We start from the raw sequence: 261,860 nt of genomic DNA on the forward strand, positions 1-261,860 counted from the left end.
TCGTTGGTGTGACTGTTTACCGAACCCGACTCCAAACCGACCAATTATATGCCTTTCGAAATATCGTGTTAGCTTTGATCGGTCGATCTGGAGTCGATTGCCGATTGGTGTGACTATTTACGCAAAAGTCTTCTGCTTTCAAATATTTTGTTTTGAATTGTTTTGAATAATCCATATTTGAAAAGATTTGTTTAGCTGGCGATATTCCTTTGGAAAACTGAAGAGGGTCGTGCACCGACAAGCTGTCACAGCGGTTTGTCAGATTGTGTAAAAAGATATAAAATATTCTCGCAACAGTTATACTTTAAAAAAATCTCTTCCCTTTTTTCTATCTTTTCTTTATTTTTTTCATTTCCTTTTCTTCCTTTCCCCTCATTTTTATGTTGTAGGCTTTTCTTAGATGCTGGTATTCTATTAAACGTGTTTAAAAAAACTTGCTGATTGAATTTTTGAAATAATGGGTCTGGAGTCAAGGCGGGATGGCGGAGGAGGGGGGGGGGGGGGGTGGCGGCTAGGATTTATCAGAAGGAGGGTGAACAACTTTGCTTTTAATAAATATGTATCACCACTGGCTTAATTACAAATAGCAATTTTGGACAGGCAAGTAAGGAAAAAAGATGAAATAATAATAATAACAAAAAATAAAGGTAAATGCCTACAGGAAGATGTAGGTGGAGAAGTAGTGTTCTCTTTCCGGGAGGGGTAGACTTTATAACCGAGTTTGAATAAAGCCGCTAGCTTTAACATGCAGAAGAAAGCTACCCTTTAAAAAGGTTATCACTCACATATAAGGGCAAATTGTTTTCAGAAAGAAATGACATGCAAATTAAGGATCGTCAGCCACAAATAAAGGGAAATTTGCCCCGTAAACCTGGATGCCCCCCCGCCCACACCCCCTCTCTCCTTCTCTAGATCCTTTGCCCACTTTATTTTCTTCCTTTCTCTTGCAATTGATTCTTTTCACTATTTTTCTCTTTCTCTTTCTTTCTAAGTTCCTTGTAATGTCCGTATAGCTACAAGCCTTGTAGCTATTTTTCTGTGTTTGTTGTTCATTTTGTTAATTTGATGCACTCACTAATTTTTTTTGTAATATTTATTTATTTATTTATTTATTTTATTTCCAGGCAAAAGACATCAAGAATAAGTACAAGAGGGAGAAATTACCACCGACTAGTGCCTGAGGATGACTAAAAGAAAAACTAGTTTCTGTTATGAAGCTCTCCTCACTAATCGGGGTTTACAAAATTAAATATACAAAAATAAAATCGGTATAAAATGAAAATATACATGTATGTTTAGAAACATTACTTATTAAAACAAAAACCTAACAATAAGGAGTGTTTGTTTTCATGTGTAATTATAATATGCAATATGACGTTGTTAATGTCAGATACAAATGTGAAAGAAGAAATTATATGACAATTAAACCGTATGGATCAATTATAAATATAAGTGACACTTTGTTAAAAGGCGCTCAATATCATTATAGAATTTTTTGAACGGGATAAAATCTCAATCAACAAAAAGCCCTAACGCAAGGGTGATCGCGAACATTCATAACCCCTCACCGCCTCGATCCGCCTTACCCCTCTCAAAGTCCTTTCTCTTTTTTTTCTACAAAAGCCCCTCCCCCACCCCCCCCCACCCCAACACTGATCTATAGATCAGTTGAATAGGCGAACTGGTCAGTTTTTACTATTGTTGCCTTGTAAAATTGCTTTCCTGTTTTTTTTCAAAACAGAATAATTTCTTTGTTCAATCTATATCAGAAAAATAACGGAAAGATAGGAAAGAAATAAGTTCTTAGGAAATCGTGCAAGAGGTGATTGCACTTTTCTTTTTATCAACGAGAAGGGAGATTGGTGTCCTATCTCGGGAGCATTACGAACGTACGTGTACGTATGCAACCCGGAACGGATAAATAATAGGACATGTCGACAACGCACCATTTCCTATTCAAACCAGGGAAATTCAAAATGGCAACTTTGACAGGGTTTCAAATGCTAACAGAACCAGCTGGTAATAATATGCATGTTCGTGGGGGAGAACAGCCCGTTTCAAGTGAGTCAAACAATTATATTGTTTCTGTTCATAATTATAACGTGAAAGAAAAAAATTGTTTCTATTTTGTCTAGTTTTAAGTGGGTTTGCGTTGGAAGACAGTACCGCCGCATCGCACCGCTCCGCCGGCGCTACCTCTGGCTGGCGCCGGACTGCCACCAGGCGGGAACTCGGCCGCCCGGTCCGCGTCCGGGTGACGCCTTCATGGCTTCATACGGTGCCGTGGCGTGGCGATGCCACGAAGGCAGATCGAAGCAGAAATACAGTCGTTCGCGATATTCGAAAAAGCAGTGGGCAATTGTATTGGGCATATTGACCAAGTGGCAAGTGGCCAAATCGTGGTTTTGGAAACTACTCATAGATTTGTGTACGCGCATTTATGTGGAGGTGGAAATAGGGAACCGTGCGTGCGACTGAATAAAGTGCTGCTGTATGAAGTGAATGGTGGTTAAGTTGAAGTTGAAAGCTGAAGTCTTGAAGAGAGACTTGCAAGTGTAACGTGACATTTGCATACTGCCCAGTACTACTGGTTCTGGGAAATTCAGAGTGCTGTTTTGCGAAACTGCATTTGCTCCCAAATAATGCCCAACTGCTTCAATCTTCCTCCGCTAATCAGTAGAGGCGCACGGCCAATATGGGAGACTCTCTCCAATAAGGGAGACAATCTCCCATATTGGAGACTTGCTTTGCAAAAGAACAAAAGAAACAACACCAACAAAAGCATGATTTTTTCCACCCAAACTTTTGTCCCACTGAGGTCAGAAGCCCATTTGTTTTGTGTGTGGATGACAACAAAAATCCTTATAAAAACAAAAGTAGACAGTGAATTTTTAAAGTAGACGGTGAAAAGGGGTAATTTCTCATGAGGAATCTGCTTATCACATTTTTATTTGCCGCCAAGTTAAATCTTTTTGAAGCAAATGTAAACAAAGAAAATTGGTCTCCCAAACTGGAGACTGTCTCTGAAATTGGATACCCAAATTCTTCACAGAAGTCTCTGATATTGGAGATAATCTCTCTCTTGGGAGACAGTCTCCAATATTGGCCGTGCGCCTCTACTGCTAATCCCAAACTTCAAGGGCAAAAGTCCAACATGTAGACCTCTACATGCTCTACTTGGAACCTCTCTCTCTTAGGTGATCCCTCCACTGTTCTGGAGATTCTAAGATACAAATAGAACAATTCCCAGTCAGGTAAATAACAGATTCAGCAACAGGTTGGAACGGTAGCCATGCATTTTATGTAGAAAAAAGAGAGATTTAAGGAGCAGACAATTATTGACTTCGGATGGGAGACCAGGTTGATCGGTTAATAAGGTAGCACAGGTGCACTCACACATTGTACGAGGTTAGTATGTACTAACCTCGTACAATAGACCGTGTTTGACCCTGGATTTCGAAGTAGTCGGCAAACATCGCTTCATTGCTGAAGTAATATTTGCCGAAGCTCCTTCTCGCTACGCACCGGGGCTCTTGCCGGTAAGTAGCAAGAGTTTGTTGAATATAAAAATAATAATAAAATAATAATCCGATAAAAAAAGCACATTTTGCTTACCTCGGCCTCGAAAGTGACTTCGCTTGTCTCTTCCATGGAAATACAAGGAAGCCCGTTGGTGGCGCTAATAATTTCACAACCTTGATTCAGCTCCTCGGTAATTTTATAACTGTATCTAAATTCTTTGAATGCGCAATCCTCATGATTAATTTACTAATTATGGGCACCAATTAATGAAATGCCTTCAAAAAACATAATTAATGATTAAAATTTGGTGATGATAACACTCATTTGCATTAATTTAAAAAGATGACTGATAAAAAAAATGAAAATAATATACGTGCCTGGAAAGAAACCAGCAGTACAAGCTTTGACGAACGTCAATAATACGTATACGGTATACCAAAGTCTATACAATGAAAAGATTGGACACTTCACGGACTTTGCGTAATGCCTTGCGTCGATATGCATGTAAAATAGTGTAGGTGCCTATTCTTTCCCTTGTCGTGTCTTTGATATGAATATAAATCGCGCGCCCTCTTCAGGAGAAAATTGATATCAACGCTGACTGATTTCTATCTCCGTAAAATCTTCACTAAAGATCAAGAAAATATACATATTTTTAGAAAGAAACTTCAAGGACAAGTCACGGAAGGATCTAAATGATTCGGTAAGTGTCATAGCAGGATGTGGAATATTTATTTATACATAATATTTTATGTGGGCAAAAGCCCACTGTATTTTCGAAGTGTAGTGGTGTGTCGCGTGCGTATGACTGATAATCCTTCGCTCGCGAGACGATATGAACCCATGGGTGGCACAGGTGAATTGGTGTGGGTCATCAGCAGTATACACGTCTAGATAAAGTGGGAAGTCAGTGAGACACTCCTTTACTCTGAGTATGAAGTCTTGGCGGAGGTGGTCAAGAGCGGAGCAAGATCCAACAAAATGTTCAACTGTCTCATCATATGAGTCGCAAAGGGGGCAGGTACGAGTGGAGGACTTTCCCAATGTGTGGAGGCAACAGTGAGTGAGATATGTGGATGAGAGTAGCTGGGCTCTCACAATGAGTGCGAAACGGATTACAGGGGAATGTGAGGACTTCGGATAAAGGAGATTAACTGAGGGTGGTATGTGATCAATCCAGAACGAGAGTTGACTTCACACGGATGCCCTGGGCAACGAGATCATTGACGGCAGTGTAGATCTTGTACTTAATCAATTTCTTAAAGGTGGAGTAAGGAAGTGGTTTCAAGATAGTACTGTGAAGATCAGGGAGGTCATACTTTCTCAACGTATCCTGGATGACTTGGATAGTTGGAGTCCATGCTCCGAGAGCTGCCAGAAATGTCCGGTATTCGAAGCGGTTGTGGTCCAGATTGGAGAGTTGGCCGAAAAGGAGCAATCTATCGAGATCTATCTGGATGGAGAGAGGCAAGAGGTTGGTGAGAAGATATACAATCTCGTCCGCCGCTGTTATTGGGACTCCAAGAACCCTCTTAAATAGATGCAATTGGGCTTTGTCGAGTTTCTGTAGCATGGATTTAGTGAGTTTAATAATAGGAGCGCCATGCAACATCCTAGGAATACAGAAAGTTCGCCAAAGGTGTGCAATCAGCATGGGGGAGAGACCGCCAGTATATGCACCAGAGCCAGACAGGGAATAGAATGCACGAAGGCCAGTTCCGATGATGCCGTCAGTAGGATCAGACCGAGAACCGGATTTTGAAATTCCAAGGTGAGGATGACTGGTTTTTGCATCAACAATACTTCCGTTGACTGTCCAGGAAGATTTTGTGGGATGCTTAGCATTGTTGAAGACAATCACTGCACTTTTGGAAGGATTGATTTTGTAATGCCAGAACTCCGCATAGCTGAATGTGGCATCAAGCATCAGCTGAAGCTCATCTGGAGAGTTGGCTATCAGTGCGACATCATCAGCAAGAACAACAACGCCAGAAGAACAACAACGCCAGAGAACCGGCCGTCTATTGAGCTGCCGAGGTTCTTGTCTCGCAGCTCCTTGATCAGTCCATCAACAAACGCTGTGTAGAGTAGGGGAGACAGAACCCCCCCTTGACGTACGCCTTGGGTGATGGGGATTGGGTTACTGGCTGCACCCTTCCAGAAGACCTTGCTTTCAATCCCATGGTACATAGATTCCAACATGTCCTGAATACTGGTGTCTAGATGAGAGGACTTTAGCTTCTCAAAGAGCCCCCTATGCCACACGGTATCGAAGGCCTTCTCAGCATCTAAGAGAGCAAGATATGTTGGGAGTTTTTGCACAGTGTTTAGTTCGATGATCAACTCAAGTGACATAGATGTGAGAGCACATGAAAATCCCTCTCTGAAGCCAAGCTGGAGTTCATCAGGGGTGTCACTGATGTAGAGCTGACGGATCATGTGTGGTTTAAGGCAGTGTTCTAGAAGTTTGCAAAGGACGGATGTGAGAGTAATGCCTCTGTAATTCCTTGGGTCATGTGGTCTGAACCAGAGTCCAGACTGACAGCAGACAACATTGTCATTGACAACAGTCATGACAGTTACTATAGTCTATACGGTAGTAATTATAGATATATTTTCCTTCTGCAAACTATCTTTTCTTTAATACTAAATAGGTTCATTATTGCGGATTGAAATAATCGCTAGGCCCTAGATTATCTTTTCTTTGTCAGACTTAGGCCTAGTTTCACAGCAAATATTTACATGATTTAAGTATTATTTCCACCAATGGTTGTTAGAATTGTCTATTTTTATTTTTTGTCTTTAAATTAAGACAAATTCATTCCAGGAGACTAGAGAGAGTCTAGACTAGAGATTCAGATAACTCATAATTTTAAATTGTAAGCATTTTACTTTCTTGCATTTATTTGACGAGAATGTGGTGTGTCAGCTTTTATCAAATTCAGAAAATGGATCCTTCCCAGGGTTGGCATATTTCCCGGACGCCGGGAAGTAAGCGGTATTTACCACCGGTAATTACCGCTACCGGTATTTACGGCCCAACCCTGATCCTTCCAGTATATCCTGTAAAAATTTCGACCCGATATTTTGCTCCATTATTTGCATACAAAATATCTGATGGAGCCTTACTGGGCCTACAAATTTTTTTTTTTTATTTGACTATCAAATTTGAAATTTTCACTTCCAAGTTTGGAATTTTACATGATGTAAGTTAGCAAAAGGTTTCAATTTAGAGGAATTCCAAACCAGGATTACTGTAGCTGTTGGTTTTTAAAAATGAGCAAGAAAATTAGTGATTTTTTAATTCCCATTGAAGATGACTGTATGAATGGCAAGTCATAATCTTTCATAAGTCTAAAAGTTAATCATTTGACTAGAATAGTAAATCAGGGGTAAAGTTTAGAAATCTGTGTGTTTTATTCATTTTTGTCTGCTTTTTGCACATTTTACTATTGTTTTGGCTGCTGTCAAATACAGTGATGATGTAGACTTGGTTACTCTTCAATTTTGATGTAATGAAACAAATGTATTTCCAAAGGAACACGTCCATGTAAATAATCATCAAATCACAAATGCCTATGTCAGTGAATTTGAAAGCCATTCCCATGGTTTATCTCAAATGCAGAGCTGCCAAGTAGTACGGATTTTCAGTATTTATTACTGAAGAATGAGAAGAATACTGATGGTTTCATGAATGCAAAATACTGATTTCTCAAGTTTCAGTTTTATGTGTTGTCCTATGGCATTTCTTTGAAAATACTGATTTTCTTACCAAAATACTGATTTTCAGCTTAAAAAAATACTGAAATGTTCTTGTTCAGGTTGGCAGCTCTGCAAATGACGTTTTACTGCTTGTGCGCAATTTACGACTGTGAACGAGCTTATAATTAGCTACATGTAATGTGACCCAGCTGCCATTTTGAAAATTATTTTTTTATTTTCCTCCATAAACATAGCTCCAGGTCCATTCCGAGCCACTAAGATGTGGAATGCTATAGTTGATCATCTGAAGACTGCTGTAGATATCCGAACCAGGAAGCACATGATGAGGTCATACGAGGATTGCTTCCTGGGGTCAGATGCAGTGGATGTTATCTGTGGCTACATGGAGAGGGAAAATTCCGAGGTCAAAGAGGTCACAAGAGAGAAAATAGCAAAGTTATGTCAGGTATGTTTTTTTTTCCTTTTTTTAAAGGCCAATAAGTAATCAACATTACAACAGCAAAAAAAGGGCAGCAGAAGCTCTTATAAGATCTGGGTCCCGTAACACAAACGATAGCGATGTAATCGTATGGTTGGTTTTCATGACTGATTGTACATTATAGTCAAAGGAATCAATCATAGAAAAATGTCGTACAATCATTGCTAAGCTTTGTGTTACATGCCCCAGGTGGGTGTTTCATAAAGCTGTTCGTAAGTTAAGAGCGACTTTAAGAACGACTGGTGATCCTTTCTTCAAAGTTTCTTGTAGTATATGCTATATTCATTGGTGATTATTTAGGGCATAAGAAAGGATCACCAGTCATTCTTAAAGTCGCTCTTAACTTACGAACAGCTTTATGAAACGGCCCCCAGGACTGAGTTTCAGCTAGAGAGATCACAAAAATCAGTTCAAGGGTTTAGTCCCTTGAACTGATTTTTGTGATCTCTCACAGAGATTACCCCAGGGAATGACATGAACTAAAGTGTAGGTTGTTTGACTAAAAATGTGCAGTACAAATGAAATTTAGCTCCTGAAAAATATTAATTTAAAGTAAAAAAATATCTCTGCCTGTATTGTTTTCTTGCAGTATTTCCTGGATCAGAACATTATTGAGGATGCACAGACCTGCGGCAATGTTGGACACAGGAGGGCGGTCTTCATGGATAACAACTCACATTATTACAGGTAAAGGATTTGTGAATGTATTTGAACTCTAAAAGCAGGGCGCCACTTTAGTTTTCATAATTCTTTACAATTGGGAGTACTACTCGCCAAAGCATGAACATTTTATTTTTTTTAATTATGTGTTTCATTGGTATTCAAAATCACATATAATCATAATATTTACAGGTAATTGGAAATGATTTGAAATTAACATTTTTTTTTACTCTTTGGTGTCATATTAAGCTGGATCCATCAGCCATAAACCTTCCCCCCAAACCATACGTTTTATTTGTTATTTGGCAGCCGTTTTAAGAAAAAAGATATTTGCTAGTTACCTGTATATATTGCAACTGTAATCCCTCAGCCCATATTTTCATTTATTTTATTGCTGGAATCGGGCGAACAGTAATGTTTTATTTTGGGGCTACAAGTTTTTTTCAATCTACTGTCTAAATCTGCAACATTGGAGAAGCTTTAACCCTATCTAGGCCGGGGGGGGGCCTCGGAGGCCCCCCCCTCAACGAATCGCGCGATATTTTCGCCGCGCGAAATTTTTTGACCGCGCCGCTCGCTGATTTTTTACTTTCAAGTCTTGCGCAACTTTTGAGACCAATTTTGCGTCACCCGGGTACGTGGTTCCGAAATTACGCAACATTATGTAAGTGCATGTCAGACCAAAAATTGCTCAAAAACATGATTTTGTGTACAAAGTCAATGCAAATTGTGTTTTCAACCAAAATTCATAAATGTATGATTATTTTTAGTTTTGCTGGTCTAAATGTATTTATTTTATGCTTTTTATGACCACAGAAGAGTCCCCAACAAATTTCATTGAAAAAAACAATGAAAAACAAAAGGTAAAAAAACAAAGAAATACATAAGAAATTGCAAAAAACAATATAATACATTAGAAAATGATTTGATATCGCAATTTCTTGTCATGTACACTTGCTAAGAACACCACAAAGAGTTTCTATACCAAAAATTGGTACATTTGGAGCTTTATTTAGGGAGTTAGAGGAAAAAGTATGATTTCGCATACTAATTACGCATAAATTAGCATAATCACTTAATAGCGATTCGCATGAAATAAATTACTATACAGTCTTGAAGATTATGTCCCAGGCAACCCACGTGCCAATTTTCGGCGCGATCGCGTGGTCGACGGCCGAGATCTTAGGGGGAGGGGGCTGGGAGGCCCCCCGGCCATAGGAACTCCCAAAATACCCTGGCCTAGATAGGGTTAAGGGTCTGAATGTGCAGCCTACTCATACTTTGTGTACCGAAGGCTCTCTTGCTCAGTATTGGAACAGCAAGTTTTGTATGTGCTAGTCTTCACGTGGAGGCGCACTTGTTGATCAAAGTTCCAATCAGGGTCTGTGCCTGCAGACTAGATTTTCACCTAGAGGCCTGTGTAATTATTTTGCCTGGTTGTAATTTTGCAAAACCAAACTTCTCTTTACCTCAGGTTTACAAGTAGAGAGAGCAGTGACGAGTCAACGAGTGAAGAGCAGACACCATCATCACATAGAGAATCCAGCGACCTTTCACCTAGTAATAAATCAAAGGCATGCAAGAGGTAAGAGAAGAAATGAGGTATGGAGAGCCACAGAATAGTTTCTGTGTTATCACATCACAATTTGCTCCACATATTTTTGATAACTGCTGCACTGAATTTCTTATGTGTAGCTATTATTTTACATAGTCCTGACTGTACAGAACATTTGCTAGAGCTCTTGTGAGCACAGGGGCCCGTTGCAGAAAGAGTTGCGTTTAAACGCAAGTAAAAAAATCAATCACAAATCCAAAATGCGCGCTGTTGATTGGTTGAAGATGAAGTTGCGCATGATTTTTAGAGATGCGTTTGATTGCAACTCTTTCTGCAACCGGCCCCTGAGCTGACATGGGGCCCGTAGCACAAAGCTTAGCAATTAATCGTAGAACATATTTGAAAGATTGATTTCATTGACTACAATGTACAATCAATTGTAAAAATCAAGTGTACGATCAATTGCTAACCTTTGTGTTACTGGACCCAGGGGCTCACTTCATAAAGAGCTATAACTGTTGTAACTTTGCCATTATGACAACTACCATTTCAACCTTGATTCTGATTGGCTGCTGAGCCCTGTTACCATGGTAGTTGTCATAATAATGGCAAAGTTACAACACTTGCAAGTCCTTTATGAAACAGGCCCCAGGTTTGCTAGTTAAATTTTCAGTGAAAGGAGGGCACCAGCCCCCACCAGGCAAGGGTGGAAATCTCTTTCCAAAGGTAGGGGACCAGGGCTGGAAAATTTGACAAGGAAAAAAAAAAGAAAAAAAAGGGTTATCACCCAAAATGTCAGGTTATTTCGTCCAAAATATATGTACCTATTTTATTTCGATTTTGAATGATGTATTTCTTCCCATCGTAAAAGACCAAATAGTAGGGGGGACATTTGATATCTTGTCCCCCCTTCTGTTTTAGGTAGGGGGGACATCCCCCAGGGATCTCCGCCCATGCTACCAGGATGTAGCTAGGAGGAATTCCAGTGGGTGATGCAAGATTTTACTCTTTTTTTTTAACTATGTACCTACTTTCATATATAGTGACTTAAGATCTCTTTGATGACTTTGTTTACATTTATATTTATAGTTACATATATCTCCAAAGGAACTGTTGCTGGGCTAGCACCATTAGTGTCTTTAGACGGTGTGTGCGCTCAGTAAGACATCACTTTATAATATTTTTTTATTATTAAAACAGTTGAAGGCTCTTCTCTAAAAACTAGAAATATTATTATCATTTTTATTAATGTCTCAGGAGATCGAGTATAGATGTTTTACAGCAGCCGTTTGACAGGAAGAGGAGGATACGTCATAGCTTAGGCAAGGGGAAACAAGTCAAGTTTGATCGCAGGTAAGCTGTGGGGGGGGGGGGGTCGTGGGCTAGTGGGTATGACTCTCATCTTTCAATCTGAGGGACGTGGGTTTGATTCCCAGCCGTGGCGTGTATTCCTTCACCAAGAAATTTACCCACATTGTGCTGCACTCAACCCAGGTGAGGTGAATGGGTGCATGGCAGGAAGAAATTTCTCAAATGTAGAGCACCTGTAGGAAGCACGGCTATAGCCGGGGAAATAATAATAATAGTAACATTGTTGTAATGTGCATGTGAGCATATACATATATAGAAATTGCACAATATAAATGTACAATGATTATTATTATTATTATTAAATAAAACAGCAATTTCTTCCTCTTCTTTTATTCCATTTCAATTATTTTGATTTATGTTTTAGGAAAAGTAATATACAGGTTAACTTTCATAAGTTGAAGGACCTCCAATATATACATGTGCCCATGTGAGGACAATTTTAAAGCCCAGCGCACACTATGCGATCAGATACGACATGATTTTTGTAATAATTTGCATTTTGCAAAAAATATGAAAGTTTAAAGCAAGCCCTGTGGTCAGAGTAATGAATTCAGTATGCTTTTAATCCTACAAGGAGGCTCAAACTTGAATGAATTTTGATTTGAGATAGTCCTACCACTATCCTGACCTCTGGTCGCTAAAATTTTATTGGTTGGAATGTTCATATCAAATGTTATTACAATATCTTTGAAATTTGGATCGCACCGGATCGCATTGGGTGCGCTGGGCGTAAGACCAGGCGCCTATAATGCAAAGCTTAGCAATCATCGTAGATTTTAGAACAATTTAAATCATTTACTGCATTGACTTCAATGTGTGATCAATCATATAATTAATCGCTAACCTTTGTGTCACTCTACCCATATTACTGACCTCTCAACCTTACTGAATTTGGAGGAAAGAATATGATTTTTTTAAATTCTGATCTCTTTAATCCATATGTGATTTTCCTACTTTTCTTGATAACTTTTCTGCACAATCCTAGAGCAAATACTGTTTCTTTGTATATTTTGAGAAAAATCATGGGCTATACATGTATGTCTATTTCCAATTAATTGGGCTAGAAGATCTGATATTTGTATTCTGTTTATATAGCTCCAATGTCTTACTATTCTCCTTCCACCCATATTTCCATTTATGTTTGACATTCAGGGCATCCTTAGCAGAGGGGCGCTCCTCTAACATGAAGGGGATCCAGAACCCTGCCTTCGAAGGCCCCCATTCCGACGCCCTCACAACCATCGTCACGCCAACCCGTCAGCCACTAGCGACCCTCAACCACCGGGACCAGGCCGCGACCCCAGGATTGAAGAGATTCGGAAGAGAGAGTAGGAGGGAGAGGAGACTTTCCAAACAAGGTAAGAGGAATGAGAGCTAAAAAGGCATCAATCCACACATTGCCACTCTCATCCAGGTGCTAATTGGGTACCAGTAGGAAACAACCATCATAGTGGTTGGTTTAGCAAGTAAGCGCCTAACAGGCTGCATGAAATGCTATGAATCCAGTGACCAGGTATTATTATTAAATAATAATTGTGAAGTGTTTTGAACAGTCGTAGATTGTTAAAGCGCTATATAAATGCCAATTATTATTATTTCATTTATCTTTACTTTCCTCTATCTTTCTTCCACTTGCTCCTGTTTTTCTTTCTTCTCCTTTCCTTGCCCTCCTCCTTCTCCTCCACCTCCTCTTCTTCCTCTCCCTTCTCTTATTCTTCCTTCCCCTTCTCTTTCTCCTCTTGTTCATTCCCCTCCCTCTCTTTCTCCTCTTCCTCCCCCTATCTCTTCTCTTCCTCTTCTTCCCCTATCCCACCTCTTCTCTCCCCCTCCTATACCTATTAAACCATCACATTTTCATCATTTTGATTCTTTTCCTGTAGTGATCAGTGACATATGGAAGGAGGTCATCATCCAGAGGATCTTACATCTAGTGGAGCTCCCCCATCTGGATAATCTACTTGCCTGTGCAGCCAGCTACCATTACGAGTCTGCAGAGCATGTAGAGAAGTCTATGCCAAACCTCGATACACCAGCCAGGAGGATGTCCAGTAGAAGGACTTGCCAAAGGCCGGATATCAATAAGTAATTTATATTTTTTCTTGTGACAATTTTTATACGACCATATTTGTATGTTGCCTTCTTTGCCTCCTAATACTATGCATATTTTGGGCCTGTGATTGACAAACGATTTTGATAATATTTAACTACACACAATTTTGTCTGACTTGGGTCTATTTGGACCACATACCTGGGCTGTGTTTCATAAACTAAGTTGCAATTAAATGCCGACATGTACATGATATGCAATGCGCGATTTTATTTATAGATATGCAGTAGTACACATCATGACACGATCTGACTAATGCGGTCAAGCCTTTTATACCGTACGCAACTCAGTATTTAAGTGTGACTCTAAGTCCTATCTAAATCTTTGAGAAACATCCCCCAGTTTTGCAGAAGCTGGTCTAAAAATTGTAGCAAGTTTGGCTAATATTCGACTTTTGGAGACTTAATGAGACTTCAAATCCTTGTAAAACACTCCCCGAGCCCCATAACTTAAAGCGACCTTCCATTGACAAATCATGGGGAAATCAAGGCTAATCTCAGAACAGAGAAGGGATTCAAGCCTTTCACTCTGCTGCTTGCCTGGGAGTATTATGTAATAGACACCAGCATGTCTGGGAGGTCTATAGGAGAGCAATAGTTATAGTAGACTAACCAACCAGAAGTAAACTTTTAAACATGTAACTTCACATAGGTAATTTATATTTGTTTAGCAATCAAGAGACCTGCTAAGTGTCTAGGAATTGGGATTGTTGGAAACTAGATATGCGACGACCTCAAGTAAATGATGATCAAGAGTTCGGCCAGATTTGTGCTGTCTAGACTTTTATCGCATTACTCTGACAGGCTCTCATGATGGACGTACTATATTATGCAAGTCAATTGGCTTTTTGAAAAGTTTGTATTGATTCAATCTCCCCATGATTTGTCAATGCCAGGCCTCTTTAAAGCTTAGTAATTGATTCTGAGCCTATATTTTTTTACAATTAATCATACACAGTAATCAATGCAATCAAACGTTCATGTAGAAATCAAGTCCACAGACAGTCGCTAAGGTTAACATTATGGACCTGGTGGTTGTTTCTTAAGCTCTTTGTAAGTTACGAGTGACTTAACAAATGACTGGTGATCCTATCTTAGAAACTAAATCAACACCTATGCAAATCTGGTATGTATATCATTCACCACAAGAAAGGATCACCTGTCGTTAAAAAATTCCCCCGTAACTAACAGCTTTATGAAACACCCAATTTGTCTCCAATTATTTTGAATGATTTAATTCTTTGTATTTTCACAGAATTGACCCGTGGCTCAGAACTGCCATGCACTGTCTAGACGTCCACCCAGAGGGTGCTAACGTGAAACGCGACTTCACCTCCAGCCGCCCGCACGCACCGGGGATGCTGCACGCCCGCAAGCTCCTCCTCTACCAAGCCATCGTCAAACTGTACACCGAAAGCTGTAAAGAACCGCTCATAACCCCTCTACTGATGGATATAGTTACAATGATTCTTGGTGCGCTCGGAGGCGGGAAGGGATCCCGGGCCATTGAGCTTACCCAGCTATGCCTCCTTTTGTTGCCAGGGGCAACCCGCCTCCGATTGAGGGCGCTACTAAGGTTCATGGGGGAAGCTGGGAAGAAGACGTCAGTTAAGCTGACCTACCAGGTAAAGATTGCTTTGTAATACTGTATTTCAATTTCTAAATTGACACCATTAGCAAGCTGTGCTTAATGGGTGATTTTATTTTGGTGTTGGTGCTGAGAGTGTGATAAAGCTGCTAAATTGACACCAACAGCAAGCTGGGCTCAGAAGTACAATATCGATCGCATTATTGATAGCTCATGATGTCACACCTCTTAGCTGCACTGCTGATCATATCAACTTTTACGCGAGAAACCTCGACAATGAAACAGGAGAAATTATAGTACAATCTCATGATAAATAATGCAAAGACTAAACTCATTGCAAAAATCTTAAAGTTCATTCAAATGTAAAAAAGCTCTGATATGCGCTCATCTCAACTGTAACAGCTCATTTTATAAGAATGTTTCATCTTGTTCGCCACCTAATAGTAATTCCTCGGTCACATTTGGTCTACGGCGGCCGTATGGTGAGTCAAAAACAGCTGTTTTAATTAATTTTTATTCAAACCACCTTTATTCAGCTGGTACAAAAAAAATGTTAAGACAACCGTTTTCAACTCACCGTATGGCCGCCATAGAACAAATGTGACCGAGGTTTAAGCTTCTGATCACCTACACTAATACTGAACTTAAAATCAAGATTTTCCAAATCAGTAGGGGTTGGTTTTGGTGAATTGGAAAATTTACACATAGATTGTCAACACCAGCTTTGATGGTGTTCACCAGACAACATTCAACACCAGCACTCAACATGAACTGTTGGAAATAAGTCATATTTTTCAAGATCAATCCCAATACCAGCTTCATTTCAAGTACAGGGATTTATTTTTTCAAAGTTTGAAATGACCATAAAATTGATTGTTGTCAATTGAGGAGCTAAAGTAGAATAAGATTGCCCTTATAGGAGCTCTATACTTCATTCTCTCAAATGGCAGGGTGACAATCATACCGATTCCGCAGGAACTCAGCATGACTGAATTTTGCTGGTAAATGCCAAGCTGGTATATAACCAATTACTGAGGAAAATTTTTTGTCTAGGTTAATCAGTCATAGTGGCTGACCTTATAGACTACAGATCTTACTCTCGGGCCTTTTTATCAAAATGGAGACAATGGCAGAGTGAGGATTCAAACTCATAACCTTGCAATTATGAATCCACTGATCTAACCACTGGACCACATGACCCGAAAATGTCTGTAACACTCCTCCGAGTCCCATCTTATCAAGCCCTTTACTTTCAGCGTTAACTTGTAATTCATTCTATCTCAGGTTGACAATCATACCAACGTCTGCAACACACTTCAGAGGGCTATCATATCAAGCCCTCTATTGTCAGCTTTAACTAATAACTTTATTACAATGTTTCATTATCTCTCTCAGGTTGACAATCATACCAACGTCTGTAACACACTTCAGAGGGCCATCATATCAAGCCCTCTACTGTCGGCCATCCAAGCCAAGAACCTCGTCTCTTTCTTCCTGGATGCTCAGAATAAAATCTTCAAGATTCCCGAGGCAGTTCTTCAAGTAGTAACGACGAGGATAGCGCAAGCTAAACAGGGTGAACAGGACCACTGTAGAGGTATGTACGCTTTCCCATTGCACTGGTTGCTATGGCAATTTACTTCCAACCAATCAGAAACAAGCTCTCCCTCTACGGGTGTGTTCAATGTCGGTTCCCAAATTTAAATGGAAACATGAATGATTAGAAACATGATTACAAAACTGGTGTATAATGAGAAACAAAGGGTGTGTTCAATGTCCACCATTTCTGGTCGTAAAAGTAAACGTATTTCAGAGGAAAATGTTTCAGAGGAAGATGTAAATTTAAAAGAAGATGCATTTGTAAACGCAATCAGCTCAGATTTCAGTACGTGTACTTTCAGCAATGCGATTACGACATTGAACATGACTGAGTTTTGGAACGTCTTTAATTTTGCTTCCGCAGTGCAAGCCTACACCAGCAGGTGCCAGCCTACACCAGCAGGTGCCAGAGTTGACTTTCTTTGTGATGGGCCAAATTGCACTGAAGCTGCGCAAACAAAAGTTAAAGACTATCAACATGAATATTGTAGCTTTATATTTTTGACACTTAACAGTGCAATGCTGATCATGTTGGTGTTGATTTGTTCCATGTTTTGTAATCTCGTTTTCAATTCTTATTCATGCTGCTGTTTAAATTTGAAAATCAACATTGAACACACCCTAAGTTACCTACCATCAAAGACAGATTTTATGTCACTGGTAAAATTAGGCTCAAAATTCTATTGTGACAGAACCTGAAATATGAAGAGCTCCATCTTGTGGCAAAATACATACAGTGGATGTATGTAAAACAAAATCTGTTAATTATTACGTTTTTCTACACCCTGCTTTCAAGAATCAATGATGAGGTTTTGGATAGGTTTCTCTCAATTTTCTGCTTTCTCAAACTCTGTCAGGATATTTTCTACATTGACAATCAAATTTATTGTTGTTTTATTCAGTATTGTACATTTAAAAACAAAATGTATTATGATAATTATCTTGTGTTATAATTTCTAGGGAACATTTCAAGAAACAAAGAGCCATTGATTTTCACTGACTTTTGTTATAAGCTACTGAAATCCTTGCATCTGATTGGCTCAGTGCACATTGGTCAGTAAAAATTACTGACAAAATGCTTCATGCAATGCTTCTGAGAGGTACATTTGGGGATGCCATGGTCTAGTGGTTTTACGACTCTTGTCTTTCAGTCGGAAGGATGTGGGTTCGAATCCCAGCCACAGCATGTTCACTTTCAGCAAGAAATTCATCCTCATTGTGCTTTACAGGTACCTGGCAGGATTAATTCCTTGGTGTACTGAGCACTGGAAACGGCTAGCTCGATCTAGAATTGGGATATTAGTAATATTGCTTCTCAGAATAGATTATTACTAGACAGATGGCATTAGAAATCATACCTATTAATTATTATTCTTATTCTTTTTTCTGTTTTTTCTCTCTCTCTTTGTAAACTGTGTATCAAAGCCTTTCCTCTGTTAATCAGGGGGACAGACCTCGATAGGCCAATGGCTTTCTGTCTTTCCCCCACATCTGCAGTGCAGCGGAAATCATTTTTTTTTATTGTGTTTTACTATCTGTTTATGGCCTCTTACTTTACACTTGTCAATATCTGTTCTGCTGTATAAGAATTTTATTTGTATTTATCTATTTTTGTGTATTTTAAAGAGGTGTGAAATAAATGAATCTGAATCTTATTATTATTATTCATCCATTTGCAGTGGTCTTCTGCCAGACGGTCACAACTGAACAGTTTGAGGTTCAAAGCTATACCAACGAAGCCCTCAAGAATCTCATGAATAGCATCATTGATGACACCAAGCTGTCCCTGAAGGAGAAGAAACAGAAGCTGAAGCTCCTCCAGAAAGCCCATGCTGAGGTCTACAACAGACATTTTGCCGATATGCTTTAGTATTTTATTCTATATTATTTCTGTTAACCTGTTGGATACCTAGTTTTGTGATTTCCATAGGCTTTGTACAGGGATTAACCGCTTTCAGTAGGCAATGGTTTCAAGGAGAATGAAACTTTTGGAACAAGATAGCTTGTGTGAAAACAGAAAAATCGAAGAAAAGGATCAACGAAAGTTTCAGAAAAATCATACAAACAATGAGAAAGTAATGAGCATTTGAATATTGTGATCACTCATGCTATGGAGATCCTCACATTGGCAATGCAACAAAGATGTGTGATGTCACTTGTGAACAACTCTCCCCTTTACTTTAGCATATATTTAATTTAAACTGCCTCTTTTATCACATTTATCAGTAGATCATGTGTTCTTTCTATAGGAGGGCATGTAATACAGATTTTTAAAGAATACATCATGGATAAAGAGTTTGTATCACCATAAGAAAAAGCAAAAACAGACATTTTGGGGGTATTTTACAGTCAATCAAAGAGAAAGTTGTTCACATGTGACATCACACATCCTTGTCGCATTGCCAATGGGAGGATCTCCATAGCATTAATGATTGCAATATTCAAACGCTCATTATTTGTCCGATCTTCATTCCCCTTTAACCCGTTGACTACTGGATTCTGTAATTCTCATAGGCTTTATACAGGAATTGCCCGGTTCAAGTAGGCAATGGGTTAACCATTTCCATGACATTTGCTCCAGCAACAAATGCTCCAGCAACAAATGCTCCACTATGAATTCCACACTCTAATCGAATGTCTAAGTACAACCCTTAAAGGGGAAGTTCACCCTGATAAAAGTTTACTGTAAAAATAGCAGAAAAAAATTATTAAAAATATTGCCGAAGGTTTGAGAAAAAATCATCAAATAATTAAAAAGTTATTAGAATTTCAATTATTTGATTTGTGATGTCATATGCGAGCAACATTCATACATAGCGAATGGTAAAAAATCAATGAAATGTCATTTTCTCAGAAAATTGAAAATGATTTTCACTGTAGCTTTTGTATATCAAGAGACTAATCATTTCACACCCGATTATGAAAAGAAATCAAAATTAAGTCGTCAGGAACCATACAAAATTTGAAATTCATTCATTTTATATTACATAACAAATGGGGCAGCTGCTCGTTTATGACGTCACAAATCCAAAATTTTGAACTCTAATAACTTTCTTACTCTTTAACGGATTTTCCTCAAACCTTCACCTATATTTTTTACTATTTTTTCTGCTATTTTTACAACAAAGTTTTCTTTAGGGTGAACTTCCCCTTTAAACCTAAAATAAAACCCTATTTCAACTGTAACCCTAAGTACATCTTAGACAAATTAAAACATGGGGGCTGTTTCATAAAGCTGTTCGTGAGATAAGAGCGACTTTAAGAACGACTGGTGAACCTTTCTTATGCGCTAAACCATCGCCAATGTATATACCATGTACCACAAGAAAGGATCACCAGTTCTAAAAGTCGCTCTTAACGTACGAACAGCTTTATGAAACACCCACCTTAATCAATTCTTGCAGGAGCTCAATGTTGTTTCACCGGGTTACTCCGTTGACTACTGATTTCTGTGACTCCAATATGATTTGTGCACAGATCACCAGGTTTCATTAGGCAATGGGTTATCCTGTTGAATACTGGTACTGAATACTATGGACTGAATTCACAAAGGTGGTTTTTAAACCCACTGGTTGAACCCATGGTTTATGCAGATTTTCTGTATAAATTACGCTTATTTACACTGCGTTTATAAAAAAAATGTCCAATGCTGATGCACGCTTTTGTCACAGTGTGCCAAATTGACGCCTGTTGCCGTGGTTATCCGCGCTATTTCATTCATGAGTCCAATGTTTGAAGAGTGGACCCATTAATTCAAAACAGTGGACTCATGAATGAAATAGTGTGGACAACCACGCCAACAGGTGTCACTTTGGTGCACTGTGACAAAGTGCACATCAGCGTTAGACATTTTTGATATACACAGAAAATGAGTGTAATTTATACAGGAAATCTGCATAAGCCATGGGTTCAATCATTTGTAAAAAACACCTTTGTGAATTCGAGCCAATGGCCCGAATTCACAAATGTGGTTTTGAAAACCCACGGTTGAGCCCATGGTTTATGCAGATTTCCTGTATAAATTACGCTTAAATTAGCGCGTATTGGGCGCGTGTATGAAAAATGTCCAATCCCGATGTGCGCTTTTGTCACAGTGCACCAAATTGATGCCTGTTACCATGGTAAGATGCGCTATTTTATTCATGAGTCCATTGTTCTTATTCATGAGTCCACTCTTCAAACAGTGGACTCATGAATAAAAAAGCGTATCTTACCATGGTAACAGGCGTCAATTTGGCGCAATGTGACAAAAGCGCTCATCGGAATTGGAATTTTTTAAACGCGCGCCAGATACGCGCTAAATTAAGCGTAATTTATACAGGAAATCTGCATAAACCATGAGTCTCATGGGCTCCGGAGAAAATCAAGTTTCAGGAGGGTATGTGCCAACCTGTTGAATACCGCATTGTGCAATTAGGCTTTGTACACGGACCAACTGGTTCCAGTAGGTAACAGGGTAAGATGAACTTATGCCCTTCAGAAAAAGAAAATCTATTCATGAGCACACATGCATAAAGAGCACAGAAGCATTTCTCAATGACTGGAATATGTTTAATCTTTATAATAAGATTAATTCCAAAAAGAACATTCCTCAGCTAATATTTCATCATTTTCTTGTTTTTGCTTTTCTTTTTTTTAAATAAATTTATGTAAAAACTGCCATTCAGCTTATTTTAACTTTTGCATTGGAGGTTTTTTTTTTCATCATTTTAGTTTCTATTCAAACATTTCACTGCCAAAGGATTAATTTGGTTACTTCTTACAGGAAAGGAGCGCAGTTGGCAATTTCTGCGAAAGAATAGCGATTCTGGGCACGAATACATGCTCTAACTGCGCATTTTTATGTCAAGCAATAATAAAGTGTTACTGTATTATAATAGAATGAAAATAATCTGTTGGTATTTTCTAGATATATATTGTGTATCAGAGCCTTATAAATTGGCAGATTATTTATAAATACCAATGTACATGTACGTAATCATTCCTGAACTTAAACTACAATCTCTGCCAAATTATTTAACATTCCGAGAGATATCTTTGCCCCTGTAACATAAACCTCAGCGATCAATCATGGGGCTACAATTGATTGCATTAGTGATTGTGTTCGATTAATAGTAAAAGTCAGATCTATGATCAATCGCTAAGTCTTATGTGACAGGGCTCTTGTTTGAATCCCTTTGTATTAGGTATCCATATCGGCAGACTCCCCTCTCTCATAAATCCACTGTATATATTTTCTGTTTCTATGTATGGTAACTCCTGTGGGAACACAGCAGGACAGCTTTTTGCTGGTAAACGCCAAGCTGGTATGTAACCAATTAACTAGGAAAATTGTACGTCTAGGTTAATCAGTCATAGTGGCTGACCTTACAGACGACAGATATTACTCTTGGGTCTTTTTATCAAACCTCAGACAATGGTAGAGTAGAGATTTGAACTCACAACCTTGCGATTATGAGTCCAATGCTCTAACCACTAGACCACACAACCCATTTACCTTCACATTTGACAGAATTTTAGTGGTAAAAAGTAGAACAGTAGACATACAATAGTTTTCATCTGTAAAATATTAGGAACAAAGATTAGAATGATTTCTTTAAATTCGGCCTGAAATAGATCCAAATGTCACTTTGCAGATGCACTCAAGGCCATTTTTATATTGTTTTATTTAACATTGCAGTCAAGCCTGTCGATTAAGGCCACCCAGATAAAGTGACCACTGGAGACAGGTGGTCTTTAGAGGTCAAGTTCACCCCAGAAAAATGTTGATCAGACTCAATAGACCAAAATCAAACAAGCATAACGCTAACAATTTCATCAAAATCAGATGTACAATGTAAAATAAGAAAGCTATGACATTTCAAAGTTTCACTTTAGTATTTTTAACAAAACATTTATATGCACAACTCAGTGACATGCAAATGAGAGAGTCAATTTCATGTCCTTCACTCACTATTTCTTTTGTTTTTTGTTTGAATTTTAGAATGTTTCAATTTTTGCAGATTGGACAATAGTGATCAACTTGACTAAACCAGGAAATGTTAAAACAATGGTAATTCCACTTGTCCAAGGAGGAAGAAAACTTTGTTTCACAAGACAATGAAGAGAAAATGAGAATATTTGATATTTAAAAAAAATAATGATGTCATTAATCCTCTCAATTTGCATACCGACTAGGATGTATATATTGTTTAGTGAAATTAAGTGAAAAATTGAAATTTTTCATAACTTATTTTACATCCAATTTTCATGAATTTTCAGTGTTATGCTTGTTAGATTTTTCTCTTTTGATTTAAATCATTTTTTTTTTTGGGGGGGGGGTGGACTTGCCCTTTAAAGACAGGTCTATACAGCACATCTTCTGTTCAAGTGGGAGACAGTTTTGGTGGTCCCTTAAGAGAAGTTTTCACTACAGACTGTATTTTATTCTGGGTGACAGCAGTAATTCGGCCAAACTTGGTATGCATGCTTGATTTGTTTGGTATATGTTTGGAGCGTCGTAGCCCCAGTGGATTAGCCTCCAGACTTTGAAACAGAGGGTCGTGGGTCCAAATCCCAGCCATGGCGTAATTTCCTTCAGCAAGGAATTCATCCACAGTGTGTTGCACTCGACCCAGGTGGGGTGAATGGGTACCGGCACGAAGTATTTCCTCAAATGTGTGCACCTGAATAGGTAGCCTAGCTTAGTCGGGTAATAATGATAGCAAGGTCCGCTGCTGAGAGAACAGCTTTCGGAACTGAAGCGGCTACCCTGGGTAAATATGCCACTATTATTATTATATGTATGATGTACCAGCTTTCATGGTGTGTAACCAACCATTGATGTCCCTTTTCATTCCATTCCATAAACTATTTGTGTATTCGGGTACTAATTCGGGTACTACCCCCCCCCTCTCGTCTGTGTACATGCAAAGTAAAAATATCTGCATTATACACACAGACAAGTGTTAAAGTACCTAGTACCAAACTGCACATAGTGCTGTTCACATATGTGACCAGCCATTTCAATACCAACAGTAAGTCGCCCAAAATGAATTTTGATATTTTTATTGAGTTTGAACAAGCACATGCTAAACTTTAAAATGATATATGATTTTTTCAAACTTGATTAACAATAACTCACTCAAATACTCGATTGAATGCAGAGAAAATCTAAGCAAGAGCTTTGGGCTTTAGATAATAAGGAGAAAATAAAATTTGTATCTTGTTTTATATTCAACTTTGTAACTTCAAAATTTTTACAGGATGAAGATGAAGAAGTACTCCTTCAGACTAGCTAAGATTTGAATTTTGGCTTTTTGAAGACGAATTTACTATTTTGGCTATTAACAGAGAACTTTCCCTATTGACTTGGTGGTTTTGGAGTGGTTGGTCACATATACATGTATATTCATAACATTTCCTCTTTAGATGAAGGGGGAATTCTGGGGGATATGAAGTTTTGCTGCAATTGATCAAAGTAAAGTTCGGCGTTCTCCCTCATGCGTAATTGAAATTGTTTATGAATATGGGATTCTTAATTTTCCTGATAAAAAAATTAGTTCTCACAAAACCATTTAAAAAAGGTGGGTCAGGTGAGTTTATATATCATCTCTTACGTTAATGGCTAATAATTATAGTATACAGAACAAGAGCAGGATAAAACTTCTTATCACCATGGTTACAAGTTTAATGGCTTTCTTGTGTGATATGGATGAGGATTTACTTTATAATGAAGGTAATAGTCTCTGTAATTAACTTCGAAATAGTCCATAAAATCCTGTATCTCTCTTTTTTATGTCCAACTCTCATTTTTTTATTGGTCAGCTGTCATTTTTGTCTCCCATACTTGGCAGAATGGGGATATAGCTTCTCTTCTGATCGTGGCAATGAAATGCAAAGCTTGTAATGCAAGCGAGATGGCAAGTGGCTTATAACTCTTAAATGCTAGAATATTTTACCAAATCTGCCATGATTTGACAATCAATTGGCCCTTTTTTGTTCAAATCATTGACCAGGACCCATTCCGGTGGGAAAGCTGTTTGTAAGTTAAGAGCGACTTTAAGAACGACTGGTGATCCCTTCTTGCGGTAAGTGGTATATCGAATTGGCGATGGTTTAGCGCGTGAGAAAGGATCACCAGTCGTTCTTGATCAGCTTTATGAAACGGCCCCCAGGACTGGTCTTTCATAATTGAACTCCATCAGAATTTTTCCCGTTGAAAGCCCAAGTTATCAACTGATAGTGCCACTCATTTAAATACATGTACTACTCCTTATAAATAATAACAGCAAATTTAAACAGGGTAACCACTTTAGTTCCGAAAACTGTTATCTCAGCGGGCCCTGCTATTATTGTTACCTGACTTGAACAGGCGCTAAAGCATTCAAAGAATATCTTCCTAATGGGTACCCATTCACCTCACCTGGGTCAAGTGCAGCACATTGCGTGCAGATTTCTTGCTGAAGGAAAACGTATGACATGGCTTTGAATCGAACCCACGTCCCTCAGATTGAAAGATAGAAAGCCATTAGACCACGCGCCCCTTGATCACAGTTCAATGCCCTAAGCTATTTTAGTTCCTTAGGATACTCGCCCGTGCCCCTTAGTTGACTCTTTAATTCAGGATCTGAACCTATCAACCCGTTTTCTTCTCTTTATATCGATGTACAGATATTACCTTTTCTTTTGCATATTCCATAATCTCTTGAAAACAGAACTGTTATTTTTTCTATGTAAAAATGAAACGATCTGAGTTCTTGCGACGGATACACAAGAAATACTTTTTTTTGCATGATCCACAACCTCCTGAAAACCAATTGATTTTGTTTTTCTCTACTTAAAAATTAACTTCGTACATATAAGGTTACTTTTTATTGGTATTACCCATCTCCTAAAACGAATAAAACTTGTTTTTCCCCCATGACATAAGGACATGACATTTTTATTGCCATAATCAGAGTTATTACCACAGAACCCAAGATAATCCTTGAAGACAATATACAGCTAAGAGATCATTATGATTCCAAGACTAATTAATCTTTCTTTTTCTCTCCAGTTTCTAAAAATATGACATATTCCCTTGTCCTAATTATTACCCCTAACCATGGACATCAGCACCGAGTTTGTCCTTTTTTTTCATGGGGGGGGATGAATCTTCTACTTTGACGCCCGAGTTCCAAACCTCAATTATGTACAAGGGCATCTGATCTTGTCTTTCAATCAGAGGGTCTTGGGTTTGAATCCTAGCCATAAGTTTACTTCAGCAAGAAATTTACCCACATTGTGCTGCACTCAACCCAGGTGAGGTGAATGTGTATACTTGACAGGATTATTTCCTTGAACGCGCTGGAAAAGGCAGCACGAGCTAAAGCAGGGATACTGAAATATGCATAGTGCACCTCAAAATAGATCTTATCTAGATACAGTAGGCTCTGAATAAGTGGACCTTTCATGTCAAAACATACACATATTTAAAGCTCTTAGCAAAATTCACTTTTAGTCATATAGATTTCTGTAGCTCCAAGAGATTCAACAAATTAATCTTTATAAATGAAGACAATCCTATTACATTCCATTCTGCATGGCTGTATCCAGGATTTTTTCCGGGGGGGGGGGGGGGGGGGGCAAGACCCAAAGATTTGAAGCAACTCAAAAGCGAGGGAGTATTAGTGAAAGAACTTGTCATTGGGGTGCTTTTGTATTTTCTAAAGTGAAATCATATTATTTTGTGCACACTTTAGGTGAATTTGTGAAAGTGTTCAGTAAAAAAATGTATTAATTTTTTTTTATGGGGGGGGGGGGGGTTGGAGCAACTTCCAGGGTACCATTGCCCTCCTTCCACTGCGTACAGCCATGACATTTTAGTAAATATGTGTAATGTAATTTTTTTCCTATTTCAGTACCAACAACCTTTATTTTCTGGTAACTTTCGATTTGATCAATTTTGTGTTGTATAGATATTATGTAATTGATTAAGTCAAATATTCAAGTTAGGTCTACATTGAATGTTAAAGTAGCTTTCACTGGGCAAGTTAAATGTAAATGTTCTCATTGATTTTTGCTGACAAATTTGCTCTTGTCCAATCAGGTGAAAGAATTTCAGTAGCTTATAACTGCTGTTTTCAGAGAAAATCATTTCATTAATCATGAAACCAGGGCCCCCTTGCATAAAAAGTTACTATTTTGGTAACTTTGCCATTCGATGGTAATTACCATGGTAACGCTGATCAACAGGCAATCAAAATCAAGGATTCCATGCAAAATACCATTGGTTGACAAAGTTTCCATAATGGGATAACTTTAATGCAATTGGGCCCAAGTACAGGAACATTTTTTTGAGCAGTTTCTATTTCAACTCCTGGTAATGATGTAGTGTAGTGACACTGGTATCATTTTTTTAAAGCTTATGAATTAGTGAGAAGTGCCGATAATCCTATCTTTTTGTCCAGATTATTTTGTTGTAGTTGGTTGAATAGACCATTGCTCATGTTGAGCAACTTTAGTATGATAATTTGCATGTACATAACATATCCATTGCATTAGAAAAAACCTGTGAAAATTTTATTGAGAACGTGTAAATACATGGAACATAAATAGCTGTAAACAATGCATAATGTTGACTGTAAATTTACATACATATACATGTACTAGTATATCTGTTATTAATAAGCTTGCCAATCGCTTTATGTCGTAATCGTTTCATTGTCGATTGTAAAATAGTGTGTGTTTTAACTTTCTTGAAATGTAACCGCAATAAATAATAACAAAAGGCACAAAATGCATCAGTATTTGTCAGTTTTTGTATTTATTACAAAATTATATTTACATATAATACAGCTAAATAGAGTACTGAAGTGTGATGTCATCAAATTCCCATTTTTGCATGTCAGCGTTTTGTTACCATATTTTGATAGAGCATGATGAACACCCCCCCCCACAACTCAAATATTGTGGGAATCGGTCCATGGGGCTCCAAGATATGACCTCATGAATACATTAGTCCCATTGAACTCAATGTATTATTGGCCTGATTCTAAATGTTAGGAACCATGCCAATAAAACATCGACTTCAATGGGGCTAATTATGTCTGTCTTCATGAGGTCATATCGAAGGCCCCCATAAACAGATTCCCTCCAAATTCTGGTTGTGGGGGGGGGGGGAGGTTTCAGCATGCTGTACCAAAATATGGTATCAAAAACTTGGAAATACAATTAAAAAGTTTTTTGTGATGTCATCACTTTGGTACTCTATGCACATCTCCAAACAGAGCAATGTTTTCCCGGCTTTTTGCCGGGAGCCCCACTTTTGCAGGGGAAAAAAGGACAGAAATGAGAAAATTGTGGATAAATTTCAAAACAATACGGGAAGGCATGTGGGAAGAGGGCAAATCACTTTTAATATACAAAAAGATCTGCCTATTTGTATTGTTATCTCATGCAAGATACTGGTATTTGTGAGTGAACTCCTTTAAAAAATGACGCACACGTACGCTTGTTCAAAGAATGAGAAACTTGAATGTATATAGATAAATACAGAGATGCCTAAATGATTAACTCTGCAATCAAACACAATATGATTTTTCATGGCATCATACAACAGCTGTGAGGTATTTTTTCAAAGAACCCCCCCCAAAAAAAACAACAACATTGAGTTGTGTTTGATTGCAAAGTTTATACAATTTGATCTGGTGAAAGCTTTCGAGAATTCCTCAATCCACAATACAATATAATACATGATCCTAGTACCAATACATAGTGAAATCAGAGCCCGTAACACAAAGCTAAGCAATGATCATAGAACATTTTTTCTACGATTGATTCCATTGACTACACTGAACAATCAATCGTGAAAACCAAACGTATGATTAATTGCTAACCTATGTGTTGGGGGATCCTGGTGGGTGTTTCAAAAAGCTGTTTGTACAGTAAGTTACAAGCAAATTTACGAATGACTGGTGGTCCTGTCTTACAAGTTATGATTGATACAATCAACTCGACTATGGAAATCCATCCATATAACTTTGTCAATAGGAAATTATCTCAATCTCCTTAAGTAAACAAACAACATCACACTGAATCTTCAAGAGAATGATAAATGTATGAATGTACATCATATCTAGAAAATATTTTGGCCATCCATAGTTGTGGTAGATTGGATCAATCGCAGCTCTTTGTACGATCTCCATCAGGGTTGATTTTGTAGTTCCAAAGAGTTGGTCATCAGTCGTTTATAGCATTGTTAGCAAAGTCACTCATAAGTTACGAACGGCCTTATGAAACACAAAGCTTATGCCTCTGCACACCATACCCAGTCTTCACTATATCAGTGAAAGAACACAGTGGAAATAAATTGTCATGTCTGGGCAGAAACGCCCTAAACATCACACTTTTGCGCATCACATGTGCGTAAAAACGCCCTTAGCAGTACGCATAACGGCTTGGTGTGAGGGCATTTCTGAACCGGCGGGGTGAGCGAACTTGTTTTCCCTTTTTAATTAAAAGGGTGTTTTGCACCGACACAACGAAAAAGTATTACAAATGTTGGCATTTGAGTCCTTTTGCTACTACGGAAGCAAACTGGCATCATACATCAAATTTGTCAAAGCATATGTTTTGTCCTTCTTCATCGTACTGTTTCCTGGTGACGGTCAGTTTGGAGAAATCTTTGGACTCTGTCATTGTCTTGCCACCTTCCCAAGCATACGTCACAGGGCTGGAAAATAATGAAGGAAAAATATTGGTTGAGGGTATCTTAAAATGAAGTGGGGGGGGGGTGTAAATGACTCAAGATAGAGTTTGATTTATTTCGATTTTGAAACCCACTTTCGGGTGATGAAACATAAGCACTAGCAAAGTGATCTTGCAAACTGGTTTCCTGAAACCGGTTTCCAGTAAACCAGGTTTAGAAAGTATAATGAGCCTTTATACGCCCAAAGCACTCCTGCTCAGCTCAATAGAAAAAATGTATTGATTGTGTAACTCTTTTCTTCCCCTTCATAGCATTGGCATTTGAAACAAAAATTTAATTTGCATGCATGTACACATCATGTTTCACAAAAACAAAGATAAATTTTCAAAATAAAAGGCAACAAATTTCTTGTGTTTGGTATAAGGGCATCTTTAATTTCTAATGTGAATTTTAATTCCCTGGGTTTAATTCCTTCAAAATGGTAAACAATATTTTTTTCCTCTTACTTCCAAAAGTTTCTTAAAATTGAATTTTTAATAAAGAACCAGGAGAGCAATAGTAATGATATCATCAATCTTCATTTCTTTTTGTAACTATTCAACAAAATATCACGATCAAAGAAAATGAATAAATTGTGAAAAAAGCAGCCTATACCAACTACATGTACAGTTCAATAAAGCATGACTGTGTTAATCGGTGACATGACAATTGTTCCTGCGACAATTGCTCCAGCCTTTATTTCATCTAAGATGTAGGGTTAGGGTCACAATAGGATTTTCTGTTAGGTGTAGGGTTAGGGTCGCAATAGGATTTTCTGTTAGGTGTAGGGTTAGGGGGCAAAGTTACTCCAATCTAGGGTTGAAGTTGGTCATTCGATTTAGTGTGTGGAATTTATAGCGGAGCAATTGTCGCTAGAGCAATTGTCATAGAACCAATAAATCTTGATTGAGCAACATACTTATTTGGGAGCATGACCTGGACATCATACTCAACAGGTGCAAGAGATCTAACATCCTTCTCAACCCTCTCCTTGAATCCAGGGAAGGAACAGTTTCCTCCAGTCAAGACAATGTTCCGGTAAAGATGAGGATGCATTTCTGGGTCAAAAAGGATAATGATAAAGTAATGATAAAGATAAAGTAATGATAAAGTAAAGATAATGATGAATTAATGATAAAGTTATGATAATGATAAAGTAATAATACAGTAAAGATAATGATAAAGTAATAATAAAGTAAAGATAATGATAAAGTAATAATAAAGTAAAGATAATGATAAAGTAAAAATAAAGTAAAGTAAAGATAAAGTAATAATAAAGTAAAGATAAAGTAATAATAAAGTAAAGATAATGATAAAGTAAAAATCAAGTACAGATAATGATAAAGTAATAATAAAGTAAAGATAATGATAAAGTAATAATAAGGTAAAAATAATGATAAAGTAATCATAAAGTAAAGATAATGATAAAGTAATAATTAAGTACTTTAAAAAGTGCGGAGACTATTCATCAATACTGTATATATTCTGCTGCACCATATAAGAGCTCCTGGGGCCTGTTGCAAAAAGAGTTGCAATCAATCTCAAATCTAAAAATCATGCGCACCTTGATTTTCAACCAATCAACAGTGCGCATTTGGAACTTGCTATTGATTTTTTGACTTGCGTTTGAACGCAACTCTTTCTGCAACGGACCCCAAGGCCCTTGAACATAAAGCTTGGTGATCGATGGTGGGGCTGATATTAATGATTGAACGTACATACTAATCAATGAAATCAATCGTAGAAATCAACTCAATGATCAATCGCTAAGCCTTATGATACCGGGGGGGCGGGGTGTTTTATAAAGCTATTTAAAAGTAAAGAGCGACTTTAAAGGTCAAGTCCACCTCAGAAAAATGTTGATTTGAATCAATAGAGAAAAATCAGACAAGCACAATGCTGAAAATTTCATCAAAATCGGATGTAAAACAAGAAAGTTATGACATTTCAAAGTTTCGCTTATTTTCAACAAAATAGTTATATGAAAGAGCCAGTTACATCCAAATGAGAGAGTCGATGATGTCACTCACTCACTATTTCTTTTGTTTTTTATTGTTTTAATTATACAATATTTCAATTTTTACGAATTTGACAATTAGGACCTCCTTGCCTGAAGCACAAAAATGTTAAAATAATGGAATTCCACGTGTTCAGGGAGGAATGAAACTTCATTTCACATGACAATGACGAGAAAATAACAATATTTCATATTTCATATAATAAAATACAAAAGAAATAGTGAGTGAGTGATGTTATCAACTCTCTCATTTGGATGTAACTGGCTCGTTCATATAACTATTTTGTTGAAAATAAACGAAACTTTAAAATGCCATAACGTTCTTATTTTACATCCGATTTTGATGAAATTTTCAGTGTTATGCTTGTTGAATTTTTCTCTTTTTATTCAAATCAAGTTTTTGTTGGGGTGGACTTGTCCTTTAAGAATGACTGGTGAACCTTTCTTACATGCTAAATAATCACCAGTGAACATTTAAAGGTGAATATCATTTACCACAAGATAAGATCACCAGTTGTTCATAAAGTCACTTTTAACTTATAAATAGCTTTATGAAATGGCCCCAGGAGAAGAATCATATAACTTTTGAAAGGCATTTGCAAATCAAATCAAAATTATTGAATCAATATTCTTATAATTCAGGCTTTTCATAAAAGAAAGAAAAAAAAATCTCAACCTGGTGAAGCATCATTTATCTAAAAAAAAATACTCTAGGGTACATTGTGAATAATCAGTTTGCAATAATGAAAATGTAGGAAAGTAAAACTAGGTCACCCTTTTACCTTTTGGTGTAGCATTGATGGAATGGACAATTGATTCGCTGATCCCCTTTTCTTGTATACTGATGTCTGATGGATGGAAGAGTATTTCAGGTACAGCGAAACGCTCATTGTTCATGCGTACAATCTGCAGGAAAAAATTCATGTACAAGTAGGTTGGAGTGAATAACTGTATTTCACATTTTTATTATTTTTTATCTTATGTATTTGTTAAGTTTTCATTTGCTAAAATATATAAATCACAAGTGATTGCAAATTTTTCTTCTTTGTTGTTGAAATAATCAAACAATATAATATGCACTATCGAGAAGCATGATTGTTTCTTTTAGAGTGAACACAAATAGAATCAAATTTGGCATTCATCACTACAGGCATTGGAAAAATAGCTTCCAAAACACAGAGTGCATTGACAGTTAACACAAACACACAACAACAACAAATCATCAAACTTTTGATATTATCACCTGAATGATTATAAATACAAAAACAATAATCAATACATTTATAGTGTAATATCTATGAAAAGATGAAAATCCATATTTTATTGTTCGAAATAGACATGAAATGAAATACTCCGAGAATTTGCTTTGCCCGATTGATCGTGGGCCCGGCAGCCGCTGTGCAGCGCCAGATCGACGAGGCTCTATCCCTTTAATCGTTGACCGCCAAAGAGGGTAGCAGCAAATTCAATCTTTTCACGTCTTCACGTCTTTTGGCCTGACGCGGCCGCGGATTGAACCCCGACCACCCTGTTGTGAGACGGAGGCTCTACCAACCCTACCAACACACTGGTTAGCAAGTAGCAAAATAAGTACTTAACTCTCCAAAGATTTCATTTTCCCTAAAATTGTAGGCTAATTTATTTACTGTATTTTTATCATTTATCAGATGTAATGGATATTTCATTTCACGACTAGCTCTTTATAGTCAGTGAGAGACCACACAGAGTATAGGTGAGTTTGCTCTTGCATTTAATGGGGAGTGAACTGTGTGGTCTCTCATTGACTGTGTGATATAAATACATAGTCTTAAAATATACGTTTTCAGATATGTACTAATACTACAGAGAATAAATTGACTTATCATTGTATTTGTATAGAGAAACTAAAATGTTTTAAAGGGGAAAAGTACTTGTTTTGCTACTTGGTAACATAATTTATTGCAGTATATATGTATTGAGTAGTTAATTAGCATGTTATCATTCAAGTGGGTCTGTATTACTAGACTACACTAGCATTATGGGTCAGGAAACTGGCCAGGAATGACAAGTTGAGGACTCAAGATGGCACTACTGGTTCGTATCTGCTTTAAAGCAGAAAAAAAATTGGAGAAAAAATGGAGACAATACCTGCTCATTGGGATTCTGCTTTCCAAACGCTTCCTCTTTGACAAAGCCCCTTTTGACGGAGTGAAAATCAGGAAGGACATAATCCCGACAAACCGTATTCTCTGCTCCTTTCAATCTGAGAACAAAAAAATATTGTAACAATCAAAGGGGAAATTCACCCTGAAGAAAAGTTTGTAGTATTTATAAATAGCAGAAAAATTAATAAAAAAACATTGAAGATTTGATGAAAATCCGTTGAGGATCAAGAAAGTTATAAGAATATTAAGTTTAGGATTTGTGACGTCACAATGTCACAAATCGTCACAAATGAGCAGCTTCCCCACATGTTATGTAATATAAAATGCATGAATTTAATTCTTTTATGGTTCCTGGTCCCTCCACGACTTTTTAGGTGGTCTGTCTATGACAGATCACCTATTGATTTCGTCAGAATTTTCTTTATTTCTTTCTTCCTATCTTTATTCATTGTACCTATTTTTTGTCGCCAACTTTTCTCGAAATTGGCTGAATCAATTTTGCTGATTTTTTCGTCATATATAGAATCTATCATAGAGACGGCAAAATAAGCTTTTGAAGGTCATATGGTCATGATGACGTCATCTACGCGCCATTTTGTAAAATTCTTCATTTGATCATATCTTCATTATCAATTATCAAAAATTAACAATATTTACATGACATTAACTTCATGTCAAGGATCAAATGTCAATGTCATCAAAGGTCATGTAGAGGTCATGACGCGCGCGTACGCGCGCGTCAAAGGTAAAAAAATCGTCCAAATGACCTATAAAATTTTTTGGGTACGTTTCAGGTCATTTTAAGCATTTCGAAAATTTGCGCGCGCGCACATATGCGCGCGCGTTTCCGCGCGTTACACCTTAACGCAACGCAGAAAAACCGTTTCTTTTAATATCATTGCATTGCTAATAAAATTCTGAGCAATTTGATACCTTGATCAACCTTCTACAACCATTAATAACGAAATTAACACCCGTTAAACTTTGCAGCACGTGTGCGCGCGAGCTCTCACTATAGGCCATATATGGGCAAAAACATGCCTATTGCAAATTCACTGTAGCTCTTTAAATAGTCCGTTGACCCCCAATTTTTTTTTCATATATCGATAGATTATGAGTTGTAGATTTGATATCATGTCACCATTGTCCCTAAATTATCTCGTGACGTCATCAAATAGGCGCCCAAACTAAAAATTTCATTTATTCAAAAATGACGTCATCAAATTTATGCAAATTTGGCTGTAACTTCTCGAATATAGATCATTTTTCGCCCAGATTTCAATATGTCTTAGTTTAGAAGGTACTCTTTCTCCTCAGTTAACATGGATATTCGTTTTGAGAAACGCATCATTGCGTAAAACAGCGATGAAAAGAGGCATGTCATTTGTCCTCATTTTGCGTGTAATCTCTATGGGACATGACTTTTTCCCAAAACTAGATTCGACATTCCTCTATTTCGTGAGCCATATCTCCATTTTTTCTTGTCAGCTTTCCTTGAGCTTTAGACATGTTGTAGCTGAGATTCTGGGCTATCGGAAGTGTGCCCTTCATTTTTTGATCAGATGCCGGGATCATGCCCGTATTTCACTTGCAAAATTGGAATTGTAATTTTCAAAATTGCTTACGTGTAATCTCTATGGGGAATATCGTGGCTCAATGGATAACGCATTTGACTTGCTTTCTCGAGGGCGCGGCGGAGGTTCGATTCCTGGGGTAGAAAAGATGATTTTTTTTTCATTTTTTTTTTCTTTTTGCCACCTCTTACATGATCCTTTATGATAATTAAAAGGTATGAAAGTTAAAATTTAGCAAGATAAAACAGATTATAATTGTTTTTTTCATATCACATGTATTTTGTGTGTAATCTCTATGGGACATGACTTTTTCTCAAAACTAGATTCGACATTCCTCTATTTCGTGAGCCATATCTCCATTTCTTCTAGTCAGTTTTGCCGGAGCTTTTAATATGTTATAGCTGAGATTCTGTGCTTTCGGTAATGTGCACTCCACTTTTTGATCAGATGCCGGGATCATGCCCGTTTTTCACTTGCAATATTGGAATTGTAATTCTCAAAATTGCTTACGTGTAAAGTCTATGGGAAACATTAATAATCACATTGAGCAATGGTCAAAATTTATTCTTAGGATGTCTAGAATCAAGATTATCAATCATATCTAAATTATTCATTTTATACATTAGCCGACTCTGAATGAAAAATCATGACAGACCACCTAATTCGTCCGCATGACGAATTAAATTCTAGTTTTTGTTTTCTTTTCATGAACAAATGGGAAATGATTTGTCTATTGATATAAAAAAGGTACAGCAAAAACCATTTTCCATTTTCTGAATTTCATTTTTTATGGTTCCTGATGATTTATATTTGTTTTCTTTTCATGATTGGGTGGGAAATGATTTGTCTATTGATATATAAAAGGTACAGTAAAAACTTTTTTCAATTTTCTGACAAAATGACATTTCATTGTTTTTTTTTTACTATTTGCTATGTAGGAATGCTGCTCGCATGTCGTTACAAATCAAATAATTACCGGTAAATTCTAATAACTTTTAATTCTTTGATGGATTTTTCTCAAAACTTTGGCAATATTTTTCATAATTTTTTGCGCTTTTTTACATTAAACCTATTGTCAGGAAAGTCCCCTTTAAGTAGGATATAGGCCCCGTACATGCATTCTACATGTCACTAATTATTTAACTTTAAAAATAGAAAAAATGATAATACTTTGACTAATTATGTCTTTATTCAGTGCAATGCTTAGAACTCACTTTGCGATTTCCATGTCCTGGTAAAATTGCGACGACACGTAGCACACGTCTTCCTTCACTTGGTTCATCACGTACGTCTCGTCCATGACATGAAGCTGACGGTACGAGATGATCTCTTTCAAGTGATTCGTTAATAGCTTACCTCCAACATTGATTCTGAAAGAAAAAGTTTAGAAGGACGGAATAGTAGTGAAAATGGCGAATAAATCCCATTATAAGTACTGTACTCTGCAATGGTCCATGAGGAATGCAACACCACGGTCAACTCAGTGAAAGGCTCAAATGCCTACATGTACACCACTACAATTGTGTGTTCGAATGAAAAAGCGCTTCCATTACATTTGGGAGAATTAGAATTCCTATCGTTTTATGTGTTTGCTGGTTCATTGTACTTGAAATCAAAGTTGATGACAGCAACATTCTTGGCTATACTCAGCAGGGGTGGGGGGGGGGGGCAGGACCGCAGGAGGGCAGTCCATGGCAACATTGCATCATGGGTAAAGATCAAGGAACAGGAGCGGCCTTTGATGGGCAATTTAGCCCCTCCCTCATGCTTTTTCAGGTCATGTAAAACAAAGAGTAGAAAAAAATGAAGAAAAAGAGGAAGGGAAAAGAAATACAAAAGAGCACATAAAAGATAGGCATACTGTTTACTTTTGTGACTCTATCCGCCCTTTCCTACGGTAATTTTTTTTTGTAATTTGAATGATTTCGGTGAAAAATAAGGCTCATGACAAATTTTCAGCACGTATGAGACCAAACTAGAATCACAAACGCTAAAAATCAAAATCGCAAATTCAAATTCTACTCCAGAGGTGAATTCCAATTAAGTTAACTCAAATTACGGTCAAATTTTCTGTGTGAAAGGTCCGATGATTCTTAAGACAAATTGCAATCATCATTACAATGATTATTCAAGATTTATGTGTGAAAAGGCCCTATATTATTCCCATGTACAATTCAATTCAGAAAAAAAGGAACAAGTGTGAATATGACATCATCAGCCTACCTAATGAATATTCATTAAGACATGCCTAGAACTATTTTACCAGAATAATGAAAATCTAAAATTCAATAACTTTGTTATGCAATTCTGATGAAATTGGCAGCATTTTGCTTTGTGAATTTTACTCTATTTATTGAGATATAAATATTTCCAGCCTGGACCATCCCTTTAAGACCAGAGCAACAACTTCAAATTACCAAGGTGCCAATCCTGTGCAGGAAAGTTAGTTACATTTCAAGTTGTGTGTATGTATAAATAGGCCCATTTTTGAAGTCAGGTTTGAATTAGACCATGGTCTAACTCTGTGCTAAAATTATGGTAAGCCAAAAGTGTCAAAATTTTTATTAAGTTTTATGTTTCTTATATTTCCTGTGCTCTTTCCTGATTCATCCATCGTGAAGACAATCATCTATTTATACTTCCTAGACAATTATGAATGATTTGAGAGCCAAATCAACTGAAATATGACACATCTACCGTTAGTGATTTATGTAACAATTGGCTATCCATACTTAAACCAAAACTTTAAACCTGAGTTTATTAAACCTGACTTCAGAATAATAATAATAATAATAATAATAGGCATTTACATGTATATAGCGCCATCTATCTAGAAATATTCTATTCCGAGGCGCGTTGTTATTATTATTATTACCCCGGCTTTAGCTTGAGCTGCCTCTCAGCGCTCATGCATTCAAGGAATTAATCCTGCCGGGTACCCATTCACCTCACCTGGGTCGAGTGCAGACAATGTGGATAAATTTCTTGCTGAAGGAAATTACGCCATGGATGGGATTCGAACCCACGACCCTCTGTTTCGAAGTCAGAAGACTTATCCACTGGGCCACAACGCCCCACACAGGAATACAGGCCATACAGTTTCAATGCATGCCAATAAATTATCTATTTTCATTCCACCAAGACTTGTTAAAAAAACAAATGCACACTTTCCGAAAAAAAAATCACAGCCAGACAAACGGATTGATAGATTTCAGTAGCTTATGACTGATATTGTAATTTTATGACAAGGTTTGTGAAACGAGCCCTTGTAGTACTTGGAGAACAGTGCTCCTTTTTTTACCATTAATAACAGGCTTGGCAAGAAATATATTGGGATTATTTCGTATACATTTTCATCCCTCAAATCTCTGAGGATAAGAAATATAATAGGATTAAATCCACAGACCAGACAAAGGTTAAATTAAAGTTAAATTATTGAGTAAAGTGGGCACGTACTACATGGTAATCTCTGATTATCTTCCAAATCAGAGAATCTAAAATGTAGCTATAGCTCTACAAATCTGCTTTTTCTTGTGAGGCAAATTGAAATTAAAATTAAAAAACCCAATTATAATCCTTTAATAGCAAATACGAATGACCTACAAGTAGGATAGAAAGATGTAACTCAAGGTTTCGTTCGGGCCCCCTCCACAACCACACTAAAACTAATATTCCTGTAGCAATTTCATTTTTAATGTGGTGTTTGAGGGGCTTATTCCCAAATGGATAAAAGGGCGATGGGACAACAAATAATAAAAACATTCTGAAGATCACCAGGTTCAAAATTTTATGTAGATCAACAACATTGCCTTTTTGAAGTCACACATGTACATGTAGATGTTGGAATACATGAATGCCAATGTGTCAATGGGAAATTTCTCTTTTTTAATTTGTTCAATATTGAGAGAATAATATTTTGAAAATTAAAAAAGGTTGAAATAGGCTGAACAAGGTAGATGAACATTGGCAAGGGCGAACTCTGCAAATAAAATCATTTATAATGTAATCCTAAGCCATGTACATGTATGCTATTCATATGTTAATCTTGCTAATCCAGACTTGTATTCCCTGATTGGCTTACAGTACTTGTAATACTGAGAAATTGGGGCATGAGTATCAATCGTCTCTGTTCAGTCTACAAATATCCATGGATAAGCTCACCCAGACAGCAATACATGTACGTCACAAGTCTGTCTGCAGCTCAAAAATAGTGAATGTTCTTTTTTTTTCAATCTTAATTAAAAGCAAAGATTTCATCTTGAATTTTCAGGAGGTTCCGTGTTTGAGAAATGCTATACTACATGTACATGTAGGAAGAGCAAATACATGTATACAGTTGTATTTATCATAGATGTCTTTTGAATCTTAGATCTTTTGAATGGGATACCCCAAAATGAATTCCCTCCAAAAGTGATATACATTGTATGTCAATGAAAGAACAAAATCAGCTTTTTATTACGCACCATCCAAACCATATCAGTACTATGACACATGGAAAATGTAGCACCTTTTTATGCCCGGGGGGGGGGGGGGGGGGGGGGGAAATTAATAGTAATTTACAAAAAAAGATCAAAATAAAAAACAACATAATCACAATAAGCAAGAGAATAGGAAAAAAATACATGTAGATGAAAAATAAAGTTCTTAGAAAGAATTGTAAATGGTGTACTGGAGGATGAACTTCAATAAACTCAAGGTGAATGACTAGAAGGACTGAGCATTGTGGTGTGGGCCTGTAATCCAAGCTGTGGGGAAGTTACAAATTGATGCAGAGGTTCGAGCCCTGGTCACGTCTTTCGGATGGTGACGTCAAAAGTCGGTCCCAGACGTAAATAATCATTTCTGATTGATACACGTCTGACAAAACTCAAGAACAGACACACACTAGAAGGACTATGCAAATGGAACATTTCCAATTACCTTCACCATCTTCAAAGTCAATTTCACTCATCTTCACTAGATTAACCCTAAAACTAGATTTAGGTTACTTACAGCTTTGGTTTTTCTGGGGTGGACTTGACCTATAAATAAGTATCCAAATCACTACCTAAGAAAACAAATAATATTCATGATTTTGCTTGGCCATTAGAAAAAAACACGCACCTGTTACATACAACAGTCGAACAGTCTCAGCTTTGATGAGTGTTAAAACTGTTCTAAAGGTACACTGTGCTTATAATGCTTACTAATGCCTTCAATGATGTGTATTATTTGACAATATCTCCTGTTTATCTGGTATATTGCCAATAATAATAATATTCCGCATTTATATAGCGCTTAATACATCGGAACGACGTCTCTAAGTGCTTTACAGACATATTATTACCCCGGTCATCAGATCCTTCCATGCCCACATACAATGTATGCACCTTCTCCACTCCCTGGGGAGCATTCCAACAAGAGTTCCAAGACTCAATTGCTAGGCATACTACATATAGGCTTTCACATCCTACCAGGTACCCATTTAACACCTGGGTGGAGAGTGGCAAAGTGTGGATTAATGCCTTGCCAAAGGACGCTAGGCCATGGTGGGATTCGAACACACGACCCTCTGATTACAAGGCGAGAGTCAGAACCGCTACACCACGACGCTTCCACAATTTGTCTACTGCAAACTTGTCTACTCACCACATGGTCTATCTGCATCTAGTCTAATGCCATTCAGTCCATCAACATTTTTTCTATCAAGCATTTAGTACAATAACTATTTGGTCCAATCATCACTTCGTCAAATCGCCAATTTGTCTATGACCATTTTATATCATAACCAGTTGGTCTAATATCTATTTAATTTCCATTCATATGCCAAATAATAGTCCAGTTACACCAATGGTAGGTGGACTAAATGGCTATTGGACCAACCGGGGTCCGTTGCTGAAGAGTTGCGTTTAAACGCCAGTCAAAAAATCAATCGCAAGTCCCAAATGCGCGCTGTTAATTGGTTGAAAATCAAGTTGCGCATAATTTTTAAAGTTGCAACTGACTGCAACTCTTTCTGCAACGGGCCCTGGTAAGACAAAATGGTGAGAGGACGTAATGGTAATTAGACCATGTGGATGGTGGATGAACTTTTGGTAGACCAAATGATACTAGACAAATTAACTGGACGAATGGCATTAGACCAATTGAAAATAAAGCATTTATACAATACCTGTAGATTGCTTCAGCGACTTTCTGGCTGTTATAGTACGGTGCTATGTGGGTGAAAGAGTAACCGCTGTCTACAATGAGGCAACAGCGATGTTCAGTGTTCTCAGACTTTCTCTTGTGTGCACTTAGAGTCCCAGCTGTAAAGAAAAGGGTATGATCACAATATTGATCAGTCAGGATTACATCCTTTCCCCACTTTTATTCTTTGCTGCTCATCTACACACCACTGCAAGGACTTCTCAACTCATTTCCATCTATCTCTAATAATAAAGTCATTTTAAGGACTATGCCACAGACTAAATGTAGACCAAATTAAATCAATAAATTGCTCACCATTTATTCTAAGCAAGGCCTTGAATTGGTACTCCTCAAAGAATATTTCATTCATAGCCTCCTGAATGGATGAGAAGTTGAAGTACGGTTCTGTGACGACGGCCGTCGTGTCGGGGCAATCCAGACCGAGGAGTTCTTTGCCAAACATGTAGTCCCATACCTGTCTCTGCACGTCCCAATTTACAAGGTAACCCTTCAAAACAAGAAAGGAAATAAACACAAGCTTTGAACCAAGAAAAGCCTCATATAAGTTTCATCATTGTGAGTTATGTTACTCATGTGTGGATCCAAGAATGACAAAAAGTTAGGCCCCCTACCCTCCCCTAATAAAAATAAATGAATAGCACCATAACAAGAATCCCTTTTGTGTCATTTTTTTCCTTAAAAAGCAAAAAAAAAAAGGAGAGAGAGAGAGAAGGGCTCCAGGAGTAGGGGGACGGGGTGACTGGAACCCTCCCCTAATATTCCCTGGCACCTGATGTGACAGCATACAAACGATTAAACTAATCGCCATAAGTACAGGTACATCAACGTATGCTGGCTAAATCAATCAGGTAAGACGGAAACTTAACAAAATATCTACCTATTATGCAGTGTTGTAGGACTTACAATGTAAGCCCAGACTCGAGCCCAAATATGTTGGATTTGGGCTTGGACTCGGACTTAAATTTGCGGGACTCAGACTGGGACTCATGGGCTGAGTCCTAAATGAATCTTTAGATTTTCAAACCCAACTTAACACCAAGTGTGTGGGACTGAATGTTGTCAACCCCAACTTTATGCCAAGTATGTGGGACTGAAGATCTTCAAATTAGAGAGTAGACCTAACAGATTGCAAGTACTTACTTACCTTTTGAAATGGTAGCATGTAATAAAGGGCCGAGAGATCTCTGCATTCTTCAATCTGGTTGCCTATAAACTGCTTTCTCCTCTCACTCTTTGACTTGGTAATGCAGTTTGGAATGTGCCTGGACATTGACAGAAATAAAAACGAATATAAAAGATTCTGCGGGATTAAATTCAGTTTTGTAGGCTTCAACCTAACACACATTACATGATCCGATAAAACACAACTTAAAAAAATGTATTTTGCATGACAGATAGATCTATAACCGTGATTCTCAAATAGCGGCGCACGCGCCACTTGTGGCGCACCGAGCCTTGCGGAGTGGCACGTGGGAGCCGGTATGAAAAAAATATCGGAAAATATGTATGAAGAATGGATATTTGATGATAATTTTATACAAATGGAAAAACAAGTCAGTTGTATTTTGAACTTAAATCTCTAATGATTTTATTTTATTCTAACGTTATGGCTTTTACATGCTTGGTGTATGAATTCATGTAGGACTGTCAATAGTAATTACGACAGAGGTATACAAATTATTTCTATGATCACGTGATCAAATAGCCCCGTTCGTCGGATATCTATCACAGTTTCAACTAGTTTCAACTAGGATGACAATAAGTCCATGATTTAACACTCTTATACTTAACAAGCAATGCTTTTAATCAACTCCAGGCAAAGCATATCATATTGGAAAATGTGGTGACATATATACAGATAAGAAATAAAGTTCTTAATTTGCATATTAGTGTGGCATCATGAAAAGTAAGTCGGGTAAGTTTTAACCATCAAATAATTTTTACAGAGGTAGGGGTTTTAGACATGTTGAAAAGCAGAAACTTTGTTTCCGAATCCGATTATTTAAATCCAAGGTTGTGAAAGAGAAATGCTGCAAGGTATTGCCTGCTGTGATGTGCGCATGCCCTAGTGAACTAGCGGTATCACTGGTTTGTTGTGAAGTCACTTATCATTTGAAAAATAATAAATTGTGTAGTTTGTTGCATTTGTGTTTCTTGTATTGATATTAATTAGATCCCCTCTTTGCCATTTAAAAATCCTCATATTCCAAAGCTTCAAGGGGCTCCGGCCCATCGAGCCCACTGGTCAGGGGCCCCTCAGCAATATTTTGCTCGTTAGCGCTAGTGGAGCAGTAGATTCTCAACAAGAAATGAGGAGCTTCAATTAAAGTAATTGAGAATCACTGATCTATAACCTTGTTCATTGAATGAGTGCAATAACACTCATTCAATGAACAAGGTTATGATATAACCTCGTTCTCAGTTACATCTCCATGTGTGGCAAAATAAGGGTGGCAATGTTTGGCTTAATTTCTCTTTTTATATGAGACAAATGCTTGATTTTCTTACACTGTCAGTTTTCATTACAGCTATTCATCATATAACTCGGCTCTTATGTAAATGTAATTCTTTAAATTATTATTTCTTAATTCAAAATAGAGATTGAAAAATGAATATTTTCTTGCCATATCATACTTTCCACCAATAGTAGACGTACACAAAAATATGCCCAAAATTCAAGTTTTTAAGCGCTCTGGTGAATACAAAAATTATTCCCAAGTTACTTATGAAATATAAATTGCAACTGTATGGAAATTAGTAACTTTGGTCACAAAAGTGATATTTTAATGATTTTTTAAAGTGTGTGCTATTCTTTGTACAGCATTGGCATACCATAGCCCTACTTGTAAATTCCCCACACGCAGGATGGTTGCAATGAACCAGTCACTCACACTAGTACGAGGTTATATACTATACTAACCTCGTACACCTGACCGCGTTTGACCCTGGATTTCGAAGTAGTCGGCAAACATCGCTTCATTGCTGAAGTAATATTTGCCGAAACTCCTTCTCACTACTCACCGGGGCTCTTTCCGGTAAGTAGCAATACATTAAATAATTATAAATTTTATTTGGAATTAATAATCATTCAAAAAGAGCAAATTTCGCTTACCTCGGCCTGGAAAGTGACTTCGCTTGTCTCTCCTATGGAAATACAAGGAAGCCTGTTGGTGGCGCTAATAAATTATACAACCTTGATTCAGCTTCTCGGAAATTTTATAACTGTGTCTAAATTCTTTGAATGCGCAATTCTTATAATTAATTTACTAACTATGGGCACCAATAAATGAAATACCTTCAAAAACATAATTCAAGATTATAAAATATTGGCGATGATAACACTTTTGACTGTGCAATTAATTAAAAACGATGACTAATAAAAAAAAATTGCAAAAATATACGTGCCTAGAACAAAACCAGCAGTACAAGCTTTAACGAACGTCAATAATACGGTATATCAAAATCTATACAATGAATAGATTGGACACTTCACAGACTTCGCATAATGCCTTGTGTCGATTTGCGTGTGAATGTAGGTGCCTAACGTCTCGTGTCTTTGATATGAATATAAATCGCGCACCCTCTTTTGGCCAATAATTGATTTCGTCGCTGATCAATTTTTATCTCCGTGAAATCTTCACTGAAGATCAATAAAAAATACATATTTTTAAAAGGAAACTTAAAGTCACCGAAGGATCTAAATAAAAAAATGATTCAGTAAGTATGTGAAATCCCAAGCTATGCGTGATGTTTTATGTGGGCAAAAGCCCAGTATATTTTTGGATGTGTCGGGTGCATATGTCACTCCTAGTACCAATGAGGTCCAAACATTACATGTATGGACCTCATAGGCGACATCAGTGCTAAAATTGGGTTAGAGATTTATGTGGATCTAAATTTATTGTAATTTCAACAAAAGTACTAGCTAAATTTGAGGCTTTTGTTGAAATTTTGCTTTAATGATACATGTATGCTTCAATAAGTAACAAAAAATTGAAAGAAATGAAGGGGAACTTACATTTTGACGACTTTTTCCTGATTTTCTTGGCAGTTGTCCTTCACTTCTGACTCTCGATCGGACCTGATATGCAGATCACGTATACGCGTTCTCGTCAGGTGATCGGTCGGTTATTCTTTTCGCCAGATGTTGATAATTATATATTTCATAACGCAGCGTTCATCGCAAATTTAGCTGAAAGAGATTGAAGTTGAACAGCGCAAGCTTTAATTTATTCAGAAATAACGTTTGATTGCACAAGTTTCGCCTCGGACATTTAGGATCATTTGGTCCCATATTGGCGTAACTACGGGGGGGGGGGGGGGGGTGTCCCTACCACCGTCCACACCGGGCGTCCACAAGCCAGCAATTATCTTTTTTCTCTCTTTTTAACCAAAATGCTTCCCCCCAGAAAAAAAGAACCAGGGTTAAAGAGAAAGACAATTATGATAGAGGAACACAAAATACTTTATTTTTTCAGCTTTTAATGCATCGACTTATAATCAAATATTAAATGGGGCTTAGAACATTTTTTTAAAAAGTCAATTAATAAAAATATTCCGCTCTTCGGGATTTGAGCTTTCATGAAATATCAATCTTTTTCATGATTACCGAAAATACTTCAAATGTCCAAAAAAAAATTATCGGTGTATTAGCTGATACCTTGCGCCCGCCTTAATTATTTTAATGTTGAGATACTTTGCTTTAATTTAATGAATTCCTAAAAGCATTAATTCTCAGATCATTTGTCGCAATCGAATGATTTGATTGGTAAGCTAGTTGTATAATTATTATGATTCATGAATTGTTTAAAATGTGTCTCTCTATCAGTTTTGAATATTTAAAAAAATGTCAGCTCGTGCTTTTTGCTCGCAATATTTTGATTAGTAAGAAATTCTTGTGTATGCGAGTTTGATACATAAATAACTAGAGAGAGAGAGGGGGGGGGGGGGTGTCCCTCAGCTACTTGTCCTTGCTTATTCCATATTTTTTTATTATGCTCGTGTTGTGAGTATTTCAAAGTCTTTTCTTTTTCTCACCCTTTTTATTGTCTCGGAGCTTCCCTCTATTTCTTTGCTACGATGTATAGCCCATCTTACTTGTTTCATTTTTTTATGTTCTCATTTCATTGAAAACATAATTATTAAACTGACGTAGAAGACTTTACAACAAAATTTTGATATTGTTTTTTCTTGTTTGTTTGGCTGTCTTTTTTCTTCTTCTCAGTCCTTTTTCTAATTAGTTTCCCTTTCCTTATTTTATATTATTTCATTTCATGAGGCATCCGCCAACTTATATACAACAACAAACGTTAGAGGCGGATATCCAGTAAGGGGGTGTGGTGGTGTGCCCTCTAAAAAGAGGAAAATAGGAAGGAAAAAAAACAGGAAGGAGAAAAAATAAGAAAAAAAGACGATGATGGCAATGATGATAATGATGATGAAAATTATCTTGGTGAAGATGATAGTGGTGGTGATGGTGGCGGTGATGATGATGATGATGATGATAATAATGATGGTGGTAGTGGTGATAAAGATGAGAATGAAGTTGGTGACGATGATATGATGATGATGTAATTTTGTCTTTAAAAAAATAATAGTGCAAAGGCGAAATCATTTAAAGTTTATTATGAAAATAGCAGAAAAAAATAATTTGAAAAATTGTACGTATGCGTATGGAAAATCTATCCCCCACCAAAAAAGAAAAAAAGTGAGATTTTGTTTTGTTATTTGTGACGGCGTAGGCCTATGCGAACAGCTGTGTGATATAATTATGGTAAAAAAAGTAAATGAAATGCCAAGAAATACATGATAATGACTTTTATTGTACATTCAGTATATCAGTAGATAAATTCATACTCGTTCCAAAAAAGAAGAAAGTGGGTATATTATGGACCATTAAAAATGGGCAGTTGCTCTATATATTATATTACATAGAATATATAGAGCAACTGCTCGTGTGTAGCGGTAAGTTATTCACCTGATCTACATAATTCATGCGGCGCACGGCGCGTGCGCAATGTTTAATAATTATTGTTGTGAATACAATGAATGTCATCAAAAACATAATAACACAGATCAAATAGTGCCAGCTCGACGCGCAAAATGAGAAAAAAAATATATATTTTCTGCCCTGATAATTTGATAACCCTAACCTAACCCAATTTCTAAGTATTTTTATCATAAACAGGATAACTATATACAATGATTGAAATTAACTTTATATTCTTTTGCGAACAAAATGAATATGAAAGACAGCTTTTTGATAAAGAACACAGTTTTAGAGCGTTAGAGCGCGATTTATACCTACAACCGCTAACATAGGCGGATCCAGGGCCCCCCTATTGGCGGAGCAAAAAAAGAAAAAAAAAGAAAGGAAAAAAGAAAAGGAAGGGAAAAGAGAGGAAAAAAGAAGAAAGGCAAACATAAGAGGAGGAACATGATTAAATGAAATAACATTAGGGGAAGACTCTGAAAATAATTTTTTTTTAAATCTATTTGTTAGGATAAAAAATTTTCGCTCGCGCTTCGCGCCTTATTGTCTTTTAGGGTATTTGCATATCTTGCTCAATATGGAGCTTGAAAAATCAAACTTTGAAGTCATTATACAAAACATATTTCAGCTGGGAAATTGAACTTTCATTATTTTGTTTCATTTACAAATTGATTTTTAAAAAGTGCTCTGTAAAAATGTCTGTGTTATCATCTGAACATTATCATTTTCTGCTTGCGCTGCGCGCTCGCAAAATTTGAATTTTCAGGTACGTATTATTTTCCTGTATTCCATAAAGTTCTCAAAAAGTTCCCTATTCAGGTCAGATTGTTAAAACGTATCAGCTAGCGCCGCACGCTATAGCATTTGGATTAGTCGGTTATGTATATCCCAATATTAATTCTAAATCAAACTAATTTGATGACAGTTTATCAAAAAATTCGACTCGCGATTTCTGCTCGCATTGATAGATATATAATGCCTCTTATGCATAATTACAAAGTGCTTTAAATGTCCAGTTTTCAGGCCATAAAATTAACACATTTCGCGCTCCCATGCGAGAGAAATAGGAAGATGGTCATCAATTTCATATGATGACATAATGCCCTCATAGCATGTTCCGGTCCTATGTAAAAACTCAAAGTAATAAAAATAAAATACATCAGCTCTTTTTTAACTGTGATCCATCACAATTCACAATTTTCCCACAAAGTGTTTGCATTACAGAGCTTAAATTCACCCTTTGTTATATCATATATTTTTAGCTCGCGCTTTGCGCTCTCTTTATTGATTTTCATGATAAGAAAGTTACTTAGAATACCCAAATTCTAGGTCGAATTCTAAAACACACGTTAATTCAGATACGCAGATTGTTCTCTATTTAAATCATTATCCAGTTTCAGATCACAATATCAAAAAGTGTCTGCTCGCGGATAAATAACTTATCCTTTTCATGATAAAACATGAATAGTGCGTCCAGAATCTTTCCCCATAATTTTGTTAACCCATCACATTTCTCCTATTTTCTCCTCCCTTTTATTTTCCATTAATTTTTCTTTCGTTCACTTTTTTTCTGTCCTCTTTTCCCATAATTTATTTTACCCATCACATTTCTCCCTATTTACTCTTCCCTTTTATTTTCCATTAATTTTTCTTTCGTTCACTTTTTTTCTGTCGCCTTTTCCCTTCTAAGTTCTATTTTTTTTCTCGTCTCACCGCTTTTCCTCATCCCCAGCCCTCGATCGACGCCCGTGCAGATTCGCAAACAATATCAAGAGTATGTCTACTTGCAAGGGCGGAAATCTCTCCCCAAAGGTAGGGGGACCAGGGGCTGGAAAATTTGACAAGCAAAAAACAAACAAAAAAAGAAGGTTTATCACCCTCTAAAGAAGGTCATCTTGACCAAAAGAAATTTGACAAGCAAACAAGCAAAAAAAAGGGGGCATGCCAAAAGTAAGATCGTCTCTTCCAAAATACATTTCGAATTTGAACGACATGACCAAAAATAGTAGGGGGACATTTCATAATGTGCCCCCTACTATTTTGGGTGAGGGGACATGTCCCCCGGCCCTGGGGTTTGCGCCCATGTGGGTGGGGGTGTTGCGCCTCCCTATCGGGATCATATCACAGCGAGTATACACTCTTCCATATTGGAAGAGTGTTTACTCGCTGAGATTTCGATCTCACACATAATTTTATAAAAAAAATAGAACAGCTACGCCTTGAACACAGGCCAAAATGCCTAACGATTTCTCCGCGGCATTCACTTGTTCACTGCTACCACCCTGCCTGTGGGGAATCTACAGGTAGGACTATGGTATGCCAATGTTGTCCAGAGCACACACTTTAAAAAGTCATTAAAATATCACTTTTGTGACCAAAATGACTAATTTCTGTACAGTTGCAATTTATTTTTCATTAGTAACTTGGGAATAATTTTTGCATTCACCAGAGCGCTCAAAAACTTGAATTTTGGGCATATTTTTGTGTACGCCCTCTATTGGTTGAAAGTAATATGGCAAGAAAATTTTCATTATTTGATCTCTATTTTTAATTAAGAAAAAATTGATTTAAACTATCAAATTTAAATAAGAGCCAAGTTGTATGAATAATAGGTGTAATGGAAACTGTCAGTGTAAAAACATCAAGCATTTGCCCCAAACAAAAAGAGAAAATTAGCCAAACATTGCCACCCTTATTTTGCCACACATGGAGATATAACTGAGAACAAGGTTATATTATAACCTTGTTCATTGAATGAGTGCCGGCATTAACAACTCTCGTAAAGGGCGGTCCATTTATAAATAACGTTGCATGAACAGCTCTCTATGGCGACAAAATTTACCGCGGAATTGCAGCCAGCAGCGTGGGAAATTGGCAGAAAATTCAAGAAGAGAACCGGTGAGTACCGATTTAACAGTATTCATGTATTAATTAATATTTATTTAATCATAAGAATAATTTTTTTTACGGAAAGAAAGCTTAGTTCTAAGCTAGGGCGGCCCAAATGCGCATGAGTGGAGTCCCAGTTTCTTAACACGGGTAAGTATTGCGGTGTCGCCTAGAGTGGCATATGTATGATAATCCTTCGCACGCGAGATGAATTGAACCCATGGCATGGGTGTGAACCAGTGCCATTGGTCCAACAACGGTAAGACTTTACTTACATAATTACATATGCGTGGGACTAGACCTAATTTCTTCTATTTTAAAGGGTGAATTGTGCTTTAGCTTATTTAGTTACTTCATTCTTTTACAAGCAGTTATCTTTAAAAACTTGTCGAAATTGTAGAAATGATTGGTTTTTGCTTACCTTGGTTCTTTATCGGATGCTAATCCAATCTTAACGTGGTGAGCGCCATTGTCCAGAATAACTATACGTCCCGTTAAAGACAGCACGTTAGCCATTCTCTGATTGGTCAATTAAGGAAGTCTGATAGTAGTGTGTGCGTGTTACGTGCAGTCTATGTAGTGGGCTAGCTACGTAGCCGTAGCTCTTCTTCTTCCTCTATCGTTCGTTACGACTTATGAGTAATGTAGATTCTTGCGAATTAATTTCAGATGATTTATGGGTTAAAAGAACATGTAGATCTATTTAATGTTCACGATATCTTGAACAACAGAGAATCTATGAACCAGAAACAGAATACAGAGCTTGCAATACTCGTTAGAGGTATAGGTATGTGTGCGCGCGTACAAATTTAGATGCGAGACCAGTCGTTTTTCGAAAATGGAACAGTGCAATTACCACCATTAGAGTACCAAATTCAATCATAAATTCAAGGGAAGCGAGCGCGAGTTCTGCAGCCAGGGGCGGATCCAGCCTTCGCCAATCGGCCGCTCGAAGTTGATTTTAGGTTTCTTTCAATGGTATAGTCCTAATAGTCACTTCTATTCTTATTCAATTCAATTCAGTATATATTTCCAAATTCATTAAAAAGAACAAAATGAGAACTAAAGTATATACACAAAGAAAAAATAAATAACATGAAACAAAGCAAAGGTATCAACAAAACATAACTGAAAAATATAGTGGTAATGATAAAATTATGGTTGGCACATGATTGTAAAAATATAGATGAACAAAATAATGAATGGAAATCGGGCATGCACAAAAAAGCCATGAAAAGGCTTGTTAAAACGCACATACCCACGAATAAATGAATAATTTATGAATAAATGTAAATATATAATATCATAATCCTCATTTATATAATGCGAGCGCGAAGCGCGTGCTAAATTATTTTGGAAATCTTATGTATTTTTTCCTAAAATATTGAACATTCTGGGCAATGTTTAATATCCCGAAAAAGATGTGTATGCAAATGAGTAATTACTACGAACGTGAAGCGCGATCAGAAATGAACTGATGGAAAAGGTACTGCTTGCGGTTAGCAAGGCATGATACGTTATATATATTTGAAAAATCAAATAATGCGATTGCGAAGCGCGAGCTGAAATTTTTGACATTTTTACCAAAGGAATGGAAATTCTCAGCACTTTTTGTAACTTAAACAGAATAGGTATATAACTAAACATTGATGCGAACGCAGCGCGAGCAGAAAATTTCGAGATTTAGACCTACTGAACGAGACACTTTATTCAAGTTTGTAAATCATGAAAAGGATGAGTAAGTGGGGGTCTTCCTTACATTAATAATGCGAGCGCGAGCAGAAAAGATACCTGTTAAGGACTGCTTGGACTTAGCCATGAAGACGTTACATATTTCAACAGTCAAATACTGCAAGCGCGAGGCGCGAGCTGAAAGATTTTGACATTTCTACATAAAAAATGTAAAAATTTAATCAATTTGTTTTAATCGTGAACAGGATAGGTATATAACGAAACAATTGATGCAAGTGCGAAGCGCTAGCGGAAAAAAAATGATTCACTCTATTCCTGTTTTGTAAATCATGAAAAAGTGAGTAATAGGGAATCTTTCTGCATTAACAATGCGAACACAAAGCGCGAGCAGAAAATTTTTGACATTGTGATCTGAAACTGGATAATGATTTTAATAAAGAACAAGTTGAGTATCTGAATAAACATGCGCGTGCGTGTTTCATATTTAGACATAGAATCTAGGCATTCTTAATACACTCTTATCATGATATTCCGATCAGAAAAAAAAGTCAATATCAGCTCTATATTTCAAGCACTTTGTAGGAAAAATTTGAGGTGGATATATGGATCGCACTTAATAAAGAACTGATATTTTTCATTATTATTTTTAATTTTAACATAGGACATGGACATCATTAGGACATGCATATGAAAATGACTCCTATCCTCCTATCTCCCTATTCCTCTTGCTAAGCGGGAGATGAAACAAAAGGGACAAATTAATTATCAAATTAATATCTTATTCATAAATCTGATGACATTATGGCCTGAAAACTGGACATTCCAAGCACTTTTGTAATTATATATAGGATGCATCAGTTAATATGTTTTGACCATTAGCGCGAGTGCAAATTGAAAGCCAAAATTTTTGGTAAAATGTCATAGAAACGGGATTTTAAGAGGTTTGTTGTATAATCAATATTAAGAGATACATAACTCGCCAATCAAAATGCGAGCGTGCAGCGCTAGCTGGTACGTTTTGACAATCAGACATGAAAAGGGACATTTTGAAAACTTGATGGAATACACGAAAATAATAAATACTTGGTACTTGACAAATCAAATTTTGCAAGCGCGCAGCGCGAGCAGAAATTGTTTATTTTCAGACCATATAATATAAATTTTTAGAGAGCACTTTTTAAAAATCAATTTGTAAATCAAACAAAATAACGAAAGTTCGTTTTCCGAGCTGAAATATATTTGTATATTGAGTTCAAAATTTGATATTTTAAGCTCCATATTGAGCAAGATAATGTAAATCACCTAAAACGCAATGCGAGCGCGAAGCGCGAGCGAAAATTGTATTATAGGGAAACGAAAGATTTTTATTTTCCAAGTCCCCTCCCCCTCATCTTATTTCATTCAATTGTCTTTGTCCTTTTATGTTTCCCCTTATTTTTTCCTCTCTTTTCCGTTCTTTTTCTTTTTTTTTGCTCTCTTTCTCCTTTTTTTTCTTTTTTTTGCTCTGCCAATAGGGGGGGGGGGCGGGCCCCTCTGGATCCGCCTATGTGCAGCATACCAGTGGAGTTGAAATTTGAAAACATCAACTCGTAGATTATATTGCCCCATTATAAAAGCATCTATTAGTCTAATTTAATATGATTTCATGAATTTACAATTTACAAAAAAAAAATTACCTGGCGGAAGATTCAATGCACTAAGAGTTAGAATTTTTTTTTTAATTTTAGGGTAAGGTAGATAGGACTATTTAATTTTGTAAATATATTTTCATCATGATCATTTTCAATATACAAGGCAAAAATGTTATAGCAGGCCCTAAATATTGTAATAGAATTTCAAATACAAAAATAAAAATACATGTAATAATTTCATGAAGCCATTGCATGCAAAACAAGATTTTCTTTTCAGTAAGCACATTTAGACATCTACAGAAGTTTGCATAACCTGTTAATTTATGTATATGTCACGAAAATGGCAACACGGCTGTCTCTAATTGTTATATAGACTATATGTCAAGAAAATGGCAACACGGCTGTCTCTAAATGTCATATAAACTATATGTCAAGAAAATGGCAACACGGCTGTCTCTAAATGTCATATAGACTATATGTCAAGAAAATGGCAACACGGCTGTCTCTAATTGTCATATGACTATGTGTCATGAAAATGGCAACACGGCTGTCTCTAATTGTCATATGACTATGTCAAGAAAATGGCAACACGGCTGTCTCTAATTGTCATATGACTATGTCATGAAAATGGCAACACGGCTGTCTCTAATTGTCATATAGACTATATATATGTCAAGAAAATGGCAACACGGCTGTCTCTAATTGTTATATAGACTATAATGTCAAGAAAATGGCAACACGGCTGTCTCTAATTGTTATATAGACTATATGTCATGAAAATGGCAACACGGCTGTCTCTATTATCATATAGACTATATGTCAAGAAAATGGCAACACGGCTGTCTCTAATTGTCAAATCGACTATATATCATGAAAATGATGCCAAGATATTTGTAAGACTTAACCACTTGTAGAATAGAACATTTTAAATGTTATTAATAAAACGTTTTTTTTTTTGCTTTTTGGGAAAAGTTATAACGATGTTTCAAAAACACTATTTTCTTTTAGCATACATTTTTGTCAAAACATTAAAATATTAATCGTATGATTTTGTTTTATTAATGTTCTAAAAACGTTATTACAAAACATTATTTGGAATAGATAAATGAAACCTTTTCGAAATGTTATTAAAACATTATGTGCTATGGGAAAAATGGACCGTTTTATATTAGACTTAAATATGCTACTTATAAGGTAAATATATAGTGCATAAATTGAAGACTATATTATAATATATGACTCCTCACTATGAAAATGGCAACAGGTCTGCATGTAAGGCAGCAGCGGTCAGCGTTAATTGACAGCCGATTTTGATGTTTTTTTGAAGGCCGTGAAATATAAAGTTATAGAGGCCGGTCGTCGGACATCATGATGGAGAAAAACTTCAACTTTATTTCAGAGAGTATTTATGTGTATATTCCTCATACTTAATTTCCTTGATGATGTTGATGCCTACTGATAGAATGCCTTCACACAGCTCTTAATTAAGTGTGTCAGGGTGTGCATTTAGAGTTACGTCACAGTATAATAGGAGGGGGCGGGGTTTCGGCACACTAAAAGCCGCGGGGGCGTGATTAGGGCGGCGGCTATTATGAGGCGAGTAATCCGGGAACACTAGGTCAATTGTCAGACTTGGACACTCTGTACCTCCTATACAGAAATACAATAGCGAAGATATCATAGTCCCTGAATAGCGATTACTATAATTTCTTCATGAACTTGGCAACACGGCTGTTTCTAAAAGTACATAAGTCATGAAACTGACAAAACGACTGCATGTGTTACCATTTTCTTAACATATTATAGTCTATATGACAATTAAAGACAGCCCTGTTGCCATTTTCATGACATATAGAGACAGCCGTGTTGCCATTTTCTTGATTTATAGTCTATATAACAATTAGAGACAGCCGTGTTGCCATTTTCTTGACATATAGTCTATATGGCAATTAGAGACAGCCGTGTTGCCATTTTCTTGACATAGTCTATATAACAATTAGAGACAGCCGTGTTGCCATTTTCTTGACATATATATAGTCTATATGACAATTAGAGACAGCCGTGTTGCCATTTTCTTGACATAGTCATATGACAATTAGAGACAGCCGTGTTGCCATTTTCTTGACATAGTCATATAACAATTAGAGACAGCCGTGTTGCCATTTTCTTGACATATAGTTCATATATTTTATTAAAGACAGCCGTGTTGCCATTTTCTTGACATATAGTCTATATGGCAATTAGAGACAGCCGTGTTGCCATTTTCTTGACATATAGTTCATATAACAATTAGAGACAGCCGTGTTGCCATTTTCTTGACATAGTCTATATAACAATTAGAGACAGCCGTGTTGCCATTTTCTTGACATATATAAATTATAGTCTATATGACAATTAGAGACAGCCGTGTTGCCATTTTCTTGACATATATAAATTATAGTCTATATGACAATTAGAGACAGCCGTGTTGCAATTTTCACGACATAGTCATATGACAATTAGAGACAGCCGTGTTGCCATTTTCTTGACATAGTCATATGACAATTAGAGACAGCCGTGTTGCCATTTTCTTGACATATAGTTCATATAACAATTAAAGACAGCCGTGTTGCCATTTTCTTGACATATAGTCTATATGGCAATTAGAGACAGCCGTGTTGCCATTTTCTTGACATATAGTTCATATAACAATTAGAGACAGCCGTGTTGCCATTTTCTTGACATAGTCTATATAACAATTAGAGACAGCCGTGTTGCCATTTTCTTGACATATAGTCTATATAACAATTAGAGACAGCCGTGTTGCCATTTTCTTGACATATATATAGTCTATATGACAATTAGAGACAGCCGTGTTGCCATTTTCATGACATAGTCATATGACAATTAGAGACAGCCGTGTTGCCACTTTCTTGACATATAGTTCATATAACAATTAAAGACAGCCGTGTTGCCATTTTCTTGACATATAGTCTATATGGCAATTAGAGACAGCCGTGTTGCCATTTTCTTGACATATAGTCTATATAACAATTAGAGACAGCCGTGTTGCCATTTTCTTGACATATAGTCTATATGACAATTAGAGACAGCCGTGTTGCCATTTTCTTGATATAGTCATATGACAATTAGAGACAGCCGTGTTGCCATTTTCTTGACATAGTCATATGACAATTAGAGACAGCCGTGTTGCCATTTTCTTGACATAGTCATATGAAAATTAGAGACAGCCGTGTTGCCATTTTCATGACATATAGTCATATGACAATTAGAGACAGCCGTGTTGCCATTTTCTTGACATATAGTTTATATGACATTTAGAGACAGCCGTGTTGCCATTTTCGTGACATATAGTCTATATAACAATTAGAGACAGCCGTGTTGCCATTTTCTTGACATATAGTCTATATGACAATTAGAGACAGCCGTGTTGCCATTTTCTTGACATATAGTCTATATGACATTTAGAGACAGCCGTGTTGCCATTTTCTTGACATATAGTTTATATGACATTTAGAGACAGCCGTGTTGCCATTTTCGTGACATATAGTCTATATAACAATTAGAGACAGCCGTGTTGCCATTTTCGTGACATATACATAAATTAACAGGTTATGCAAACTTCTGTAGATGTCTAAATGTGCTTACTGAAAAGAAAATCTTGTTTTGCATGCAATGGCTTCATGAAATTATTACATGTATTTTTATTTTTGTATTTGAAATTCTATTACAATATTTAGGGCCTGCTATAACATTTTTGCCTTGTATATTGAAAATGATCATGATGAAACTATATTTACAAAATTAAATAGTCCTCTCTACCTTACCCTAAAATTAAAATATTTATTTTTTCTAATTCTTAGTGCATTGAATCTTCCGCCAAGTAATTTTTTTTAGTAAATTGTAAATTCATGAAATCATATTAAATTAGACTAATAGATGCTTTTATAGTGGGGCAATACAATCTACGAGTTGATGTTTTCAAATATCAACTCCACTGGTATGCTGCAGAACTCGCGCTCGCTTCCCTTGAATTTATGATTGAATTTGGTACTCTAATGGTGGTAATTGCACTGTTCCATTTTCGAAAAACGACTGGTCTCGCATCTAACTTCGTACGCGCGCACACATACCTTACCTCTAACTATTGCTAGCTCTATTCTGTTTCGGGTTCGTAGATTCTCTGTTGTTCACGATATCGTGAACATTAAATAGATCTACATGTTTTTTTTAACCCATAAATCATCTGAAATTAATTCGCAAGAATCTACATTACTCATAAGTCGTAACGAACGATAGAGGAAGAAGAAGAACAGCTACGGCTACATAGTTATAGACTGCACGTAACACGCACACACTATCGGACTTCCTTAATTGACCAATCAGAACATGGCTAACGTGCTGTCTTTAACGGGACGTATAACTATGGGGGCCGCCATGTTGAATGCGATGGAGGTGCCACGCGCGTAAAACATTCCCCATAGACTTGTGTGTTAAAATGGCACTTTTGAAAAATTCATAAAAAATAAATGTGAAATTAGAGGGTGGAATGTTTACTACCATTGGATAGGATATATATCTGGCATTCCATATCTGACCAGGAAAGGGTAGCGTAGCCAGCTCATTTTAAAAATAAATTGCCATTTATGAAGATAACTATGAATGGATCAAATTTATCGACTCAAACGGTAAAATAGCCCTAATTAGTCCGCCAGTCAAAAAAATAGTTCCAAGTCACTTTTTTATCTTCTCAATTTGGTCGAAGGAAGTTCAGTAGTTACCATTTCTAGAATCAGTGTTAGATTTTGAATCATATTCATACAGTTTTGTCAATCAGCAACATCAAATTGAAAAAAATTTGAATGGGTTGGGTCGAACGATTATCTTGAGCCCTCCTGATGTAATTAGGTTCATGGCACCTGGATGAGAACGCTGATGGTGGTGGTGCGTGGTGTCGAGAGAGTCGGTGCAAGGTTGTCAGGCCTAGTATAATGCCTTGTGAAGAGCCCCCCCCCCCCAAAAAAAAAAAAATAATAATAATAATTAATAGATAGATAGATAGATAGATAGATGGATGGATGGATGGATGGATGGCCTAGATAGATATATAGATGGGATTCCTTCCCTTCTTTTTTTACTTGCAGGAATTACGAGCAACTTATTTAGGATTCTTAGAGATAATGTTCTACATGGAAGGGATAACAATATTCGAATTGATCGACATTCATTTTTGTTTTGAACAATGGCGCAATAAATTAGAGTTTATCATCGGGTTATGTACTGCAGTTACACTAGGTGTCTAATCCTCACTCTCCCTATAAATAACGTAGTGAAAATCTTAAAGTTTTGAAAAAAAAAATGGTGGAATGATCTTTTTAGATTTTCTTTTTGAATAGATGTTTGAATTGTAATTTTGTTTCCTTAAATGTTAGAGGAATAAGAGAATGTGCGAAAAGGGGACGAATATTTTCATGGTGCAAAGAAAAAGGAGATGTAATTTTTTTACAGGAGACGTATAGAAGAAGTAGAGGATAGATGGAGTTCTGGGTGGGATGGGTCATGTTACTTTAGTCATGGATCAAATCACAGCAGAGGAGTACTCATTCTTATCAAAATTTCGCTAGACTTTAAACTTATAAATATAAAAGAAGATGACGAAGGGCGATACATACTCATTGATTGTAAAATCCAAGGACATAGTATGGTCCTTTGTAATTACCAACGAGGGATAAAGAAAATCATCAAATAAAATTTTTAAAGGATATGGTTATAAACTTAAACAAAATTAATAGTTGTAACAAACCTGATTTAATGGGAGGAGGTTGCAATATCATTATGAATTCTTAATTAAATTATAATGGAACAGTGAAACAGAAATTACATGACAAGGTAGTAAAGAAGTAGAAAATTTCATGGAGGAACTACAATTGATAGACATATGGAGGGAGAGAAATCCATTGAAAAGACAATTTACCTTCACTAAAAATAATCCATTTATGCAAAGCAGATTAGATCATTGGCTAATATCAGATGATTTGGTAAATGTTGTTATTAGGTGCAAAATTTTACCATCTATAGCTTCTGACCATTCAGCTATATTTTTGTTCTTGTATGATAAAGCTGATAAGGAAATGAGTAAAAAGAATGGTTCTTATTGGAAATTCAATAATAGCCTTTGTGGTAATGTAGAATATGTGAAAAAGATGAAAATAGAAATACTTACATTAAAGGAGAAAATAAAAACAGAAGTTAAAGATAGAAAAGTTTCATGGGATTATTTGAAAATGAAAATAATGTCTTTCACAAGAACTTTTTCGAAATAACTGGCTAAGGAAAAAAAAAAAAAAAAAGAATCTCTCGAAAAGGAATTGGAATGTTTAAAAGGTAGTTGCGTAAATTCAGTAGATGAAGAATTAATTAAAAAGATAGAAAAGAAAAGGAAAGAACTTGCAGACAGTTACGATTACATTAATGAAGGTATTAAAATTCGGTCTCGTGCGACATGGTACGAAAGTGGAGAAAGGGATACAAGGTACTTTATAGTCAACTATTACAATCTAACAAGAAGAAAAGTACTATAACAAATTTAATTAAGGTTAACGGAGAAATTACTGAAAATGAAAAAGAAGTTTTAAATGAAAGTAAATCATTTTATATATACCCACCCTTATGTTAGGGAATACACGGAAGATTTTAGGGATTTCTTTAAAAATGTACCAACGTTATCATCGGAAGATTCTGAAAGCTGTGAAGGGGATACACTATAGAAGAGGAGTGTATTTCGGTACTGAAAGAAATGAAGCAAAATAAATCCTTTGGAAACGATGGGTTAACAATTGAATTTTATTGTACATTTTGGGCTGAAATAAAGGATGTATTGATTGGGGCATTCAATGAAGCTTTTATTCTTGGATAACTTTCTGCATCACAAAAACAAGCAATTATTATTTCATTAGCTAAAGAAGGGAAAGACCCACATTACGTAAAGAATTATAGACCCATTTCGTTATTGAATACAGATTATTATAGATCATATCCAAAGTTTTGCAAAACGAATTAAAGAGGTTTTGGAGAGCAATGTATTAGCAGATCTAATGGGATTTATTAAAAACAGGAATATAGGAGAAGCTATCAGATTAATTGATGATATGCTTTTTCATACGTTATATATTAATATCCCTGGGTACATGAGAGCAATTGATTTAGAAAAAGCCTTTGATTCGATATCCCACAAATTTTTACATCAAATAATAGGTTCATTCGGTCTTGGCCAGCAATTTCGCAAATGGCTCAAAATATTATATAGAAATAGCCAAAGTTGTAGTTTTAATGAAGGAGATTCTACAAGCTATTTTCATGTGGAAAGAGGGGAAAGGCAGGGAGATCCACTTTCACCATTATATCTTTTCATTTTATGCATAGAAGTATTAGCGCATAATATAAGATATAATAATGATGTTAAAGGAATTCCTTTGGAAAGGAAGAAGTAAAACAGGTTTTATGCAGATTATATGTCTATTTTTGTCCGAGATCTAGATTCAGTCAAAAAAAGTAATAGAAATTTTAGAAAAAATCAGAAAAGTGTCAGAACTTAAAGTTAATAGCGATAAGACGAAGGTTTTATTATTAGGTTCCTCCCAAGGAAAATCATAATGATTTATTTTTTGGCCAAAAGGTGGATTTCATAAAGATTCTCGGTGTATTTTTTTCTTTAGACGTAGAAGTAAAAGAAAGATTGAATTATAAAGAAATATTAAGTAAAATAAAGAAGTTGTTAAACTGGTGGAAGCAAAGAGATTTAACTTTGATGGGAAAAATACAATTATTAAAGCAGTTTATCTTTTTAAAATTCATATATGTGGCATTTCTTACACCAATCCCAGAATGGGTTTATGTTGAGCTTGATCAGTTGGCTTTTACTTTTTTGTGGGGTGGCAGAAATAAGATTAACAAAAGAACGATGTATTTAGATTACCATCAAGGCGGCTTGAAAATGATGAATTTTCAATGGTCAATAAAGGCACAGAGAGTTATGTGGATTAAAAGACTAAAAGAAAATAATGCAATGAAATGGAAACAATATTTCAATTATGCCACAAAACATCTGGGAGGAAATTTTATATTTTCATGTGATTACTGTCTTGCTTGGATTGTTGGAGATAGCATTGCCGCAATTTTATATAGATTTGTTAGAAGTATGGATAGAGACGAAGGATTTTCGATTAAAATCTGAAACATTTAAAGGAAATGAGATATTTTTTAACAATGAAAATTGAATTGAAGGGAAATGCATATTTAACCCAAAAATATATGAAAAACTATTTACAGATTGAAACATATTATGGATTATGATGGAAACTTAAGGTTATTTTCGTACTTCCAAAAACAGGGTTTAAACATAAATGATTTTCATTTGATAGAGTCAATTTATAAAACTTTTCCAGTCAGCTGGAAACGAAATATGAAAATAGATAGCAAAGAGGCTTCTCTTAGGGAAGAAATATCATTTATATCTAGAAAAAGAATTTTGTCAGTAGAGGAGTTAGTATCTAAAAACGTTTATGCAGATTTTATAGAATGTAACTTCTCAATACCTGATGTTTTCGAAAGGTTAATAAAGAAACATAGTTTTTCTAATGAAAAGATTGAACACATTTTTATGAGACAAAAACAATGTACTCTGAACAGTAGATTAAGAGAGTTTCAGTTTAAAATATTGCACGGCATTGCTTATACAAATCATCACTTGTTCCGTTTTAGAATCTCACAAAATAACCTTTGTTATTATTGTATAAAAAGAGGAAGAAACATATCACCATCTTTTTTTTTGGAATGTGAATATGCTTGTCTGGTATGGGATAATTGTAAGGAGAGGTTTGGTTTTATTTCTACGGGTAATTTAAGCTGGGAGGAAATTATTGTAGGTGTAGAATTAAAGGACGAAGGAAAGGAACGCTTAGTCAATCACTTTTTAATGTTTGTTAAATTTTTAATCTTCAAAGGGAGGGACAAGGGTGCACTTATAACCATGGATGAAATTAAAAGGAAATTTAAAGAAGAAGAATAGGAAGAAAGAAAGCTGGCGCTAGCCATGTCTCTGCATTTAAGGAAATGGGAAAATCTTAATTAAACGAATAAATAGGGAGAGTGAGGCAAAGGTATACGAGAGACAACCCCAAAAAAAAAAAACAAAAAAAAAACAATACGGAGAATTTGAGTCCCTTCCATGTAGAGTATAGGCATAAAGGGGAGAATGCTCCTAACCTGGGGACGGAGGGGGGGGGGGAGGTAGAACAACACTTTTTTTCTCTCTTATCATGTCACATATCTTGTTAATATTTCATTTTGTAATTGCTGAAACGCATTAGTATTATTTTCTAGTATCTTTGAAGTTTGATGTATAATTTGTATAATTATATTTGTAATGGATTTATTGTACAATTTATAATTATGTTTCAAATAGTTTGTACAAATTGCTTATAGAATGTGATTGTGTATTTTGATTTGGGAGAATACAATAAAACATCCTTTAAAAAATAGATAGATAGATAGATATAGATAGGTAGACAGACAGACAGATCGATCGATAGATAGATAGATAGACAGATAGATAGATAGACAGACAGATAGATAGATAGATAATACAGAAGCAAAATTTCATATGCTGGAGCAAGAAGTAAAGTCAGTATTGCTGCAGAAAAGGACCTTGGGGCTTGAACAGTCGATAACCAATTGAAATTTCATCAGCATGTGTCTAGCTGTCAAAGCATACCAACTGCTTGGAATCGTCGGAGAACTTTCACTCAGAGTAAACAAATCTACCTTGCCAGTTCTCTTCAAGACATTAATTAGGCCACATCTGGAATATGGAACCGTCATCTGGAACGGTAGATTTACAGAACATGCCAAGAAGGTTGAGAGAGTACAGAGGTGAGCAAGAAAACTAGTGAAGGATTTGAGAAACTTCCCATATGACAGGAGACTCAGGGAACTTAACATGTACTCACTCTATTACAGAAGGAGGAAAGGAGAATTTTTATGATAATGGTCCACCAGATTTTGCATGGATTGGTCAACATTTCTCCAGACCATTGTTTCTCCAAGTCTGGTAGTAACTCTACAAGAGGTCACTCCATGAAATTATTGAAATCCCATAGCAAACTGGATGTGAGAAGCCTTTCAGTAGAAGAGTAATCAATGACTGAAATAGTCTTCCTGAAAAACCTAATACAAATGCCAGCAACAGACAAATTTAAAAGAAATATTGATATATTTTGGCAAAATAAGCACTTTGAGCTTCCATGACTCCTCACGCAATCTCATGAGTACTTTCAGTGACCAATCCTGCAAGAAGCGACCAGGAGTTACAGGCTCGCGCCTTCATCCCGTACCAGATGATGATCATGATGATGATGATAGATAGATAGATCGATAGATAGATAGATAGAGAGAGAGAGATAGACAGAAATATAGATAGGTAGATGTATATGGTAGATAGATAGATAAATAAATAAATACATAAATAAATGAATGAATGAATAAAATAAATAGATACATAAACAAATAAATGAAATAAAATAATAGGGTTATAATAATAGGGACCCCCCAAGAAAAAAATAATATTAAAAAGATGAATAAAAAGATCATAAAGAATAAAATATTTTATGAGAAAAAACAAATTTTCTAAGTGAATAGCAACGTAAAAGTCCACCTTCAAATGCATTTAAATCCGTTCCACGACACCCGCCTACACCCCACACAATTTTATCCTTTCCGTGCACTATGCTCTTCGAGTAATATTCCCCCGTACCCATTCACCCCCCTAATCTCTCTTTCTCTACCAATCAGTCTTCCTCTTCCTTAAAAGACAAGTCCACCTCAACAAAAAGTTGATTTGAATAAAAAAAAAATACACCAAGCATAACACTAAAAATTTCATCAAAATCGGATGTAAAATAAGAAAGTTATGACATTTTAAAATTTTACTTAATTTCACAAAACAGTTATATATATGCACATCCTGGTAGGTGTGCAAATGAGGCGCCTGATGACGTCATCCACTCACTATTTCTTTTGTATTCTATTATATGAAATATTAAGATTTTCTCCTCATTATCAAGTGAAACAACGAACAAGTGGAATTGGCATTGTTTAATACTATAATGGTTCAGTCAAGTTGGTCCTTATTGTTAAATCTGTAAAAAATGAAATATGGCATAATTCAAACAACAAACAAAATATTATGTGATGCACATGGACTGTCTATTCGCATGTCACTGAGTTGGGTATATCACAATATTGTGAAAAATAAGCGAAAGTTTAGGATGCAATAACTTCCTTATTTTACATCCGATTTTGATGAAACTTTCAGCATTATACTTGTCTGATTTTTCTCTCTTTATTCAAATCAATATTTTTCTGGGGTGGACTTGACCTTTAAACTACCCCACTTGCTCTTTCTCGTCCATCCTTACCTAATTCTAATTGTCAATATCTTTCCTTAGAATCGCACTATAACGAATTCAATGACAAGATCACAAAACAGCATTTCATTTCCAAAATATATTTATCCCTTTTTAACAATAATTCGAGAACATAGTTAAATGTAAGACAATCATAAGACGTAATACTATAATAGTCAGCAGTGTCATACCATTTATACCATGGGAACGATTTTATTTTTTACAGACGTGAATTTGACAAGCAAAAAAAAGTTTGCAGAATGAAGGTTATTTTCGTCCAAAGAAATTTGACAAGAAAAAAAAGGGGGTGGGCGATTCACTACAAAATGTAGGTCATTTTGGTTATATTATTTTCTTTATTTTGCCACACCTACTAGTAATGCAGAGGGTGTTGCCAATGGAGAATAACACACGCAATAACACCCCTTGGAAAATAGCATGGTTATTTGTTTGCAGAAGCAAGTTTACATATATTATAAAATACACAATGAGTGCGTTCTAGTATTACTTTTTTATACATGTATAATCATGCAAAATATGACAAAATCCATTCCAAGAATCCTCGGCGGAAATGCTTTCTCCATATATACTCCAAACTAAAAGAGGGTTGCGTTGGGGTTCAAGTTGCCATATGAAATGTATGATCAACGAACCTCGTGATATAGACATGTATTTTTCAATTTGAATTTGCTTATTTTGATAAGATTTATTCATTGTTCTCTTTTGCATTTATTCATATCTTTATAACAAGCATAATAGCCAATTACAGTGTTTGCAAGAAAAACAAATAGATTGTACTAAAAACGTCATTCCAATCAAAATGATTATTGTGACATTTAGCCTACAATTAGAAGGACTGTCATCGTAAGCATATTGCTTGAAATAATGACAACCCGATATTTCAGGTCATTAAATTTATCAATTAGTTTATACAGCAGAATGGGTACATTCTTAAATTGTAAAACATCAGTACATCTATCTTTTTTTTCATTAAGTCGCGTATAGTTACAAAATTATAAAAAATAATGTCATTGTTAGCAAAATAAAGCAAGTTTTATACAAAGCAGTCAGTTTAATATCAGAGCACTTTCATGAATAAATTTTGAGAATTTCATTTTTTTCTTCTGCATTCATGATACATGTTTCGTAACATAACACACATAATTCAGATGATCACCTCTTGTTCTTTGCATGAGTCATAGATTAAGAATACTAAGAAATATCATTCCAAAAATATATATATATTTACTACCAAATTACCATAGCATAGAAAAAATGCAGTAGGATTGCTGAAGCAGATTGCCTGAAAGTGACTACCCCGGCCACACTGTAAAAACTGTGGTGTTAAAACTGACACCAATTGGTGTTAATAGAGGACCACACCCTGAGGTGTTAAAATAACACCATAGAGATTGAACATAACACCAAAGAGTGTAAATGTAACAACCATAGGTGTTGTAATAACACCTATAGGTGTAAAACTAACACCACCAATTTAACATCGGTGTAAAATAACTGTTGTAATAACACCTATAGGTGTAAAACTAACACCACCAATTTAACACCGGTGTAAAATAACTGGTGTGGTCCTCTATGTACACCGGTTAACACCACAGTTTTTGCTGTGCAGGGGAAAATACACGGGGGCCAGGGCTATTTCGCCCCCAAATGAGCCCTGGAAATAATAATTAAGAAACCCAGATAATTCACATTCATCGCAATGTTCAAACTTTATCAATCTAGGCCCTATTAGATTTCAGCAGTATAGGTCGCGAAAATTATCCCTCGATTTTTTTTTTGCCTGCCCCCGTTATATTATGCCAGATGAAAAGTTTTTATCGATCGAGATGCCTTTATTCTTTATACATTGGTGTTCTTTACCTCGGTCACACTTGCTTCACGGAGGCCGTATATATGGTGAGTCGAAAACAGCCGTTTCAACATTATTTTTTATACCAGCTACACATAGATGGTTTGAATAAATATGAATAAACGGCTGTTTTCGACTCGCCGTACAGCCGCCGTAGAGCAAATGTAACCGAGGTATTACAGTGTATGGTGCAAACAGCCAAAGTTTAAACAAATCTCATTTTCTTCTACTCATTTCAAGTAAAAGCATAGATAAAACCGGGTCTTACGCGAGAGCAACTTGGTCTTTAATTGGAACAACCCTATTCCAAATAGGCATGGTTCGTCAAGGGTTACTCCAAAGAAATCCATAAAATGACTGTTTAGAACCCAGGGGCTGATCTAGGATTTTTCGAAGGGGGGGGGGCACATTTTCCAAAGGAAAAAATTGACAAGCGAAAAAAAAGGTTTTAACCAAATATTAAGAGGATTTCCTCCACGAAAAAAATTGACAAGCAAAAAAAAAAGGCCTTGACTTAAAAAGGGGGAGGATGCACACTTCTGTTTTAACGTCATTTCTATCTTACAAATTTAATTTTGCCTCTCAAGGGGGGGGGGGGGGGCACAGGCCGGCTGTGCCCCCCTGATCCGCCAGTGTTTAATATAACCCTTTTTGGGACCCTTTTCTATTTCTTTGAAGAACCTTGAAAGGTTCCAATCAGTAAATTCTAATTTCAAAGAGTGGGGCATGATTATCTTCTCCTTCTTCACCTTTTTCTTCATCATCTTCTTCTTCATCATCTTCTTCATCATCATCATCTTCTTCTTCTACATGTCACATCTGCCTCCTTCAGGGTTGAAGATTCTTGCAGATTATCACTAAGCTTCCTGATATATCCGCATTAAAGGTCAAGTCTATCCCCAAAATCTTTTTTTTAATCCATAAAGAAAAATCGAACAAGCATAATGCTGAAAATAGTTATGACATTTATAGGTTTCGCTTATTTTCACAGAACAGTTTTAAGTATACACAGCGATATGCAAATGAGAAAGTCGATGATGTTCCTCACTATTTTTTTTATTTTTTATTGTTAGAATTAAACAATATTTCAATTTTTTGAGATTTTACAATAAGGACCAAGTGAGAGAGTAAATGATGTCAACTTTTTATTTTTAGAATTAGGCAATATTTCAATTTTTACAGAATTAACAATAAGACCAACTTGACTTAACCATAAACTGTTAAGAAATTGTAATTCTACATGTTCAGGGAGAAATAAAATTATGGTTCACATGAAAATGACGAGAAAATTATAATTCTTCATATGTCATATAACAAAATACAAAAGGAATACTGAGTGAGTGACGTCATCAGTCTAATCATTTGCATATCGACTGGCGAGGATGTGCATATAGGCCTAACTGTTTCGTGAAATTAAGCGAAGCTTTTAAAGTTATAATGTAACTTTCTTACTTTACATCTGATTTTGATGAAATTTTCAGTGGTATGCTTGTTGGGATTTTCTCCTTTTATTCGAATCAACTCTTTGTTGGGGTGGACTTGTCCTTTAAGTTGCATTTTACAAGTTACTATTTCCTATTTCAAGATTAAATTTCTCGGATGAGATGCTTCAACACCCACACATTGGAATACCAGAAAGATCCACGTTAATTTAGATGTAAATTATAATTGAAAAATAAGATCATGTCTGATTACTGGTATTCTAACGTAATACTCTCTTTGACGTATCTGCAGCATGATATTGAACTCTTATAGTTATTAATAATTTACGAACAAATTATTCGATGGTTTTAATGGTTTTCCAGAAAACGCCACAGGCATGTAATTTCCATATTCCTCCTTTCATATTTATATTTTGAAAATTCGATCTACTAACATGCTGTCTATTTTATATTTGTATTACGTCAACAAATGAAGAGACTTAAAAAAAAAAATAATCATTTCTTTTTGCGCTTGGGCCACTTACAGAAACGGAGTTTCCTTTGAGTAGTGAAATATATGAAGGCAATAATAAAAAAAATGCTATTATATTGCTGTAAATCAAATACACATTACAGACAAAAACACATTCATTTCAAACAAATTGGTATTGGTCTACATCAATGTTGATGATTAAAACATAGGCCAAATACTGTGAGATTGCGAGACGTGGCTCAAGAATTAAACACAAATCAATAAGGAACGCTTTGGAGTTGAAAATGCTAAAATCCACAGTTTTTGAAATCCACTCGTCGTTGATTGATTGTGTACCCGTCAACCACTCCTATCCGATTATTGCTCTTCACTTGCTGCGGTTGAGCTTTGTGGTAGAACTTCGAGTGACCTGTAAAATTCTGAAATATCGGAGAGAGGAGGAAAAGCGAAAAATAAAATATATATGATATAAAAATTGGCTGATATTCACTTGGTTACAAGTAGTTAATCTACTCCTTGGACAGTCTTGTTAGATAGTCTAATATGACGGTTACACTTCGTAATTCCGAAGGTTCGTTATTCCAAAACACGTAAATTGCCTGTACCTCGATGTTCGTTAATCCGAAAAACGTAAAAGGGTTCGTTAATTCGAACATTTGTGGCGTTATTTCGAAGGTTCGTTATTCTGAAGGTTCGATAATCCGAAAACGAAATAAGGTTCGTTATTTCGAAGGTTCGTTAATCCGAAAACGAAATAAGGTTCGTTATTTCGAAGGTTCGTTAATCCGAAAACGAAATAAGATTCGTTGTTCCGAAGGTTCATTAGTCCAAAAACGAAATAAGGTTCGATAATCATTACGTTTTCGGACTAACGAACCTTCGGAATTACGAACCTTCGGAAAAATGAACCTTCGGAATATCCGAACCTTGGAATAACGAAGCTTCGGAATTACGAATGTATGCGAACATGACATGGGCCTCATCGATTTTGGATCTACTATCATTTGGTCTAAAAACATTTGGTCTGCACTACTTATGTAACACTCGCTTAGTCTAAAATCATCATTAATTAGTCTAGTGCCCAAATTCGTCCAACTCCACTTCCTCTATGTAGCTCTTATGATATATTTGTCACTATCTTTAACAAAACTGATCCATGAAATATTCATCGAACAGTAATACAGACTAAGAAGTATAAAACAAGTGAGTGGTTAGTCATGATAGTAGACGGGATATATAGCCTAATCGTAAATAAGGCTAAAACCATGGTCACATTTGTTCTACGGCGGCCGTACGGCGAGTCGAAAACAGCCCTTTTATTCATTTTTTATTCAAACCACCTATATTTAGCTGGTACAAAAATGTCAAAACGACTGCTTTCGACTCGCCGTACGGCCGCCGTAGAACAAATGTGACCATGGTTGAAACAGAGAACAGTTTCACGTCCGATCCGGGACGCTTCTTCAGTTCTTATGAATTGGAGGTGAAGAAGCGTCCCGGATCGGACGTGAAACTGCTCTCTGTTTCAATCAAAGTAAGTCCAGATGAAAAGATTTATTTTTTCCATTGTAATTTGACTTTTCCTGGATGAATCAATCCTTACATCAGTTTTCTAGATATTGGTTAAATACCAACCTATATGCATGACGGATTGGGAATGTTTAATCAGCATCGGTAGATTAATATTTTAATGAACTTTTGGTTGGTTAAAAATATTAATGGGCATGGAATATTACTTTGTGACCCCGGAATTTTAGGAAAGAAATGTAATAGACTCTTATTTTAGCTTTAGGGGAATTGATCTAAATAAGCAAAATTTGAAGATGACAAATCTTTCTTGTTTTCACATCCTATTTTGATGGAATTTTCAGCAGAAAAATAATTTATGCTCGAGTGAGTTATTATTTGCTTTTTCAAATTATCTTTTAGTGGATATAGCCTTAAAGTTTAAGTTCTACGTCAGAGAAGAGTCAGCATCAAGTCTTGGGCAACTGTAGAAGGATTTATGTAAAAGATACCAAAATTCATTCAAACTCTTTCGTTCCTCTAAATCTATCTCCCACACACTATGGGTGTTTTCTCTCTGAAACCTTAATCCAGATAAATAATGCAATCGATTTTTAAACTAGCGAATGTTGGATTATAATTGTATTTCGCAAATATGTTGATTAGAACTCTGACAACACCAATTAAAATGTGCAAATCCCGACTTCTGATAATACTTGTCGATAATTGCAGCTTTGAATTTAAATCTATCTTCAAAGAATATTCACTGATTTTAGGATATCTCTAAATAATGATAATGAAAGAGTTGTTCAAATCCATGAATTTTGATTTAAGTCGTGAATTTTTAACGTGTAAATTAAGTCCGCTCAAGTTGCAACAATTAACAGGGAACGTGGTGGAAAACAAATCACCCCTGTTTCAAGTCCAAGGACGGAATGTTCTTTCTTAAGCCTTTCCAAGAACATCGAAACTTTCTCTTCTTTCTTTCCTTTTTATTCCAGAAAACAAAATGAACCTTTATCTTATAATATGAAAAAAAATAACGAATCAAATTCTTTTACATACATCTGCAAAACAAGAACATCAAAACTTACCTCTATTGAATTAAAAAACAAATCAACTAAAACCTTTTTATTTAGTTCATACTCTCTATGCGCCTCTAACACACAGAATGGATTTCAAAGTTATATCATTATTCTCTATTATTAAAGCTGGGGAGCGATTCATGAAAGCACGTTTTATCCGACATGTCCTGTTTTATCCGACAGTTACCATAGTAACAGTGCTTGTCAGCCAATCAAAATCAAGGAAAGTATTCAGACCTGACAACATGTCGGACAGAAATGTTGATGAAACGCTCCCCTGAACTAGTGCTTCACGCTCCAGGGTATTTTTTATAGGGAAGGGGGGGGGGGCAAAAAAGACCACCTGTTCCTCTTCGAAAAACAGGGATGATCAAATGTAAACGACTAGTAACTCTTCTTCTTAATTCTCTCTTCTCTTTTCTTTTTCCTTTCCTGTCTGTTCTCCCTTTTTCCTCTTTTCTTGCACTACTTGCAGGGGCGGATCCAGCCTTCGCCAATAGGGGGGGCCCGGATATTTTTTTCAGCCATATTTCCCCGATCGGCCGCTCGAATATGATTTTTGCCGGGATTTTTTGTTTCTTTGAAGGGGTAGTCCTAATGGTCAATTTTTAGCTTTATTCTTATGAAACATAAATGTATAATACCATATCCCTTATTCACATAATGCGAGCGCGAAGCGCGAGCTAAATTTTTTAGAAATCTTATGTACTTTTTCCTAAAATTTTGAACATTCTGGGAAATGTTTGTCTTCCTGAAAAAAAAGATGTGTATGCAAGTTAATAATTACTACGAACGTAAAGAGTGAGCAGAAATGAAGTGATGGAAAAGGTACTGTTAAATACTTGCTTGCAATTAGCCATGAAGACGTTACACATTTTTAAAAATCAAAGAATGCGAGCGCGAAGCGCGAGCCGAAATTTTTTGACATTTTTACCTAAGGAATGAAAATTCTTAGCACTTTTTGTTTAACAGAATAGGTATATAATTAAACATGCAAGCACGAAGCGTGAGTAAAAAAATTCAAGATTTAGACCTACTGAACAAGACACTATTCAATTAGTTTTGTAAATCATGAAAAGGATGAGTAAGTGGGGATCTTCCTTACATTAATAATGCGAGCGCAGAGCGCGAGCAGAAATTTTTTGTATATGTTTTGAACTGCTCGAAATTGTACCTGTTATGGACTGCTTGCATTTAGCCATGAAGACGTTACATATTTCAACATTCAAATATTGCGAGCGCGAAGCGCGAGCTGAAAAATTTTGACCTTTTTTACCTGAATAATGGAAATGCTAAGCACTTTTTGTAATCTTGGAAGGACTCTAAGTATATAAACTAAACTTTATTGATGCGAGCACGAAGCGCGAGTGGAAAAATTCTGGACACTCTATTCATGTTTTGTAAATCATGAAAAGGATAAGTTATTTATCCGCGAGCAGACACTTTTTGATATTGTGATCTGAAACTGGATAATGATTTAAATAGAGAACAATCTGCGTATCTGAATTAACGTGTGCTTTAGATTTCGACCTAGAATTTGGGTATTCTAAGTACCTTTCTTATCATGAAAATCAATAAAGCGAGCGCAAAGCGCGAGCTAAAAACATGATATTCCGATCTAACAAAGGGTCAATTTAAGCTCTGTATTGCAAACAATTTGTGGGAAAATTGTGAATCGTGATGGATGACAGTTAAAAAAGAGCTGATGTATTTTATTATTATTACTTTGAGTTTTTACATAGGACCGGGACATTCTATATGTCATCATAAGAAAATGATGACTATCTTCCTATTTCTCTTCCTAAGCATGAGAGCGCAAAATCTGTTAATATTATGGCCTGAAAACTGGACATTTAAAGCACTTTTGTAATTATGCATAAAATGCACGATATCTATCAATGCGAGCGGAAATCGCGAGCCGAATTTTTTAATAAACTGTCATTCAAAGTAGTTTGATTTAGAATTAATATTGGGATATACATAACTCACTAATCAAAATGCTAGCGTGCAGCGCTAGCTGATACGTTTTGACAATCTGACCTGAATAGGGAACTTTTTGAGAACTTTATGGAATACAGGAAAATAATAGGTACCTGACAAATCAAATTTTGCGAGCGCGCAGCGCAAGCAGAAAATGATAATATTCAGACCATAACACAGACATTTTTACAGAGCACTTTTTTAAAATCAATTTGTAAATCAAACAAAATAATGAAAGTTCAATTTCCCAGCTGAAATATGTTTTGTATATTGACTTCAAAGTTTGATATTTCAAGCTCCATATTGAGCAAGATATGCAAATCCCCTAAAAGACAATAAGAGCGCGAAGCGCGAGCGAAAATTTTTATATCCTAACAAATAGATTTTTCAAAAAATTATTTTCAAAGTCTTCCCCTCATGTTATTTTATTCAATCATGTTCCTCCTCTTATGTTTGCCTTTCTTCTTTTCTCCTCTCTTTTCCCTTCCTTTTCTTTTTTCCTTTCTTTTTCCCTTTTTTTCTTTTTTTTTGCTCCGCCAATAGGGGGGGCCCGGGCCCCTCGGCCCCCCCCCTGGATCCGCCTATGACTTGAAAAAATGGAATCGGAAGGAAGGGGGGGGGGGGTGGATTATCCCCTGCCCATCCCACCTTGTAGCATCGCCTTTGAAACTGGCTATAAAATAAAAATTAGGCAAAAACTGACCTGATCAACCACCCCCAAACCAACAAGAAATCGCCAGGGAATGTTATCTGTAAAAGGCTAAAAAGGAAATTTGGTCTTCAAAAAGCAAAAATTAAAATATCAATCTCTCTGAAAGGGAAATCTTCTTCTTCATGCTGTAAAAAACGGAAGTTCTGAAGTTTAACAAAAGAAAATATACAAGTTTTTTTACACCATTTTTCGGATTGTTTGAAAGTTTCTTCAAATTGCACAGTCATAAAAGTGTGCGCATCTCATGCTTGAATCCGTGAACTGTAAACTTTTGTTTTCTCCTTGTTATTTTAAAGGACAAGTCCACCCCAACAAAAAAACTTGACTTGAATATAAAGAGGAAATTCAACAAGCATAACACTGAAAAATTCATCAAAATCGGATGTAAAGTAAGAACGTTATGGCATTTTAAATTTTCGCTTCATTTTACAAAACAGTTATATGCACATCTCGGTCGGTACGCAAATGAGGAACTGATGACTCACTATTTCTTTTGTATTTTATTAATTGAAATATGAAATATTTTTATTTTCTCATCATTGTCATGTGAAATGAAGTGTCATTCCTCCTTGAACACGTGGAAATTTATTATTTTAACATTTTGTGCTTCAGGCAAGGAGGTCCCAATCGTCAAATTCGTAAAAATTGAAATATTGTATAATTCAAACAATAAAAAACAAAAGAAATAGTGAGTGAGTGACATCATCAACTCTCTCATTTGGATGTAGTTGGCTCGTTCATATAACTATTTTGTTAAAAATAAGCAAAACTTTGAAATGTCATAACTTTCTTATTTTACATCCGATTTTGATGAAATTTTCAGCATTGTGGTTGTCTGATTTTTCTCTATTGATTCAAATCAACATTTTTCTGAGGTGGACTTGACCTTTAAGCACTTGCAGGATTTCCTCTGCATTCAACCGAGTACTTGAGAGGGTTGTTATTGATCAATTGTGAGAGGAAATGTTAAAGCTTAGGAAGTGATTTTTAAAGCTAGCTCAAGATTTTTTGGTGACCTATAATTGGTTTTGGGGTGGCTTGGCATTATTGATTTCTCTCACCATCAAAAGACAAAATGCCATCTTGATCAACATCAATCAGACCAAACTGATGAATTGCTTCGATTGGAGTCAAGGTGGTCGAGCCAATACTCCGCACCGTGTCCATCACCTCCTTAAAACTGATGTAATGAACGTTCGTATTGTAAGTAAGGAAGGTAAAAAAATGTGAATTATTAAATATCAGATACAGCTTCATCCGCTGACACAAAATCATTGCAATAGCAAAAGGTAATTCAAATATCCACTACTACGACCAACACCACCACTACCATCATTACCACCACCACTACCATCACCACCACCACTACCACAACCACCACCAAAACTACAACCATCACCATCACCACGACCACCACTACCACCACCACCACCATCAGCATCACCACCATCTCAACCACCATTACCATCACCACCACCACCATCACCACCATCATCATCACCGCCACCATCACCACCACCACCACAACCAAAACCACCAACACCACTACCACCACATTAGCAAGATATGGAAGTAGTAATTACTTGATGTTGCTGTTGAGCTAACAGAATGATGGTAAGCATTAATTTCAGCAAACGTCATTTTCAAACTTCTAAAACAAAAACAAACAAACAAAATTCCGAACATCATTTGCCTCAATTTTTCATGGAACATAATTATTTCTATTTTAAAAAAGTCAACAGGAAAAAAAGTCGGCAAAATCATATTTCGTTGAAAGTGCTGTTTCCTGGTTATTTTTTTATACATACCTTAATCGCGCGTCTCTGTTCTTATCGAACGTCTCGAAAAGAACGAAGGCATCTTCGTGATTAGGACTCTGTTTGGAAGGACTCTCGGATGGAGCAGCTGATATAAATTCGATCTCGTCTAAATGACCATCCTCTGAAGATGAAACAAGAATGGAAGAAGATGAGAACATCATAGTCAGGGATAGTGATGATGACGATGATGATGATGAAGAAGAAGATGGAGATGATAATGATGTTAATTGTGATGAAGACGACAATGAAGATGATACTGATGATGATGATGATGATAATGATGATGATGATGAAGATGGTGATGATAATGATGACGATTATAATGATGATGATAAGGATGATGCTGATAAGGACGATGGTGATGAAGATGATGATGATAATGGCGATGATGGTGATGGTGGTGATAATGATGATGATGATGATTATAATGATGATGATAAGGATGATGATGAAGATAATGATGATGACGATGATGATGATAGTGATGATGATGGTAATGATGATGACGAGGATAACGATAATAATGATGATGATGATGATGAAGATGATGATAATGATGATGATGATGTTTTGAAAAGGCTTACCTACCATTTACATCATGGAGTCTATAGATCCCTCTGAGCTGAATGACAAGTAGATCGATATCCCTTTTAAGGGCTGGATATCGATGTAGAAAGAGTGACATCTCAATCGGAGTGATCTTTCCATCCAAATCAACATCATAAAGAGAAAATAAACCTTCAAATAAAAGATTTAAACAATGATGAAAATTCGGTTTACGCTATTCTCACAATCTACATAAACAAACACTTTCACTTGAACTCAAAAGTCAAACAATCATACCCTAATAAAAAAAAACAATGAGCTATGTTGTATAAAAAATAAACAGTGATGACATTTTAGATTTTCGCCTAACAGCTATGACATCAATAATGATGATGATATTAATAATTAAAATACTAATAATAATGATGATGATAATGACGATAATAATAATAATGATGATGATGATGATAATAATGATGATGATGATGATAATAGCAACTTATTGAGCGCACACACCGTCCTGAGACGTCATATGGCGCTATATAGCCCAGCAACGATTCCTTTGGATTTACAAACAACAACAAATTTGAATATGAACAAAATTAGCAAAGAGATCTTAAATTAATACAAATACAACCAGATACTTAATTCTTTGCCTCACCCACTGGAATTCTTTGCTACATCCTTGTGGGGGCTGGTGCAGTTATAATCGCAATACAGTGATATGCAAATGAGAGATTTGATGATGTCACTCACTCACTCACTATTGTATTTTATATTTCATTGTGTGAATTATACAACATTTTTTTATTCAAATTTGACATCAAAGAAATTTTTCACGTATATAACACAATAAGTCACATCAATGGCAGTGCGACATAGTAAGGAACTAAACTTTGTTTTACATAAATAGGAGAATATAAGTATTTCATATTTCTCCTATGATAAAATTCGAAAGAAAGAATGAGTGGACGACATCACATCATCGGTTTTCCTAATGTGAAATTATGTAAAACCCCATTTGTTAAAATCGATGTCGACACAACCAGGATCACGTTTGTATGATTTTTTCTTCTTTATTCAAATCATCTCTTTTGCTCGGGGCCTTTTAAAACATTTTAACCATAATTCAAATTACACTAAACATTTAGAAAAAAATGTTTAAGTATTCGCCTTAATCCAAATTAAGCTGAAAGAAAACCTCAAATATATATATCGAGATATACATACATGTAAAAAAGTTGAAACCATGAATTTACACTGAAATTGATTTGAGGAGAAATCGAAGACTCGCTCAATGCAATATCATAAAGTGTCTTTAAATCTTCAAAAATACTGAGATGCGGATAAATATTTGAATTATGGGGATGAATAATTCATCCGAAGATTTTAAAGAAAAAAAATCATGAATTCAGAATATCAATTCAAGTATTTCTTCAGAAGTTGCATATAGTTGTGCTGTATATGACTTATGCATCATCACTCATGCCACATATCGAGGGGATTTCGATGATAATTGCCATATAGATATACAACTTATTTACTTATTTACTTATATTCAAATTCCTTTAAATCCAAGCTCAAAAGTTTTCTTTTCAACCATGCAACATCTTAATTTTATCCACTCATTCTATGTTTCTTTTATCAGGACAAGTCTTGAATTTTATATTTTACTGTCCATAGGGACTGCCTCGACAGAACATTTGCTTCCCATTTCATGTTCATTTTTATACATGTACTGTAAATATCCTTGCACAATCTTAGCCTTTTAAAAAAATCTTTCTTGCATCTTAATATGTATCTTTTTTTCTTTGATTCTTTATATATTTTTGATATCTTTATACGCTCAATGTAAGTTAATGGACTTGAATAAATAAATAAATATTAGACTTAACAGACGAATACTTTTACATCTTCAATGATTATTTCGTCAGAAGCATCTACACCAGATCAAGGAACGAATTAGTAAGGTAAAGGCAAATTTTGTTGAAGATAATTACGTCTGTCAAAAATATAATAATCCTTCAATACTCTCCGTGATTTATATACGGAGGGTAAAATTAATGATTTTAATTTTTAAGCAAGGGGCGAGGGGTAAACGTTCATTGTGATGAATAATTCCATTAAAAAATGCAAAAACGAATTGCAAAAAAGATAATGTATTATTAAATTGCAACACACACCAAGAGACTAAAGAATTAATAATTAATGAAGAGGCTGAAAAGTTCTGCGATTGACGTCATAGGGATTACCGTGGGCATAGAGTAAAAGCACAAATGGACAATGTTTGCTATAATGCACTAATTAGAATAATTAGAAAAAAATAATGTATCATGAAGTGGCTAAAATATAAAATTATGAGATATATTGTTATCTTAAGTATTTAGACGGCATCGCTTTGATATTGTTATATTCAACAGGGGCGGATCCAGCTTTCGCCAATAGGGGGGGGGGGATGGATGTTAACATTTTTCTCGATTAGCGGCTATAATCTCGTTGTTTTTTTCAGGGGGTAGTCCGAACTAAAGCCTGAAGTTTTAAGTATATATGTTAGTTTCTATTTTTATGAACAAGATATCTCAAGTGCTCTTAATATATAGTGCGAGCGCGAAGCGCGAGCTCAAATTCTTTGATATCTTATGTCCTTAGACCTGAAGATTCTGAGCAGTTTTTGTAATCATGAACAAGGATATGTATCCAACAAAACAATGCAAGCGCGAAGCGCGAGCCGAAATTTTATTATAGTAACGTGGAAAGTGATTAATGAAGAGGATACAAGTATTACCAATTAAATGATGAGAGTGCGAAGCGCGAGATCATTTTTTTTATATTCCGACCTGAAAACTGGATTGTATAAGCACGTTTTTATTTAAATAAATAACAAGCTGTGTGTTTAAAACAATTAATTGCGAGCGCGAAGCACGAGATTAATTTTTTATATACTGACATGATAAAGGAGCATTTTAACAAATTTTGGTAAGAATTTCGAAAGAGGATAGGTATCTCACAAATCAAACAATGTGAAAGCGCAGCTCGAGCTGAAAATTTTGGTATATATCATCAATTTGTGTAAATCAAATGAAATAATGAAAGCTCTCTGTGCGAGCTAGAATATTATGTGCAAATTCATTTCAGAACTGGATGTATTAAGTACCATTTAATCCTCTTGAATGGGATTCATTACACTGGCAATGCGAGCGCGAAGCGCGAGCGAAAAATTTTATGCAAAGTCTATTTTCCAATTCTTCCCTCACCTTTTTCTTGTTTCCTCTCGGGTCGGGCCGGCCGTTACGAGGCTGCAAATTACACATCATGGTTATATTACTCCTTTCTTACTTTTCTTTCTGCTTTTCATAGTTTCTATCAAGTTCAAAGAGTACACTTTTTTCTGCAGGTGGTCAAAAAATAAGGCGGGGCCTCTCGGCCCCTTCCTGGATCCGCGCCTGTCGTATACAAAGTACGCCAGCAAATTGGAGGCTGAATGTCAAACATTCGAGCCGTTGCACACGTACGGTCGGGAACAAGGTGACGTCACTATAAAAATAACGATCTCGTGCATTGCGATGAGTAAATACAGGGGGCTTGTTACAACCGATAATGTCGCACCAACGCAAAATGTCGCAGCAACGCATAATGTCGCAGTTTGCGACATTATGCCAAGAGCGTCCGACGCATAATGTCGCAGTCAACGCATAATGTCGTAGTTCTTCTAACGCATAATGTCACATGTCGCAACGCATAGCAATGTCACATGTCGCAACGCATAATGTCGCAGCGGTAGTTTCTTCAGGACTCGAGCTACAGATAAGATATAAAATATGCTTTCACTAAATATTTTGAGACAAGAGAAAGAGTGATTTGGAAATCAGGATAACTCTTTGTATGGATATTTATCGGTTTATTGCCATTTCGTCTACTGCCCTTTTCCCCATTATCGCATGGTCTGATATCATTTCGTCTTCCATTAGTCAACCATCAACATAGTCCATTAGCTATTTCGTCTAATTACCATCTCGTCTAATAGCCAGTTGGTCTATTAGCCGTTTTGTTTATTATCATTTAGTCTAATTGTATTTTTTTTCAATTGGTCCAATATCCACTTTGTCCAACATCATTACGTCTACAGTATTACCTTTTGATCTAATAGCCAATTGGTCTAATAAGCACTTGGTCCGCTCTCATTTTGTCAATGTTCCATTTGGTCTAACTTCAGTTCGTTCGCTATCACTTTGTGTAAACCCATTTCGGCTAATAATCATTTGGTATCGTTGCCATTGGTCTATCAATCACCAATAGGTCCAACCACCGGTTCTAGGACAATCACCTTTCGGACAACAACCCCCCAAGGACAATTACCCCCTGAAGACATTTGTCCCCCGAGGACAATTACCCCCTTAGGACAATTACCCCCCCCCCCCGAGGACAATTACCCCTCGAGGACAATGACCCCCGGACAATTACCCCCTGGAAAATTACCCCCCCCCCCACCCCTGACAATTACCCCCTGAAGACAGGCAATGCGAGCGCGAAGCGTGACCGAAAAATGTCATATACTGTAGTGCGTACAAACAAAGTCTTCCCCTCAACTTATTTTATTTACTCCTCTTATTTTCCTCTTTTTTTCCTTTTATCTTTCCTCTTCTTTTTACTTTATTTCTCCCCTTTCTTTGCTCCTCCATTTTTTTTCAGGGCACGGGGGGGGGCAGGCACTTGGCCCCTGGTCTTGTGCTATCAAATTCAAATTCAAATTCAAAATTTATTGATTATAATCACAAACATGTTGGATTGTTCTCAAAATTATACAATGAAACACAAACAGAAACAAAATAATTTAAATGATATACATAATATTATAATAATACATACATAAAAATACATAATAGGCATATACCTAATATGATACATAATAGGATATAGCACACTTTTTTACATAATAATATACATAATAAACATAAACATAATACAGTATGTGGAGTCTTAGGTCACATGACCTACTGAAATAATACATATTTACATCATAATGAATTAATACAAATTACATTGTGATATTTAAAGGAAGAAGGGGAGCTTGAGGAGAATGGTAACAATAAAAACAACAATAATAATGACAACAACAATATCAAAACATAAGCAGATCAATATTAACAACATTTTTCTACTTTTATCTATTAGCCATATTCAGGTCAAAAAAAAATAAAAGGGTATAGGTAAGGGTAAATAATTACAACGTAAAGCACTTAAAAACCTTGAGTATTAGGCGCTATAAAAAGTTATATTATCATTATTATTTATTATTATTGTTATTGTTATTATTATTGTTATTATTATTATCACTATTATTATTATTATCACTATTATTATTGTCATTATTTTTATTATGAATACCTTACTTATTATGTTGCAAGAGCTCCAGACGTTTATCAAACATTGCACTTATTCATGACATAAAAACTATCATAGAATTTTGGGTATCATAAAGATTTGCAGATGGAGCTCACTTTTTACGGCTTTCTTACTGCGTTCGTTTGATTCCAAGATACTCTAGAATGCTTTGAGTACTTCTTACGTCAAACGTATGGCCGTCGTATGACTCTATGCACTTTCTTTATCCAGGGGGTTATTGTCCCCGGGGGATGGTAAATGTTCCCGATGGTAATTGTCCTCGGGAGTAATTATCCTCAGGGGTAATTATCCGGGGGTAGTTGTCCGGGGGTAATTGTCCGGGGGTTCAATTGTCCAGGGGTCATTGTCCTCGGGGGGGGGGGGGTTGTCCTCAGGGGGTAATTGTCCTTGGGGGTAGTTGTCCGGAAGGTGATTGTCTGGGAGGTAATTGTCCTAGAACCGGTGATTGGACCTATTGGTGATTGGACCCATGGCAACGATACCAAATGATTATTAGCCGAAATGGGTTTAGACAAAGTGATAGCGAACGAACTGAAGTTAGACCAAATGGAACATTGACAAAATGAGAGCGGACCAAGTGCTTATTAGACCAATTGGCTATTCAAAAGGTAATAGACGTAATGATATTGGACAAAGTGGATATTGGACCAATTGAAAAAAAATACAATTAGACTAAATGATAATAAACAAAACGGCTATTAGACCAACTGGCTATTAGACGAGATGGTAATTAGACGAAATAGTTATTGGACTATGTTGATGGTTGACTAACTAATGGTAGACGAAATGATATCAGACCATGCGATAATGGGGAAAAGGGCAGTAGACGAAATGGCAATAAACCGATAAATATCCATACAAAGAGTTATACAAATCACTCTTTCTCTTGTCTCAAAATATTTAGTGAAAGCATATTTTATATCTTATCTGTAGCTCGAGTCCTGAAGAAACTACCGCTGCGACATTATGCGTTGCGACATGTGACATTATGCGTTGAGACATGTGACATTATGCGTTAGAAAAACTACGACATTATGCGTTGACTGCGACATTATGCGTCGGACGCTCTTGGCATAATGTCGCAAACTGCGACATTATGCGTTGCTGCGACATTATGTGTTGGTACGACATTATCGGTTGTAACAGGGCTTACTTGCTAAATGCGAGATGCGGCTGCATACAAATGGGGCCCATTTCATAGTGTTTCAACTGTCATGACTGTTGTAACTTTGCCGTTATGGCAACTACTGTTATGTAGTATGTAATTAACCTCCTGTTATCCTTTCAGTTATTCACCATCACTTGTTTACAAACTCCCCCAATGTCATCTAAGAATTCCCAAACCCCCATTACCATTTAACTCCTAAACCTTGACAACAAAAAGACCAACCCTCAGTGACGTCAGCTAACTTCAAGGAACATAAGTTCTAAGAAGTATGGCTCACACTTCCAGCCCCAGTCACTTGCACAGAGCATCATCACACCCCTTATACCAGAGAAAGTTTGATAGACAGTTACCTGAAGACCAATCAGAACAAGTTTATATCACCCCCACCTTAAATTGTTACACCCCCAAAACCAGTGGCGTACCGTGAGTGACGGCATGGGGGGGTGGGGCATCATAATTTTTTTTAGTGATCGCGCGAAGCGCGCTGAGTTGCCAGGTATGCTGATCGCATTTTAAGGACAGAGCCATTAAACAATTATGTATCTCACTGATTAAATAATGCAAACGCGAAGCGCGAGCTGAAAATCTTTAATATTCAGACATAAAAAAGGGACATTATAAGCAAACTTTTGTAATCATGATAAGTAGTCTCGGTAAACAAACAATACGAGCGCGAAGCGCGAGCTGAAATTTTTGCATAAATTGACCCCAAAACTGAAATTTTAAGGACTATATGATAGGAATCCATTGAAAGTTACATATCTCACCATAGTCATCTAATGCCAGTGCCAAGCGCTTGCTGATTTTGTTAGAATTACACCTAAACACATGAAGCACTTGTAGTCATTTTAATTATGATTAACGCACGCATCTTACTTAGCAAATATTGCGAGCGCGAAGCATGAGCTGAAAATTTAGGAAATTCAGGCCTGAAGAGAGGCACTTTAAGCTAATTTGTAGGAATTCACGAAGACCATAAGTATTTCACTAGCCAAATGATGCGAGCGCGAAGCGCGAGCTGAAATTGTTGTATATATTGACCCCAAATAAGATATTGCAAGGACTAATTTTTAAGGAATAAATTGAATGTATACACATCTCACCATAGTCATCTAATGCCAAGCCTTGCTGACTTTGTTAGAATTATATATAAACACACGAAGCACTTGTAGTCATTGTAATTATGATTATCATACACATCTCACTAATCAATTATTGCGAGCGCAAAACGCGAGTTAAAAATTTAGGGAATTTAGACCGGAAGAGGGGCATTTTAAGGCTTGTTTGTAGGAATTCACTAAGACAATACGTCTGTATTTTCCTAACGTAATTATGCGAGCGCGTAGCGCGAGCTGAAAATTTTTGATATTCAGATCAGAAAAAATGACATTTTAAGGACTGCTTTTAGGAATTCATGAAAAGCCGACACATCCCACCAATCCGCTAATGCGATCCACTAAAGCATGGAAGGAAATGTTTTATATTAAGACTTAAAATGGGACAATCACTTTAAGTAGTCGTAAAAAATAAGCATATGTCACTACATCAGTTCAGTTCAGTTTATTTATTTTCTCATCAATATAAAAAACAATATACAATATGTGTATGAATAAAAATTACACGAAAAGAGAAAAAAGGAAAACTACTTAAAAGTTCATGAGAACTTGTGAGTTGTAGCTCCCAAACAATAACAAAAAATACATATGAAGATCAAGTGAAAAATATACACACAGCATCAGCAATCACCAGCATACATACAAGGGGGGACGGGGGACAGTCAGGGGAAGTGTAAAATTAGGCAGAAAAAATTAAAAAAAATAAAACAATTATTACTCGAAGTGCGAGGAAATATATTTGGTTTATATTGACTTGAAAACGGGAGGGTTTTGTACAAGAGGATAGGCTCTGAGCAAATTATGTTTCATAAAGTTATGAATAAAATATGTCTTATGTAATATAACATAACATAATTATAATATAACATTATTTTGAACAATAACTTTTTTCTTTCCCACTACGTTTCTCTTCCTTTCTCCCTCTTTTTCTCCTTTCCCCCGTTTTTTTTGGCCAGCGAATGGGAGGGGGGCACGTGCCCCCATGCCCCCCCGTAGTTACGCCACTGCCCAAAACTAATAATATGAATAAGAATTCTTGATTTTTAGAGATAGAACAATAGAATACTAGACCCAAACTCAGCCAGATAGACTGACCGACTTCAAGACTTAGACGTCCATCGAATATTATCACAATCTCCATCTTATACTTCAAAATTATTACATTCATCTTCCTGTTTCGCGACACTACCATGGTAACGGTCATTGGCTGCTGAGCCCTGTTGCCATGGTAGTTGACATACTGGCAAACTTTCAACACTTATATCTCTTTATGAAACGGGTAGTAGATGCGAGTTTGGGGGATTTTGCTTTTCGCTTTCAAAAATTCTGTATTTTCATATTTTCATAGCTTAAGGTAGACAAAAAGTCGATTGTTGTTCGTATTTTCGCTAACTTTCGAGGCGTTGTACAACACAAATATCGAGTATTCTTATGAGTGCTAATATGCGAGATTTCGCATTCGGTGCCGAAAGAAAGAGACATTCTATTCAACAAGGCGTAGCCGAGTTGATAAGTGTCTCTTTCTTTCACCTAATATGAGAAATCTGGCACCATCGCACTCATGCTCCTTCGTTATTTTAATGTCATGTTATTCATAATATATATATATATATATATATATATATATATATATATATATATATATATATATATATATATATATATTCCTTGAAGTTTGCGGTATATAACAGTCCCCCCGGCGGTATTGAATATACCCTTATTCATACATCTAATACATATAATAATAACCCGGGGCCACCTCCATCGACGAGTGGATACCATGCGCGACCACAGGGTCTCGAAAAGCACCCTAAACACGTATTTTCCATATTATGAAAATGCACCCCTTAACAATTATTGGCGTGTGAAACCCTTCCCTTAAAAAGTATTGGAAACAAATTACTATTGGCAAGTATTCCCAGAACTGAGCCCCTAAACAGGTACAGCGATATATTTTCCATATTCTAAAAATGCACTCCTTAACAAGTATTGGAAACAAAACGATACTCTTAGCAAGTATTCCCTGAAATGAACCCCTAAACAAGCATGTCACGCGTCGGTCGGTCGTCGGTTTTACCTTTAGACACCATTATTTTGATTTAGTACGGCCCAAACTTCCACACCTCGCGCAAATCGGACTCTAAACACGTAGTGTTGGGGCAAAAAGGACATCCTTTATAAAACATTTGAATTTTGTTTCATCATCCCCGCATATTCGACCCTAAACACGTATATTTTTCCGAGCGAAATAGATACCCTTTTTTCAATATTTTTGTGTTTTTTACACCCTTATGACGTTACGTACGTAACGTGCCCTATCATGAAAAAGACATCCTTTTTACGCGTTTTTTTGTGGTCGTATCCACGGTATTGACGGTATCCACTCGTCAATGTAAGTGGCCCCTCCGGGAATAATAACCATCTGTCAACAAAAACATTTAAAAGTCGAGGAATAATATATATAGTTGAGAAATAAGTCTCCAGTTCAGTATGTGTTACATTATTTTATATATATATATATATATATATATTTGATACGGCTGTAGAAACATTCTATGGAAAGCTCCTTTCAGCATGTTTGTACATGAAATACACGAAAATAAATACAGATTATTCACTAAAAAATGATCAGAAATTTCACGATATCGAAATATGTGTCTTACCTTTTAGTTTCAAATAATGTTGACTTTCTGTACTATTTTCAACTGACTCGGCATTGAACTGAGGTCCTTCTTCTATAATTGAAGCTGCTTTAACCAATGACAATGCTACGATGATTGTCGACATTAGAATTACTCGGACACTGAAGGTATACGAGATGGAATATAGATTATATAGGGACGATACTCGGGTAACACTTAAAGGACAAGTCCACCCCTATAAAAATGTTTTGAATAACAAGTACAAAATCCTCAAGCATAACACTGAAAATGTCATCAAAATCGGATGTAAAATAAGAAAGTTACGACATTTTAAAGTTTCACTTAATAAGAGTTACAAATCCTGGTTGGTGTGCAAATAAGGAGAGTGATCCACTCATCATTTCTCTTTGTATTTTATTATGTGAAATATGAATTATCCTACTTTTCTCCTCATTGTCAAGTGAAACAGTGATTGATTTCTCCCTGAACATGTGAAATTAGCATTGTTTATTTGATTCAGTCAAATCGGTCCCTATATGGTCAAATCTGTAAAAAAATGAAATATTGTATAATTCAAACAATAAAAAACAAAAGAAAAAGTGAGTGATGGACATCATCGACTGACTCATTTGCATGTCACAGAGTTGTGCATATCTCTTTGTGAAAAATAAGCGAAACTTTGAAATGCCGTAACTTTCTTATTTTACAACCGATTTTGATGAAATTTTCAGTGTTATGCTAGTTTGATTTTCTCTATTTAGTATGTGGAGCGTTGTGGCCCAGTCTCCGGACTTTGAAACAGAGGGTCGTGTGTTCGAATCCCAGCCATGGCGTACACTCTTAAAACAGATCAGTCAAATTGACTAGACAAGTAGTCAACTGGGAGCAATTGATATGGCAATCACTGATAGTCACATTTCTGACATAATTATATTCTAGTCAGAAATAACTCTGTTCTAGTAAAATATGACTAGAAAATAGTCAAATATGACTAGAAAAACAGTTACACCCGGCTGACCCTATTGACTTGTCATTTTTGACTGATTTGTTTTTAGAGCGTAATTTCCTTCAGCAAGAAACTGATCCACAATGTGCTGCACTCAACCCAGGTGAGGTAAATGGGTACCGGTAGGAAGTAATTCCTTAAATACCCTATATCATTATCATTATTTATTCAAATCAATATTTTACTGGGGTGGACTTGACCTTTAATCATTATCATCAATTTGTTGGATATACTTTGTGTCAGGCCGAAACATAATGTTAGAAATTTACCAGTATATATTTTGCTGGTTTTGAAAGGTTCTTACGTCTGACTACCAAATGAGTAAAAATAACAATTATCGGTTGAAAATTACTAATAATCGTTGATTTTTTGAATATCTTTTGGAAAGTCACAAACACTGTTTATCAAGCACCATAGGGTTAAATTAAACCATGGATATTGTAATTTACCCTGTAATCTCGGTCAGTAATCATTATTTTTTTCGAAAATCAATTGTATTTTCGAAAATTTTCCACCGATTGCATTATTACAATAGAAAGAGTCATAACTGAAATACACCAACAATTTGGTTATTATTAATGTCACTTTAAGAGTGTGTAGGGCATATTGCGAAATCAAAGCCAAAAACAATCAAGGAGAACATCCAGAATATTACGATAAAGACTTCAGACATGATCAGAACTGATTCCCTATATAGTATGCCCTCTGGTTTATTTCTCCATTAACGTCAATATATTTTTCACATTCCCCCCTGATTCCTAAAGATTACACTGTGATTTACTGAAAAGTCTTGTGGATTCAATAAGCGAATACTCGGCTTATATATAAAGCAACCAGTTTACAGCATATATCATAGTAATGACGTTTTATCCAGTTAACATAAATTTCTTTAAATCAGTTCCTTTTTTTGAATAAATGTCATAAATCACGATAATATGATATTAATAGTAAGTAATGAAGGGGGCGGTAATAGTATTATTATTTTGCTATAAGCAGGGCACATGGATAACTATTTTTGGAACTGAAGTAGCAACACCGGGTAAAGTGTGACGTAATTCATATAATCATTATGATCATTAATATAATAATAATTATTATTATTATCATCATTGTAATAAAGTTTTACGCATGAAATATTTACCTGATATTTTTCTCAAAGGATGCATTATGTGTTATGAAACGATTAGGCCTACTCGCAAAAAGACGTTAAATTTACTTTTTTATCCTACTATAACAGAAAAAAATACAAATGAACTTACCTCATGATTTCAGCCAACGTTGTGTTTCGTCTTTTTATGTTGTACCCTTGAGAACACATATATTTTATCTTAATTTCGAAATTGAGATATATCTCTATTTCCTCGGTTGATAAAGAAATTATATTTGTATCAGTGATAAAGATAGTGCCCTCAAAGATTGAAGTTTTTTGACGAATTAAAGCATAGTGCTATATTTGTGGTATGTAGTGTAAGTAGAAAAGATGAAAAACAAGGAGATGGAGAACAGAAAAAGATGGAGAATTAGAAGTAGTATAGCAGCAGCAGCAGCAGCAGAAGAAGTAGTAGTAAAAGTAGTAGTAGTAGTTGTAAAAGTAGTAGTAGTAGTAGTTGTAAAAGTAGTAGTAGTAGTAGTAGTAGCAGCAGCAGCAAAAGCAGCAAAAGCAGCAGCAGCAGTAGTAGTAGTAGTAGTAGTAGTAGTAGTAGTATAGGGGGAGGAGTAGCAGCAACAGTAGTTAATAACAGTTGTTGAAGTAGTAGTATTAGTATCAGTAGTAGTAGTAGTAGTAGTAGTAGTAGTAGTAGTAGTAGTAGTAGTAGTAGTTGTTGTTGTAGGGGGAGGAGTAGCAGCAGCAGCAGTAGAAGGAATATTACTGTGGTAGCAGTAACAGAAGCAGATGCACACGATATAAAAGAAAACTCGACGCTCGACTGCTACTTCAAAAGAGGAAAGATCTTTTATCTGTCCTGTCAGTTCGCTGTCAAAATTGCAAACTGGAAATCCGTACATTCTATTATTTACTCAATCAAAATCACAAAACAGTCACTGAAATTCTTGAATCTGATTGGGTGAAATGTATTTTAAAAATAAACAAACTTGAAAATCAATGACAAGATGCTAATGGAACGCCCAAGCAGGAATTATTGGATCAATCTCCTAATTATGTACATATAGATGAATTAAATCCAAAGGTACATCGAATTGCCAAAAACGTGAAACTTTAGTCGTAATATAGGATTGAATGGCAGTTGGCATAAAATATTCAATATCCAAAGCTTAGCGCGTGTTTCTTTATCTGTATTCTAATGGGATATTTTGACAGAATACATGTATAAGGATAATTCGTTCCGAATATAGAAGTAAATAAAAAAAACACAAACCCGTATCTTGTATTATTCGAAACATCAAAGTGTTGATATACTGCCAGCCCGCAATCTGTATCATGCCCGCACCAGCATGACCAGAGAAGTATTGAAACAGAACCAGTTTGAATCAAACCGATGCTGTTTTAATACTGATTGATGTATAAAGACCTATCTGGTGTTAGACCAAAACAAAACTTGTGTTGTCTAACACTTCTCTGGTGTGGACATATACAGATTCTAAGCTGGTGTTAAATCAACACCAGAGTATTTGTATTATACGAAATGGGTAAAGGCTATAGAAGTTAGACTTGCCAAATGAATATTTGATTCATCTTGCCAAAGGACTATAGATTGAGCGGTGTTATAGCCAGTGGATAATAACGAGATGAGTATAGGCTAACTGGAAATTCGTCAACATATTTAGACCAATACACTGCAAAATCTCTGGTGTTTATTTAACACCAGCACGGACTCTGAATATGTCCACACCAGAGAAGTGATAAACAACACCAGTTTCGTTTTCGTCTAACATATAGGTGTTTATACAACAACAGTTAGTGTTAAAACAACGTCAGTTTGATTCCAAACTGGTGTCGTTTCAATACTTCTCTGGTGTGGACATACATATTCTGGGGTGGTGTTAAATCAACACCGGACTTTTTGCAGTGTATTCGGCTGATGAACTGGTTGTGGAAATTGGCCTGCGACACAATTTCGTAATAAAACGTAGTCGACATTGATGCTAATATTGAGAAGTTGAATATCTGGTTACACTTCGTAATTCCGAAGGTTCGTAATTCCTAAACACGTGAATTGCTTATACCTCGATGTTCGTTAATCCGAAAACGTAAAAGGGTTCGTTGATCCGAACATTATTTTGTGGCGTTATTCCGAAGGTTCGATAATCCGAAACGAAATAACGATCGATGTTCCGAAGTTTCGTTAATCCGAAAACGAAATAAGGTTCGTTGTTCCGAAGGTTCGTTAATCCGAAAACGAAATAAGGTTCGTTAATCATGTCGTTTTCGGACAAACGAACCTTCGGAATTACGAACCTCATTTCGTTTTCGGACTAACGAATCTTCGGAATTACTAACCTCATTTCGTTTTCGGACTAACGAACCTTCGGAATTACGAATGTATGCGGAATATCTTTTGTGTAATGTTCTGAATCATCGTACGAATACTTATGTCTAAATTAATTAATTTGCAATATTTCGAAACTATTAAAATATTTTATTTATCAAATTTCCTTTAACATGGACACTTTGCTGCACACTGAAAGTTACTGTTTCTTTTGATATTATTTTAACTCGAAGTAACTTTAATTCTGTCTTTATCTACACAACACGTTTACTTCATTTAAATTTCAATCACTTGACCTTTGCTTCAACTATACCACTCATTTTCTGCTTTTGTTTACTGTTGTTCATTTAGCCCTATATGTTTGTTTCTGAATTTTGATTTCAAACACAATAGTAGAAAATCAATTTATTGTCATTTCTGTCAATTGCATTCAGCATTTCATCAATGTACATTTAATTTATGTTTTATCTCTCACCATTCATCTTCATCTTTATACTATAATATTTCATGAATTCATGTATCGTATTTGAAAATATATGCCCATTCTGCTTTATAAATGTATTAATTAATTCAGTTAGTATAAGTTTGGGATTGTCATTTTTTTCAAGCAATCTGCTTATGATGACAATCCTTCTCCTGCAAATTGTGAATATCATATAGTTAATCATTTTTGTCCGGAATTATCTCTTTAGTACTCTTTATTTATGAATCATGCCAAAATGCTAACATATTATGTTATGGAATATGTATTACACGAATGTTATGGATGCAGAAGAAAACAATAAATAAAATCAAAATCAAATCAAATTGTATAATTATACTATCTCTGTTCATTGTTTTGCTTGTGAATTGAACATTTTCAGCCTGCGAGCTGCCTGTTCGATATTTTTTTTCAATAAACCATACCAATTCAATCCAATTCAATTCAGTCTGTGACTATGTTATAATGTTGTTAAAACAATATCGAATTTAATATCTGGTCAGAACTTATGTTATGTAAATCAAAAGTCCAGTAGGCAGTTCTTTAAACATATCTACAACAGACATTTATTAGGTGAGATGCAACAACAACGATCACCGCTCCGTCATCTTAGTAGCAGCCATAACTTTCTCCATGCAAGTGGTCACATGTAATAACAAAGTATAGTCTACGCTTGCAGACACAATATCTGGTCGTATATAATGTGATACATTGAAGCAATCGATTGGCTACGATTTGAAAGTAATCAGGCCCTTTCTCTAAAATAAAGGCTTACAATCTCCCACACTTTTTCTATTAGTATACTTACAGATAATTCAAACCTAGAATAAAAAGAAGCTTTTCATTCACATTTTCATAACAATTCGTTCCAAAATCGGATCTTGGATCAGTCTGCGGTAGACCATGTGGGACAAGAGCAAACCAGAAGGTTGCACGTGCCCTACAGGCCTAATCACAGCTGGCAGGCCATAGATATTCATTCGAGTCAAGCCATTGCTCAATATTTTAATTTGATATTGCTGATTGACAAAAATGAATGAATATGACTGACGACCTACCACTGATTCTAGGGAGTGTACCTACTAAACTTTCTTTTTCCAAATTGAAAAGATATATCACCACTATGGAACTCTATTTTTATTGGCAGAAGAATTAGGGTTATTTTACTCTCTCAAGTGATGAAGTTTATTTTTAAAATTGAGCCGGTCGAGGTACACTTTTCTGGTCAGATATGGAATGTCAGAAATTTATCCTATCCACTGGTAGTAAACATTCATCCCTCGAATTTCCTCCTTATTTTTTATGAATTATTTTTAAGTGCCACTTTAACACACGAGTCTATGGGAAATGATTTAGGCCTGTTAGCCCGAAAGTGGGTGTACAACAATCGCCAATTTCCCTTCGAGAATACCCTAGGTCTTTGTAAATACCAAGTGTTGATTGATTCGGATCAATAAAGAAAAATCAAACAAGCGTATTGCTGAAAATTTCATTGAAATTGGATGTGAAATGAGATATTTAGGACGTTTGAAGGTTTCGCTTATTTTTTCATTTATTTTATTTTTTTCTAACAGAACTGTAAGTAATAATCACAAGTCAGTGACATGCAAATGAAAAAGTCGTCGAGAGTCACTCACTATTCCTTTTGTATTTTGTTTTAATTATACAACGATTCATTTTTTTATTGATTTGACAATATGGACCAACTTGACCGTATGATCTTAAGATAATGGTAATTCTACGTGTTCGTGGATGAAACTTTGTTTCACAGAAAAAAATAAAATACATTTCATTTTCTTAATTCGAAAGAAATGGTGAGTGAATGATGTCATCGGTCCCTCATTTGCATGCCGACCAGGATGTGCATATAAATATTTTATGAAATTAAGCGAAACTTAAAACTGTTATAACTATCTTATTTTAGGGATGACAGTTGGAATTGATCAAAGGGCCTGAAAATCACAGAGAATACAATATTTTGTACACAAAAATGCTGAAACTGTGACCTGAAAAATAAATTGCCAGAGCCTGAATTCAGGCTTTTGCCTGAAAACTGGCATCCCTGTTATTTTACATCCGATTTGATGAAATTTCTAGTGATGTGCTTCAGGTTGGATTTTATATCCAATTTCCCTTCGAGAATACCCTAGGTCTTTGTAAATACCAAGTGCTCAGCCCTGAGACACTACCTCGTTATTCTGGGATAAGTTTTAATGAGGTCTTGCATTTAAATTAGGTTTAATGATTATTTATGTTGTTGTTGGCAAAGCGATTCAAGTCTATCAGCTCCATTGAGCTAACCGTATCTTGTTTTTGACCATCTGATGACGTGTTGTGGTCCTGGGAAGGTTTCAGAAAGCATCTTTCTGGCCATCGTCATTGACAAAACTGCCCTGAGCCAATCAGATGCCAGGATTACAGTAGCTTATAACAACTGTCCGTGGAAGTCGCCAACTACGTTTTCATGCAACGCCCCCCAGCAAGGGGAGACGGCAAGGATGAAATGCACTTATTATTAATTCAGCATGGTATTTGAATAACTTGTTTGTTCTAATTAAGAGATTTTGAGAGTCTACAAAATAATCTCTTTTCATGTTATTTTCTCATAAATACATGTAAAACGAAGCCTGCCATTTCCCCCGCTTCAATCCCCGAATATCATACTGTATACATGGCAAACTGAAGTTTTAAAAATAAAATGAGATTTAAGAAACATGATTAAAAAAGCAAGCCAAACCGAACAAAAAGTCGGATTGTCTACCAATATAGAATGAGCAAACAAGAATAAACATAGGCAATTTCATCCGACTTAGATGTAAAATAAGAAAATTATTGAAATGTTAACGTTCTGCTCATTTTCACAAAACAGGTAATATGAAAATGAGAGTGTCGATGGTTTCGATAACTCACTGTTTTTGTTTTGTATCTTAACAAGAAAGAATCTCCATTGATTCTGAATAGGATGCAGTAATGACCACTCGACATAGGAGAAAACATACATTGTTTCACATTTATTTACACTGATATATAAGAAAAAAACAATAGTGAGTGGTTGATGCAAACGGTTCCCACAGATGCACGTCCACCAGGATGTGCGAATAACCAGTTTGAGAAAATTAAAGGTCAAATCCACCCCAGAAAAACAATGTTGATTTGGATCAATAAAGAAAAATCAAACAAGCGTATTGCTGAAAATTGGATGTGAAGTAAGACAGTGACGACCAGTGGCATAACTACGGGGGAGGGGGCACGTGCCTCGCCCCATCGACTGGCCAAAAAAAAAAGGGAAAAGGAGAAAAAAGGAAAAAAGGGAAAGTAACGTAGTGGGGAAAGATAAATTATTGTTCATTATAATGTTATTATATTAGAATTATATGATGTTATATTACATACAAAAAAAATCATAACTTTATGAAACATAATTTGTTCAGGGCACATGTCTTCATTGTTCAGGGTACTCGCATTGTCTGTTTAGATAGATATATAATCCTGCTGTACTAAAACCTCCAATATGGAATATACACTAAATATATTTCATCGCACTGCGAATTATTATTGCTTTAAGTCGTGACATGCTTCTTTTTACATGACTCAAAAAGTGATTGCCCCATTTCAAGGTCTTAATATAAGACATTTCCCGTCCGTGCTTACGTTCGCATTAGTGAATTTGCGAGATATGTCTGCTCTTCATGAATTCCTAAAATCAGTCTTTACAATGTCCAATTTTCTAAGCTGAATATAAAAAAAATCAGCTTGCGCTTCGCGCTCGCATAATTTGGTAAGTAAAATACACATGGTCTTCGTGAATTCCTACAAACAAGCCTTACAATGCCCCTCTTCAGGTCTAAATTTCCTAAATTTTCAGCTCACGCTCGCAATATTTGATTAGTGAGATGCGTATGATAATAATGATTACAATGATTACATAAGTGCTTCATGAGTTTAGATATACATGTATATATTTCTTACAAAATCAGCATGCGCTTGGCACTCGCATTAGAAATGGGTGAGATGTGTGTACTCCTAATGGATTTCTTAAAAAAATAATCCTTAAATATCCCAGTTTGGGGTCAATGTATACACAAATTTCACCTCGCGCTTCGCGCTCGCATCATTTAGTGAAATACATATGGTCTTCGTTAATTCCTACAAACAAGCCTTAATTGTCCCTCTTCAGGTCTAAAGTTTCAGCTCACGCTTTGCGCTCGTAATATTTGGTTACGACATTTTAAAGTTTCGCTTATTCATTTTTTATTTTCACAAAACTGTAAGTAATAAACACGACTCAGTGACATGCAAATGAGACAGTCGATGATTGCCCTCACTCAATATTTCTTTGGTATTTTATTGTTTGAATTGTACAACAATTAATTTTTTTCACTGATTTGACAATATGGAAAAACTTGACCGAACCGTATAATCTTCAGATATAATGGTTATTCTACGTATTCCTGGAGGAAAATGGTGAATGGTTGATTTCATCGGTCCCCTCATTTTCATACCGACCAGGGTGTGCATATTAGTTTTTTTTATAAAATGAAGCGAAACTTAGAAATGTTATAACTTTCTTATTTTACATCCGATTTGATGAAATTTCCAGTGGTATGCTTCGGATTGGATTTTATTGTTTTTATTCATATCAACCTTCTGTTTCAGGTGAAGCTATGAAATATTATCATGTTCTTATTTCACATCCAACTTTAATGACATTTCAATTTTTCTTTTGTTTAATGTCATCATCCATAGATATTCAAACACAAATCAATATAATCCAACATATAACACAACATAAAACTGACGTCATTGAGCGGGCAAGGACTGTTTGCGTGGTGGATCTATTACTATATCCATGTTAAGAGCTTTTCTTTGCTCTTACTACGATAATACTTCTATATTTTATTTCTTCATTTCGTGATTAGATTACAGCAATAATCGTTCTCCATTCATAACAATAATAATAAAAAATAATGATGATAATGACAATAGTAGCAGGGCCCGCTGGGAGAGTAATTTTCAGAACCGCAGTGGCTACCCTGTGTAAATATATGGTTATTATCAATATCATCACTATCATAGTATGATGTTCTATACATAGCACATAGAAATTTTATTTGGATGTTAGATAGTCTTGATGGAAAGAACACACGGTCGAAAAGTGCATGTATAGTTTGTACATAGTATATGTTCACAGTGTGACCCCACTGTGTTCAGAGTGTATTCATAGGGTGTTCACAGTGTGTTAATAGTGTGTTCATGGTGTGTGTTCAAAGTGTGTCCGTAGTGTGTTCACAGTGTGTTAATAGTGTGTTCATGGTGTGTGTTCAAATTGTATCCGTAGTGTGTTCACACTGTGTCCATGTTCATGGTTCATGGTGTGTTCAAAGTGTGTCCGTAGTGTGTTCACAGTGTGTTAATAGTGTGTTCATGGTGTGTGTTCAAATTGTATCCGTAGTGTGTACGCACTGTGTTCATGTTCATGGTGAACATTTGATTCATACTACAATGCGCACATTTAACAGTGTGAGGATAATTTCACACTGTGAACACATCTACAGTGTGAAAGTTCACAGTGTCTTCACTTATTCATAATAGATTATGTGAATATGTGATTCACACAATTCACAAATGCTCAAATATCCAACAGTGTGAAAATGATTTATCATCATGTTCCACACTGTGAACACGAATGACGTCATATATACGTCACCCTTTCCTCCTCTGAATAAATCCTGCATGAAGTATATAAAAACTGAAACCAAAATCATTAAAACCGTAGATACAATGCATTTCGAGATGTTTAAAATAGACAAGATAAGTCATAGCTAATCTACAAATGTAGACCCACATCTGCAGTGGGTATATCACAGCTGATTCAAGGAGTCTGCAGAGCGGACTAGGTCTACAGTGAAATGGCTCGCTTCGCTCGCCCTTTCAGACTGGTTTGCTTTGCAAACCACCAGCAGCATCGGGCTTAGCGCACTGAGATCCCACCTCACGAGCCATTCAGAGTTTGCATAGCTGACTAGGTCATAGCGTAGAAAACATTTTTTACGTTCTTAAAAAATGGGCCAAAACCCTGGGAAACAAACTGTCCACCCAACTATTAGTTGAAATCTGCCCAAGTTGGGTAATAAATTTTCTCAATTGGATAATAATTGCCCAGAATATACATATATATTTTACCCAACATTACCAAACATTACTCAACAGAGTGGACAGCATGTTGCCCAGCATTTTAAGTGTGTATCATTAATATAGTAAATACAACGTCAAATCGGCAACTCTCAGAGACGGTGCCGGGGGAGGGGGGGGGGGCTGCCCAAATATTTTTTCTTTTTTTTCAAATATTGATTTAAAGGGAGAAAAAAGGAAAACAAAGGGGAAGAAACACTAACACGATAACGAGAGTAATGTCACATGACGTTCTGGTAAAATTATCATTATTTTTTATTCATTTTTTACAGTATAGGCTACATATGCCAAAGAAATATTGAGGCTTCACTGCAAAAACTCCGGTGTTGATTTACCACCAGTCTGGAATCTATAAATGTCCACACCAAAGAAGTGTTAAACTACACCAGTTTGGTTTCGGTCTAACACCAGATAGGTGTTTATACAACACCAATTAGTATCAAAACAGCATGTGTTTGATTCCTAACTGGTGTTGTTTCAATACTTCTCTGGTGTGGACATATATAAATTCCGGGTTGGTGTTAAATCAACACCGAAGCTTTTGCAGCGTTCTTATGCTGCAGATCGGATTATTGGAATTTACTTACTCAAACAGATTGTTTCGTTGTTTTTACAAAACACTAAAGATAACGACAATATAGGACGGTGAAAAGAAAAACAAAACAATTGCACATACCTAACGATACAGAAAACATAGAAATAAATAACTATTATTCATAAGGTATGACTAAAATTGATCTAAACCTTTGGCAATTCTTAAATTATGTACATCCAACCCCCTGTAGGCTTATATATATGAGTCCTTCCTAAAACATAATGTAAACGTTATTTCACAAACCAATAGACCAGTTAACCTTTATAAATACAAAATAGGAATTGAAATTTAATCGTCGTTTATATGCAGAGCGTAAAATTACACAGCAACAGTAACGAGAAGCTCACCATTGAAATAATACAAAGGAGAAATAGGCAAACGACTAATAATTTTGCAACGTAAGTAAAGTTCATGCTGTGAATTAAAATGGATCATGGAATTGGCATATTGTTCATGACACGTCAATGAATCTTATATTTCCTTCTTGATGAATTTTCATGGAAAATATTATCTCTTTCACATAGTACTATAGTGTTTCCATATATTACGTCAAAGTTAGAGACCAACGATTGCATGAACGATTACTATTTCGATTATATTCCAAGAAGCCGACAGTACTGTACTATGCAGAAATATGTACAACATAATGACCCATCCGTATTAATGAAAATAATCATCAAAGTAATTATTAACACCCTTTTAAATGCAAACATTGGCAATGATTCTGCATACAAAGAATCTCGCTACATGATTGGTCAAAAGTCAGTTACGTGAAAAAAAGTAGTTTGGCCATTAAAAATCACTCGCGATGATTAGCCCACATTGTCAAAACGTAGTCTGCAGGCACAGACCCTGATTGAAACTTTGATCAGCAAGTGTGTCTCCACGCAAAGACTAGCACATGTATACAAATCTTGCTTTTTCAATTCTGAGCGTGAGGGCCTTCAGTACACAAGGCATGAGTAGGCTGCACATTCAGACTCTTGATTCGAGTGAAGGGTTTGCCCAGCAGACTAGTCACAACGCTACTTGAAACGCCAGTGTTAAGTAATGATATTCCGCATACGAAGTCTTTGTCGAGTAAAGCCATTAAATGACAAGTCCACCCCAGCAAAAAGTTGATTTGAATAATAAAAGAAATATCCAACAAGCATAACACCGAAAATTTCATCAACATAGGATGGAAAATAAGAAAGTTATGACATTTTAAAGTTTCGCTTAATTTTATATACGCATCCAGGTCGCTATGCAATGACGGACTAATGACCTCACTCACTCACTATGAATTATTCTATTGTACTCCTCATTTTCCTGTGACACAAAGTTTTATTCCTCCCTGAAAATGTGGTATTACCTTTGTCATGTTTGTTATAACATCTTATAGTTCAGTCAAGTTGGTCCTTAATTATGTTAAATTTGTAAAAATTGAAATATTGTATAATTCAAACAATTAAAAACAAAATAAATAGTGAGTGACATCACCGTCTCTCTCATTTGCATAAAACTGAGTTGTACATTAACTGTTTGTGAAAAATAAGCGAAACCTTATATGTCATAACTTTCTTATTTTACATCCGATTTTGATGGAATTTTCAGCATTATGCTTGTTAGATTTTTCTCTATTGATCCAAATCAACATTTGTCTGGGGTGGACTTTAAGCATCACTGCGCGGTGATAATTCAACTATCACTGAGCCAATCATTAGAGATTAAAAAAGTTATTAAATAAATTCAAGATATTCAATGACCATGCAAAATGAGCTCCACTGCCTTGGCACCCTACAGCTGAAGCGTTTTCAAAGTCACCTACAGGTTATGGGCCTTGGTGGTCGACATGTTGGACAATGTTACGGTTTGGTTGGGCGATCGGAAAGCCGCAAGATTCTTTTCCCCACCCGAGGATGAGGACTTTCGTCCGGTCCTGCTAGTCGAAGAGTCTCCCTTAAAAGACTGACTAACGGCCCATTTGTCCAGTTGTCTCCCAAATGCTTTGCGAACCTGAAACAAGCAAAAGAATTAAAAAAACACCAAGAGATATTAGTAAATAAGTAGAGAAAATAAAGTAATTACTCCAGACAGACAGAAAGAATAAGAAAGCTGAAAGGGAGAAATTCTTCGACCCCGCATCCGGGGTCAGCTGTGATACACACACTGCAGATGTGGGTCTACATTTGTAGACTAATCTCAAATTTGCACAGGATGTTCAGTGATACTTGACTACTCTTAATTTTGTCAATGTTTTGTGAACTAGCTTTATAATCTGTCGAAGTTACGAAAGAAATTCAACAAATACCCCCAACATGGCCAAAGTTCATTGACCCTAAAGGACTTTTGACCTTTGTCATGTAATCTGAAACTGAAGCAGGCTGTTTAGTATTACTTGATTAACCTTATGTCTATGTTTCATGAAGTAGGGTCCATATACTTTTATAAGTTATGATGCCATTCCAAAGACTTAATATTCCGTTAAGATTTGATGTTGACACCGCCGCGCGCCGTTGCCGTGGGAAAAGCGGCGCCTATAATCTCACTCTGCTATGTAGGCGAGACAAAAACTGGATAGAGCTCGTTGTATGCCGCCGCACACACGATGCTACAGGAAAAGAACTCCATGAATAATGGGGCATGACAAAACGTAAGAAACAACACGTGACACGTGCACGCATGCGCAGGAGATGGAGAATTTTGTGCGCGCTTGACCTTTGCCGCAAAAGAACGCATTGTTGTTCTGTCCAGGGGGCCATTTCATAAAGCTGTTCGTAAATTCAGAGCGACTTTAAGAACGACTGGTGATCCTGTATTGTGGTAAATGGTATTTTCATTGGCGATGGTTACGCGCATACTATACGCGCGTAAGAAAGGATCACCAATCGTTCTTAAAGTCGCTCTTAACTTACGAACAGCTTTATGAAACACCCACCAGTTTTTTTTTATATCGATGCAATTACCTCCGTGTTTCTGAAGAAATGAATGAAGAATATGAAGACACCCTGGAGACAATTGAGAACGATGAAGGCGTACAGAAAGATGACCTTTGCCCTATTGACCGCTAAGAAGCCTACCACCCAGGTCAATCCCATTATTGGGAGAAGAACAATCATCGCCTTCACGCCGTATCTGTTGGTGAAAAAAATAGATTGTGCTATCGTTTGAAAAGGCAAACCAATGAATTTCTTTTCGAAGGTCTTTATTATGAACTCAAATCAGGTAGGTATTCAGTCTTACATACAAATATACAAATCTAAACCTCCATCACTTTGAATGTTGTTCAGTATAAATATTCCCTCAATAGTATATGACGCAGAAAGAGGGGAATTTTCAAACACTAAATGACATTAATAATGTGTAAAATTTCTAACTTGTGTAAATTTCAGAACTTTTATGATTTGAAGGTCATTACAATGGGATCGCTCACGATTTTCTAGAATTTTCCCCTTAATCCTTTTATTATCATTTTATTCTCATTCTGAAGGTTCTGAATCCATGTTTTGTTTCGCGAAAAAAAGCAACAGTCGTCACTGATTTTCACAGAATTCCAAATAAAGTATATGCCTCTTCTTTATTTTATTTGAGACACGATCAAAATAAGGGAACAATCCAGCATGTGTCCTATCTTCACCATGCAATTACCGTGGTCTACTCACTTAGCTCTTTTCTTAATGTCGCCTTGCATTGTAGGACCGTCCGACATCTTAACGATTTGACAAACAACACGTATTGTTACGAAGATATTGAAGACGATCACAGCAGCGACTGGAACGACGAACATGAGGAGACTCCTGTCTTCCATGCTCAGGAAACAACTGTCAGAAATCAAGAAATAAAAGGACTTAGAAGGGAGGGTAGGGGCATCATCATCATTATCATCATGATCATGATCATAACTATCACTATGATTATCATCATCATCATTATCGTCATCATCAACATCATCATCATCAACATCATCATCTTCATCATCATCATCATCATCATCATCATCATCATCATCATCATCATCATAAACATCATCATCATCATCATCAACAACAACATCATCATCATCTTCATCATCATCATCATCATCAACATCATCATCATCATCACAATCATTACATCATCACCCTCATCAGCAGCAGCATCATTGCCATCAACATCATCACCATCATCCCCATCATCATCATCACCATCAGCAGCAGCAGCATTGCCATCATCATCACCAACATTAATACATCATCATAATTTTCATCATTATAACAACATATCAATGGAAATTGATAAATGTAATTTTCGGGCACGTTGGAAACCAGTTTATACCTAAAATAATAACAATGCATAGTTGAATTATGTAGCTGTAGTAAGTATTTTGAAAGAATTATTGAGAGAGAAGAGGAAAAAGAAGAAGAAACACACAAAGGAGAAGAAGGAGAAACGGAAGAAAAATCGAAATAATAAGAAGAAGAAATACACACCTTGCCGGATCTCGTCAAGACTTCTTATTGCTATTTTGTCGTAATCATTCTCAAATCATCCTCAACCTTAATAGTTTGGATATAAGTATTTCATTTTTCGCCTACCCTTGTATTTTCCCCCTCGTCTTTGAAAAAAAAGATAATCTAATATATAAGCCTGTTTGACTTATCTTTTTCTTGGTCAACGTTTTCAAGTATCTTGATAGAGCTCTTGATTTTATTACAAACCAGGCTCAGGGATCTCTTGTTATTATAAACAGGTTCAGGGATTTCATGTTTAAAACTTTGCTCATTTCTCCTTAGGAAGTCAAGAACACACTTGTCGAAACGTCGAGATTGTGTGGTCCGAGTTCTTTTCAGGACCAACACTTGCCCAATTTAAAGATACATGGTGTACCGTAAAAACCCACTACACTATGTTTAATGTCATTGGATCTGAACGAAGTCGCCCAAGAGATAAGTGATAATGGAAATTTAAAGGAGAATGAAACCTTTGGAACAAGTGGGGTTGGTCGAAACAGAAAAAATCAAAGAATAAGAACGAAGAAAGTTTGAGAAAAATCCGAAAATAATGAGAAAGTTATGAGCATTTGAATATTGCAATCACTCATGGAGGACCTCCCCATTGGCAATGCAACAAGGATGTGTGATGTCACATGAATTGTGAACAACTTTCCCTTTGATGGACTATGAAATACCCCCCAAATGTCTCTTTTTGCTTTTTCCTATGGCAATACAAACTCTTTATTCATGGCGTATTCTTAAAAATCTGTATTTCATGCCCTCCTATAAAAACAACACATGTTCTACTGATAGATGTGATAAAAGAGGCAGTGTAAGTGAATTATATACTAAAGTAATGGGGAGAGTTGTTCACAAGTGACATCACACATCATTGTAGCATTGCCAACATGAGGATCTCCGTAGCATTAGTGATCGCAATATTCAAATACTCATAACTTTCTCATCATTTGTCCGATTTTTCTCAAACTTTCGTTGATCTGTTTCTTTGATTTTTCTGTTTTCACACAAGCTATCTTGTTCCAAATGATTCAATTAAATCTTTTAATCTTAGGAAGACATTAGATCTCAATGCATCATCAGAAAATGTGCAGGAAAATAGCAATGTTTCTCCTTATAGAACTGCGATAGCGATTTCAAGGGGGTTGATTGCAATACTCACTAGTTTTGGAAATAAATCCCTTGTTCATATCGTGCATGTCGTACGAAGTTGAAAGCAAGCATCATAGCGACGAATAGAAAAGGTATGCCTAGATAGAAACAAAAAACATGTTATAAAAACATTTAATTTATGACATTATTTTGTAAATAATCAAGAGGGCCCTATCTCTCTTGGAAATCAAATGGGGGATGCCAAAATCGATAAAGACCTTACATCATATGGAATTAAGCATTATACATGTATTCTAAGTTATACTATCGAATGTAATTATATGTCATGATTCTGTATTTTTTTTGCTGGAAATTAGATTTAATTTGGAGCAAATAGACTATACATGTTTGATTTACAATTGATTTATTCATTTTCGCTACACAGTGGTAGTTAGTATGAAAAACAAAACATAAAAGTCGAATATATTAACATTTAAAATAATTACATGAGTTAAGGAACACAATTCAGAAATGCATTTACCTTCCATAAATTTTGCATTTTGAAATTAAACGGAGGGGCTTGTCCCCCAAAATAAAACTTTTTGGAAAAAGATCTTACCCCATCCGCATGCCATATACCACTTGATTTTTCGCTTCTCGGCGTTCCATACTACAAAGGTCAACAAATACAGATGTACGCCCTCTATGGCCATCCAGGCAAACATCGCAATGAAGTGGTAGTAAATAAAGGAGGCCAAGACAAGGCAAGATATCTAGAGAAGAAAAATAGGATTAGGGGTACGGGTATATAAAAATGATTTTTTACCTTCTGGGTAGTATTCTGATAATCAAACCTAGGTTTAACCCTGGTCTAAACAAGATTTTAAGGAATGCTGAGTTTCACAATACCTCTTCCATATTTGATGGGTAGTTCGTTTATCTTTTTACCCACTTAACATGCATGTGTCCATTATTATTGGGTAAACCTTATTTTTTAGTGTTAAGGCCTAAAAAACAATTGTGGGCAGAGAAGGGGGATGGGAAGAAGTGAGAGAAATAAAGAAAGCGAGAGGGGGAGAGAGAGGATATATAGCATTCAAAGGAATCGAAATAGGAAGAGAGTACGTGTAAGGACGTTGACTGTATGGTGTGTGTGTTTTGGTGTTTTAACCCATCAACCGAAGATGTCCGACAGGTATATAGGGATGTCCCTTTCTTGAGAACCATGCTAATTAATTCTTCATCATTTAAACCAGTTTCACATAGGAAATGTACAATCTGTAAACGAAAATAAGTACGGATAGAGGATTTAACCCCAAATATTAAGTGTATAACATCGCAGACAAAGGTCCCCTCTCTGGTGGTAAAAGACACTTTACAAGATTCCATGGGTGTGTGTGCGTGTGGGAGAAAGTTGGTGTATCTGTGGGTGTGCGTTAATTGCTTGTAACGAGGTGCATGGCCGTGATTTCATGAGAGGGTGGGTGTGGGCGTGTGGTGTTTGTGGGTGAGGATAAGGGTGTGTGTGTGAGGGTGGATGTCAGTGAATGTGCGAGAGGGTGTGTGTGAGAGAGAGAGAGAGAGAAAGAGAAAGAGAGATAAGGGTGTTTGTGGATGAGGTGTATGAACTCCCACATAGAGAGAAAGAAAGAGAAGTGGTGTTTGTGGGTGAGGGTTTGTGTGGGTAAGGGTTTGTGAGGGTGTGGGTGCGTGTGTGTGAGGTTGGGTGTCAGTGAATGTGCGAGAGTGTGTGCGTTTGCGTGAGAGAGAAAGAGAGAGAGAGAGGGAGAGAGAGAAGGGGGTGTTTGTGGGTGAGGGTGTGTCTGGGTAAGGGTTTGTGAGGGTGTGGGTGCGTGTGTGTGTGTGTGTGAGGTTGGGTGTCAGTGAATGTGCGAGAGTGTGTGCGTTTGCGTGAGAGAGAAAGAGAGAGAGAGAGAAGGGGTGTTTGTGGGTGAGGGTGTGTGTGGGTAAGGGTATGTGAGGGTGTGGGTGGGTGTGTGTGAGGATGGGTGTCAGTGAATGTGCGAGAAGGTGTGTGTGAGAGAGAGAGAGAAGAAGAATCTTCATTTGATCCTTACCGGTCGAGCATCAGGATTCGGGATAGCACCAAGGAAAAGGAAAGCTATTTCAGCCAAACCAACGGACAGTGCAAGGTTTCCATGGACTAAAATAAGATCGCTCCGGAGTCTGCGGAACAAATAATACAGATAAGTAGCGATATTAGTGGGTCCCTCCATTTCCATCTTAATTTAATTTTATTTAAAAATAGTATACTTATTTAAAACCTCCAATGTGTTGCCCAAATTGTGTAAGTGTTTTTTTTTTCACAACATATGTATTATTATTTTTGTTTCTTTGCAACGGATACAAATACTTATGTTTATATATGGTATACAATTTGTTTTGTTTGATTGAAGTGAAATAAATAAAATTGAATCGAATTGAATATTGCTAGTCAGGTAATGCCCCAATGGCCTCCAATAGGATGGTTTTGATAATGAAAATGATGAACAAAAAAAAAAACAGCTGTAACAATAATCTTATTGATATACATCATCATCATCATCATCTTATAAATGTATATCACTATCTTTCTAAAACTTACATGTACTAATTTAACGCCACTACTGACAATGATAACGGCAATGCCAATAAGTTTACACACACAGTAACACAACTAAAACAACTACAAAAACAACAATAATGATGCTAGTAGTAGTAATAATAATAATAACAATAATAATGATATTAAATAGTAGTAGTGGCACAGTAGCAGTAATAGATCCAATTTTCTTAATCATCTGCTCTATTGTTTACGTAATATGCCATTGTTCTGTCAGAAATGTAAGCCATACAACATTCATGACAATAATTGTCAATATGAAATATGTAATTACTATACATATCATCTGTTTTGATGAGACACGGGGGGGGGGGGATATAACCCTTAATCACCTGAGGACGGCGTAACCAAAACAAGTCAGAAAGCAAGCCACGATTGAGAATCCACATCCGATCCATGTCAAAAGCTTCATTATCTGTTCATGTCTTGGATCAATCTGAAAAAAAATGAATCGTAGAAATAATTGTATGTAGAAATCAATAAGCATTTGCTAACATTTATTTGACTTAAAAAATCTTGGCTGCAAGTCGTGTTGGTCACTTGTGTCTGTAGAATCCTGGATATGTTGTAAAATGAATCCACGAAAATGCTACCAGAGAACTTAAAAACACCCCCATAAAAGAAAGTGGAAAATAAAGTAAGCGGACATTCCATCCCATTTTGTGTTGATACACTTCAGATATTATAATTAGACTCTACAGAAGATAAATCAAACAATTATTATATCACAGATATCTTGTGTTTGCAAAAATTTTGCTTCCTATACCTTAATAGACTGGGCTATTTCGACGCCTAGGATGACGGGGGGGGGGGGTGATTCAGTCCCCCTTATAATGATACATTTATGATTTTTGGCTAACAAAATGATTAGCATTGGATTTGTACAAAAATTCACGTTTTTGAGCAATTTTTGCTCTGCATGCACTTACAAAGTGTTGCGTACATGCAATTTCGAAACCGCGTACCCGGAGGTCGCAATGTTGGTCAAAAAATGTCGAGGGGGGGGGGGTGAATCAGCCCCCAGCCCTTTTAGGGTTAAGATAAGATAAGATAGAATACCTTCAAACCTTTCGCTGATTATTCATGTTTTTTAATTTTATCAAACATATCGCTGTGTATGTCATAAAATGTGTTTTGAAAGGATGTGTGGATAAAAAAGTGCTTGGGATGATGCAATTTGTCATTTTAAGTGGAAATTCCTTTTGGTTGGTCACAAGAAAAAGATATAGCTTCCTGTACCGTGTGATTTTTTGTTTTGTTTGAGGGGGGATATATAATGTTGAATGAAACGTTCAGTAATATTTGTTTTAGATTTACCTCTGCTGAGTCTGGGGTCACGTCTATGAGTACAGCGAAACTTGTCAGGTGGTTACAAAGACACGTGACCTTGGTCTCGTCATTGATGACGTCAATCGAACCCAGGGTGCAACCTGATGTCGACCAATCTCTGTTTGGAAGTAAAAAAAAAATCATCTTTCAACATTGTTAAGGGCTCATTCATGCTTTCCATATGCCTTATGCGGCTGAATCAAACTAGATCTAATGACTGGCTCTCAGAGAGGGCACTGGCGTATGCATGTATATATGGGGTCACATGGGGCCATGGACCACTAAATTCCACCCACCCCCAAAATGAGAAAAAAAGCCAAGAAAAGGAAAAGGGGTGAACTAGAAAGTTTATTTCCAGATTATGTCAAAACCCATTACAGCATCAAAGTTCGATATCTAAAATGTCAAAAAAATTGCTAGTTCGCTGGCAACTAATTATAAAATTTACCCCGCATGCCATCATGTCTGTCCCCCTCCCCGTTGGAAGGAGGGTGAGGGGGCAACGGACAGGGGCCGGTTTACTTTAGGGAACAATACAGTAGATGATAAAAACGGGATAAGGGCTTAATGATGGTCAACCGACGAAGTTATTGCGCTAGCATTGGACGAGGCGCCATCCTAATCCAGATGCGAAACTCTTTGAAATGAAGGACTCTACATTTCATAACCCCATCGGGCCCAATGCTTGTTTGTTTGATATTAAATAAGAGCGAAAATCAACGATCAACGGTCAAAGATGCACCCCCAAAAAGCATTGTGACATTGCAGAGAGAGAAAGACGTATTATTGACCATAGGCGGCGGAAGCCAGGGGGGGGGTTCCCCCTAAATTTGTGGGGGGGTTCCCCCTAAATTTGTGGGGGGGAGACGGGCCCCCTTAAAGTTTCTGTTAATTACCTCTTTTTTTTTCTTTTTTGCTTCTCCAATTTTTTACCTGATTAGCGTGTCCATCCCTAAATTTCAGGTGGACCCCCTAATTTTTTATTGCTTCGCCGCCCAATGCATGGGATATTTGCCCCTTTGATTAGGATACCGGTGTCAGTGCACTACTAATTTCATGGATAACTGTTGGTTCTGTTTTGAAATCATCAAGCAACAAAAAATATTTATTCTAAAGTCGAGGCTAGGTCAAATAAATATCAATCCTCATGATGACATATTGACGGGCAAAAACTATTGATTTATGGCATTAGCAAAACCGTTTTGAAATGAGTCATTCAAAATTCTTTCCCATAATTTGTGTAGCCAGTCGAATATCGCAATCATAGTTTCCCTTGAAGAGCAGGATAGGTGCTAACATCCACCGCGAGTTGAAAAGAAAACAATCGCGATAAATAAGTTAAAAAGTTACGTCAGCTTGCGCTTCTTGATTACCATTATAATGTAATAGATATATGTAAATAGTAATTTCTCCTAAAAATTGGTAAGGCTTCGGCTTACGTCCAAGCAAAGCCTCACTCTTTGGGTGAAATTCTGCCCCCCCCCCTCAATGAAACGAGCGTTCCTCAAGCCTCCGTTTTTATTAACACAGTGATAGCCTTGGGGATAATCCTGAGAAGAGGGGGTGCTGCGTGCATTATTCTCCTTAGGCAGCACCCCAGGTATTTTGGAAGATGTGCAAAAATTGAAAAAAGTAACCAACATACTTTCATTTTGTAGTGAAACCCTTTTTTATTTATTTTTTCAAATTTCTCTGGCCCAATTTAACGTCAATTTTTGCGTTTTTTTAATTTACACCAGCACCCCCAGTAAAAAAAAAAGTTTCCAAGGCTCTAGGATAATCGTTCTTTTTATTGGGAGAATTATTACATTCGTGTAACTACTAGTTTTCTCGTAAAATCCTAATGGATCCGACCCTTTTCTCCAATCAGATTCCTGTTACCATGGTTACAGCTTAAGACGGGTTGTTTTGTCCTTTATGAAACTATATGTTTGATAACTTCGTATTTATTTTGTGAGTTTTTCCCTCTCATTTATTTATTTTTTTTTCTTATACTTTTTACTTTGTTATTTGCTGTGTTATCTATTTTTTGAGTGGCCCACATTGTACAAGCATTGCTTTTTAATGGGTCCCTCCATTTCCATCTTAATTTAATCTCTATTGAAAAATAGTATACATTTTTAAAACCTACAATGTGTTGCCCAAATTGTCTAAGTTTTTTTTTCACAACATTATGTATTATTATTTTTTTTGCAACGGATACAAATATTTATGCTCATATATGGTATACAATGTGTTTTTGTTTGATGGAAGTAAAATCAATAAAATTTGAAATAAATTTGAAATAAATTTGAAATTTGAACAGACACCTTAATTGGCATTACCTATGGTAAATTGCTGTCATGCAGGTATGACATCTTATTATTATGGGCGACGTCCCGGGGCCTGGGACGGCGGGGGCATCCCCTCGAAATTTGAATTTTGTATCGCAGCCAATGGGTGAGAGTTGTCTCGTCAAGGCAAGGCAGACCAAAATTCTCGCGAAATCGTAGCCCATGATAATTCCTTTTTTTTCGCGTTAAAGCCTAACCTTTGACAAAAAAAATCATCATTTACATTACGTTTCATCATATTATAAACCAAATGACATGAAAGTGATCTTGCATCTTAAGACCAGAATCAGATATTTCATTTAACAAAAAAGTACTCTCAAGTTGATTTTCTCTCACTTTGTCGACGATGGTATCATTTCTTACCCTTTCTCATTGTCCCAGTAGGAGCATAGCGTGGTATCATTGTTGGGTCCATCCTGTATGGATGAATAATTGATGAAAGAATAGTAGATGATTATAAAATCACTATCAATATTTGTAATAATTAATAGCAGATAAACGCACACCAACGTTCATATCGATTCATTCCACTGATATGCATGACTTAATAAAGACACAATTATGGCGAGGTGAATATGACAATGGAAGTGCCTGCAGTCTGAAATATTGAAAATTATAAATATTCTAAAATTTTAGTCACAACCAAACTTGAGGGCTAATATCTCTGATTTCCTCAGTCCAGGAAAAAATGTAGGCATATAGTATATATATTTCTACAATTGATATTTACAAATTTGGAGGACTATTGTTTTATGGTAAAACTAGATACGAAAAACAGCGTATTTTACTATGTCGATTGTATAATAAAAAAAAAAAATGGAATCCCCAACTCTTAAGCCAAGCCTTTTAATAACATTGCAATGTAGGTTCTACCTACCTATAGGCCGAAAGTATTAATATTTGTGTACTTACAGCATCTACATATTGGACAGTTAAAAAAAGTCTGCTAAAAATACATAGAAAATGCATTAAAAAAAGAAGAAGAATGAAAACTTTTTCTTACCTCAAAAGGCCTTATGTTGAAGGTTAAGGAAATATTTTTGCTGAATTCCCGTTTTGGCTGATTAGATACGAGTCCCACGCTAAGGAGCGAAGTTGCAATATTTTTCCTGTCAAAGTTCAAAGTAATTATCATTAGGAGGTTTGCTTTAATGTAGACTGTTGTATGAGCTTCATGATTTATCATTCTTATGATCAGAGCTTAGATACTACATACTGATACAATAAATCCGGTAGTAACTTTCATTTACACAATTAATCTTAGACCATCGGTACCTACTAACCCAAGGTAAATAATGAATAAATAATATAGGATTTATATAGCGCACGTATCCACCTTGCTAGACGCTCTCAAGGCGCTCCTGTATTACCCCGGCTAAGTCAGTCTACCGATTCCAGTGCACACAGCCTTTGAAGGAATAACTACCTGTCGGTACCCATTTACCTCACCTGGGTTGATTGCGGCACAGCGTGGGTAATTTTCTAGCTGAAGGAAAACACGCCATGGCTTGGAATCGAACCCGCGTCCTTCAGATTGAAAGATGAGATTCGTAACCACTAGACCACGACGCCCCCACAAGATGCCTATCATGCCAACCCTATCGAGTCAAATTAATTCTAAAATGACTCACTTTTAGTAACAAGTGGAATGCCTCTGGTCGTCTCACCTGCATCACGCGATTCAATATAGCAGCAGTGCTGACTTTGAAAACTATAACTATGTTCAGTGATACTTAGTTACTCTTATGTCCATATTTCATGAGCTAGACCAATAAACTTACAGAGATATGATGGTTATTCAACGAAAAACCCAACATGGCCAAAGTTGATTGACCTTACATGACCTTTGACTTTAGTCATGTGACCTGAAATGCGCACAGGATGTTCAGTGGTACTTGATTACTCTTAAGTCCAAGTTTAATGAACTAGACCAATAAACTTTCAAAGTAATGATGGTAATTTAACAGATACCCCCAATTCGGCCAAAGTTCATTGACCTTAAATGACCTTTGACCTTGTTCATGTGACATGAAACTCATGCAGGATGTTTAGTACTATTTGATAAACCTTATGGCCAAGTTTCATGAACTAGGTCCATATACTTTCTAGGTTATGCTGTCATTTCAAAAACTTAACCTTCGGTTAAGATTTGGTGTTGACGCCGCCGCCGTCGGAAAAGCGGCGCCTATAGTCTCATACTGCGTTGCAGGTGAGACAAAAACAAATTTGACTCCAAGTTGACGTGACACCGAGTCATGTTGACTCCTCAGCAATAAAAGTGAACCGATTATGCTAAGGCATGCACTTTTTCTCTAGAGCAATTCTTCCTTGGCTCAGGGGTAAAAGACCTGGGTCCCGTTTAACACGTTTAACAAAGACTTGAATTACAACCGGACAATTTATATAACAAATTTACTATCTGCCATTCATATTGAAGGATGTCAGTTAACTTTTAATTGTTGTTACAATCATTTTATCATATCACGATTTATGAAAGGCTACACTGTACATATAGCTGCAAACTTCGGGTTTAAGATAAGCAAGTCCAACAGAATTCCCAAAGACCACGAAGACGGACGGCTCGATTTGCCGATTCGACACTTATTTTGATTTATAAAGAAACGTGTGTTTTGGGGTTTTATTGAGGATCCCAGATTTTCTCACCTCTTCTCAGAACACTTTGAACTTTCAAGTGTGTCTGCTCCGAAAGGGAGTCTCATCTGATACACAGCGCGTGATCCCATCTGCTTCAAGACTTCGCACGGTATCTCCGCGCCGTATCCAGTGATGCCTAGGGCGCCCCCACATTCTGCAGCGGTTGTAGAATTGCCGCGACTGGTCATGCTTGTAGGGGCGATCGCGATGGCTAAAGTTTGAAGAAAAAAAATGAAAACAGTATCAAGAGGAATTAGAGTACTGAGAGGGGGCGAATAAAGGAGTCAAATGTGGTATTTAAATCGACCAAGTCGATATTTTGAAACGGGGTTAAGAAAAAAAGGTAGACAATGTTTGAAGATAATCCAAACATAAAACATCCATGTTCCAAGTGAATAAGAAATTTGAGTTTATATCAAAGCAGTGGATGATATAAATTTTTGCATAATCACATTAACTAATTAAGTCCAAAAGGGAATCATTTATCTTACATGACATGTATATCATAATAATCACCGATTCATATAATCCACCACATGGCGAGCTAAAAAGAATGAAGAAGTAAATACCCGGGTATGAAGCTATGGCGCGCCCTTTGCCCAATAATAATAAGCAACGTTTATCGAGCGATTACCGGAGTTTATCGACATTTTTGGGAAAACGGCGCGCCATATGAAGTTATGATTGAGGAATCGTTTACCTGCATTTTCTCGTGAGACGTCAAATGATGACAGCCCACCACCAGCGATCAATTCTGAAGCATCGTGCAAGAGCCCTTCGAGTTCATACGTGATTTCCTCAGGTGAAGCGCTCAAATTTCTCTAAAGCAAAAAATATATATAGGCCTAAATAGCATTGAGATTGCATGTTGGGTGCAGAGGCGGGGGAAAAAGATGTTTTGATAGGGGAGCAGTGCGACGTAAATGTGATGTCATAAATCATTTGAAAAACATGGTAATATAGGACTAGGATCTTGATTTGGTAACCTTCCTTCTTAATTCCTCTTGTCCATATTCCACCCTCTGTTTTTACCACCGAATCTCGCCGCTACGCCACCTATTGGTGCCAACCCTGGCTTGAAGTCTGTTATACAGTGCGTCCCAGAAAAAACGAAACCGAGATTTGGATATGATTTATCATAACTTAATCATGAATACAATAGACAAATGACCTATCATTTTCAAGCTTAGAATCTCCTCTTTCATTTGAAATTACTAAGATGATATCTCATTCACGCATGAGTGAACAAAAACAATTCGAAGATAGATTGCCAAAAACTCATTTGGCAATCTGAATTTCAAAAAGAAAATCTTATGACTAAAAAGTTCAATATCTACTCTTTAATTTGATACCTTAATTACAGCAAATGGTCAAGAAGTAAAAAAATTATGATCCCTCGAAACAATGCTTGTATTTCAATAATTTCATTAAATAAACGTGTTCTCACTGGTTTCCCACAGAAGCTAACGCATGGTAACAAAAGGCTTAATGCATGGCTGATCGTCAACAAAACGGAGTGTCGAGTTTTTGAACGCTAGCCTGTAAAACCGCTTCATTTTATGAAATTATTGAAAATCAAGCCTTTTCAAATAACCAGAACTTTGTTATTTCTTGACCATTTTCTGTAATTGAGGTATCAAATTAAAGAGCAGATATAGAACTTCTTAAAAATATGTTTTTCTTTTTAAAACCGAGATACGGCCCGCCAAGTGACTTTTTGGTATCCCCTTTTAAAATTGTTTTTGCTCACTCATGCGTGAATGAAAAATAATCTAAGTAATTTCAGATGAAAGAAGAGATTCTAAGCTTTACAATGGTAGGTCATTTGTCTATTGTATTTGTGATTAAGTTATGATAAATCATCTCTAAATCTCGGTTTCGTTTTTTTTGTGGGACGCACTGTAAAATGATAGTTGGGATAGTTAATAATTGCCATTTCCCCGTGAAGCAGAGGTGGTAGGGTTGCTTCACCCTAAATATTGTATGGGGTGTAATACGTGTGTTATGCCGATAGGTATGCTAAAAAGTAGAACTTTGATAAAACTCATCTTAATTTTCTAAAGAACCCCCTTTTTTCGGAGGGGGGGGAGTTATTAATTTTTTTCTGCCCCAAATCCCCATGGTTTTGGAGTGAGACTTTTTTTGTTGTTTATCATTTTTTTCTTTCAAACCAGCATACCCTATTGAGAAATCTTTCCAAGGACCCTGATAATATTGCATCCTATTCCTATAAACATGTTAAAACTAGTAATTTTCACAGATTTTCAGGAGGGTCAACCACGTATTACAGGGAGTACTATTTCACTGGTCGAAGTACATGAAGTGCATATTAAATTGTACTGGCGTTAATCATTAACATAAGTTGCAATACCAAAATCATTTAATCGCTAGATAATATTATGTGGGACATGCGGAAATAATCAAAATTCTTAAGTTCAATATTTTTTGTGTGAAATATCCCATTAAAACCAACATCCATACTCATAAAACGATGTTGTAAATTGACACCTCAACCGATCCATAGTTTCGATTCCCGTTTCAATTTCCCTTTTGTGTTTTAATTAAGACAAGACCAAACACTTCATTGGCAACTGTTACTTAAAAATTGTTATTTGACACTATTTATTCAAGGGCATTTCCTGGGACTCGTTACATAAAGAGCTACAACTGTTGTAACTTTGTCATTTTTTGACAAATACCATGGCAACAGGGTTCAGCAGCCAATCAAAATCAAGGTTACCAAGGTAGTTACCATATGGCAAAGTCAGAACAAGTTGATACTCTTTATGAAACGGGCCCCAGGTCTTCCAGCGGAAATAGTTCAAGTATATGTTATGCTATAACTCAGTCACACCCCTCTGGAAAGTGTTATTGTTATATCAAACTAAGGCCAGTATTCTGAAGTCAAGTTTAAATCAGACCACTGTTAAACTCGGTGTTAGAAATTATGGGGGGGGGGGGGCAAAAACTCAAAACTTCTGTTCACATTGCCTATTTCTTGTGTTTTCTATTTTGTTACCATTTGCTTAGATAATAAGGAAAAAGCTTAATCTGTGACATGTATAATTTCCAGCAATTATGAATGATTTGAGTGTCTTGTGAGTAAATGCATTGAACGTGTAATATCAGAGATTTGTGCATCAATAGGCTCTGGACATGAAGTTAAACCATAATTTAAACCTGAGTTCAGAATACGGGCCTACATGTCTATTGTTAATGAACATTTAAAGAGTTATAGCACAATTCATATTGACATCTAGAATAAAATATTCAATATAATTATATGCCAATGACATGGATGATAAAGTTTGTAATCCCATTTCGTCTCTTGGTTATTTTTTTTAACTTAATGATCTATGTTGCTATTTCATGCAGTTAACATTTTATCATTTTTGTTTCAAAGACACTTTTGTAATGAAGCGATTGGGTACAAACATAAACAGAAGCAAACAGAAACAATGATATTTATTCGATACACTCATGTGACATTTCCTTATTATCTTTATAACATATGACCTCATCATCATCATCATCATCAACAACAACAACAACAACAACAACAACAACAACAACAACAATAAACTAGTATTATCATTTTTACTATGATTCTTTTCTTGCTGTATGTACATTCGAATTTGCAACAAGTTTGTTGTGTATGTTTTACCTAATATTGTTTGTTGTGCCCTAGACCGTGAAGGTTATGAACTTTATGTTCAGATATGAAAGGTGTATACAAACAAATAAAAATCATATTGAATAATAAATATTATATTTTTCTCAAAATAAAAAATCAAAATCCTGGGAGAAACATGATACAATTCTTATGGTTAATTTGTTACTATATTATTACTATCATTATGGTTAATATAATCATTGATAATGTTTTTAATAATGTCACAATCATAATCATCATCATCGTCATCATATTCAGTTCATTTAGTATTACGTACAGACGGAGGAAAGAAGATATATTTAAGATAATATTGGAATATTTTTCCTTGTCGAATACTTTTAAATCAGATAACATTGCAACGGTATAAAAAAGGATACGGATATAATTATACAAATTACATCGTGTATGGAAGTGCGGTAGTAATAGTTATAACACTCACCTTTTCCATGCATGCACGGACAAGATGTTCATTGGTCTTGTTGGAAAACAGAACATTAAGCGCCTCACTAGTTTTCTGATGGGATTAGGAAAATGAGATTACATTTATACGAATGATACTAAAATTTGACATAGTTAATTGCCTGCTAAATCTAGTGTAAGGAATTGGATATGCACCGAATGTGAACAATATTAGCTTGTTCAGTATAAATTATACTTTTCAAAATGGTTCACAATTTGTTTCATAATATAAGAACAATGTAAATGAAAATAATACAAATGATATATACAAAATGAATGGAAATACTAAAATGACACACAAAGAAAAACAGAAGAAACAATAGCTGAGTAAATTGCAACCTGTTGAAGATTATCTAAAAACAAATCGAGAGTGATGCAAGATAAATTACAGGGTTTTCATGTAATTGATGCTTAAAGTTATTGTTGAATACATTGTCACTTTAACAATCCTACTTTAAACCTTAATAGTAACAATATGCATTTCGACGACAAGATTAGCGGGCTTTTGGTAGGTAAAAATGGTGGCTTGGGCCAAAATATGACATCAATGTTTAAATACTATCTATATTTATCTATTCATTTTATTCATATTTCACAAATTATCAAAGTACATTTCATAATAAATCATTCAAATAAAAGAATACATCCACTCAGTACCAATTGAAAATAATAATTATGGTAACAATAACAACAACAATAATATTAATAATATTAATGACAATAATGATACAATAATCAACAATAATGATAATAATAATGATAATTAATTAATGTGAAATACAAATTGAAAATGTAAAATGCAGGCAACGATGATATAATTGTCCATGTCAGGTTAAGAAAAATAAGAGCTAAGATTCGCATTAAGGTGGCTTACATTTAGAAATGACTTTGTGTCATTCACGGTAGCGTTCAGTAAGGGTTTCCGGGTTAGGACACCCTTGAAGAACTCGAGTGCGACTTCGGTTTCGATCACGGAACCAAGCTTGCCTTTGTCAACGAGATACGACGTAACAGTGTCGAGTGCTTCCGCTGCCTCGTCATACCCAGGGAATTTGTCTGGAAATCGGGTTTCAAATTCCTTTTGCTTTAATAACGACAAAACGAAAGAGTATTTAAACATATTTGTTGTCTGAGGCTATAGTTGATCGGTCTTGGAGGTGCTTCAGAACCATGAACACCCTTGCTTCCAAGGCTATGCTCTGGTATAAGATACATCTCATGATATGTCTTGTTTGATAGAATCTCTTCATAATACCACATGAAAATGTTTTTCAGGTCCATTGCATATCCTTTATTGAGAAAAAAATAAACGAAAGGCATATTTCTAAAAAATCCATTAGGAAGTATAATGCGTATATGTTCCACATGTACAAGTTCCTGGATATTGCTATATACAAGAGCGGAAACATGAAGATATGAGTGCTTTTTTGCTTAACGATTCTCTGATTAAAGCTCTTGATATGACACAAAACGTGGTGCTAAAAAGGCATATAACAATTATCATAGGCGGATCCAGCTTTTGGCGAAAGGGGGGGGGGGGGGCACTGCCGAGCGGCGCACATATTTTTGCACTTCACCGGCGCCATAAAAGAAAATGTTGAAAAAGAAAAAGGGGTAATGCCTGACCCTGTCAAAACACGCACACGCACACACACACACATGCATATATATATATATATATATATATGACTCATATCATATAGATATACATGACTCATGAGATAGAGACACATATTTCACCGACAAATTAATGCGAGCGCGAAGCGCGAGCTGAAATTTTTTAAGTATGCTGACCTGAAAACAGGAAAAAGGTGCGTGTTTAGGACTGTTTGTAGTAACTCATGAGGAGGATACATATCTCACTACACAGATAATGCGAGTGCCGAGGGCGAGCTGAAATTTACTTATATTCTGACCAGAAAGCTTGATATTCTAAGCATTCTTGGTACCAATGATTAAGATGGGTTTCTAAAAAAAAATGCGAGCGCGAAGCGCGAGCTTAAAATTTTGATATTTCGATCTGAAAACATTACAGTTTAATGTACGTTTTAATTAAGAACAAGATTATATCCAACAAAAGATTATTGCAAATCGAAGCGGGAGTTCTTTTGAGGTTCAGAACTAAAAACGGGACATTCTATTCACCTATTTAATCATGAAAAGTATGGGGTTTTGCTACAGAAATGATGCGAGCGCGAAGCGCGAGCTGAAAATTTTTATGTTCCAATCTGATAATTTGAGCACGATTTTTAATAAAGAACGAGTTGTGTAGCTCAATCTCGTTTGCTGATTTCTGTGTAACATTACCATCTTATTGTTTTTGCACATGCGGAATTATTGGGGGAGGGCAAAACGATCATTCTTGACCGCGGCGCCGATCTAGATTTGGTTAGCAATAGGCCCTTCTTCATTATTCTACCGGCGCTTATTTATTGAAATCAGGGGACGCTGATCATTCTTGACCGGCGCCGATTTAAACAAGTAGTACTGATTATTTTTACCGACGTTACGTAAGATTCAGGCAGCGGCAATCCATAATCGACTGGCGCCGATCTAGAACCAGGAGGCGCCGATTATTCTTTACCGGCGCCGATTTATAACCAGATGACGCCGATTGTTCTTGTCCAGCGTCGATTTAGATTTAGGTGGCGCTAATTATCCTTGATCGGCGCCGGTTAAGACTCTGGCAGTGCCGATTTTTCTTGACTGGCGCCGATTTATAACTAAATAGCGCTGATTATTCTTGTCCGGCGCCGATTTAGATTAAGGTGGCGCTGATTATTCTTGATTGGCGCCAGTTATATGCAGGCAGCGCACTGCTACCGGCGAAGTTGTTGGGAAAAGGGTAGTTAAAAGAAAAAAATAAGGAAGATGATATGATTACGCTTTGCTGGGGATAGTCTTTCCTTTACTGTTGCTAATGTTATATCAGTGTATAATTTTTTTTAAGCAGCGCCTTTTCCCTTTCTTTCCTTTATTTTTAATTTTTCAAGCGGCGCCTTTTCTTTCTTTTAGTTTTTTTTATTTTCTTTATTAGGGGGGGGGGGGGCGCACCCCCCTGGATCCGCCGATGATTATGGAAGTCACAAACTACTTACCTTTTTCTTTAGTTCATTTTTGTCCTTGATGTCAGTGGTTTGGTCGTTATTTCTCACTGAGGGAGAAATATAAAAAAAATGCATTAAAGAGACTTGAATTTTGAATAAGAGAGGGAGGGAGTGGGGTTTGGACAGACGGTAGATAATGAGGTAGGGTAGCGTGTGTGTTTATGGAGGCCCAGCGAGTGTAAGAGTGGGGGGAGGGATGCATTGGCAGTGATCTCTAATAACTCCGAAATCACATAAAAGATATATCTTCAATGAATCTAAGATCCATGAAGTGATATACAGTCTGCGAAATAGAACAATTTCAAAATTTATACATTAAATGTATTTAAATTGTCCGTCATCATGGTCATACAATCATGGCAATGAACAACTTGGAGATTATGGTCGAACATTTGTGAAGCGGGAGAGCCGTTTCGTCCTTAGTTTAGGGGCTGACGAAAAATTGCCAATATTTTGACACTGTCCAGAGTCAAGGACGAAACTGCAGTTTTGATTGACAAATCTTCGAAAAGACTTCTTGGTTGCTCTTTGTCATTAAGGGCATTTTGACAATACTTTTTATTTGGTCTTAAAAGTATCCTGCTTCGCAGTGCGTAAACTCCCCTGTGAAAGCTTTAAATCTTTAGGATTAACTTTCAAATCCCAAAAGATTTAAATTCAAATCTTTTAGATTCATATTCAAATCTACAAGGTTTGAAACTAAATCCAATATTCGGCTGTTCACTATTCACAGCCGATCTGGAATTGTTTCAAATCCTAGATTTTTAGAGAACCACGGAAGACCGGTTTGATGACCGACAAAGAAAATTTCGATTCCTTACCCGCGCCATAACATAGAGTCATACTGACTACGTTGGATGAAACAATACAAAGTGGAAATACAAGATGGTATAAATATAAGTTTAGTTTTATAGCAACATATTGAACATCGCTATCCAATCTTACCTGGATTCACTTGGATGTTGAGACGTAAAGTAATATGCTTATGTGCCCCTCGTTGATTTTTTTTATCTTTGGTAAGGTCTGTACTTCAGAGGTTGGTTGTGCCAAAAATTTTCAAGTCCTGATTTTAACTGATTTAAACTAGTTGCATTTACAACTGACTTAGACAGGGAATTCCAATCTTTTCAAACCCCTATACCATATTAACTTTGTTCTGTCTTGACACGGAAAAAATAAGTTGATACTGTTCTTACCTGAGACTCTTACATCTCCTAACATTGCTGCACCAAGAGCATGGTGAAGTGTGTAAAGTCTGACCCACATTCTATCTGATTGATTCCGACGAGTAACCTGATATCTTCCAATTTGTAATTCGAAGGTGTACAAGAAGAATTGTGTCCCATTAATAATGACGGGTTGCGTATGATTTCTGCGTAAGTCAGTCATAGAGCCGTTGATCATCGGCGGTTCTTCGCTTGTTGTGACAACATCCATGGTATAATTTAATTCTTTTTTCTTAACCTTGCTTACTGACGTGTCGCCATGATAACGTGATACTGCAGGGATTACTGTCATACTAGGATCTCCCAACTCGTCTTGTGTGGTGCGCGAACTTGCCACGTATTGCATCACTTGGATGGGCTGGTCGGCTTCGATGAGACACATTCGTTGATTAGTTCCATTAACGGTAATATCAGTAAACTCTCTACTATTCAATCGTTTATCTAATTTTCCCGTGATCTTACAATCTGTCAAGGATACATTCGTGCTTGGGTTTATCGCCGAGATGCGTAAGATCCAACCGTTCGGGGTGTGTCTGAAAGGTGGCACGATATGCGTTCGACCCCAAGCGGAAATTGGTAACAATTGCTCCATAACGACGCCATGGCCTTTACTCGTATTACTCGGAATGTATACATTATAGGCCCCAACAATGACTGAGATTGGTTTAGTAGATTCAATGTAGGTTCCAGTCATTTCCTTGCTATTTTCGGTACTCTTTAAAACTCCTGATTCCCCAGCTCCCAATATGAAAGACCCAGAGACGCTTGACCCATTGAAAGTGCAGTTACTTGTGCAATTAACAGTTATGGTCGTGTCATTTGAAATGGCAGATATGGCCACTTGTGTCGTGCGATCGATAGGTGTATAGCAATCGACCAAATACTTTGTACCCAGATCGTCGTCTGGTAGGGCTAAAAACCCAGCAGTGAAACCATTGCTGCTGAACACTTTGCCATGGACAATGACATCAGCAGAAGCAAAGATTTCGACAGTACCACAGCCTGATACATTGAAAGATTCTGCTGTGAAATTCAATAGTTCGTGGGTGTTTCTACAAGGTATTTTGATGTTTGTCCCGTTAGTCTTGGGCGTGATAGTGAGTGACTCCTCGTAGTAATTGTTCGAATCCACAAATCGGAATGTATATTTCTTCGTCCAGTCGATACCGCTAGACACTTTTCCTGAATGCGGGGAGCATGAAAAAGACAACATAATACATTAGTTTTAACAAACCCTAACATAAGATACTGGATTTTCGAAATTCGATCCTTCCAAATATATTACAATTTGGACTTTCATGAATAAAATAGCTATCTAGAGAAGATACTATGTTGAAAATCCAGTTACCTTAAATTAAGTTTTACTTTATGTGAAATTTGTAAGGTCGACTTAAGACAGGAATTTAATCTCCCCGTTAAAATTCAAACCAATTTTTAAAAGTATATTCTTCAGGAGATTTAGCCCTATGATATTTGGTTCACTGGGTACATTACCTGGAAAGTAAAATTCAATCACGTTTAGATTCTCCCAAATAAAGAACCTTGCAACATGTGCAAGGCTTTGGGTACATAACTCGCTCAATTCTGCACGACTTGGTTGCACATTTTGTAGAAAACTCTAAATCCCGGTTGACACTTTGACGCATTGTGGTGCCTGTATTAATGCGCGCATTTGTCCCGACACATTCACGAGATAGTTGCGACACTAAAAGCATTCCTTGCTCATAATTCATGCAATACTTAAAAACTGACCCGACATGCTCTCAGCAGGTACTTTCGAGCCCCCTATTCTGTGAAATATCTAGCGCAAATTGAAATATTCAAATTATAGGGTTTTGACACCCTCTGCGTTCACTTATCACGTGGGTTGCAATCCTGTTGTATACAGCTAGGCTGACACCATTCCTTGGCACGCATTGTGCAAACTAAAACTAAACTGGCAGGAACTATGCGAAAACTGTAGGTGAACTCGTCGGGACGATGAGCGAGGATGCGTGCCAGTGTGCGCCATGCTACGACTGTCACGTACTGCCACAAATGGTTCACGAACAGCTCACGTGGAGATCACGGGTAGGTCGCGACATGATCACGAATTGCTGCGCGTCGCTGCACGACCGTGCCTTTTCACGGGCACGTGTACTTCACGCATTGAGTCTCGAGCAATTCACGACTAGTTTACGCACTTCACGACTAGTTTCCGCATGGCACGACCAGTTTACTACGAGTAAACGAGCAGTTCAGGACTGCTGCGCGACAGTGGCGTCGTGTCGGTCAAGGGGCATATATAGGGCTTCATGGACGCTACTCACAATTCAATAAGCGAAAAATCAAAGGACGACGAAAACAAATCCCCTCACCCCTCCCTCTCAAAAAAAAAAGGAAACAGACACTAAACCGAAAAAACCCCATAAAGTGGCAAATGAAGACATTGAAGAAAGTCCCCTCATCCGCCCCTAAAATCAAAATCCATCTGTTGTTTCTTTTCTTTTCCTTTCTTTATTCGTTTACTTCCATTTTTTCATTTTTCTTCAATATTTTTGGGGTTGATAGGGATTTATTTTCTATTGTTATTCGTTTCCATTTCTCATCACCTCACAGAGAAAAACACTCTGCCCCTCATATAGGACGTTAAGTGGAGGCCCTGTGTAGAGGAGAATCACCACCTGTGCACGTTAAGAACCCACTGCACTATTCGAATAAGAATAGGGGGAAACCCCGGTGAAGTGGTCCACCTGCATTCCCCCAACCAGTCATATCGGGAGGGGAGACCTGCGGGTCACAGTTCTGTGTGCGCGCCCTTGTAGGCGACCCAGATTGGCTGAATCTTCCAATGCACCTTTGAATGTCTTTGACAGATATATGGCGCTAAACAAATGCTGTGCATCATCACCTTTTTCTTTTCCGTATTCTATTTTCTTTTCTAAGTTTCTTTTTCTCTTTATTATTTCTTTGCAAGGTTTAGCTTCTCAACCATTTCTTGAAACTGGTCATTAGACTCTCATACTGTCCAAACTTGTGCCTTCTGGTCATTCATTCCCTGACCCACACTTTTCTTTGTGGATTTCTTCGAGGTGGAATTGACCTTTTTTTTGCTCCTCTGCCTCTTGCAGTATCCGCTTTGTATCCTCTGACATTCAGCATGACTGTTTTCTCTTCCACAGCAAATAAAAAATGACCAGGAGTTAGAGAGGAGCCGTTTTTATATGGCGTGGCCAAGTCGGCTCGACACCGTGAGAATCTCGCAAACTCTTCGTGTCAATGCGGGTAGAAAACCATGCGATAAACTATGCGTGAACTCGTCGTGACAGTTCGTTTCATTTTGAACACTGATTTGCACGCATCCGTGAACTATGCGTGAACTATTCGTGAACAGTGCGGGAGCCTCCCAGTTCATGCCCTAACATGGCACGACTTGCAACGACAAAATCGTGGCCGAAGGTGCAAGTGTCAGCCTGGAATAAATTATGACGAGCAATCCTATCGTAAACTGCACGTTACTACCCCGGGTGTGCCTTCTATTTATTCCGCCACAAAATTTTTATTACGACGTCACGAAATGGCACGCACAGTGTACGAATGATTCACGAATTTGTATTGCGTGATATTTTCAAAACTTTGACATTTTTGCACCCGCTTCACGCACTGCCACGCCCTTCCCGCACCTATCCGTACTCTTAACGAATCTTATTCTTTATCATAAGTTTCAGAAACATCCCGCTTATAGCGTATCATAAAAGATGGGCGACACCAAAGACGGTCCCTGGAAAGACCCTTTCGTGCAATCGGCCCCAGCACTAGTCTCCACGGATCGGTTTCGCATTTGGAAAACCATGTGCGAAATGTAGAGCGTCCCACTTGCACAACTGACTTGCAAGCGACTTTGGCATAGGACTATGCCACAACTCCGTGCAAACCCTAGAAGCACTAGGTGACCTCAAATCTTTTGTGCATTGGACGTCGAGTCACGTGCATGATGTGATGTACGATGACCGCTCGTGTGACTTGCGTTCATGCAAACTCATAGCCGCTTCGCTTATTGGACATGTAACACAAATAACACCTTGTGTGTTCTGCTTACTAGCGAGCTTGATGAAAAATAAGGACACGTGTGAGCGACGTAACGATTTTCGTCGAAATTCGCGTAATTAGGTTACTTACCGTTTGTCGAGACAGAAGTACTGATAGTCGCAAGAGAGCAAAGTACCTGGAAAGAGACATGAAGGAAATTATTTACGTAATAAATCACAGTGAATTTTTTATTCAATTGAATTCTTGAAGAAGTGAAGACGTCATTTACTCAGTATGGTTGGAGAAATGTCGAACAACTGGTAAGCAAGTTATAACAATGATCCTTTTTAACGTTTCGCAGAGGTCTTTGACAGGAGTTCATCCATGTGGTGGTCAACCACTTTCTTTGCTTTCTGTAGGAATGCATCTAGATATCACTTCAGGCAAAGTCCACATAGGCTCGGGGCCATTTCCATTGACGAGTGGATACCATGCGCGACCATGGGATCTCAAAAAGCACCCTACACGCGTATCTTCCATATTCTGAAAATGAACCCCTTAACCCTAAAAAGACGGGGGGGTACATAAATCGCGATAAAACTTTTTTGCGCATGAAGCGTTCGCGCCACCATTTCATGACTTTTTTTTCTTGAGTTTTGCGCAACTTTTGATACCAAATTTGTATACCCCCATGCCGCGGTAGCGGAGTTACGTAACATTTTCGTATCACATGTCACGTAAGAAATTGAAATTTGTATTCGTTTGTGTGTAAAGTGTATGGTATTTGAATGAATGTTATACACATTGTTTTCTAACTACATTTTTATTTGTTTCTTTCTATATTATGTCACTTGTGAATTCAAGTAGCAGTTCTAGGATATGAAAATAATGAAAAACATAAGAAATTAAAATCAAAGAAAAACATAAGAAAAGTAGTGCAAAATACCAGAATCGCTTGCACAACTATATTCTTGGGTGCAGGAAACACTGAATAGACAAGAAATGTCACACTTTAGTTGATTATGCTATAATTGATATTGAATAAGTTATATATTACACAAACCCAAAATATATCTACACTGTTTGAAAAAATAAAAGAAGTTCCTGCAGCAGAGTCTCGAGAACACCTGTAATCTTACCGAATTGCGTAATCTTACAGGAAATTGGTAAAAAACCCGTGATTTTACAGAAAATAAACAGAAGATTTTGTAGAAAGCAATAACAGAATCATTCTGAAAATTCATAAAACAAGAATTTTTCTGCAATTTAACAGAACAGGTCTGTTTAAAAAGGGGAAAAGGGTGTTTTATTCAAGGAAATTTGAAAGATTCCATACATCAAATACCAATTTCCTGTAAGATTACGCAATGAGCCAAAGATTGCTTTGGCTCATTGCAAGAGAGTGTAATGCAATAAAACATGCCAAATGTTGTATTTCTCTACATAACGCGTGCAGAGTACTTATTTGCATATCTAGTAATTACTAATTTGCATAAGCATATCTAATCATTCAAGCACGAAATGACACAATTCCATGATAAACAACCTCTTCTTACAGCTGAAAACCTTGAAACGGGAATTTATGGACCGCAATAGGTACCAAAGTATGAAAAATTCGCATAATTAATTATCAATATTAAAAAATACAATGAATATCAGTATTTGGACTATGTTTTTTTAGAGGACATGACAAAGGATGTGTGTGCCAAATTTGGTTGCGATCATTTATCTTACTATTCTTATTTTTATTCTTTTTTCTACTTCATCATATACTGGTATGCTTTTCGATATATTTTGTGTAAAACAATCTATGTAATATATATGCATTGGGTTTCCACATTTGTTCGCTCAAGGTAACAATTTTTTTCCCCATCGGCAGCCTAATTTTTTACATTTTGTAGCGTACCTTATGCTTAAATACGTATGTTTGATACTTAATTTGATCATTGATACACTATGTATATGAATACATTTGTTATGTATATTATGATTTTGTTTTAAAAGTGGAATCAATAAATGAAATGAACTATGATGTTAACATTTTATAACTTTCTTATTTTACATCCGATTTTTATGAAATTTTCAGTGTTATGCCCGTTGGATTCATCTCTTTTTATTGAAACCAACTTTTTGTTGGGATGGACTTGTCCTTTAAGCTTGTGTAATGTTGGACAATATCGATATGTTTATCATCTTTAAGATAATTGATATTTTCTTGCTTTTTCTAACCTGCACGTACATGTATATTCTAATTTAAGCCTTCTTATGGGTTTACGTACTTAAATAAATACGAAATACTTAGGATCAATGGATATATTATTATTTCGAATCAGTCCCTGTGGCGCAATGGATTAGCGCGTTGGACTTCTAATTCAAAGGTTCCGGGTTCGAGTCCCGGCAGGGATATTTCATTTTTTAATTTATATCCTTCAGGCTTCTGAAGTGATTCCTCGATGTCTTTTTTTGGCTATGATTTTCTTAGCATGAATCTGCTGCCGAAAGGCATAGTTATTACTTTTTATCAAAAACATTTTCTACCATTTTTATTATTATTATTATTGATATTATTGTTGTATTTTGTTTATTATCATAGACATGTAAATCTTGAAATTTTATAATGTCTTCATTTGCTTTAATGATTTTTTAAGATTAATTTGGGAATAGGTCGGTAGCGGCGGTGAGATATTTTAACGCTTGTAGGCGTGCCGCTAATTTGCCTCGTTTGTGGGAGATCTTGGTTTTCGTTATTCTTTGTGATACAAGCCCGACGACATGAGTAGAGTTACTTGTTATCTTAAATTTGGTTAGTTGCGCCGTTTTAATTAACTAAAATGTTGAGTTAAAGTTATGACATGAATGATTTTTTTTCGGGTGAAAATATTGTATATATGTAGGTGTGAACGTTACGTAAAGGAAACTTAAATCCAATGCAGATTGCATAAGAACGGAGTGAACGAGGGACGCTGAATTCTAAGATGCATTCAGATTATTTTGTCAGTTTGACAAATAATAATATATAATAACAATATTTTTACCCAGGGAAGCCACTTCGGTTCCGAAAATTGTTCTCCTATTGCGTGCCCTTCTAAACATGATTATGTTATTACCCACGCTTTAGCACGCCTACCTAATTGATCGGCGCTCGAGCATTCGAGGAATTCCTTCCTACCGGGTACCCATTCATCTCACCTGGGTTGAGTGCAGCACAATGTGGGTAAATTTCTTGCTGAAGGAAAACATGCCATGGCTGGGAATCGAACCTACGTCCCTCAGATTAAAAAGCTAGTCTTAACCACGACGTCCTCAATGTAAGCCGACATTTTTTTTACTGTGATACTCTCAAGTCAGTTTATACAACCAATGTTAATCATTGTTTATTCTGTACAAAATTACATATTGATGCATAAATCGTCTGCATGTTTGCGAAACAAAGAGTGGTCTGATTCTTGGGTTATACATGTGTGCAATTTGCCGTATCACACGCCACAATTACTATTTTTGTAATTATTATTATTACTATTATTACTATTAATATTGTTATAACTATTTTTATATTATCACTAACATTAATATAATTATAATATAATTGATTTTATTTTACATTACATTAATTTGTCAGGACTGCAGAGGATAAAAAAAACACAAAGTTACAATGTTATGATAAAACATATACACATAGGTATTTAAAAACCAAAACGATGTCCAAATATGAACATGAAAAACCTAATTTATGCAATGGCTATCTTCAATATTATTTAGTATTATTACGATTATTATTATTATTACTGAAATATCTATATAATCATTTATCAGAGAAGTTAACATTATTTTATCATAGCTATGACAGCAGCCAACCACTAGTTTGTCCTCCCTTTTTTGTGATGGGGTGGGGGTGGGGGTGTATTACAATCTCCAAAGTAAATGAAGTCCAATTAGTGGCGTAATGGGCCAGACACTTTGAGGGGGCAGACAAAGCGTATAGGATTTTTTTTTAAATAGAACAATTGACTTTTGTGATAGATTTTTAATTATTTAATATTCAGAAAAAAATATAAGATTTATATTCTTTATTTGTTTATTTTTTCTTTTTTTTTTTCAATTTTCCCCTTTTTTGTGTTCTTGGTCGTGAAAACGGTATAAAATATTTTTTGGACGGTCAACGGCTTTCCATTTTAACCCTATCTTGTTTCACGTTTCAAATCTTTCAACATGTAATTGATCAAACCCTATTGGGAATAGGAAGTCAAAATACCATTTTCCGAAATTACACTTTCTCATATCTTTCAGGATCCTCTTCAGCGACCTCTTTACAAAACCCTTAAACCAAGTCTACTCCTGACCAGCAACAAGTTAATTTGAATTAACAAAAGAAGAAGAAAAAAAAGATCAAACATAATTGAAATCGAAAATGCGATCAAACCTGCATGATACGAAATTAGAAAATTATGGCATGTTTCAGTGTCTGTTCATCAGCCCCCCCCCCAAAAAAAAAAAAACAACGACGACAATAAAAAAGCGCAAAAAATCCAGTTATCATGCATCTTTTTAGTATGCAAATTGAGGGTAAAATATCAAATATTTCAATAGTCAAATATTTTGAGAATCTCGACCAAAACATCGCAATCGATCGTCATATTAGTTTGTCATTTTCTACAAGAAATCGAAACTAAATTCTATATGTATATATATATATATATTGTAAAGAAATGGATGAAGAGAACAATGGTAGGCGTAGCTTACAATTCTTTACAATATTTGAATAAATAAAAAAGAGTTGCCAAAAGCTGTTGTACATGTAAAGCTTTACACACACACACACACCCACACACACACACACACATATATATATATATATATATATATAATTACATCATTATAGGCAAAAAGTATTTGAGGGGCCGTGGAACGGTTTTGAAGGGGAGTGGGGGGGGGGGGGGGGGGTGGGGGGCTGTGGCTGACCATGCAAAAATCACAATGAGATTGTATTGTTTACGCATTCGAACATGGTCTTGGAAGGGGGGGGGGGGCTGAAGCCTACCCAGCCCCCACCCCCTTCCCCGTTTTCAGGGGCCCCGACCTTATTATGACACAATATGAGAGTAAGTCAGGAGCCGCGGTAAGGGGAAACAGAGGGTTTTCAATAGCAATATAGGTCTATTATCATAAGACGCTTGTATTAAAGCTAGTATACTTTGAGGCATCACCCTGCTCTCTCATTTGCATATCCGCCTACACTGTTAGAAAATGTCTACTTGAAAAAACCCAAATATTCCTGCAGCAGAGTCTCGAGAACACCTGTAATCTTACTGCACCTTGTAATATTACATGCATTTGTGTAAAAGTACAGAAAATATATATTTGGTGTACGTAACCTTACAAATTCATTGTAATAGAAATGTTTTCCCCCCTTCTTAAAATAAGCATGTTCTGTAAAATTTTATAAAAATTGTATAAAATCTTTGTTCTTTTAACAATTTACCAAATGATTTGGTTACTACGAAAGACCATTTCGTAGGTTACTTCTTTCAGTAAAATCTGTTTTTATTTTTTTCTTCTGTAAAATCTTTTTTTCTAACAGTGTGTGATGTACATATCACTGTGCGAATTTTAAAAATGTCATTACTTCCTTATTTCGCTTCCTATTCCCACGATCTATTCAGTGTATTAATAGTTTTTTCCCTGCCGAATCAACTTCATGTTGGGGTGGACTGATCATGGAGCTATGGAATGACCTTTAAGACGATCCTTTTGCAGGGGATTTCCAAAGCGCACCACTATCACTTATCATATCCGCATTATCTTTTCACCTCTCTTCCTGATTCTCCAGCAGTCTCTACGTCACATCGAGTTGAATCATATACCAGGCCGATCAAACTTATTACGTTGTATCGAATGGCATATCATCAATCGGTTTGCAAAACGTTTGTTTGGTATGACTGTCCCATTGCCAGTCACAACGATGTGATCTTGTTGCATTCTCGAAAAGTTTCATTTTCCTTCTGAAGTAGAATGCAGGATTTGACGCTTGACAATGAACGAACCACCTGTTTTCTAATGTTATTTCAGTGAAGTCGTGACACTTGATAGTATCGATATTGATTATTTCCTCCTCACAAAGTATGACATTATATATATAAGGTACAACCCTTAAGAAGAAAATGAACTTTGTTGCTGCTTGACCCCCCCCAAAAAAAATCATCTGACAACATTAGCGTACCTACGGGGGGGGGGGGGGCAGACTGCCCCCCTGACGAGCCACAACTCATGCAAGAGACGTATCCCTGTCCCCCGCTCTGTCGAGTCACAGCTGGTCCTTGGCCCGCTCCTTTTAGCTCAAATACCCTTTTTTTCTTCTTCTTTCGCTAGTCAAATGTTTTTGGGGTACGAAATGTTGTTAAAGACGTTTTCTTTCTTTTTTTTCTTCTAGTCATTTTTTTTTCTAGTACGAAATGTGGTTAAAGACCTTTTTTCTTCTTTTTTTTTTGCTTGTCAAATCCCCCCCCCCCCGTGGGAAATCGTAGGTACTCCTTCTGTTTCCCTTACGAAGTGGTTCGCATAAATCTGCTTCTCTATACATTTAAAGTGATAGTGCTTATTTCTCATTCTCTTAGATAAGGATTGTGAATCTATTCTTAGATTAGCCATTATAATCTAGCAAATGACTTTACCATAGTGTGACCTGCCATACCCAAATCAATAATACATTGCGACGAAATTACCTTACTCGAAAGATATAGTCAGTTTCACTTTGCAATTTCGCTGCATTTTTTTTTTGAAATTGAAAATAATACATTTAAGAAGGGTTATTGTATAAGAAATCAGAATAAAATATTTTCTATTTGCACCGATACCTATATGGCCGCCATCTTTGATTTTTTACAAAATGGCCGGCAAAAACAGGATTTTCGACAATATCTCGGCTTCTTATTAATTAATTTTTCTTTGGTAGGGGGTTGGTTGGATGTAGGATGGGGCTGGGTGGGGCTGGGGCCATGGACCCAAGACTCCCCTCCCATCGTTACGCCATTAAACAGAATCATGTTTTACTTCAATCTTTTCTTTTCTAGATCTAGGGGATAGAGTACATTTTTTTAAAGAAACGTTTCAGCTTTTCCTCGTATTTGGCTGAGGAACTGCATCAATATACATGATCTTCAAGAGCAATCTTACAATCTTGATTTTAAATAGTGCTTGATTGAAAAGAAAAAAAAACCTAACCCTTTTTCTAATAAGATAGTGCGAATGACGTCACAATGATGCTTAAGACTGCAAACCATCTGCTGTCAAAACTGGACAATCTGTCGCAAAGGAATATACATCTAAGTACCTATAACACTTCGTCCTAACGAAGCTAAGTGCTGTATATTGAATTATCATATCTATCATGTCTATATTATGGACATGACAGATTTTCTTATCGATACATTGAAACGCGTATGGGACTGCAGGAATTGCCCGTACAGTATCAGAGCGTATCCCTAAACAGGACCGAAATTCCAACCCATTACATAGGCTCCTGTACAAAAGTTGTCATTACGAGACCGTTTTCATTTTATGACACCCTACCGCCTTTTCACACGGTACCAAAATCGTAATTTGAATGATGATTCCAGTGAAAATAATTCTGAGGACGAATTCCAGCACGTGTGAAACCAAACTAGAATCACAAACGCTAATCAAAATCACGAATTCAAATTCTCACTCAAGAAATTAATTCCAATGGCCTTTTCACACGTGAATCTTGAATCATCATTGTAATGATGATTGCAATTCGTCTTTAGAATCATTGTACCATTCACACGTTCACTCGAATACTGTGATTCGAATTCCTTAGCGAAGACGGTATTGTGTCCTTGGTGACTCGTCAATCGAACCCTATCAAAGAAACTACGATGAGTGCATGGCAATTGTATTATCTACGGAAGTGCTTGAAAGGTCACGTAAGCTCCGCCCCTCAAAAGATGTTGTGGAGGTCAACCCTTTCAGATGTAACATTCGTACCGTAATTTGAATGAAACTTAACTGGAATTCACCTCCGGAGAAGAATTTGTATTCGTGATTGAGATCAGCGTTCGTGATTCTAGTTTGGTTTCACACGTGTTAAAATTTCGTCATTACAACTATTTTTCACTGGAATCATCATTCAAATTAAGATTTTGGTATCGTGTGAAAGGCAGGCCAGTTAAGTTTCACTCAAATACGTCTGGAGGGGGTGACCTCCAAAACATCTTTTAAGGGGCGGAGATAGAAGTATTTTGAATGGCTTTATTTCATGGAAAATTATAATTATTGCACTCGTTATAGAGCCATACACTCATCTGCGAATCTTGGAATATTTGCCTGAACTCTATAGAATATTTCTGGTATTCCATTCTGAGCCATCCAATATGATAAAAATATCACATATCACATCCATGTGTAACATAATTTATATTAAAGTGAAAAAGGCAAATAATTGTGTTTTTCTCATACAAATCAATATTAATCAATATGTCTGACAAATAGTCTGAAGATAATATTCACCCACAAATAAACTCGATTTAACTTATTTTATTAGGTATAAGCATCACTGTACAATGCGTATACAAAAAGGGACAGTTTTGAAGTCTATAAAAAATTTGTTTTGAAATATTATATCTATATTTTGATGTTAATAGATGCTATTAGCACTTATCTTTCAAATGCCATTTATTAAAATAAATTTTCTTCATGCTTGAGCGAACACGGGATGTTTTTGTCGAGGGTCCAAAAGGAGGCTTGCGCCAAAATGGCAGAAATGAGAAATTTGATGATTAGACTTTTGGCTAATCAGCAGACTTTCTCTTAATCTTTTCATTATCTTTACCATAATTTTCGAATTATGCTGTCAAATTTCATTTACAAATTTATTCATTTACCTGAATTATTTGTTTTTCATTTAAACTTCTTTTACCTTTGAATTTTCCTTCATAAGTAGGATAAGAAGGCTTTTTTGTCAGCCCATTAAGATTTACATTATTAATTGGGAGAATTTGTAATTATTCAAACCCTTTTATTATGTGAAACAAATTATGTTATGGTACCTTTAAAAGACATGAATCCATTTTGAAGGGGTTATTGAATTCTTCACCAACTTTAGTTACGTTCTTGACAGGACAAACAGGGAAGAACTCACATCTTTCAATGGCAATGGTGTATTGAGTCAATTTTGAAGGGCCAAGATATGGCAGATCGGGTAAAATGTATTAAGAAGATGTAAAGCGAGCAAGCACAAATTTTATTAAAATATCTAATTTTGTGATTTTGACATAATATTCAGAAAATTATATCATATTTCGTTTTCTATGGTTTCTGTTATTTTTCTTAAGTTTCCACTTGTTTTTCTTGGTTATGATTTTTTTAATGGGGGGAGGGAGCCCCCATCCATCAGTATGCCACTGTTCAAAGGCACCATAACCTTTGTAGCACACAATGAAAGGATTTGAAAAAAAAAACACGCTCTCCCATACTTCGGTTTTATTTTTAAAAATGTTCTTGCCTAAAGAAGGAATATTCAAAGCTAAAAGAGAACATATTACAAATGAACAACAGGAATATTCAAGCAAATAAGTAAATTTGGAAATGAATTTTGACCGGATAATTCGAAAATTATGGCAAAGATAATGAAAAGTTTAAGAGGAAGTCTGCTGATAAGCAAAAAGTTCAACCATCATATTTATCGTTTTGTGCCATTTTGGCGCAAGCCTCCTTTTTACCCCCAGACAAAAACATTCCGTGTTCGCTCAAGCATGAACGAAACTAAATTATTTTAATGGCCTTTGAAGGATAAGACTTCAGAGCACCTATTGCAACCAAAATATAAAGATCATAATTTGAAACAAAAATTGTTTAGACTTTTCAAATCTGTCCCGTTTTTTTATACGGCCTGTATAGGCACTGCTCGTCTGTGGGGTCCCAAAATCACAAGTTTTAGGAAAAAAAACTTTCACAATTCCGGTTTACTGTTTACGGGTTTAAATCAAACCTTAAAAGATATGTTTTCTTTATTTTTCCCTGCCTTTATTATAACTTACTTACCATCGGGCTCGACTTCCTCTTTAAGAAGTAAAACCTTTTTGGCAGTTCTAATGAAGGCGATTTTATTTTCCCCACTTCCGGTATTTTGATGGAAACAGGAAAAAGAGCTTTCCGCTGGTCTTTAGCTGTCTCTCCTCTATGACTCGTCGGCCTTATGCCAAAGGGCCTTAACCCGATTTTAGGGGTTCTGAATATTTTATAATAAATTTAACACATTTCATGTAAAACTTAATAACTTAACACGTTTATCGAAATTGGCTTCTAAAGCAAAAAAGCGACCACAAACTTTTGATTATTAGAGAGGCCAAAACCTTTATAAACGCCATTATCTCGGAATGGCCAAAAGCAGTTAAGGCCCTTTTGGCATAAGGCCGACGAATGTCCTCTCCATATCTGTCTACATCTTTCTTGCGCGCGCGTGCGTGCGCGCACACACCCTACACCAGGCCCCCGAAGCTACCGCCATTTTGTTTAATCCATTAGAAGCTAAAATAAGCCCCCATTAATATTAATTTCGTACGATGCTCCCTCGTCAACTGTGGTTTTGTACGTGTATTAGACAATACGCACACCAGCGCAATGACAAAGGTCAACTTGGCAAATTTATTAATGTATTCATTTTGTTACGCGCTCGTGACGCGAAGGATTCAGCGAATCAAGCAAGCGCAAATCTGAGACGATACGTTGCGCTTTATAAAGTATCGATATCACAAGCGATATCACTTAAAAACAAAACAATGTTTGTATTGCGTCTTATAGGCCTATGCTAATTCTAAAAGGGAAGATGAAGAGAGTACTAGTAGATCAAATCGCGATTAGGTAAAAAGGTGGAGGTGGGGGGGGGGGGCAATTCATGGCTATTACAATGATGGTATTCATTTTCACTGGTTGAGTATGAATACTGAAAAAAATAACTTTCACCACTAAAAGAGTCATTTCTTGTTACAAATTTAATTTGGAGAAGTAAAAAAAAAAAAAATCTTCATGGATCCCCGTGCCTGCTTTCTTCTGGCGTCCGTTTCATAATGAATTACACTGAGCTATTTAAACATCGCTATTTAATATTGTGATAACCGTGGGAACCTTGATTATGATTGGTATTCGTAGTTACCATACTTGTAACTCATGATGAAACGGGCCCCAGTTTATCATGCTCAATATGTTTCCTGTCCCCTTTATTCTCCAGCATTTCTTACTCTGTTTTTTTCCATTTAATCATTTTCTCACTCATGTTCTTTTGTGCCGCCCTTCTCCTACATATGAAGAGCTCACTTTTAAAAGGGGTTAGGTCCATTTTTAATCAAATTTGATTTTTATGTCTTAATTGATTTTAGTAGCTCTATAAGATGATACCATAGAAAAGTTGAAATTCCCATAAAAAAGTGAACTAAAAAAGAAAATTCACTTTTTTCAAAAGGGGTTAGGTCCATTCATAATTTTTCTGGAAAATAATATCTTTAAAAAATATGAAGATAAGTAGATTTCTTTTATACCCAATTTTGAATTTCTAATGGTAGGGTATCATGAAAATTCATTTTCGCATAAGAATATTGCAATATGGGAGAATAAAAAAAATGATTTTCTTGGAGTGGCCCTAGCCCCTTTTGCAACTTAACTTTTCATATATTTCCTTCTTATTTTCCCACTTGTTATCTGTCTCCTGGTTTCCAAAAATCTCGTCTTATTTCTCTTCCACCCCTTTTGTTCCTACTTCCAACACCAGCTCTCTCACCACCCCCTCTAAATTATCTCTTCATAATTATATGCCCCTCCATTTCTTTCTCATCTCTTTTCAACCCACTTCTCATCACTCTTTCCCTCTCTCGATCTCCGTCTCACTTTGAATTTTGCCAATTCCAAATCCCTTTCATTTTAGCTCGGTACAAATACTATATGAACACAAATGAAAGACATGAAGGAATTTTCTGGTTAGTGGTGAATTTTATTAATTATCCAGAAAAAAATCACATTATCAGAGGATTAAGCTTTACTTTTTTCTTAAGCGTATGTTAATAGTTTGAACCAAAATAAATATGTTTTTGTATGCTGGGGGGGGGGGGGGCACAATTCCCCCTACTTTTTGAAGCACTGAAAAGTGCCTTTTTATGCAAGAAAATGCCCCCTCACGAACGTGTACTGTGTCCCTTTCACCTGATGAGAACCTGTTTTAGGTAATACCAATTAGTGCTCTTCCTTTTATGCAATTTTCACCCCAAAATGCCCCCCACGTGTTCTGTGCCCTTCCATCTGAGAGCCCGTTTCATGTAATACAAAGTGCCCCCTCGCCTTCTTGAAAGTACCCTTTCTTGAATCACTGCCCCCTTTTACCCAAGAGCGCTTCTAAAGAATTTGTTCTGTGCCCCTTTCACTTGAGAAGGATCTGTTTTATGGTCACCATGACGAGTGCCCTTTGAAACAAGAAAACAATATTTTCATTTCTATAATATACTTCTGAAGGAAATCCTGTGAGCATTAAGTTTAATAATTCATGTGAGTGGGGTATATAAGCAGGTTCGTACAGATGGAGGGGGGGGGGGCTTGAAGGACTCTTGCCCATAGGCGGTGGAAGCGGTGGGATAGGGGGACCTGTCCCCCCTCCTAAATTTTTTGTTGAGAATCTTTTTTTTTTGCTCGTCAATTTTTTTTCCTGCGCCCCCCCCCCTAAATTCAGGTAGAACCCCCCTTAAAATTGTTGTGCCCCCCTAAAATTGTGGTTGACAACCTTTTTTTTTTGCTGGAAATTTTTGTGGTCCCTTCTAAGATTTAGGTGGATAAATTCAGGTGGACCCCCCTAAATTTTTTGCCTTCCACCGCCAATGCTCTTGCCCCCCCCAAAAAAAAAAAATCACGACCAAGGGGAAAAAAAGAAAAAGGAAAGCAAAGGGTGAAATATATCATTTTGAATATTTTGTCGAAATCTATCACAAAATTGGATATTTGTTTTTAAAATGTCAAAATTTTGCTTGCTCGCAACTTTTTAAAAATTTCACATAAAACAGCATTTTCCCTGTGCCCTCCCCCCCACTTTCAAGCAACTTCAATCCGCTGCTCCTATTTGTATGTTTATAGCTTCTATTTTTGCAACCAATTTTAATGAAAATCAATAAGAAATTTCATACGTCATGAATTTGGGTTGTGATAATAATTTTTTTTTTAATTGGACTTGGAAAAAAAAAACCTTTTCCATCTTCATCACTTGGTTCCTAAGTCTTCAATGTTGAATAGTTGGATTTCTTGAATGAAAACATCTGTTACACCAGTCCTGCAGATCGAAAAAATAGAGAAAGAAAATCAATTAAATTGTCATGATTTATAAAACAAATGTTTTAAGAAAAGTGAGACTATGCATAGGTATATATGTTTCTTCAACACATACCATAGGAAATCTTACTTCTAATTATAAAGTTGTACTTCTATAAAGCATATCACTTAAACATGTTCTCTGCAGTTTACATACCACTCTCCATTCTAACTACATGTACTCTTCGAAAAAATGACAGAGATTTCTTGTAAATATGAATATATAAATTAACATATGTAAATTATATGAATAGTCAGAATTAAAGTTGATATGTTTTGTTGCACAGAATATTTTGATCTGTAATTAAAAACGACACTAACTATAATCTAGAAACAAAATTGAAATGGGTTTTTTCAAAGGCAGGTCTATTTGTTGCCAAAAAAATGTGAACCTCCATTATCAAAAATAATCACTAACTCACTCACTCACTCATATAACTGCTGTAGTTTGTATTTCTCTCTGTGGTCCAGGCACTGTTCTATTAGGCCTACTTCACCAATTATTTATCATCATCAATCACCTCCATGGAAATTGTCAAATTGCATCATCCTATTAGACAAAATGTAAAACCAAAAAAAATCGTAAATCTACAAATATGAATATCACACTAAAGAATGAATAAAATGAATTTTATAAAATATAACTCATGAAAAATAAATATTGCTTTGTTTATAAACAAATAGGAATTAAAAGGCAATTTAATTACTAGTAGATCAAGGACATGTCCTAAGTTTATAAATTTGCCCAAAGTACATAAATTTTGACATTGGTTCTACTTTAGACTCGAGAGCCTGTATATTTAAGAAGCGTATGTTCCGTACAGATCCTACCTCTTTGTGGCTCAGGTTATTTTTGTTTAATGTAAACATGGTTAACATTCAATGCATGTAATATATCTGTAATTTTGAATGGGTTAGTTTAACTTTTATACCTGGATGAGAATCTGCAAAATGATGCATGCACTTATGATCATCATCTTGAACCATATAGGTAGACCTCTATACTGTTTTTCTTGTCCTTCAAACTCAACCTGTTCTTTTTCTTCAAACTCAACCTGTTTTTCTTTTTCTTCAAACTCAGCTTGTTTTTCTTTTTCTTCAAACTCAACCTGTTTGTGAAAGAAAAGAGAGTACAATAATAAGAAGTGATATTTTTCATAGCCGTATGTATAGGGGAGGGATTTGGGTAAGAGATGAAATGTGAAAACCTTCATCAAAAAAAGAATTGCATGACATCCTTCAATTTTATTTTAGAAAATGCACAAAACGGCCATAGGTAATATTGGTTACTTCTGGCCCTCGCTTTCTGAATTTTAGGTTTCTCTAAATTTTTTCAAATGTCTGCCCTCCCCCCCCCCCGCAAAAGAAACATCTGCATCTTTTTTATTTCCGAATCTTATTTCATTTGACTTTAACATAATTTCATCTCATGCACTAGGTCTAGATCTATTTGTAAGAAAGTATATATCTAGTCCAAGACTCAGAGCTGTGCAACAGCATTCGCGTATCTAAATTACTCGTAGGTCTAGATCTAGATAGTAACGATGGACTCTCGATCTATCTAGACCTAGAAAGTAAAGCTTTGGTTCTAAACTGAGATCTAGGCCTATATGGATTTAATGTCTTTTATTCCTGGCTAAAAGTTTAAACTTCATTGCCATTATTGACCAAGATTAGATCTAGTCCTTGGTCCACTGACACTGACAGGCATACTCGTACATGTAAATGGAGTCGTTTAGGCCCAGACCTAGATCTAGGCCTAAATTACAGACCTAGATCATAAGCCCTGGGCCTGGGGTAAGTGTCGCGGGTTGGGAAAGTATAATTTAGATGACTCGATTTGAATTAGGCTGGCCTAGAATTAGAAAGCATCGATGAATAAAAGTGAAGTACGGTACCGTAGGCCTAGATCTAAGTCTAAAATAATATTAATAAGAAGCAACAGTAACACTAGGCCTAGATCCTCTGTTAACCAAGTTAGAAATTAGATCTAATGTTAGGCCTATCTAGATCTAGCCTATTGTCTTATTGATAATAAGACAAACATGCAGAGCAGCATATTATTTCGTATACAGGAATAACCGTCGTTTCTGGGGATTATTTCAACAATTTCTGACATTTTTTTTACTATTCGTGAGTGCATGAGCCAACACAGTTCAGCGAAACAACCAAAATAGAGAGACTGAAGCTTTTGGTCTAGGAGTCTAACTATAGACCCTATTATGGGTGGGGGCTAAATGAAGATTGAAGTTATGCAAAATAAATTTGATATCTGAAACTGAAAGTGAGGATTGACACAATGACAGGCAAATATATCTTCATCCACACTCCACTTCACAGTTTATTCCTGACTGGGTTTCGATCTACTGAAGATAGATGCAGATCTCCCTCTAGATCTAACGTTACAGTGTACAAAAAGAAGCTTCATTCTTCTTGCTTTAATCAATCGTGGGTTAATCCTTGTTAATTGGAGGTGAACCAAACCGGCCCGAAATTCTCTCGATGCCCAATCGGCTAGGAGCCCGTACAAAATACATGCGGTTAACACAGCGGCATAACCGCAACACTGCGAGCAACATACAGGCTGCACTGGGCGACGATGACAATCTAACTTCAATTTCAAAGACAAAATTCTGCTTTCCTTTAACAGAAGAATGATAGTAAACTCTCTAATTTGGTAGAGAAATAACCTAAGATCACAAAATACAGTGTGAAATTTGTAAATAGTCCACTGAATTCATGTGGTTATATCAATTTATACGTACTCACCGGAGTGTTCGTAGGTCCATTTTTGTGTGGAAAGAAAAGTTTCAGAATGAATAAATTAGATGACGTAATGAGGTCAAATGAATAATTACTTCTGTAACACGATACCACTAGTATCGATGACAAAGAATCGGGGAAATCGCGTAGTAATGACGCTCTTAGCCAATGACAAGGCCGGAATATGAATATATTTACGCTCATGAATGTCAATGGGGGCTTATTTTTGTCTTCAAATGATCGCGGTAGGCGGAGTCTAATCTCATTTGTTTTGTGCTGAACGCGCGCGCAGCTTTCGGTCTAGTAATATATTATAAGGTCTTTGCCCTACACACTGTCTTTCCCTCTATCCATGGAGCGACTGGTAGCTCCATATGCTAGGCCTATCCATGCAGCTATGCTCTATCCATATCTCGTATTATTGGCTCAATGCAGGCTCATAAAACCCTCTTAAGCCTTTTAATACATTTTGTATGTCACCAGACATAATAAAATCTTTAAGAAAATAAAGATTATTGATTCCTACCAATATTTTGACTAACATATGGTAATACATCCATTATACATAACATAGAAACAAATAGAAAGCAAAATGACTAGAATGCCGCTTTTCCCAAAAACATTTACTTGGAATTATATACATAATATTTTTCATATGAGGATATCCAACAAAATGAACAATGTGTAATATTTGATTACAACCTTAAGGGGAAAACCCGCTTTTTCCTAATCATTATGTATGTCACGAATCTGCAAACATTCTCAATCGTCACCAGGACCCGATTTATTAGAGACTTGTTTTAATAACAAACACCCAATTCCTAGAATAAATCTTAAATTATTTTTTAGAATCAGGTCCCAAACTTCCAATTAAAGATTCAAAGGGTTGATGACCTCGTCCTTTTCCATTTGCTCAAAAATAAACAAAAATGACTAAAATGCTAACATTTTGTTTTTTCAATTTCTGGGAATAGTAATGATTTTTTGAGGGCATGAAATTGTATGGCTCTTGACATGATTTTGATTGCCATCCAAGAGAAAAGGGAAACCACAGAGTCTTTATTGTAAATATTCAGGTGCCGGCGCGGCGCCATGGTATTTTAATATGAGATCGAGGCAAGAAGATTTAAAGATGACCTAAAGGCGATTTAAAGATGATGTCATTTTTTTCTCAATGAAATAAGGGGGTAATATGCGTGTATGCGTTCCTGAACTCCGTTATTTTTTTTTACTGGTGTCAACCCTTTCTTTTTTCCTCTCTTCCCAAAAGTACTCGAAAAATTACGAGGGGGGGGCGACTGCCTCCTGCGACCCCTTTACCTGGCACTACAGGCGCTACTCTAGGATTTTTTTTTCTGAAGGGGGTGCATTTCTACGGGGGAGCCCCCAACCAGCCCTTTCCTTGATCCGCACCTGTAAAATGATGATGATTATTATTATTATTGTGACATTGTGACAATCAATACCTACCATTAACAAGGTCAGATGGAACGCACCCATATTGAATGTTCCCCTTTTACTCCACATCCTGTATCATTGTCTGTAATTTCAGTAGGCCTATACATTTATCATGTTTATGCTTGGAGACGTGATTGCATGGTAGTTGTCATGGTATCCAACACTTTGAAGATATTTCCTGGTTCACTTTTTCCGAATTATGCCATATTGCATTGTCTTGGTTAACAACTTTACCAAATAAGGTAAAATCTATTGTTATTGATATGACTAAGAATGAAATACGATTGTTCTCTACCCGTGTTTGTAACATTTTGACAGGAAAGTTATCGCTTAGAAAAACAACGTAATGACAATGGACGTACAGGGAATAATGACGTCAAGAGGTGGAAGTAGAGTCAGCAAGTGTATAGCGATGAAGTATGTGTGTGTGTGTGGGGGGGGGTGGAGGGTTGTCGCCACAAGGGGGCAGGGGCAAACAACTTATAACCATTTTTCAAATGTTGAACAGAAAAAAATGATGATGAAAATAGCAGGATTTATATAGCGTATTTTGCCTGAGGATACAAAACACTTGCTATTTATATTACCCCGGCTTTAGCTCGAGCTACCACCACGGCGCTCAGTGCATTCCAATTCACCTCACCTGGGTCGAGAGCAGCACAATGTAGATACATTTATTGCTAAAGGAAAACATGCAGTGGTTAGGAATCGAACCCTCGACCCTCTGTTTAAAAAGGGCGAGAGTAAGAACAACTAGACCACTACGGACCCAGTAGAAGGACAGGGGAAGAAAGAAGGAAGAGTTTAAAAAACGACAGGTCTGTGTCCTGTTAAAATGGTTACTCTCTATAAACATTGTTTTTCCACTGAGATACCCATTATACGTATCATTTAGGTCAGCTTGCCCCGGCATATCAAAACATCCTCGCGCAGCCCGGATGTATGGGGAAGGGATGTGTTGATTTGGAAAACCATGGACCTACTAGGTCTATGGGAAAAGTAAGTACTATGATTATTCGGAAAAAGATCTGATGAAAATTCAACGGCCAAAAAATAGAACGCCGTCAAAAGCAAAAAAAAAAATGTCAATAAAACTATGTAAAAACTGTTTTGAATTATAATATTGTTTCAAATCAAATTATTTATCTATTGCCAATTATCAAAATACCACAAAAAGAGTGACAAAAAACAATATTCTTTCGAAGACATAATACAGAATGAAGAGCCTACATGATTGTCATGATTATGTCCAGGAAAGCACAACTCAAACTCATAATATAGAGTAGATCCCTTAGAATATGTAAAAACATATTTAATATGATCATCTGTATTACCCTTGTAGTAAATGATCTTAGGTAGGGTTTGTGTGGAGGTGATATTTTCAGTGTAACCCTGTTTAAACACCCGTATTGTTAACTTAAACTTAAAGGGGTGGTCCAAGCTGAAAGTATTTATAGCTTAATAAATAGAGTAGAATTCATTGAGCAAAATGCCAAAAATTTCGTCAAAGTCGGATAACAAATGGCAAAGTTATTGAATTTTAAAGTTTAGTAATATTTTGTAAAAACAGTCGTCATGAATATTCATTAGGTGGGCTGATGATGTCACATCTCCACTTGTTCTTTTGTATTTTATTATATGAAATTAGGTTTATTCAAATTTTTTCCTCCAAGAACTAGAAAACTTGGATGGACAACTGATTTAGTGCATTAGATATTTATTGATGCAACTTATTTCATTATAAGGGAGACTTTTTATTCACACAAGTATGAAATAATGAAAAAAATATGATTTTATGTAATAACATAAGAAAACGGAAAGTGGAGATGTGACATCATCAGCTCGCCTAATGAATATTCATGACGGCTGTTTTCACAAAATATTGCTAAACTTTAAACTTCAATAACTTTTTTATTTGTTATCCGATTTTGATGAAATTTTCAGCGTTTGCTCAGTGAGTTCTACTCTGTGTATTAAGTTATAAACATTTTAAAGTTGTGGTTTAAGTATGGATAGTCAATATGTTACATAAATCACTAACAGTAGAGATATCATATTTCATTTCATTTGGCTCTCAAATCATTCACAATTATTGTTTAGGAAGTATGAATAGATGATTGTCTTCACCATCGATGAATCAGGAAAGAGAACAGTAAACATAAGAAACCTACAACTTCATAAAAAAATTCTGACACTTTTGGCTTCCCATAATTTTAGCACAGAGATAGACCATCGTCTAATTTAAACCTGACTTCAGAATACGAGCCTTACAGTATACAAACGAGGATATCAACATCCAAACAGCCTTTCCCCGGAAGGGAAGGGGGTGGGGTGGATGAAAATACACCTCTAAGGCCCCCCCCCCTTAGACAACGCCTTAGACCAAAATATTTAGCTCATACGGCTTGCTATTCTCACATGAAAGCACATGACTAACCTTGTATGTACCAAAGTAAATGGTAATAATGATATCATTGAAGTGAATCACAGTAGAGATGTTGTGGCTCAGTGGATGAGTCTCCAGACATTATCTACATTTGCCACTCTCCACCCAGAGGTAGTGAACGGGTACATGGTAGGAAGAAATTCCTTGAACGCGTCCGATCAGGGTAGCCGTGCTAAAGCCACGACATTAGTACGCATCGCTTAGCTATATAAATGTTGCATATTATTAATTATTATTATTATTAGGAGGGGGGGGGGGGCTAAGGAACTTCCAGCCCATTATTGACCATCTTATTGCGAGTATTTGTATGGTCAGCCCCCTACCCTTTCAAAACAGTCATGTGGCCCTTGAAAATTTAGTGATGGTTCATGTGGAATGAAACCTTTGGAACAAGTGGGTTTTGTGGAAAGTGAAAAATCAAAGAATTAAGATAGGACAAATCATTTGAAAGTTATTAGCATTTTCATATTGCGATCACTAATGCTATATGGAGATCCTTCAATAGGCAATTTGACATCGATGTGGGATGTAACATGTGAACGACTTTCCCTGTGAGGGACTATAAAATACCCCTAAAATGTCTTTTTTTCTCTTTCTTTACGGTGATACAAACACTTTATCCGTAATGCATTCTTTAAAAATCTGTATTACAAACATGCATGCCCTTCTACAGAAAGAATAAGTGATCTACTGATAGATGTGATAAAAGGGTCAGTTTAAGTGAAATAATATAGATGAGTTTTGGGAAAGCCGTTCACCTGTACGGTGACATCACACATCTTTGTCGCATTGCCAAGTGTTAGATCTACATTATGATAATGATCTTAACTTCAAATGCTCATAACCTTCTTATTATTTATTCATATTTTCTCAAACTTTTAGTGATCTGTTTCTTTAATTCTTCTTTTTTAACACAGGCTATCTTGTTTCAAATGTTTAACTCAAACATGAAGAGCAGACAAGTGGGCAGAAAATCATCCGATACGAGAGAAATATAAGTAATGGTAGTAGACACAGGCCTTCTCGATTGCCCAACCGCGTATTTGGATGGGGCGGTAAGTGCACGAAAATTACCCTTTTTCTAAGTAAATGGTCAAGGCAGCTCAGAGGTTTGAGCGCCTGCCTCATCAAAATGGGCTCGATCCCCAATCGGATTATGATACAGCTCATACTAAAGACTTTAAAAAATCGTACAATCTGTCATGTCTTTTGGGCGGGCGGGATGCTTATATCTTAGCTCTATTACTGACGGTTAAATTTGCTTGCTATCCTGGATAATACAACACATTTTATAGGCTTAAATTGGGGTGTGAACTTGGGTTTGCACATGTTTACTTTGGATCCATTACTCTGATCCCTAGGGAGTCTTTGTCGAAAATTGGAAAATCAAAACGGCAGTTTCGCCCTGGACTCTGAAAAAAACGACATATTTACATTCTTCGATGGCTCCTAAACTTAGAACGAAACTCCCGTTCCGGTTCGCAAATTTTCGGCAAAGACCTCCCAGCTGTTCATTGTCATTTGACGGATATTTCCAGTACATTTACAGTATTACCGGCTGGTATTTATTCATCCCCTTCACCAAGACGCCTTATACCTGCATACTTATGTCCCAAACATTCCCGTGTAGGTACCTTTGATTATAAAATCAGATTTTGTTTTCATCTTCAAGATAAAAAAATATAATTACAGTTCAGTTGATCTGAACTTCATTATGGCTACTTAAAATGCCATTTGACAAACAAAAACTTGGTATAGTTTGCACGGCTGCAACCAAAGAAAAAAAGTAAAAGTCCTGTTACACTATCAACACAAAAATAAGTGAGCACACAAAGTGAAATAGACGCTCAAAAGATTTGAATATATACACTTAATCAAATATCAGTTTGAAATTGGAAACGAAAAAGTAAATCACTTACACTGACTAGCGTGGGGATATTGAGGTGAGTCATGTTGGTTGAAAGGCTCTCCTCTATTTTCGGTACCTATGATAATATTCCTCACGTCACTCTCAGAGAAGACACGATCACGGGATAACAGATTTCCAAACGAGTTTCAAACTACGTTAAACATCCGCACTGATCTTCCTAGCAATATTTGCGCTAAAATGTCAGCGACCGAGAAGGATAAAGCGAGTGCAGTGTGCACTGCCGAGCTCATCCACTCCCCTGAGGTTATTGGACTGTATCCTGCGCATGCGCAATTATTGATCGATAGCAAAGTGTCTGCGATCAGGATGATGAAGCGATATTGAGTTATTTTTTTCTGAGTGAAGGAAGTAGGTCACTTGATAATGACCGGGAAAGCTTTCCTAAAATATAACCCAATTGCCAGACAGGGCAAGACCAACTAACCGTATGGCATCTTCATTCGCCCAAATATATTTCCCTTTAGGTTCTATTCAGGGGCGGATCCAGGATTTTCCAACAGGGAAGGGGGGGGGGCACATTTTTCTGAAGAAAATTTTGACGAGACAAGAAAAAGGGTTTTTAACCCAAAATTAAGGATATATCGTATCCGGAAAAAAATTGACAAGCCCCCACCCCACAAAAAATCGTTTTAAAAAGAGGGGGCTCACCTCCATTTTAATGGCATTTTTACATTACAATTGTTAATTTTGCTTAACGAAAGGGGGGGGGGGGGCTCGGGTCGGCTGTGCCCTCCTGTATCCGCCAGTGGTTCTATTATATATTGTTTCGCTCTAGCGCTCTAGTTAATCATGCGATTTTACTCCGATGAGTGAATGTCGAAAAGCTTCATGAGTATGTCACTTTTGAGGCTATTTTCCGATTTCTCTTCAAGCTATTTACCCAGTTAATGTTAAGATTAAATGGGAACACTGTCTTAAAACTTCTGTCTTTAGTAGTGCAACTTTGTATAAAATGCTAAAAGCAGTGGTGTTAACCGATGCATTAACCTAGAACTTTATCATGAAAACATCCACGCTAATACGTTTTGATGTCAAGTAAAATAAACGGATGTTATCATTGATTTCAGGGAATTCATGAACTTGAATATTCCCTTTTGGTTACACCTGCTGAAATGTAGGCCTGCACAACATTACGCAGCCTCTTCAGAGTGACGTCATACTCGGTGACTCCTACGGTCACAGAGTTGCTTACGTATATAGTAGACTTTGGAAAGAGAAATACTCAAATTTAGTGGCGTAACGATCTTTTCACACTGTGAACATCTCTACAGCGTGACCATTCACAGTGCATTTATATAGTGGACTTTACGAGGAAGCGATTCGCATTATTAATATGCAAAAATTTTACAGTGTAATGATAATTTCTAACTCTATAGTGTGTAATCGCGGTGTGTTCATAGTCATACAGTGGGCCGTGCGGAGATATGATTGAAGTGTTGCAATCCTAAAAGTTAGAAGTGTAACGATCTTTTCACACTGTGGACATCTCAACAGCGTGACTATCCATAGACTGTTCACATAGTCAGATGGTGGACTATGTATAAGACGTGATTCACATTATGCTCCAATGTTACAGCATAATGATAATTTCTCATGATTGTGGATAACTCTATAGTGTGTGATCACAGTATGTTCATAGTGTGGTCACTTTAAAGTGGACCATACGAAGATGTGATGAAAGTGTTACAATGCTGACATTTAGGAGTGTAAATCATCATTTTACACTGCAAACACCTCTACAGTGCAGGTATTCACAGTATTTTCACATTGTAGTCTGTTTAAGACATGACTCACATAATACTATGTGCAAATTTTTAGCAGCATAATGATAATGTCTCAATGTGGATACCTCTATATTGTGTGATCTTAGTGTGTTTACAGTGTGTTCGCTCAGTGGACTATGGAAACATGTGATTCACACTGTGGAAATATTCAAATATAACAGAGTTAGAATCATTTTACACTGTGGAACCTCTAGACTGTGACTGTGACGTGTGTTCACATATTGCACTACGTGAACACGTGATTCACACTGATTAAATACTCATATTTATCAATGTAAAAATCTGTTCACACTGTGGACACCTCTCAAGTTCAAAGATTCACAGTGCATTTACACAGTGGACTATGGAAGTTTGAGATTTATACCTCCAAAATACTCAAATCTATACAGTGTGTAAATTGTTTCACACTGTGGATACATCTACAGTGTGAGTATCACAATGTTTTCACATAGTAGACTGTGTAAAAACGTTATTTACTATGGCCCGTATTCTGAAGTCGGGTTTAACTTAAACTCAGGTTTAAAGTTGTGGTTTATAAAAGTATGGGAAGCCATAAGTATCAAAATTTGTATTAAATTGTATGTTTCTTATGTTCGTTGTGCTCTTTCCTGATTCATCGATGGTGAAGACAATCATCTATTTATACTCCCTACACAATTATGAATGATTTGAGAGCCAAATGAGCTGAAGTATAATATCTCTACTGTTAGTGATTATGTAACAATTGGCTGTCCATACTTAGACCGCAATTTTAAACCTGAGTTTTTTAAACCCGACTTCAGAATACGGGCCATTATGTTCAAATTTTACAGTACTACTGATAATATCTTACTGTAGATACCTATACAGTGTGGATGTCCGTGTTCATACTGTGTTTCCGTAGTGAATCATGCGAAGATGTGTTTCACACTGTTAAAATGCTCAAATTTAGTAGTGTAAAAAAAAGTCACATTATGGAAACTTCTACAGTGTATAAGTGTTAGCGGTGTCTTCATATAGTTGACTTTGTGATTAGCACTGTTAAAATTTGGAGATGATTTCCCACTCTGGACGCCACGGCACTTAAGTGTTCACAGTGTTTTCACATAGTGGGCTATGCGGTGATTCGATTCACACTGTTGAATTTTCAAATCAGAAAGGTGGATGAAATAAGCTCTACCTCAATGGTTTAAGATATCACAGTGTAAAGCCGATTTTAGATTGTTTCACACTGTGTATATACTGTGAACACACTGTGATATATCATCAGGTGAAGTTCTATCAACATTCCTTGACAATTCAATAACACAGATATATCAAATTTGTGTTTTATCATCACTATAACCATGACCTTTACATCCCAGTCGTAATCGAAAAATGTTATTCTATTTTTTTGACCATCTCTTCCTCGTCTTTATGATTTTATCGTGTTTATGAAGGCAAGGCCTTATTTATTCACCACCCTTCTTCTTCTTGCAAGATGAGACTTATGGGGGCGTTGCAAGAAACTTGTGATCAATTGCAAGTCTATTTTTGGTCCATAATTTGATCAAATATTTTGTAGTTAATTACAAATTAGTGATTGGGGCCCGTTTCATAAAGAAATTGCAACTGTTGCAAATTTGCCATTTTGGTTGCTATCATGGCAACCTTAATTATGATTGGCTGCTGAGCGCTATAACCATAGTAGTTACCATAATGGCAAAGTTAAAACAGTTGCAAGTCATTTATGAAACGGGCCCCTGCTCTTTGAAACAAGAAGTTTAATCTGATTTGCTACAGCTAACTTTGATCTATCAGTAACTGTTGTAAAATTGCAACAGAATATTTGCAATTGATTGAAACTTTTTCTTGCAACACCCCCATCGGGTGTAATTTTTACGATTTTCCTCTCATCATGCTCTGTTTTATTTGCCGATATATTCTGGCTTTACTTGAAATTTCGTAATAATTATTGCAGCATTGGATTGTAGGCCTATACAATTTACTTATTTAATATTTTGAAATAGCAAGAAAAAAATAATAATCTTAAAAAATACCCGATAAGTACCTCCTTGCGGGAAGCTGACTGGATGTTATTTGAAAAAACATTTCCATCAGGAACTTAGTTCTTAAAAACTGCTTCCTTTAATGTTTTCATACGATATCCTCCCGTTTATAATACCATAATATAAGTGGATGTTAGATACAAGTGAACGCCTGTTTACGCGCATGTTTGCTGTGTAAATGGCGACATGAGCATAAAAAGGGGGCACAAAATGCGGCAAACTTCTTTGACCTTCCACAATGAAATTATTATACATGTATAACAACAATAACATTCCACGACATTTCATTTTCCTACATATCTCTCTTTTTATCGTAGTTGTTGAACCTTTTTGAGGTCCAGTGCCCCTCATACCCACCTACACGCCAGTGGTATCCTGGGTCCAGTCTTACAAAGAGTTGTAACTGATCCAATCAAACACAACTATAGAAAGCCAGCAACGTCAACATCTACATGTGCGTCCAAAAAAAAACTATACACTTTTGAAATGGCTGCCAAATAAAAAATGTAGCACTTTGGGGAAAAAGACTTATAGATATGGAAAGCCAATAAAGTCAACTTTCAAATGACACCAAAAAGTTGGAAAATTATTCATGCTTGAGCGAGCACTGCCCACTGAAACAGAGGGTATGCAAATTAGGGTGGGCTGGAATTAGCCTTCCAATTTCTTTCAGATTTTTGTTTGGTACTTGCAAAGTTGAAGGTTATTTGGTGAGTTAAAGATCAGATGTTATCAGTTTGTTGTTTGTGAAAATTTCATACGTTATTAAATTGGAATTTAATGCATGAGTGATCATGAATTGCAATTTTTAGTGCAGCTTTATCATGTGGATCATGTGGATCTTATCAATGTGTTCATGACAATCAGGAGAAGAGGGGGTAATATGACTTAGGTAGGTGAAGTAAGTTGATGGGCTTAAGATCAACAGAACATTTAGCAACCCCCTCCCTCCATCTCTACCCCCTCCCCACTTCTCTCCTCCTGAAAGACTAAGCTTGGCTAGGCTGGGCAGGAATTAGCCATACAGTTTTTTGAGAGGTTAGTCCTTTGGAACTTACAAAGCTAAGGGTGTTCTGCTATTCATGAGTGAGATAAGTTTTGGTTTTAATAGGCAAATTTCATGAATTACTCAATTGAAATGTACTGCATGAGTGAACAGGAATTGCAATTTTAGTGTAGCATATTCATCTTGTGGACATCAGAAGTGTGTTCATGAGAGTCAGAGTAATGTGATGGTACATGTACCTGTTACAAGCAAGAGGGCGAGGTATGCTAAGACTTGGTTAAAAGGGCATTCCTCTTCTTTTTGTCCTTTTACAAATTAAAAGTCATAGGTACCCTCCCCTCTTCACCTCCATTTCCAGCCCCCCCTCTCTCTCTCTCTCTCTGTCTCATCTCCTGGATTGTAGCCTTTTCAAAACTTAACTGCCAAGTGACCGGTGGCTGATGGTCAGTTTGAATGATTACCAAAAAAATTTAATGATTATGATGATTAATGAAATAATTTATTGGAAAAAAATGAATGTTTTATTGATCACATTGCACACTGAATGAGTTAATTTACTGATAAATTGTTGATGGAATGATTGATAGGAAAAAGTTGATGCCCTAATTCAGAATTAATCATTAAACCAACATTCTGCTCTGGACTTCACGCATACATAAGAATAGCCATCAGTCTCTCAACAGGAGGGGAGGGTGGGAAAGAGGGAGGGGGCGGGGCTGAATGTTCTGTTGACCCTTATTCCATCAACCTACTTCTCCCACTTAAGCCCTATCTCACCCCCTATTCTCCCGACTGGCCGACTCCCATGAACACATTGCTGAGATCGCCATGATAAAGTTGAAATGCTGCCCAAAAGAGATCCAAATGATAAAGCTGAAATGCTGCTCCAAAAGTGTAATTTGTGTTCACTCATGCATAAAAGTTCAATTTAATAACTTAACAAATTTTCTTAGGCTATCAAAACTGATCAAGGTTGATCATTAATTCATCACAACGCCCTTAACTTTGCAAGTTCGAAATGGTTTGCCTCTCAACAACTGAAATAAATTGGAAGGCTAATTCCAGCCCACCCTAATTTTCATACCCTTTGTTTCAGTGGGCAGTGCTCGCTCAAGCATTAATATTTTTCCAACTTTTTGGTGTCATTTGAAAGTTGACTTCATTGGCTTTCCATATATGAGAGTCTTTTTCCCAAAAGTGCTAGATTTTTTATTTGGCGGCCATTTCAAAAGTGTATAGTTTTTTGGGGGGACGCGCTGTATATATGCATGTTTTTCTCTTCCATAAAAAAATATAGCTATGATGTATATTCATATATTCTTTGTTTTCTTGAAAATTCACTGTGCTTCTGATTATTTTAATACAAAGGATATTGTGCAATTTTCCGGTAGAAAAGTTATTACATTGGTGGATTTCCATATCCTTGAGATTGATCGGATCAATCGTAAATCTCTGTAAGACGGGGCCCAGGGCCCCGTCTTACAAAGATTTACGATCGATCTATTCAATAGAAACTCTATGGAAATCCATCAGTGTCATAATTGTTTATACAGGAAAATTGCACAATGTCCTTTGTAAACAAAGAGATGCACAGTAAATTTTCAAGAAAACAATGAATGCATGATTATAATTCATATCTAGAAAGTATTTTGAACAAACATGCATAATAGATGTTGACATTGCTGGCTTCCAATAGCTTTGATTGATCAGATCAATCGTAACTCTTTGTTAGACGGGGCTCTTGTATATACTTAAATGGTATGTCACCAGAGTGATTCGATGATGATACATTAAAGGGGGGGGGGGGTATCCTGACGAATAATTTTTGCAAAAATGCCAGAAAAATATAGTAAGAAATATTGGTGAAGATTTGAGAAAAATCAATCAAAGATTTGGAAAGATACTATATTAAAATTTAAGTTTTTGATTTTTGACGTCATGTACAAACAGCTTCCCCCACATGTTACGTAATATTAAATGCAATAATTCATTATTATCTTTTTAAGATGCAATGATTACTAATTTTTTTTTTCTTTCAGGAGCGGGTGTGATATGATTTGTCTGTTGAAATACTGAATGTTCAATAAAATCAATTTACATTTTTTTTGTAGAAATTTACATTTTATTCATATTTTTAATTCACACTACGAACGCTGCTAGCATTTGACGTCACAAATAAAAATGCATCCTTTAATAAATCTTCAAAAACATTATGGATTTTTCCCCCAAACCTTTACCAATATTCATTATATCTTTTCCGTTATTTTTACAATAAAATTTTCGAAATGGAAAACTTTCTTTTTTAGAACATCACGCTAGGGAAGAAAATCATCTTCCGAGTATGGATTGCAAAATGCAGTTGATTAAAGTTTAGAAAGATTTTGTTACGGGTCTACATTAAAGCATGCATATCACATGGGCATGCTGAAAGGTATTGGTGGTGGCCAGGGTAGGGGTAATCATTCAGATATATGAGTTACAAATATTTATCTGATTTATAAATATAGAAGACACATCATGGAACGTATACATTTACAATCATATTTCAAATAATTTACACATTTATTCATTATCTTACATTTTCATAACAATTCCTCATCAAGTATAAACATATTTTCAATGATTGCAAAATATAAAACATCGATTAATAGTGGATTTTCGAGTGAAATTCGGAAATAAAAATGGACACGAGTGACGGGACTACATGAGGGGATGGAGTGGGGCGAAGAACATGAAGACAGAATCAATGAGGGTATACAAAGAGAACTGACTGAAACGTGTAACTGTTACCATCCTTATTTTTCAATTGTGAAACAAATGCTGTCAGTTTCGGGTCATCCTGTCCCCAGGGGAACGCTTTATCAACATTGTTGTCCATTTGAGAAGCACTTTTACTATGGTAAATAACGGATAAAATTGGACTTGCTGGATTAGGCAAGTCCTTTCATTAATCGATCCCAAGGTTTCCATTAGTGAGGGGCAGCAGCATCATCATCAGGGGCCTTGGAACCTGGAGGTGGTGGGGCTTCAGCTCCCATTTTTTCATAAGTGTTTTAAAAAATGTAAAAATGAAATATTCTATATGTACATCCCCCATCACGTTCAAAACAGTTCCGCGGCCACTGATAGAGGGGTCATATGATTTTTATGCCAGTGTAATTTCTTTCTATTTTGAGCATGACAATACATTTTGAAAATCTGAACGTATCCAGACTATATACAATCAACGAGATATTGTTTTATTTGCAGGGATTTTTAATTCATTCACTTCTAAATCTTCTTTCCTTATTGCACATCATCACCATAAATCAAAGCCATGAATAAAAATCTCAATAAAACTGTCGATATGTTCCCAATCATGCCGATATACACAACATTAAATTGAAATAAGATACATGAAACAACAAACTTAACTCTCATTCATGTTAAACTTACACTGATCTGGCTGTTGCTCATAATAACCGCATTTTTTAAATATTAATATATTTATTCATTCTTTATCTAACATACAAGTATTAAAAAAGTAGGCCAATCACCCAAAACACTGTTTTTCGTTGGGTACCTTCAAATACAAGGTATTATATGAAAAAAAGGTGACATCGTTCCGTTCCGATTGAGGTGTACGCCATCTACGTTCAGACGGACGAAAACGGACGAATATTATCGTTACCGATAACCGATGAGGTGCCATGGCCGAGTGGTCTAAAGCGCCTGACTGTACATGGCAAGTCAGGGGTTCGATTGCCCGGCCGTGGCACCTATGGTCGTGAGCAAAGCATTTATTCGACAATGCTTTTTTATTCTACATTCAATGGAAATGGTATATACACATTCTTGGTAACTAGGTGTGCACTTTAAACAAAATACACTGATTGGCTGAAAGTTTAATTGCGTCATTCACAGGCGAAACTTTGGTATATATTCACGTTTCGTCTCTGTAGGCTTGTTTAAAGGACAAGTCCACCCCAACAAAAACTTGATTTGAATAAAAAGAGAAAAAATCAACAAGCACAACACTGAAAATTTCATCAAAATCGGATGTAAAATAAGAAAGTTATGGCATTTTAAAGTTTCGCTTATTTTCAACAAAATAGTTAAATGAACGAGCCAGTTACATCCAAATGAGAGAGTTGATGACATCACTCACTCACTATTTCTTTTGTATTTCATTATATGAAATATGAAATATTTTGATCTTCTCGTCATTGTCTTGTAAAATGGAGTTTCATTCCTCCCTAAACACGTGGAATTCCATTATTTTAACATTTTGTGCTTCAGGCAAAGAGGTCCTTAATGTCAAATTCGTAAAAATTGAAATATCGTATAATTCAAACAATAGAAAACAAAAGAAATAGTGAGTGAGTGAGTGACATCATCGACTCTCTCATTTAGAAGTAACTGGCTCGATCATATAACAATTTTGTTGAAAATAAGCGAAACTTTGAAATGTCATAACTTTCTTATTTTACATCCGATTTTGATGAAATTTTCAGCATTGTGCATGTCTGATTTTTCTCTATAGATTCAAATCAACATTTTTTCTGAGGTGGACTTGACCTTTAAATATAGAGCCATTTCCATGAAAAAAACGCATGTCCGTCATGAGAGAAATGCAGTGTTTCTAAGATTTTCCGTTTTTTTTTCATGAAATGGAAATATTGTAATATGTACAACTATTCAACGTTCAAATTCCGAACAACATCATGGAAGACTTGACGAGTAGGGCCTATTTGGATCATTTTCTTGTGCTATTTTATATATCCATACGGCGATTTCAAACAATTTGGTACTAAATTTCTGATATTTTACCATTACTAAAGAAGTATCTTTCATTTATTGTTCCCATCTTCAGCTGCTAATTTGGTCACAGTGATATCTCTATTCATCATTGCATTCATGTGAACTAGGTCCAATTCTTGTAGAAGGCTTGTTACTTTGGTATAAACAATGCTAAATGACTGTGTGTCTGAAAAGACGCGTTACCAAAATGTGTCCATAACGCTCGTCATAGTATGTTAGCAAGGGTGGGAAGTTACCCAGTTACAAATAGTTCTAATTTTTTGACCCACCTGCCAACAAACTTTTTACGTAATGATCAATATATTTTACTTGTCGCCTCACTTTCTCTGTCTGTTTATGCCCGAAGCAAGCGGGACAGCGTTAATGCCTATGGTGCCCTTTCCTGATTTCGCCGTTCCACAAGGATGTCTCTCTATTCGGTCAATTCCCAGTGTTTTACCAAACTTTTGGTGTAAGCAAATTATATGATTAACGCTCTATAAGGTACGAGCTTTTAAACGTCTCTTGCTTTAATATATACCATTTCAGCTGCCGGCCTGCCAGTTCGATCCAATCCCCAATGTGCCAACGGCCGATACCATCACTACTGTTTTAGTACGATCTTCAAGTCAAGGTGTATAAGAGTCAATTGCGCAGGATCTTCAAGAAGGCCGTTACACTTGGGACTTTTAAAGCCAGCTTTTACCAACGTATGTATAATGAAGTACGACAAGTTCTTATTTAATCGCATTTCTTGATATGAAGCATTTCATTCTCGATATCAACAATTTTATCTTGTTAACATGGTTAACAACACAAAATATCAACATGATCAAGAAATCATTTTTTATTAAAAAACGTTTGAGGTTGCTAACAAAACACACTTCTTGATGTGAAGATTTAGTGGTAACTAGTAAAACGGCTTGGCATTTATATACGTCAGCATACGCTGGCTAAAACGCAAAGGTGTGACGGCTCCCCTAACTGCCCCTCAGTCCCATCAGTTGCCATTTTTGTCTGGAAAATCACCACCGTAGACCAATTCAGTGTTCATATTCATGAGTGTCAGCGTCTGTTCGGGTGTTTTGTTGGTTAGGGATGAACTTGTCTTATCGACTCCTGAGCTAGATGTTTTCTTGGTGTTCTTGACCTTGTAATCTCCCTGTCTGCTCTGGCTCACCAACCACCGTTCTCTCCTGCGCTTGACAGCATGCCGCACCTGAAGGATAACCAAATGAAGATCTTTGCTCATCGATTGAATTTTATGGATTTTATGATCAATTTAGTTTCAAATTTTTGGAGTGCATGCACTCCCGACAAGCCTGACTTAGTTTTGATAAATTCTAACCATTTGCACTGAGAAGATATGGTCATTTCAAATTTTACAGAAGTTAATGGGAATAGGAATTATAAAGTGATTAATTCCCCAAGCAGCAGCCAAGGAAAAAATAAAAGGTTAGATGTCCTACGTATAGTAATGCGTTACTTTGAAGAATTATATGAATCTTTCTCCTTATTTTTTGTCTATTCATCTGAATACAATTACATCCAACAACCACAAACTCTAGAATGAACATGTCAGGCTCCATAACTAAATAGCTCGCCTCAATACTGGTATAACTGCAAGTGGTTACATAGTGATATCTGATAAACTACCATTTCCGTTGCATATAACTACCCAATCTTCCTGCTCATACCCCACCTGTATGGAGAGCGTCAAGTTCTAACTTGTGCCTGCCTAAACCCGAGACCTGCTTACCTCAGAATTCCTTACGAAGTGGACGAAGAATATGAAGACTCCTTGGAAGGAATTCGAGATGACGAAAATATATTGGAAGACGACAGACGCCCTCTCGATGGCCAAGAATGCAAAGACCCACGTCAAGCCCATGATCGGGAGGAGGACGAATATAGCCTTCACGCCGTGTCTGGTTGATAGGTTGAAATTTCGATTAAAAAAAGTTATTTGTGGGCAAAGAAGAATTGAACCATGTGAACAAGTAGGCTTGTGCTAACAAATAATATTGGGTAAAAATGCTCCATGAGGGTACTTATATGTCCAACCAACAATGAGCATTTCTTTTGGGCATTTTTATTTATCCAGTGTGATGAAAAGTTTGCCTATTCTAAAGTAATTGCTGCTTATTTCTTAAAGGAGAATGAAACCATTGGAACAAGATAGCTTGTGTGAAAACAGAAAAATCAAAGAAACAGATCAACGAAAGTTTGAGAAAAATCGGACAAATAATGAGAAAGTTATGAGCATCTGAATATTGCAATCACTAATGCTATGGAGATAGCAAATTGGCAATGAGACAAAGGTGTGTGATGTCACTTGTGAACAACTCTCCCATTACTTTAGTATATATTTCACTTGAATTGCCTCTTTTATCACATCTATCCATACATGTATATCATGTGTTCTTTCTACATGAGGGCATGTAATACATATTTTTTAAGAATACATCATGGATAGAGAGTTTGTATCATCATAAGAAAAATAAAAAAGAGACATTTTGAGGGTATTTTATAGTCCACCAAAGGGAAAGATGTTCATCAGTGACATCACACATCCTTGTCGGATTGCCAATAGGAGGATCTCCATAGCATTAGTGATTGCAATATTCAAATGCTCATAACTTTCTCATTATTTGTCTGATTTTTCTCAAATTTTCTTTATTCTTATTTTTTGATTTTGCTATTTCTACACAAGCCTATTTGTTCCAAAGGTGTCATTCCCCTTTAACCTTACTAGACAATATGCTTCCCGCATTGGGTACAATACTTCCCCAAATTGGTTGGACACATAATTACCCTCGTGCTGGTCGAAATTTTACCCAATATTTTTGACAGTGTGTAAAAACAGAAATATCAAAGAAACAACGTAATAAACGTTTGGGAAAAGAAAAGTAGGTTTAAACATGTTATTTTAATAAATCATCCGGTCATTGTTCCATTGGCAATGCAACCAACATGTGCCATGACATGATCGACTCCCCGATTACTTTTATACAGTATAATGGTCATTTCTATAACGACTATTCATAGATAGTTTTTTTAATACCCGGGAAGACATGTTATACAGTTTGTACATAACATATCAGAGTTTGTATGTAAAAAATAGATGTTTGGAGGTATATTTGAAATGTACAGAGATACAAATGTGGAAACTGAGAAAGAATGAACGTGTGTGTGTATGTGGGTGTGTTTGACACAGAGGGGGGGGGGGGGATGGAGGAAAAATATTACTTCTTATTGATATCATTGAAATTTGTTATGTATCATTCCCTTATTGTTCAGTACGTAATAATATGAAATACCCTACCCCCCCAAAAAAAAATAATAATGATAAATAAATACAATTATGAATGATAAGATCCCGAAAGACTGAGACAGTATGGCTGATAAAAAAATATGTCATCAGTGTACCTACCTTACTCGAGACTTGACGTCACTTTGTAATGTAGGACCGTCGGCCATTTTGGCTATCTGCCGTACGACCCGTACCATTACAAATAGATTGAAAAGGATGATAATTGCGATAGGCACCATTAGAAATAACAGACTGAGGTCATCGAGGCTCAGGAAGCATCTAATCAAAAACAAATCATCACACAAATCAATTGGTTTACAAATTTAGTAGGAAAGATAATAAAGCCATTATCTGTCAGGCCAGTCAATCTTATATAAATATCTTATGCATATCATGTAAAACTATTTAACTATACAAAGCTCTGTTATTAACTGAGAAAAAGTGATGTCACCTTCAGATCATCTGCCCCCCCCCCCCCAGTCATAAAATACGCTGGTGCCTCCCCTGTACAAAGTCTGTGGAAATTTCAGAAACCAGGAGGCAACGAGTCAAGAAAGAGCCTAACATGCCTAAGGATCAAACATTGCTATTAAAGGTCGAGTCCACGTCAGAAAAATGTTGATTTGAAATAGTGAAAAATCAGACAAGCACAATGCTGAAAATTTTATCAAAATCGGATGTAAAATAAGAAAGGTATGACATTTCAAAATTTCGCTCATCCTTAACAAAATATATGAACGAGCCAGTTACATCCAAATGAGAGAGTCGATGATATCACTCACTCACTTTTTGTTTTTATTGTTTGAATTTCAATTTTTTACGAATTTGATGATTAGGACATCCTTCCCTGAAGCAAAAATGTTACAAAATAATGGAATTCCATGTGTTCAGGGAGGAATGAAACTTCATTTCACTGACATGACAATGACGAGAAAATCAAAATATTTCATATTTCATATGATAAAATACAAAAGAAATAGTGAGTGATGCCATCAGTTCCCTCATTCGCATACCGACCAAGATGTGCATATAACTGTTTTGTGAAATGAAGCAAAACTTTAAAATGTCAGTTTTTTATCTTACATCCGATTTTCATGAAATTTTCAGTGTTATGCTTGTTGAATTTTTTTCTTTTTTTCCAATAAAGTTTTTGTTGGGGTGGACTTGTCCTTTAAGCTTGACTTACGCATTTTGATTCCCCAGCTCTCCAGTCTGGACTGATAGTAGCACAATCAAAAAGACAACTGGAACTCCTGAATGTAAAATATTGATAATGATGATGATGATAATAATATTGATAATAATGATGATAACAATTCGATTCAAATGAACATTTATTTTCTTCCATTTTCACAAAATATAAATTTACAATATTATCCATATACAAAATCAGTTATCATAAAAGACTGTAAATTTATACAAGATTTGTTTACAGAAAAATGCATAGTTCCCTATTAAAAAGCAAAAAGCTTGTGGCGGGATAAGCCTGTAATACAAATTCAAAACAAATAAAAATCGAAAAAGGATAATATTGTTAATAATATTTGATAATAACAGTAATAATAACGATATCTTTACCCGGGGTAGCCGCTTTGTTTTCCAAGCGGGCCTTGCTGTTATTATTATTATTGTTATTACCCCGGATTTAACAAATCGGGAGTATACAAATATGTTGCAAACTCATCTGTTAAACTGTTAAATGAAGGACATTTTTTTAATTTGTCCATGTCGATGTTGTACTTGTGAAAATGACTTCTTTATTGAGATTATTGCTTTGATGAGACATAAAGCTGTATTAAATGATGAAAAAAAAGGGTTAAGCAAATGATCGTAATTTTAAGCTCATATACCGACAAAAATAAGGACATCAATAATTACGATACTTTTACTTCATTTTTCTTATGTAAAAAATAGACTTTGCTCACCCCATCCGCATGCCATATAGTGCTTGATTTTGCGTCGTTCGGCGTTCCATACAACAAACGTTAGCAGGTAAAGATGAATGCCTTCAATTGCCATCCAAGCGAACATGGTTAAAAGTAGATAATAGATCAAAGATCCAACAACAGTACATGGTATCTGAAGAGTAAAAATAATTTGAAAGAAAACCCCCATTATATCCTCAATGACTTACGATAAAAGGAGAGTATACACTGTAAAAACTGTGGTGTTAAAACTGACACCAATTGGTGTTAATAGAGGACCACACCCTGAGGTGTAAAATTACACCCTATAGATTAAACATATCACCAAAGAGTGTGAATGTAACAAAAAAAGTGGTGTAATAACACTTATAGGTGTATAACTAACACCACCAATTTAACACTGGTGTAAAATAACTGGCGTGGTCTTCTATGTACACGGGTTAACACCACAGTTTTTGCTATGTACCATGACGAAAGGTTTCATGTAAAAATAGCAGACAAAATAATGAATGATATAATGTATGTAAGGTTTGAGGAACATTCGTCGAGGATTGAAAAAAAAATGAATTTGTTGATTAGTGACGTCTTATGAGAGCAGCTTTCTTATATGTCGTGTCGCCCCAAAATAAATGAAATTACATTTTATAGAAAAAAATAAAATGTATTTTCTTATTGTACCATGAGTAGGTCAAAGGACAAATTGTTTCACAAGAGCTCCAGATAGAAATAAAATTTTAGTCATCATGAATCATATCTGCAGTCACAAGTCAAAAAAAAAATTATGTTAATTTTCTTAATCTTTTTAGGGATTTTCGTCAAACCTTCACAAATATGTGTTTTTCTGGTATTTCCACAACACAATTTTCGTCAGGATGAGCTTACCATAAAATAGAGAGGAAGAGAGAGAGAGAGAGGGGGGGGGAGGCAACAAGATTTTCACAGTCTTCGTTACAAGAGTACACAATTTTCACAAAATGATAGCGTTTATTTGAACGTTAGAATTCAAATTTAAACTAAGGTTTAAAATTTATTCATTTCCACAGAAAACAACGCAAAATATTACATGGTATGCCTATAAATTAATTGCAATAACACAGCTGAGAATAAACAAAAGCAATGTACACTGTAAAAACTGTGGTGTTAAAACTGACACCAATTGGTGTTAATAGAGGACCACACCCAGAGGTGTTAAAATTACACCCTAGAGATTGAACATAACACCAAAGAGTGTAAATGTAACAACCAAAGGCGTTGTAATATCACCTAAATGTGTAAAACTAACACCACCAATTTAACACCGGTGTAAAATAAATGGCGTTGTCCTCGATGTACACCGGTTAACACCACAGTTTTTGCTGTGTACAGAAACACGTTATTGTTATAAATTTATCAAACATTTGTAGCACTCAATACAGTAACTTTAGATTAGTTTTGTTTCAGCCCTACTTGAAACACTCAGTGGTCAGACGGCTAAAGATAATAAATGATAGTCCGTGACTTCCAGGAAAGTACGGCAATTGTTACAGACTTACCGATGGAAACTGGACGAGATTAAGACACAAGAATACAATCTCAGTTCCCCCGACAGCTAGGGCTAGGTTCCCATGAATCAGGATCAGATCACTGTGGAGTCTGCAGATAGAAAATTAGGGGAATAAAAATGAAGATCGAAAACCGATATACTTGAACCTGACAAAAATTTGCTTGTAGGACTGTTACGAACTCCACACACGCACTTACTCACCTACCCATAATGCACCCGCCCCTCTCGCCCTAATACACGCGCGCGAACACACGCCCATGTCACCACATCCAATCACACAACACACACACACACATGCACACCCGCACCCCCTACGAAATATCGCTCAAACACCCCCCACACACTCACGCACCCTCGTCGGCGAAAGTGCGTACTAGCACAAGATGATTCCAGAGTTATGGACGTTTGTAATTTTGGTTTTCGGAGTAACAAAATTAAACTATTAAAACACTTTGATGAATTTTCGTCAATCCCTCACCAATATGTTTCTCTGCTTGTCTACTTTTATTAACTTATCTTTATTGTCAGTTTTCTTTCTAGCTGTTCATTAAGCATCTCCTCACACACATAATTCAATGTTATCAAATTTAAATTGCTGCAATTTTCATTATAAATTTCATCCCCTCAACAACGTTTCTTTTTGTGTATAGGCCTACGTTTTGTTGTGGTTTGAATCCTATATCTTACTTTAAGATGGCGTAGCCGAAACAAGTGAAAAAGCAGGCAACGATTGATAAGCTGCACCCGACCCAGGAGATGATTCCCATGGCAAATTCATGACGAGGAGGCACCTGTGATGAGAACAATAAATACACAATACGGTTATAATTTTTGACATGAAATAGAAATAACATTCAATATCTATAGAGCATACAGTCATATACTAATCTCCGAGAAAGGTTAGCGGGGAAATAATTCATCCGAGGTTGGATTGGCAAGTACTTTTTTCTGAGAGGCTATTAGCGTTAGCTCCGAATGGTGTTCGACATTTTTGCTAGGAGATATCCATATCTGCATTTCAAAGTGGAGGTCTGAGATAAATTCACATTGCATCCCCGTGAATCATTTTCTATAATTTATTTTTGAGATAATTGGTTATTAAACTTGTTATTTATCATCTTACTTGAGTACTAGACACATTCAGCAGTACAGCGAAGCTAGTCAGGTGATCACAGAGGCACGTGACTATTTTGCCAGCATCCGTGTCATTGATCCTATCGAATGTGCACCCAGAAGAGGACCAGTTGCTAAACAGATGAGGAAACAATTTTGAATATTGTTATTTAAATGAATTTCGCCACTTACATTATAGATTTCACTTTAGGTCGATAGATAGATATGGCAAAAAAAATAAATAAAAACATTTACAGTTCAAGAGTCTGATTTGCATTTGGACCGTGCCATAAGAAATAGGCCTATACAAAAGAGAGTCACATAATCTATATTACCACGGATAAATTTGATAAAAACAACTCGGAATATTGGTCGAATTACAGTAATGTTTCACATTATCATACTTGAACTTAGGTAAGTCACTTATTGAAGTGATTTTTCTTTAAATAAAATACAGGCTACTGGAAACAGTCGCCATACATGTATCAAAAGAAATACTTATTAAAAAAATAATTGATAATCATTCGGAACATATAAATATCAAAACCTACCTAGTATTGTAGTCCCAGTATGAACAAAGAGTATTATTATCCATCAATTCCTCCTGTTGAACACATAAAATAAAAATTTAGAAAATGAGAAATATCGGTAATATCTAATAGCAAATAGTTCATTTAGACTTTATATACTGCTCGGTCTTTTTTTGTACTTCCCAATGAAAACTTTTAGTGGAAAATATGGTTCATATGTAAGTGAAGACCCATTTTCTTTTTTTTCTGTGCTTCTCGAATTTTTCGTGATATGACTTATCAAAAATATGGGCAAAAATGCCATTCCCTATTGGGAAATCCTGGATTTGCCCCTGCCCAGAAAAATTAATGCTAAACATACATGATTGTGTGTAGTTTTACTGTGTTTCGTGAAGGTAATATATTTCTATTAGTGTGAGTTTTGACTAAAACAACCTTTAGCTTCCATTTTCGAACGATTTTGATTTTATCAAACATTTCGAATTTTGTTCTCTTATTCATTTTCAATTGATATCATTTACTTTGTTTTATTTTTACCATATTTATATTCATTCATCGTTGATTTATTCAAGTGTTGCATTATCAACATTGTTATCATTATTTCGTAAATATTCTTTCTTTCTTTCGTTTTTTATTTATTCATTTATTTATTCATTCATTTATTCTTCTTAGTTATTTATTCATTTATTTCATTCAATTATTAATTCATTTGTTTTTATGTTATTTTATTTTATTTATTATGTTATTTTATCTTATTTTATCTATTCATTTAATTTAATTCAATTTCATTTCATTTATTTATTTATTATTATTATTTTTTTTTTTTGGGGGGGGGGGCTGTGGAGAAAGCGGGTGGGTCCAGAGTTCATGCCTCATATGTGAGTGTCATTATTATATCATATAAACATCATTATCTGGGGGAATGGGGTTCTTCCATAGGCCTACCTCTCCTTTGGTTATTGGAAACATAAGTGTTATGTTCTTGCGGAAAGACGGTACTTTTCTCTCTGATATCAAACCAACTCCCAGGAGAGGAGATGCAACAGCGATCCTGGGTTATAGGGATTGAGTAAGAAATGAGGGAGAAAGAGACAGAGAGGGGGAGTGAAAGAGAGAGAGAGAAGAGTGAGAGAGAAAGATATGGAAGAAGGGAGGGATGGGAGTAGAACAAAATAAGAGTGAATTTAAATAATATGATATTGTATTTTATACTCAATGCAAATTTACGAGAAAACAAATGATGTACAGAAGTGCGGAAAGCGAGTTGTGGGACAAGGAGTGGAGTAAATAGGAACGAAAGACTGGATAATCAAAATAGAACTACATTTTATTCATAAAATCTGATGAAAATGTGAAGAAAATGCATTAAGAGAGGAGAAGGGTGGTGTTAGGATACGTATTTAGGAAAAGTGAAAACAAAAAAATCTCATTGAGATTCTCTTGCAACGAAATCGCTGAATCACATCTCGCTCTGTTCGAGGGATATAATTTATATATCCCACGATAACGAGTGATATTCAGATGACTATTTGCGTTTAAATTCACCTTTATTTCACGATTTATTTTCTACACCAAATTCATTATTTTACAAAGATATTTCCTTTCTTAAAACAGAAATAACATCATATTATGTAGTGTTGATACTTTGTTATGTAGAATTATGATAACACATATACGGCTTCATATCAAATTAAATTTGCAAAGTGCTTAAAGTTGTTAAAACGTTCGATGACATTGCCATCGCAGAGAAATGGAGAGAACGGCGATGTGGTATATAATAATAACAATGGTAGAAATAAAATCCTTCTAGCGGATAAGAATTAAGCCATAATCATGATAATTACTTTGTTTCGTCATAATTTTCGCAGGATGATCTAGCCACAGCCTCCGCTCCATGGGGAAGGTTGATACGGTAGGAAGCAGAAGAACCCAGTTCCTTGAGGACCTCACACGGGATATGCACGCCATCCAGCACCAGGTCTAGGGCGCCCTCACAAACAGAAGATTCTGTCGCAGTCGCCGAAGATCTTGCCTGACCCGTTGATGTAACTTCCAACGCTATGTGACGATTCAATCAAAGTACAATAAGGCGTGAAGAAGGCAAGTACTGTAATTATATTTTACCGCACTTTTATATCCAAAAATATTATTTCTGCTTCATCACTTCTAAAAAAAGGCGCTTACAATGCTTGGTCGTCCTCATAGCTTTTGTACACTACCGGGTTGAGCTAGGTGGAAGGGCGTAGCGTCAGAGTATGAAAATGGCCTTTTGCCAAAGGGTGCCAGTGTCCTAGTTAACAAGACACACGACCCTCCAATCAAACGGCGACAGTCATGAACACCTTTTTATCGAACCATCACTTACAAAAGTTTAGTCTGTGTGACTATGATTATTGGAATATAGAATGGGTTGCAATTTCAGGTATTAAGGGAAGGGGAGGGGGTCCAAGATACCATACAAATTTCAAATTCAAATTCAAATTAAAAATTTATTGATTATAATCACAAACATGTTGGATTGTTCTCAAAATTATGCAATGAAACACAAACAGAGACAAAATAATTTAAATGATATAAATAATAATATACATAATAAACATACAAATTAAAATAAAATAAGAAATTGAATATGAACTTGTTGGCAATTCAGATTTAGTTGCATTACTCATGATTCTTTCGCTTTTCTAATAAACATACATGTACATAATACATAATAGGCATATACCTAATATGATACATAATAAAATATAGCCACTTGTTTACATAATAATATACATAATAAACATAAACATAATACAGTATGTGGACTCTTAGGTCACATGACCTACTGAAATAATACATATTTACATCATAATGAATTAATACAAATTATAATAAGTACATTGTGATATTTAAAGGAAGAAGGGGAGCTTGAGGAGAATGATAACAATAATAACAACAATAATAATGACAACAACAATATCAAAACATAAGCAGATCAATAATAACATTTTTTTTCTAGTTTTATCTATTAGCCATTATCAGGTGAAAAAAAATAAAAATAAAAAAAATAAAAGGGTAGGTGAGGGTAAATAATTTTAATGCAAAGCACTTAAAAACCTTAAGTATATAGGCGCTATAAAAAGTTATATTATCATTATTATTTATCATTATCATTATTATTATTATCATTATTATTATCACTATTATTATTATTATCACTATTATTGTCATTATTTTTATTATGAATACATTACTTATTATGTTGCAAGAGCTCCAGACGTTTATCAAACATTGCACTTATTCCCTTAACTAATATTGCGTTTAAGTCTATTTCGGAATTCGACATCATTAGTTTAAATTTATCATTATTGTTTAAGCTTTGGAAATCCGGTAATATTTCATTCAATTTAGAGTATAGTTCTAAACTGGGCTCTTTTAAACATGAGCAGATGACAAGGAAGTGAGGTTCATCCTCTATACCGGCCTTGCATAGAGGACATATTCTTTCTTCTGGTTTTAGTTTCTTATATCTTTCTTCTTCAATCATAAGATTGCTATTACTTATTCTGAGTTTAGTGAATTTAGTTACATGTGACTTTTCTATGTCTAGTGATATGTAATTTTCCATTTTGTATTCTAGTTTAAAGGCTTTATATGTTTGCAGTTTGGTGGAGTATTCGGTACTTTGTTCATTGCAGAGAGCGTCTTTCCATGATTTAATGTATCTGTCTTGTAGTTTGCTGTGTATAGCTTTTTTTAATCTGTTAATCGAAAACGTATTTTGGTTTTCCCATACATGGGAGAAGCTCAATGAGCTTAGAAAATATTCAATATATTTGCAGTAATTTATGTTTGTATTTTTGTCCTCAACGTATGTTTTATTTACTAGGCTTTTACAGGCGGAGTTAGTCATGTGGTGCCAGAATCCGATAGTATCTTTCAATGAAGTGAGGGCAAGAGGAAATCGTCCGGTTTCTGCAGCATGGCGCTATTCATTGCCGCCTTGTTCGTACCCAAAATCAATTTGAGAAATTTTTATTGTAGGGCTTCAGGGGGGAATGTTTTATAGCAAGTCTCAATTAACTTTTTTTTTCTTTTATTAAATATTCAACAGCCCAAACTTCTGAATTATAGAGGGCAATTGGTTTTATACAAGAGTCAAAAGGCTTAAGGTGAGCTTTAAGGAAGATTCTGTCTTTTGGTAAAATGTTTCGTAAACTGAAGAAGGCTTTTTTTTGCTTTGTTGAACAAGTGTTTTATAGCATGAGTAAATGTGCACGATGGTTTAAAGATTATTCCTAAATATTTATATTCGTTAGCAATTTCTATCTCGGTATTATCAAAGAAAAATTTATTCTTATTAAGTGTTCTACCTGCTTTATTAAAAATTATTATTTTGGTTTTCTTTGTATTTATTTCTAGGTTCCACTTTACACAATATGTCTTTAAATGGTTTAATGCTGTTTGAAGCCCAAGTTCATTTTCGGAAGTGATAACAAGATCATCGGCATAGAGAAGACACGATATCTTTTGACCTGAATTCAGTGTTACTGGATGACAATCTTCCCCAAATGAATCAATAATATCATTTAAGTAAATGGAAAAAAGGGTGGGGCTTAATACGCAACCTTGTATTACTCCAACCGAAGTGGGGAATGATTGTGTTATTTTATTTTGTAATTTAATGGAAAAACGTACATCATGGTACATATTTTCAATTATATCATAGAACGGACCAGAGATGTTGTAGTTTTTTAGTTTAAAAAGAAGAGCGTTTCTGTTAACAAGGTCAAAGGCTTTCCGAAAGTCAACGAAACATACATATAGATATTTATTTTTTTAACATTTTATTTATCATCGTTTTTAAAGTGAAAATATGGTCACTAGTTCTACAGCCCTTTCTAAAGCCTATTTGGTTAGGCTCAATTATGCTATTTTCTTCAAGGTACTTATGGAGTCTATTGTATAGTACTCTTGAAAAGAGTTTAGCTAGGGTGCTTGTGAGGGCAATTCCACTATAGTTACCATACATGTAGTTACCCTATTCAAATGTTCGTCCAGAAATAATAATACGAATGCAATTAATGTCGCCGTCTTGAAGAAAGTGTTGCGTTGAAAGTAACAGGAGAAAACAAAACACACACACGTAAGACCCGGATACGCCCTTCCGACTGGTTTTAAATGTAGTTACGTATGATCTCAAATCTATCTGCAATCCGATATAAACCCACCTGCATGGTTAGTTGAAACTCCAAACGACTCAGATCCATCATTCACGATTAGACTCGCTGCGTCATTCATTAGACCTTCCAGCTCCCTCTCAGCATCCTCAGGGGTTGACGTAAGATTAATCTGGCGGGAAATGGATCAATTATAATTTTTGCTAGAAAAAAATAAATTTGTCTTATAGTAAAAATATCAGTTTATTTGATAATTTGGGGAGAAATAGCATAATTCTGAAAGCATGAGCATTTTGTCTAGAAGTGCAATCAAACATATCATTGGCGTGATGAGCCAACAATTTTGATGGGGCTAGATATGGCGTGATGGGAAAAGATATACACTTTTTTATCTTAAAAAATCAGTTTATCTTGCTAGATTTAACTAGGAAGGGTGTCTCTAGCTTCAAAGTGGGTTGAACCAATTTGTCACCACGTTTAAATTCATTATTGCATTCAAGTTCAGTTACTTATGATGTTCATAAAATCCAATACCCTTGCTCCAAGCTAAGCAGGAAATTATTGTAAGATTGGGTTTCTTTATTTTTAAATGGTTAAATTGTGTGTAACTATATATCGATATATCGGTACATGTCAAACTATTTACACAAGAATATGATCAATTGTAAAATATCAAGCATATTATCTAGTATTACAACAATCCCTTGTTACTATAGCCTGTAGATGCACTTGTCCCCGACTTGTCCTTGAGCGGTCCGCACAAGTATCAAATTCGCGTTCATGGGTCTGCTCAAGGCAACACGAACATCGTGTGAGATTTCCTTAAGTTGTTCTGCCTTTCAAGTATGACCCTTGAAGTGACTAAGTGTTTGTTGTTGCTTAAAGTGAATCCTCAATTTATTTGTATTTTAAAAGTATAGGCATAGAAAGAATACGCCTCGAAGGAAGCGCTTGACGTCATAATTCACTACTCGAGGCCTGAGACGTCTGCGCTGTTCCGTAAGCTATCAGGAGCACATTGATAGGCCAAAACAGTTGTGTATAGTTTAAAGGTCAAGACCACCACAGGAACATGTTCATTTGAATAAATAGAAAAAATCAAATTAGTATGACACTGAAAATTTCATCAAAATCGGATGTAAAATAAGAAAGTCATGACATGTCAAAGTTTCGCTTATTTTTCAAAAAGAGTGATATACACAACTCAGTGACATACAAATGAGACAGTTGATGATGTCCCTCACTTACTTTTTTTGTTTTTTATTGTTTGAATTTATACATTTTTTCATTTTTTAAAAAGATTTGACAATAGGGACCAACTTGAGTGAACCATATGCTAATTCCATATGTGCAGGGAGGAATTATCCTTGTTTCACTTGACAATAAGGAGAATATTAGAATATTTCATATAATAAAATACAAAAGAAATGGTGAGTGGGTGACCTCATCATTTACCTCATTTGCATACCAATAAGGCTGTGCATATAACTGCTTTGTGAAATGAAGCGAAACTTTAAAATGTCATAACTTTCTTATCTCACATCCGATTTAGATGAAATTTTCAGTGTTGCGCTTTTTGGATTTTTTTCTTCTTTTTATTCAAATCAATTTTTTTGTTGGGGTGCTGGACTTGTCATTTAACTTTTAAAAAAATAACAAGGGAGATTACATGCATTTTAGTCGATGACGTCGCTTGCTTTTCATAGCCGAGATGACTTGAGTCACATCTTTAACTGTTTAATCATTTGCGAGCTGATGTTGCGATCTTGCACAATCGTCATGATCGTACAATTAAATTCAACAATCGTAATAATTAGTTTTCTCCCCTACCTTCAAATTAGATGAGCTAATTAAAGGCAATAGTTCTCAGGTAAAATCTATATAATAATAATAATAATAATAAATATCAATGGTGCAATATGGAAATCTTGAATTAAAGAAAAATTACATGGAAACAATTGTCATTATTATCCCCCAAATATAATTCAGCGTGAAAATATCAAAACGAATTGGTCCTAGATACATGTATACGCCTAGTTAATTGTTCTCGAAATTATCGATACTCATTAACTTGTTTGTGAACTAACCACTTCATTTCGAAACTGATCTGTTCTCCATGCTTTTTACAAATGAAATGTGCATATCGCTTACGCCATCAAGATGGATATATAACATCGACCAATTTTTCCCTCAACGTTATAATTGATCTAGTCATCTGCAATTTCATGAGTTTTATTCCAGGGTTGTCATTTTTCAAGCAATCTGCTTATAATGACAACTCTTCTCCTGCAAACTGTAAATGTTAAATTTTCTTTGTTAATAGTAGATCATATTTGTTTAGAATGACTTTTTTTATTTTGTACTTTTTATCGTTCCATACCGAAATCAATTACCGATATATTATGTTTGTTACGTAATGAAAATTGTATTTTATACGAATGTTTTGAATGCAAAAGAAATAATAAGTCAAATCAAACCCTTGGTAAGACAAATAATATTGCCTACCTGATTTGCACACGAATCCAACAAGAGTTGATTGGTCTGGTCCGCGAAAAGCACATTGATGGCGTCAGAAGAAATCTATACAATTGTGGAATAGGGATGATAACAAAAGAGAAGATGAAGAAACAATGTCACGTTTTTTAGTCTACGACACACATCGGATTCAAGATCACAGAAAACTTATTCTCAAATTTCCTCCATGGCAACGAACAACCGAGAGGTCTTTGTCGTATATAGGTCAATCTGAACAGCAGTTTTGTCCCGGATAAACAGCATATTTGTAATTTTTCGTTAGGTCCGAAACTTAGGACGAAACTGTTGTTCTTCCGGTTCACCAATTTTCGGCAAAGAAATCCAAGCTGTTTTTTTATGACGGACATTGTCAATACATTACTGTGTTCTTAAATCCGTCGCACGTCGTAGAGCGGATTGTCCCTATCATTACCGATAGTGCAATATATAAATATCGACCAGCTATTTAGCTTTGAATTTAATTGGAAATATTTTATTGCTGATTCCTCATGGTGGACATGGTGGTCGATTGTCCAAAAAATTATTATTTTTCCAATAGTTTGAATAGTATAATTTTAGATGTTTAAAGTTATAATATATCCAAAACATGATCTTCAAAATAAAGTTTTGGGTGACAACTTCGTGATGTAATTGCAGTGACGTAATGAGCCCACAATTTAGAGGGACCAAGCATGGCTTATGGAACAACATTTCTAAAAAATAAACGAAAATCTTACCCAAATAACATGCTGAATACGAAAAGCTAATTTTATGATAGATTTGGCATTGAAATCCATATTTCATCTTTTCCCCCTCTTATTCCTTCTTTTTATTTGTTATTCTTTATTTGATTCATTATTTTTGTCTTCTTCTTCTACTGCTTCTTCTTCTTTTTCTTCTTCTTCAGCTTCTCCTTCTTTTAATGATTATTGTTATCATCATCATCATCATTATTAATATTATTATTACAATTGATAATTTTGTTGTTTTTATTATTATCATTGTCATTATTATATACTCACATTCAGGAACGACTTCGCATTTTCTCCGGTGGCGTTTTTCAGCGGATTGCGTTTGAGAACACTAGTGAAATAATCAAAGGCAAAGACGAGCTCGTCGATGGATCCAAGCTCCTCACGATCGCCGAGGTAGTCGGTGAAATCAGACATGGCTTGCTCGGCCTCCCCGAAGGTCTTGAAATCTCCTGATGAAATTCGTGCCGACTGATGAATGAGATCGTCACCGACATGGGAGAGATGAGAATTGGAGGGAAAATACAAAGTAAGTTTGAGAGACAAACAAAAATTCACTTAGGGCGACAAAACAAAAGAGGTGAATGGCAGTGAAAAAGCATGCCAATCAAAATTACATTTGTTTTGTCTTTTGTATTAATATTTAATTTGCAATTGTTGCATTCTACGATCAGATCACTAGCTTTGAATTTGTAGACAGATTTAACGGCTACAGATTAAGTAATTTGCCTGACCTAAACATTCATATTTTCTCTTTATGATGCAATAGGCCTACCAAACATTTACATACATGACATAAGACAATACACTGTTGTTGCTTTTTACATTGAAAATATAAGTACACAATAAAATAGGTAATTTTACAATTGCGTCATTTCCATGTTGGTCGAAAACAAAGTCGATGCAATAAAAAAGGGAACATAAAACGAAAGAATGACTAATTATATCAAACATGCTCATTAACAAGTTAAAAAATACAAGGCGTCAGTCTATAATTGCACGAGAAAACGAAGAACGTTCTTTTTACATTCAAATTCAACTTTCTGAAAGAATTTCAAATGGTTTGAATACTTTGAAACAAACTTACAAGAGAAGCGCGTTTCTGTTCCTCAGACATCATGGTTGCATTTATTGTGGTTGTCATGGTGGTGTCAACAGTAGGTTGGTCTGAGAGATAGAAGACACGGAGAGAGAGAAAGAAATAAAAGGAAAAGAGAGGGGAGAGGAACAGACAAATAGGAAAATCCTAGTATTATTTTATTGCAATCATCAGGATGGCAAAATTGTTAGAAAGAATATCGTTTCTGAGAACACAGTTTTATAAGGCACGATTCCAAAATTCAATGATACGTCTTCCCCGCAGGTAACCGCGTCTTCGCGGCATAAGCGTCCTTCCATCGCCGACCTAACCACTTCACACGCTGCTGCAGGAGAAACCCGATTAAGACCATGCGAATGTATTTTAAGTTCACGTTTGATATGAGACAAATGAATATAAGCACAGCTCACTTCCATGATCGTTCATTTTGGGTATTGGGAGAAAAGCAGTATGATTTGTGTGTATATTAGGATTTAGTAATATTGTTATTCATCATTTAATTTTGCACATTTTCGAAAAGAAATGATATTTATTTCACACAATTAAGATGAGCAAATGTCTACGCGGCAATATTAAATGTTTAGCTCAATACGGCCAAGTGGTTTTTCATAATATTTACAAACTCAATTACAGGTGCTAAACATCCAAATAGTAGTATTATCGAATGTATCAACCTGAAGTACGAATAATTTCTTATGACGGGAAAATGAACATCTTAAGCAAAGGTGACATAATTATCAGGCGCACATAAATTTTGATTTGAAACTGTTGACCCAAGTGACCTAGATAGTCGAAAGGATGTCTCTCAACTCCACGGTTAAGCTCTCCAACAAATTCTTTCCAAAGATCCACTTGATTCTTAATATACTCTATTAACATGATTAACCCGTAATGTATGAACTTACCCGTGCTTATGATCATCGTTTCAGGCATTTGAAATGACACATCGGCCAGCATCGCTCCTCCAACATTTTTACTTTGTGCGTAGAGTCGAACTAGAAACCTCTCTGATTGGTCACTCTGTGTCACGTGGTATGTACCCTTCTCTAACTGTTCATAAAAATGGCAGTATTCTTTAACCCTGGGAAAGTTGTATCCCAATGTCGCCTTTAGATCTTCAGATACATTGAAACAATGGCCAGGGAGATCAGTGACCGCACTGCCATTTATTTGAAGACTGTCTTTCCCGCGTTCTGATGTGATTATATCTACATATTGCAAAATGTCGCCTGTATTGTTAAAGCGAAATGTGGTATTCCCATGGTAATCTTGCACTGGTGGAACCAACGTCATACTCGGATCGCCATACTTTGACGTGGTAGAACTTGCCATATATTGCATGACTTGAACTGGCTTATCGGAGATTATTGAGCATACAACACTGGTCATGTCCTCTGAGACACATACGTCAGTAAATTGTTGTCTGTTTAGCGTGTGATGTTGTACAGTGTCGTTCCCACACTGAGAAAGGTTTAAATTGGTATTTTCGTAGAACGCCGAAACGCGTATAACCCATCCGTTTGTGGCATTTTGAAAAGGAGGAACAAAGTGAACCCTTCCCCACTTTGATACAGGCATCAATTGTTCTATAATAACTCCATGATCTACATGACCTACACCAGTCTCCGAGGACGGTATGACTACATCCATTGAACCTACAACGACTGAGACTGACTTATCAGCTCTGATCATGGTTCCAGTCAAGTTTTCTTTATTAGATCCTGCTTTCAATAACATTAACTCATTTGAACTCAGTACAATAGTCTTATTTCCGGAAAAAATATCATTACCTTCGATAACACAAATTTCCACACATTCGATCACTACGTTGGTGTCGTTGTGAACGGCCGTTATCGCGACTTGGGCACGATGTTTGGCAGACTCCGGCTTGTATACATCTATCATGTATTCCTCCCCGAGGTAGTCATTCGGGAGAGCTAGAAATCCACCGGTTATCAATTCTGTACTTCGGACTATACCATGGACAGTGATGTCCGCAGTGGAACATACTGTAATGACTTTGCATGTAGTTGGAATATCAATGTCTTTAATACCTGTTACGTCCATCCATTCTTGTTTGACACATGGTACATAGATATATGTGTCTTCCTTTGAATTAGGCACTATCCTAAGGTGTTTTTTAAAAACATTGGTGAAATTGATGAAGCCGAAGTTATAACTTTTTACGCACGTCTCGTTCTGCGGTGAAACTGCAAGAAAAGGAACCAAAATATTAAAATATTAAGAATTGCAAATGAATAAAGAACTTTTTTGCATATCATACAGTATTAAAGGTTAAGCTTTAAACAATGACGTAATTTTACCAAGGTATTTCGCCCCCAAATAAAAATGGATCTGCATACGTTCAAGTATACTTCAGTTTGGATCTGGATTCGACAAAGGGCATATGATACGTTCGTGTTCTGACCTAAATGAAACTGGGATAAAAGAAACATATTTCTTCATCAAAATGCATTATTAAAACGAAAGAAGTGATCGTGGTAGAAAAACTAAAAACATGCAAAGATTATAAGGAACGAGAACCCGGTTAGTAGATTTCGTAGGATTTGCCATTTCTTAAATTTATAGCCAGTGCGATGAAAGGAAGCTTGCATCGATTTTTGACCATTTGTTATAATTGTCTCTCCCTACAAGCATATTAAAAGTGGCCAGTGGCATTTCTTTCTCTGCTTCTTTCTTTCTTTCTTTTTTTTGGCTTGCTTGTCCGATAAAAACTGACTCTGTCAATTCGAAACTCTCTCTGCATTCTCCCTCTCTTAACATGCTTAAAAATATCAACAAATGATCCCCTCTCTGCACACCTTTGTATCCCGAGCCCGCCCGTACGCACATTGCAAAGTACGCAATTGGTGCAGTTATCATGTTATATTGATTAATGAAGCCTTGTGCTCAAAAGACAGTAGTATAGTAGTATAGTATCTATTTTTCCGATCCAGAATACATTTAAAAAAGACAAATACATACATATATAAGAGTGAGAGAAACAACAAAATGGAATCGGCTGGATAACCCATATTCAGCTGTGACAGCTTCCATGGGGTCCAGAAAAAAAGCTAATTAGAACTGATATATTTACAAGCAAACAATGAAAAATGAATGAAAGATATGAGTGTACACGAGTAATCTATACAATATAAACGATAAAAGACATGATCAAAAATAAGCTAGCAATATAATAAAAAAGTGTTGTTAAAAATGTTAATAACATGCGATTATAGATAATTAATATAAATAAAAAAATCAGATGAGAAAGAACAAAAATCGCAGACCTAAACCAAAAATAATGATGTGAGGATAATATGGATGACAAAGGCATAGGCATCATGAAACAGTGGCGGCACCACAAGTGGGAGGGGGGGGGGTCACACGGGCATTTGCACACCCTTTACTTTTTACTGGATTTGGTGAGATATCATCTTCTCTAATCACTGCAAACACTCCTGAAAGTGTTCCTTTTCTGGTCTGCATGGCCTGTATTAAAAATAAATTTCATCTCGCACTTCGAGTTAAAAAAAAATTAATAGGCAAAATTTTGCGCTCGATTTTGTGAAATAGCCAAAATATTTAGTGTCTGCCTTTGCCCCACCCCATGTTCTATTGCCCCCCCCCCCCCTAGTTTAAAACTCATGATGCTGCCGCTGTCGTGAAAGTATAGTGATAAATCGACAGATGTATATGGCAAGGCAAGACTTCAACCTAACAGCATGAACAGTCAAGTCATTTCCCCTTTTGGGTGAAACACATATTCATCACAATGCAGGCCTAAGTGATCGGCATTTAGTCATTACTTGAGATGCAGTCGCCGAGGGGTCTACGAATCCTAATGATACACGTGGAATTCTTGGTTTAAAAATCCGACGAGGCGCTTACGACTTTGATTCATTTTATAACGTTTTTAAGACAATGAAATAAATGTTAAGTTGGGGTATTTCAGGCTTTTTAAAGGCATCGCATTTCCCACAAAAATTCCAAAGGTTTTCAAACCCCACGACAAACTCTAAAACGGATGAAGAATACGATGATATTGTGTTTCTAGATATGTTACTAAAACTTGCCATCAAACATGGAAATATTGGTTGAAAATAAGCCTGAGGTAAAATTTGACATTTGGTTTTCCGCCGTTTAACACTCCTAGAAATGTTTAGAGTAAAAGGGAGCTATATGCAAGAATTACCGCTTTGGGAAAAAGAAAGGAATGGAAGAGGATAGACTTAAGTGACGTCACTTTGCCATGATTGTCGAGGAAATGGTCAAAAATCGAACCATTAATTACTGTTATCTCCACTGTGACACTGACTGTTCTAAAAGTATAAAGCTTTGTATCAAACTTAAAAAGCTTGTGTTAACCTAAATGATCAGAAACGTGTCAGTGGCAAGCACGTAAAAAGCATTATGACAGAGTGAGCTTGAGAAAATGTCAAGATCAAGGATGCTAGTGTACATGCAGAAAGCTGGATACACAACGATGATATTTGTCTAACCTGGGAGAATCAATTGGTCTGTACGATTGCCCTTACAGGAATACGTGATGTTCAAATACTTGAATATGTTAGGACACGGGTCTTCTCCATATTGACTATTTGAAGGCTCAACCTCACAAGACGTTCCATTGTCGCAACGTCCACGTACAAGTGTCGTTACGTCCTTGCCACTGCATTCCACGGCGGAAACAGCCGGAGAGTGTGGACAGATTCCAGCTTCAGTGCGGCCGTAGACAGCAGTTCCTATGCTAATGATATCTTCACCGCAGTCAAGTTTATCCTTGACATTCTCGCAAATTATTCTAGTAACTGTGTTACAGAATAAAAGAGAATCATAGAATTGCAATCTTCAATCTGTTAGTCGTGGATTACACATATTTTTGACCCGTTAAAGGCCGGGTAAATAAAGAAAATATTAACATTTTTGCCGATTTCAATATAAGATGACAAAAACGTTATGACATCAAAGCGAAGAAAAGGTCGATCATTTATTAAAGGAGTATCATCTAAAGATAAACTGCTTCGAAGTTTCGATCCCATCTCGATACAAAGTTTTCATCCTCCTCCATACCCGGAAAAAAGATCCACCATGACTGCTTATTTTTCACCCTACACTGCAAAGCTTTTTGAAATAGTATCTTTTGTCGACCGTTCAGTATCGATATTATTCGGTTGAAATTTGGAACCTGTCGTTCCTCTTCTTTCATTTTTGTCTCGCCTTACCAGACCGAGACTATAGTCAGTGTTTTCCGACAGCGGCGACGGCGGCGGTTGCGTCAACATTGAAATCTGAACTTATTTCAAGTTTTGAAATGTCATTAGAACTTAAAAAAGTGCATGAACCTAGTACATGAGACTTGTTTACACAATTAGTGATAAGGTATCACTGAGCATCATGCCTGAGTTCCTGGTCACGTGATTAAGGTCAAATGTCATTAAGGGTCAGTAAACTTAGACCATGTTGAGGGAATCCACAACGAAATCTTAATCAAGGTAAATTTTGTTTTTAAATGCCTTCATAATTTAAAAAGAACATGGACTTAGTTCGTAAAAACTTATACATTAGGGTAATGGTGCATCACTGAAGATCCTGAGTTTAAAGTCACACGACCAAGGTCATAGATCACTTAGGATCAACGAACTTCGGCCATGTTAGGAGTATTTGCGGAATCGACTTTGAAATTTGATGGATCTAGTTCCTAATGCTAGGACATTTAAAGACCAAACAAGTATCCCTGAACACCATGTGCAAGTTTCAGGTCACGTGATCCATGGAGGTCAAAGGTATTTTAAGGCCAATGAACTTTGGCCGTGTGTTTTGGAATTCGTTGATTTGGTATCATAATTTAGAAGGTTTATTGATCCAGTTTGTGAAACATAGACATACGGGAAATCGCGCATGAATGATTGTTTTGCACACGTCTTAGGTCGCATGATCGTAGCCAAAGGTCATTTCGGGTTAAAGGAAATGATATTTTATCATCATATAAATGTTTTCTTTTGTAAACATTGTTATGCAATAGCTCTTTTCAAGGTCAGTGCTGCTGCAGCTATATCGAATCACGTAATACAGGCGAGACTGCCAGAGTGTAGGATCTTATTCAAAATTAGATAACCCTTTTGTTAAAGTCCATGTTTTGTTAAACTCTTTTGTTAAACTCCATGTACAGATGTGGACTGCATACCTTAGTAACTAAACTGTAGGCATGATAGGTTGTCTGGTATTTTAACAGTCTGGGTTGTCATAATAAGTAGACTATAGTTTAACAGGTGTATAGGATTACAGACTCTTTGTGTTTCATATTTCTGTTTGGTGTGCTGGCAAGAAAAGCCAAGCCAGCTCACTCTCACTTTTGATTTCGGAGAAGAAGGTCCAATTTGGGGGTTTCCTAACCAAGGAAAAGGGCGTGTGCCACCCTACCCAGTGCGGGGAGGTTCCTTTCTACTCGATGCCGAATTGTAAGTAATGTTTTGTTCATACGTTTTAATATTAATACAATTCTTATGCTTAAAGAGGAATGAAACCTTTGGATCAAATAGGCTTGTGTAGAAACAGAAAAATCAAAGAATAAGAATAAAGAAAGTTTGAGAAAAATCGGACAAATAATGAGAAAGTTATGAGCATTTGAATATTGCAATCACTAATGCTACGGAGATCCTCCCATTGGCAATGCGACAAGGATGTGTGATGTCACTGATGAACAACTTTCCCTTTGGTGGACTATAAAATACCCCCAAAATGTCTCTTTTTGCTTTTTCTTACGATGATACAAACTCTTTATCCATTATGTATTCTTAAAAAATATGTATTACATGCCCTTATGTAGAAAGAACACATGATCTATGGATAGATGTGATAAAAGAGGCAATTCAAGTGAAATATATACTAAAGTAATGGGGAGAGTTGTTCATCAGTGACATCACACATCTTTGTCACATTGCCAATTTGCTATCTCCATAGCAATAGTGATCGCAATATTCAAATGCTCATAACTTTCTCATTATTTGTCCGATTTTTCTCAAACTTTTGTTGATCTGTTTCTTTGATTTTTCTGTTTTCACACAAGCTATCTTGTTCCAATGGTTTCATTCTCCTTTAATATGGCATGTCTGTTTTCAGAAAGAAAGACAGATTTACATAAATATATATTCTGCTCATTTTGTCACCAAATGACATCTTACTCCAGTCTTCAATGTGAATATAATTATCCTTACTAAAATGAACAAAGTTATATTTTTCAAGTCAGTTAAAGTCAATTATATAATTGATCTACGATTCAGAGAGAGAAATAATTATATTAGATTTCTCAACTGTTATGTATTTTCTTGACTATCAGAAAGCTTATGCTAATAGAAGCTTGTTATTCATTTACTTTGATAATAAATATGAAAGCTGATTTTGATAAGCTGATATCTTTGTGAATAGAATATTGTTAGGGCCTTTGCTGTTAAGTATTTGGTCTATTCCTATTTTAGACGGCTGTCAACCTAGGGTCAGCCCAGAGTCAATGTGGAGTCAATGTAGGTCAGGGTAGCACCTACCCTCTATGTCCAGGTCATGAGTCAAAATGTCATTCGAGGGGAATGACTCACTTCAGTCAGCCGAAGCTATTGTTCGTCGGACTCGACCGTAATTCTTCCAAGTTAGAGCTTCAACTCAACTCTTGTTCTTCGTTCTTCAAGGACACGTGTCTTCTTCGCTGATGACGTCAGTCGTGTTCTTCGTCGTCGTCGTCGATCATCGGCATACTTGTTCCTCGTCATAATCGTCCAATCTTCGTAGTCGTCGTGGTTTGTCGATCTCTTCTGTTTTCGAACTCCGCATTTACCCGATTGAAGGTTTGATCAAGCAATCGATAAACTTTCCAAGATTTTCGGTAACATAATTTAAAGGCCTATTTCCAGATCAATCTCTTCCCATAAACTTGGGACAGTCAATGATGATTATACTCCTTCTCTATATGAAATGATTTATTGAAATATGTTTGCAATTATACTTATGTTCTCAACGATTCAATGTAAACGACTAATTATATTTTGTGACATTAAATTGATCACTTCATTTATATCTTGAATATCCTTTGGTCTTTTATTCAGGGTGGTTAAGTAGCCTGTAGATTAATAAGTTAATTAGAGCAGTTTCGCTCGTGACATTTGGGGGCTTGTCCGGGAGGTACTTAGCTGTAAAATTCCTAGTTAAAGTCAAGGATTACTCATGTTGAAGGGAAATAGTTAACTGTAATATTCCTATAAATTTTCAAGGCTTATTGATGTTGTAATTAGCGAGTGTAACATGTATGTTCATGAGATGTGTTTATTTGTTTTGCCCTTCTGATTAGGTATTTCAGATCAGTGACATTTGTGACGGTTCGAGGAGACGGGAACTCTCGCACTGTGGTTGCAAGCTTCTGGCACAAGCAAGTGACATTTGGATATTGGTAAGAGAAGGCAAATTCTAAACAAAGAGTCTGTTAACCTAACATATCTATTTCTAACAGTTTAGGATCAACCATGGATTCAAATTTGTTTGAGTTAGGGAGAGAGTTAGGGTTTACAGGTCAAGACCTTTTGTCATTTGTAGAACAGACAGAAAAATTAGCTCGAGATGAGCGACATGCAGCTAGGGAAGATAGGCAACAACAGCTAGAGTTACAAAAACAAGAGGGAATGTTATTAGATAAGAAACTTGAATTAGCTCGTATCCAGAGTAGTTCCGAAGTAGGAAGTAGTGACGGTGACCGTCGTTCTTTGGCCCCTTCCCCTAAACTCCCTCCTTTCACGGAAGGAAAGGATAGTATGGATGCGTATCTTAATAGATTTGAACGCTATGCTGAAAATCAGGGTTGGCCGCAGACTAGCTGGGCCATAAGTCTTAGTGCTTTACTTCGTGGTAAGTCATTAGATGTGTACTCAAGGTTGTCAGCTGATCAGGCAAAAAATTATGCAACACTGAAGGATGCTTTGTTGAAGAGATTTGAACTCACGGCAGATGATTTCCGTAAGAAGTTCAGATTTTCTAATCCCGAGGTAGGAGAGACTCCTAGTCAGTTTGTTGTAAGGTTGTCCCATTATTTAGATAAGTGGATAGAATTGTCTGAAGCTCAGCGCTCATATGATGGTATTGTACAATTACTTCTAATGCAGCAAGTCTTAGAGAAAGGAGGTCAAGCACTAGCGTTATTTCTAAAAGAAAGAAAACCAAAATCTGCAGATGAGATGGCAGGTCTGGCAGATACATTTGTTGAGGCACATGGGGGTCATTTTGGAGTACCTAAAAAGAATTCCCCCTTGAACCATAAGAGTAAACCTAAGGGTAATACTACGGTATCCAATGCGCCAATTGCTGAGAACAAGACTAAGGGTGAACAATCAGGCCATCGTAGGAAGGGTCCATGCTTTGTTTGCAACAAAATGGGTCATTTTGCGCAAGATTGTAATGTTAGACTCCAAGGCGCGAGTTTAGTTAGTTCTCCGAAGCCACCAATAGGTAAGCGTAGGAACCAAAAGAATCAGTTAAGAGAAACTCAAGATTTAGTAGGGAAACAGACATCAGGTAGTTGTCCCACTTGTAGTTCTTCTGGGTCTCAGGAAACTCAGATCACTGATAGTGTAGAGTTAGGAGAGTTCTTAGTGTCTTCTGCTGAGTATATTGAATCTCCTTCTAAAGAAATTCTAGAGATAGAAAGGCATAGGGAAGTCACTAGTATGTGTGCTACTTGTAAGCGTCGTTGGCATGATAAGCTTCCAGTTAGGAATGGGAAACTTGAATCACATGATGTGAGCGTCCTTAGGGATACAGGTTGTTCAGGTGTAATCGTGAAGAAGTCACTGGTATTGCCAGAACAGTTTACTGGTCAGTCTAAGTGGTGTGTCTTAATTGACCAAACAATTAGGAAGTTCCCAATAGCTAGGGTCAACATTGATTCTCCTTGGTTTGTTGGCAAGGTAGAAGCTTTGTGCGTAGAGACGCCTGTATTTGACGTAGTTCTTGGTGAAATTGACAATGTGAGACCAGCGAAGGATCCAATTCCAGATTGGAAACCTGGTCAACCATGCAAGTCGCATGAAAATGTGAACATGGCAGTTCAGACTCGAGCTCAGGTTCGTGAAGCTCAGCGGCCACGTCCGACTTTGAAGGTTCCGTCAGCCATACCTGATGTTTCTTCAGAAGACATCAAAGAGGCTCAGATGGCTGACCCAACGCTAAAGAAAGCGATGGAGTATGCTAGTTTGAATAGTAGAGATCGTAAAGATAGTGACATTTCAGGACATAGTTCATATTTTGTCTTTGATGGTGGATTGTTACACAGGGTTTTTCAACCAAAGTCTGTGCTTAGTGGTAATGAAGTTAGGCAGTTAGTTGTTCCTAAACCTTATAGGCAAGCTGTGTTGAAGTTAGCTCATGAGAGTATAATGGGGGGTCACCAAGGTGTAAAGAAAGTAACTGATAAGGTTTTAGCTAATTTCTATTGGCCTGGAGTCCAAGCAGATATTACTCGGTATTGTAGGTCTTGCGATATCTGTCAGCGAACAGTCCCCAAGGGCAGAATTTCTAAGGTCCCTCTAGGCAAGATGCCTGTGATAGATGTTCCTTTTCTTAGAGTAGCTGTCGATTTGGTAGGCCCAATTAAACCAGTAACTGCTAGAAAGAACATGTATATTCTCACGATAGTAGATTATGCAACCCGCTATCCTGAGGCGGTTGCGTTGGCAAACATTGATACTAGTACAGTAGCTGAAGCTATGGTAGAGGTCTTTTGTAGAGTTGGGGTTCCCCAAGAGATTCTATCGGATCGTGGTACCCAATTTACCTCGGAGATGATGCGAGAAGTAGGGAGGTTATTGTCGATTCGACAATTAACAACCACACCCTACCACCCCGCTTGTAACGGGTTAGTTGAGAGGTTTAATCAAACACTTAAGCAGATCTTGAAGAGAGTATGTGCAGACCGTCCAAGTGATTGGGACCGGTACTTGGCTCCTGTTCTGTTTGCGTACAGATCAGCCCCTCAGGCTTCACTTGGCTTCTCGCCTTTCGAACTCTTATATGGTAGACAGGTTCGAGGTCCTCTTGAGATACTTAAGGAACTTTGGAGTGGTCAGGCAAATGATTCTGAATTGAAGACTACATATCAGTACATTGTTGATCTTAAGGATAGGCTTGAGAGTACCATGGAAGTAGCACAGGAAGAGTTAAGTAAGTCAACCTCGCGAAATATGAGATACTATAATGCCAAGAGTAGGGTTAGGAAATTTGTTGCCGGAGATAAGGTTCTGCTTCTCCTTCCATCAGATCACAACAAATTGCTATTACAATGGAAGGGTCCTTTAAAGGTAGTCCATAAATTGAGTGATCTTGATTATCGTCTCGACATGAACGGAAAGGTGAAAACCTTTCATGCTAATCTCTTAAAGAGATACATTGACCGGGCAGAAAGGCCCTATGTTCCTTCGTCTGTTGACAAGTCTGAGGAAGATATCACTTCTGCTGGAGCTTTAGAGGTAGTTGTTGGAGCTTCAGTTATAGATGGGTATGAGGATAGCATTCAAGAGACTCCCTCTATCCCTAGTAGTATAAGGATAGGTGTCCCAGTGTTAGAAGCACAGGAAACCATTGATGATGTTGAACTTGGTTCTGATTTGTCGACTCAACAGAGAAACGAAGTTAGTTCTCTACTTGAGGATTTTCCGGAAGTGATGACTGATGTGCCAGGTAAAACCCTTTTAGGCAATCATTCTATCCGTTTGACTTCTGCTGATCCCATTCGACAAAGACCATATCTCGTCCCACATGCACTGCGTTCTGTGATACAGGATGAGACAGAGAAGATGGTCAAAATGGGAGTGATAGAGAAGTCAAATTCTCCTTACTCGTCCCCAATAGTCATAGTAAAGAAATCAGATGGCAGCAATCGTTTCTGTATAGATTTCCGTAGACTGAATCGCATCACAATATTTGATGCAGAACCTTTGCCAAGTGCAGATGAAATCTTCGCTAGTCTTTCTGGATCTTGTTACTTTTCTAAGGTGGACTTAAGCAAAGGTTACTGGCAAATCCCTTTGTCAGAAGATGCCAAAGCCAAGACAGCTTTTCAGAGTCCAAGTGGATTGTTCCAGTTTCGTGTCATGCCGTTTGGTTTGGTCAATGCACCTGCCACTTTTAGCAGGGTCATGAGGTCTTTGTTGGCAGACATGAAGCACGTCACCAATTATCTGGATGACATTCTCATTCATACTTCGACTTGGTCAGAACACATATCTACCTTGTATGAGCTTTTGGGAAGATTGCGAGCAGCAGGGCTCACTGCTCGACCCAGCAAGTGCCAACTCGGTTGCACAAAGGTAGAATTCTTAGGCCATATTGTCCAAGCAGGTAAGATCCAACCCATGTTGGATAAGGTAGAGAAGATCCGTGATGCTAAGAAGCCTGACACTAAGAAGCAGCTTCGTGCATTCATCGGATTAGCCAGCTATTACCGGCGCTTTATCCCAAATTTTGCGTCGAAAGCATCGCGTCTGACAGACAAGACAAGGAATCGGGAGCCTAACCAGTTGAAATGGACTGCTGAAGAGGAGGCAGCCTTCAAAGTTTTGAAGGAAAGTCTCACCCAGAGCCCCATCCTTTGTCTGCCTGATGTTCAGAAGAAGTTCATTTTAAGAACGGATGCATCTTCTACTGGGCTTGGTGCTGTACTCCTTCAGGAGCATGATGGAGAGAAACAGCCTGTTGCTTATGCAAGTCGCAAGCTTCTTCCGCGTGAACAAGCCTACTCGACTATTGAGCGTGAATGTCTCGGATTGGTATGGGGAATAAGTAAATTCCGTGTTTACCTTGAAGGTACAGACTTTGTCCTTGAAACAGACCACAAACCACTTCTATACCTCAATCGAGCAAAATGTATCAACAGTAGGGTAATGAGGTGGGCCCTTTCCCTCCAGCCATTTCGCTACCGCATTGAGGCAATTCGCGGCTCCAAGAACGTAGGAGCAGACTTTCTAAGTAGGTTGTAAAAAAAAAATGCACCAAAACATTGAAATGCATGCAATTTATAAGATTGAAAATTGTATTGCAGAAATAAAATGATTTAATTTGATTTAAATTTGGAAAACATTTAAGTCGAATCTTTATACACCTATACAAATGGAGTAAATTACTGTAGGTGCTATATAGTGAGCATAGTAATATTTCACATTTATCATGCAAATCATATATTTTTACTTTGAATAAGATTTAACTCGTTTTTGGAAGAAAATCAGAGCATTTTCATGAAATTGGGGAGCAATTGTAGGATCTTATTCAAAATTAGATAACCCTTTTGTTAAAGTCCATGTTTTGTTAAACTCCATGTACAGATGTGGACTGCATACCTTAGTAACTAAACTGTAGGCATGATAGGTTGTCTGGTATTTTAACAGTCTGGGTTGTCATAATAAGTAGACTATAGTTTAACAGGTGTATAGGATTACAGACTCTTTGTGTTTCATATTTCTGTTTGGTGTGCTGGCAAGAAAAGCCAAGCCAGCTCACTCTCACTTTTGATTTCGGAGAAGAAGGTCCAATTTGGGGGTTTCCTAACCAAGGAAAAGGGCGTGTGCCACCCTACCCAGTGCGGGGAGGTTCCTTTCTACTCGATGCCGAATTGTAAGTAATGTTTTGTTCATACGTTTTAATATTAATACAATTCTTATGCTTAATATGGCATGTCTGTTTTCAGAAAGAAAGACAGATTTACATAAATATATATTCTGCTCATTTTGTCACCAAATGACATCTTACTCCAGTCTTCAATGTGAATATAATTATCCTTACTAAAATGAACAAAGTTATATTTTTCAAGTCAGTTAAAGTCAATTATATAATTGATCTACGATTCAGAGAGAGAAATAATTATATTAGATTTCTCAACTGTTATGTATTTTCTTGACTATCAGAAAGCTTATGCTAATAGAAGCTTGTTATTCATTTACTTTGATAATAAATATGAAAGCTGATTTTGATAAGCTGATATCTTTGTGAATAGAATATTGTTAGGGCCTTTGCTGTTAAGTATTTGGTCTATTCCTATTTTAGACGGCTGTCAACCTAGGGTCAGCCCAGAGTCAATGTGGAGTCAATGTAGGTCAGGGTAGCACCTACCCTCTATGTCCAGGTCATGAGTCAAAATGTCATTCGAGGGGAATGACTCACTTCAGTCAGCCGAAGCTATTGTTCGTCGGACTCGACCGTAATTCTTCCAAGTTAGAGCTTCAACTCAACTCTTGTTCTTCGTTCTTCAAGGACACGTGTCTTCTTCGCTGATGACGTCAGTCGTGTTCTTCGTCGTCGTCGTCGATCATCGGCATACTTGTTCCTCGTCATAATCGTCCAATCTTCGTAGTCGTCGTGGTTTGTCGATCTCTTCTGTTTTCGAACTCCGCATTTACCCGATTGAAGGTTTGATCAAGCAATCGATAAACTTTCCAAGATTTTCGGTAACATAATTTAAAGGCCTATTTCCAGATCAATCTCTTCCCATAAACTTGGGACAGTCAATGATGATTATACTCCTTCTCTATATGAAATGATTTATTGAATATCTGTTTGCAATTATACTTATGTTCTCAACGATTCAATGTAAACGACTAATTATATTTTGTGACATTAAATTGATCACTTCATTTATATCTTGAATATCCTTTGGTCTTTTATTCAGGGTGGTTAAGTAGCCTGTAGATTAATAAGTTAATTAGAGCAGTTTCGCTCGTGACACAGAGTTGTTCCACTTGTTACACTATCACATTCATAATTGCAGATCTATCACCACCATAATAATTATCATTACCATCATCATCACTACCACCACCAGTCATCATCACCATCAGCAGCATCATTACTATCCTCTTAATCATCATCATCATCATCACCAACATCATTACTGTCACCATCATCATCATCATCACCTTCTTTACCAATAATTGACGAATGAAAGATTGGCACTGCCAGCGTAATCCTTGTGACTGTTTCTTTACGTTCTTTTGCAAGATAATAAGAGGGCCAGGTAGTGCCTGGTGTCATGTCCAACCAATTTGGGCAGTATTTTACCCAATGCGGAAACATAATATCCAATAAGGTTTAACAAATAATCAGCAATTTAGAATTTGCAAAATATTCATCACACTGGGTAATAAAAATTCGCAAAAGAAAAGCCCAATATTGGTTTGACAACTAATTACTCTCATGGAACACTTTTACCCAATCCTATTTTAGAGTGAATTCATTGCGCCTGATAATTTTGCATCATACTATTTTTTTTTCTTCTACCATACATATTTATTTCATTCGGATCTGATAAAAGAACTAAAAAGAAAATATTATGGAAGAGAGCACTAGTAAAGATAATCAAAGGGTAAACTACCACTAAAGTCCACATTGTGCATGCAATTTTTTTTTAAATAAAATCTCTTTATATTGCAAATTTAGAAAACAGAAAAAAGGAAGAAACGGAAGAAGTAAAATCTTTGCACATTCATTTCCCAAATTCATGACGTTTTCCTGGATGCTCACTCATATGTGTTGCATGCAAAACATTTAGGCCAGTTGCATTAGTTTTAAAGTGCCGTAAAAATAATTATTGCTATAAACAAATACAATGCTTGATCAAGAGTCTAAGATGCTCTTTGAAATTATTGGAAAGTGCCGCCCTCTACGTCTGAAATGTGCAGTGTCTTTGAAATAAGAGAGAAATGTGGCAGAGACATTCACATTGTTAGAGGCATGCCTGACGGTGCAGGAAAATATGGAGCATTTTACATGACATGCCTGTTTCCGGTGGGCATATGCAATCCACAGGGGCGGGGGTCCCCAATCTGGACCTTGGGCTGGACCCCGTGGAAGCCGGCGAATCGTCTTCATCTCTAGCTGCAGTCAACACGGTAAAACAACAAACGCATATAGTCCCACTAAAACTGTACATGTATATTGGACGATCTGATAAAGAGGTATTGCATTATACACATAATTATCTATAATAAAGAATTATCAAATTTTCTTTGTAACGTTAATACACGACAAACGTCTGTCTTTCGATTCCTGTCATGCTTGTGGTGGCACTTAGTCCTCGATCAGTATAGATAGTCATTTTTTATTGCTCGTTTACTATATATTGACTAATATATATATACACACATATATATATATATATATATATATATATATATATATACATACATACACACACACACACACCCCATATATATATATATATATATATATATATATATATATATATATATATATATATATATATATACATATATATATATATATACATATATATATATATATACATATATATATATATACATATATATATATATATATATACATTGTTAATACCAAGTTACATACATACCACTAAATGTTTTCCTTAAATACATTGATAATATTTTTTTTCTTTTTTTAGGGGGGGGGATATGTCGCGGTTAAATTGTCAGATAGCAATTATCCAACTTATATTTTTAGAAATATATGTGTACCTTTGATTTAGTCCAAATTCTGTAGAATTGTTGTACGAAATGCGCATAATTGTGGTGTAATTCTGAAATATTCAGTATTTCATTAGCTCTAAAACTACGTGCAAATATGTTCAAGACTAATATCAAATACCTGTCACTTCAGCACTGCCACTTTCGTTGCTACTAGTATCGACACTACTGCACTTCCCGTGTCCAAGCACCATCTGAAAATATACAAAATATGTAATTGATTTGTCAAACAGTAGGGGAAGGCGGGGTAAGTTGAGCATAGGGGCAAGTTGAGCCACCAGCTCCAGGCCAATAATGAATGAGTCAGACATTGTGGTGGTGTCATGTATTGATGACCCATAGCATAACCCCTAACCCCACCACATTGTTTCCAACTTTGAAACAAAAAGTAGTTTTTTAGAGGGAAAATATGAATTTCAGCCAAAAAAGTAAAAAAGAGTGTGAAATAGATAAGTGCTTTATAAACACACACGTCTTTAAATATAATAAAGACATGGTAACAACATTATTAGTCCAGGTATGGATCTTCATTCTTGTCATAGTCTTTTATATGATAGATGCATAATAAATGTGTGGATACAAAATTATCGCACTAAGTTCGGACTGGGGTAAGTTGAGCCAAACAGCATGGGGCAAGTTGAGCCATGGTAATTCCTATGGTAATGTATCTTAAAAAACAAACAAACCATAAAAATCGATTGAAATGCAGGCTGAAAGGAGCAAATTTACATGACTGCTCTTTTCCTTTTACAGGATGTTAGTATTTATAGAGAATTAGCAAGTGAAAAGACTTTAAACAAAAAATTGACATGCTGGTTCTCCCCCATACATTTTGTACATAGTTTTTGTGGCTCAACTTACCCCAGAAGGTGGCTCAAACTTACCCCATATATGGGGCAAGTTGAGCCATTTGACATCGTTTTTTTCAAAGGTCACGATGACTTTCAGCGTGGGGATAGAAAGTTATATATAGGTGGAAAATATTTCAGAAGAATTAAATTTCAAGGCAAGGTACTTATTTCGACAAGATTATTAATCATATCAATTCTAACATGCAAAAAGCGAAAACTGTCACAACTTACCCCGCCTTCCCCTACTTTGTTTTTGTGTGTATGTACACTGTAAAAACTGGTGTTAAAACTGACACCAACTGGTGTTAATAGAGGACCACACTCTGAGGTGTTAAAATAACACCCTAGAGATTGAACATAACACCAAAGAGTGTAAATAAAACAACCATAGGTGTTGTAACAACACCTATAGGTGTAAAACTAACACCACCTATTTAAAACCGATGTAAACTAACTGGTGTGGTCCTCTATGTACACCGGTTAACACCACAGTTTTTGCTGTGTGTTTACTATTATTTTGAGCAGAAATGTAAAAGTAAATGATTTTTGTTGGTTTCGTAAAGTTATGTTAATTTATGATATTTTGGTAAATGATATATTTACAAGTGTGTGTGTGTGTGTGTGTGTGCGCGCGATTAAGTTTTCACAGACGTGTATCAATCAGATATGATTTTTCACATTTGTGACCGACCTTTAACGTCACCATCCGAAAGACGTGACCAGGACTCGAGCCACAAACCTCTGCATCAGTTTGTAACTTCCCCACTAAGCTTGCGTTACAGGAGAACGCCATAACGTCCAGAAACAGATTAAGGAATATATATTATATTATTATTACGCGTTTCAATTATCGGAACGCCCAATACTCACCACCGCATCTTTACAAAATTATTATTGAAGTTATTGTGAAAATGCAATATTTCGTATATTTAGATGATGAATAAAGTCAATTGGTCAATCGCTCGGGTTTTTTTTATTAAGAATACTGAACATCTCTGAACATCTCTGAAATTGGCAGGTGCACGTACTATAAACCTTCCCAGGCCAGGCCTGCCATACATTGTTTGCTGATGATATTTTTTGGATAAATGCGCATTTCTTTTTATCAAGTAAAGATTACTATCAACCTGCCATCGTTTGATACACTGACTACTTTCTCTAGTCAAGAATGAGGTAACTTTTGCTTTTTACCCCACCGGGTCTTGCAAGTCACATGTTTCTGCTTCAGTCCCATAGTCAGTTATTTGTGTTGGATGTGCACTACAATGACTATTCCTAAATTGCAATGAGCATATACATGTAGTGAGTAACCGTGTGCTGATTCTATACAACAGCAACACGTGTTGCACTGCGTTCATTATGTTCTGTGTATTAGTGTTTGGAGCAGCTAGGAGCCGGCAAACGTTTGTTTTGATCTGCAAGTGTACTAAAACAAGTATGTAAATTCTGTCCCACATTAATTCATCCTGCAACTGACTCTCCTTCAATTAGCCAGCCCCGGGATTCTCCCTTTCATTTTCCGGACTTTTCAATATTTGATATTTAATTCCTCGATCCATCACTCTGCAAGATGCCTAATCATGGTAGCAAAAAGCAATTAGTACCTCCTTCGGAGGTTGCACACCAGATTATCATTCAGCTTGAGAAAAGCGAAACTTTTAAGAACTTGTTCAAATCAGCAGTCCAAGAAGCGGTTTCAGACATGGTTGTTAGGATGGAGGAACAAGAAGGGAGGTTGCTTGAGCTGGAAAATCTAGTAAAAGCACAGGCGTCGGAGATTGAGCGTATCAAGAGATCAAAGGAGAGATCCGATGATTTGGCTGATACGCTTGACAAAAAGCTGGATGATCTAGAGCAGTACTCCAGACGTAATAACATTGTTATCAGTGGTGTCCAGGAGAATGACGGGGAGTCAGCGGAGGAGGTGGTCTAAAAGGTCGCGAGGAAGATGGGATGTACTATCTCTCCATCTGACATCGACCGTGCTCATCGCCTAGGTAAACCACCATCACAAGGTCAAGGAGCAGATGCTGGTGCCAATGGAGACAGAAGGCGGCCTCGATCACTGATTGTAAAGTTCGCGACATATCGCACTAGAGCCTCTTTATTCGGAGCTAGGGTTAAGTTGAAGGGCTCTGGTATTTACATCAATGAAGATTTGACGGCTAGAAAGCGGGAAGCTTCTATACGCCGTCAGAATGTCTGATGAAACTGCTAGGGCTTGGAGTTTGGATGGCAGTATATTCGCCGGTCTCCCCAGTTCAAGAGCAAATGGTCATGTGATCAAAAAGCTAACCACAAGTGAAGCAGATCTTGCTAAACTGTAAATGATTTGTATTATTAGGCTTACTTGCAAGTTTCCCAGTCTCATCATCATCTAGTTATTTGTTTGTTTTTTGTTTTTTTTTTTCTTTTTTTCCTCTCTTTCTTACGTCCTCTATTATTTATAACCTCTTTTTTTTTTATTATACTTTGCTTCTTTTTCCTGTTTAACTTATTGTTTTTCAAGATGTATTTTTTACATCAATGTGTGACTATTTACGGTTACGCTGTATTTTATCATGTATTCTGTATATTTACACTGTTCATGTGTGTTGTGAGTGATGTTGTTTGTGTGGTGCTGCGACTGCTTGTTTGCGGTTGTGTGAAGGCTACTCCTCAACAATTCTATTTGTTCACTTATGTGCTATTTTACTCAAAATCCTCTCCAGAAATTGAATCTCTTTCCTCTGTTACACTTAATGGTTTCTTTTTCCTATATTAACTTTTATAATGGATGACAACTACCAGGATCACATCGATCGTTTAAATAATGACTGCAAGTACACAAACTGTGGTGATTTTAAATGTAATAACATTAAGAATGTTTCTATCTTGCATGTAAACTCGAGAAGTCTTTTCAAGAATTATGAACATCTTGTGGTCTTCTTATAATGTATAGACCACAATTTTTCGGTTATAGGGATTTCCGAAACCTGGTTCAAACAAACAACAGATACATGTATGTTTGACATTCCTGGATATTCTCTTTTACAAATTTGTAGATCGAATAAACGTGGAGGTGGGGTATTATTATACATCAGAGGTGGCATTGATTTTGAGGTACGTAATGATTTATCGGGGGAATATGCTGGTTTTGAAAGTATTTTTTGTAGAAATAGTGATTGATAATGTCAAATCCATTGTTGGCTGTGTATATAGAGCACCTGATAATGATGTGTCTTCCTTCATTCAATTATTTGATCATCAAATGCAAATTATTGGACAAGAAAAGAAAGATGTTTATCTTATGGGTGATTTTGATATAAATTTGATAAATTTTGATTCAGATAGTAAAGTGAAAGACTTTGTTGATTTTTTAACATCATTTGGATTATTTGCTTTGATAACGAAACCAACTGGCATTACTTCTTCAACTTCAACATTATTAGAAAATATTTTCACAAATTGTATTCAAGATAATTTTGATTGTGGAAGCTTCTGCTCAGACTTTTCTGTCCATATGCCAATTTTTAGCATAAATAAAGGCAAGTCTCTTACAAAGGAAAAAGTGAACGATGAGATATATCGACGTGCGATTACAAATGGAAGAGTTGAAAATTTTAAACAAGAAATTCTGGTCACTGATTGGTCCTTACTTTATAATCTTGATAATGCGGATGAAAGTTACAATCAATTCTTAAGCATATTTGGTAAATTGTATGAATCTCATTTTCCTCTTGTTCGGTTGAGTAGAAAAAAGAAATGCAAGAAACCTTGGATCATTCGAATCTCCTAAAATCTATTAATCACAAAAATAAGCTCTACTGCACATATATTAGACATAAAAATGAGGTCAATAAAAGGAAATATGTAGACTATAAAAACAGATTGACGAATTTAGTTCGTAAGAGTAAAAAAAGTTATTATGATGATGTCTTTAGAAATACACAGAGGGACATTCGGAAGACCTGGTATCATAATAACGGTTTACTTGGGAGGGGGAAACGTGATCCCATGAAATGTACCATGGGGAACAACACCCAAAATCAAACTTGGATAAAGCAGAATATTTTAATAAGTATTTTATTAATTTGCCTAGAAACATAAGCAAAGAAATTCCGCCTGTCCAGACATCATTTGAAAATCATTTGTCACTCCAGGACAATCCATCCTCCTTATTTTTTAGACCAACATCTGCACATGAAATTGTTAACATAGTCTCAGCTTTCAAACCATCTAAGTCCTCAGGCTCAGATGATATTTCTCCTAGAATTATAAAAGATTGTATTCATGTTATTGCAGATCCACTTTGTGACATATTTAACAAATCAATGTTTCAAGGGGTGGTTCCTAACAAGTTAAAAATAGCAAAAGTGGTCCCAGTTTTTTCCAAAAGAATGATCGCAAATGCATTGAGAATTATAGGCCAATTGCATTGTTGCCAATATTCTCAAGGATTCTAGAGAAAATAGTTTACAAAAGGTTTAATGAATTTTTGCTTATTAATAAAACTATTATCCCTCAGCAATTTGGATTCCGTAAAAATTGCTCCACCAGTATGGGTGTTTTAAATTTAATCAATACAATAGTCAGTGCAATTGATGGTGGGAAGTATTGCCTTGGTATATTCTTAAACTTGTCAAAAGCTTTTGACACAATTGACCACGAAATTCTCTTGAAAAAACTTGTACATTATGGCGTGCGAGGTACAGCCTTAAATTGGTTTAAAAGTTACCTGGAAAATAGATTACAATTTGTTACTGTTAATGGTAATAAGTCACAATCAGGTAATGTAAAACATGGTGTACCACAGGGATCTGTTCTTGGCCCATTGTTATTTTTGATCTACATTAATGACATCATAAATTCGTCTCAATTATTTACATATTCTCTTTTTGCTGACGATACTTGTTTATTATATTCTCATAAGAATATTCACACTCTAATGGAAACAATTAATACTGAAATAAGTAAACCTTTTGCATGGTTTTGCTGTAAGAAATTATTATCGAATACTGGTCAAACACAATGTGTATTATTCAGGACTAGAGAAAGGGTTATCCCTGATGGTGTTAATCATTTAGTTGTTGGTGGTCAACAGATAAGCTGCAGTCAACATGTGCAGTTCCTCGGTGTTACGGTTGATGAATTTTTATCATGGAAAAATCACCTTGATAATGTATGTACTAAAGTGTCTCGGAGTGTTGGAGTAATATCCAAACTTCGGTTTTTCCTCCCCCAGCACACCCTAGTTACTCTATACAATGCTATTGTCATGCCTCATCTGATGTACTGCAATATACCTTGGGGCACACTTTTAGGACCCATATACATAAACTGCAAGTTCTTAAAAAAAGTTGTTAGATATATAACATACATTTAAAATAGTCTGTGTTAAAGAATGGAATAGTTTACCCAATGATATCATTAAAAGGTCGACTATATCTCGATTTAAAATGTTATGTAAAAAACGCCTTTTTGACAGATTGCAATCAGGTACTACATGTACGTGAGTCGAGAGGAGTTAGCCATGAATGATATGTCCATGCGTGCGTGTGAGTGTGTGTGTGGGGGGTGTGATGTGTGGAGAAACGTGTACGTGTGTATAGCTGAGGGGGGGGGTTGTTTGTAGTTAGTTATAAATTATAACATTGTTCATCATTGTACGTTAGTTATACTTATTGTAGATATGTTATCGCTACAGGGGCCCTGTTAACAAGCTGTGCTTCACTGGGGTCCCAAACCTAATCAAATATTTGATGTCTACTTTATACCATTACTATGAATGTGTTTGATTTTGGTTTGAATAAACTATACTATACTATTACTACTATTGACCAATCATATATATATATATATATATATATATATATATATATATATATATATATATATATATATATATATATATATATTTGAGATCAGTAGTATGGGTACACGTACACGTACATCGCCGAGATTGATCACATTTATATATATATATATATATATATATATATATATATATATATATATATATATATATATATATATATTATATATATTCTTGTTTTTAAAAGAGAAAAGAATATATTATTGTACAACAGTGGTTTGCCTTTATACAAAATAGGAAAAAGGTTCTATGAACTTTTAAGCGTTCCCTAAAGTTTCTAAACAGCCACTTTGAAACTATTTAGGTTCTTTCCAAACGTGGATCAAAGAGAGTGTGATGATGCAATTCTTAAAAATATACAAACTAATTAATTAAGTTAAGACAGTAACGTAACTATTTTTAGTTTTCTCTTGAAGGAGTGGATTGAGGGGGGCTGTTGAAGGGAAACCAAAATTTTGGGCAGTTGAAAAAAAAATATTTTTAGCAAAACGAGTTCTTATGATAGGTAGATGACAGTTATTAGGGTGTCTGGTAGGATACCTATGAAAAAAAAAATTGAGAAAAAAAATGTTGAAAGGCAAAAGGAACCATCCTTTTCTTATCACTGCACAGAGTATATATATTTACCAACATACATTTATACCCAACACAGTTAATAGTGTGTTGCTCAACATTTTATGTGTGTATTACGTAGTTGTCTGAACATAATTTAACATCTTTAACACAATATAATATTTAGATTATAAAGTTCAAAGCTTTTGCTTGTTCGCTCGCTTCTCTATCTCGCACTTACAAGAAATTTGATCACAGATGCCATGATGTGACCATCACAGGTTTTTGACCCATTACCTTACTGGCAACAACCGTAATACTTGTGCTTGTTTTACACAGTGGAAGCGCTGTTAAAAATCATTTTACAAACCTATCTACCAAGCTTACCAGTAGTTGTTTAAATAGTTTAAAATCTGAAACAACAAAGTCGAATTTCTTATATTTAATTCTTATGGATTAAGCATGGTTGTTTAAACTACTCTAGGTATCATCGTTTGGACAACTTTTAGCAAACCCTGGGGAACAAACTGTCCACACAACTACTGGTTAAAATCTGCCCAAATTGGGTAATAAAATAATAACAATTGAGTAATTAATTTGCAGTAGAAGCGCTGTTAAAAATCATTTTACAAAGCTATCTTACCAAGCTTACCAGTAGTTGTTTAAATAGTTTAAATTCTGAAACAACAAAGTCGAATTTCTTATATTTAATTCTTATGGATTAAGCATGGTTGTTTAAACTACTCTAGGTATTATAGTTTGGACAACTTTTAGCCAACCCTGGGAAACATACTGTCCACACAACTACTGGTTAAAATCTGCCCAAATTGGGTAATGAAATGATAACAATTGGGTAATTAATTTGCTTGATTTGATAATTGCTAAGAATATATCATTTTTTACCAACATACTTTACCCAACACAGTGGACAGTATGTTACCCAACATTTCAAGTGTGTAGAAATAATTTGATAGCTCACAATTAAACAAGTACATCTTTCCTACAACTTCAATTCATCCCTAAAGCATGCCTTAAAATCTTCAATTAACTTTGTTACCCCTCCTTTCTCTTGTTGTTGCATGTTCGTGAAATTTCACTTATCATCGGTTTATTTATTATATATTTTAAAAATGTATTTCAGTTAATATTCAGATAAGAACCTGCACATTAACTTTGCTCATCATAAGTATGTTTATTCCAGTTCATTTCGATCGTATGTTGGTTTAATTACTATAAAAGGAAATCAATTCTTGTTTTTCTTCTTATTCTTGTAATTTGCTCTCACTTTCATTTCATTTTAATTACTTCTCACTGCTACTTGAAATTACCAAGATGTAGGACGATTCCAAAAATAGACCTACTTGTTAAATGTGTTTCTGTTATGATAATTGTTTTAAATGAATATGGATGCTAATAATACTCCCCTGCAAGTTCAATACACTTATTTTACATGTCTCCTGATGGGTCTATATCCTTTCATTCATCTACACTCTACAAAACAATATACACATTTTACACATGTGGAGCGTCGTGGCCCAGAGGATTAGTCTTCGGACTTTGAAACAGAGGGCCGTGGGTTCGAATCCCAGCCATAGCATACTTTCCTTCAGCAAGAAACTGATCCACGATGTGCTGCACTCAACCCAGGTGAAGTAAATGGGTACCGGTAGGAAGTAATTCCTTACAAAGCTGTGTGCGCTATGAACGCCTAGCTTAGCCGGGTAATGTAGGAGCATCTCTGTTAGCTCCATGTTAGGAGCGCCTTGAGCACGTAACAGGGTGGATATGTGCGCAGTATAGATACTCTATACATTATTGTTATTATTATTATATTATTATATTACCATGTTTACGTGCGCGGCTTTCTCGATATCTAGACTATAGTTCTCTACCCCTATCTCTGCCCCACCCCTACACCCCCCTCTCTTATTACTATTCAGCAAGTGCGAGACCATTCTCATCCACAAACAACTGTAATAAAACAATGATTACGTGTGATTAGACCGCTCAAATCGATTTTTACTTTCTTTCTTATATAACGTATACTCCATTAAAACATTAGGGGGTGCAACAAGCTTTTTGAAACCAGGGTGGGGGTGGTGGGTTTCACCTCCACATATTTTCGGTAACCATGTACGACAAACGTTAAAAGGACCATCAAATTGTGATTTTACGAATATTTAGCCCCCCCCCCCCTCTCTCTCCCATTTTCAAATTTGTTGCACTCTCATTATTTCAAAAGCTCGAGTTTTGATTACAAACCCGTCATCTCAGTTGATACCTTCCGTCAATATTTACTTGAGTCTCACGTCATGAATCATAAGCTATTTGTTACCCCCACCAAGGGATATAACCAAGTCACCTTAATAATATCTCCGCTCCAGTGAGTTCATTTCAACTGTCCATTAACCCGCATTAGACAATTAAGTACAAAATTGAAAACCGCGGTTTCTTTTTAACGATATTGGACCCATTTCTACAAACACACGGAGACAGCCGGTCCTACAACATTGGTTCTAACGTAATAACTTCTGTCGGTCATGAGTCGTTTGTGTTAGTATGACGGTACCAAGGTTTAATACAAAAAATATATATATATTTATTTTGAAAATGACAAATATTTTGTCATTGATCTTAAAGAGATTTACCCTGAAATATCCCCATTTTCAATATCCTATTTCATTGTTTCCACTATATATCATTTTTTGAAAAGCATATCCGTGTATTGTGACAAATCAGTCCGATCATGGCTATCAATTTCATATTGATTACTTTTTGTCGCGATCCTTCTTCTTCTGACATTTTTGGCGATTTCGTGAGATTTCTGGTCCCCGGGGAGGGGTGGAGGTGTGGGTGGAGCAAGTCTCCCATACACTGCATGTATATGGTTCGAATTTCGGAAGGACAATTCCCCTGGATCGCCGCCTGTCCTTACATCCTATATACTCAAACCTATCAAATTTACTTACCATCTCTTCCATTTTTCTATCTTCTTCTGAATTTCTTTCCTCGTTCTAATATTATTTTTCTACTTTTTTTATTAAAGGAGAATGAAACCATTTGAAAAAGATAGCTTGTGTGAAAACAGAAAAATCAAAGAAACGGATCAACAAAATTTTGAGAAAAATCGGACAAATAATGAGAAAGTTATGAGCATTTGAATATTGCGATCACTATTGCTATGGAGATCCTCCCATTGGCAATGCGACAAAGATGTGTGATGTCACTGATGAACAACTCTCCCCATTACTTTAGTATATATTTCACTTGAATTGCCTCTTTTATCACATCTATCCATAGATCATGTGTTCTTTCTACATGAGGGCATGTAATACATATGTTTTAAGAATACATAATGGATAAAGAGTTTGTATCATCGTAAGAAAAAGCAAAAAGAGACATTTTGAGGGTATTTTATAGTCCACCAAAGGGAAAGTTGTTCATCAGTGACATCACACTTCCTTGTCGCATTGCCAATGGGAGGATCTACATAGCATTAGTGATTGCTATATTTAAATGCTCATAACTTTCTCATTATTTGTCCGATTTTTCTCAAAGTTTCTTTATTCTTATTCTTTGATTTTTCTGTTTCTACACAAGCCTATTTGTTCCAAAGGTTTAATTCCCCTTTAAGCAGAATCTTACTACAGTATTCTGTGAGTGGATTACCAAGGGGGCGTTTTTTTTGGGGGGGGTGCCCTCAACCCCCCCCCCCTAAAAAAAATCTCCACCAATGTAAAAAAAAAGAGAAAGAGAAAAAAGGAATGAGAGAAGGGTGAAATCTATAATATCATTGGATGATGGCTATGCATGCCGAGACCTTACCTTTCACAAAATTTGATTTTGTATCAAAAATTTTAATTTTTTTTCATACGTTATACGCGATACGCCATTATCTAGCCCTCTCAAAATATTTGGCTCATATTACATCACTGATTTGTGTATATGCAAAGGCGACCATTGCAATCACAAATGCCTTGTACTAGTACAGTACAAACGCATTTTCTCATTATACGGTCAATATGGAATTGTGTGCAATTTCTCATATTTGTTATCATATTTTGTACACAATTGATATCCAATTGTTAACATTATTAAGTGGAAGAGTGTAAATGTTGTTCTAAATCTCGAATCTTAAATATTTTCCCCAACTTTTTAATACACAGTTGATTTCATAATCACTGTCCCTTTATTTTCTAGCATGGAAAAGGAGAGCCTATGCATGCAATTATTTTCGTATGCCTCAATTGAATTTCGTGGATCAATAAAATGATTTTGAATATGGAGTCTTGAAAAGAATAAGGGGAAGCGAAAGGACCAATCGTTGAAATGCTTAACTGAATTCACAGTATGATTCCATATTGGAGATTACTCAAAATGTAAAAGCAAGATGACATACCCTTTCTGTAAAACTATAAATTTAGTATAGGCCTACTGCCAACAAGGAAGTCAATGATATTTTACAGGTAACTTCTTCCCCTTTCCCGTTCCAACAAAAACAACCATCAAGAAATATGTCTGTAGATCTATCTTATCTCATTCTATCCAAATAGATTTTGATGTTTGGATAACAAAAATGCTTAAGATTATCTTTAAAAGGAGAATCAATCAATTAGATAAATATCATACACTGCAAATGTCTCACCTGCTTTGCTAAAGAAGACCCCCCCTGAACAGTGGTGTACGTTTTTTTTTCTAATATTTGTTTTTGCCGAATTAGGTTCCTCATTTGAAAAGCTCGTAATTTCTCAGGTTTGTAAATCTGACAATGAAAATAAGGTTCGTTTTTCAGAATGTTCGATGGCAGGAAACTTGAATGTGTTTTTTTTTCAGTACGAACATATACAATAAACTTCACAAACCTTATTTCATTTTCTAAGGATAGAAACTTCGTAATAGCAAACCATATTCGTTTCCATATTAACGATCTTTCTGAGTAATGAATCTTTATTTCTTTGTCGGAATTGACAAATTGTCGGACCCATTAATCTTTGGCATAACAAACCTCATTTCTTTTCCGTATTAACGAACCAACAATTTTTTTTATCGGAATAACAAAATGCGGTGTCTCTGGACATTCAAATATGATAATAATAATAATAATAAACACAGCATTTATCATGCGCCATCTATCTAGTGAACTATTCCGAGGCGCAGAGGGATTGGGAACTACAGATAAAATAATTTGCATATGTATGGGTGCATGAATAAATGAAATTAGCTAACAATATTTAACAAAAATAAGAAGAAAACAGATAAGATTTTAGGTATTTTTTAAATGCTTCAAGTGATTCTGCTGATCGGATCGTCAGTGGAAGAGCATTCCAGAGAGATGGAGCTGATGAGGCAAATGCCTTTTCTCCCAGAGTTAAATTCGTTCTTTGTACATTTAGCTGTTTATTAGTACAGGATCGGAGATTTCTAACGGGAATGTATTCAGAGATTAGATTCAAAATAACGAGCAGCACTGGAAGAGCAATCTAAACATGTCGAGTGTGGAATCATCAATTGTCAGGATTGTGGACTGTGTGTTCACCTGCTAACAAATTCAAACTTTGGCATTTTTACATTGTCAATACGATTTATGACAGTTTTGAAATAAAATGCGTATACAATTGTTCCGGTGAGTTTTACATGTGTTTATGTCAGTAAATATGCTGCACTCAACCCAGGTGAGGTAAATGGGTACCGGTAGGAAGTAATTCCTTAAAAAGCTGTGTGCGCTATGAACGCCTAGCTTAGCCGGGTAATATAGGAGCGCCTTGAGCACCTAACAAGGTGGATATGTGCGCAATATAAATACACTATATTATTATTATTATTATATAAATAGTGAAAAATCAAACAAGCACAACATTGAAAACTTTATCAAAATCGGATGTAAAAATAAGAAAGTTATGCCATTTCGCTTGTTTTTCACAAAACAATATGCACAACTCAGTAATATGCAAATGAGAGAGTCGGTGATGTTCCTAACTCACTATTCCTTTTTTTTATTGTTGGAATTTATACAATTTTCCCCTTTTTGCACATTTGACAATAATGACCAACTTGATTTGAACCACAAAATGTTAAAACAATGGTAATCTACATATCCAAGGAGGATTTTCTTCTCATATACTATACTATACTGCATACTATTACCCCGTGCTAAAGCCGGGGTAATAGTATGCAGCGCTTAGAAACATTTGTATTAAGCGCTATATAAGAAATTGCATATTATTATTATTATATGACAGTGATGAAAAAACTAAAAAAAATTGTGTGTGACGTCATCAGTCCCATCATTTGCATACCGACCATAATATTCATACAACTATTTTGTGAAATTAAGCGAATATCAAAATAAATCGTTGTTATCTTGATAAACATCCGATTTCTATTTTGATTGTTATATGCTATGCAACTACAAGAATATTTATTAGGAGGCTGCCGCACTCTACAAGTTCCGCTTTATAGCAGCCTTCTTCATTTCCAACCAGAGATGTAATAATCTTTAATATAATTTGTGTACAGGGATACTTGAAATATGTTTTGTGACCCAGCTACCCTATTTGTATGTCAAAATGTACAAAACAAACTGTAATTGTTGAAAATGGAAATAAACGAAATAAAATGAAATGAAAATGAAATGAAAATTTTGATGGGTTTTTTTAGTGTTATACCTATTGGATTTACTCCTTTTATTCAAATCAACTTTTAGTTGGGGTGAACTTGTCCTTTAATAGCGAAGCAGTTGAGGCATTATAACAGTCCCCAACATTCTGTCTAATTGATCGGTACCCCTTCATAAATAATCAGAATTTATCTTAGTTATCATCGACCAGACCATATCAGAACACTCTCCTTCTGAGGTTTGTAGGAATATGCTAATGATGGTGTGTGTGAGGGTGTATGTGTGTGCTGTGTGTGTGAGAGAATGAGATGTATATTTCTTAGGGCGGGGATAATGCTTCATGTACCTTGTTCGGATCAGGAAGGGGGGGGGGTTATCTTCCAATATAGTTCACACTCTGTAACCCAATATAATTTCATCACATAGAGTATCATTGTCATATATGGGTCAATTTTTTGTTTCTCATTAAATTATCAATATTTCAATCTGTGTGATTCATCTTCCATCCTTCCTCTTTCTTTTGTATGCCTTTTCCCTTTCACCTTTTCTCTTATTTCTCCCCTCCTTAACTTCAGTACCTTCTCCCCCTCCTCCTTTCCTTCTTCACCTATTTTTCTCCTCCATCCACGTGCATATTCTTTATTACCTTTCCCCTGAATTCATGTATTTGTTTTCAAACTGATCTCGTATTATACATCTAAATTGTGTTTAAAATGTATTACTTTCATGAAATTACGAATGTATGATTATGTGATATATTTTTCTTAACTAATATTTTTATTTACTTTGTTTGGATTATTATGATTTTGTAATGCCTCTTTTGTAAACTTACCTTTGTAAACTCATCGCAATTCGACTCTGTCGCAATGATGTTTTTTATCAATAAACCAGTTATCTATCTATCTATCTACCATAAACATTGTGTTCCACGGCACACGACTCTGCTAGTGTACACATTTAGTTTTCGCAGACGGTCTTCATACATAAAGGGATGGTCAGGCAGGATATGTTTATATTTCAATGCATATAGAGTAAAATTCACAGAGCAAAATACTGAAAATTTGATCAAAATCGAATAACAAATAGCAAAGTTATTGAATTTTAAAGTTTTGCATTTATTCTGGAGTAACAGTTCTAGGCATGTCTTTATGAATATTCATCAGGTGGGTTGATGATGTCATATCCGCACTTATTCTTTTGTATTTCTTTATATTAGGTTTATTCAAATTTCTTCTACCAAGAACTGAAACAATTGGATTGACAACTGATTACATGAATTAGTTATTCATTGTCGCAACTTATTTCATTATAATGGAGACACATCCTTTACACATGTATGAAAAAAATAAACAGGAATGATTTCATGTAATAAAATAACAAATAGGAAAGTGGGGATTTGACATCATAAGCCAACCTAATGAATATTCATGACAATGTGCATATAACTGTTTTCACAAAAATATTGATAAAATTAAAAATCAATTAATAACTTTGCTACTTGCAATCCTATTTTGATGAAATTTTCAGCATTTTGCTGTGTGAATTTTACTCTATTTATTAAGATTTAAACATTTTCAGCCCGGACCATCCCTTTAAAAATTTCGCTTTCGTATTTGTACTAAAGTAGATTCAGTCAGGTGGACAGTGCACTTTACAGCGCCATGCGCCAATTGCCAACTTTTCGTTTCATACCTTCTTTGAAACTCTTTGCATTTCATTGTCGTATGAGTCCTTAAGAGAATCTAAACAGTCTTGTTATGCTTCAAATATTACCACAAGTTACAAAATGAAACCCCGAGTCAGTCTGTATATAAATATATTTAAGAATTATCGGTAACGCCCTATGTATGTTTTCACGATCAGGAACTATACAGAAAATAAATAATGTATTCTTGGATTATTCCGTAATTAGTTTGAACAAATTTATTATATACACATAGCTTATTTTTCTCGGATCCGGTGGGCGTTAAAGCTGTTCTTAAGTTAGAAATTTTCCATCTTAATTTAATTTATATTGCAAAATAGTATGCTTATTTAAAACCTCCAATGTGTTGCCCAAATTGTGTGTTTTTCACAACATATGTATTATTATTTTTGTTTCTTTGCAACGGATACAAATACTTATGTTTATATATGGTATACAATTTGTTTTTGTTTGATGGAAGTGAAATGAATAAAATTGAATTGAATTGAATAAACGACTTTAGACGAGACTGGTGATCCTTTCTTCGGAGCACGATCAACAAGAAATGAAATTTGGGGTAAGGATTATAACAGACAATAGCACAAGAAATGGGTCATAGGGGGCGATCGCCCCTATTTGATTGGACAACTTGACAAAATTAATGCAAATAAATGTTTTTAAAAGCATTAGAGGTAGTTTAAAAGCAAACGAATTTTCTTTTTTTTTCGCCTAACCTGGCATTCGAACATCAAGAATCAACGCACATTTCACCAATTGTGCGTTGAGGCGTTCGTAAATTACGATCGTTTAATGAAACCGCCCTTGGACTCCATCCCATTCAAGGGTTCACTTATACATTGGTCACATTTGATCTACGGTGGCCGTACGGCGAGTCGACAACAGCCGTTTTGTTAATTTCAATTCAAACCAAAATTTGGTTGGTACTAAAAGTGTTGAAACGGCTGTTTTCGACTCGCCGTACGGCCGCCGTAGAGCAAATGTGACCATGGTATTACTAGTGATATCTCTTTGTTACCAAACAATTTTTTTTAAGCACCAAAAATGTTGCAATTAGGATTGAATTGATTTTCCTCCTAAATCCTTGGACACGTTTCATAAAGAGTTGCGCTCATGGCAACTGTGTTATTATTGTAGCTACAATCGAAGCCTTGATTGTGATTGGCTGTCGAGCCCTGTTACCATGGTAATTGTCATGAACAAAAGTGCTCCTTATTTATTGCAGCATTGGTCAAGGGGGTTTCAAATTCCACAATCGTATCACAAACATTGACAAAATCATATTCACTTTCCGCGCTATACAACACGGAAACGAAAGTGTGAAGGACGTTTACCCGCTGTTGCTATGGCAATATGAATATAACAATATGTTTCATAAATCGAAGCGGAAACGCCTACAGGGGGAAAAAAGAGACTGATACTTATTAATCGCTTTTGATTTCGCACCTGAATATCAAAGAAACAATCATTCAACATATCCATTCACCCATCAACAAATCAGAGGGGTGTGGTTCCCAAGGACATCCAAGCATGTTTTTAGTTTTGAAGCAAATGCATATGTTTTCATTAATATTATTACATTAAAGCTAAACACAAGGAAGATCATCAAAATGATCATAATTAAATGAATCAACAAACATAAACCTTTTAATTTATATTCTCAGTAGTGCCTAAATAATTATTTCGGGGGAACGAAATAATCCACAAAATATTTTTTCTCTCCTTCATGTCACCTTCAAGTACAGTCAGTATACAAACTCCTGATAAAGGCTAAATTAGCACTTCAATTTCTGAAGTGAAATTCTGTTATTACACGAACATTCTGCACACATTCATGTCATCTGCATGATCAAACAAAATTAACAATATTCATTTCTGAGATCTGCCATATCTGAAAGATACACTATTATGTAATCAGCAAACATTCCGGCTATACTATCTTTTCTTTGAACACCATTAACCAGGGGCGAATCCAGGATTTCCAGGGAGGGGGGCATTTTGTATGCAGGAAAAAAAATGACAAGCAAGAGAGAGAAAAAAACGGTTAGAGGACAACCACATCGAGAATTTTATTTTTTTTAATGTTACCAAAATGGCATCACTTATTATTTTTCCTATCAAGGGGGATGGGAAATTTGGATATCTACACGGCAATAACTTTGGTGTTGATTTAACACCAGCCCGGAATCTCCACGCCAGATAAGTGTTAAACAACACCAGTTTCATTTTGCTCTAACACCAGATAGGTGTTTGTACAACACCAATAAGTAAAACAGCATTGGTTTGATTCCAAACTGGTGTTGTTTCAAAACTTTTTTTTGGTGTGGACATATATATTCCGGGCTGGTGTTAAATCGTCACCGGAATTTTTGCAGTGTCCTGACATTCCTAGATCTTTATTGAATAGCACCTTATATGGTTATATATTTTGGACAAGGTCAGGAATCAGGAGTGAGTAAAATAATTTCCTGCATTTCCTTTACAAACATATAATCACGAAAGAAGCCGAATAAATTGTAGTCCTAAACGATTTTTTTTGGAATAACGATGTGGACAACCTTAGTCATTCTCTGAAATCTATGATTAACCAAAATTGGACAAAGTACCTCACTTGGGAAATAGGTATTCAACCAAGGTTAGGTGGCAAAATAATTAATAAAACACACGCACGAAATGAAAATGGGACATGGCCGGTATGAGAAATAATGGACACTTGGTATATTTCAGTTTCTTCCGCGTTTGCGTTGACTTTATTTGTTAAGCCATAAGCCGCACGAAGTGGTCTGCAAAATGAATAACATGATCTCTTGGAAAGGAAGGTGGTCAAAAGAAAACAAAATATTATGATTTCATTTAGCTTACTCGGAAAGAAATGCTTTGGATTCTAGCAGGATGGTTAAGCTGCATGTGTATACACAATCCCTATTTTTAATACATTCCATTAGCATAAAAAATGAGAGGATCCCAAAATTGGAGATGATGAACATTTTGATAAAAATGACAAAAGGAACCTAATCTGATGAGGTTCCACGCCTTTATTAAAATCAATCTGACCGGGGTAAGTTTCAGGAGATTATTTTAATCCCTTCGTCAATCAAAACCCGAATCCAGAATCCCTCTCGATATTCACACTTTCATTTACTGTATTATATTGGTAATATCGCTTTATGATTATCAAGATTAGAAAAAAAGGTCACCCCTTTTGTGCCAAGAAATGGCAGATTGAAAGGCAGGCTGTTTGGGGGCTGTAAGCTTTGCAAATGAGAGTAATATGAGGACACCAATTGGTGATCTTATCAAAGTTTTGAAGACCGAGGGGAGGCACTGCAGGAAGAAGGGGAACAACCGCTACGACCCCAACACCATGAAAAAAAAACCTCGGGGAAAACGAAGAAAAGATGAAGAAATGGAAGAGATAAGAAAGAAAATATTTAAAAGAATAGGTCGAGGGCAATCTTCACTCCTCTTGCACCATATTTGTATATTTAGTGTTTATGTATTTATATTATATTTAGTTGTTTTCCCTCATCTAGTCTATGATTACAACAGATTAAGAATCAACTTTGGTCATCTATAATAAGAGCATTCATGCCTACGTGAAAGTCGAGAATAGTGGTATCCTGTTCACGTACCAAGGACCTTGGACTTTAGCCACATTCTCAAATAATATTGCACCAAATTGATAATAAATGAATAGCCATAATATTCTCCCTTTTCAATAATTATTTCCTTTCATACGAGGAAGTATAATCTCTTTAAAAGAGAAAAACAAATACTTTGGGCCAATTTCAAAATAATCCTGTGTTTGAAGAAATCATGTCGTGCAGCACCAATTCCATGCATTGTGATTATGGCTTGGACCGGGACGGGGGTGAGGGGTGGGTGGTGGAGAATGGGGTGGGAGTAGTTGGGGAGGGGGGGGGGGGGTCAAAGTAGTCTTCTAGTCCTTGCTCGTGAAGGAATGTTGCTTTTAATTGGGAATACATTATACAAAACTTATCAGGGGATTTCTTTTTGTATCATGTTTTTTTTTGGGGGGGGGTGAGTAGATTTTTCATACAAACGTGTTCATATAACATTTTTCATTAAAGCTATAACATAATCGTGCGGTATAGAAATTATCGTAATGGAACATTCTTATTTTTGACAATTTTTTTTTGGGGGGGATGGGGTTTAAAGGTCTCCTATAATGATGTTTGGAAGCAATTTGGGGCTATAATATATACAAAATCTCCAATTTTTCATACTTCTTTCCTACGCAGCCTGCGTCACATCCGGCGTTGGCAGTATTTTTGTAAACCAAAAATGTTGGTCGACGTACTTACCAATTCCTTCTATTGTCCTTATTTCTTTTCATATTTTTCATCTTTATTCATATCTTTGTATTCCTCTTCCTACTCTCACGCAAGTTGGCAGGATATCAATGACCGAAACGACAATAAAAAGTTAGGAGTCATAAATGAATTAAGTCATTAATAAGGCAAATTGCTTTCTGTTGCTTCTCTTGCACATGTTCTCAATCTTAATTGTTCATCTGCGACCAGCTCCTATTCTTACTATTTGTTCTGATCGTAATTTAGCCATTAATTATCTCGTCTAATTGGCACATATGCTATACAGCCAATCCGTCAAGTATACACAGCAAAAACTGTGGTGTTAACCGGTGTACATAGAGGAGCACACCAGCTATTTTACACCGGTATTAAATTGGTGGTGTTAGTTTTACACCTATAGGTGTTATTACAACACCTATGGTAGTTACATTTACACTCTTTGGTGTTATGTTCAATCTCTAGGGTGTTATTTTAACACCTCAGGGTGTGGTCCTCTATTAACACCAATAGGTGTCATTCTTAACACCACGGTTTTTTACAGTATAGCATGTGATATCTAACACATGTAGATGAATGAGCCAAGCTCTTATGTGGCCAAGTATCAAACATAAGTAGATGGCATGGAAATCAGACCAACTGGGCATTAGACTAAATGAGAATTAGACTAAGTTGATATTAGACCAAGTGCAGTGTACACCAAAGGGCAACTGGACCGATTACGTAATCGCTGTTTAGCTCACGTGGTATTAGACTAGCATAGAAGTACACCAGCTATAAAGCAAATAATAAACAAAATCATTATTATATTAAGGCATGAATAATACTTGATCTAACCAACTACAAACTCAGAATATTCATGAATCTTAACGAAATATGTCACACCCATTTAAAATAGCATCATCTTAATTGATTAATCAATTAATATGTTAATGATCTCTTTTCACAACAATAATAACCAGATCAAGTTAAAATGAATTTTTTTTGCGATTCAATTTATTAAATATCGCATTCAGTAGTAGCAGGATTAAAATACATTTCCGTTTCAACACCCAAAGTCATCAACTCTTGCTTTTTCAGGTGGAATTGTAAGTTGAAGTTTGACCAGATAAGACGGTGATGACAAACATGTTATCATTTCTCGGCGACCTTGAACGTGTCGCCTATAACCGTGATTTCCCCTGAGAAATGATGCGAACTATGTCTACCAGTCTAAGCTATAGTCACATAAAAAAACCGATTCCAAACCGATCGACGATATATCATTTAAAATACACGTAATAGCTATGATCGGTCTGGCTATCGTTCTCTTGTTGTGACAAATCCTTATTGCTAACCAGGATACAGGAAAAGGATGAAATCTTACTTCATTTGCGGGAAAGGAGAAGACTGATTACGACATGTGCGGATTGTTTGAAAGGTGAAACAATAGCTGAGACGGATATAGCACATGTGAAGACGGGTGGCAATAGGTGTTATCAAATTATCTCACCAGTGTAGAAGCCGGTCATTAACCTAGACGTATGACCTGCGCACGGGTATAGGAGGCCATAAATATATTCATCGAATATCTGATGAGATATTCGTGGTTTTTGTCACATCATATACCCTTTTTAGACAGGCTAAAATTTCCTTAACCCCGTACTATTGGTGGGGCTAAATGGCAATTTAGCCCCACCTATATAGTACGGGGTTAAGCTTAGCCCACTTTCGTTTTACACAGCGTTTTTGCAAAGTGGGCTAACCCCACCTATAGTACGGGATTATTTGGCCCTGCAAAAAAGCAGGGTTATCCCACCAATTGCTAAGAGCAATAGTACGGGGTTAAGATAGCATGTGTAAAACGAAAGTGGGCTAAGCTTAACCCCGTACTATAGGTGGGGCTAAATGGCAATTTAGCCCCACCTATAGTACGGGGTTAAGGAAATTGTAGCGTGTGTAAAAAGTGTACGAGTGAAGCACTTGTACTACGAATGATCGACAAAAACCACTAGTCCGGGGTTAGCGAGTTTCGTGTGTAAAAAGCAAGCATTCCTTATCCGGGGTTAGCAATAACAATTTGGCATGTGTGAAAAGGAAAAAAAAATAGTACGGGGTTAAGGATAGTACGGGGTTAGCGATAGTCCGGGGTTAAGAAAATCCTGTGTAAAAAGGGCATTATAGTCTAAAGTTAATTAGAGATGGCGAGAATAGAGAATGGTTGATGATGGAGGGAAGAGGGGCCGAAGAAAGGGGGTCGTAATTGTAAAAGGCAAACGAACCAACAGCCACGATACAGCCCCACCTCAAGACCTCAGCAACTCATATCTGGCCAGAGTAGTGCAACATTCTGTGCAGTGTTAGTAGTCTTGTGATATAGACCCAATTGAACGTTAACACATTCATTCACTGCTCAATGTATACATATCACATAAATTATGTTATCAATTTCAAAAAGCAATACAGGTACCTTCCTTCTAAAATAAAAAGTCTTTCTCTTCGAGTAAAATCCGATAATTTATCCTCTGTATTACTAATAATCATTCCAAGGATATCCCTAATCATTCATATACACTCTAAAAAATGTCGGTTGGGCAAAATATTGTCCACACAATTGGTTTAAAAAAATCATCCAACTCTGAGTATAGTTTTCAACCAATACTGTATAGTTTTCATCTTAAGCACATTAATTATTGTTTTAAAACCACCCAGAATAACAATTGGATAAAGATTTAACCAATAAATATGTTGATAGTCTGTTGTCCCAAATTTTAAGATTGTTAGCATGGGTTTTAGTAGGTTCATGGCAATCACACACAGTCAATGAAAGACAGTTGGTCGATTCGTTTCCCCTTTAAAAGTTTGTTTTTTAGGCTTTCCAGGTCGGCCAACGACCCAGCATGAAAATTAATTGTCGATATTTAAACGCACGGCACGACAAAATGAGAGAGAAGTCCATCGCATTTCGTCGTAAATTACTGACCAACCAAATTGTCAATTTGGGATTGCATTAATTTTTATATATCCAGAAATGTCAGTGACTGCGGTATTTCTTTGAATTTTAACCATCCTCCCTGTCTGATTCCAATCTTACTCTTCGGTTATAGATTGCCATCTTTAGGCGAGGTCAAACCACAAAGGATCAATGTGTGTCTAAAATCTATTAAAAATAATTGCATCGTGCTTTTAAAATGAGAAAAATAACGTTTCCTGCCGATTTTGATTTTATTGACATATGCTTTCATTCACTTTACTAAATTCCATTGCTCCGATCTCTTCATGCGAAGTTATTCTATTAAAATCACGTCTTACAGTACATCCATTTTTATGGTATAACAAAGTTAATTAGGGGTGGCGAGAAAAAAAAGAATGCCTACACTGTTAAGTGATATTTTATTCCTCGGTTGAACAACATTGTTATTCACGGCTCATACTTCTTTTTTATTCACTCTTCTTCCTCCTGTTTTTGTTTTCCTCTTCATGTTCTGTCATCTACTACTTGAAAAATAAAATCATGGGGGAAGCCCCCCCCCCCCCCTCCGGTAGTACCGAGCTGGATTTAAGCCACTTATGTAAAGTAACTATAACTGGATTGAAATGCTGTGCATAATCTGTAGTTTATTATTGTGATCCAGCAAACATTCATTACACATGCATGAATAACCTGAACAAGTTCAAGCACACTATTCCCTAGCTCTAAGTTATGTGATAAAAGCGCCTTTTGACCTTCCCACCTTTAACAGACAAAGCAGGGGAAATATCTAAAGAGATTGTTTAATTTCCTAAAAGAGGTAGGCAACATTTTTCGGAGCCCAACAAAATAATAGCATATTTTTCTCTGGAGAGAAGTGGATATTTTTTTTTCTTCAGAAATCATAAATCTATTACATGTAATGTGATAATATATGTATATAAATTGTAGTTTATATACCCATAATCTAGGTTTTAATAGGTTCTCCGACCCTCAATAGAGTACGCTGAACTCCCGAGAGCAAATTTAGCGGTTGTTTATTTCTGTGGTAATGAGGGCCTGTTCCTGCTCTTACTATACTTTTTTGTTTTGAATGGTTTCATTTCTACTGGTAATGGGTCAAGTTAAAGTGAAAACTATACCAGATTTGTCACATCCGGACATCAGTACATTTGTCACGTTTGTCGTGTTGCTGGTTGGTGGATTTTAGTATCATTCTTTTTTTTTCTTTTTTTAATTCAAATATGAACAGATGAAAGCAAATGAATGGGTTTCAGATCATCAATATGTCTTGTGTTTAAAAGTTCACATGAAATTTTAGAAGAATGCCTGAAAATAAACAAGATAATTTCTTAGTACAAGTCACAAATCTGTTATGTATTAAAACAATACCTGATTTAATGTACATGTTACGAAAGGTGAAATTAAGTGAACATGTCTTGTCAAAGTGTTTTATTCCGAACCAAAATGAAAAAAAAATCCACACTTTTGTTCTTGTTCTAAACAGATTTTTGGCAAGATCATTGATATGATACTTTGGCTATGTTAGCCAAAAATTAAACTTTTCACAAAGCTTCAGACGTTATTTAAATAGTCAAAAATAAAATCAAAGACCGGGATTTTCAATTCTCTTTTGTTTTTGTCACATCATGGGCACTGACCATGAGTGTGACTTTACCTTTCATTATGAGAGCTATGCTCCTTTTAAAATCTACGATTTTATTTCTACGGCATTTACTAAACTATTTGTGATTATATGTATATTTATACAATAATTTTATTTGGAGTTACCTTTGGTTGTTATATTTTATAGCACATTTTAAAGAGAATTTTCTTCCAGTCTAAGTATGATATGAATAAAAACATCACAGCTCGTCTTTCTTTTGAATATGCGTATTTATGAATATTATTCATGTAATTATCTGAACGAAATATCACTATCGACTTCTCGAGTCTAAATTTGGTACTGACTAATCATCTACTCACCGATAAGACAAGAAAGGAAGCAACCAGCCTCATTTTGAAAGTTAATCCACCAAACAAATTAAGGGAATATTAACTCCTTATACACCGGACGATTCAAAATATGCATAGGTATTACAAATTCCTCTTGCGAGCGCTCCGAGCTATTCCTGATCCCCTGGTTCCGACGGGGAGAGCTGGCGTGCAGGTTCGCTGGGTCCTCGATGGATCCCGCAAACAAGGATGTAAATATTAATACGTCCGTGAGATTGTGTGTACTTTGAGTTTGTGTGATGTCAACTGAATGATTTACATTGAGTCAGAGAGAGCGTGACTGTATGAATGAAATACGTCACCATATGAAGTATTTCGTCACGGTTGATGGGCCGCGAAAAATATGACCACATAAGTTATTGCACGCCAGATACGCATGCGCCAAGGTTTGATTCCATATTTTTTTTAACCACACAGTACATGATATTGATTGTAATGACTTCTAATGTATAGGAATACTATTATAGTGCTGCAATGTTAGGTTGCATATCTATTCTTTTAAGAGAAGAAAAAGAGAAAGAAGGAGGAAGAAAAGGAGAAGAATAATGGAAACAGCAGTGGCGTAAAGAGCCATAAATTTTGAGGGGGTTAGAAATGATATATCGCTTAAAAATAATTGCGAGCGAGCAAAAATATCAATATTTTTATCACAAAAATCCAAAAATCCAATTTTTGATCTGGTGAGAAAGTTGTAAATTGTAATATTAGTTTTGATACATTTTGTCGTGCAAATTATTTCTATTTCTATTTCCTCTATACTTCATTATCCTCTCTCTTAACCGCTTAGAGGCAATTTTGCGGTATATAAAATTGTTAAATTGTTATTAATTATTATTTTATGATAGATTTTGACATACTAAACAAAAAAAGTAATGTCATATTTTACCCATCTCTCTCCCCTTTTCTATCAATTTCTCTCTCTTTTCCTTCAGTCTTGAGAAAATGTGAAGGCGGGGAGGGGGGGGGGTCCCCTATCTGTACTACCACTGAGTAATAGTTATAATAAGAAGAATGAGAGGAAGAAAATGAGTAAGTGGAAGAAGAATGAGAAAGAGAAGGAGGAGGGGAAGGAGGAGAAGAAGAAAAGAAAGGAGGAGAAAAATATCGGTGAAAATTATTTTTTTCATATTATTAATGGGAGAAACGCTTTAAGAAATGATTATAATCATTGGCTTCTAGATTTATTTACCCTTCCTGACTAGTTTAAACAGGTACACCATTATAACGGGAATATGAATGCTATTGTAAGTTATGTTTCATTAATTAAATCCAAAGGTGATTAAAAACACATGTTTTCATGTAAATGGACAAAATGAACAAACAGAAAGCACCAACACCAACAACGACCCGAAAAACACAATTACAATTATATGATACAAACCATGAATTAATAAACAAAAATATAGCATTTTCTAAATAGTAATGATAGGAAGAAATAAAGCAAAAGGAACTTTGTTAATCAGAATTGATATATTTTATTCAAATGAAATAAAACCGATTTTTCCATAAATTCCCTTTTTCTATTGTTAATCATTTATAGTCCTGTAAAACACTGATGATGGAAATACCTGAATTATTCGAAAGGAAAACTGTTTTCTAAAGCCATACTCCATAGTTGAAGTGGGAAAGTCCCGCTCTGACCCGCAAAGCGAAATACTTGAGATTTAAACTAAATTTGCATTGTTTCCTTTCATCAATCAGTGTCAATAGTTGACTAGTGTAGCCGCGATTCACAAAAGAGTAAACGAAATAAAATTCATTGGATTTAAGGATGATCTTTTGAACCCCAACTCATGCGAAATTTCAGAACACTCTAAACTTGATACTTTTTAAAGTTAAAGTATAAAATTTAGACTAAAGCTGAATTAAATACAACAACTGAATATCAGAGTAAAATGTGAAAAAAAACAAATATACGAAAAATTTTCAGCGTTTTATGATGAAAATGTATTTCATTCATTTGAAATTTATTGTGGGATTCCAAATGGTTCAAATATCAAATCCCATATTCCTTATCTGCTCACTGTTCGATCTATGTAGAAAACTGATTAACAATTTGAAAATATTGACATTTTAAGCATGCGTTACTTATTTACGTGATTGTATTATTTCATTAGTCAATCGAATGTTTGTTCGAATGTGAAGGGATCTGCGTTTTGAAAATAAATAAAGGCGAATAGATACAGAACAGCCCCATTTAATTTATTTATTGAGCAAATTTAAAAGGGGTTTTCAATTTCCTTTTTACGCCCAGAAGTCAAAGATTTGTAAAACTATATTTATTGATTTATTTATTTATCTATTTATTTATTTATTTATTTATTTATTTATCTATTTATTTATTTATTTATCTATTTAATTATTTATTTATTTATTAATGTATTCATGTATTAATTAATTAATTTATTTATTTACTTATCTATCTATTATTTATTTATATTTATTATTTTTAGGGGGAATAATGATGGAGTGATGACCCCCCCTCCTTCTTTTTTCTTTGGTTGAAGAAAAGGCGATGGGACCCAATTGGTCAAACATGGAACCACCGAGGCCACCACCAGCACTTCACCACCACCATCGCTGTTATACTTACCACCCTTATATGCTTTAAGAGTCGTTTACCTGTTGCCATGTCACAGTTACCTTGCCTCAATTGCATTCGATGATATAAAATCAGATCTGCTGGTATGGGACGTGACAAGCGAAATAGACTTTCAAGGATGAAAAATGTGGAAAATTATACTCATATATAGGCCTGTATTCTGAAGTCTAACTCAGTGCATGCTCAAATGACGGGAAACCAAAACTGTTTATATTGTACTTCTATGTTTTCTGTATTTACTGTGCGCTTTCCTCTTATATACTTTAATGTATAGTCATATTGCTTGCAATATATATTCATTTGTATTGATTTGTATGGTTATCATTTTATATCTGTGCAATTATTTCTTATCTTGTATTGAGTTGAGAAATGAAATAAACTTGAAACTTGAAATGGGGAAGAAAATATTTCAGTTATTGTTCTCAGACAGTTTTGAATAATTGAAGTGTCAAATGATGAGAGGATAAATTAAATCTGTCCTCTTAAAAAAATCGTCACTATTGGCTGTCCATAGACAAACCACTTATCTAGCCCAGAATGTGAATAAACCGGCTAGAGTCAAATATCTTATCTTAAAGAGCGGATTTTAACTCGCCTTTCACTTATCTATACAGTGATGTAAAGGAGCGCTCGATTGAAAGTGAATATCATTTCACTTTTAATTGGGTGAAAATCACTCAAAAGCAAGTGAAAGTCACCCTCAATCGAGTGAATTTTATCCACTTCTCCGAGGATTAAATTATTCACTCACCTTTTTAGAGGGTAAAATGCAATCTTTAACAAATAATATGATACGGATATTTATGATGATAATCATAAATCGATTTGTGTTGTGAATCTATCATTCAAGGGAGGGGGAGGGGTGATCGATTGTTTCACCCCCCCCCCTACTTGAATAGTATGACGTCACGGATCAACAGCAGTGATAATCATAATTTTGATAGGCCTAATATTTATGATAAGTATGATGGTCAAGCATAATAAAAGGAATAAGAACTGTAACAATATTAATGATGATAATAATAAAATTAGTAACAATGATGGAGATAATCAATGCTAATGATAATTTAAAAAAATCATAGTAATGATTATAATGATATGATAACAAAATGAATACAAATCACCATTGTAGATAATGCTTCTAGTATTCGATGTCGTTCTGATATTCAAAAATACAAAATATTAGAAATACAATTTTCAATACAATAACAAGCAGTAACAGTACAGTACGATACAGTGAAAAGCGGATGCGCCATCCGAATCCTTATCAATCAGTCATTTTTTGTGAGATGCACATAAATATTGCTGGAGCCCGTTCAATTACAAATCACCGATGCATATAGGCATTACTTTACAGGTCTCAAACCAGTCCATCTGTTTTAATGGCCCACCCTAAGCAGGAAAGAGATTTGAAACGTTCTTAGGGTATCAGAATCTAATGTGTCTTCAATCAACCAAATGGCTTTCGAAAGTTACTGAATATGTTGACGCAATAGACAATATAAAACAGGATATATTTGTTATTTCCTTCAGTAAGAAATTGATCCACAATGTGCTGCACTCCACCCAGGTGAGGTAAATGGGTACCGGTAGGAAGTAATTCCTAAGCTGTGTGCGCTCTGAATGCCTATAGCTTAGCCTGGTAATATAGAAGCGTCTTGAGCAGCGAGGTGGATATGTGCGCAATATAAATACCCTATATTATTCAACTGAAATTACCGATCTAAAATCAGGAACAAAAAATCATAACTAAAATCTGATTATCCTAAGAAATAATTCATAGGAATATTAATCATGTCTATTATCTATTTTTGCTGACCCTCCAATGTCAATATCAGTCAAACATCATTTGCACTTTAAAAGATACGAGCAACATGAGCAAGGGGTAAAAAGGGAAGGATGCGACGCCCCACCTATTGCGTTTCAAGTAGTGAAAAAAGACACAGGGGAAAAGAGGAAGAAGAAAGAACAGTATTACTATGATTACAAAAAAAGTTCTATGTTGTGTAATAATATCTACATGTTTATAATTCCTATTATTTAATTAAGAAAATAAGTGAGCCCGTCCTATCAACTATCCAAATTGGTTTTGAAAATACATTCTCCCTCATTCCTTTTGGGCTAGGTCAACCGTGAAATATCGGTTACAGAAACTTGTCTAACTTGGTTAAATAATACGCCCCTTTGCACAACGGGAAGCCACAATACAAAATAACGTCGCCTTTTATATTTGTTCATTTATTGTTGTATCGTTGAATGACATGATATAATAACCCTTCGATTATTGAAAGTCGGATTGTTTTCTTTTCGCTTTGTATTTCGTTCGACCCTTTGCAAATCCAAGGCTAGATTTTGTGAAATCGCATTATTAGTGTTAGTCTTTCACAGTGTTTCAATTTTGGTTTCACTTTGAATTATATTATCCGAAACACTACCTGAGCTAATGACGCAATTGTATACAAGGTTTATAAAAGGTAATAAATTTGTATGACCCAGATCCAGCTATCAGTATCATTGTTATCTGAATTTTATTGACCCCTCATAATTTTCTGAAAATAATAAGTGCCGGTCGATAGTACGTTGTTGTCGCGGTTTTTTTTTCTGAAATAGTTACCCGCAGGTTTAAAAATTACTGACCTTTAAATATGTTTTCTTTTTGTTAATTCCTATATAAATTATCTCTGAATCGTAATGGAATTCCAGGTTGTTGGGTTACGAAAACTCTCAAAGAGTTAATGTTAAAGGGCGGAGCGAAATAACCAACACTTTGTGTGGTCTATTATTGACTGTATCCATTCCATTCCTTGTTTTTATTTGGCAATAAGTCATAATTGACTAATTTTGCCACACACTAGTTGAAAAGAAGGATAGAAATGTCTTCAGTATTATTTTCGTTTCCTTTTTTAATAAGTAATAGCTTATGTAATAATAATAATAATAATAATGATAAATAGCTAGTCTTAAAACATACATTTTAGATAAAATATACATGTATATAAAATACAGAGAAGAATTACCCTTTATTTTTATTTTTTTGTAGACTAAAGTAATAACAATATTTCAGATGAAAGTTCCTGTGTTGGCACTTAGACATAATTACTTCAGAAGGGATTTACAGATTAGTGAACTAGCACGTTAACATCAATTGGGCTTAAATTGCAAGACTATATAGTGCTTGACTGATTAGAATGTTGCATTATGGGTGAGAAGCCTTGCCATGTTTGAGTAATTGAGGGCGCCAGGTGGTGCTATGAAAGGAAGCGCCGTGGTGTAGCGGTTCTGACTCTCGCCTTGTAATTAGAGGGTCGTGTGTTCGAATCCCAAAATGGCCTAGCGCCCTTTGGAAAGGCGTCAATCCATACTTTGCCACTCTCACCCAAGTTCTAATTGGGTACCGGTAGGAAACAACCGTCATTGTCATGATTGTGGTTGATCCAATCAATCATAACTCTATGGAAATTCATCAGTGTCATAAATTTTTCTACAGAAAATTTGCACGATGTCCTTTGTAAGCAAAGAGAAGCACAGTGAATTTTCAAGAAAACAATAGATGCATGAATATACATCATTGTTAGAAAATATTTTGAACAATAGATGCATGCAAGCCATGATAGATGTTGACGTTCATGGTCGTCAATAGTTGTGATTGATCAGATCAATCGCAACTCTTTGTAAGACGGGGCCTAGATGTTAAAGGGGAATCCAGCCATGGCCATAAAATGTTGTGTTGGGAAGGACAAAAAAAATAATTAAAAACAGAATGGTAAAAGTTTAAAAGAAATCGGACAAGCAATAAGAAAGTTATAGCTGCTTTAAAATTGAGATCACTAGTACTGTGTAGATTTCAAATTGGCAACTGGGTATGTAAATTATGACACGGGGCAAGGACAACTTTCCCATAGGCCATGTACTTTATTATCAGTTATTTGCGGTTTTCTTCTAAGTACCCATTCTCCCGGGGTACTTTGAAATAAAACTTTTGGGAAAAATGACATTTTAGCCATAATATGTATTGGAGTACACGGAAGAGTAGTCCTTGCCTTACATCACTATGACATCCCATATGCGGCCAATTTGAAGTCTCCATGGGTATAGTGATTACCAATATTTACAACTTTTAAAAATCATAAATTTCTTGTTGTTTTGGGACCAATTGATCGCAAACGATCGTACGAGCAATTGTGAAAGCCCCTTACCAAAATGGTGAAAACTTTTGACAATTCACTGTTTTGTTATCCTAACATAATGAAATGCCCATTGCTTTGCTTATTTTACTTTATTTATTAAAATAAAATAATTTTCCGACCTGGATATATCCCTTTAAACATTCAGGCTGTTTGGAAGGATAAAATCACTTTTTATGTATCAGAACCCGAGCTGTAGTGTTGGTATTCGAAAGGAATGAGGTCGATATCACAAGTCCCTTCGGCGACGTCACTTTTAATTTCGTGATCGGCTCTTCAAATTCTACCAAAGAATTCAATAGTATTACGCTCAGTCATACCAATGAAACCGACTCCAAACCGATCGATGGTATGTCATTGGTCATAACGTAATATATTTGATCGGTCGGCAGTCGGTTTCCGTATCTGCAGCACATACCGGTCACAGCAACATATCCGACTCCAATCCGATCGATGGTATGTCATAGGTAGTAATTAATGTAATAGATTTGATCGGTCTGGAGTCGGTTTTCGTAGTGAGACTGCGGTACAATGCTCGGTCACATCAATGAAACCGACTACAAACCGACATATGATATGTCATTGGGAATAACGTAATATATTCGATCGGTTCGGAACCGGTTTGACTGTGACCATAAATTCTACAATCACACCAATGAAACCGGATTCAAACTATTTCCGTATAGTGTGGCTACAGCACAATGACGGCCACACAAACATATCCGACTCCAAACCGACCGATGGTATGTCACTGGAACCAATGTTAGTAACTTTGACCGGTCCGGAGTCGGTTTTAATCAAGGTATGAAAAGTAAGTTTTGTGAAACAGGGTACTAGTAAACTGTAAAAACTGTGGTGTTAAAACTGACACCAATTGGTGTTAATAGAGGACCACACCCTGAGGTGTTAAAATAACACCCTAGAGATTGAACATAACTCCAAAGAGTGTAAATGTAACAACCATAGGTGTTAAAATATCACCTATAGGTGTAAAACTAACACCACCAATTTAACACCGGTGTAAAATAACTGGTATGGTACTCTATGTACACCGGTTAACACCACAGATTTTGCTGTGTATGTGTTCTTGTATGATTCTTATCAAGGCATTGATATTTTATGTGTCGGATATTTCGCGGGTTTAACTATTGTTAAATGTGAGGCCGATAATAAACGACAAGAAAAAAAAGATAGAGAATTGTAGGCCTATTTCAACAAGATAGGGCTCTGAACTCAAAGCATCAACCTGCCAAGTTGCAGAAAATTTTTAATTTTAACCTGATTAGGAGACCGTTGGGGTGAGCAGCCAATCCAAATTAAGGTATAAATAGCAAGTTTTGTGCAACAGGGTACTGATATGTGTTCTTTTATGAGTCTTGGTAAGGCATTGACATTATTTTCTGTTGGTTATTATTAAATATTCAGGGGCCTGCATGTTTGAAAAAAAGATACAAACAAACAAATCAAACGCTTTCGTTCCAAAATGAAGGTGATTTGGGGTAAAATTTCTAAATTTTTATCACGCCAACCTTACTTTAGGAGACTCTGCCTGTGGTGTAACATACGCAGCAACCACAGAGAGGTCGGGCGGGGGGGGGGGGGCTTCAGGAGGGGCTACCCGCTTCCAATTACCTTCAGTTGACCGTGTAAACATGGCATTGTTGCCTACAACATCTCGGAAACCGGCTCGAATTTTATTTGTTCGTTTTTTGTTTTATTTCAAATACTCTGAAGAGAAATGCATGGGATGATAGGATAACCGAATGCAACTTATTCTGAGTCATATTCGACGATTTTCTAGTCAAATCTGAGAGGAACTGAGTAGTTTGTGATTATGATAATATTACTAGACTTATCAGTTGCACATAGATGACTGTACTTATTTTACGAGCTTGTTTTCAGTAAGACTGTACACTCTTAAAATAGTTGGACAAAAATATGCCCAACTTATAAAAACAACCCTGGGAAACATACTGTCCACATAACTGTTGGTTAAAAGGTAACAAAAACTTATAATTGGGTAATAAATGTGCTAAATTGGATAATAATTGCCCAGGATTTATGTAGTTTTTCCCAACATACATTACCCAACACAGTGGACAGTATGTTGCCCAGCATTTTAAGTGTGTAAGGTATATTCAGAGACAAGAAACAATAATTTGCAAAGTACCAACAGAAAATGAAACTTTATAAGTTTTGATCATTTATTCATAGATGAAATTATATTCTTAGAAATATGTAACATAATAAAGAACAATTTGTTGATCATGTTACCGATTGTTTATAAATACAGTACTAACTATGCATTTTATACGGTTTTAAGTGCATTTAAGAGTTTGAATTAAAGAAATTATGTTGCTGAATAATAGTTGGTAAATGAAAATCACGAAAAATTCTTAACTTAGCTCATCAAAGAAAAGATTATGTTGCCTTGAAATAGTTGCCGATTGACAATGAGCTAATAAGTAGAGGTGTTGTGGCTCGGTGGATAAGTCTCCGGATCGTGAACCACGAGGTCCGGGGTTCAAATCACACAGTAGCACGAGCGTCCTTTTGGCAAGGCGTTTATCTACATTTGCCACTCTCGACCTCCTTGAATGTTCGATGCGCCCGATAGGGTAGCCGTGCTAAAGCTGGGGGTAATAGTATGTAAAGCTTACACACATTTGTACTATCAACTATATAAATATAAAGCTATATATTTTGCATATCATTAGCTTTTAGATCAAGTAATTTTAAAAACATTTGTATATAACAATTGACTGCAAATGATTAAAGCGTATGAGAGGAGAAAATGATGTGTTCAATAGAAAGTTTACTAAGCTGGTATATCATGTATTATCGTCTTCTGATTATATATTAATCAACATTTTTAAACATTTTTTTTAAGGATTCTATGGTACAATTTAGTCAGATCGACAAAGAAAATGAATACGTTTATAAGTCAACCATATACTCATTAAAAGCCACTCTAAAGAAAACTATCATTCAATCTTATCAACCCCACCCTCCAAATTAAATCATTCACTTAAATATTCACATTCGCTATTTAATATTCTGATTTTACTCAACTGCTATACACAGCACAAGCACCTGCACTTGCAATGCATGCACCCACTTGGTCAGTAAATATCAATCTTAGTCACGAATCTTTTATGAGGCCGCCATCATTTCAAGCCTAACCGCTGAAGATGGCGGTCTCCTGTGTTCATTTATTACATTATATGCATATGTTTACATTTATAAAAAAATAATTTATACTCACATCCTTATTTGTATTTTTTATGTAATATGACCACATTGTTTATATTATGAATTATTTTGTATTTGGTAATTATAAATAATTTTGTATTGTGTTTTTGAACGCAGAAATAAATGCAAACAAACAAACAAGTCCACAATCTATCTTGTGATAATTATATTTCCGAAGTTGAGCGTGTACTGCTCTGAAAAAACATGTAGGTCGATATTCATACATTTACAAGAACTATGTTTCAATATGCTTTACTCGGCAATGCCTTTTGCATGTCTTCAGGCAAATGACTGTAATCGTAAATGAATTTACACACTATTTTCGGGGTAACGTTGGGGGCGTACTCGACCTCGAATCTGGACAGATTACTGTTCGCGCTGTCCTTCATGACTCGGTCTTTTCCGCCGGGGATCTCGACGTGGAGTTCCTCGATGAAGTAACAAAAGAGTTCTTTGAACAGCAGACCGTGTCCCACAACGAGGACGTGGATGAGGCGGTCATTGGTCGTCGTCGTTTCGTTCTTCTCGAGCTCAACCTGCTTCTTGCAGACGTCGTAAAAGGCTTTCACGACTCGTTGTCTTGCCTGTGGTTTGTAGGAATGAAAAATGAATGAGAATTAAAGATGATTATATATTATATACATAATAAAAATGATGATGTATGAATATTCATGTATTGTGCAAATTTTATCTCTCCCAACATGCAAAAGACCCAGACCACGTTTTATAGCTAGTCTGTTGTGCAAACCGTTTCCTCGAGTAAAGTGGTCTGAATTCGTAGCCTACAATGACTAGTGTATTGAAGACCCTCTCTTTTTAAAATAATTCTAGTTTGGTAAAACCATCTCATACGTATACGGAGTTGTCATAGCAACACACTATTTCATAATCAAGTGTATAATATCAATATAATATACAATTTCACTGTACACTATGGATCAATAACTTTTTGATAAAAACTACTTAAAACAACGAGAACAAAAACATAGAAAAATAAACAATAGAAAGATTGCCTAAATTACCATGAACTTAAAGATTCCATTCTAGAACAAATCTACGCATAGTGGTGCTCCTATAAGCAATTATGTTTAAGTTTGGTAGACTTGCTTTAATTTGGTAATAAACAAGTCAAAACATGGCCCTGAAGGCAGGATATTGATATGTCATTAGATATGAAGTTTTCTTTGCTAAAATAATACAATTTTGATAAGTTTTCTTTGCTACAATAATATAATGATTTAACAAAACGTGTTTGTTTAAAGACACTCTCGCTCAGAAACTGAAACAGCAAATTTTACATTTCTAAATCAATGTGTAATATTAGTAGCTAAAAGTAACGTTAATATTTCGAAAGTAATAAACCTAGTAATTGAACTCATCAAACTCAATGACTGAAGTGGTATTAGGATATGAATGTTTGAAGTAGGCCTATATTTAAAGGTGAAGTCCACCTCAGAAAAATGTTGGTTTGAATTAATAGAGAAAAATCAGACAAGCACAATGATGAAGATTTCATCAAAATCGGATGTAAAATAAGAAAGTTATGACATTTCAAAGTTTCACTTATTTTAAACAAAATAGTTACATGAACGAGCCAGTTACATCCAAATGAGAGAGTCGATGATGCCACTCACTCACTATTTCTTTTGTTTTTTTATTGTTTGAATTATACAATATTTCAATTTTTACGAATTTGAAGATTAGGACCTCCTTGCCTGAAGAACAAAATATTAAAATAATGGAATTCCACGTGTTCAGGGAGGAATGAAACTTCATTTCACATGAGAATGACGAGAAAATAAAAATATTTCATATAATAAAATACAAAAGAAATAGTGAGTGAGTGATGTCATCAGTTCCCCCATTTACATACAGACCGAGATGTGCATATAACTGTTTTGTGAAATGAAGCGAAGCTTTAAAATGCCATAACTGTCTTATTTTACATCCGATTTGGATGAAATTTTCAGTGTAATGCTTGTTGAACTTTTCTCTTTTTATTCAAATAATTTTTTTTGTTGGTGGACTTCTCCTTTAAACTAAGTTTCTTTCAAAACTTAGTGTGTAGTATTAGTAGTGTAGTAGTTAGAGTAAACTAAAAATAAAAATGTATGTTTCGAAAGTGGCAAAGTAAGTATCACATGATCGACCCATAACACACAAACAAACAAACAAACAGTTACTTGCTTTTTTGAAAAGCATGAAATAACTGAACTCTTTAATCTGGATTAATCAGACATGTCAGAAATGATTTCAAAGTAGTTGATAGCAAAGGAACGACTAAAATTAACTCAAATTGGCTTTTCATTATATAGTAAGGGAAAAGCGTTGTCATATCGGACAGGACCTGCAAAAGCCCCAGCCCATCCACTTAAAGAGTGTACAAAAAAGTAAAATAATTACCATCTGATTGCGAAGTTGATCAGCAACCCCCCCCCCCCCACCTCCCTTCAACACCCGGACTGCATGCAGTAAAAAAATGTATTTTTTTCCAGAATCATTGTGATTTATGTCAGACCAAAATTTTACTAGTAAAAATAAGAGCGGGGGTATTTTCCTGCGTAGACAAGATGTATTCCACTTGCAAAAAATAAAATAAAAAAGACTCTCAAGGGGGAGGGGTTGACAATCCGCCACTGTAGGCAAAAAATGTTGTTGTTTTTTTCGTTTTTTTACATGTTTTAGGGGCTACTTTTTACTACTTTTAACTTTCCTAAATATATACAAAATATTGGATAAGCTAAACATTAAAACGAAAGGGAATCGTGGAGCATTGTGGCCCAGTGGATAAGTCTTCTGACTTTGAAACAGAGGGTCGTGGGTTCTAATCCCAGCCATGGCGTAATTTCTTTCAGCAAAAAAATTATCCAAGTTGTGCTGCACTCGACCCATGTGGGGTGAATGGGTACCCGGCAGGATTAATTCCTTGAATGCATGAGCGCTGAAAGGCAGCTCGAGCTAAAGCCTGGGTAATAATAATAACAACGCTCCTCGGAATAGAATATTTCTAGATAGATGGCGGTATCTAAATGCCTATTATTATTATTATTATTAATCCGGGCTTCAGTTCCTTTTTAGTTTCCGGGGCTAAATGGCCCCGGGGCCCCCTGTATTTTTCCCCTGATATACATGCTATCTTAACCAATCATTTGAAAGAATATACATTTCATTTTCAAGGTTGCTGCAACTAAAACATTGACACATGGCAGAGACACTGAGGGGCCAAATAGGGCTACTGAAATTCCACAAAGACCCCTTCGCATCTCAGAGATGATAATAATACGTTCATTTATATAGCACAGTTTATATGTGCATATATACTCAACTGCGCTTTGATACTTGGTATCATATTATTAACCCGGCTGTAGCTGAGCCGCCATCGGCCTGCGCTAAAGCGTTCAAGGAATGAATCCTACCGGGTATCCATTCACCTCACCTGGGTCGAGTTCGGCACAATGTGGACAAATTTCTTGCCGAAGGAAATTACGCCATGGCTGGGATATTAATTATTTGTTTTTGTCTCTTTGAAAGTCAATTGGCGTTTGAAGTGGTACTTTCCGTTCCTATAATTGTTCACAAGAGATTTGGTTTCTTTATATGGTCCTTCAAGTTTAATATATAGTGTTCATTGAATATAAATACATCTTTATATATTCTCATTTTACTGCTAATGAGTCAACGATTCTGAAACCTAATCGAGATATGTGATATCGAGCGCATGGCGCTCGATAAAGTGTTTTGGGTAAGGAAACAAGTTAAAAAGGTAAAAGATATTTTCAAATCAATCTTCTCAGCTGAAGTCCATGTGCTGTTAATGATTTACATCTACTTTTATCCAAATAACTATTTTCAAGTTTTACGCAAAACATTTCTCATGAACTTTTCAAAAGTAAGTGTGGTGCTCACTCAAGCGGAAAGATTTTTTCGACAGTTATATCGTTATTAAGAGATCTGTACCAACATGACCAAGTTATAGATGTGAAATAAGTTTCAGGATATTACAGATATATTATTACAAAGGATCATTTGCTAAGTGTAAACTTTATGTTTGAGACGTACTGTAGATTCATATGAAATTCATATGATGGAAAATCGAACAAAGAAGAAGATAGACTCTGGAGCTTCTTACCTCTTCAAAAGATTCACCGCCCAGTGGAACATGGGAACGGAATGTCAGGCCTTCCGAAGACAAAAAGCTTCTATACTCAGAGATCTTGATGCCCTCTTTATCACCAAAGCTCTGTCAATATAAGAGAGGAGAGAATCATGAATATCATGTCATTTGATTTCGAACAAAATCAAGATTAGATCATCTAGCCGATTTAATACAGATTGATAAGATTGTGTAATCGTCACAGTTAAGTTAAATATATAGCATGGACGTTAAAGAACTGAAGAATATTAGATCAGAACGGTGTCACTGGGTGTGTTCACACTTAGGAGTACGTCTTTTGCACTCTTAGTTACCAAGAATGAGTATATTATGATTTCAATTCATTTGCATGCAGGATAAAATAGCAAGTAATTGCCTTGCTCAAGGGCATAAGAGCCTGTTAACATGTGGTTCAGTGTCAATACGATTCCAAACTGCGTACACCTCTGCAGTCTGGATGTAGACAGTGTGTTTAGACAGTGGACTTTTATTGTGATTCACATTCTTAAAACGCTCAAAGTCAACGGTGTAAAGATTATATCAAACTGTGGACACTGGATATTTGGATATTATTGAATCCTAAAAGCAAATGAAGATACAGGAATTTGTATAGAAAATCGCCACCAGTAACTCGAATTAGTGGCGGATCCAGGGGGGGGGGGGTGGGGACGGCCGGCCCGTGCCCCGCCCTTTTGAGAGGCACAATTAAAACGCAAATTTTACTCTGGAGCGGAAAATTGCCCGCCCCTCACTCCTCACAAAATAACTTGTGCCCCCTCCCCCGTTGAAAGTGAAGGCTTTTGTCTTATGCTTGTCAATTGTTACTCCGGAAAATGTCCCCCCCCCCCTTTCCAAAAAGCCTGGATCCGCCCCTGCTAGAATGATCTGTATTATCAAAATTAGTAATGATAACTGAAGATGTAAAAACAAGAAAAATCAATTGTTTTAAAACACTCACCCGCTCTCTCAAGTCAACTTCCTTTACAACATCGAGTGGGGGCGTCCTTAAAGATTTGAGAATGAGCTCGGTTGTCTGAGGTGGGAAAATAAACATAATTATAAGCTTGTTCGTAAATACGACACAATAATTAGGGATCGCAGAACGGTTTGGAAAGTGTATGTGGGGGGGGGGGGGGGGAGAGGGCTGACCACGCAAAAATCACAATCAGATGATCATTTTAACGCTTTTGTAAATGGTTTTGGAAAAAAAGTGATAATTGTGTTGCTGTTTTTTTTTCGTTGTTTCTCCCGCATCCATATTTTAAAGATCAATAATATATTTCATATTTTCAATTCCACATCTATTGATACTGCATGATGACTTGCTCTTAACATATTTTATTAGTTAAATCATGAAGAGAGAAAAAAATATGTCGGCCATTATACCTGGTTGCATTCAAGTCAAGCAAAGATTTATTTCCCTAATATGGAAATTAGAATAGAGGTAGTGAATGCGGATATAGTTTTTTAATTTGAATTACGATTGTGCACGGAAAAAAGGCACAAACCAAGAGACTTTTGATATATTGTGACAGAAATGAATAATAATAATGATAATAGTAGCTGGATTTATAAAGCGCTTCTTGCCTGAGGATACAAAGCGCGAATGAAGAGAACAATGGTAGGCGTAGCTTAATTCAAAGTTCCCCAGACATGCCAGACCTATCTGCCATTCGGAAAAATTGGTGATGCCCAAAAAAAGTCTCCGCCGGGAATCGAACCCGGGCCCCCAGATTTTAACACGGGTGTCTTAACCACTAGACCACAGAGACGGGTTGGTTGTTATGGCGATACCAAAGCGATTGACCGTCATCAGATAAACAGAGTTTTGACACCACCAAACCAATGTCCTTTGTCGGGTGTAGATGAGTTTTGAACAATGTCAAGCCGCCATGCCTCAGCTGGATCAAAGCTATTGCTTTGATACAGTACACGTATGGGAGAAAGTATACAAAATGTGAGAAATTATACATGTACAATAGCTTTGACAACTCTTTTTATTTCAATATATTGTGAAAGAAATAAATGAAGAGAACAATGGTAGGCGTAGCTTAAATCAAAGTTCCCCAGAGCTATCCGCACTCATCTACACCCGACACCCGAAATTTGCTTGGTGGTATCGAAAATCTGTTTATCTAACGGTCAATCGATTGGGGTCGCCATAGCCACTAACCCGTCTCCTTGGTCTAGTGGTTAAGGCACCAGCGTTCAAAGCTGGGGGCCCGGGTTCGATTCCCAGCGGGGACATTTTTCCGGCTTCAACAATCTTTCCAAACGTTGTTTTGAAATTATTCTTTTTTTAAGATTTCCTTGTCTCACCTGTGCTGCTCTCAGGAGGTCGCTCGTGTAAACATAATCAATCTTCTCATTGGCTAAACGATGGCCCAAACTCTCCGCTTGAAGGACGCCATCTCCCGATAGGGGTGAGTCAGTTTGTCCTGCGGTTCGTAAAATGATATTTATTTTTACCATGATTACATGCAATCAGCTCAAAGGATATCTTAATTAAACGATGAGATAAAGAGATGCAACGAAAGGGAGAGAAACAGCAAGGAAACAAAGAAGAAATGAAAAGGACAGATAGATAGAAAGAAAGAAAGATAGATAGATATATGGATGGATGGATGGATGGATGATAGATAGATAGATAGATAGAGGGGGGGGGGTGAGGAAGAGAATAGGAGAGAGTGGGTGGGGTGAGAGAGAGAGTCTGACAGAGAGAACAAGGGACACACAGAGACACACTTAGAAAAATATAAGGAAAGACATTGACGAGAGGATGAAAGAGAAAAAATAAACAAGAAGACATACAGAAAGAGAGAGAGAGAACAAGAGAGAGAGACTGACAGAGAAAGAGAGACAATTATCATGATATTAATCGGTAGCAGGCTGATTCGTTGCCGTCCTAAAATAGGAACGGTCATTTAAAAAAAAACTAAACAAAACAAGAGCGTAGAATATGGAGCTTGCACTATTCCCCAATGAGTCATTAATAAGTTCTTATTACCTTGTACAAGTTTTGCTTGGTTGAATGTGCTCTCTCCGCTGTAAAACAATAAAAAAAGGAAAATATAACATAAAAATGAAACAGAAATGTCAAAGGCAATTTCACTGAATTTGTAACACGTATTTGCTGACATTTAGCAACGACATTTGTTTATCTCATTTAGACATTAATGATGCACGTTTGCAACCTTGTTTTGTCGAAAAAAAAACAATTTTTATCATTTTGAAAATGAACAACAAAAATACGCTTCTTTTGCAAAAAAATGTTCTTAATTTTTATGTTTCATATTCTTAGTATACTACTTAAAAAACAAACATGACAAATATGCAAGCAAATATTGTTGTTGATATTGTGTATATGAGTGTGTGTATGGTGTGTGCGCGCGGATAACTAACATACTAGTTTTAGTTCTGTCAACCCATGGTCAACCTTACTGGTAATGAAAATCATATGGACAAAAATATAAACGATAAAGAAGAAAAATGTGTTCATTGTAGCCTTGTCAAAGACTTTTTAATTCATAATTGCCTAGGAAGTATAAATAGATGATTGTCTTCACCAATGAAGAATCAGGAAAGAGCACAATAAATAATATAAATGAATAAAAAAATATGACACTTTTTGCTTCACATAAAGCTGGCATTATATAAAAGATGGAATTATGAATATATTTTGGGGGGCCTGGAGCTAAACTTTAAAATCTAAGATCTTCATTACAAATATGATATAAATTAAGCATCACTTTTTAGATGGCATCTCACACACAGCACCTGCTGTATTATATATTATTTCAGGAATGCTAATAAAATAAACGATTTTTTATTCAATGAATGATTTTACACACATCAGTGCATACAATTAAACAGAAAATACACACTTAAAGACAGTTGATTCGATTTGAAACAATCGATTATTTAAAAAAAAATGAAGCTTAGAATCAAAAGTACTAAATTGTATAAGAGAGGCACAATGAATGACAGAATAATTAGGGGCAATCTCATTACCGGAGAGATCTATACAAAGGCTAAATACCTACGTTCTCAGAAAATTTCTAGATCAACAAAAACAGAGTTTGATGCCTTTATAGAGGTAAGATAAAATAGTAGTATATACTTACTGTCGAGCGAGGCTGAGAATGAATTTCACCATCTTGATCAAGATATGTCTTTGTTGTTTCCTCAAAATGGTTGAAATGATCAGTTCAACTTGGTTTAACGTACCTCTTATCAGTCCTTGTTGCAATGTAGTCAGTGAGTATGGAACAATGACTAAGACATTCTCGATGTTAGAAGTTTTTACGTGCAGTCACACGAACGATACCGATTCCAAACCGATCAACGATATGTCACTGGTAATAACGTAATTGCTTTGAACGGTCTGGGGTTGGTTTCACCTGTGAGACTGGGGCATTGACGGTGATACCAGCATTAAGTTTTATTATTATCACGCGTAAAAAAAACAGGGGGAAAGGGTTTTATCTCTCTCGCGCTCTCTTTTATCCGGGTGCTATGATCTGGAAAGAATACAGTGTAACACAGTGTGTTCAAAGTGTGTACTGTGTTAAGATGTGATTCACACTAGAATGCTTGTATGAAGATAATTTCACACTGTGGATACATCTACATTGATAGTGTTCACAGTGTGTTCACTCCAGAAGGAGCTATATTGCTCTCTCTAACGATGTAAATCCCATTCCAAAATGAATGGTCCCTCGTCTCCCCGGGGGAGAGGGGGGGGGGGGGCAGTCAAATGTATTGCTGTACACATGCGTGACCAAAATATTTCCAAACACCCCTTCTGTGTGCAAAATAACCCCGTAAACAAGTTTTTAGTGGGATTAATTTACACATTTTGGCCCCTAAACAAGTTATCGCCAGAACATAACCCCCGGGGGAAAAACTTGGGGGAAAAACATACCCTAAACACGTTTGGCAAGTCTTTTAAAAAAAATTAGGTAAAAAAAACATACCCTAATTACGTTTCACCCCGCTATTAACCATTGACCAGTCTTTCGAAACCACCCTTTTTCTTGAAAATCGGTGTTTTTGATACCCTTTACGAGTCCACGCGCAGCCAGCGTCCAAAACTGAAAAAAACAACACCCTTGACGTGACGTGATAATCAGAAAATAACATGACATTTCACCCTTCTCTCTTTCTTTTTTTTCTCGGTAATTGTTCTCCTCTTTTTTTTGGGGGGATGGGGGGGGGTAAGCTCCCCAAGCCCCTCTCTGTACTCCACTGTCCAATTGTAGTTTCGGAAGTTTGTCTCATCTAGTTCTATAAGTTTTGCTTTATTAATGAAATCACAATGTCATTTCGTTCTTTTTATTTTACTCTAAAGAGATGCTAAAAGTGATAACGATAAGGTCAACCCAATCTACTCGAAGCGAGCTATAAGCTATTCCTTTTTCTCAAATTTCATTTGAAAAAAATCGGCCGTGCTCTATGAGTTCCGTTAGTTTCACGAGTAAGCAACGCTGTTCTTCTTTTAAAAATTATATATAATGAGAGGAATTTTTCCTTTTCTACAAGAATTCTTGAATATTCAAGATAGTATAACATAATGTGATCAAAATACACAGGAAGAGCATTTAATATACTGGTATCAATCACAATGATAAAGCTTTCTGGCTAATCTTTTTTAGTATTCAGTTCATTTTTACTGGTATAGAGCTCACTTTAACAACATCTTTTAATGATCCTGCCACACAATAATGAGTCTGATGATTTTTATTTCGGTACTGATTATCTTATCCATAATATACCTGGTGGGTGTTTCATAAAGCTGTTCGTAAGGTAAGAGTGACTTTAAGAACGACTGGTTACCCTTTCTTACGCACGTAACAAAAGCCAATGAATAAATCATTTACTACAATAAAGGATCACTAGTCGTTCTTAAAGTCGCTCTTAACTTACGAACATCTTTATACAACGGCTCCCGGGTGTGTGTTTCATAAAGCTGTTCGTAAGTTCAAAGAAGACCGGTGTACCTTTCTTACGCGCTATAAATAATCACCAATGGACATTTAATGGTGAATATCATTTACCACAAGAAAGGGTCACCGGTCCTTCTTAAAGCCGCTCTTAATCGACGAACAGCTTTATGAAATGGCCCTCTTGTACAGACTGGTTGGGGTTTTATAAGTTAAGTCATTTACCATTCCATCAAATATTGATTACATGATCAACCAATGAAGGACTAAAGTCAAGAATAAATGAATAAATCAAATGAACTTTTGACCACTCATCCATATGAAGAGCTTACTTGCAAAAGGGATTAGGTCAATTTTTCATCAAATTTGATTTTTATGTCTCAGTGTATAGATTTTAGCAGCTCTATAAGATGATACCAAAGAAAGTTGAAATTCCTGTAAAAAGTGAAACTAAATTGGCAAAGAAAAATCACTTTTTTTCAAAATGGGTTAGGTCCATATTAGTTTGGTTTCAAAAGGGGTTAGATCCACACATAGCTCTTTTGGAAAAGATTATCTTAAAAAATATGAAGACAGGTAGATTTTCTTTCATACCCAATTTTATGTTCACATGATAAGGTAGTACATCATGACAATTTAGTTTCTCACATGAATATTGCAATAAGTGAGAGTAAAAAACATTCTTTTTCTCGGAATGCTCCAAAGTAGATCTAACCCCTTTTGCAACTAAACTCTTTACACACTCATCATAATTATGACAAAGACACAAATCCAATTAGATACGAAAGACCGTTTTAAGTATGCCATTCTTTATTTTTCTATCAAATATTTTTTTGGGACAGACGGGGAAAAAATAAAAGTGAGAACAAGGGAAATGTGAAATATCTCTCATAGGTGACTTATCACATGAGCACCACATATTTTACTACATATATCAACATTCTTTTGTAAAGAATATACTTAATTAAAAAATATCAATGTGAAAGTTCAAAACTATTTAACCTGTTAGACACGGCATATTACTTTTCCACTTTTATGGGTTTTCCTCTTTAGGTGGGCTTTTAATAGCATCACGAACATGACGAAGCAAAACATATTCTGAATCAATTGATCTACTTATGAGAATCATTTTCATATTTCAACTGTTCTGTTTCCATCCTCCGATTGGGTCATACACAGAATACCCATTCTGCTGATATGTCGGGTAATATTTCATAGCGGTCTAGGCGTAAATAACACATACACATTTTACTAGCTTTCTAGAGGATGTAACTTTCACATTTGTCTTTCTTTTGATATTATTCAAGAACATTAAAGGTGATAAATTTTCGCTTGTTTCCCTGAGGTACACCATTATTAATGTCATCTAGACTAAAAATTAAAGAGAAAGTGATCGCTAAAGAGTCCTTTAATTGGAAGTGAATCATCTTTAAATGAGAAGCAGTATATCAGCAAGTATTTTTATCATTTTCTTACAGATCTTAGATAAAATACCTGACATTACAAGTTAAGTAAGTCGAAATTCGTGCTGTAATAAAAACTATAACTGAAGACTAAGCAAAGTGAACATCAATAGCTGCTTTAATGCACGCAAGCGTCCAAAAACAACAGTCAACTGACCGAAAGCCATCATTGCTTGTTTAGTTCATTAGTGAGAAATTACTTGATCACAACACGCGGTTCAAATACCGCTGCCAAACATTGATTCCAATTTGCGTCACTGGCCGACCCAGGTGTAATAAATTCAATTCAATTCATTTATTTTCTCTTTCGATCTTTTTACATTTACAATGATCTGGCAAGAATATTATTCTTTGAAATACGGAAGTGGCGTATTGAAATTAGGAAAGCCAGTGTTAAATCAGAACCGAATTCTCCCAATTAAATTTGAACCGATTCTGCTCGAATATGGCCTGATTTGGTGGATTCGGCGGATTCGGAACGGAAACTATCCGTCTCTGATTCGTGAAGCTCCCCGAATCAGAGGCGAATAGGTCTGGAATATGTCCCGAATCAGAGCAGAGTCGCCAAGAATTAACTACTAGCCCGATCGTCACACAGAATCCAACCGAATACATCTCAAACATGGCCCGAATAAAATTTGTCGTGGCCACATTCGGAAGTATTTTGGGAGTATTCGGATGGTTTTGAACATTTTCATCACGAGTCGAATCCATCCTCAAATGTTCCGGATCCCTCTGAAAATTTCTCGGATTCAGGGAGGGAGAACGGAATACGTCCGAATCCACCCGAATATGTGTATTCGGATGAATTCGCAGCTGATTCGGTTCCGATGTAAATCTGGGTTACACCGAAACCGAATCAGCTGCGAATCCATCCGTTAACATGTGTTCGAGTGCGTGGTTTCGGTAAAATTCTGTTCTCCCTCCGCGAATGCGAGAAAACTCGGCATTCCGAATCAGGCCGTATTTGAGCAGAATCGGTCCGAAATCATTCGGGTGAATAAATTCGGTTTGGAATTAAAATGAAAAAAAACCGGCTGGTTTTGACCAGCCGTTTTATTTAATACCTCAATAATGTAACTGAGGTATTAATCGTGTTATGCTGCCCTTCCCGATCAGATTGTCGACGTATAATAATAATAATAGCCAATTTTCATAAAGCGCTTTTCCCAGAATGGCCCAAAGCGCGTTACAGCATATTATTACCCCGGTCATTTGATTCATTTCAATCAAGCACGAAAAGTGCACAATTTCCACTCCATGGGGAGCATTCCTTGCATTCATCGCAGCCACATTATGGCGCTGGCAAAATCAAACATGCAATATCTTTCGCATCCTACCGGGTACCCATTTAGCACCTGGGTCAAGAGTGGCAGTGTGGATTAACGCCTTGCCAAAGGACGCTAGACCGCGGTGGGATTCGAACACACGACCCTCTGTTTACAAGGCGAGAGTCAGAACCACTACACCACGGCTCTTCCACAGGGGTATAGGGGTACTCGCAGTGATGTAAACTTATATAGTTATAGTTGGATACTCTGCACTATTGGATACATTTACATTTTTGCCCGTTGTTGTTACTCAGTCATTACTAAAAAGATTATGTGGTCCAAGACACTCCACGTTTGCCTTTTAAAATTCATATTCTTTTTTTTCAATTCAATTTATTCAATTCCATTCAATAAAAACACAAAATACAAAAAATAGCTTGTAACAAAGCAATTAAAGATACATAAACAAAAAATGAAATTTGGGAGACTTTAAAGGACTGAAAGGTCTTGACGAGGCAGACCCCGAATGCCATTTTGGTAATACATACATTGACATGGGTTAAAATGATGACATGAAAAAAAATATCCGGATTCTCGAACATACCACGTATGGGATATTGAAAACAAAGTGTTTCATGAACATTTGGGGGGGATCAAATTATGTATTTTCATATTTTGACTAAAATAAGTGTTTTACGTTGTGACACGAGGGAAATGTAATGCGCGTATGCATTGCGTAATGAAACATTGAATGTTTTTTTTTCATCTGAAAATGTACTTATCACACAATGTGCGCATAACGACGAGTTAAACACGATAATTAACTCGTCTGGGAGCTGGCTGACGTATTTTTGTCACTTCTGACACAGTCTCTAAGGTTTGCTTTCTAGCCTAACCAACCCGTTGTATTTCGACGCCATATGTACGAACGAAGAAGCCAATGACATGAATGATGTCAACATTTCAAATTTACAACTTTCATGAAGACAAGACTGGCCTCGATTTGATATATTTTTGACATGTTCACATCCAGTATTGTTACGGGCCTCGCCAAAGATTTACTGCAAGAAAATGGCGCGCAGGAGACTGACGTAAATCCTTGCGTCGCGGTTATTGTTAAGTTGGGGGGGATGATCTGTTGTTCCATCCCCACTTGAATAGCTTGACCTCATGGATTTACGCAGGATGTCTAAAAGCTATTATTTTGACAATGGTCAAAGCATCATAGAGGCATAATCAAACTAAAAGTTAAAGCAGCAAAGTCACCACCTGAGGATGTCCAATATCTTAAAAATGAGGGGGTTTTTTTTCCTAGCTCTTTTCGAAATGACCCAGCGTAAGACCCACTGTGGCCATTTCAGTGTTGCAGTATTCCGGCTCATATATTTTTTTTTTACCTCGGGCTTTGCACAAAAGGACCTGATTCTTACTTTCAACGTGAGTCAACTTCTCATTTATATATCATTCTTTGAGATTCCTTCTCACTTATGTAAATAATTTTATTAGATGACTATTGTTATAAAACACGATCATCTGTATGATATGGAAAAAAGAATGATTATATCCAAACGTATTTGTCACCAGTCACAAAACTTGGTAAACATTGTAAATCCAAATAGTTTGCAAAATTGGATTCCGTTTTTATTACACAACTTTGTTGTCATATTTCCAACCATGTATAGCTTATAAACATTAAGGCTTACCTTACGAAGACATACAAAAAATATTTGACATTTCAGGACATTTGAATCAAACGAAAGGGCGGAAATTTGAGTCACAAATAAGTCTGTAAGAGATGTCATCGCTTAAAGAGTTACAACTGTTTTTTTAAATATAATCTTTCATAACATACTGTATGTAATGAAATTAATGTTTGATATAAAACAATTTAATTAGGATAAACGTTATTTAGATAAGCACCCACGTAGTATACGAGCTGTGATATCTTTGACAACTCTAGAACTATTGCTCAATAAAATTTAGACTCCTCCTGCCTCTCTTTAGATTGTATCAGACACATTTCGATTATTGTGATAGTAAAAATAATCATTCCATACTCCCAAATTAGTTTTAATGAAGGCCCGGTCAATACATGGTGGGCATGGCTGCAGAAAAATAAAATCACAATGTGTTAAAGAAATATAAAATTGCGTTTCCTTAATAAAAAAAATACAAAGGTTGATCTAAAAGCCTTGCATGATCAGGTCCTGGCAAGTGGTCAGGAAACTTGCGAATCAACGGCGATTTTCATTTTAATGAAATAAAAGAAGAAACATTTAGACCTACAGTAGATATCGAACAGCTTAATACCTTGGTCAAATTTTATCTACGGCGGCCGTACGGCGAGTCGATAACAGCCGTTTTATTCAAACCACCTATTTGTAGCTGGTTAAAAAATGTTAAAACGGCTGTTTTCGACTCGCCGTACGGCCGCCGTAGAGCAAATGTGACCAAGCTATTAGTTATTATCTTGCATAAACACAATGTTAATTCCGAAGAATGCACAATGTGCTCTTAAATCATATTTGAATGACAATAACATTGACTATACATATCAAAATGATTTCAATTGCACTAACAAAAAATAAAAACGTATTCTACAGTCTATTCCTGTGTGTGCATTCAACAACTTTCCTCTACCCGAAAAGAGACACCTTGTAAAATTATTTCATTATTATTCCATTAGGAAGTGAGAGGTGAGAAGTGTAATTAGAAAATGATATTTAACAAGGGAAGGGATTTTTCTTCTTTTTCGCTGCTGTCCTTTTAGAGCCAAGTAAAATGTCTTTTCAAGCGTTTGTCCACATCAGCAAACCGATGCAAGTTCTTGAGACGTACAGCCGGTCACACAGCAATGGCGACCCATCGGGGTGTTTGGACGAGCGAAAAGCGATCGCCTATACCGTGGAGCAAAAATGATATCGGATAGACTTGGACGCAGCCGTTCCTCTGCTTGTCCTGCGAGGTCGTACCATTCAAAGGGTGTGTCTGCAAACAGTAATTAATAACAAAACGGATGTTGCTTAAGTCAACCAAGAATGAAAAAAATATACAGATTATAAATGAATTTAATGATGACATATAAAAGTATCCTTTAAATATTTATTTCGATGCCCCTTCCTCCAGAATTTCTAGTTGAAATAATATTTTGTTTAAACTTACAAGTAAACACAATTATAGTGGATATGTATTAGTTATGGAGCACACTTAAATACCCGGGAGAGGCTTTAAGTTTGGGTTGATGCATCAATTTCCTTTCTCCTTTGAGTACCTTTTTTTTTATTAGTCCATTAAGATTTTTTTTGGCCCGTGATAATTTTTCACTATACCAATTATATTAATTTTTTTCACTCTGATCATGAGTCTTTTTTTTTTTTGGGGGGGGGGTAAAATAAACTTCTAGCCCCCCCCCCCGGATACCTAATGTTTGTCCCTTAGGTTTGTAAGAAATGAGATTAAGATAAAATATATATTTAAACAAAATAAAACGTTCATTTATTTTTTTTCACTCTATAATGAGCACCTTCACTGGCAGAAAATGTTAGACAGGGGTGGAGGATGTAATCGCAAGGGACCTCATTAGAATGTTGATATGTTGTTTAAATTTGCACTTTGATATTTCGTATAAAAATAATGATGTACTTCGATTCCAACATATCCTTGTCATTTGGATTGTTAGTTAAAAGTAGGATGTGGGAAGATTAAAAATAGTCTATGAGATGGATGGGGGTGGCAGTTTATCAAAGAAAAGTTCGTATGGTAAAAATGTAATGGTAGGTCGTATGGCTCCGCCTAGAGGAGGAAAGTATGGGAAGAGAAAGTTTGCATACATACTGACTCCTTTTACCGTGCTACATATACATGCATACATTCTTAAAGGTCAAGTCCACCGTTCCCTAGAGAAATGCTGATTTAAATAAATAGAAAAAAAACTAGCATAACATTGAAAATTTCATCAAAATCGGATGTAAGATAGGAAAGTTATGACATTTCAAACTTTCGCTTATTTAACACAAAACAGTGATATGCGTAACTCAGTGACGCATTCTTTATTTTATATTGTTTGAATTATACAATGTTTAATTTTTACAGAGATGACAGTAAGGACCAACTTGACTGAACCATATGATATTAAACAATGCTAATTCCACATGTTCAAAGAGGAATAATCGTTGTTTCTCTTGACAAAGAGGAGAAAATTCCAATATTTCATATTTCAGATGATAAAATACAAAAAGAAAACATTGAGTGGATGAGGTCATCAGTCTCCTTATTTGCATACCGACCAGGATGTGCATACTGTTTTTTGAAATTTAGAGAAACTTTAAAATGTCATAACTTTCTTATTTTACATCCGATTTTGATGAAATTTTCAGTGCTACATGCATGCTAATTGGATTTTTCTCTTATTATTCTAATCAACTTTTGTAGGGGTGGACTTGACCTTTAAGAAACTGTTTACACTTCAGGTTATTTAACATGCCTAATGGAATATCCAATCATTATTATCTATGGCATTCGTTCGTAATTTTCCTCGTAAGGGAATCATTTCCAACAAGTCATTTTTCTGTGTGTGCTGTTCATGATCCTCTCACCAAAGATATTTATGTTACCTTCAGTCTTTTCGTATTTTGTTCGTATAATAATATGTACGTGTATGAGAAGTGGAAAACCAATAACGCCCCTTTGTTGTTTAATTTATCATGTTGTAGAATTTTACACACCCCGAGCTTGTAAATGTTACCCAAATCAGTTATCAGGAGAGACCTGCGGGTCACGGTGATTCAGTTCGCTTTTCGCCTGCCAGGTTCTGGTGATACCAAAAGAATAATATATTAATAATTTTAGCCAGTGACGCTATTTATTTGATTATAGAAAGGGGAAAGAAATGAAAGAGACCTGTAGCCAATAAAAATATGTCGCTTAGACATGTTAGATGAATGATCTTATTATCTATGATAAAAATTATTCGCAAATGCGGGATCTTTAGGGAGAAAAACAAAAATCTGACCATAATGTCTTCAAGTTTTCTTCATACCATTTATTTTTTTAAGGAATTCAACATGTTCAAACTAACAGGTAAAAACCCAGATTGTGAGCATTCAGAATAATGCATCTATTCTATGATCAGTGCAGTGACCTTAGTCATAACATAGAGACCGCTTCCTGACCGACCGATGATATGTCATTGATAATAACGTAATAGCTTTGACCGGTCTGGAGTCGGTTTCTTTGGTGTGACTATAACCGGCACCGATTCCTAACCGATCGATGATATGGCATTGGTAATAACGTAATAGCTTTAATCGGTCTGTCCAGTCGGTTTCGTTGGTGGGACTGTGGTATATGCATGAGGTCAATGTGTAAGAGTGTGACAATCAAAGGTGTTTATCAATTGGTGTATCCCATGCGGTTGCTATGGCAACTTCACAAACCTTGTACTTGACCATATCCGGTGTCACGTGCTAAATATCTGTCAGCCAATGGTATATCACTGATGGTGCCTGGATCGGAACGTTTGCTGGCCCGTGAGCAGTGGTTGTAGACAGCCCTGGCGAACTCAAGACCACACAGCCTGACGCGGGTGAGGTGCTGCCCCTCGGCCGGGGCTGCTCCGATGAGAATGAGGACGGTTGTGACTGCTGCAGCTGCTGCGACGAGATTGGTCGTGTGAGACATGGCTGATTTGGTGAAACTGGAAAGACAGAGAAAGGAAAAAATAATGCTGACTGATTTTGGATTACTTTCACATGAAAAAGCACATAATAACCATCAAATCTTAAGTTTCTTTCACTTGAGATGGCACTACTAAAAGATTGCAGGAACTGTTCAAGAATACAAGGCAAAGCTGCATGTACATGTATTAGCTATTAAAACACCCAGATGAGAACAATCTTTTTAACTGAGATTTTTCACTGCGATATGGCCAACTTAACATGCTTAAGGTTAACAAATCTGGGGGAAGAGATTGAATACCTGGTCTGAACTTTACGATGTTCCTTGCCCTAAACCATAAAGTTTGAAGATCCCTATTTCTTCAGCGGACGTACATACCTGTGAACTGTTAAGGAAAGGCCCATTGTTCTGTGAAATGATTGTCGTTCGCAGTCACCCACTCACACACCGCACATTCGCACCTTACGTAAGTCTCCCACCGACCATAACCCGACACACTCAATGACACGTGCTCGTACACACTCAGGTATACACACCCACTGACACTGTGGGTGAGGTTGAATGATATCTAAATAAGATGTAAACACATTGGCCCGTATTCTGAAGTCAGGTTTAACTTAAGCTCAGGTTTAAAGTTGTGGTTTATGTATGGGAAGCCAAAAGTATCATTTTTTTTAAGAAGTTGTATTTTTCTAATGTTTACTGTGCTTTTTCCTGATTCATCGATGGTGAAGACAATCTTCTATTTATACTTCCTAGACAATTATGAATGATTTGAGAGCCAAATGAGCTGAAGTATGTTATCTCTACTGTTAGTGATTTATGTAACAATTGGCTTGCCATACTTAAACCACAACTTTAAACCTGAGTTTAAGTTAAACCCGACTTCAGAATACGGGCCAATGTCTCGAATTCAGATTTACCCCTTTTGCAGTGTTGCTCAACGCGTTTATTGTCACAAATACCATGTTCAGCCCAGCCATTATCCCGTATCGAAATTTTGTTAAGGAATAAATAGTATTCATGCCAGGCCCTCCCATTATATTTACCAAACCTGGGTCGACGTGCGGCTCATTATGGATGTGTTTCTTGCTGATAGAAACGATGTGACTTGAATTCGAATGCACGACTCACTAACTCACTAATTGAAAGGCGTGGATCACGAGAAATATTGTATGTCATGCCCCCACGACTCTCTGGTTCTGGATCTTTCACAACATATATCAGGGGCCGCGGAGCCGGGGGGGGGGGGGGGCTGGGGAGGCTTCAGCCCCTACTTTTTTTTCCAAAACCGTGTACAAAAACGTAAAATTATGATTGTGATTTTTAGCATGGTCAGCCCCCCCCCCACACTTTTGGCTCATCCCCCCCCCCCCCGTTTGAAAACCGTTTCGCGGCCCCTGTATATTATATATTCATTTTTAAAACCTAATTTGTTTTACTTTTTAAAGAACCAAACGAAAAATAATTATTGACAAACAAATACATCTCAAAAATAATAATAAAAAATAATAGATCGATAGGGCCTATATATGAGCACTATAGTAATAAGTTGATGTAAATTGCTCTATTTGTAAGCTGAAATGTCAAAAGTTCCGTAAGAAGTATGGCAGAGCCCCCCCCCCCCCCCTCCTTCCGAAGAATATTTATCAGTCTTGCGTTTTAAAATCATATTCCAACTAAGTTGGCGCGATTTTGTCCCACCTTAATTCAATAATGTAAGCAACCATTTTTTTCTCTAAACAAAACTTTTAGTCTATACTCTCATCCTTACAAATCTCCAAGGAGTAATAAATAATGCATGCAAATAATAGCAAATAATACATACAGTTAAATTGAAATCGGCTTCACATTTTACAGTGGCGTCAGTCTTGGCGTAAAAAACCCCGCCTATTCCATGAATAATCAGTAGGGTCTATGCTATCAATCTTATAAACCCACTGGCAAAGAAAATCAAATCGATGATTGATTTGCATTTTTCACTAAATAATAATCGAGGGAACAGAAGAAAATACATGGGGTCGGAAATCACACATTCTTAACCCCTTGGTTGTTTAGTACATCAAGTCGTCTGTTTGCGAAATGTCTTCTTTGTAGCCAGACGTACAGAATAATTTGAAAGAGATGAAAGGCAAAAACCCCTGAAGCTGAGGGGGTGATACGTACTACTTCGTTTCTGATTGTCAACAGTGCTAATTTATATGATGGAGTACTTTGCTTTTGTTTGAGCTTGTAAGCACCTGCACGAGTCATTTAAGACAAGAGGAGGTTATGGATGATATTCATTTGCGACGGTTCCTAGCGGTTTCCTGACGCAGACGGGGGCGTGTGGGACTACTGGTCGATCCTGATGAAGAGGTCGCAATTGGAACAACTTTTAATGAACACATCTGCCAGAATTCGAGGCTCCTGACCTAAATAAAGTGGACAGGTTTATATTTCCGGCCGAAAATGAATTGTAAATGTGTTTACGATCGGATTTCATCGCAGATTGATCAAAATTAGGCGATCATAATAATCCAATAATTGCTCAGAGGGTCGTATAGATCACTCATTCGTAATATATATTGCTTGCAGAGACATGGTTGAGGACACAACACGTGATTAATTTGGGGATTGATGGTTGGTTAAGAAATCAGGAAAGGTGAACAATCATTAAAAATGATTTTCTTGCCAGTGAGGGCGCTAGAAGTTGGAGGGTAGAAAAATAATTATGGTTTTTTAAATTCATTTAGAGAAAAATGAAATATAGGAGGCCAAAAAGAGAGATTATTCCGAAAAGGTTATTTGGATTTATGAGTACACAACTATTGGGTGTCTGAACTGGTTTGTACTCGCAATTATCAAAGTATAATTTTAATTGTAGAACATACCCATCTCTTTTTTTATGAACTTCCATGATAGCTTTCTGGTATGGATCATACGAGTTGCAAAAATATCTAGTTCAATAGGTATCAATTATGAAATATTCTAATGAGAGAAATGGCATCACCCTACATAGCTAAAAAATCCCCATGTTATATAAGTCATTTATATTTCATTATACCCATAAGATAGTTGGCCCACCTGTCAAGTAAATTAACAATTAGGATATGTCACAATTTGCAGCTCTTGTGTATTTTGTAAACATTTTTTTATGCACTGGTCTCGGATGAAATGCCAAAGGTGATTTACCTCCTGAATCCCATGCAGACATTTCACTCAAAGACCCTATATTTATCCATGATATACTCATATCAACGAAAGCATTAGTTGTCTGATATTTTACATTTGTAAAATAATTATTGATTGATTTACCAAATATAAAACACGGCCATAAATATTTGACAGCTATACGTCATCGTTTGGCACGAAAATGTGCTCGTGTCTTGCTCTTCAAAATAGCACATAACTTACATGACACAGTGGTGTGTATCAATAATAGATATATTCGTTTTTAGGCCCATAAGTAATTAAGACACAATGGCGACGGGCAAATCTACAGTTGTTTAATGCGAAGAAAAATATATATGATCTGATCATTGAGAGGTGTTGAAAGTCGAGGAGTGTTTGACGATAGAACTGGCTGGTTATCGATCGGAGCGATCGATAATTTAGCAAATAAAAAAGGTGATGATGATTATGATTCATGGGGTGCGTGAACTTAACAAACTGCTGCGACAGTCAATTCAACGAAACTAACTCACAAGTGACAGATGATTCATGCCATTGGAAATAACGTAATACACTCTTCAGTATATAGGTGGGCAAAAATGCCCATCTTTTAACCAACCCTGGGCAACACACTGTCCACACAACTATTGGTTAACATCTGTCCAAATCGGGTACACTCTAAAAAATGAAGTGCTAATTCAGCTCTTAAAGAGCGTGTATAGTGACTGCACTTCGGAGTGCTGATTTTAGACAAATCAGCACTCCGAAGTGCAGTCACCATACACGCTCTTTAAGACCTGAATTACCACTTTATTTTTTAGAGTGTAATTAAAACTAATGATTGGGCAATTAATTTGCTCAATTATTGGATAATAATTGCTGAGAATATAGATATTTTTTTTTACCAACTTACATTTAACACAGTGGACAGTGTGTAGCTTTGATCGGTCTGGAATCGGTTTCGCTGATTTGACTGTAACCGAAACCGACTCCAAACCGACCGATGATATGTCATTGGAAATAACGTAATAGCTCTGATCGGTCTGGAGTCGGTTTCGTTGGTGTGACTGTAACCGAAACCGACGAACTGACCGATGATATGTCATTGATAATAACATAATATATTTGATCGGTCTGGAATCGGTTTCGTTGGTGTGACTGTAACCGAAACCGACGTACCGACCGATGATATGTCATTGGAAATAACGTAATAGCTCTGATCGGTCGGCAGTCAGTTTCGTTGGTGTGACTGTAAAATAACAGTCGAGATATCTGACATGTTCAAGTGAGTGCTCTTATTATAGAGTCATGCCAAAATGATAATTTAGTATCTGGTATTTTCCCGGTTCAGTGGTTAGAGTATTGGACCCACAATCACAAGGTTGTGAGTTCGAATCCTCTTACTACCAACGTCTCCACTTTGATAAAAAGGCCCGAGATTATTATGTCGTCTCTAAGGTCAGCCATTATGACTGATTAACCTAGACGTATAATGTGTCCTAGGTAACTGGTTATACCATTATACACAGCAAAAACTGTAATGTTAACCGGTGTACATAGAGGACCACACCAGTTATTTTACACCGGTGTTAAATTGGTGGTGTTAGTTTTACACCTATAGGTGTTATTACAACACCTTTGGTTGTTACATTTACACTCTTTGGTGTGATTTTCAATCTTTAGGGTGTAATTTTAACACCTAAGGGTGTGGTCCTCTATTAACACCAAATGGTGTCAGTTTTAACACCATAGTTTTTACGGTGTATATTATTGTATACCAGCTTGACGTTTACCAGCAAAACGCTCTCCTGCCGAGTTCCTATACGGGAGTTACCATAAACAGAAACAGAAAACAAGATAATAATGCTGATTTGAAATTATTTGAAAAAGAAAGAACCCAACAATAAAATGCCTGATTTTTTTATTATCCATGAGAGCTTCAATAATTGGTTGACCCTCAAAGTCAGAATGATGGTTATCAGTTTCAAATGTTAAGGTTCAATTCTATCGATACAAAATGCAATTTAAAGCATGTTAAGTAAACCCTTAATTGATTTGGGTTGGATAATTTTGTTCACATTCATCAGGCTTTTTCCACATTAAGTCTGCAAAAGTAGACATGGAAAGTTCTAATTATCAAGAATTCATTAATGTTCAATTAGATAATTATAGTCTTTGAGAAAGAAATCACCTGCAATCTGGCTTTTCACCTCTGAAAACCCTTCAATAATGTATCGAACGCGTTTCCAGATAAATATATATATCAATAATGACTAGCATTGATGTAAGAGGGATCAAAACTGGAATCTGCGGACAACTAAAGTCATTAATCAAGAGATTTTATTAAGACTAGCAGCAATTACCCGTGGCAGCACAGGGGGTAGGAGTCATTTTTCTTTATCAAAGTGTGTGGGGGGAGGGGGAGGGGGTGACAATCTTGTATGTACAGCTAGACTGCATGCCTATTCACACTGAAAGCCAAGCAGTTTATTGATGAAATATATTTAGACAACTGATTCATAGCAGACTTCTCTTTCAATATAGATAGGAGGTTCAATTAAGTTAAGCATCTTGGGTTGAACTGGAGGAAGAACTTTAATAATCATTACAGAGTGAAATCCAAATCTAACTATAAAATGGAAGAATGTATTAGAACACGGTGTATTCAGTAAGCAGTCAAGAGGCAATTATTGTGAAATAGAAATGTTATGATTACATGTATTGGGTCAGAAATAAATATGTAAGTACATTGCACATGTACCTTACAATGTACATTAGACTGCGGTTGTTTGTACTTTTTAAATTAAAGGTTGCTCAATCATATATAAGTATGGCAGGATGTCGAAAAGAAGTGAGAATGAGAGAAGGGGGGGGGGTGATAAAATGAGAGAGACAGTCTTTAAAATCATTTTACCAATGCTTGTTTATTACGATCACACTACATTAGTATTTTGTTAATCACACAGAAATAAAGTTTAACATATGAATTGGCGAACATAATACTAAATATAGTTCATTTATATTTGTAAATGAATTTTAGAGACATTAATTTTGTTGAATGTGTGTAGCAAAGAAAGAAAATGCCAGTGTTACCAATGTTCCGAAGAAAATCTGATCAAATTTGCCCTTAAATAAAAGGGTTAATAGCAAATCTATTAAGAATTTTTTAATTTTGGGTTTTGGAACTTAGCACCGAGTTGATTATCAGACTCAACCAAACAACTTCATCACATGTTTGAATTTAGATTTACTGTGGCATTAATCATTCAATATAAATATTATGTCTTACGTCAAAATACTAACCATGCACTGAACTGTGTGCGACAGAGCACTGGCACAGCTTGGCCTTGGAGCATTGAGTGGCAGGTAGCTGAATCTGTTAAAATACAGGATTAAATAAAGGATGTTTTAATGAAACTGGGCAGAAACATTAGATCTAGACCCCCCAGCATATAGGCGCCGGAAGGGGGGGGGGGGGGCTGGGCAGTCGCCCCCCAAAACAAAAAAGTGGGGGGGGGGCAAAACATATTTTCGCCCGCCCCCCCCCCCCCAAAAAAAAAGTAGTAGTAATAGTATCATTGTTATTATTATTAAAAGTAGTAGTTGTAATAGTGTATATATAAAGTGTTCAAACTCTTACTTTACCTCACAGGTTTTTATGTTTAATAGAAAGAATTGTATTTTGTTAATCACACAGAAATAAAGTTTTACATATGAATTGGCAAACATAATGTTTAAATATAGTTAATTTATTTGTAAATGAATTTTAGAGACATTAATTTTATTGAATGTGTGTAGCAAAAAAAGAAAAAAATGCCAGTGTTGCCATTTTTTTTTAGAAGAAAATCTGATCAAATTTGCCTTTAAATGAAAGGGTTAATAGGAAATCTATTTCAGACAATTTTAATTTTGGGTTTTGGAACTTAGCACTGAGTTGATTATCTGACTCAACCAAACAACTTCATCATATGTTGGAATTTAGATTTACTGCGGCATCATGCAATCATTCAATATAAATATTACATTTTACGTCAAAATACTAACCATGGACTGAACTGTGTACAACAGAGCACTGACACAGTTTGATTTTGGAGCATTGAGGAGCATGTAGCTGAATCTGTTAAAATACAGGATTAAATATAATGGATGTTTTAATGAAACTGGGTAGGTAGGTCATTGGATTGACCTAATTATCAAGAAAAGGTAATCTTCTCAAAGATTCATCATGAAGGTTTTATCTCCCGATTTCACTGATGTTGACATAGATTCTAGGCCTACAAATAATATTCTCACTTCATTCTCACCTGATCAGCAAGCAGGTGACAGTGAAGTGAGAATATTGTTGACAAAGAAATCGGGAGATAAAACCTTTGTGATGAAGTTTTGCAACATGTACCGTCGCAAGAAATACACATCGCTTGTGAGTTGTGTTACGCGTTTGCGATTACTGCTGCTGCATAGAGTACAAGTGCAAGTGACGCGTGTAGCGCGCGGTATCCTCAGCGGGGCATGCATGCTTTGTATTTCGCTGACCCGAGAGAGGTATAAAGGGACTGGGAACTTCGAAGCTATACTCAGGGCTGCGAAAAGGAATGCCAAATAGTTACGAATTGTAAAAAAAACTTTAAATAATGGGACCAAAATACCACAAACAACCCCCTCATGACAATCTGTGAACAATTTAACCATGTTTAGAAAAAATTACAGCTCGATTGAGTGAAAAACCACGGAGAAAAGCTGCTTCAAACAAACGGAAGGACACACAAGATTAGCCAAATTATAGTAAGGATTCTAATCGAAATTGTATCACTCGGTCAACTAATCTGAGCATAAATAAAGTTGGATGAAGATATTGATCTAAATAACAAATGTGAAATATTTAAGAAAGGGTAAAAGTCAACTTATTTTAAGAAATGGTACACTGTAAAAATTGTAGTGTTAAAACTGACACCATTTGGTGTTAATAGAGGACCACACCCTGAGGTGTTAAAATTACACCATAGAGATTGAACATAACACCAAAGAGTGTAAAATTACAACATAGAGATTGAACATAACACCAAAGAGTGTAAATGTAGCAACCAAAGGTGTTGTAATAACACCTATGGGTGTAAGCACCAATTTAACACCGGTGTAAAACAACTGGTGTGGTCCTCTATGTACACCGGTTAACACCATATTTTTTGCTGTGCAAATGGTGTTCATTTTTACTTTTTTGCTAAGAAAGCATGAATGCTCGTAAGCAAGCAAGCAATCAAAAGACCGACGCCTTAAGGCCTTACCCGGGGACGTGGACCTAATAAGAACCAATGCCTTACCAAAGGGCACTAGCGCACCAAGTGGGAATCGAACCATAGTCATCGGAATCCGAAGGGCGATTCCATACGTGTCGTCGGGTCATATTGACAACAATTTCTACTTTCCTATAGCCGAAAGCTTGAGCAATAAAATAGTCTTTTTTTAAGTGATAAAGCTATAGTGGGTAGTAATGTGAAAAACTAATAACCAACACACACAAGAAAAATTATTATTGGTAAATTAAAGGTGAAAACGCTGTGTGTCGTACGGGACGGAGAAATGTTCCGTACGACATGCGACATCTTGAGCTCTAATTCACCTATATTTGCATGGCTTCCCAGAGTACTATAATTACCAAAAAGCAAATTTAAGTTCTATGTTCGTTTGGACAGCATGCTAGAAAATTTTGCGAAAATGGCTGATTTTTCTAGCATGGAATCGCCCCGAAACCGCAGCGCCACCGACTTAGCTATCACACGTTGTGCCTTGCCTTTTGTGCCTGCTCTCAGGCACAAAAGGCAAGTGGAGTTGCAGCCTTCTTCAGGGCCTTCTTTGCCTTCGTTATTTCTTTGGCAGCCTTGATGGCTTGCTCACGCTGGGCTTTCCTAGCCTCTGGTTTCTGGTTCCTCTTGGCCATGATGTCTTTTTTTTTATATAAGATGTTCTTTTTTTGTTCCATGAAATTTGCTTCGGCGACATCAATTGCTGCGCTCTAAATTCCACACACTTAAAGTGACTAATGGACAGCCAACTTTATTCCTTGGATTACCACTACAGGTATATCCTACCCTAATTCTAATCCTATAAACATAACATAAACCCTATCGAAACCCTAACCTTATATCTTAAGCAAAATTAAGCCCGAATCGATTGTCGCGGGAGCAATTGTCGTGTCACCTCACGACTTGTTTTATCGTGAAAAGGAGAGGATAGAGAGATGAGAACTATAAATAGAGAAATAAAAATAGAAAAAAGGGGGAAGGGGAGGGGGGAAGAGATGAACTGCATTTTTATAAAGATATGATAGTTTACTAAGAATCAGAAGGTCTGTGGGTACATGGGTGTGTATAAAGTCGAGGGGAAAAGGAGAACAGAGAGAGAGAGGGGGGGGGGGGGGGAGAGAGGGGGGAGAGAAAGGGGGAGGGGACGTAACGAATATATTAGGAATATTAGGAGAGAAAGATTGAGAGAGATAGAAACAGAGGATATTTGCGTACGTAGGTGTATATAATTTTCAAGAATAAATTTACAAAGAAAAAAAGGGATAGAGGGATACAAATTAAAACACGGAAAGGGACAGATTGAGAGCTCTTTAGACAGAAACATAGAGGATGTTTGCGTGTGTGGATTTGTATTCATAAATAACATTTCAAAGAATGAATTTACAAATAAGAAGAAGGGATAGACGTATACATATCAAGGGACATCCAGAAACAGAGGATGTTTGCGTGTGTGTGTTTAGAAATAAAATTTCCAAGAATAAATTTACAAAGAAAAACAAGGGATAGAGGGATACCAATTAAGAGACTATGTTTGTGTGTCTGTGCGAGAGAAGAGGAAGTTTAAAGAGGGGAGAGGAAGGGAAACATAAAGAAGACATTTCGAGAGGAAGAGAATGGAAGAGAAAAAGAAATCTACAGAAATGACTTAAAGAGAATGATATATATAAACTAACAAATATATATATATATATATACAAATATAATATATATATATATATATATATATATATACATATATATACATATATATATATATATATATATATATATATATATATATATATATATATATATATATATATATATATATATATATATATATACATATATATATATATATATATATATATATATATATATATATATATATATATAATATATATATTATATATATTATATATATATATATATAAATATAAACAAAATATGCTGAAGATAAATGGTAATGCTTTCAAAGCCAATATAGTTTTTATTTCCTCGAATTTTCGACGGACCTCCGTCTTCTTCAGGAGTATATACAATGTGTGGTATCAATCAGAGAGCGCATCCTCAGACAGATGTTGTTATGATGACTTGCTTGTTACGTAACAATTAATATTGCGCAATAACATTTCTTGTTGCGCAACAATAAGAAATTTAAGAGATGAGATAAATTTCTTATTGTTGCGTAACAAGAAATGTTATTGCGCAATATTAATTGTTACGTAACAATTAGATAATAACAAACAAGCGTTACTAAGTATGTTTCTGTGAAGGGCGCGCATCCTCAGCAAGTCATCATAACAACATCTGTCTGAGGATGCGCTCTCTGATTGATACCACACATTGTATATACTCCTGAAGAAGACGGAGGTCCGTCGAAAATTCGAGGAAATAAAAACTATATTGGCTTTGAAAGCATTACCATTTATCTTCAGCATATTTTGTTACTATTAGAGAAGCCAATACGTGAAACTTTAAGATATATATATATATATATATATAAAGATAGAAAGATTGAGAGAGGTAGATAAATTGAGAGAGAGAGATGAGGAATGCATACGATTGAAAGTAGTACGTCAGTCGTCACCTGTCTCTGTAAATATACATCAGAAGCCCATGAATTATTTCCGTATACATATTCCTGACCCAAATCAAATTGTAATCGGAAAAAGAATCGTTATCTCATTCAATTGTGACATCATCATGATCGTCATTCGTTCCGACCGGGGTTGGTGACGTTGATACAATATTCTTGAATAGTTTTCGTACGAGTAGGATTTTCCGTTTTGAAATAGATTCTTATTTTTGTCATTAAACAAAAAGTTTAAATACAACGAACTATGCGTATTAATTATAATTATGATTTAAATTGACCTTGTATCGATTGCCATTATTTAGTCAATATAATCCCTTTTAAAGAAGTAAATGTAATTTTTTTTTAAATGATAGAACCCCCCCCCTCTACCCAAATTAAACAAACAAACAAACACAATTAATGTGACGAAATAATTCAAGCACATGCCGAAATATCGGTATTTGTCATGTTTGTTATTGTTATTATCATTTTTTTGTTTTTAAATGCAATATATATCCTGCATCTTTTTCTTTGCTTCACATTATACATCTTTGAAGAAAGTCAAAAGATTATTGTAGGAATGTATAAAGTTATTTCAAAGTAGGACACCGCGCTGTTTAAGGAGCAACACAGTTCTTCCAAGAACTTTTTTCAATAATCTACTTGTTTGATATCTATTTGTCTATTTATTAGTTTGATCCAGTTATCCTATATACATTATCTACTTTATTTGTTCTACGCATTATTTGATTCACAGCTTTTACCTTCGACTCCAGAAGTGGATGAATATATCACATTCTGAAATTAAACTAAACTAATGAAAGTCTTGCGGGTTCAAAGACTTGCGATCGAATCGAGAAATAAGGACGGTCGCAATTATCACCGGAGTCATGATATTATGCGAAGAAAAGGCGTGGTCACAAAGCCCGAATGTTGTTGGAGCGGTCGTGGAGCGGAGAGAAAAAAATCATCACCGCTCGCTACCGTTAACCATTTTCTATTTCGATTGTTGTTTTTTTTTTTTTTGATTTATTTTGGGGGGAGCGAAATTCGACCTTCTTTCCCTACCGCTCCACGACCGCTCCAACAACGCTCGGGCGGTGTGACCAGGCCTTAACAGAAGGGACCAGAGAATGAAGGGAAAGGAGAAAGTTTCGTGTCCGTTCATGATAGTTTGCACACGTTACGAACGTGTCTTCTCTATTTTCAAATCTTTTCGATTTCGTTGCGGATGAATTTGAGTTCGTTTCGCGCTTACTTTTCATCACCTCTGGCAGCGTAATGAGCAAATATGTTTTAGGGGTCAGACATGCGGGGGCAAAATTTCTCCAAAGTTGCGCGCGAGTGAAGGGAGCGAGCAAAAAATCAGACCTTTATTTAATAAAAAAAAAAATGTCATTGAAATCGAGACAAACATATATCATATTTCACCCTTTTCATTTCTTTTCTTTTTGTTTTCTCCTGTTTCCCCCCTTGGTTGTGAACCATTTTTTTATAGGGGGGGGGGGGGGGGGGTCAAGCCCCCCCCCCCCATTGAACGCAATTAAGCAAAGTTGAGTCTGCCCCCTGTAGGTCTACATAAGATGTGAATATAATTCTATTGCAGACGACCCAGTGACAAATTTTTAAAAGTGACATTTCTTTGAAAATATCAATATCTATGACAAAATAAAAACTAATCGATCCCCCTCTCACATGGAAGAATGATAAAACATCCGTATGGCACTAGTCTCACCAACGCAACCAATTCCAAACCGAACGATGGCGATCATTGGAAACAATGTAATAACTTAGGATAGGTCTTGAGTCAGTCTGGCCGGTGTGTCCTAACACTGTTAGAGGTGTTTATTTTTACTTACGAGTTCATACACATGTCATACGGGATATGACAGTTGTCCTGACGACACCATTATGGTGATTGTGATTCCATTTTAGTCATATCGAGGCAAAAATAGTAATAAAGTATACAGCCCATTTGGCATGATAAAGGTATTCCATTAGTTTGATATGGCATATGGCTCAACCTTACTGCTTAAGGTGACATACGTAGCACGTAATAGTGGGCGGCTCATATAGGCCCTATCTTATCTTAAAATGCTAAGAGCGCATTATCCAAACTCCATAGGTTGAAGAAAGGGTAAGGTTGGTTCGAGAGCAAACTTATTGAAAATATCAATCAGCGGACATTCGGAAAATGTAAAATTGGGCTCTCAAAATAAATCACGTGACATCATCATCATCGTCGTAATCACCAAGGACTTTGAGCACGGCTCTTCACCGAAATGAGATGATTCCTGACTATGTTTCGGGCATTGTTGCGCCACAAAAGATGTACACGCCAAGACAGTTCTTGCGTCATAATTGAATAAGACAAGATGTGAGATAATCGGCATATCGGGTGACCCCGATCAGGCTGTCATGTTACTCGTTGAATTCATAGTGAAATATTACCTCCTTTATCCGCGTTATCCCCCCCCCCCCGCTTCACGACCTTCCCAATAGCATAAAATTTCTTCTGTGATAAACATAAAGGCCCAATTTTGTAATCTGAGTATGCAACATATTCAAATGCATTGTGCTCAATCCGTGCAATACATGAAAACGATGAATGTACACAAGCGTGATATAACATTAAAATATGATATTATGAACGACGTTAAGCCCCCCCCCCCCTCCCCCTAGGCCCAGTCTATCCACAATATTGTTCCACAAACCATGATGTCTGAAAGTAATTAATTAATCTACAACTATATAACTGTCATGACTGTAGGGGCTACATTTCTGTATATGAAGAGTTTAGTTGCAAAAGGGGTTAGGTCCACTTTGGACCATTCCGAGAAAAACCGTGTTGTTTTATTCTCACTTATTGCAATATTCATATGAGAAACTAAATCGTCATGATGTACTACTCTATCATGTGAACATAAAATTGGGTATAAAAGAAATCTGTCTTCATATTTGTTAAAATATTATTTTCCAAAAAAAATATGTGTGGACCTAACCCCTTTTGCAAACGAACTGAAATGTACCTAGCCCCTTTAGAAAAAAAAGTAATTTTCTTTGCCATTTTAGATCATTTTAATGTGAATTTCAACTTTTCTTTGGTATTATCTTATAGAGCTACTAAAAATTTATACATTGAGACAAACAAAAAAGAAAATCAAATTTGATGAAAAATGGACCTAACCTCTTTTGCAAGTGAGCTCTTCGTATGGCTAGAAAATAATGAATTTTATTCAGACATTCATCAGCAATACGGAAGATCGAAATGAACTGCGTGATAAACGCGCGTATTGAACGATAAAATTCTTGAAATAGACCAACAAAATTCTATCATGCTTTTCCTAATTTAGCCTTAAAATTACTGATTGTAATAGGCAAAACATGGGGTTGACTTTTTGAGGAACAGGCAGTTTCGTCAAATTCTAAAGCTGTCTACTATTACATGATTATTATGGGATGAAAAAGACATTTTAATTCTATATTGTGTTGATTTTGAGGAATCGTATGGGAATATATATATAGGTTTGAGAGAATATGTACGTGTTTGGAGGTGTGTCAACGTGTATTTGGTTTTTTAATTATAATATTATTACGGTCGTATTTATCATTATTGTATTCGTATCCATATATTGCATTGGTCCAAAAATTGTCAACGATTGTACGATAATAATCAAGCTATACGTCCCCCCCCCCCCCGCTCCGCCATCCACCAAGCATCCCAGAATAAAAACTTATCCAATCCGACGACCTTCACACTTGGTATTTTCTAAATTCAACCAAGCCGAAGGCGGGTGGCAATTAACCTTCTTTACAAGTTACGCTGTTGCCCAAGCAAGTTTGAGAATGAAACTAATAACAAGGGGTGAGTAGGCAACACGCTCTAACTAAATGTGATAATCGATGTAATTTTGTGACTGGCAGGAACGTTAATGGCCCTTCTTCCTCTTACGAAATTGAAAGACACCGTTTAAGATTGAATCAAGATGACCAACGTATTTTGGGGTGATTTTCACGAAGGGGGGGGGGGGCGGAGTTGTCATTTAAGACATGTGTAAAACTATGATTAAAGGGAGTAAAATGGATGTCTTGAGACTTATGACATATTACAGTTACACCAATGAACTTCGAACTTAACCGATTATATGTCATTCAAAATAACGCAATAGCCTTTGATTGTTCTAGGGTCGTTTACACCTTTGTACCTGTCATATCATACTCGTAATATAATAGGTTCCTGTATTATGTCAAAGAGTTTTCGCATCGCGACGCAGAACACTTTAAAGAACATAGCAAATATATTGCCAAGTGCCCTTCATGACGATGAGGAACCAAGATGCCTTTGTCGAAACTCATGACTCATAACAAAAGTTTCGTCCTGGACTCTGAACGACATAATAATTGTAATTTTTCGTCAACTCCGAAACTTAGAACGAACCGTTGTTCCGTCCGGTTCACAAATTTTCGACAAAGACCTCCCAGCTGTTCATTGTCATTTGACGGGAATTTTGAATACATATACTGTGATCTTGAATCGGTTCTGCGTGCATGGTTGCGCGAAATATCGCTGTTGTATTATCGTGCAGATACACTTCGATCTGAAATCATGCAGCAAACAAGGATGTTATGTATCTAGATGTAATTGAATTACCGGATAAGCGATGAGGAAGAGAAGAGAGATGGTGTTGCTAGTGATGATGATAACGATGATGATGATGACAATGATGATGATGTTGATGATGATGATGATGAAATTGATGATGAAGATAATTACGACGACGACGATGATGAAAGTAATAATGATAACAAAGATATTAATACTAATACTAATAATAGTAATGATAATAACGATATACATGTACTACTACTACGACTACTACTACTATATACTACTTACTACTACTACTACTACTACTACTACTACTACTACTACTACTACTACTATTACTACTACTACTACTACTACTACTACTACTACTACTAACTACTAATACTACTACTATGTTGCTGGACAACGCCTAGAATAATATAGAACGATTATTATGAATACTACGAGATGATCCGAAATTGCAAGGTCGTGAAAATATTATTGAGTAATATGATAATGCTATGCTATATTCATATCAACATGTTTAAACGATAATTGATTTGATGAATAACCACACAATTTTTAATTCGTTGACACTTTGACAATTGTTGGTGCAGATGTTGTAATAAAAAAAAATGATATGCATGTACTCATCTTTTTGCCAGTGTTTTCTTTTCTCCATCAAGGGTTGATCTATACCCTCAAATTATTGCCACATAAACTCATATGACTGTGTCAGGCGTAATTTAAACCTGCTGTTGCATTAATAATAGTGACGATAAATACAAGTATTTGTGATATGGTGTCAAAGATCGCACTTTTGAAGCAGTACCGCCTCTGTCACAATTCCACTATACGGCGGCCGCACGTGAGTCGGAAAGAGCCTTTTAAAGGAAAATAACATCCCAACAAAAAGATGATTTTGATAAAAGAGACAAATCCAACTAGCGCAACACTGAAAATATCATCTAAATCGGATGTAAAATAAGAAAATTGCGACTTTTTACAGTTTTGCTCATTTTCGCATAACAGTTATATGCACAAAACTTTTGCCATAAAAACTCTGGTAAATTTTGTGCCAGAGTTTTTTAAGTGTGATTTTCAATGGCATAATTGTGTTTGCCAGAGTTTTTGTATAGCAAAAGTTTCATGCAACGGGCCCCTTGTCGGTATATAGAGACCCAAGCATAACGTCAATCACTCACTGCTTCTTTTGTATTCCGAGAAAATCAATTTTTGTTATTATCCCATATTGCAATATTCTTATGCGAATTACTAAATTGTCATTATATACTTCCCTATCATGTAAGTATAAATTTGGGTATAAAAGAAATCTACATGTCTTCATATTTTCTATTTTTTCCAGAAATTACCATGTGGATCTACTCCCTTTTGCAAACAAAATTTCAATGGATGGAACCCACTTTCATCTATGTGTTGATGGTAATTTCTGCTTTTA

The 261,860-nt window shown here is 36.1% G+C and overlaps 7 protein-coding genes, 2 long non-coding RNA genes and 2 other non-coding genes across 12 annotated transcripts; 4 read left to right on the plus strand and 7 right to left on the minus strand.

The window, feature by feature from the left end:
- Positions 1-1,953: 1,953 nt before the first annotated feature.
- On the plus strand, positions 1,954-18,638 carry LOC121406063 (DEP domain-containing protein 7-like). Its single transcript, XM_041597071.1, has 10 exons — positions 1,954-2,061; positions 7,479-7,690; positions 8,313-8,410; positions 9,858-9,968; positions 11,196-11,291; positions 12,462-12,667; positions 13,190-13,391; positions 14,671-15,040; positions 16,399-16,600; positions 18,282-18,638. The coding sequence occupies exons 1-10, from the start codon at positions 1,977-1,979 to the stop codon at positions 18,470-18,472; spliced, it is 1,773 nt and encodes a 590-aa protein (XP_041453005.1). The 5' UTR covers positions 1,954-1,976; the 3' UTR covers positions 18,473-18,638.
- Positions 18,639-29,007: 10,369 nt separating this feature from the next.
- On the minus strand, positions 29,008-57,896 carry LOC121406087 (actin-related protein 6-like). The gene is made up of 10 exons (XM_041597097.1): positions 57,863-57,896; positions 50,538-50,598; positions 42,380-42,497; positions 41,530-41,722; positions 41,198-41,333; positions 36,261-36,416; positions 33,456-33,570; positions 32,111-32,234; positions 30,231-30,369; positions 29,008-29,296 (listed from the first exon to the last, which is right to left on the minus strand). The coding sequence occupies exons 1-10, from the start codon at positions 57,876-57,878 to the stop codon at positions 29,167-29,169; spliced, it is 1,188 nt and encodes a 395-aa protein (XP_041453031.1). The 5' UTR covers positions 57,879-57,896; the 3' UTR covers positions 29,008-29,166.
- Positions 57,897-68,281: 10,385 nt separating this feature from the next.
- Positions 68,282-76,520, minus strand: LOC121405676 (calmodulin-like protein 12). Its single transcript, XM_041596572.1, has 4 exons — positions 76,377-76,520; positions 75,777-75,909; positions 75,030-75,148; positions 68,282-69,104 (listed from the first exon to the last, which is right to left on the minus strand). The coding sequence occupies exons 1-4, from the start codon at positions 76,471-76,473 to the stop codon at positions 69,043-69,045; spliced, it is 411 nt and encodes a 136-aa protein (XP_041452506.1). The 5' UTR covers positions 76,474-76,520; the 3' UTR covers positions 68,282-69,042.
- A 23,589-nt stretch (positions 76,521-100,109) lies between these two features.
- Positions 100,110-147,480, minus strand: LOC121406096 (adhesion G protein-coupled receptor L2-like). Its single transcript, XM_041597113.1, has 18 exons — positions 147,305-147,480; positions 125,513-125,558; positions 121,325-122,536; positions 120,120-120,175; positions 117,896-118,105; positions 117,002-117,076; positions 113,590-113,710; positions 112,899-113,100; positions 111,238-111,343; positions 110,598-110,650; positions 107,890-108,019; positions 106,905-107,008; positions 106,028-106,136; positions 104,569-104,722; positions 104,020-104,107; positions 102,030-102,188; positions 101,334-101,502; positions 100,110-100,383 (listed from the first exon to the last, which is right to left on the minus strand). Exons 1-18 carry the CDS (start codon positions 147,335-147,337, stop codon positions 100,192-100,194), a joined length of 3,219 nt encoding a protein of 1,072 aa, XP_041453047.1. The 5' UTR covers positions 147,338-147,480; the 3' UTR covers positions 100,110-100,191.
- On the plus strand, positions 127,695-127,768 carry TRNAR-UCU. The gene has a single exon. It is a non-coding gene; the product is annotated as a tRNA-Arg (tRNA).
- Positions 147,481-156,784: 9,304 nt separating the features above from the next.
- Positions 156,785-216,541, minus strand: LOC121405705. Of its 2 annotated transcripts, XM_041596628.1 has the most exons (19): positions 216,231-216,541; positions 191,510-191,582; positions 179,365-179,673; positions 175,768-177,072; positions 174,851-174,930; positions 174,034-174,234; positions 173,003-173,077; positions 170,549-170,669; positions 167,180-167,393; positions 166,281-166,386; positions 165,357-165,409; positions 164,816-164,939; positions 164,380-164,483; positions 163,682-163,781; positions 162,150-162,303; positions 161,411-161,477; positions 160,345-160,503; positions 158,671-158,839; positions 156,785-158,130 (listed from the first exon to the last, which is right to left on the minus strand). In XM_041596628.1, exons 1-19 carry the CDS (start codon positions 216,261-216,263, stop codon positions 157,912-157,914), a joined length of 3,666 nt encoding a protein of 1,221 aa, XP_041452562.1. In that variant the 5' UTR covers positions 216,264-216,541; the 3' UTR covers positions 156,785-157,911. The 2 variants fall into 2 exon arrangements, with proteins under 2 accessions (XP_041452562.1, XP_041452563.1); XM_041596629.1 differs by lacking the exon at positions 179,365-179,673.
- LOC121405708 lies at positions 180,954-182,718 on the plus strand. Its single transcript, XR_005968683.1, has 2 exons — positions 180,954-181,323; positions 182,341-182,718. It is a non-coding gene; the product is annotated as an uncharacterized LOC121405708 (long non-coding RNA).
- LOC121405707 lies at positions 187,879-189,313 on the plus strand. Its single transcript, XR_005968682.1, has 2 exons — positions 187,879-188,506; positions 188,936-189,313. It is a non-coding gene; the product is annotated as an uncharacterized LOC121405707 (long non-coding RNA).
- Positions 216,542-226,383: 9,842 nt separating the features above from the next.
- On the minus strand, positions 226,384-234,717 carry LOC121406141 (fructose-2,6-bisphosphatase TIGAR-like). The gene is made up of 6 exons (XM_041597160.1): positions 234,576-234,717; positions 233,459-233,496; positions 232,771-232,889; positions 231,410-231,484; positions 230,428-230,538; positions 226,384-226,882 (listed from the first exon to the last, which is right to left on the minus strand). Exons 1-6 carry the CDS (start codon positions 234,605-234,607, stop codon positions 226,541-226,543), a joined length of 717 nt encoding a protein of 238 aa, XP_041453094.1. The 5' UTR covers positions 234,608-234,717; the 3' UTR covers positions 226,384-226,540.
- Positions 232,152-232,223, minus strand: TRNAL-UAA. The gene has a single exon. It is a non-coding gene; the product is annotated as a tRNA-Leu (tRNA).
- A 7,035-nt stretch (positions 234,718-241,752) lies between the features above and the next one.
- LOC121406357 lies at positions 241,753-244,825 on the minus strand. Its single transcript, XM_041597393.1, has 2 exons — positions 244,563-244,825; positions 241,753-242,115 (listed from the first exon to the last, which is right to left on the minus strand). Exons 1-2 carry the CDS (start codon positions 244,804-244,806, stop codon positions 241,934-241,936), a joined length of 426 nt encoding a protein of 141 aa, XP_041453327.1. The 5' UTR covers positions 244,807-244,825; the 3' UTR covers positions 241,753-241,933.
- Positions 244,826-261,860: the final 17,035 nt, after the last annotated feature.

Source organism: Lytechinus variegatus, chromosome 19, assembly GCF_018143015.1.
Source record: "Lytechinus variegatus isolate NC3 chromosome 19, Lvar_3.0, whole genome shotgun sequence".
NCBI classification, from domain to species: Eukaryota; Metazoa; Echinodermata; class Echinoidea; order Temnopleuroida; family Toxopneustidae; genus Lytechinus; species Lytechinus variegatus.

Excerpts from the sequence above, each read along its gene's own strand:
- LOC121406096 (XM_041597113.1), bottom strand. The coding sequence starts at position 147,337 with ATGACTCACCTCAATATCCCCACGCTAGTCAGT. Across the intron at positions 102,189-104,019 it reads GGGATTTATTTCCAAAACTA|TTGTTTCCTGAGCATGGAAG; the intron begins GTGAGTATTGCA and ends GATTTCTGACAG. Across the intron at positions 101,503-102,029 it reads GACATTAAGAAAAGAGCTAA|ATACGGCGTGAAGGCGATGA; the intron begins GTGAGTAGACCA and ends TTTCACCAACAG.
- LOC121406063 (XM_041597071.1), top strand. The coding sequence starts at position 1,977 with ATGGCAACTTTGACAGGGTTTCAAATGCTAACAGAACCAGCTGGTAAT. Across the intron at positions 11,292-12,461 it reads CAAGTCAAGTTTGATCGCAG|GGCATCCTTAGCAGAGGGGC; the intron begins GTAAGCTGTGGG and ends TTTGACATTCAG. Across the intron at positions 13,392-14,670 it reads CAAAGGCCGGATATCAATAA|AATTGACCCGTGGCTCAGAA; the intron begins GTAATTTATATT and ends GTATTTTCACAG.
- LOC121406357 (XM_041597393.1), bottom strand. The coding sequence starts at position 244,806 with ATGTCTCACACGACCAATCTCGTCGCAGCAGCTGCAGCAGTCACAACC. Across the intron at positions 242,116-244,562 it reads CGGATATGGTCAAGTACAAG|ACACACCCTTTGAATGGTAC; the intron begins GTTTGTGAAGTT and ends TACTGTTTGCAG.
- LOC121406141 (XM_041597160.1), bottom strand. The coding sequence starts at position 234,607 with ATGGTGAAATTCATTCTCAGCCTCGCTCGACA. Across the intron at positions 233,497-234,575 it reads ATTCTCAGCCTCGCTCGACA|CGGAGAGAGCACATTCAACC; the intron begins GTAAGTATATAC and ends ATTGTTTTACAG. Across the intron at positions 226,883-230,427 it reads GCGGTGAATCTTTTGAAGAG|GCAAGACAACGAGTCGTGAA; the intron begins GTAAGAAGCTCC and ends TACAAACCACAG.
- LOC121405676 (XM_041596572.1), bottom strand. The coding sequence starts at position 76,473 with ATGTCACTCTTTCTACATCGATATCCAGCCCTTAAAAGGGATATCGAT. Across the intron at positions 75,910-76,376 it reads TAGACTCCATGATGTAAATG|AGGATGGTCATTTAGACGAG; the intron begins GTAGGTAAGCCT and ends TTTCATCTTCAG. Across the intron at positions 75,149-75,776 it reads AACAGAGACGCGCGATTAAG|TTTTAAGGAGGTGATGGACA; the intron begins GTATGTATAAAA and ends TCATTACATCAG.
- LOC121406087 (XM_041597097.1), bottom strand. Across the intron at positions 42,498-50,537 it reads GCATCCGATAAAGAACCAAG|GCACATTCCAAACTGCATTA; the intron begins GTAAGCAAAAAC and ends GTCAATGTCCAG. Across the intron at positions 32,235-33,455 it reads AGCAGAATCCCAATGAGCAG|ATTGTACGCATGAACAATGA; the intron begins GTATTGTCTCCA and ends TTTTTCCTGCAG.
- LOC121405705 (XM_041596628.1), bottom strand. The coding sequence starts at position 216,263 with ATGAGGCTGGTTGCTTCCTTTCTTGTCTTATCG. Across the intron at positions 191,583-216,230 it reads CTTCCTTTCTTGTCTTATCG|ATGGTGCTTGGACACGGGAA; the intron begins GTGAGTAGATGA and ends GTATATTTTCAG. Across the intron at positions 164,484-164,815 it reads TGAATGTGTCTAGTACTCAA|GTGCCTCCTCGTCATGAATT; the intron begins GTAAGATGATAA and ends TTCTCATCACAG.